We start from the raw sequence: 234,259 nt of genomic DNA, 5'->3' as shown, positions 1-234,259 counted from the left end.
ATTAGCTGGAATCTTGGGCTGTCACTGTGCCATTAAGTTGTTTTCTGTAGCAAAGTAGTCAAAATATCTTGGTGCACTGAAATAAGAGCAGATTGCTCAGCAGCTCATCTAGCATCAGTATGGGGCTGAAAGGTGTTGGCGAAGTTATTGTGCGACTTTTAAGAATTTGAAGATCAGGTGGATGGGAGATGTAAGCACATTTGAAGAGGGAAATTTCTATAAGTATTTAAAAGGCTAATTCTGGAGTAATTATTTCATTTTATTTCATGACAAATTAATTTAGATAAGGTTTTTCTTCTGATAAAGTTATTGTCCCTGAAATGCAATTGTCTTTAGTTCTTTACGCTTCAGCCTTGTGGGTTGCCTTGGACTTCTTGCTTTGTCTTTTCTCTCTGAAGATAAACTGGTTTTCAGAAACAGTACATTAGTCTTATCTCAGCATTGATTTAGCACAATTGATGTGATATTAAGTGCCATTGTTTGCCCAGAAACTCTGAGAAGGATGAGTCTCTGCCAATGCCTAATCAAAATAAACTTTACACTTGCAAATATTATTGGGGCTTTAAAAGGCCATCAGTAAAAGGAAATCCTATGCAGTACAACAAAATCAGAAGACTAAAAAATCCTGACATAGTTTGAAGAAGATATGTTACTCACATAGGCTCATAATGGAGGCATGCAAACAGATAAATTAAGTAGTATTCCACAAAAAGCAATCTCTTTCTTTAGGTAACTGCTGTAAAATACAACCACATGGACAGAACTGTCTCTAGCCGTAAGGAACTGGGAAAATAAATAACAACCTTTAGTAACTATGAGGGAGATTTTTAGGCATCAAAGCAGGCTTAGATAAGGAACCAGTCCCTGGAAGCTTTTAAGAACAGAGGAATAACATAAAATTTTGGGGGTTTTTTGAACTATTCTTGGAGGTTTAGGGAAGTGGCTTTAGCTTGGAACAGGGGCAGGGGGAGTGTAGTTTGTTCAGGCTGATGGCCTTCAGGTATTTCCTCACAGGTGAAACAAACATGAATTCTTACTGTGATAGAAAATATATTTGTGGCTTGGGTTCCAGTAATAATATTTGCAATGTATGCTTTTAATGATAATCTATGTAAATAGGAAATTGAAATAAGCTATTCTGATCAAATATGAGATGACAGCCCAGTGGTTTACCAGAGGCATTGTAGCTGATGAATATTTACTCAAACATTGACTAGATAGGAAAAGTGCCAAACTATTTTGGAGACTGTTTCTTTTTAGATAATGAATTGCCTTGATGCATATTTGAAATAGTAATAGTTAAGCCTTCTTCAATACATAAGATCTAAAAGTACTAAAATAAAAGCTTTAGGGAAATCCTTCCTCTCTTTGAGAAGGGGGAGAAATTGAGAATTTGAGGTAAAACTTAACATAAATAACACTTAATATAAATATAAAATTTCATAGCTTTTTAAAAGACAGTGCAAAACTAGATAGGACCCTCTAATTGTGCTTCTGCTGATTGATTAAAAAAAATCAAAACCACAGTTCTTTTAGAATAATCCCATCCCAGTGTCTGGTTTTCAGTTTCATGTTCACTGTATTCCAGGAACATTGAGGCTTTTATTATTTGCCTTAGTTTTCTAACAGCTTTGAAATAAGTGCTATGAAGTACTGACAACAATTATGAAAAGATGCACTGGGAGAGGTTTTTCTTGTAACTCAGTGTCAGCCATGAGAACAATCAAATGGGTTTTCCCCTCTCCCCCCTCCTACCCCAGCTGTATGTGTCACTTTGATTATATCTCTAGCTACTAATCCTTAGTGAAGTAGTGACTGTTTTGCTGCTGAAATATATTGGAATAAATAAATGTCACCTCTCTGAGATGGATATGCTTTTTTATCAAATACAAAGCATAGTAATTCATTCCTAAGGCTAACATTAAGCAGGATAGTACTCATGTAAGTTACCCTTTGTATCATTCCACAACTTTATTTATTGACCACGGTGATTGTTGGACACAAAACCAGTGACATAGTGGCACTGTATTGACTGGTTTTATAATCTGGAGATCAGCAGTGAGAGTGGCACAGATCTGCCTTGGTAAATCTTCCTAACATACATTATTCCTGACTGCACAATGAGCACAACATATCCATAGCTCACTAATTATTCAATAAAGTAAATATATTGGTGTGTTCCAAAATTTAAAAAATATTAGGTAGAATTAAATAGTCACTGTGGATTGTTGTAATGCTGTTCTTTGTGATTTGTGGTGAATTACATGATGGATGCGGTGGTGATGCTCAGTATGAGAATGCTCTCTAATAGAGAAGTTATCAGCAGCTTCATTTTTTCAGCTCTATTGATTTACTGTCTTATTCAGAAACAGAACTTGATAAACTAATACTAAAGCAGATATTACACAATGACAGCAGTGGGAATTTAAGGCTGGGAAGGCAGAAATCATTCTTTGTTTAGGAGCCACAGGGCTATGAGATTAATGCCAAACTTCTCTTTAAAAGATATCAATAGACCCAAAGAATTTTTTCTTTTAAAAAGAAATCTTTCAGTTGAAAAATTTTTTGTATTCCAAGTAATGCAAGTGTGTCTTGAAATGGAAACAAACAAGTATTTCCTTTTCATAAAGTATTAGTAATAGATACTTTGCATCCTGATTCAACTAAAAAGTAATTATTATGTTCAAGTGGCAATCAGCATTTTTACTGGGTGAAATGACTGTCAGCAAAGAAGCTGCTTTTTTAGTTTTTTAATTTATTTCAAGGATTAAATATTTAAACAAAAAGTGATAAACTGACAATTGGAAAACAGAAATGAAGTGGGCTTTTCAATTAAATGAGTTCATCATAAGTGCAAATTTGCCAAGCTGCAGCTATTTTGACAATTATTTGAATGTTAATTGGTGCATGAGGAAAATCACAATATACCTGATAAGCTAGAGAAATTTCTGGGATGTTTTTGCTTTATAAATCACATTTTTAATACATATAGTATGTGAAGAAAAATTACTAATGGGTTACATCAAGCAGTCCTACTTCTATAATATAAAGAATTTTGACTGTCTTGTGTCTGAGCTCTGAGTTTACATGAAGAAGGTAGAAAGGTCGGTGTGGGGCAATTAGACCAATAGTCACAAGATCACTTCACAGTTGCCTTTAAGGCTTTCAGAAAGTGGTGCTAAGAAAGTTTACTTTGACAAAAGGATAAAGGCAGAAGTTCAAGATTGTGTTACATATAAATTTTGATTTTTGTTTCTTCTATTTCCTATCATTTTAGGTAAACTTGGTTTTTCCTTTTCCCTCTGAAATGACAGCCTCTGAAAGTTTCTCAGGGAGAAATTACTTCAAAATTTGATATAATTGTGATGAAAAGAAAACAGATGTCTTTTTATCTGACCAGATTTACAGTTAATTTACTCGAAGACTTATTATAACTTAGATCTTCCTACAGTATTGTGAGTTTAGATGTTCTATGTTTTACTCCCTGTCCTTCCTGCCTTAAATCTATGTGAAAGTTGAAAATTGCTTTCTTCAGTTAATTGAAGGCATTAAGTGTTATGGACCCTAGGAGAAACCTTTTTGAGCTGCTGTATCATTGTTTGAGGATTCTGTTAGCCAGGCTCAGAAAAAGAATTATCACTGTTTTTCCCTTTGAAAGGTGATATATAATGACTCACAATAGAGGATTAAAAAAATCTAAGCTTTTGCTTTTGACCATTATTGTAGAAAATCAACAAACAAATGTAATGTGGTCTCTTCCACAATTAAACTTCAGTTCTCTCCTTTGCTTCAGAGTTCAAAAGGGCACCATGGTAACATTTTTTTCTCATCTTGCTGTTTCAAGTAACCATGTTTTAGCATTTTGAAGATTGTGTTTGAGACTGATGTTAAATTATTTATTACTGATTTCATTGGTAACCTGTGGCTAATTCGCTGTGTTATAGTTATACAGCTCCTGGTGCACATTTGTGATTGAATTATTGAGTGTTTTGTGAGCATTTGATGGAATGCTTAAAAAAATACTTCGAAAGACTGAAACTCAACAGGGTTCTCATCAGAGGAAGTGTACAAGTGACAGTGGATGTTTCACATAAAGCAGGAAAAATGAGCCAGTTAGTATGAATCAGCTGGACTGATCTTCATGGGCACCCTTCTGTGGAGGCAAAAGCTGCCTTTTGGAATGTAGTGAAGATAAATAGGATTGTGAAGGCGAGAATGCATTCCATTAGAGAGAATTGGGATTGTTAGTTATGAGGATTGGCAGAGAACCTCTCAGTGCAAAAAAGGGAAGCACGCCCTAGGGTGAGGAGAGAAAAATACTGGGATAACCAGCAGTCATTTCAGTGGGAGATGTAGGATAGGCGAGAGAGCAGCCAAGAATGGAGCACTGATGAACTCTGAATCCTAGCACAAAGAGTGGCAAGTCATACACTGAAAAACTAATGAATTCTATTGATGGAATCCAAGCAGTAGCTGGAGGGAGAAGGCCTAGGGGAAAAAAGATCCAGGAGAATAAATTGCCTTGCTTCCCAATGCATTATAAAAGATGTGACTTCACAGCTGTTGAAATCACTCATTTTCTTAAATCCTTGCAGCATCTGCCTTAGAGTCCGTACTTCATCACTATGGATCTTTCTTGTCATCTACCTCTCTTTACCTATTTTCAAATTTGCAGGGTTGAATGTTTTAATTCACTACGAAATTATTTTTTTCGAGTTTGGAGGTGTGCTCTTTTTCTAAATCCTCCTATGCTGCTGCCACTCTTGACAAGTCTTGAGATGGCTCTTAATTAGCACCTTCAGTAGCACTGTTAAATATATTCTTAAGTATATAACTGAGCACCGTATTGTACGGAGATGCTGTAACTCTTCCACTCTGTCACTTCTGTTTCAATTATTGTGGTTTAACCCCAGCCATCAACTAAACCCCAGAGAGTTGATCATTTATTCTCCCCCAGTGGGATGGGGCAGAGAACCAGAGGGTAAGAGTGAGAAAACTTGAGGCTTGAGATAAAGGCAGCCTAAAATCACTTCCCCACATGAGAAGTGGCAATTGAGTCAGATTCTTGATTTTTAAAAATTTTAGCAAGGATTCTACCTTCTTAGACAAAAAACCTAAAACAGTTTCTAGAGTGAACATATTCCTAGAGAATAATGATGAATAAAAAAGTTATAATGAAAGAACACAATGGGGAATTAAATTTCAGAGTTAAGGTATATTGTTCTTAAGTTAGTACTTCAAATCCATTACACTTCTTTAAGTGCTTGATAAATCTGAATGGGGAGAAAACTCACTTTTCCGTTCTGGGTAAAAAAAAAAATTAAAAAATTATTGGTGTTTCTTGATTTGTTCTTCAGTTATTCTTGGGCTTTTGCCCTGTATTTCCTTTTCAGCTATGATCCCATTTTATGATTCTGTCTGAAATCAGGGCCAAATTTTGATTAAATTGCAGCTGGCAGGAAGACATTTTTACATTGGTTGCCTGTTAATTGGTATTTTAAAAAAATCTTAAATATGATTTATTTCACTTAATAGAATTTAAACTGCATAATTTTATAAACCTAGTATGGTTTTTGAAAAGTCTGGAAAATTTTTCATGTAGAAAAAGTAGCTTTAGCCTACTTAAATTCAGAATCTTCAAAGCATTTTTCACAGTCATCTGAAGTAAAACTTAAAACAGCTCACAGGTGCATTATGAAATACAGGAGCAGTTATTTTCTCTTTCCCATGCTTAGTGCAAAACAAAACCCTTTTTGGGTCCAGAACCCCGTGCGTGCCTCCCGGCGGAGCGGGAGCGGCCGCGCTCGGGCGGGTTCGGGGCAGCGGGGGCGGCGCGGCCGGCAGGGGGCGCGCGGGGAGCGGCCAGCCCGCCTGGGGCTCGGCGGGGCCCGGGCGCGGCCCTGCGGCTGCTCCGCTTCCCTGGGGCCCGGCAGCGCGGTTCGAGAGCTGCCCGCCAGACGGCTTCCGAATTGACGGATGGGATTCCGGAATTGACGGTTATTGCCTTCCTTTGATAAACGGGGAGATATAACCATCCCTTAAGCAAACTGGCGAGGTGATGTGCAGGAGAAAGAGAGATTAGTTGTGAGACAGCTTTTCCAGCTTTCAGGCTGAAATCCATCATGAAATACAAACTACTTAAAAGTCCTTCTCTCAGTTTACATCTGTCACCATTCAATATAAGTATTACACAGTAGAAATAGTCAAATAATATCTAAAATATGCTAGGTAATGTATTACACAAAAATAATGATGGAAATTACTGAAATATTTTCAGTGGACAGACTTGTATTTCTAAGAATTCAAAGAATCATCTCTGAAAGTCATGATCAAGTAATCCTGGAAATAGGCACAAGGAAGAGCTGCTTTCTCCATGCAGGCTTATAGCTGCCCATTGGAGTTTGGGTTTTTTGTTTGGGGTGTGGTTTGAGGTTGGTGGTGAGAGTGTTTTCTTTGTGGGAGTTTTGATTGTTTTCTCCATTAAACTACAGGGTTTGGCTGGAATTGTGTAACAAGTTGCAACAACTCTATGCATATTGTATATGTACATGTAATTACATGTATCTCTTCTCTTCCTTCTATGTTTGGAAGTTACTTCTTTGACACTCTGTTTGGGAAATAGAGTAAATCAGTGTGAACCCTGAGTTCTTCAAGGGCAACTTTATCAACATGTCAGGTTACTGCCCAGTAACCACTTCAATGCATGGGGCCCACACACACAAATTGCTCTTTTGTTTTACTTTTTCAAAAACTGGTGTGGATGTTTTCTGAAGATGCACAGGAGTTTCATTCCAGTCACTGACAACTATCTGGGCTTCCAAACCTGTGAGAACTTCATCTGTAACTCAGAATTAAAACATCTGCTCATAGAATTACTCTAGAAAGTCATCAACCTCTTATCTATGTGAGGAGTGTGTGAACAGAAGTACAACATAACTTTGTTATGAATTTGGGTAGCTTCACTTGTAATTGGTATGTATTTATACATAAAATTTCATTCTTAATTGGTATCATTACAAACAAAGTCACCATATCACTGGCTTGGAGAAGTTCCACACAGAACTTTAACTCCAAAGAAGACAAGCCATGATGGGTTGTGAAGGTCTTTGGATTCATATTTGCTTTTTTATTTCCTTCTGAAATATCAATTGAATAATGCATCTGGTAGAGTAAAATGTCCTACTTATGATGGATTGTCAAATAAGTTGAATAAGTTCACCTTTCAGCTGAAATATTCAGCATGTGGTAACACAATACATAAGCATAAACAGAGCCAACACTTAGGAGCTTCCTTGAAGATGGCAACATTAATCCAAGCATTCTGACTTAATGTTATTGGTAAACACATTTTTTATTAAATGACAAAACTTTATATTTTTGGGGAACAGTTCCAATATTTACTAATTTTACTGTCTGGAGTCTTAAGGCTGTTTGTTTCATCTTGCTGAAACAGATAGTTATTTCTAAGTTTGTGACTACTACAGGTGGGCATGCTTGACTAGGCAGCCTGGTTTTTCCTTTTTTTCATCCTTATATAAGCAGTCTGTTGATGTTGAAAGGATTTATTATTGCATCTTATGTAGTTAGCACTGAGTTTTGATATCAGTGGAATATTTCCTATTGTGCGCTTACAAGAAAGTTTTATTATATATGTTTTTGGCATGTAATATGGCAGTTTTGAAGAATAAGTTTGATTCAGTGTAGACAGTATTGAGTAATGTCTGCAGGCAAATAACTACAGTAGGATTTGAATAATCACACATTCATTAATCTGTTCTTAACTATAAATCTAATTAATGGTTTGTTTATAGGTTGCATTCATGTCAGCAAGACATAATAAATATAATGATCCATAATTTTTATAATGATATGCAGAAAATCAAATTATTAATTTACAACTTTACGTAAGAGATCTGATTCTAGAATTTTTCTGTTTATAAATTGTACATAAAACAGAGTCCCAGGATGACAGTACTAACAGCAGTAGAAGGATTGCAGAAAGTGAAAGCTATTACCTATAAGTTTTAAGTATTACTAGAAATTGTTAAACACTCTTCAGTGCTGCCTTTTACTCAACATATCATTCAAAGAAAGTAACTGAATTGCAAACTTCTGCTATGAATGTCAGTTCTTACAGACTATCCAAAGTTTGAGGGTTTAATTTTTATACAGAAAATATTACATACTTTAATATTCACTATGGCATTCCAGTCATCCCAAGATGAAAGAGCATAATCACATACCTGAGGCTTTATGCCTGTACACATGTTTTGTGAAGCATTTACACTCTGGTTGTGTGTACTAACTGTAGAATGGCTTTATATAGGCTCCTTCTGGCTGCATTTTTTTAGTCCTTCATGTGTCAGTTTTAAATATATTTTCAGCATGTGTAAGGCTACCTGTTAAGATGTGGAAAAACACCTGATGTATTCTGTGCAGGATAATTTACTAACTGCATGCACAGTAGTCATCCATTCTGCTGTTTGAATTGCAGTAAATAAAAGGCTTATTCCTACTGCCTAGGTATTCACTGGGGACATATAAGTGCTCTTCCTGGAAAGTGAGTGATGTATTTCTTGTTATGTGGAGAACCCTTCAATCATCATGGAATGATAGTAGTTATGTAGGGTATTTAGCAGATTCATTACAAATATTATCAGCTGTTGATGAAAGCAGTGCTGTAAGAAACAGCTACACAATCGTTTCAGTGGGCCATGTCAGGCTGATAAATGAAAGGTCAGGGTGGAACACGGCCCTGGCGAGCAGGAGCCGCTGTGTCCCGCGGTTCCCCTGCGGGCACGGATGCGCACCTGGCAGCTCCCCCGACGCACTGCATGTGTTGTTCCTGCGAGCGAGGCTGCTCCGGGAGCCTGAGTGGCTCTGCGAGCAGAGGGGCTGCTGCCACGCAGGAGGGCTGTGCCTATTGCAGCGGGTGCTGCATTCGGGAGCGGCGGCAGGAGAAAACAGCAGCGGGGGAAGTTCCCGGCACATAAAGCCCCAGGATGATTACTGTTCTCTCGTGTTGATGTTGTTTCTGAACCGGAGTAGGACGCTGACTCCTGCTCTGCTATTACAGAGGAGAAACAAGCCTCAGCTGCAGAATGAATTAGTAGCTAACATCACGATTACTCTTAGCGGTTAGCACAAGTTGTAGGAGGGGGAAAAAATGGGAGAGGAAGAAAAAAAATCCCCATTTAATGCTGCCTAGGGAATACCGTGGAATTTAGAACAGATACCGTTGCAGACTAGCAGCATGCCTGACTGCACTTGACTTGAATCACTGGGAAGCAGCCTCATGTTGTATCATTTAAGGCTGAAGGAAGAACGGCAAAATAGTAATGGATTTGTGTACAGTGTTTCTGCATAAATGGAAAATAATATAAAGATGGTGGTATGTAATTTGTGTTTTATTTTTAAGAAGAATTTAATCCAGGTATGTATGCTCTTTGTATTTTTGCCTAGTCTGCATACAGTTTTCTGTTTTCTTTGTTTCCTTTGCTTATTTTCATTCTGAATGTACCTCCTGCTGTTCTTGCTAATGCAATGCATTGATTTGTAACTGATTTGCTTTCTAATGCTATAATGTTGATGAAACTGTCTGGGCTTCTGGAATTAACACTTCATTAAAAACTGGGGGAGGTTATTTTGTAAGGTTGGTAACTTCACAGTATAAGTTGAGTAAGACAGTAAGGTGTTGGTCTTTTCAATGAGTTGGTATGTTTAAATTGATATTAAAATATAAACAAAATAATTATATGAATACACGGTGAAAATACAGTATGTTTTGCTTATTTATGTCAGTACCTTTCTCCTAATTTGTGACAGGATTAGTAATAAATTGAGCTTTACGGATGCTTATGTATTTCTGGGTCTTGATTAATCTCCAAGATGAACACCCTGCAGCTTTCTTTTGAAGAGGCAGCTTGCTTAGACTACGTGTTTGATTCTGTTCCACAGCTAAATCTATGTCTTAGAATGCCCTCTATTACGTACCTTCTCCAAGCCACAACCTAAAAACCACCATAACTATTTCATACATTTTTGTCCATCATTTTAACTTCAAGAAGATAACATTAGTATTTTTCTTCTGCAATTTCAGAGGCCAATAGTAGCTGAAACTAATTTCTTACTATGAGATTGATGGTTCATTTTGCTTTAAGAGGAAGAATTATGCAGATATAAAAATATGACTGCATTCTTTAGGTCTCACCTTTCTTCAGTCACCTGCCTCCTTTGCACTTTCTTATTAATATATTCTTTCAGCTGACACATAATAAGTGAAATAAAACACAAAGCTATGTGCTCTTTAACTAAGGATACTGATAGTTGTCTTACGTCTAGTAAAAATATATTAAAACACTTAATACTTATTTGATTTTTCATTAGTCTTGAAATATCTTAAGACATTCTGTTGCATTTGTAATTTCAATGTAGCCCAGTTAGAAGTAAGATTTTTTTAAATAACATGATGATCCAAAAAGGTTTAATATTAGTTCCAGCATCATAATACTGTTGTTAACCCCTGGCTGGCAGGAACTCTTATGCCTTAAAAACATTCATTGGTGTAACATCAATTGCTTTCTGATGTGAGAATAAACTGTCTGTAAAGTTGTAGCTATTTTTCACTGAGAGAGTGACACTATACTTGTTTCCTGTTGGTGATTATATAAAATAGATGCCTTTCTTTAGCGTAATACACAACTATGATTTGGCAATTGAAAATGTAAGGTTACTTGACACATACAAATGTTCCAAAAGTCAGTGCTTAATCATCTAAATCAACAAACATAGTGAGAAAAGCAGTGAGAGAATGCTGTTAAGTCTAAAAGCACTAAGATGAATGAAAAGTAGAATTTAAGGTTTAAAGCATGTTTCATTCATCACAAATTCCTTTTGTAAGGGATATCATGTTAGGAATTATGATTATGAATTAAGATTAGCTGTCATCTCAAAGAAAAAAGCCATGATGTAAGATAAATGACAGTTCTTTAAGGTGAATATGCACAACTTGGAGAGTTGCATAAAGGTTTTCTGTCACTATACCATTTGCTTGATCCTGCAGTGATGTCAGCACATTACCATTATGACTATATGTTGCTGTGAAAACACTTAGGAAATCTCAGGTGAAGTACTGGGATTTCAGAGTGTTACACAGTAGGAGAATACTCATAGCTCAGAACATCTCCCAATTCACTACAGCATCAATGATGACTGAAAATTCCAAATTTTCATTTAACTGTAGTGTTGTGAAAATCCAGGAAGAATGTAGCATACTAGCTTCTGCCTTGTGAGACCATTACAGCTCTGAAGCCTAAAAATTCTTTGGCACCTAAGAAGGTTGTTACATTGGTTTTGTTTTTCTCATTTTGTCATTCACTTAGGTTGGTAGCAGAGGTTCTTGCTTTCAGGTACAAATCTGAGTATCACACTTGTCTGTATATTGAAGCAGATACAGCAGAGAGGTTTGTTAATAAAGTTTTTACATCAAATTTAGAAACGTGTGTATTGTCTACCATCCTTATCAGTGAATGTCATTTCAGGTGTTAAGCATGGTTTCTATCTGTATCTGCCTACTCATCCTAGTGTATGTTTTTGTCAACAGTACTTGTTGTAGTCATTTGTGCTTGTGGCTTGTGGTATTTTTCAAATCAAATATCACAGACAATTGCTACCATTTTTCAAATTAAAGACCACTTCATCAAAAACTTTGTTTTGGTAACTTTTTATTCTAGAAGTTTGATGTAACTATTGTTTTACTAGATTTTAGAAATGTGTAAAATCTCTGTGTGCGGAGGAATGGAATCCAGAGGGCTTACTTTGCCCATATAAAGTTGTTCTCTTACTTGTAAGTAGTTAAAAAAATGCCATCAAACCCTAAAGAAAGAAAAAAATCAAAGCTGTAGGTGATGTTGTGCACATGTGGTCACTTAGTTAATGGTAAACTGTCCAACAGAAATCTAATTCAGGGCAGTGAATTAGATTCCAAGGGTCAGGCAAGTACAGTTGGAGGATTAAAATTCTTACCTGATAGAAAATGGGATGGGGTTTTTTATTTGTTTGGTTTTTATAATTATCTTTTCTGATGGAATTACTGTCCTAAAAAGTTGCTGAAATTTTTGAAATGTTAGTATTAGAAGAAACTTTGAGTACACTAAGTATACTGTAAATACAGTCTCTGCATATATGCTATGCTTCAGTGTAAATTAAATCAAAATTAAACTTTGGGTTCCCAGGATGTAGTGTTTAAAACACAGCAAAACTAGTGATAGAACTGAGATTAAGTCAAAGTTTATGTTGACACTTTCTGGTTTTTAATAGGCACTAAATAGGTTCTGATTATTATATAGTACCTCTTTTATTTATGGTAAACTGACATAATAGCAAGCTGTTAATAGTCTAACAGAGCTAATATGTCTGGTACTGACTTAGTTACACAGTAATCTCCATATAGTCAGCAAATAACTTTTCCCTCCCCATGTTTTCCATTCCTTTAGTAGCCTGCATTTAAATAAAAATGAACTATTTGGTCAAATTGTCTCAATCTTAGCAGGTTTTGAACTGAATATTGACTAAAAACAAGTTCTTGAATGGGACAGCATGTATCATGTATACAGCTGTAGGAGGAGGAAAAGGCCATTATTACTGCCTGGTTGTACACTACAGTGTAATTTGGGGGTTTTTTTTAGTTGAGAAGGACAAGGAAACAACTAGGAAGATTAAAGAGAAAGAAATCAGTACATTTAGTCAAATAATATTGAAGCTGTTATCCAAATCATGTGGGATAACAGTCACTTATTCTTGTGGGCACATTCAACTGGCCTACATTATCTGTGGGCTCTCCAGATGGGCCACAATTTACCTTTAGAATCTGTTCTATAGCTTTTTACATCTCAGTATTAATCTACTATATTTGGCACATCTCTCCCTGTTTTTAGTCTTGTTAAGGCCATTGACCTTTAAGTACAGTTGCTTCAATTACAAGTCTTCATGTTTGTAATGTAAATACCACACTATAGACTTGTTTCTAAAGAAATAGAATTCTAAATGCTTTCAACAATCTTATAACAAATTATTGAATTGCAATAGCCTCAGTTGCCTTAACAAAACTTTGTAGAGAAAAATGCAAATATTACAAATATGAAGATGTAGAGAATAGTGTAACTAAAAATGTAATTCTGCAAGTTATTATAAAATAGTGGAGTTTTCTTCAATTTGTCTATCTTCAACAGTAATTGCAAAAAAAACCCTCCATTTTTTTACTAAACAAAAAAAAAATCCTCTCTTTTTCCATAGTGGTCATAGTCATAGGGAAGCAGTGAAGATGACTTTTCTCTCCAGAAAAATTACTCATCCAAACTTGCTAGGAATTTACATTTTCTTCTAAGCTAATCTGAAGGCAATGTTCTTCTATACATTACAAAGTAGTTTAATTGCAGCTGGTTAACTACTGAGTTAATCCACTGATGCAGGAAGCTCTCTATATGATTTCTAGGTTAAATGTTCTAAATCACAATGAGCCAGTCAGGTTTAAGCATGTGCTGTTTCCATCTTTTTTCCTTAAAGTCTATTAAGTTTTATGCTGACAGAAGAGATACATAATAGACATGAACGACCAGTCTTGCAGTATGACTGTTAAATTTTTAGATTGGAAGAAACTGTAGTGTGCCCCATGTGCAGCCTCCTCAGGACAGCAGTAGACCTTGTGGGCTGAAAAATAAGCAGATTGTAGGCCCTTAAGACTGGGGTTTGAATCAGCAATTTGATGCTTAGTTTTACTTTTTACATTCTCATAAATAGAGAAGGCAACATATTCTGAGGGTGATGAGATATGCATAAATAGCAGGATCCATAAAGAGATATTATCAGGTAAATAAGCAGATATAGTAAACTTTGCAAGTAATTTTGAAGAACAATAAGAACAGCTTCCTAGCCAAAGGGTGAGAGTGCTGATAGCACTCCATGCTCTTGTGTGAATGTTGGAAGGACTGGAGGGATAGGCAAAAGTCTGCTGCTGTGAAAACCTGAGGAATTCTTGGAACAAAGAGTAATTGCCCAAAAGAGAAAGCAGGTCTCTTCACTGCTCTTGGCCCTGCCTCTGCCAGGGTCTTTGGGCAGATCATTTATATAGCATATGCAGTGTTAAGAAAAATGTCATTTTACCTTGAGACTCACAAATTACACAGATTAAAAATGTCAGTAGTTAAGACTACAAGGAGAATTTAGGAAGAATATAGAGGAGCAGATAAGTGCTCTAAATTAAGTTCTTCTGAATTAGGTCATTTGAGATGATTGTCAGTATAGTGCTCCTGTTATAATAAATTAATGAAGCAATGTGAAGTGTACACTTCAATGCTTGTCAAAAGGAAGGGAGCATAGGTTTCACCCAGCAGACCTGAGCTGAGGGCAAGTACACTTATGTCAAGATAACCTTATGCCCATCCAAGCATAAGACTAGTAACAGACCATAATTAATAAATCTGTATGTCTGAATTCTGTTATTGTTTCCTTATGTACCTGATGGTTAGAGAACCTCTCTTAGCCTCAGTTTCTGCAGATGCAGGGTACACTACACTTTTTTTTTGTTATGTTTAATTAATTAATTTCTGGGGAGTATTTTGCATATCACAAAAATATATTTTTGTCTATAGACTCTATTTTGGCACAAATACAGGTTGGTATTGCTCCAGATAAAGACTTCTTTGTTTTCTTTTGGTTCCCCTACCATCTTGGTGATGGTAGTTCTTGTGAACATGAACTGTCATAGGGTATTTTTATAGAGAGAAAATGCACTTCAATCTCATCTTCCTGCCTGCTCCCTTTGAATACACACAGACCCCTTGTAGTTGATTGATAGTGTGAAGGTTAAGCAAGGCTATGGTGCTGCATGGTTTTTGCTTTATAAGAGGACAGTCTGTATCCATAAAGCTACTTCTTACTGCAGAGAGGTGCTGCTCTGCAGCCTCATTTACTAGGGTCTGAACAGAAGCTGAGCAGTGATCTAGCTATTCTATCTAAATACAGAAATTATATTTTTAAGATGATTCACTTGTCTTTTTTTTTTTTTAAATAAAGGGCTGGATTTGTTAATATAATTTTTTGAAAGGGGGGTCTGGTGTTCAGATATGTAACTAAAACACTCTGTTTGCATTATTTAAAAAGCTGTCATTTTTAACTCTGCCCACTCCTCCCCCTTTCTACCTGACATGTTAGTTTTAGACTTGGAATAAGATCCTTTATAAATGATGCTTCCAACTGACATTTTTTATTTTGACAATGCTTTGTTATCAACAAATCCAGTTGAATATGCTTGAAGCCAGTCTATATTATCTGTTCACCATCAAGTTGATTGACAAAGTTATTTTCAGATTTGCTATTGGTCACAAGTTGATGGATGTGTCAGTTTGTCCTTTCTTTATAGAAGAACCCCATTAAGAATTTATTTTAGTTCTAGTCTCCCAATCCATAATACTTTCCAGTTTCCTGCTCTATTACCATCTAGCATGAAGTCCATACCTCACTGCTGTAACATTTCAACATGAATCCTTAAGCTTAGAATGGGTTAACCCAGTAATGTTGAATTTCATCATAAAAACTGTTTTCATTCAGCAATGAATGAAAAGTGACAATTTTAAAAGTTAGGTCATAATGGTTTATTGGGAGACCTGGATAAAACAAGAAAGTCTCCAAATGACAACTTGCAGCTAATTCAAATAATTGACTTAGTTCTATGTGCTTCTTGAGAGACTTCCTTATCTTACGGAGTTTTTAATTTACGTTGATTTTAAATGTTAAGAACAACCTGTGCAAATCTTTACAGAAAGAAATGGATGAGACCTGTAATGACTCAAACTTGATTCCATGTGTAGATATACTATTGTAGAAAAAGAGTTTTTGACAGAGCAATGGTAGGCTGTAAACTGATTAACAGATCATATGACTAATACAGCTGAGATGGAATAGAACTCGCATGAGAGAACATAAATCTGCTCCATTTAGCAGATCTCCCTGTGTTTGTAGCAGTACAGCTTTTAATTCACTATGGCATTGTCAGAAACTGGGTTTAAATAAATTCAGTTCTGAATGTTCAGCTATTTGTGATACTTTCAGTTACCTCTGATAAAATCATTGGTTAGACACTGGATAAAACACACACACACACATATATATATGTATATGGCTTGCTGTAAAATCAAGATTCTTCTACAGAGAAGCATTAAACCTTACTGAAAGTGAATGGAAATGGTCCAGATTCCAGTGATAACTTCATTATTTCTTGATGCTTTTTAGACTGAGACAGGAAACAAGCCTTCTGGCTTGTTTATACATTCTTGATTTGAAGTCATTTGAAGAATGTCCAAGTCATAGAAGTGAAGTTTATATAAGAAGGCACTTAAAAATCTGTGGCTATGTGGGCAAAGGAGGTAGGCAATCACACTTCAAATCTTGTTCAATAAATGGTTACAAGCATTCAGTGTAAGAGCTGAATGGTTAACAAGTGTTTTTACATCCAGAAACATGCCTTTGACGTTGAAAAGTGTCCCAAGATGGTTCCTTTCTCTACTAATAATATGTGAAAACAAGGCAGCCTTGGCTCTAGTGAAAACTTCTCAATATTCTGAGAGATGTCATTTGCATTCCTTGAAAGTTGCATGCAGTCTCATTGACCATTCTTTTGCTTCCAAATATTGCTTGCTCTTAATTCACTCTTGATGCTTTAGGCATAAGTCTCTAAGAAAAAGTGGCAAGGACTATGCTGAAGCATCTGTGTTAAAAATGTGATTCATGTCCCACAGATATTTCATCTTTTTGTTAAATAATAAATAGCCACTTTGGCAAGAGTGAAGAATGTTTTCTATTCTTCGGCTCACTCTGCATACCAGTTTTGTTATAACTGGAAAGGAAATGAGTCTGTTTGCATTCTCCATTCCAGGATTCCAGAAGCCAACCAGGCTTTTATTGGCTTGGCCTGTGCTCTGTGCAGCACAGTGCATTTTGCTGCTGCAGTATTTATCAGGTGTTAGTGTTTATTATTTACCATTACATATGTGTGTATATATAATGAATAAATATATAGAGTATAATAGTAAGGTCAATGAAGACAAATTATGCAATGCAAAGATCATTTCTTGAGGTATGTCAGTGGACCATGATGTTTTATAGAGGGCCAGGATGTTTGCAGACAAGGACAGTTCATATTCTTAACTCCTCTTAAGACATGACACAGCAATTTTTAACCGTTTATATACCTTTTATCTAAACAGACTTCTTATTCTGCCAAAGAATTTTTAGCTGCTTTAGGTACAAAAATGGCCATTTTCAGAACTTATTCTTTGATGGATTTTTCAGAGCTGCTTTTTATTCCACAGCTTTGAAACTGGGAGGTGAATGGTATGCTGTACAGAAGAATACATCAACATGTTTAAAATGTACTGACTACATTTCTATGGAATGCAAGCTTTCGTAGTATGGAATAGAAAGTTCCAGATACCTCATGGAAGCTTTTTAGACTTCTTTAAGAGCAAATAGCTTTCCTGTTGTAATGGCATCTGTTTATGTCCTGCAACTTGTAAACTATGTTTTGTGTAGGTTTGCAGTGGGGTGAGTGGGGGTGATTTCTTTTAGCAGAAAAATGTCAAATTTAATAACCTGGATGAGAATTTCCATTAGTTGTCATTATTTTCTGTTATGCTCAAAGTATTTTTTTTTACTTCTTAAAGAGGAGATATCAAGAATATAAGCCCACTTTTGAGTCCTGGCTTATCATAGCATATTAAAGTCTGGTGTCAAAGCAACTATTTCACAAACTATAGTCATGTACATAATTCGACCTCAAGACAGAACAGCACTTCATATATACAATACTCACTTGTACCTGAACCTTACCTTGTTCCAAAAGGTGAAGCAAGAGAAAACTTTCTACTTTTGTTTTATTAACTAGTAACCATTTATTACCCTGTCCGTTTTTTTGATCACTGCCGTGTATCCTATGGATCTAAATTGAAATGTCAGTACTCTGAAAGAAGGCAGAGAGCATTTTAAACTGAATATCTCTGTTAAAGTCAGAGAATTAAACTGGATGAAGAAGCCTGGAAATAAGTATAGCTTATTAATTGTTGTTAACAATATTGCCTGTTTTCAGCTTCAATTATTCATGAAAAAATCTATTCAGACAATTATGGGGAATCATCTGTGTTTTCATTGTAACCTAGTTAAAACATCATCAGTATTATTGAATGATAAGTTTGCTTGACAGCCATTGAAATGTCATTCCCTCCTTTTTAGACACTTCAAGAAGCCATGTGCAGCACAGTGAGATTTTGCAAGACATACAAAACCTCTTCAGGATTTTATTTCGAACAAGCAGATGTGTGATTCTTTTTTTAATTTTTCTGTCACATTCTTCCAGAGCATCAGTAGTTTTTATGGCTATAGTGTCCATTGAAACATTTGCCAATGATCCTCTTGGAAATACAAATACTTCTCTGGATCAAAAAATGTGTTTTATGGAAACAGCTTAATGTAAATTGCGCTCCATGGTTTCTGCTCTCTTCAAGGGCCTGATCTCATCTTATATATATAAGATTTGCAAAGGAATGTTTACAAAGAAATCAGGAAATAGTACAAAAAGGAAAGAGAGTTGTCAGAGCAAAAAGGAACAAGACTTAAGTCAGATTGGACAAACAAAAAATCCAAAATTTTCCAATACTTTAAAAAGCACCGTTAAAAAGATTGCCAAGTGCCCATCTGCCCGCAACTTATCAACTGAAGAAGAGGAAAGCAATAGAGAATTTTCACTTTCTCCAACATTCAGTTACAGAGTTGCTATTGCCAATGGACTGCAAAGGCATATTTTTGTAGCAAGCACTACTAATGAAGATATAGTTCAAGACCTGTCTTCAAATGATAGCTCTTGTTCTGAGTCATTAAGTGAAATAAAATCCAATAGCAAGAAAAGCGAATACTTATCCCACACAATGCCTGTGCGACGCAACAGGAAAAGCTTGAGCAGCCTTGCAGCCTCTGATGGAAGTTCGGATGGAGAGCGCACTTTACACACGCTGAAGCTGGGAGCCTTACGAAAACTAAGGAAATGGAAGAAGAGCCAAGAATGTGTCTCATCAGACTCAGAGCTAAGTTCCTGGAGGAAAACATGGGGGTTAAGAAGTAAATCTCTGGACAGAACTGGCCGTCACCAGAAATCAAACACTCTTGAACCTGGCTTTAGTTCAACAGGTTGTATTAGCCAAACCCACGATGTTATGGAAATGATCTTTAAAGAGCTTCAGGGAATAAGTCAAATTGAAACAGAGCTCTCTGAATTAAGAGGGCATGTTAATGCTCTGAAACAATCAATTGATGAAATTTCTAGTAGCGTAGAAGTTGTGCAAAATGAAATTGAACAATTGCGAACTGGATTTGTACAGTCCAGAAGAGAAACTCGGGACATACATGACTACATTAAGCAGATAGGCCACCCAGGAAACAAAGCAAGTCTTAGGTTTCTAAATGTGCCTGAAGAGCGGCTTGAAAAAGCTGAAAGCATAGTTTACAAAATATTAATAGAAAAAATGGGATTCTCAGAGGCACAAAGCACCATTAAAATTGAGTTTGCCCAAAGGCTTGGGCAGCAAAGAGACTGTCCAAATGCAAAGCCAAGACCCATTCTTGTTTACTTTGAGTCCTCACAACAGAGAGATTTGATTTTGAAAAAGTCTTATAAACTTAAGGGAACTGGCATTGGAATTTCTACAGATATATTTTCCCATGAAATAAAAGATAAGAAAGAAAGAGGACTTCCTTCCTCTCAGACATATGAAAGCATGGATATGAAACATTTCACTGTGGAGACAAAATCTAAAATTCATGACTGGGAGTCACCTGACAGTGATAAAGACTTGGAATCAGATATAAATAAGAACAGTTATGCAAAAATATCTAAATCAGCAATTCACATAAAAACAAGCACTACAAAGGGGACTGCTGAGTCCCCAAACACTAAAGACCTTGACAGAGCTGCTGACAATAGCACCTTTTCACACAGAAGTTATGACAATCAGTCACCAGAATTTGACACTATGGAAAAACAATCAAAGGCCTATTATTCAGATGTGACTCCTTTATGGCATTTACAGAATGACTTTGCAACACCAAAGCTTAGCCGTTCAGAATCAGATTTCTCAAAATTGTGTCAGTCTTACTCTGAGGATTTTTCAGAAAATCAGTATTTTAGCAGAACAAATGGCAGTTCATTGTTGTCTTCCTCTGATCGAGAACTTTGGCAGCGAAGGCAAGATGATTCTCTGAACTGGTATGGCAGTTCCCAGGAACAGACTTTTGCCCAAGACATGCAGCAGTATCCAGAGCAAAATGAAACAGGGAACATAGAAACTGTTGATAGTGGAGTAAGCAATGGAATAATCCATGTATCTGGAGATATAAACCATTATGATGATAGTCAGCTTTCTTTACAGGACGATCTTTCCCCATGGCAAAACTGGAATCAGTTGGAGCAAGGGGCAGATTTGGGCCTAGACTCATCCACGCAGGAGGTTTTTGTGTATGATATGAGCAGCCCTTCAGACCAACAGACAGACTTTGGAAAGGGCCAAAGTTCTGACCTCCAGTATGATACTGAAAGCTATGATTTCACTCTGGATGGTACTTCTCCATCTTGTCCAGGCCTTGACAGCGAAACACAGAGTCAGTGGACTGGTCAATATGATGATTATCAGGAAACAAATTCTATCTCCTCTTATCAGAATCAAAACAAATTGCCTATGATGTACCGAAGTCAAAGTGAACTACCAAGTGACGACTCAGAGGAAACTGCCCCTAAATCATGGCACAGCCGATTAAGCATAGATCTTTCTGATAAGACTTTCAGCTTTCCTAAATTTGGATCTACGCTTCAGCGTGCTAAGTCAGCTTTAGAAGTAGTCTGGAATAAAAGTACACAAAGCTTAAGTGGGTATGAAGACAGTGGATCATCTTTTATGGGAAGGTTTAGAACACTGTCTCAGTCTACTGCAAATGAATCAAGTACAACACTCGATTCTGATGTTTATGCTGAGCCTTATTGCTACAAAGCAGAGTATGAGGAAGAATTGATTGAACCATCTGGTGAGAATGAAACGGACTATGTAGAAGTAATGGAACAAGTCCTTGCTAAACTAGAAAATAGAACTAATAGTAGTGAAACTAGTGAGCAGGTCCAAGAGTATGAACTGGACCAGTCTTTGTATGAAACTCCATATGCAATGCTACCAGAGGAGCAATATGACACACAGTTTGACAGTGTGATCAGTGAAGAGATATTAGAAGTTGAAAGTGACGTGGTTGCTGAAGTAGAAATAAGGGAGGATGAAAATCAGAATGTCCCAGAGGTGATTACTGAAGTCACTGAAATTCCAAAGAAAAAAAGAATACGGCCATCATTTAAAGAAGCTGCTTTAAAAGCATATAAGAAACAAATGAATGATTTGGAGGAGAAGATCCTTGCTGGAGGTAACAGTGTTTTATATTGTCTTTTAAGTAAAACATTGTTCTCATTAGAATTGGACATTGATTTTTTTATGGTACCTTTTCATGCTCCCATGGAATTCAGCAGAAAAAAATGTGCTTATGTCTGGTTTTGTTTAGAGGGTAAAATAGTTCCATAGAAATCAAAAGATTAAATTTCCAACATCTTTCTGAATATGTTTAGTCAGACATGCTTGTAAGTAACTATATTTCTTTGAATTTCACTAACTTTAAAATTAAATTTCACAAGGTTTAAGTCTTAAAAAGAACTAAACAGTACACTGTTCTTGGTTTCCTCATAGTTTTATAAATGTGTTTATAGGAGTAATACAGAGTATTCAGATGCTACACTCTTGCTTTCTTCTATAGTTTTCAAGGCATCGTTGGTTCTGTATTCATCCTGATGGGTAGTGTTCTCTATCCAATATGCAACCCATAACTGGTTACATACTTACAAGAGTAAAAGTTTAAACTGATTCTATGTCTGTTCTTACTTTGATTCTGTCCTTATTTGTACTCCCAACAAGCTCTCAAGAGTAGTCAGTCCCCAAAATGGGGTGAGAAGAGTGTAGAAGAAAGACAAGAGTGTAAATGGTAGCATCCGTGTATGAAGAAGTTACTTTAGGAAGGAACTAAACTCACAGGAGGGTTTCACACTGATTTTTTCATTATTTCTATCTTCCATAGTATCAGACTTCAGAGCAGACAGTCATATATATTACTTTAATAATATACAAAGTAATTACTAGTAATAGACAAAGTAATATACTAATAATATACAAATATGGTGATAAACATTGACTGTAACTCTAATAACATTTCAGTATAATATTGCATGTGCATTTAATTGGGAGCATCATAATGACTGTAGCTAGCCAGATGGTAATTGTCACCTTGACTGAATCTTTCCTTTATCTGCCTGGGAAAAATAATCATCTGATACATTGATTTTAAAGATGAAAAACTGTGCCTTTAGCCAAAGATTGTATTTAGTAGTAATGAGCTTGAGCTACTATGGTGTTTCTTTTTGTACATGAACTACTTTTACAATAAATCTATAGTCAACTTGGAAGTCAATTACAAATGCATGTAAATTCTGATAGTAGTAGAGTTTACTTTAAAGTCTATTTTACATTTAAATAATGACACTCAATTGTATTCTTGTGTTTTGCAGCTGTTTTTCTACAGTACTTTGTTAGATACTAGGTGGTGTGTATATGAATGAACAGCTTTCAATAACTAGGATTTTCATTACTTTTTCCTGATTTTGTGAGGCAGGGAGAAGGCAACAACATTCATTTTACCTAGTCACAGTACTATAGGAATATAATGGTCTCAGGACTTAATTACAGAAACCACACAAGGAAGACCCCAAATTCTGACACTCAGATTGGTTCTACTATTTAAAGTCTGTGTGTTTGTGTGTAGATAATAGTTGTTAAAAAATGAGAACTAACTTTGATACATCCCATGCTATCCTTTCTAGAATTAAATGTATGTTCCTCTTTTAACCCAGCAGGTGAAAGACTTCTTTCAGTCTCTTAATCTATTGACATTTTTTCTTCTGAATAACTAAAACATTTCTTATATTTGCAGAGAATCCATTTGCCACCAAGACCAGTTTATGAAAATGGGTAAAGTCTATGGGACAAAATGTCTGCATGGTTACTAGATGTCATACTAGGACCTTGATTTATATTTCCAAAAATAAAATAATATAGAATATTATAAAAGAGGTGGGAAATAAGGGAGAAAGGGAATAGATCAGGAGCTTAAGGGGAATTTACAAATGAACTGCTACAACACATTACTTCTCAGCTTATTCTGAGAACAGTGTGCATTCGCTCTTGAGCAGCAGCTCTGTTTCCTCTTCACACTGTGTTTCCCATGCCAGTATGGAAGAGGATACATGTTTCAGTCAGGAATTCTGTTGCAGCAGCCACCGAGTGGTTTGTTATCAATGGATCTTCAGGTCCTGTAGCACACCTAGCAATACCTATTAGCAATACCTATCATCTTTCATTTTTTTATATCTAATGATGAATGTGATATTCTTACCTTTATGTCTGTCCAGGGAACATGTAACAGTTCTTCAGAATTTAAAACTTGAAAAATACATTTTCTAGCTGGAGTAGTCTAATGAGAGAATATATTACCTGAAAACTATTTCTGCTGAGTAACAGATAGTATTTTTGCAGCAAAATCTTTCTTTATTTTACTTTCAGCTTACTCTCAGTGAGCTGGATAATGGATATTACAGTCAGTCTATTCACAGATAATGAAATCCACAGGTGGGATGTCTGTCCTTGGAGATAGTCAAAATCCATCTGAACATGGTCCTAGAGAGCCTGCTCTGGGTGGTCTGATTTTAGCAGGGTTCTTAGACAAGACCTCCAGAGTTCCCTCCCAGCCTCAGCTGTTCAGTGATAGGGAAATGCATTTTTGAATACTTTGTGTGCAGCCTTTGAAGAGGGATGTCTTCTTAATGTCAGTTTGGCTGCTAAGACAAAATGCCTTCAATTTCTGTTTATTACTTGAATGGCACAGTCTAGGAAAAAACATTTTATAAATTAGTTCTTAAAGGACTTCTTCAAAACTCCCAAAGCATATTTTTTAACTTCTCATTTTTGACAACCTGCCTTGTCTTCTTTATGTATGTAATTAGGCATGTCCAGAGAATACTTAGTTTGTCATTTAAGCAAATAGTTGTTTGAGGTATTCAATCTTCATTTTAATATTTGCTGGAGCAATAACAACGTTTTTTAAAAGTGACTAATAGCAGTTCTAGGGTTTACATTACTTTTTTGAATGTTTCTTGGGTCTTATTACTCTCTTACCCCTGTAACTGATTCACAGTCAGCTTTAGATTTCTTACTTTTAGATGGAAAAGCACTAGAAAGAGAAAAAATTCCTTGAATTAATCTTCATTATATAACCAAACACAACCTATTCTTCAGTGAATTGTTTCATCCCTCCATGTAAGCAAGAGTTGTTAGACAACAATCTGTCCAAGCAGAGGTAGAACTGTATAATATTGTAGTTTTAGTTCTCCAATTTAATACAAAAGAAAGTTTTAGAATTATATGATTTTCATTCTAGTAATGCATAAGGTAAGGTAAATAAATCTTTGGTACATAAATAATTTGTTAGTGTACAAGAACCCCGTAAGATATTCCTATTCTCTGTCACTGTCTGGAGGAAAAGCACACTCTGGGCTGATTGCTTATGTATTATTTATTTTAAAATGTTTTTGGAAGCATACTGGGATGACTAGGTTATATGAATGAGAAGACACATGAGCAGTACATGAGCAATCCTCAGATTTAAAGTTCTGTAAGAATATAGAGACATTGCTTGGATGGATGTGTATCAGTGGAGGGATTGGTGGCTTGAAAAAATTAAAGAAATGCTATCCAGTTGTTTGTTTCTTTGTACACTGTAATTGAGAATGACTAACACTTTTATTCATTGTTCTAGTCCTCACATTTTATTTTCTAGCTTTCTTTTTCCCTAATGGTTTCTTCCATTCTGTCCCTGTCTTATCTTTTACAGTCCTTTTTAATCAGTTTGCTTTTGTTACAATGAAAGTACAGTTTTTCGTGTTTTGGGAATTCTTTGAAATCTAAGCCCATTCTGTTCTCATTACACCTTATTTCTTCAAGATTTTGTTGCTAAAAATTGAATATAAATTTTATAAATTAAATAAAAATTCAATCTAAACTGTCTTGAACTAGTGCAGCTTTCAGTTGATACTGTATGGACTTACTTTATACCATTGAGGTGTGTGCTGATGTAAACCCAGAATCCCCTGAAGAGGCTTGAAGCTGAGTTGTGGCCACAGTCTAAGTTGCCTGGAAGTTTAGCCTCACCTTGTTCAAAGTAATGAATGAAACACTATTTTATGTGATTTCTTTGAGAAGCTTTTCCTGCACTCAGCCCAATGGCATTTTGCATCTTTCTAATCTCAGGCACAGTCTGAGGGGGGAAAAAAGTGATGGAATGAACGCAATTAATCTTTGCATCATTGGGAAAGAATAGTCCAGACAGAAACACTGAGAGTTAATAAAAAGTAGTAGCAGAGTCAAGCCTCAAGATTTTTTATTTTGCTTCAAAACATTGAAGCCACAGTATTTATTCATACAAGGTTTTGTTTGATTTCCCACATCTTGTTTATTTATGGTTTGTTTGGGTTTTTTTTCATAAGAGTGATAAATTACTTCATTAATATAAGGACTGATTGTGCATTCCATGTGGCTGATATAGTTCATCTGCAATGTTTAAGGAAAATTAATATATATTCACCTAATGTATCATCTATAAAGAGATGGATTTGGGGACAGAATACTTTTCAACAGAAGGTGATTAATCTATTGCTCTTCTCTTAATGTGTAAATAATGTAAAAAGGCAAATTCCTGAGAGTTTTCATCTGTGTAACTTCCCTTCTCTGTTTACATCAGAAGATGGTCACAATAGAACAAATGTATTGTGTAAGCAGGCTGGAGGAGAAATGGTTACTCTTACTGTACATTTTAATAGATGTGTGGAACTGAGGAAACAAGATTACTGCAAGTTAAGGAATCTATTTTGGTGCTGTATTGGGAATGATAATGAACAACAGAAATGTAATAATCCAGTTTTTTCAACTGTTTTGGTTTTCTTTTTCAACACCATGTTTGTGTCTGTCTTTTCGTCAGGTAAACAAAATGATGGATGTCTTTAACCCTTTTCTGGGGAGGATGGGGAGGTGGTGCAATAAGAAGCTGTAGTTGTGCAGGATGGGAGGACACAAAATACATTTTCAGATTATGTGGGTAGAAACTGATAAATACAATATTCCTGCACCCAAACTGGTTAGCCACATTTCCTTTTTCACATGTGTATGTGTGCACTCTGAAAATCCTCTACTAATATTACAGGAGGTAAAATAGTGTTCTAAAGAATTATTAACCACTCCATGAATTCAATCAGGATGGTGCTGATGAACCAAGATACATTGATTTGACTCAGTTTCCTGTGCTTGTTTTGTGCACAGGAGAGTGAATGCATTATTTTCTTGCTACTGGTTTCACTGGAGTCAGGCATAAATCTTTATACGCTTCTCTTCCTATCTCTCTACTGTCCTTTGATGGAGAAGAGAGATATCAGAGACTTAAAACAGAAAACGGCAGTCTGTCCAGCTTGAGATTAATAGATTTGTAGAAAGGTTGCTTTTGAAAAATTATGGCAGGAAATATAATCAGTTAGTCATGAAGATGATACATCCATCTTTTTGTCTGTGAAGAAAAAGCAAGTAGTTACATTCACCAGCAAATCTAAAGTTGGTGCTTCATGAAAGGATGCTCTGTATCAGTTGCTTGCTACACGCTCAGTCTGTAGTGTTTCCCCACTAGTTAAGTGAGTGAAAGGATTAAAAAACCTGTTTAATATCTCTTCCAGGAAACATAATAGTGTTCTTCTGGCTTATTGTGTTTTAATTCTGTGGTTACAGCATTTGTTCTTATCAGGAAAACTCAGATTCTAATACTGGGTCTCTTTGTAAACAGGATAGTAACCAAATAGATTGAAGAGCAACAGTTTAATTTAGCATAGTTACTCCTGCTAAATCAGCGTGCATTACATCAGGGAAATGTATGTCACAACAACGTTTGTGTAACAGTCTCAGATTCAAAAAATTCTACTGTTACCAGATCCCTTTTCCTAGAATAGCTCCACCTATTCTTTAAGCATAAAAAACAAATACACCAACCGGGTAAACAAATGCAGACAACACCCCAAACAAAACCAAAACCCCAACCAAACAACAACAAACCCAAAAAAACCACAACAAACCACAACAAACCACACCTCCTCCCCGCCCCCCACCTCCCCAACATCCTTAAACAGGAATGTTTGGCAGAAATCCGTATTTTAGCTGTTTAATAAAAGCAAGTAGACAAACAAACAAACAAAAAAAAAAAAACAACAACAAAGCAGAGCACCCCAAACCTCTGCTGTTAGAGAATGACTTCTGTTTTTAAGAAAAGTGATTTGTTAAAACTGCTGGTCTCCTCCATAAATGAAGAAAGTCTCTGCTACTCTCCTCCTTATGTAGCTGGAGGCCATTTAACACTATTTTAACTGACTTTGGAATTCATGTCAATTGATAAATATTCATGCAGTTTGTCTGCTCTTTTTCAGCTTAAACAGATTTAAAGCTGCTAGAGCTGAGAGGAAAGCTGACCATGAATGTCAGTTCCAAGGAGTTTTTATACTGGTTTTGCTGGAAAAATGAACACAATATTGCATCATCAAGAATGAAAAATATTTTTATTTCCAAAATATTTAAGCATTTTCTTTAGATTGTTGTGCTTTAGAAGTGGAAATAACACTGCATAATTTTTGAATGCAGCTTTGGGATAAAGGAATCTTGTTAAAGCATCAGGCTGAAAAATATCTAGACATGCATTTAAAAAATGTAATGACTTGGAAAATGTGAATTCGCAAATAGGCTCAAGTCTTCTTCTCATGTATTAGTGAAGCAGAGTATTACAACCGAGTGTATAAGAGATTCTCTGTTTTGCTGTCAAAGGGAAATTCTGATAACTCCCATAGGACAGGTACCAGGTTTTTTTCTTTGTGCACATTTTCTAGGTGATCAGTGGAACACCTACACAGTTGTCTCTCAGGAACTCTAAATAGAAGGAAATATCCAAAACCTCTCCAGTTATTGCTGATGCACAATTCTTGTTGATACTGACAGAATTTTGCTAATCATGAGGATTGTTTCCTTGAAGACCTGGGAGTATTCTTCAGATGGCTTGCAAGATAAGTTTTATTAAATCTGAAAATCAAGACCTATGGTTGTGTTGATGACAGAGCCATTTAAAAATGTCTTGGATGCTATGATAAAGAATATGGTGTGCAAAAGATACAAGGATACAAGTTAGCTAGAAAAAATACCACAGAAAATACTGTAATCTGTTTTTGCTAAATTAGTAGTGGCAAAGAGCAATCTGCTGACTGACACTCAAGTAGCTTCTCTGGAGTAGATTATTGGAGCAGCAGCAAGTGATTTGTCAATGCTGTCACAGGCCCATAAACTATGGATAGCTCTGGATATCACCAGTGCAGCTGCAGCATCACCAAAGGAATTCTTGTTCTTCAGCTGCATATATACTAAGAGGGAATAAGGAAAGTCAGATGTGATGGATGTACTTTATTGAATGTAAAAATGAACTAGGAGAGAGGAATATTTATAAAATGCACTTTTAAATCTTATCCTGTAGCTCTTCCTGTTTCATTTTGTACAAACAGGGTGGAGCTGGTGCTCCTCTGAATCCATAAGGCAAGGAGGGTACTGCAAACATAAAGTAGGGGAATTTTCCTTAGGAACTGTTGAAGGCATGTTGGGTGAAATTTTCTTTTTCTAAAAAACCGTGAAAGTAAAGGACAAGGAAACATGTCTTTTTCTATTAACTATAAAAAGGGATTGAGGATTTCAGAAGGATTTATGCGTGTCCTATCAAGCAAAAAAAGTCCAGAAGTACCAAAAGTCATCCTTTGAATTCCAGTGTACCAGTCTAGAGTTCCTAACATCTGTGTCTCTCTTTGGTGTTTAGGCATAATTATTTCGACTTGTTATTTCAAGCAGACCCAAAACTGTAATTTGATTTTGAGTTTACCTATAACATAGAAGATGACAGTAAATAACAATTTTTAAGGGTTTAATGCTAATCATATTATTTCAAATGTTGTTCTTTTCTTGTATCTGTTAAGCTAATTTCTTATCAACAGAAGAAAATCTGATAACTTTGTCTTATCTCAGTAAGTGTTATTAGCTTGATGTCATCTTTTTATTTTGTATGTGATTATACATTGACTCATTTTTTTTTCATTGCTGTAAGTCTTGAAATTAGTTTAGCTAATCTAAATTTTTTAGTCTTCTACTTTGGGGATTCTGAATATTATAATGTTTAAAGTGTTTGAGATTGTTTTAAATAGTTCCTAAACCTTATCTTGGAAGTGGAAACAACTCCACAGAAGAAACAACTTCATGCCAACAGCAGCTATGAATACTATATCCTGTGAAATATGTGTCTGTTTCTCAGACACTACTATTCTGATCCTAGCTGTACATGTTATTCTTGCTCTTTAAGAGTACTATATTTATATGACTTATGAATATGTCTCCATTAGCATTTTATTTTACAACAGGGATATACTTTTGAAGCAAATCTTTGTCTTCCCAATTCGCCACATTTGCTTTGATCGCTGGAATGGCTGAGTGGGATCTATGTGTTTTACTGATGCAACCAAGCCAGATGTTGCTCTTCAAGATCACATCTGATGTGCTCAGCAGCTCAGCAGCTAATGGGCTTTCAGTCATTAGGGCCAAAAATAGAAGCAGTATGAAGTAAATGCCCCAAAACATTTTTGCTGTGAGCACTTGTGTCTTTGTCACCAACTGCTTTGACCTTCTGATCCGCTCTTATGGCACTCAGCCCTTTGCTACTGCCCTTGTGTTCTCTGTGGCCCAGGGTGGACAGCAGCTCACCCCTCTGTCCCAGGCTGCCATTGAACATCCCAGCCCTGCTGTCACTTCTGTCTGTGCTGTCAGGATAAACTAGATTGCATGTCTCAGTGCAATCCTCGTGTTCAATGCAAGAAGAACCAAGGAACATGGTTTTTGTTTGTTAGAGTCCAGAGGAACTGCTCTCACATTTGTTCTCCAACCAAGGGACTGTTTGCTTGGATTTCTTTGGAAGTATTCCAATTGGACTTCAGCTTGCAACTGAGACCATGATAAAGTGATTCATTTGTGGCATTGTTAACTTTGTGATGCAGAAAGTTTTGCAATAATCAATTATCAATTTGTTTTCACAGCAAATAATTAATTACTTGGTTGCATGTACTGTTACCACATGTATTGAGGGGGATAAAATATGCCTTTTCATCCTTTTTGAATAATCTATGTCTTATCATTTTAATGCTTTCTGGTGTGAGAAGAGAGTGCTTAAAATGCATGCTGACTTTTACTTCCTACCATCACTCTAACAAGCCAGAGATTGTCAAGAGAGCCCTGCCTTAAGAGAATGGTAGGTTTTTGAGCTCACCGCATTCTGTAATAAAACAGTTCTCACAACAGTCTATAACTGTTTTAGAGATAAGTTCTAGAATTTGGTAGAAGTGTCTACTAGCTGTTGAAAAACAATGGAAAACAAAGCCATTAGAAGTCTAATAGGACTCAATTTCTAAACACCAGCGATGTTTTTAAAGCATGTCCTTTTGTTTCAGATTTGCAGACCACTTTATTATTAGAGACACAAATGCAGTTTTCATCTTCACCAAACTGACCTCCTGTTTTGACTCTCCATGTATCCGCTAGTAATTTTTCTACATCACTGCTAGTAAAGTGCTGGCAGCAATTCTTGTATTTCTCCTGTCAACCAAGCTTTATTCAAGTTTGACCTTCTCTTTGTCAGACAAGCATCACTCATCTCTTATGATGTGCTAGCTTTAATATTATCTTTCAAGCGTTATACGCAATCTCCATAGAATAAGCTTCAGCAATACAACATCCTCTGGGCTTACACAGTGTAATGTTCTGTTCTCTAGTGGCAACAATAGCTTCTGGGTGCAGCATTTATTATTTTAGCATGACTTAATTTGTGTCATTGTTTTGGCCAATCTACTTCTTTAATGTCCTGCTTCTATTCAAACCTGGTTTTCATCTTTTATTTCCCTTTCTTGGCAATAGATGCTAATTAAAATTGTCCATCTCAGACTTAAAACTACTTCTGACTGTAGGTACTTTACACATGTTATTTTCATGGAACAGCTGTATTGTTATCTAATTTCAGCAAGTATTTTGTCTGAAGGCTTTGCTTCCAGGAACAATGTAATTATCAGTCAGTTTGACGTTCTTGCAGCCATTTTTCGGAATTAAATATTGAAATTGTACTTTTAGAGAATAATGAACTTTAATTCTTTTTCCTGTTTGGTGTTGTGCAATAATGCACTCTTACAAGAGTGGAAAATCAATGTTTTGATTAATTTTGATCCTAGGATTTCCTAACAGTTTAGATTTTTAGAACCTTGTTACAGTTCTTGTGCTATGACGCGGAGTGGATAACTGAATATTTGCAGTCATTAAAGAAAAGGGAGTGTATTGGGACATTGTTCTGCTGCTCAGAAAAGTGCAGAAGTGAAATAATGGCACAAGACTTCTGAAGGAGGGTTATGACTGGGGAGCAGAATCACCTGAACCTCTTTGATGGAAATACCTCTGCTGACTGATAGAGCCAGTTGTATTTCTGATGGTGTCACAAGCTATGAAAGCAAAGGTCTGTCCTGACTTCCATATCTTCATTACTAATATACCTTTCATGCTCGGAAACTCTGGCTTTTCAACATCCTTTATAGATTTGTTTTTTCCTCAGAAAATTGGGTATAGAAACTGGTTGACTTGCATGATTAATTTCTATTTTGTTTAAGAAGTTACAGGTGACAGCATTGCTAATAGAATGAATAAACTGGACCATGACTGAAAAGTGAAAACAGTTGATAAAAATGTAAAGTTAAACTTTTCTCAGATTTGTTAATTTTAATTCCAAGATTGAATAGCAATTATGCAGTATTAATAAACACTTATTGGAAATTTTACTTAGCCTACATTTAAACTGGTAGGTGGATAGAAAATAACCAGGGGGCTTATTTGAGGGTACTGAAAAATGACAAGCCCCTCTCACTTCATTCCCCAGCCATACCCATGTGCAAACTATTTTCAACAGAAGCCAAGATTTAGTGGCTATGCTGAGAATTATACAGCTTTTTAATAATTGGAACTTATTAAAGGAAACTTAAAGACTAATTTTATCTAATTTCCTGCTTAGTTATCTAATTAAATGTAATTGACTGCCTTAAAAAATAAAAAGGGCTTGTGCGCACTTTCCTTTTGCCTTCAATATTTGACATTAGTAAAAAAAATTTTCAGTAGTATGTAGATAGATGACCACCCTGCACTTCATCATTCTGCTACACAGGTTTGTCAATATCAGTGTGGACTGCACTGAGCTGAAACAGCAACAATTAAGGAGCAAAAGGATTTTTCCTGTAATCCTAGTAAAAAATACCTCTCTCTTATCTACACTGGCCTTTGGTATAAAGGCACAATCTGAAGGCTATTACTGGTATTTCATAATGTAATGAATTTTCAATTAAAATGTAAGGAGAAACAACTAATTAAAGTAAGAAGGGTTAGCTATAAGAACTGGTGTTTCCACTGCTCCTAGGTGCACTCATTACTTTTTTAGGTTAGTATTTTGACTGTGTGGATGATAGAAGTGAGTTACATGAAGATAAGCTCTTTTAAGTAAATCATTGTCATTCAGCAGTATAATCTGAGATGTCTAGCCTTGAATCCCTGATTTGAAAATACATTCAGTGGTCTCTTACATAATCACAGTTCATTTCTTATCTACATCAAGGAATGTTGCTGTCTGTTCTGGTAGCCTAACGACTACTAAAGTGAATTGCTTGGTGACTGTACACTTCCCGATTTGGTGTGTACACCAAAATTCCCGAGAAAAATTCCCAAAAAATTTTTCTCATACATGCAGAAAACACTTCCACAGTTCAGATTATTTCACTCATGGTGAGTTCAGAAGAAGCAGTAAACAATGAAGTTTTCAAACTAATTTTGTCTCTGAAGATGCATTCATTTGTTACAAAGAAGAGATGTTCTTAAGATCTCTTTTTTGGGAAATTTGCGTCACTTGTCCACTTTATGCAATTTCTATTGAGAAAAGAGACCATTAGATGGGTGCATTTTTCTTTGTATGTAGTCACTACCAAGAAAAGCAAGTTAAACCAAAAACATACTTTTCCTCCTTCCTAATTTTGATTGTCACTCTCCTCACTAAATTTAGGTAAAATTAGGTTCCAGTAAAGGAAATGTAGTGAAATTAGATTAAGTTGGCTGAAAGCAAGAGAGGTAAAGAAAATTTTATATATCTATCTATTTCTCATACTCTGAAAAAAAATCCATTTTATGTAGAAGACAAGTCTTAACTATTTTTAATATAAATTTTTTTAAAAGTGAATTAAACATATAATTCGTGTGATTCTTTAGGCATCTGATATGAAAGTATCTGCCAACTATTTAAGAATTGCATTCCACATAAATAATACTGAGATTTGTTCTGTGCCTTTGTATGTCAGTATTACCAATTTTGCTATGACGAGATAGTCTAAAATAAGGTGCAGGTTGCATGAAAATACTGTGGTGAGTCTTCTTAAATTACAAGTAGTGCCTTGCTTAAAACTTCGCCCAGTCCCCAGATTTTTCTTTGCCTTTTGGATCTTCCTTTTTTATAAGTTGGAGAATGGATGTCTCTCCTACCCTAAGTGCTAAGTGCTGTCATGACTTTCCTCTCATTGATGTCCAGATGCTGCTCCAGCCCTCTGGGATTAACTCCTCTCTACGTCTCAGAAAAGCACATCCCACCCTGTTGCCATGGCCAGCCCAGCTTACAGTCACCTATTTCCTCCTGGTTTTGCTTTCACCCTGCTTATGAAGTGCTATAATAATTTTGGAGTGGGGAGGTTAGATCTTATGGTTGTCCAAATATTCTTTATATGCTTGAAAGAGTAGCCAGTACTATCTGATATTGTGAAACAAATCCATTTCACAAATAATTATTTTAAAAAATAGAATATTTAAAGAGTAAGCTCATTTTCATAGATCCAGTCAGTCAAATGCTTTGATCATGTAAGCTGCCTCTAAAATTAGTGGCAGAATAGAGCATTTTGGTTCCCTGATTGTCACTACTGTTCACTATGCAATCTACAGTTGCCAGTATATTTATGTGTTTGAATGTCATTTTTCCTGTATATAAACTGGTTTAAAAATTAAATGTGGCACGTGTTTAAGGTGTAAATTGTTATTCTGTGATGTATGTAACCTGAGATATCTCTGAGCATCTCGAGAATATCCACACAATTTAAAGGGTCCTTGAGCACTCCCTTTGGGGAGGTGGGAAGATCAGTAAGGTGACAATTAAAATAATGCTGTTTCATGTATGCACTGTGCTCTAAAGTACAAATGTGACAAGACAATAAAAGGAGGGTAGTTTTTTCTATCAGCAAATATTTTCTGTCTGATTGTAAATTTTCACAGTGTGCTCTTACATTAAGCAATTTAGAATGAGATATATATATATGAAATAACTTATACTTTCACAATTGTAGTTCTGTTAGTATTTGGGGAGTAATTTCTGTCATTTTATGAGTAGCTGTGATAGAATAGTTACAGTCCAGTAGTTGGGCTGGGGAGTGTGGTCTTTATATCCTTAGAAACACTTGCCTTTTCCTTGGAAATAGAGCTTTATTTGTTTGAACACTGAAAATATATTAAATATATATTAATTATTATTTAAAATACATTTATTAAACATCCCATGGAGATGAGGTATAGTAGGTGAAATGTGTACTGTCCACACTGTCTTTCATAAGTGGCAGGTCTTCTTATCTACCAAGAACATCTTTTTGTTTGTTTAAAATGTAGTGACAGTGATCTCACCCCAATTATATGGCTAAGCACCGGTGTTATTTGGATTCTGGTCTACATTAACAGATTAAAACACTGACAGATTTTATAGCATGAGATTTTTTTCATAGACTGGTTTTTCTAACCTATATTCCCCTTCTTCCCAATTCTCTTTCAGATAGCGGTTCTGTGGATGAAAAGGTTTAAAATCACCTATTTGCTATAGGGATCATGTATTTTGTTGATGTTTGTTTGTGACTTATTTGACCTGTTTTGTTCTGTCATTTTAGTTGTGAAATCTGCATGGTTTTTCCCAGCTTTCCACTCTTTTGTTCTCCTTTGATTGTATTGCAAATGTGTTGCATTTATATACAGGGTAACCCTCACTGTTGTGCTTACCATAACTGCCAACACAGGGGTCTGCTGCTGTCAAACATGATTCTGATTTTTGCCTCTAATTATCACCTACCCTGCATTCCCTATAGGATTTAAAGGGCAAGGGTATTTGGGAAGCAATACCTTACCTTCCCATGGGTTCTTCCACCGTGTGTCACTAAATGCTGAGTGCTATCAAAATGTTTCCCAAAGGAACAGTTAGTCTAGCTTTGGCCTGGAGCTGACCCTGCTAAACATTTTCATATGTCCTACATGTCTGATGCAGTTAAATTGTGTCCAAAACCTACTAAAAGCAACCAAGTAACTGTACTTTTTTTGATCTCTGTTAAAGGCTCGGTTGGTAAGTGCAGGTTCCTTGGATGCTTCCAAGCTTTATGCAGTCCAAGCATTTGCTGGGTAAGTAAAAGTATAATTGATAATTTTTTCATTTGTATCTGCAAATTATTCTTACAGCATTATAGTATTTTTCCTAAGATTTCTGTTTTAAGAAATTGTATTTTAAAAGGAAGGTAGTTTTATTATGTCGTCCCCTTTTAATTTTTTTTAATTCGTTATTTTCTGAGAAATTTATACAGCACTTCCAATGGTGAGGTCAGTTAGGTAACAGATTTTACCTCTTTGCAAATAAAATAAGTATCCTTTAAAGCTGTAGCTCAATTTTGTCTTTGTTCTGGTAAATGTATAGTGCTGCAATTCTAGCAATATAATATCTTTCTAGTACATGAAATTAAAAAGTCAAGGGAAAAGATCTTGCAGTGGCTGAGAGTGTATGTGGAAGAGACCTGTACATTTTGGTTTTTTGTCTCCAAATGAAGTTATTGTGCATCCAGTTCAAGGGATTCTTTCCTATTCTGAATACTTTCTTATTATTTAATCTGGAAAGGTAAAGAAATAAAAGCCTTTGGTAAAATTTATCAGTTTTATTAGTTACCTAATTAAAAGGGGTATTATCCTCTTGCTGGGGCATTCTGTAAGTACTTTTTTTACTGTAATTACAATTTATTACAAAGTGATGAGATTAAATTAATCATTCGTCTTCAGCTTTTATGTCTGAAATGCTATCCAGTTGACACTGTGAAGTTTTTCCTGTTTAGATTCCTATTTTGAGCAGAGGTGGGTGTCACTAAAAGGTAGTTATGGGATTAATTTGCTTAATATTATGCACTACATCAGATGGCTGGCAGTAGCTCAATATTAGCTCATGTTTTTAGATGAAACCTTACTTCTTTTGCTGACAAAGTTTAGACCTGTCCTTGCCTTGCTTTGCTGTTCACAGTGTCTTTATTCAAGCCTCTGTTTTACTAGGCCTCCTTAAAAACAGTTATGCAATCTTCATTTAACTTCTCATTCAGGCAAAGAATGCTATCATTCCAAAGACATTTGTGGCTCTGTTTTAATCACACTTCCCACTCTACTCCTTCGTGCAAAAACTAATGCTAATTTCTAGGATCCCTCAGTCTTTTTACTGCCAGCACAACTGAGTGCAGTTAGCTCTGACTCCTTCTCCCTCTTAGTCTCTCCAAAAGGTGTTGCTATTTGAAGTGAGGGAGGAGATTTCTTCCCTCGCAATCATTGTTACCACGCTTTATCTATGCAAAAATACCCCAGCTGACTCTCTTCTGTCTCACTCTTCCCGCTCTGCCATAGCACAATGCTGGGGCCCCACCTCATGCACCGGCACCCCCAAGTCCATGGCAGGGACTGCAGCTCTCCATTCTCTGCAATGATCTTCACTTGGTTGCATGAAATGAGAGAACAGCCCATGACAAGAAAATAAAGGCAAAGACCAAAGACAGCATTTCTGGGGCTTCTCATGCAACTTCTCTGTTAAAAGGCAGAAATACCACCTTAACTGTTTTTTCCATACCAGTATCACGTAATAACATCTTCATTTTATTTTTCTTCACTTTCTTAAAGATGAGGCACTTTAGAGCTCATTATTTCCATATTTTTATAAAGTGAAAGTAGGTCAGCTGGAGTTCTCATCATGTATATGGATCCTGGGTAGTACTGTTTTACTTTTTCCAGAGACTTGCTCTTGTATTCATTTACTGCTTCCTAATGAGCAGTCAGAGACTGATAATTTTACCACATGGCCTAATCCATTCTGAAATTCACTAACGATACACAGATGGTGCTGCATGCAGATGATTACTCCTTTCCTTCAGTGGCATTGTCTCTATGGTAATCAAATTTATTTTTCTTGAATTCTCTGACAAATTCAAATAGATTACTGTTAGGCAGAATATTTCCAGAAGCACCAAAAAACAGTTAATATGACAGGGTTTTTTTCCATGCCTTTAATGATAACTTTTATCAAATTATTATGATTACACTTCATCATCTTCTATGTCAAGTTATTGTTGAGTTATAATTGGAAGTAGGGAGGAGAGTAGACAATTCAATGTATAACCTACATTAACATGAAAATTTTTCCTTTGCTATGTTATTTCTTAATGATGACTAAAAGGAGTTAATAAGAACCTCTCTTTTAGTCATATTTTTATGTTATAGAGCAGAATAATAGATGGAAATCCTGTTACAGATATTGCCTCCATGTGAGCACAAGAATGCCTTGTACACGATAAGTTTTATTTACTGCTGATGGAACTGCTCCTGAGTAGCAAAAAGCCCTGAGTTTGTTTCTTGGTCTCTGTACATTTACTTTTCACAACCTCAGAAATGTTATTTTATTTTTATCACACTTTTGCTGGGTTTGTAAGTATGTCTGAAAGCTGCAATTTGGGTCTATTTTGATCTTTATGTTATTGAAAAATATTCTAGTATCGCAACCCGGCACGGAAAAATGGTTGTGGGAAAATATAAAGGAATTGCATAAACAGACTCTGAATTCTTTTCCCTTTCTTAGAGAATGATGTGAGTGCATCAGAAGGAACTGAAAAATTCTTCACTGATTTTAGTTGTATCTCTTTTCGCATAATAATTGGAACAGGTGTAAATAAACTTAGGTCTTTCAGATGATAAACTCTTTGTAGTGAACACAGTTTTTATATATACAGAGATAGAAATATAAGAACTGAAAAGGTATCTGAGGCAGTGACAAAAAGGACCTTGCAGAGAAATATGTTAGGTCTTGAAAAATCTGATATCCTAGCTTCTCTGAGAATTTCCAAGTATCTGTAAATTAGAACTGACAAGGTATGTGGAGATCTTCCAAAACCCTCTGTGGAAAAAGTTCAGGAAGATACCTGTGTTAATTGTTTGGAAGAGTCAGAGAGAATGAAGCCAATTTGTTATCCAGATCAATATGTATTCTTTTAAATTCTGTTGGTGTGTCAGCCTTTTATTCTTTGAAGTGACTCCAGGTTGTTCTTTGTTGTTGTTTCCAAGTTCTGTGTGAGATCTAACTGGGGTTTAATTGTGTGCTCAATTAAAATGCTCAGACCAGACAAGAGTAAAGTAATGATGGTCACCATGGAATTATTTTAAAATGTGACAAGTTCTGTTTTCCACAGTTGCATGGAGTTATTTGAGATATGATTATGTATTTAGCTAGATATTTTAAACTTTGTATCAAATTTAATACAACAATATTCATTGACATCAATGATGTTCAATATGTAATGTTGGGCTCCATCTCAGCTGCCAGATTTACAAGAACTTATCATGGAAATCTTCTCTTGTAATTTATAAATCAATGGTAAAAAGTTTTAGAAGGTATTAAGCAAACATTTAGCTACTCTGTTTTGGGTGAATGCCAGAAGAAAAAGCACCAAGAGCACTTGCACGGTGTTTCAATTGGATCCCATGTGCCTTTGGCTCAGAACTGCTAATTTTGATTTTTAACTGTAAATAGAAATACTATAGGCAGTTCTTAAGGATGTAGTCTTATAAGCTCCATGTTTTTATTTTCTTCTTTGCCTTTTTATTTTTCAGTCGTGGACTGTATGGAATTGACAGCATGCCAGACCTACGAAGGAAGAAATCTTTTCCCATTGTTCGAGATGTGGTGAGTAACTTCTGAAACTGTTGATTCATTTGCCAGTTGTGCAGGTCTTTCTTGTAATTACTCTTGTGCATCAGAACGACAGTTTGCAACAATTTTTTTATGGAAAAAAGGAGTCTTGAGAGAATAGATTGAGGGCAGTAAAAGTCAATGAGGCAGTTGTTATAATGTACTAGATAAGTCTCAATATCTCATTGGATATTTAGGTATTACTGGTGTAATCAAATAATGCGCATTTCATGCAATAAAAAGCCACTCATTTTCACAAAGAGATGTTGTTTGGGATATTGTTTCATTTGATATATTTTGATACTGAAAGAGAGAGAAAGTTTCTTTTAAAAAGCAGCCCTTTTCACTATTAATATTTTAAACATTTATACATACTTAAGGTACAAGGTGAGGTAATCAGCATTTCTAACAGTCATTGTAAACAAGAATAATTTAAGAAAAGAAATTTCAGTGGAAAAGAATGGCAGTTCCTTTGAGATTTACTCTGACTTCCAGTCTAAACAAGATTAAGAAGAGTCTCTCTGCCTCAAAGAATTTCAAGTGCTATTCACATTTCTCTTTTTCGGTAGTATAGAATTCATAATTCAATAAAATACATATTTAGTCTCCGATGATGGTGAGCTCCCAAACCAACCTCTCACTACAAAGAAGTGATTGGGTGTTAGGTTAAGTAAATGACTGCTATTATTGTCATTAAAAGATCAGCCTTTGTCTATTATTGCTCAATGTTTTCTCAGTTTCTGTGTTCAGTTACTCTGTGGTGATCTGCCACACTATCTGAGCAGTCAAAAAGAAAAAGCACAGCAACCATTTTAGAGTAGAATTCCTTCTGAAATTGGTGAAAAATTACACTACACAGCATAGTAGAGCCTGCATTCATTTAAACCATCTTTTTGACAGCAGCTTCTTTACTATTAGTTGTATTAAATGTGTATACTCTATTGTCCTGCTATGATTCTTTATGCATGTTAAATGGCACTCTGCTTTGTTCTTAATTGTTGGAAGTGCTTACAGAAAGGTATAGCTCAGAATACATTAAGACATCAAAATAAATGTAAATGATCCTTTCTTATGCTTACTTATGACTGTTTCAGAAAACCAGAAATAATATTGTTAGAAAGGAGTGCTAGACTCTTTTGATGCTTTCTAAAATAAATATAATTTATTTTCTTTTTTGTGCAATGAATCTGACAAATTAATACTCTCTATAATTTCTTTCCTATCTTGTCTGGATTTTTAAGGCTATGGTAAGTACTTCTTTCTATATTTACAAGTGCTCTGAAATGATCCTACTAACTGTTACAGATTCCATTTATGTTGTGTTTTATTATGACCTTCTATTGGAAAGTTAAAATTATTTTACAACCAAGAATTCAATCATAAGGAAAGTGATGCTTTATGTGAATGTGTTCTCCTCTGCAGCATGTATACCAAAATTGATGGAAGAAGTTTATGTTAAAAAGTTGTCAGTATATTCCATCTTTCCTGATGATACAAGCACAAAGTTTAGGTCTCAAGCATGAAGCTTCCCCAGTGGTATTGGAAAGTCTTAGGAACCTAGAGAAAGAGAAGTTCAAAGTGTTCTCTACTTTTAAATTCTCTTGTATTAATCAGTTTTAGTTTTTCTTATTTTCCTAGTCCCTCTGCACTTCCAGTTTCACTTCATTATTTTCATGCTTTCAGCATTGTATCTCAGTACAATGTTTACCAAAATTCTGTATGTTTTCTTAAGATAATATCTCTAACTCCCATTTGTTTTCATGAGTTCACATTTTAAAAAATCCAATTTTCAACGCACTAGCATAGAATATGTTGAGGTGAAAAAGACCCACAAGGATTATCAGGCCCAACTCCTGGCCCTGCACAGGATCATCAGGCTGACACTGTGACCACTGCCCTGGGAACCCAACCACCCTCTGGAGGAAGAACTTTTCCCTGATACCCAACCTAAGCCACCCCTCTGACACAGCTTCAGGCCATTCCCTTGTGTCCTGTCACTGTCACCAGGGATCAGAGATCAGTGCCTGCCCCTCCTCTTCCCCTCACTGTACCTGCAGTGGGATCTCCCCTCAGTCTCCTCCAGGATGAACAGACCCAGTGCCCTCAGCTGCTCCTCACAGGGCTTCATCTCCAGATCCCTCACCACCTTCACTGCCCTCCTTTGGATGCTCTCCGCTTCCTAAACCACTGAAAAGTTTTTGTATGCAATTGCATTGTCAGTCTTTGCTTATTTTAGATTCAGTCATTAGAGAGGATAAGGCAGTGAAAATCCACCTGCAGGAGCAGTTCTGTTTGCTGCAGTCGTGGGTCATTATTAACTTCTGGTAGAGCATATCTGGTACAGGAGAGAAAGAGAGTGCAAGGAGAAGTGATGGTTCAAGTGCAGTAACAATACAGAGAGCATGAACAGATCTGTTTACTGTGGAGCTAGGAAAAAGATCCAGGGCACTTGGTGATGGAATTGCTGTAACTTCTGCTTTTAAAAAAAGATATTATCTTTTAGATCCTTTAGAGCTTGAGTTGAGGTGAGAATCAGGGAGAGAAATAATAATTATAGTGGAGGTTAGAAGTTTATATCTCAGTGGCCAAATAGGTGTGGTGATCTGCCCAGCCACAGCCAAAGGTAGATCTATTTTACTGCCTTTGCTTCTGTTAATGAAGATTCTAGAAAATTCCTGTATTCAATTTAAATGTGATTTTATACTGTATAATCACTGTAATCAGGCCAGTTTCTTCTTTTGATCAATCTAGACTGTATTGCTCCCTAGCTTTATTATTTGATTATAAGAACATAAAAATAATTTGTGAATCTTTGCTGCTGTTGTAAAGCAGTCTGTCAAAGTGAACACACCAGATGAAGCAACTGCTTGTTTCAGCTAAAATGATAATGCACTGAATTTTTTTTCTGTAAATGTCTCCTCAATAAAAACATTTATAGAGGCTGGAATTCAAATATCTTAATTTAAGATTCATATAAAGAAGATATTAATTTAAATTGCATGTGCCATATTCTCTAGTTTTGTATGTTGTCAGCTAAATACCTGGACTATTATGCATTAATTCTGCTATGAGTAGTCCATTAATTCTGCTATCAGTAGTCTTAACTCCCTTAATCATTGATAGGCAAGTTCAGTTACATTCCTAATAAAAATATTCATACATAAAATAGATAAATCATAACATAATAAGTATTTGTATATTTGTGAGGGCTTTTTTAAGTCTACTAAATGGAAATCATAACAATATAATTATCTTTGAGGCTGGACAGATCATGCTTTTTTGTCTGTGCTACAGATATGAAGAAAAAGCAGATGATGACAGTTATGTCCAGTAATGATTGTGTAGTGGAGCTGAATTGTCTTTTTTTCTAAATCTTCTTTCTGGGCTCAATGCTGCAGTTCTGTTAAAGATTTCTGTTGAATATGCTCCTCTGTGCTGTTTCAGCTGTGCAAGACACAGTTTGCCTATTTCATTGTGATAGAAGACCTCTTCTTTTTCCCCTCAACACAATTGATCATTTAACATGTAATTGTAGCTTGAATCCAATTTGCTTTTACTTACAGTTACCATTTTTCAATGTTTTTGCTACAACGACTTCTAATTATATTAATTTATTTATTTAAGCTTCTAAGGCAAATTTGGAGATAATAAATTAGACAGTGTAGATACAAGTTATTAGGTAGTCTAGAAGGCCTTGGGCATAAAGGAGACTAATTTATTTTAAATCCTGTATTAGAGAGTTTAAAAAAATTTAAAATTAAATAGACAATGGTCTGCTTTATAATCTCTTATTGTTTGGGGGTTTTGCTATGATTTTGGTTGTGACAATTTTTTTCATATATTCATAATTCAACAACACTTAAAGTCCTTATGCTCTGCAGGTCAAATTTTTACCTAAGGAAAGACATGAGGTAATATCTGGACATCAGTTTGAGAGGGTACACAAGTATAAACTGCTGACAAGTTCTGTGTCCTGTTAAGGGAGAGGTGTGAAACACTGCAGGATCCTGTTGCTCTCCATATTCTTTTGATGTTCTGATGTTTTGGACTTGCTGGAAGCTCCAGCTGATGAGTTGCACTTCCCTTTCTTTCTTGCTGCTGCTTGAAAATAAAGAGGCAATAGGGGAAGAAGTTTTCTTGTTATGTTCATAACCTGTCACTTTGTTTCCCATAGATAAATCTGGCAGCTTTTTCCCCTTTCTTTTTCCAAATTGCTCACTCCTCCTTGTTCTATTCCATACTTAAGAAGTGACACTGCTGTGTTCCGTGCTTCATGCTGTTGAATTATCACCAACTTCATTGTTTTAAAATAGAAGCATTGTATGGGCTTTCTCTTGTAGATGTAGTTTGTTCTGACAGTGATACATAAATGGAAATAATCCTTGTGGGTTTTTTTTTCACTAAAATTTCTGTAAATTTAATCCATATGACTTTTAAATTTACTGCTTTGTCACAAATCCCTCTAGGTATCACTCTCTTCCAACATGACAAACACTTTATTGAGAACAGCCTAATTATCTGTTTCCTATTAGGTTTTGTTATTTTATATAGGGCACTGTGCTATAATTTTCGACACATTTCTGATTAAGAAGAAAATAGTAAAGCTCCATGATGCCAAGGGCACCCCTTGGGAGAACTGGGCTTGAAGGACACATGACAGGGTCAAAATTGCTTCCCCATTTATTTTCTCTCAGGAAATAGTATCTGTTTATTGACTTACAGGGATAGCATGAAACTGCAGTTCTGCTGGCTCATGTTCTTTGGTATTGCTGGAGGACAGAACACAGCAGCAGTCATTGCCCTATATTTGAGGTTAATGTTCTTATGCCCTTTGTGCTCCTGTCCTGACAAGTTGTTCGCATTGCTCTATTGCTTGGAATGGCCAGGATTGTGCTACTGAGACCTAGAAGGGTCAAATCCCTTCCTAAGTGTAGGGGACATGGAAACTATAAACTAGCATAGTGCAGGCAAGTAAATCTACATGGCTACTTGTCAAGACTTTGAGAAAAACCTGTGCTTCAAGAGGGATCAAAAAGTTGATGCTCTCACAGTACATTGTTTTGAAACCCAGAACTCTACTGATAATGAAAATTGTTTCTTTTCCTCCTAATGATCCAAAAGCATTTTCACTTGCCGTTTTTAACTTTGATATGTGGGTCTTGAAGCGTTGTGTTTTATACAAAAAATGTGAAAAAACAAAGCATGAACACTAATCTTTCCTTGGGCTGTCAATCTCACTGGCACATACCCATGGCATTTCCCACATTCATAGAATTAAAGGACGGTCACAGAGAAGTAAACAGAATTATTTACTTAATAATAACAGAATGTAGAATCTGATAGCAAATTAATGGCATAGAGTTAGTAAATTGCTGAGTTTAAAAGAGAAAAAAAAAGGGAAGGTTCTTTGTAACAGGAAATGAATCGAATACTACTAAGCCAAGGATGATTTCTTACCCTATAATTGGTTTCACAAGATTAATAATTCTGTGTCAGTCTGCAAGTTTAATTATCATCAAGAGAAATGTATTGAAAATTGAATTAGGGAAAGTGAACATTTAAAATTAAAATTGAACAATCTTATAAATAAATAAATAGAAATCCATTTTAAATATACCAGTGTTTAAAATTATATAATTGGAAAAAATTGGAATTGTCTCTTCATCCAGAGACTAATGATGCAGTTCCTTTGCTGATGTAAGCCTAAATTGCTTCTGGCCCAGTATGCATTTCACAAAAATAAGAATGTCACATACAAAGTATCATTGGAACTTTTGCTGTGATAGTTCTGTAATTATGGACTACAGAGACCCACTTCACAGTTAGTTGAAAATCTGTATCCTCACAACAAAGGCAACAACAGACTTGTGGTTAGTGGGTGGTATAATTGATCCACACACTGCTAGACTGTGAGGGCAGCAAAGCATGACAAAGCAGATAGTGGATGACAGAAGAACAGAGATAAGGCACAAGTGTACAAACACACTTGGAATGATTTAGAATAAGAGAAAGGAGGAATGATAACAAAACTCCAGGTGCAGTCCAGTAATATAACAGTGTTATGGTTGATATTGTGCACAGTGAAATAAATCTTATCTGTCAGGTCAAAAGGATTATTGATAGCAGAAGTGATGTTCAGATTTGAAATATTATTTGTAAAACACACAGAACTCATTCCCCCAGGGTCCTTTCTGATCATTACACTCACTAGTTAATTCTCAAGGACCCATTTAAATTTCTGGAGTATTGCAATAAAGAATATAAAATTTCTTTGTTTATTGTATATTAAAATTACTTATTTTTCAGTCCCTTTGTATGTACCATGCTAGCTCAAAGGAGTTCATCTCTACAACCAAGTAAATTGTCTTCAGAAGCAGAAGTTTTCCATATACCAGTAATATCATGTGGCCAAATGAGGACAGATTGACACAGAGTTCTGGTCTCTTTTCCTGTCTCAAATAACCAAAGTATTTCTCTGTATAGCTATCCATAGCACTGAATTAATATTTTCTTTAAGGAAAATAACACTTTAAGATTTCTTGAGGTCTTTTTATTTAAGTAGCATTTTATATACATACACACCATTTAAAAATGCTCAGTGAGTTACAAAAAATTATCCAGACTGACAACTTGAACCATAAGACTACTGTAAAATGATCTCCCATGTTGCTGCAGGCACAGTCAGCTTCCAAATTAGGGCAGGATGCCTATCCTTGTACCACATTAATTTGGTTGGCAAAGCAGAAAAACAGTGACAGCCTGTGGTTTAAAAAAACTGAGTCACAAACCTCTGAATTACAGGTTTTATATTAGAAATGGCAATTCAGCTGGGCACTGCTGAAAGAAACAGTAATGATGATGGGAAGTGTAGTTCCATTATGTACTGAAACCCTAAAGATTGTGAGCTGCAAACATTAAACAAAAGGTTTTGTATCTTCTACAGTTTTGTTTACATCCAGTAGTATAATCAAGTAGTATTTGCCTTCCATTAGATTCAACAGCTGCTGTTACTTGTATAATTGGTGACTCTTTTGCATTTGCCTTAAACAGACCCTTGCAGCTCGCAAATCTGGTATTTCCATGGCCATGCTCATCCGGACCTCGATAAACACTGAAGAAATGGTAAGTGTTTTCAGTGACAGGTTTAAGATATTTAGGTAGCAGAGAAATTTTTGTTCAAAGATCTCTAAAAATTATTTCAGCATTACACACTCCAAACTGGATGAAATGGAATGTATTCCATTTATTGTATAGGAACTTTCAGGGAACTTGAGCAGAATTTGCTGCCTGATCCACAGTAGCAAGACCGGGTTTGCTTCTGCTGACTCACATCCATGATGGTCAGAGGGGACTAACCAAGAAAACCTGTGATTTACAAAACAGCTATCTGGGGAAGCCTTTTGTTTTAAATTGTCCTACTGTACCATGTTTACCTGCAGTCTTTCATCATCTTTCTATCTTCATCACACTGTGAATGCAATTAGAATGACAGGGCTCTGCAAGATGAGTTTTTATGATCATTTTTCCCAGTCCTTGGGATAATACTTGATTTAAAAAAAAAAAATAACTCATGCTAATAATATATGTGATTCTAGAAGAAATATTTAATTCATACAAGAAGTAACCACAAGAGTCTTTCGAAAAAACATGCTGTCATATCTAGTAAAATGCATGAGCTGTGGTTTTCCATTACTGATTTCGCTTAGATTTGACAAAAGACATTTTTTTGAACAAAAACACAACAGGTGCCATTTTCTTCAGGAATACTTAAAGTGTGACACAAGATTTATTATGAACTAAGCAAAAGCAATAATTTGAAGGAATACAGGCCCATTTTGTGTTCCTCAAATTGCTAGTGCATACGTAGCTTTCTAAAATACATCCTATTCTGAAGAAAAATGAAGAGTTGGATTTTTCTTACATTATTGACAAGGTGCATAGCAGAAGAATGGGAGAACAGAAAATACTGACAGGTGTTCTGGGAACTGGAACAAGTAGTACAAATATTGATATCCATCATTCTTACCTGGTTTATTGTGAACTTTCTGTGCTTATATGGTAATAATGAAGTTATGATTTGGTGGTGCTCAGGGATAGATTGCTGAGGTGGAAAACAGATGGTGTTTGAAATGTTCTTCCAGTAGGGGCAGTAGTTATTTTATTTTGCTATCTCAAAATAGCAGCAAAGGTTGATAAAATGGAGAACTATGGGATCTTAACTACTGAATTATGATTCAGGAGAAATGGAAAAGGAAAATTCATTTGAATGTATTTTTATACCTCTGTATTCTTTGTCCTCCATTTGAACCATGCCATTTGAAAAACTGTGTGCCAGAAATAGTTGTTTCTTAAGCAATCTTGAAATAAAAATTTAAGTCTGAAGGCAGACAGCAAATGTAATTTAGACATATGAAAGTTCATTTGATGAGAAAATGTAAAAAGTTCATTCAGAGTAGAGGTGAACAAAAGAAGCCAGTCCTATGCCACCCTCACTACACATACCAAGGGCCAGGGAGTGCTCTTTCCCAGACAAATCTAAGGGTACAGCCAGTAAAACCTCTTGCAAGATATTTAAAACAAGGGAAAGGCATTTCTTTTCTACTTCTCTAAGTAGCCAGCCAAACTTAATAACCTAGGGCATCATTACACTGGGTAGAGCAAGATTTGAAAACAAAAAGGACATTTTCAGTTGTAAAAGAATTCTCCAGATACTCTCCACAAAATGAAGATGTGAAATGCATATCAAGAAATGGAGTCGCCAATGAAATTCAAGGAAAAAAACTTCCCCTTTGGCTAAGTTATTCCTCTGATTAGGGCTTTTCTAGTTTTTACCTTCCCCCAATTTTTTTTCTGGAGGGAATATTAATGATTCTGGTGGGTGTGGGTTATTTGGCTGATTAAATTCAGTATGAAAATTCTTTGAACTAATGCCTTTATTAAAACTCAAGTGCCACCTACTCAAAAAATTACACCCTGAGGTTAAGGCTTTGAGCTTTGCCACCTGTCACTGCTATCCTTTTGGTACAACACACTCATGACACGCTGAGTTTGTGTGTTCTCAAGCACAGAGCCAAAGACATTTTAAACAGTGTAATACTTAGACATATGCTTTCAGTGGAGCACCCATTTAATTGCTTTGTTGAACAAAGACAGAGCTGCACACTTTTGAAAATTATACATCAATGACATCATCAAGTAATTCAGGTAGAATATGACAGAAGTAAATTTCCCTTTAGAGGATCAGCAGATAACTAAATAATCCTCCTATATATTAGTAGTGCTAAATGTTGCCAAACTAGTTATTAGTTATATAGTATATTGGAAGTTATTAGTGCCATGTTGTTATGCTCTATAATTCACATAACAAAAACATTTAAACAGAGAAGAGTAATAGGAATGAAAGCCTCTAGACAGTAAGAGAAATAAAATTCTTCTTTGCAATTTGCTTTATTAACAACAGGGGAAAGAACATGTTCAGCAGCAAAACCAATCTACAAATTGTGTCTTTCAGCTGAAAACTTCATTTACCCTCAAAGGTTTATTTTAAGGCCTGTTGAGGGTATATTTCATTACTTACTGACATTTCAGAAAAATGTAAAAGTTACTGGAAAAATTCTGAAAGTATTTATAATGTGAAAAATACTGAAGCTGAACAGGGTGAAAGGGCAGTATTTGTACTGAGGCTACATGAGCTCAGGAGTGGGAGAGTGTAATCAGTGGTTTCTGAGAAACACTATTCACTCAGCAAGCTGTATAAATTCACTTTAGGTTGTTTTAAAGTTTCCTTTCTGGTCTCTGTAACATGGAAGGCAAAAGTGGAGTAATATACAAAAAATTAGTTCTCCAGAGTTAGGTGGTCATTACTATCACAGTTCTTAGGTTCTGCCAAATCAAACTGGTGCACACCTTTGCTTGCTTTCAGGGAAGTTAGTAGGATAGGCTGAGAATTACTCTGGAGGGCAATTCAGTATTTTTTTTTTTTAGTCTTTTCTGCTTTATCAGGTTTTTTTATTACTTCAGTTCTTCAGGGTTCTCAGTTGTGCTTAGAACAGATATCCATGAAATGTCTCACCATGTATCTTTGGCCAGGCTCCACAGGATGGATATTGTTTTCAGCAGTAACTACTAGCTTCAGTAAGTGCTGTTGCAGCCTAAGCTACCTAATATTTGGTTTTATTATTTTTAGTGCTTGATCCTATTAATCAATGGCTACCCTATGGCTACATGGTACTGGTTTTCCTGTGGTAGCGAAAGTCCTTTGATTGATGACTTTGTGCAACATTGTGCAGATATGCACACAGAAACAATATTTGACTTTTATCAGACAATCTATTATTAGCAGAATATCTCACAGTTTGAGTAGAGATGCAGGTACATGAAACCAAGAATATGTCAGCATATTTTTAGACAGGTTAATATCTTCCATTTGGCATACAATTACCACAGCTGAATATGAAAGATAAGGGAGTGCTAACAAATGTTTAACTGAATAAGTTTGCCTTGCTTCCTATATTTTCAGAGCTGTGGCAGTGATGTTAAAAAAAATAGACAAACCACACAAATTCCAAAATCTTACTCCCTTGCCACAGCTTTATAGCCGGCATTAGAGCTACCTTGCATAACATCCACACCAGAGGAGGGCAAGGTAGGACAGGCAGACTTTCAGAAATATCCCACTGTGATATGTTTTATAATACGGTTTCTTCTTTCTAAAATAAGAATATCATGATATTCTGATGATAGGATTATTATTTTATTCTAGATAATAATATGGTGATATTTTTTGTAATACAGTTTCTTCTTTCTAAATGAAACAATTATTCCTTTATACGGGAATTTAGAACTTCTAATACATTCATGGCAGTCACATGTGCATTTAGTGAACACCCACCCCCTAAAAAAGGCACAAACAACCTAAGCTTGGTGCCAAGTGCTGCATACAAGCTGCTGAGCTCTTCTTATTCCCAATAAATTGCCTGGACCTAGAAGATCAGGGTGCCTGAAAGAAAGCTCAAATAAACAAACCAGAGCATTGTGCCCATATAAGCCAAAGTCTTGTGTGCAAAATTACAGGGATTGCTTTGTTTTCATCTTATTAAGCACTAAGGAGCTGAGACTGAAGTTGTTACAATACTAATCAGTAAATAACCAATAACTGTTCTTGTAGTACAGCTAGTCATGGGTTTTAAGCCAAAACAGTCCAAGAAATGGGTTTGGATTTTTGAGAGTATGGATCATTCTTGTCTATAGTAAAAAGCAAGTTGATGCTTAAAAATGAAACAGTAAGTATGCTATTATAGGAATACAGATAAAATGTAACCCTACAATTGGCTTGCTTTTATTTGATGAGGTTATATAGACACTTGGTATTAGAGAATAGTGTTGTATATAATCAAAAGGCATTTTGTGCAATATGTCTAAGTCCCTATAGGAAGTATTTAAATTTTCAAAATTAATGTTTGGTAGCTACTTAATATGCCCCAATGAATGTAATGCTGCTTTTTTTCTTTTAATTTCTGCCTCAAAATATAAAAATATATTTATATAAGACTTTGTATTAATTGAATAACTTTATTCCAATTTGACACTGCTGTTTGTGTATTCAGACAAAAACAGTCAAGCAGAGTTCTTTTCAAAGTGTAAAGCAAAATGAGTAAATCAGTATTTTACAAATTATTTTATACTTCTATGTATATTCTGATATTTTCTAACATTTTAGGTGTAAATAGCATATAGTGTGAAACAGTTCACTTGTGATACACAATACAGCTGAAATATTTCTTTTCTTACCCAACAGAAAATCCATGTCTTCAAGAAGACCCTGCAAGCTTTGATCTATCCAATATCATCAACTACACCTCATAATTTTGAAATCTGGACAGCTACAACTCCCACATACTGTTATGAATGTGAAGGCCTCCTTTGGGGCATAGCCAGACAAGGCATGAGATGCACAGAATGTGGTGTCAAATGCCATGAGAAGTGCCAAGACCTCCTAAATGCTGACTGTTTGCAGAGTGAGTATTCCATTATAGCTGAAGTGTTGTATTAATTCACACCTTTTGATTTTGTGTCTATGCTCAGTAATACCTTGAAATGAGGGAGCAGATCACCCAAAATCAGTGAAGGTGTGTTGATGCTCCTCAGTTGAGAAGTTAGCCAGAAGCTTTAGAGAAAACCTACTGTTAGAAAAACCTACTGTTAGAAAACCTACTCATTTTGCTTTTGTCCTTGAAATCTGTCAAATGTTGCTGGGCTTTTACAAAATAATGCTTGCTAACATAAGTGAATTATTTACTTTCCACTGTCTATGGCAATATCTGGAGCGATTTATTACTTGACGTAAACCCTCTTTTTTTACTTAACTCAAAACACAAAAAATGTCAAAGGAAATATTTTTAAATTATTCCTGCTACTTACTGTAGTCATATTGATGTGCTAAAAAGTAGTCAAAAATATGAAACAGTAAGTAGGATCTTGTCCCTTCAAAATAGTAAATACTGGATGTGTAAGGGAAAAAAATTTAGTCAGTGAGCCATTTGGCACTAGAATTAAAACAAAGCAAGCAAAAAGCTCCACTTGGTTCCAGCCACCACACATTCTTCTGTGAAAATATATCAGGTGTATTGAAACGATTTTTAAATTACAACACAATTATTATACAAGATTCTAAGCAACAGAAAATTAAGACCTGGAAGTTTTCTGATTTGGAGTGGAATGGGCTTCCATACTCTGGAGTTATTCAACACTGTTTACTGTTGATATGTTCCAGAGCTTCTACATGTAGGAAAACTACAGAGATATTTCATTCAGTTCTTCCTTCTTTTCACTGTATTCTCTGTGTGAAGAGCTGTCATGCAGGATGGATGCTCAAGGTTTGCGCTGCTCAGGAATCAATTAAAATTTCCCAGAGCAACTGACCCCATGGACAATAAATCAGTGATCAATGTCTAAATCAAACTTCCTAACTGTGCTTAATTGTGATTCTGCACTGTGGTTGAAACTGGACTGCTGTCCCTTGGCCCATATCGCCAGCCAAAACAATTGAGTCTTAAAAGAACAAAACCTCTAGAAGGTAAATTGCAGATAAAATATTTAACAAGCCTAAGGGATCCCACTCTTCTCATTAGTATGCAAATGTTTCTGAGCATCCTGTCATATTTTTTGCAACAGATTAATTGTTCAGCGTTCATAGTATACTACTTTGAAAATTTAATGTTCTTTGTTTTCCATTGAAAAAATGAATTGACCAATTGGTTAAATCTCTGTTTCTGAGAAAGCTGATGCTAGCAATGTCATAAAGTGAAATGTAGTTATTTTTATCATAGTCATTCTTTTGCCCACCTTGTAATCTGTAGGATGTATTCACCGTCAAACTTCTGTGATTTATTTTTTTTAATATATAATCATTGCTAATGTAGGTGTAGAAATGAATTCACATCTCAAGATCTTTGAGGTCAATATATAAACTTGTTCTCAATTAGATTTAGAAAAAAGCCAGTAGCACTTTCATTAGCTCTCTCATCTTCAATAAGATATCCTTTCTAGTACTAGGTGCAATATTAAATTAGAATTGATTTCAATCGTGTTGAGTTTGTATCAGTCCCTAGGGTGAAAGGAGCTTGTTAACTTTCTGTACAATGTAAGTTACACTATTGTCTTAATTAGTTTGATCAATACTGCATGAAAAGAGTTGTTGATAGACAGCAGTAGAGGTTGTTAGCAATAGGGGACATAAAACTAGTTGCAATAAATGAAGATAAAGAGAAAGATATTTACTTAAAGGAAGTTGTGTTTTAACACATATTTCAGTATTATCTGTACTGTCTCAAAAATCAACAAGGTTTCTAACAGGAATATGTTGTTGCCATTCAGATTGTGCCCAGGGTTTATCATTCAGTTATGTTGTTGCATTTCTACTTTTTAAGGAAGGGCAGAAAATAAGAGAAAATTTAAAAAGTTCCCTCCTGCATCTTCTAAGAATGACCTGTCATGTTTTCCAGACAGCTCAGCAATCATCTCTTTTATAATAAAATCACTAGATAATTTTTTAACTGGTGTTTTGTTTTATGGTAGCACATAATTCTATTTCTACTAATTCCTAATTTTTCAGTCTGGATAATCTTTAATCGCTAGAATGTTGGTCTTCCATATTCAAAAAGATTAGGTACTCTGACCAGGAGATTTCAAGATTTCTCAAGATTTAGTAGCCACAGAAAACTCCTTGAAGAAGCCATGTAATTCAGCCTTTTGGCAGTCTGAGATCACTTGTATCTGGTATTTCAACCCACACTTTTTCCACAGTAGTGATTGGCACTGAATAGTATTGGTTTAATAAATAATTTTATGTATAACACATAACACTGATGGAAGATGACTATTAACCCCTCATGTTAAAATAAATCAACTGATAATTTTAGATATCACAAAGAATATATATATGAGGTATTATTCAGGTGAAAGGAAGATCTCCTTCAGGTACTGCTGTACCAAGAGTTAACTGGAGACCTTAGAGAGGAAAAAGAACAAAGTTAATTTTCAATAGCAATGGTGACCTTTTCTCTCATTTCAGGAGCAGCTGAGAAAAGTTCCAAACATGGTGCAGAAGACAAAACACAGAATATTATTAGTGCTATGAAGGAAAGAATGAAGATTAGAGAGAAAAATAGACCAGAGGTGTTTGAAGTGATCCAGGAAATGTTTAATATTTCTAAAGAAGATTTTGCACAATATACAAAAGCAGCAAAACAAAGTGTTTTGGATGGAACATCCAAATGGTCAGCAAAAATAACTATCACAGGTAATTTTCTTCTGTTCTGAGAGCTCTTTCTTTCCAACTCTCCTAATTCAGGAGCAAGATTTTTTTATAAGTAGAGCCAGACTGTGTGTTCAATTGCATACTTGGTGCATATAAAAACAGTGGAATTTATAGGATGCCAACTGCAAGAGTTGAGTTTTAAGTTGCCAAAACCACTTTATATTCTATTGCTATAGGAAGGATGACAAGTAAAAATAATGTATCTCCTCCACCTCCTACCAATATCTTCTGTGATAAGGATGAGATTTTTGCCACCAACTGCAAGAGTTTAAGTTCACAAAAAAAAAGGCTTTGAGTGATTAAAAAAACCTTTGAGCTTGCAATTCCAAATCTCATTGGTTTTGAAACTTATTATCCATTCACATTGCTTGACTAAGGGTGTGTTCCATTTTAGAGATGCTGGTGTTGAATAATTCTGCTCACTCCAAACATATTCCAGATGGCTTCCAATTGCATTAGCCTGGCTGCTCATGAAGATTTCCAGGTCCTCTGACTTTGACATTTCAGTTTTTGAACTAAAACCTCAGCATTAATGGAGGCTATTCTGAAGGTTGAGAGGTGGTGCATGAGACTCAAAAGAATAATTGTGGAATTTTGGGACTGTCACCAAGCACTAGGGACATATTTAATTCATATGTTTATTTTTAGTTCTACCTCTAAAGGATACTGAAGGCTGTCTAGCGTTCATGGCGCTATGCACATACAATTTAATCCTTGAAGACTTTTGCTAGGCTGTCCCTTCATTCTACTACATAAATAGAGGAGTGATACTTCCTTGCCTTCTAAAAATTTCCCTCTGGATTTAGAGTGAATGGGGAGGACAAAATATGCTATTTTATTCCGAAGAGTTTTTTCAGAAATTGGATGTGTTAAAGAATAGCAGGATTTTACTTCTTTCACTAAAGTCAGCACATATGACTGAACCCACACCAAGCTCTGATCTGCTGAGCAAGGTGCCATTTTTAGGTAATCATTTTCTGAGCACGCCAAGGGAGCTTCATTATCCAAGATGATTGACATTAGAGAATGTTAACTCAATGTTACCACTGAGATGACTTAAAAAATGTGTGCAAAATAACAAAGCCAACTGCTGCTGAATGGTAAGAGCCAGAGCAAGTGTTTTAGCTGCAGATCTCTGGTTTGGTAGGCTGCTCTTTGAGAGTTCTGCTTTCCCCTGAGATTTCCACTTTTATGAATTATGATGGAAAATCAAATAGTATGTATTTATTTTTGCCACTAAATTCATATCTATTAACTATACACCCACACTAACTGTCAGAAAGGATACCAAATACATAAATAGTTGATGATAATTTATCAGAACTGTCACCCTCTCTGTGATAGCATAGAAAGTATTCTAAAAGTCATGGTTCATCTCTTAAAAGAGCAAATGGTGACCATGTCCCTCATGTTTAGTTCCATAAGCCACAGGGAACTGTGGAATATATATTTTTTATATTATTAGAGGTTTTACTTTGGAAATGTTAGTTTGGCTCGTTGGAGAAATTTTGGAATTTTTTATTTATTTATTTACTGGGGGCAGGGAACTTTGGGGAACTATCAGACTCAAGACAAGTTATGCAACATTATATTCCTTGCCATCTTGACCAAACCAAAGTTTGAGAAAAGTATTTGAATTATGTGTGAAAAGTATTTGTTTGATGCTCAGTAGTGAATCTTTATATTTATTACTCTATTAAACTGTACTTTTAAATATGATACAGTCCAGAAGGGTAATTTAGACAAACCTTGTCAGTCTCCAGAGTTACAGACATTGGGAAAATAATCCAGAAACCTTTTCTTCAGGATCCAGCACAGTGAGGCCTTTGTTTCCTGTTGCTGGTGTCATTCTCATTTACTTCTTGGCAATAAAGGCTATGAGGGCTAAAGCACATTTCTCTCCTTTGTTGCAGTTCTTTGTGCTCAGGGCTTGCAGGCTAAGGACAAAACTGGCTCAAGTGACCCATACGTTACTGTGCAAGTTGGCAAAAACAAGCGAAGAACAAAAACTATTTTTGGGAATTTGAATCCAGTATGGGATGAAAAATTCTACTTGTAAGTAGAGAAGATGCTGTTGATATTGCTTTTTTTTAAATCTATATGTAGATAATATAACTCTACCAAGTGAAATGCTGGCTTAATTTGAAAACATGTTTTGTCTGCACTATACATATTTATAGCATTATGAAATTAGCAAGTTCTGAATGGAGAGAGCATCAAAATTTATTGTGTCTTTATCTTATAGTGATCATGCATCTTATAATTAAGTCTTTTTTGGGATCTGTTGGTGATGTCTAATTATCCTAGTCTTTGAGGGAACTTAAATAAGTTTTCATACTTCAACCTTACATACCAAAGCATTGTCATTAGAAATGCTTTCCTATATGCTAGATACCGACCATGCCAGGTGGATGTGTTTATATTTGACACTGTGATTCTCTGAGGTGTAACTGGGGAATTTGGCAGTAACTGTTGTGCTCCAGGCTCAGGGTTGGTGTGTTTGTAATGTCCATACTTTTAGAGAGTGTTGTCTGAGTCAAATATGGAGAGTACCATATGATGGCATTGTTTAGTTTATTGTAATATTTCTTTCCTCCTATATAGAGGGAAGGAGTTGTCACTATTCCTATCTACATAAACTGTGCAGGCAGTTTCTGTGAGGGTTCAGGCATTTGAAATAGAGCCCTGCTTTCTTTGAGAAGGTGCAATGTCAAAGCATGACAGGTTAACTTCTTACAGTCTGGTACTTCCCTGGTTTTTGGCCAAAATCTGCTACTTTATTGAGGAGGAGGTTATTGTTTCAGTAGAGTGTGAAAGAGTTTTGGCCCAAGATGCTGCTTCTATTTGTCTGGAAAAGTAACTAGAGAATGCCGGCTGAATTAAACAATGTATGCCGTTCCTTTCACAGATTCAAACACTTGTTTAGAAATGAATAGGTACTTCAGAGAAAAGAGACACCTAGAAACTTTTTACAAGCTTCTTCTATCCAGAAAGCATTTTCTTTCTGAGTTAACTGTGTTACTGTGGTAACAGTTGAAGTGTCATACCTCACTGAATGGCTTTGAGTGTCCAAAAGCAGGTCATAATTATGTTCTGGCATTTTAATTGTAAGAATTGCATAATGTCAAAACTTGGATGAGCAATTCAGAAAATTTCATGGAAAGTTTGTTGAATGTAGTTTATCAAAGATGTGAGCCAAGCTACAATAAAAGCCCTCGAAACTTTCAAATATTTAATTTTTTTCCCCAGCACTATTATTATCATCTGCTGCCCTAGAAATAATATTTATACCCCCCCGAAACCTTACTATAGCATGTACCTCCTGAGCAACTGCTTTTCACCAAATATATTTTCCAACATTTTTATAGCACATGTGTTTTCTGAAATAATCTCCTTGACTTATTCAATGCTTTAGATTTCAGCTGAAAGTACATGAGAATTTCTAAATTGTATTAAATAAACTATAAACATTTAACCAGAAGATTAAATCTAAAGTAAATCAATATAACTATTTAATTGACTCAGGAAGTGTTATTTAAATTGGCTCTATTAGTGGCAATTGATATTTAAATCCTGTTGAAAATCCAACATTAGCCATCACTATAACTTTTAAATTATAAAATTTAGAAATAAGATGTCTCAAAAATCTTACAATCTAATGCATACTTATCATACCAAAACATGTTTTCAAGTCCTCCCATCTGTTCCAAAATAAAGACTTGGAAACAACATTGGCTCCCCACTGTGCATTTGCTCTGTCATAGCACATGGAGTGAGGGCAGTGTTCCTGTTCTTAGAACCACACGTGACCCAGATATGATTGCATGGTAGCAGTGAGAGAATGTTTCTGACCAAATGCAGTCTGACCCCCTGCTAAATGACCATGGGACACTGGCATAGGTTTGAACAGGAGACCTCATAAAGGATAACTAAAAAAGAGCTTTGTGGTGCACAAGGTAGAGGAGTAAATAGGCCAGCAGATGTTCATTTAATGAATGTAACATAGGTGCTAAGGGCTTTTATCCTTTCTCCTGGCATTATTAGAAATGAGATAACAGAGAAGTTTGGGGGCTTTTTCAACGAGGCATCAGTGATAGGAGAGTTTCTTTCAATGCCAGAGCAGAGTCCTGCAGCTGTCACCTTCTCTTTGTGGTTGAGTGTGGCATCTGATACAGGAAAAGAGACTACATTTTCTTCTTTTTTTTATTAATTACAGGAAGATATATTTGGCTGTATAGTTTTCAGCTTTGTAGAAACCTTTTTATTGATACACTATAATAAAAGTCTACTCTCATTCTTTTCTTGACTATTTTCAACAGTTGGTTACTGACATAGAGAAATCAGGTTTTTTCTGACAGTGTTGTCTAGGATAGCACACATCTCCAAATTGCCCTGCTGACTTTGCAGGTACCACATTTCTTCTGACCATTCATAAATACCTCAGATACAATTGTATAATGAAGACATCTTCCAAATAACTGGATGATTATTTACATTCTTTTTTTTCCCTATTTGGGCTGTCACTAAGACAGCATAAGGGCTCTAATAAATATCTTCATTGGATTTATATTGCTACCTTCAGTGGAGAAAACATTTGTTCAAACTGATTTCAGTCATCCAGCTGTAGATGTTCTTTCTTAGAGTTACTTTAAATCATGGGCCTCACACAATATTTAATCTTAAATAAATTATTAGTGGATATATTTTAAGCAACATTTACTGTCAGTGGCCAAGGGGACTTCACCAAAGTCCCTTTGAACTGTTATTTTGTGCATTCTTGAGCAGCTGGACTGACTTTTAAAAAATACTATCTTCACTGAAGAAAACATGGTTGGTTAACTGCCTAAATGATGCTTCAGGTTCCAGTGCTATTTAAACAGTTTTGCCAGAATTGTTGAAATAGCTCAAAGATTGCCTCCTAGGCAAGAGTGTATAACAAAAGCTTGTATTACATAAAACTAATTGAGTAATAAAACCTACACATTAGTTTACTATACTCATCCATTCCAAAAGTTCTTCAATAATCAGTCTGAGACATTATGCTAATTAAAATAACTGTATCTCACAGCCTCAGCCCAAATCAAGAGAGCAGAACACCTCTAAGAAGCAATTCCAATGATAAATTGTTTGTTCAGTGATGATATTTTTCAGGTTTAGAGTACAGCATGCATGGTCTGAGTCTTTTTTTCAATCTGCTGTCAATCCAGATTAATTATACAACTCTCTTTTTGTTATGACAGAGTAAAATAATGCAAGAAAAAGCATAATTAGTCTCATTCTACTTTATCAGAAAGCATGGCCTGTGACAACACTGCTAAAGAATTGGGACTGTCCAGACTAGAGAAGAGACAAGTAGTGGAGGTAAGGATGTCTCTAAACACATCCTTTCTCCTGCAAAGAGGAAAGGAATAATCTATTTTCCATGCTTACTGTTACAGTAGAACAAGAATAATAGAACAAGTAATAGTATGGTAGAACAAGTAATAGCCACAAATTGCACTTAGAGAGTTTTAAATCAGACTTCAGAAAAATTTTGCCAACAGTTGGGCTAATGAAATTCTGGGAGACATATCCTGAGGGACCATGGAACTGTCTCTGAACACCTAAGAACAAAGTGGACATAGCAATGGTGTGGATCTGGTCCTGGATTGCAGTAATGGCAATAATACTACTAATAAACATGAGGGTAATAATAGCAATAAGTGGCTTCCTGAACTTACTGAGGGTAGCACACTATCACTTGTCATTTTAACACTGGGTGCCGATCTCTCAGGAGATATGTACAACAAGATCGTGCCAGTGCATCTAATATTAAATTTACATTGGGGTACTGTTGTAAAGATACTTTTTTATTCCAGTTTTATTTCTCTAACCATTAGAATAAGCTGGAATTCTATGAGGATTATTTCATGTCTGTGTGGCATTCTGGAAATGCAGAAGTAATGTAGTGTCACCAGATTGTTATTAAATTATTAAAACTGTCTCTTCTGTCTTGCATCTCTGAATAGACTGCAAATTCTCTAGTTTTCAGAAGCATCAGTACCCTCAATTCTCTGTGTGCTAGGGAACAATTCATTTTTCATCTTCCTCTATCACACTTCTGTGAATGCTTTTACTGAGCACATAAAGCAGAGTGGTTAGAAGAGGAACACAGAAACTAGCATATGTTGTCTAGCCTGTAATTCCCTGGGCTGATTTTCCTGGAGTAAACAGAAGTAGGAATTCCATGCAGAGCTTCTGGACAGATGTTAGCAGTGACTACAACAGAACCTGCATGTCATTCCAGAGGGCTGTTTCTGAGTCTGGGCAGGTGAGCAGGATCATTCAGCTCTGGAACTTTAGCAGTCACTCCCTGCAGTCACACTGCCACAGGGCAGGCCAGGAGGAAATATTTGCTCATCTACTCTTCAGTTTTTAAACACAAATCCATGCTATTTTTGTGGTCCTGTACAGGAACATTATGAAGGTAGCAGAGCTGCCTCTGTTCTGAAGCATTGACACAAAGAAGAGCATGAGTTAACACATTGGTTGGGTCTGGTCTCACCACGTTTCACTAACCTAAGATTAAAGGAGAAAAGGATGCTGAGGACAACTGAGGTTATCAGGGAATCCTGACCATCTGAATAAATATTTCTTTATCAACTAAGTGTATATCAGAGGGAAATTTATGTTGTCTCAGAAGAATAGAAATACGATGTTTGTGCTGAAGTACACAATGACTTTTTATATGCAGCATCTGTCAGAGAATCAAAGCAGGAATACATTCTGTGAAAAGCACAGGTATGGTGATGAGGGTCACATAAATACTTCACCAGTGACAGATCTCCCTATGTCACTATAGAAATCCCCTGTCAATTATTTCTGTTGGGTGCACAGCTAAATGCAATGCTGGAACTTTAGCAATGTTAAGTAGTAACTTAGAGCTACATTTTAGGAGAATTAAATAGCCTAGTTTCTTAAAGCAGCAATGCTTATTTGGTTCACCTCTATTTTCCTATATTTTGTATGTTCTTGCCAATAGCCTTTGAATTTTGTGATCAGTCAGAGAAATTCCCCATATTGCCAAATAGTGTGTCTATAATGTTCTATGAAAATATGTGGTTAGAGAGAGATGAGATACTTACTGTCCTCAGTATGACCTCATCTTATAACAGATACTAGGAGTTCACATAAAGGAGTAATTTATGAAAACCCCAGCTATGGGAGAAGATTCAGCAGGTGATTGTAGTTGGTTGGATATCAGGGAAGCCAGTAATAAGACAAAAGGAAACTGCACTCTATTAGTTTTGCTAATCACAGAACAATGTGCATTTTAATTACCAGAATTATTTGCGAAGTTAAAATCTGGAATATAGACAGACACAAGGATTTCTGTGATACTGAATGATGTCACAGTGTGGCAGAGTAAAAGCTGTGCATGCCATTTTTAGTGTCTGATTGGCCTTGACAATAATAATACCATTTACAGCACTTTATACTTCCAAAGCCCATTACCACCACTAATTAATTCTTAGAATACCCCTGAGGGGTTCTGCTTGGAAGATAAGTTGGAGTATTACTGTTTTAACACTGGAAACAGAGACAGATCACTAAGTAATGATAGTGCTTGGAATAGAATTTGAGTACAAACTCTTAATCAACTGTGAAAGTAATGCCCTGCTGAAGATGAAAATTTGCAGCTATGCTTCAAAGTCGTATTTAAAGATAAACAGAGGTATGTAATACAAAATAAAATATTTCTGTAGCACTAGTGAATGAATATTAAAAGCAATACTTCATATGAATGCACAAGTATGGTATGGATTTAACTGATGCCAGCTCTGTACTAGTCAAACTTCAGCAGAAAGTTTTTCACTAACTCAAACCTCTGCAGTCAGTGTTGGGATATTCCAATCAAATCATCAAAAGCCATCACCAACAAATGTAAATAGTCCTCACTGTGCCTTATAGGAATAAGCAGCAATAGAGTTTATTTTACATTTCTGTGCAAATAAATGCAGGGTGCAGCTGGGAGTAAAATTGTTTTTCCACTGTGTACTCTGTAGATTGAAAGTGATGCCACTTCATTCCCTCATACATCCAGCACTTTCTCAAGTCCACTCAACCCAGAAGGGGTTAGTAAGCCACTTAAATTTACAAGAATTTTTTTAGAGCATGGCGTGGTCCCTACTCTTTCTCCTTACCAGGGAATGGGAGGTCTTGAAGAACATTAATATATCTTTTTAAAAAAACAGGTACTTATTTTCCTGGGTTTTTCTGATTGCCTTTCTTTCCTTGATGAGATGTTTGTGCATACTTCTTGGTTTTTAACAAAAGCTACCTGACACACACTGGGAATATTCTTTAATTTTTTTATTGCTTTTTGTATTACTCCAGAGTACTACTATGGTAGTTTACTGTATGTACTACGTGGCATTCCTAAACAAATAAACCTGACCTAACTGTATCTTTCCTAAGATAGTCATTACATAATAGCATAAAAAGTATGAATTTCAAATAAAAATTTTTAATGAGCAGTTATTGACATTCCTAAATACAATCTTTATGTATATATAATTCAATCCATTTATTCTCTTTATATGTAATAATTCTCATATATAGAGAAAATTTTTTGTCTCTGGCAGTCTGGGTTGGCCTTTTTTTCCTCTGGATATTGCAGATTGTTTGTGCTTTGACATTTGGTGCAGTTAAGCAAGAGTGTGGAGATTGATTTTAATGAATTAGACAGCAGTGCAGAGTAATATAGTTTATATACCACTCACATTTTGTGTTTTGTTTTTGTTTTTCCAGTGAATGTCATAACTCTACAGATAGAATAAAAGTGAGAGTATGGGATGAAGATGATGATATCAAATCTAGAGTAAAACAGCATTTCAAAAAGGAATCCGATGATTTCCTTGGGCAAACAATCATTGAAGTAAGAACACTGAGTGGAGAAATGGATGTATGGTATAATTTAGGTATGATTCTTACTGATTTTTTTAAAACAAATTTAGGTAGAGTATTACTGTCTTTAACTTTGTGACTTAAAAATTTGTAGCATTGGTACCAATGCATGACTTCTAAAATATTAAATATAACAGGTTGATTTGAAAATGAGAGATAGAATCCACACTGCCCCATCCCACTGTGCCACTGGCAGGGAGGGGGTTGAGAAAATCAGGAATCAAGTAAACCTGTGAAGAAGGGATAGCTGAAGAGAAGGTGTGTTTTAACATCTGGGTTTATTTTTCATTATCCTCCTCTGATTTCACTGGTAACAAATTGATTTTCCCCCAAGTCAAGTCTGGTTTTGGCCATGGAAGTAGTTGGTGAGGGATCTGTTCCCCATTCCTTCTCTCGACCCATGGGGCTTTCGTTAGATTTTCTATGCCCTGGCCAGCAGAGGAAGGGAGGTGATAGAGCAGCCTTGGTGGGCACCTATCAGAATCAACCCATCACACTCAGAGTAGTCCAGCTTGTTGGTAAAGTCTTCATAATTAAAGGAAAATAATAATAATTGATACAGATGTCAGGTAGAAAAGTACAGTAATTTCAGTTGAGAAGGGGAAAGTAGTAAATAAATAGCTGTGTAGCCTTGCTTGAATGTAGGAGATAAAATAAGAGATTCTTTACTTCATAGTTAGTTATTCCACTTTGTGACTTGAACCATGTGTGAGGTATTAAAAGACATTCTTATTTTCAACAGCAGGACTCCCTAGCTTTCAAAGATTAAACTAGAATGATTTATGAAAGCTTTTCATATGACATACATGTGTTCTTGGTAGTTACTAATGTATTATTTTTCCACTCTTCAGAAAAGCGAACAGATAAATCAGCTGTCTCTGGGGCCATTAGACTGAAAATCAATGTTGAAATTGAAGGAGAGGAGAAAGTTGCTCCTTACCATGTGCAGTACACCTGTCTACATGAGGTATGTTGGAGAGTTTATAGTATACAGTATAGAAATCACTGTTCAGTTGTTGCATGGATAAAGAAATAAGGCTATAGAACATTAGATCACTGAAACAAATTACTGCTGCTGTACTTGAGGGCAAGTTTGTTTTAGATTTCCCATTCTGTATTGCTCAGGAAGTATCAGGTTCAGAGGCAAGGGTAGAAAATGTAAGACCACCAAACAGATCATTCCTGCCAGGAGGTGTTAGAAAAAGAGATTGAGCCAGACAGATAAATTCTACGTGTACTTACTTTTTTATTTAGCCCTTTGATACATGATTGTTATCATCAGGAATACACAAGCATTTCTATATATTACAGAAGTATGCTGTAAAGTATTTCTTTTGTTTTACAGTAACACATATTTTGGAGAGTGAGAAAAAGGAGAAACACAAACTCTATAAAATCTAATTTTCCTTTCATCTAGTTTGCTTTTGTCAACATTGAAAAAAATAATTACTGATAAATAGGTGTGTCTTCTGAAAGATTTTCTTTGTAATTGATTATTCTTCCTTCAAATAGTCATCCATGTAGAAGTTCTATTCTGGAAATACAAGTAGTTTCTGAAAGCTGATAGCTAATGCATGGCTGAAGGTTCACCACTAGCATGTAGCCACAAAATCCCATTGTTCACCATTTGTAAAATCAGATATTTAGGGCATTTGTCCTGATCAATTTTGACCTGAAATTGCAAATGTTGGACTTACGAAGTAAATTACAATATTCAAATGCTTTAAGAGAGTCCAAGAGACAGTTACGGGCTAATTAGCAAAACTGAAAGTATTTCAAAGTTTTAGGGTTTTTTTTTCCAATCACTGAAAATAGGAAAAAAAATCTGTTGGATTTTGTGGATACCTATGAAGTTGTAAAATTTGTGAATGCATATGGAGCTAGGCAATCTGAGAAGAATTCTATGCCATGAATGTCAAATCCTAGCTTTGCTCCCAAGGGTACTAAACCTAAGTTTTGTTGCACACCTTGCACAATGAGAGAGGCACCTGCAGTATTTCTGTTAGCTCCCTGTAACTGAAGGGCTTAAATAATGAATTTGAAATGTATTGGTCACAGATACAATTGAAATTGAAACACTCTGTAGTAAGTATTATAACATCATGATTTCATTTATTAACAAGGGCATATAAAAGAGAAGTTTCTTCACTATTTTATGTTGCATTCTATTCTAGTTAACAGGAATGACTTCCTATCAAGAAGATACAATTGCTGAATCACAAGCTTGCTGACTAGTTTGAGCCAGTCTTTGGAAAAACAATTCAAAAATTGACTAGCAACATATTGAAGACTATATGTAGGATGTATTTCAGAATGCTTCTTAAAAGCCAAACTTTCATTTTTGAAACATTTCTTACCTTTAGAATCTGTTCCATTACCTGACGGAAGTGAAGTCGAATGGTGTGGTGAAAATCCCCGAGGTGAAAGGTGATGAGGCCTGGAAGGTTTACTTTGATGATGCTGCACAGGAAATTGTGGATGAATTTGCAATGCGCTATGGAATTGAATACATTTATCAAGCTATGACGTAAGTATCATCATGGCTGGCTTTCTGCTTTGCTGTGAACAATGTGTTTGAGGGAAGGAACGAGTCTCAAGCCTTTGTGAATTCATTCACTGTTTCTCTTGCATTCCTGACTTTAAATTCTTATCACTTTGTCCATCTGATTCTCATTAAAGTGCTTCTCATCTGCAGTGGCTTTAAGATATAAGCATTTTATAAGCTGTTACTGGTCTTACTGCTAATGCATTCCTTAGTCCTTATGATACTGATATATAGCACAGTTCAGAAAAACTTCCAGTGTTCCAGATGCAGCTGGAACAGGGTTTCAAAAGCTCTGTACTCTTTTCTACTACTATAGAAGCTCACTAGTGGCTACAGTGAGCTTCCAGAATATATGTAAATAATTTGTGCAAACCATTTTTAATAGTACTATTACTGCATCATCCGTTCTAAAGCAGCTGTCCGAAAACCTTAGAACACAGCACCATAGAGCCCAGGCATGTGAGATCCATCATGTGTTCTCAATTTATCCAGCAAAAAGTTTTCTGGTGAAAAGGACTATATTCTGCTAGAGCTGTAGAAAAACAGGAGATTTAAGTGAGTCCTATAAATAAAAATACAGGCTTTTCTCTCACAGAAACCTGGTAATGTGGGATTTTTAATCAGAACATCTCTCATATTTTTGCATCTCTTTACCTCCTAAAAAGAAGAGTCTTATAATAAGTAAGAAGGTATCTAAAAATCTCAAGTTTTCTTTTATTTGCAGAATATATTGACACCACCTACTATTGCAATGAGCTTGTCAGTGAATTCTTGTATTGTTCATCTAATAGAAGTTCAGGGAATATATTTTGTAATATACATGTTTATAATGATCTTCCTTCAAGGAACTTACTCAGCATTGCAAAGAATAATTAATGATTGTATGTTTAATAATAATTAATTCTAACCAAGCCATTTTAAGTTAATTGACCTATTTTGCCTTGTCCTCTTTTTGTTCTTGCTTTCTTCCGTACCTTTTCCCCCAATTTTCCTTGATGTTGTTGATTGCAAACCAGGTGTCTGAGGGCAGATGTAATGAGAAAGTGAATTTAATATTAGATGGTCACAAGAAGTAAAAGCTAAGATTTCATTGTCCCCATACCCACATCCTTTTATATTTTAAAATGTTTCATGTCAATAATGAGCACTGCCTTTTTGAGGGAACAGCCCCAGCCTGTTTAAGTTGGGAATAAAATCAGTGATGCATGTAATCTCATGTAATACTTGGAGAAAAATATATATTCATATACGTTGTTTTGCTGAATCATCTGCAGACACATCTCAGAGCATTCAGACTTCGGGGAGAAGAGTAGTGAAGACACTAAGTCTATTTGTCATGAGGAATTTTCTTTTGGACTATTATCTCCTGGTTTTCTTCTTTTTATGAGATTACCTTTTTCTTCTGGAACAATTTTAGTGGCTGGAAGAAAATGTGCAGCTTCTTGATTTGGAAAATAGAATTATCAGATTGCATTTTGTAACAAAGATCTTCTACTAAAACAAAAGCAATTTTCCAGTATACAACAGAAAGAGAATTTGAATATAATCACTTTGCCCAGAGGAATATTGTGTAAGAATTTTTTGCTTGAGAATCTAGTTGCAGAATACTGCTACTGCATGTCTCATGGTAACATTGGAAATTAAAATGTTTGTGTTTGTAAATGCAAAACTGATTAAGCTTTAATACCCCGGGATCCAGACCCCAGAGAGCATCTGCATTTTATCAGGCTACATGAGTTTTAGAATGTTGTATTCATATCTGTTTTAAAGTTAGCTATTATAAAAAGTTCCAGTGCTACTAAATGATAGTCAGTCTTTACCCTTTTAAGTATAGATAGATGCCACATGCTGGAGTAGGAACATATGCCTTTCTGCATTTCTACACAACATAAACCTGATTAAGTTTCTCTAAAGTACCCCTGTCTAAAGTGATTTGGCATCCTGTTCCACTACAGCAGTAAACAATCCCACTTGTCTATTATTTCTGGTTCATTATAGTGACTTTGTCATCCATGATCTCTTAATAAACCCTGAAGATTTCCTTCTGGCCCTCAACAGTTATTTCTATCTTCTCCTTTAGAGCACAGAGATAATATTTCAAAAATTTAGTCTTGATTTTCTAAACACAGTGAATATATTCATACTGAAATGTGGGATTCAGACCAGGAGGTACCACACAGGTTACCTGTCTGCTCTAATCATTGTACCTACTTAGACCTTTCTCACCAAACTTAGAAAGATACTGAATTCAGGTGTGATTGCAGCTCTTGCTGGGGATAGGAGCATCTCCACATTTTTATGAGATAAATGTAGACACTTTTTCCCTAAAGATGCTGACTTAGAAGGGGAGTTTTACTCTCAAGATACAGATTACCACTGTACAGTTCGTGAGCAAGGAAATCTGCTTTAAGGTACAAATGTGGAATTCATGTGAATAGAAAAACAGCCATTGACCCACAGTAAAATACAGCAAAAATACTGATTCTATTGCAGTAATTGCAGCTCTTTGAAGTCTTGACTGTATAGGTTACATAATCCACTCTTCTTTCTTATGACTATTTTGTACTGCTATTCCTCATGGAGTCTGTACTAGGAAAAGAAAAGCGAGACCATTACAGCCATTCTTACGTGGTTCAGATGAGATTTTTTTTTTGTTTTTTTTTGATGGGTAACAGCCAGACAGACACTGTTAGCCACACAACTGGTATGTGTAACTCCCAGAAGTTCAAGCAGGGATGTGTGAGACAGTAGACAGGAAAATAAGTATCACAAAAAGCAGGAAGAAAAAGTAGAAAAACAGCACAGTGATCCGGCTGCCCTTTATTTTGATGACTGTGGTGAGTGATGGCAGTTTATGCTGTAAATTCAATGTCTAGAAGGAATCAAACTGAAATTTTATTTACCTACATATATTAAGCCACACTCTGCAGTGAAGAAAAAGTAACTTTTTTTCTGTCATTCATCTTTCAATTTAATATACTTCTCTTTAGAAGGCAAAAATCTAGCACGTATTGCAACAGTGTTTGACTAGACGCTGAAATTACACATAATATCAGCAGCCTGAATTTACTGTGTAATAGAGTCAAGTGCAATAAAAGCTGTATTAAGATCTTTACTTCTTACTGGCAAGAGTCACCACAGGTAGAACCTAATGATTCTCAATCAGCAACATAGCTCTCATTCCAGCAGGTTAATGGGCACTAACTATGTCATCTTGTTCTCCTGCTAGTTTTCAATTAATGTGGCAGCATTACAGAAAGCACACAAATCGCCCATTAAACTAATTTTTTATTGATAGCATTTGCTTACTGATGAGTACAGCACATCAATTAGACTCCTTTCTTCGCTAATTCATGCAAACAGAAATACTGGAAGAATCCCAGGCACTGTCTATTGGTCAGAAAATTGCATAGTAAGAAAGTTGGAGCAAGCAGGCCTGGCTTCAGCTTATGCAGTGCAGCCTTGCTCTAAAATGTGTGAGACTTAGAAATGGTTGCTATGACATCATGTGCCCACTAGAAATTGTTAATAACTCATGCAACTGGCTGCTGTTTTCAAAGACCTGCAAAAACAAGGATAGGTGTTTACTTTGATTTATTCATTTTAGCAAGCAGAAGGAATCCAGGTATCTTGAAGGTAGCTGATAACCTGAGTTATCAGCACTCTGAGTCATGACCTATATTCTGTACTTAATAGGTCCTGTGAACATTAGAGATTTTAATTAAATGATGGAGAGAAACAAAAATCTGTCACACATGCTTTATCATAATTTTCACTAAGCACATTACAGGTGAAACAGTGCAGTGATACAATAAGGACATAAATTACAGCAATTGCTTTAAATTTTCCTTGTGAAAATTTGGTACAATTAGGGTCTAGTCTAAATATAAGAATTCAGTACAGGTAGCTCATTGTGAAATGCTTAGAGTAACCTTCAGAAGATGCCTTAAAATGTTGACCCAAATGATATTTCCATGGTCTGTCATGTTCCCTGAAGGCAATTGAGGCAATCTCAGTGATTTCTTTGCTGCTGACAGCTCCTTTTGCCTCCCTTCTCCCTCAGAGGAGCATGTGTTACAGGTATGACTCTAAGGCCAGTGGGGTTATTAGTGCCTTTTTGTCTCCAAACTGATGTTACTCATGCACTAAGGACCTTTAAGTCCACTAAAAGACTTCTGGAAACTAAAGGTCAACAGTATTAAAAGTATTAATTATTTTGTCAATTTTTTGATAATTCGCTCTGATGATCCCTACATATATTTTCCAAACTTACTCAGAGATAAGGAAATATTTCTATTAGCTTTAAAGGTTACCTTTATTGGTGAGAACCACCTGACATCACCATTGTATTTTATTACAAAGGAAAGTATTATTCTTCTACTTGACAGAAAACATGTGACATATGTTTTGAAAGATTTTTCTGAGGGGTAGAAAACTGTGTTTTTCTTTTGTTGAATTCACATTTCAGTCTTCAAAAGCACTTCTTGAAATTACTGGCTATGAATTAAAGTTTTGGTAACACTATTCCATGAGTACATAGCTGGGAATGCTGGGCTCTAGTCCTGGTTGGTTTCTGAGTAGTTTTGAGCCGTTTCTCTCAGTTATGTAAAATGCAGATAATAGCGCTTAATAATTGCCCCCACAGGAAAACAATGTTGAATAATGCCTTAAAAGATGCTTTGGGCAGTCACAACAGTTTAAGGGTATTTGGCTTAAGTTCAGCAGGAAAGTTAATTTTTTTTCTTGGAAGGGCATTAGTGCCCAGGTGGTTCAGGCCCAGCACACTGTTCTGCCTTATGCTCCTGAGGAGGAGCAGGAGAGAGGAGCCGGAGACTCCAGCTAAGAGGAGCATGTGGCCAAATCAGGACCTTCAGTCATACAGAGCCTGATTGGAATTTCCTAATCCTCTTCTGTTTGTACACCCATTTTTTACCACCATCTTTTCCTAATCTCCTTAATTCTCTTTCCTATTTATGTACATTTTTTCTTTATCCCTCTCTCTCTCCCAGTCCTGCCTAGTTATAGATCTTGAAATTAGGAATTTATGTTTAAAATTATAATGTTCACTCTCCTCGTGTGTCAGATCTTTCATTCATTTGTACCTCTCAGGTTTTGTTGTATTATAAGCCCTTTGTATGCTTCCAGCAGGCATCTCTTGTTTCATTAAACAAGTAAACAGTGCTGCTACATCGCACCACTGGTTTTGGCTGCTTTGGGTTTAACAGACTGATTACCTAAATTTTACTGGCCTGGATCAAAGTGGAAGAGTTTCAGTTATGGCCTAATTTAAATCAAGGTGAACCCAGAAGCTGCTTGAAGCACCTTTCATTAATAATGGAGGGTAAAATAAAAGCCACGCTAAAATGCTGGTTTGAGTCTGTTCATTGATAACAATTAAATCTTTTTCTACTATAGATCTCTGTGACTTTCCATGATGATGAGTTAGAGTTTGCTTTTTAGGTTTTCTTTAATAATTAATGTTTTGTTTAATAGCAATTAAAATAGTTAAGTCATGTTTTTGTGTTTAGGATTAACAGAGTAAGAACTGAATGTGAATCTAATGTGGCCAGTTTGAAAATATCAGTGTGCAACAAGTGGCAACTGTGTCAAACATGTCTGGATTTTCCTTATATACATCTGTACAATTTTCCTTGAGGTAGCCTGAAAGTTACATCATTAGAGTTCGAAAGAAATTATAATAGGAGAAGGAGCAGATTCCGTGCCATCTTTAATAACTGTTGGTTTGTTTGAATTTCAGGCACTTTTCCTGTCTCTCTTCTAAATACATGTGCCCTGGTGTTCCAGCAGTTATGAGTACATTGTTGGCCAATATAAATGCTTTCTATGCTCACACAACAGCAGCAACAAATGTCTCTGCCTCAGATCGCTTTGCAGCTACTAACTTTGGGGTAAGTAGATTTTCTTTGATAGAGTTCTGGTCCTTTTCTTTTTTTCCTACTGTATTCCATATTAACTTCTACATTGAATTTGTTTTTAATTGCTCATTTTAAAAAGTGAGGGTTGTTGTTAGCTTTTGAAAATTTTACCCTGACTCTTTAAAATCAATCATAACAAAAGCCAGAGGAGATGCTGCTCAGCTCCTTGTGAGGCGTAGAGGCTAGAAAGCACTGGCACACGATCACAGCACTAAAATCTCCCAGAATTTTTGTTTTATTGCAGTGGGCCTTGCAAACTGCTAACTGCAGTAGACTAAGTATTGGATGCAATTCCTTTCTTGGGCTGTGTCATCAGTGAACTCATGTTAACCTGATGGATGTAGCCATAAATGCTGCTCTTCTCACAAGGATCCATAATAATGGACTCTCTCTGATTTTTGCTGAAATTTTTGCTGGTAAATTGTCCAAGTCCTGGTTTCAGGAATTTTAGGAGGAGTAGTAGCATTTCAGGGATGTAGGAATACTTTTATTATTGCTAAATTTTCTTCTGTGGATAAGTATCTCACAGCATGGACTTCCTAGTCTTTGAACATGATAATAAATAAAGATTATTCACTTCTTATTCTGATTTCTTCACCTACTCTCAGAGGAATTGAGAGCAGTAAGGCAGAGCAATAATTCAAAGAGGTTGCCGTCATAGCTCTGGTATTACGCATGAGACAGAGGGTATAAACACAATCTTATGCTGAAAAATGTATTTATTCTTTCCTCTTTTTTTAGTAAGGTTTTTATTTGCAGGGTTGATATCAAATATATATTTGATGTAACAGCTTTCATACAATACTGTTTATTGACATGAAATAAAATATTAATTGTAATTAAAATTTATTAAATACACATTAAAATTTCAAATTTAAAATTTTATTTGAAGTAGCGTTAGAGGTACTAGAACTCTTCTCCCATATTAGAATAATAGAGGAATTATGAATTTCAGATTTTCAAGATAAAATTATGAAATTATACATTTGGATGTGTAAACCAAGAATTACTTACTTGTTGAAACAAGTCTTCTCTTTCGATATTCAAGCTTTATTAGATCTCTGGCTTTTATGCCATTTTTGAAATTTAGAATGGTTTCACTGGATTTTTATCCTTTTTTCCCATTTTTCTAATGACCAGAACTACTTTTGTCCTCAGACTGGGCAGAGATTAAGTCCTTTCTCTGATGGTAATGCCAGTTTGCCTCTGACGCAATTCCAATCCAATTCATAGTTCAACAGATGGATGGGAGAAGAGTAGTAGGAATCACTAAAAGAGATTTGGAGCTCTTTTTCAAACAATTGACTTATAGGCAAAATATGAGATTATTCTTCTCTCCTGGGTCAAAAGGCATTTGTTAGTGAATAGCAGCACATCATTCATCAAAAAGAACATCTCAAATTCAAGTCCTCAGGCTACAGCTGGGAATGATTTGGCTGACTGAATATTTCAGTAGAGCTTTATAACATGACAAAAAAGTTCTCTTTTGATTGATCCCTTAAGGGAACTGTGCCAAATTAGTGGGGTTTGGTGTAGGTTAGAACTCCACTGATGAGAGACCGTGCACAGACTCTATTTTCAAATTCCTGATCATCACATTTGTATTGTACAGATACAATCAGTGCACTCTGAGAGCTATCAGCTCCTGCTTCTTCCAGAAGTCTGCTGCTTTCACACAGGCTGAGATTTCACAGTTTTGTGCAGTAGACTATGGAATATGTTCTAACATGGTAATTAGAAACTCATTAGTATTACTTGAGAATGGCACAACTCAGCTGGAAATCTTACAGCAAAATAATTTCACTGCTCCTATCATCTATCAAGATAACAAGTTAATTTCCACATTTGAAAGGAAAAAATATAATTTCATTGTATTAGTATTACTTACCTTATTCCTACAAAAGCCACTGTTTCAGAAGTATAATTTTCAATCATATTTTTACACCAAATTCTGTAGTAAATGAGCATCATTTCTTACTTATTAAAGGAAGGGAGAGGTGCTTTCTTCAAGAGTTGAATCAGTTGCAAGGCAAGTATAAGACAGGAAAATGTTGCATTGCAAAAATCTTTGTGACCTCCCTAATGTATTGCACAGCTGCACAGTGTTTAATGCATACCAGGTATACAACATAGAAAGGGAAATAAAGTGAATCACTTGGCCTTGAAACACAGGTGTTTCAAACCATCACTTGTATATGAAATAATGGAAAACAAGTTTCTTTTTAAATAAGTTAAAAGTGGAAAGAAGCTTTCTAAAACCCCAACAATTACAGGAACCTGCAAATTCTAGTGCAACATATTTTTCTTTTCTTTTTACAGAGAGAAAAGTTCATAAAGCTGCTGGATCAATTGCACAATTCTCTGAGGATTGATTTATCTAAATACAGGGTATGTACAACATATTCTATTTGAGTCAACATGAGACCCCCCAAATCCTTTGCAACAAAAATTTAGAGAATTTAAGCTGTTTAACACCAATATTATTCCAATTTGACAAAAAGAAAAAACTTGGTATTTTCTTTCCAAAAGCTAAGAATGGGTCAAGAGGTTGTCACATATTCAAGAAAGAGTAGTATTCAAAAATTTTGATTAAATTGGTCTATAACTAGTCTTAAGTGGATTAAGTTAATTCATCTGGGAATTACCTTCACTGACTCAGGTAGTTCAAAGTGCAGTTACTGCTGTATTTTTTCTGGGAGGGAGCCTGACATCTTTGCTACAACTTGCATGCTAAAATCCTGGAAATGTTGAAAAAGTCTTGTCTCCTTGTTGTTCTATTTGGTAGGAATTAGTTTCATTTCTGCCTCATGGAATCTCCTTCCACTGAGCTGTGCTCCAAAGCCAGCCTTTCAGGAGAGCAGACCCTGGGTACCTGGCAGTTACCATTTGGTTCTGAACTCCCTCTCCTTCTCCAGTCCACTGGATCATGAAACTTTTGGACAATACCTAAGTTAGGGCTTTATCACATGTGGCTCTCCTTTCAGCTTCTAGGAGTGGCAGCCTCCAGGTCAAGGATTTGTCTGTTCTGTGGCCTGCTCTCCAAAACTGGAGGAGAAGAGGAATATTTAAAAGAACCCCAAGGCATTAGAGAGAATGGAAATTGCACATACTTAGTTTTTAAGACTATATCCTTACTGAAGGAGATATGTTCATGCTAAGATCTTTTCATTTTGAAGAATGCTGTGCAGACAGTATTGTAGCATGAGGCTGATATTTCAATAGTAGGAAGTTATTTAAATAATACTGCTTCACATCACTCTGTTAACCTAGAGATCATAGCAAAACTTGAATATATTATTTCTACATTAAGCTTACTACTGCATTTATGCCTACAAATTATATATGTGCCATGTAAAACCCATAAATTATTTTCATTAGCAGCAGTTTCCAGACATCTTATAACATTTTTTATTCCATCCATGTTTTGGAAATATCACAATATTTTGAATTATTCATGTTACAAGTGCAGGAGCATTATCAAAGGTGTTCCTACTCATGTCCAAGGGATGCTCATCATTAACTACCTCACAGGCAGAATTTGGGTAATGTGAACATCTCTAATCCTTCCAAGCAGCACTTTATGTTTTCTTTGAGGGTTTTTAACTAGTTGTTCAAGGATTTTACCTGCAACTCAAATTTTGCATGATTCCTCTTTCCCTGATTCACCAGGATAATTTTCCTGCCAGCAATTCGGAAAGACTCCAAGACCTGAAATCAACTGTGGATCTGCTTACCAGCATTACTTTTTTTCGGATGAAGGTATTGTCCTTTACTTGCACAAATAAATTTCCTGACAGAAACAAAAAAATTACCTTTTTAATTAGTTTAAAGTCAAGTCACATAAAACATTCTTAGATGAACTCATTAGAAGTAATATATAAAAAGGGGTTTGTACTGATATAATAAAATCACAAGTCAAACAGTAAAATAGATCTGATAATTATTTGCCTTAGTCTCTCTTAAGAATGAGATCTAAGTGGTCAAGCATGGAAATATTTTTGGAATGGAATGGTACACATTAATATTATTGAATGAAAAAAGAAAAACACAAAGCAACCTTTAGCATGTGATTCAACTGCATTAGGCAACTACATAAACAGAATTAAAATAATCCATTAAGTTAAAGTTTGAATTAATGTATCCTGAAATGGAGTAAAAATATGAAGTCTTTGCTTTAAATAAATAACTGTTATTTGGCTTGATATTCTAATTCAAAGGAAAGCACATATTATACACTTTAGTTATTTCTTAAATAATAAAAGAAACTGATAAAATGTAAAACCTAAGATTTAAAGATGTAAACTATTGGGCACACATGCCTTTTTCATCATATAAGTACTTAATTTAAATAAAACTTAGTGATAAAATCTAATTGCATGTGTTCTAATGTATCTTTGAGCTAAATCAACCTTAATTCAACACAATTGTAATTGTTTTTATCATTGTTTTATTTGAACACTTTTCATCCTGTATAACAGCTCCTTTCAACACTTGGATATTTGTGTTCAATCTAATTCTGACTTTCTCCCATTTATGAAACATTTAATTAGGTCCTGGAATTGCAGAGCCCCCCTCGAGCCAGTACTGTGGTGAAGGACTGTGTAAAAGCCTGCCTGGATTCAACTTACAAATACATTTTTGACAATTGCTATGATCTCTACTCCCAGTTAGTGGATCAGGTAAGGTCAGAAGGAACTTGTTCTGTGCTATTGCTCAATCATTATTGTTAGTTTGCCTTTAATAAACAGAAAGTCTTCTGGTGTTCTTTCATATCAAAGCACTCAGGTTTTCACTTTATCTATGCATGGAGGAGCAACATACCATAAATACACCCACAGACAGCTATGAACTCTAAAATGTTTAACATGAGTTTCAAAATGGACACATTACCTCATAATGTAGTCATCAAGTTGGACATGACTGTCAAATTGTCCAGGAGTTTTGGGGAAGATGGTATTTGATTGATTACTGTTAATTTAAGATCTGTAACAGGAAAATAGTTATTTAAAATCTAACATTTCACTTCCGTAACTTTTGAAAACAATTTTTAATTTGCTGAAAATGGTATAGTCTTTCCAGCCTTATATTTTAGTACCCATGATGCGTACTTGGATCCAAGCTTTAGTAACTGCTTTAAGAAAGCACAGGATTTCTTAATATTAGTCTGTCAGGTTGAGCTATCAATGCAAAATAATTATAGCACTTGTTGTGTTCCAAATGTCATGCAAAATCCTTGAGAATACTCTTTATTTTTAATATAATATGGCTATTCTATAAGTAATGTTAGAATTAATTACTGTCTTAAAGGAGCATCACTTCTTTATCATATTATCACCTGTACCTTGTATTTGCTTTCTGGATGGTACACTGGAAAAATGGTAGTTCTGTGAGTATTCCAGCCTTGAACAGAATTAACTAAGTTCTTTGGCAAATGCACTTTTTTTTGTGTGTGTATAATTAATAAGAACGCTCATACTAATGATATAAGACTTCAAATGAAAATTATTTGAATTTATTTATTTATTTAAGTGAAAGATATATCTCTTAAATCCAGAATATTAATTCCTGTGTTTTAGGAATGGTGATATTTGCTGTTCAACATTTCTGAAACGAGAATTTATTTTCTCATGTTGGATTCCTTTTCCTGAGAAAACTTAACTGTAGCTTTGAATATAAGAATTTCTCACCAGCACCAAAAGCACTCCACACTTAGTGCTGATGTGTTTATCCTACAACAGATTACATTGTAAGCTGAGTAGGAGTATAAATTAGTGGAAGGAGCAGCTTCAGGCATCACATCTATTTACGTCATAAACTGTTCTGTTTTCTCGCTAACATTTACTCTGCAGCAATTTGATCTTGTCTGGTAAATATAATATGAAGTGCTGCTAGACTGGGTATTACATAAGCCTGCAGTTTATCAGTAGATTCTAGTACTCAGTAAACAGCTAAAAGTGATGAAGTCTTACCTCTGCAAACCATAGTGGCAACTGCAAAAGATCCTCTGTACTCAGAAAATTCACAACTTTTTTATGTGAATCCATACAGTCATTTAGCCTGTCTATTTTAAAATATGGTTTTAAAGTGCAGAGATATTACAGCTTTTCTGCTTGGTAGAGATTGTAAAACTTGCTTAAGTAAGGGTTCTCTCCCTCAAATTATATTTGAGGCAAAACGGGCAATGTTGTTATTGACTACCTGAATTAAGACTACAACTACCTGTTGTTATTAAGACTACCTGAATTCTGCATCAGCTCTTGAGTTGTACAAGGAGACTTTGTTCAACATGGTCCTCTTACAGTTTCCTATCAGTATATCCAAAAGTGCATTTTGTTTTAGGAACACTTGAATATGCAGTTTGTTTGAACCTATAGCTCTTGAGGCTTTCCAGTGAGTCCGGGTGACTGGTTTGTGGTACCACTGTTATAATAATGAAGCAGTAACCAGTATTGTAATTAACATTTCATTAGCTTTGTTTCCAAGCCCCTTAGATTAGACCAGATTCCACCATTAAGCCTTCCTCAGTACCCTTCCCTTATCTCTGCTGTCTCCCCATCAGGTGAGGTCCCCTCCCCTCAGAGGGAGGGAGCTCATCCTAGCCTGGTTCTGCACACAGGAGGTTCATGTTTTAGCTGCACAGCTGAGCTCTGGGCTGTGAGACTGAGAACTGAGACCCAAAGCAACAAGGAATGGTTCTTATGTAGGTCAGCACCTGCTCTCACTCAGGGGAAGGACTGGCAGATGTTGTCCTGCTGAGGCCTCTGCATGCTCAGGGTGTATCTGTGTGTAACTCAGGGTAACACCTTCTGCAATTGCTTTTGGCTGCAACCTATAATTCTCAGAGATGCCTGCCACAGTATTTTGAGAAAATATGCTTCAGGTCTGATTGTGTGGGATTGTTTAATTTTGGGGTGAAAATTGAGCAATGACTGTTAAAATTGAGGGGCTTGAACTGGAGTTTTTGGATATTTGCCACTGTGAACACAAAAATTCAATCACAAAATATGCTCAGCAGTCTCCAATTCCTCTTTTTATTACTCTCTCTACCTTTGTGTCAGACAGGCAATCACCGTTAAAAAGCTAATGTCTTGCAGCAAAATATCACCCCTGAGGATATTTTCTCGGGTGAAGCATTGCAAATGCTAACAGCATGCAAAAATGTCATACTACAGTTCCACACCAGAATACAAAGAACAGCTGATGGCAAAAAACCAATGACTACCAGAGGTAGTAAAACGTGATAGCTTGACAGTCTCACTGCCATGTATATTGCTATCCTCATTATTGGAGACAAAGCCCTCTGATGAAGGACTATCTAGCTCCTTATGCAGCACATGCAATATTTTCTCTTTTTAATTAATAGTTATCTGAGTGAAGTGCTTAGCTACCCTATGTTAAAAAGACATATCCTGGAGAAGTAGTTTAGGAAACACTTTGATAGCTCTCTGACTCAGTTTACAGATATGTCACTCTTTCTGTTTTCTTGAGAAAACAAATTTTGAAATCCTGGCTGGTGCTCACAGAGACTGAAGTCCCTTCAATAATTCTTTTTGCAGTCTTCTCCACTGAGTGACACCAATGAAATGCAGACCATACCCTTTCATGTTATCTGAAGAGCTCTTGATCAGTACAAATAACTTCATGACTGATAGCACCAATATACTGGAATAAAACACTGGAGTACTTTGTATTTGCCAGCAGCTCATCAGAACAGGCCTGGTATTCTACCTGATGTTAGGGACCTTTACTTGGGTCTTATCTCAGCTCTGCATGTTGTCGCAGCACAGCTTGGTGCAGACAGGAGGTAGGAAAGAGCAATTGACTCCTTCAGGAGCCAGGGCTGGTACAGCTGCAGCAGCACACTACTCTGCCCTTGCCATTCATCTTTCACAGGGGTACTGCACCTTGGGCTGGGTTGATAATGAACAAAAAACATCCCAGATCTGGAAACTGGAGCTGTGGATGAGCACCTGGATGGGCCTATGCTATGGGAGCTGGCTCAGTTTTGCTTTACTCAGTTGGGAGTCCCTGGTCTTTGGGATTTGGGAATGCAAGCCTCATAGTTGTTTTTGAGCATGTACTTTTTTCTCTTTAGTATAAATGACAAAAAAAAAAAAATAGGTTAGATTATTAATTTCTTATAGAAATACTGCAAGAACTGAAGCATGACTATGATCTGTGGTTTTCAAACACATTCAGAACTATGAAGTGGGAAATAAAGGGCAGTAGCAAAAGCTGTTTACTACAGAGAGTTCTATTTTTCAGGCGTGCAAATTTCAGTGTCAAGTAATAATTCTTGTGAAGCCCTTTGTTATATTTATGTATTGCTTTAGATTCACTGAAAAGGTTCTGGCATGCAGAGGGTACTTAGAGATCTCTCTTTGTGTTGCAGCATTGTGTTTGATGGGCAGCATGTTAACAACAGTAATAGAAAAACATTTGGTAAATTACCTTAGAACAGAAGGATGCATTTTATGCTATGGCATTTCCAACTCCATTCTGAGAATTCTCTGTCAGAAGAAGACCAGATCTTACAGATATAAATTCTTCTTAGCAGCTTGTCTGAGAACACTGGTTAGGAAGTCAAAGAGCTTGCAATAAGTGAGGGGCTCACTTTGATCTTCCTCCACCTACTCCCTGCAGTAGCAGAACTTTTCTGGGTGGGTGGGTCAGTATCCACAGTATCACTTGGCTGGCCACTGCAGAGAGCTATTCATGTTCACTGCCCTAAACAGATAGACCACTTAAACCAGCTCCTTTCACCTGCCAGTCCTTGAAGGAAAAGGCTGACAATTCTTGATGAGAATTAATCCAAAAGGATTCTGTTCCACTTCAGATGGAATACATAAAGCTGCTTGGAGAAGGTGTGGGTGCCCCATCCCTGGAAGTGTTCAAGGCCAGTTTGAATGGGACTCTGAGCAATGTGGTTTAGTGGAAGGTGTCCCCTGCCCAGAGCAAGAGGAATGAAAAATACAATCTTTGACATCACTTCCAACCCAAACCATTCTGTGATTCTATGGTGATTCTTTAAATAGGGTTTCAGTTTCAAAGAAGTTAACAGTTTAGGAGTTAGTTACAGTGTGACAGCGCTGCGCAGGGAAATCTCTCACAGGTTTTGAATGCATGTCTGCAAGTGGTTTCTGGCTTTAGGCTCTGTTGAGTAAATTCTGTAAGGCCGAATTTTCATTTTTTTAGGTATTAAAAATATCTTTTAAAATTATATAAAATCTTAAAAATTGATAGACGTTATATGTGAGTGTCTACATATGTGTATATTTTATATATAGTGCATATTGTATATTTGCTGGTGGTTCTACATCAACTAATATTATATGTAATGTAAGTAATAAATATGCAGTTTAAAATATGGAAGAATTGTTAAAATTAATATTTCATTGTCCATGACTGATCTGTAAAACTGCCCTCTGCAGCCTTGTGCTGATCAAGGCTACTGTGTTAGTTTCCATTGAATTTCCACTGTATCATTATTTATATAGAAAATTTTGTATTCTGAAACCTAGCTTGGGGCTTGCAGGAGACAGCAATACATAACTTTCTGATATCATAGGATTCAATTTATCAAAGTCACACAGATAATAATGGATATTGATTGCACAGAACATAACAAAATAAAAGCAAAGAAAATTAAACCAGACATTCATCCTACGATCTGGTAAAATCAGTGATGGGAGAAGTTGAAAGCCCTATGTTTCTTAGACTAGGCTTTACAGATTTGTCTCAGGGTAATAGAGATGTAGATTTTAATCTTGCTTCACACTGGGTCTGAGATTGCTTTCTCCAGTCTCAGCCACTTTTCTAGAGTACAAAATGTTTGTTTGTCAACAGTTTAGCCCTTTTTTTTTTTCCATTAAACTCAGAAAACTCCCTCTACATTTTATTTTTCTCTTTAAGAGAGTATCAAAACACCAGTAATGATTTTGGAGGCTCTGTACTGCATAATCCATTGCTTGAATATGAATTTGGTGACTAGGAAATTGACATTAAAAGGGAATTGAGAAAAACATGATTCCATGCAAATAATTTATTTCAATTCATATCCTATGAAAAACTGTTTTTACATAGTTCATCTTTCTGATTTTGATGTCTTCTGTCGCAAAAAACAAAGAGTTATCACCTAGTTTGGATGTTGCATTTAAAACCCCACAGAGAATCTCCAGTACTTAGTGTATTTGTGAATCTTAAGTGAATAATATGACTTTTATTGTAAGTTGTTTGCTGCCACTGTAGGGTGATCATAAAGACAAGAAGCACCCAAGTCAATTAATATGAGAGTATAAAAACCTGTCTTTTCTGCTCTTATTGCTTGTTTGATCTGCCAGCAGAAGTCCCTTAGGAATATCATTGTTGTGCCTTTGGCCAGTCACTCATTGAGCTTTTAAGCAGAGAATATCTTGTGGCATTTCATGATTCTGTGCATGTGGGCAGCATTACCATCCAAAGTGATGCTACAGGAGGTCAAGGTATTTTAAATAACCTTTCCTATGTGAAAAAGCTCATGGAAAAGAAAGTGATTCTGCTAATTGGCAAACTTTCATTCATCTCAGTATTTGGAAAGGTCTCTTGGTTACTGGATGAGCAGTCTGTGATTTGAGCTTATTCAGTGCTGTATCAAACAAAAACAGAAGACAGGAAACTTCAGCAACTCATTTATTTTAAAATTAAGAACCATTAATAGCATCAGTTTAATTAATGATTTTGTCATCTTCCTATTTTAAGAATTTATGTTACTCTTGAAATTTTTAGTTATATTTTTAAAAAATTCTCATTGTTATCATCCTCTACAATAATAAGCAGTATTTAGGATCTCCTGTAACTTTTCACTGTATTTGTTCCAGTGTGGCACTAATTAGGTATATCAGCTATTTAGTTGATGCTTTTACACTGACAGTTTCTTCCAAATGGGTGCAATGAGAGTGAAAAAAAAAATCTAAATTGCAATCAAATTTCCACCACTGTTTTACCTCATTCTAACAGCACTGCACCAAGCCAGAGCAGGGGTAGCACTGTCAAACACACAGTGTGGTTTTGGACATTGCCCTGTGCAGGAATCCAAGGGCTGGACTCTGGTCCTTGTGGGCCCCTTCCAACTCAGAGTATTCCATAATTCTATAATGCTTCTACAAAGGCATCTGCTGAACATAAAGCAAATAATAGTGCTGACAATAATGAGGTAAAAAGAGCTTGAATGATTATGAGCATGTCTAACACACTAAGTAGATTTTAGGATAAAGAATGGAAATAACAACTAGGGATGGGCTGAGTATGCACTTTCTCTTCAGGACATAAAACTACATCTGTAATGTGAAACTATTTTAAAAATACCTTCTCTGGGACTTTTGTAAAGGTCATACAGATTTTAAAGAGATTTCTTTTCCAGAGAATTATGGTAGAAAGGACCTCCTTGTGCAACTATTACATTGTAAATGTAATACTTTTTGTTATCTCTGTTAAAGAACTGAATTTTGCATTCTGTGATTCACATTCGCAGCCATGAAAAGCTGTCTCAGCTACTTCACTTGCTGAGAAATACAGTTCTTGGATAAGATGCTGAGCTACATATGAGGTGGCTTTGTCTTCTCCAGCTGCCTTTCAGTTGGTTTGATTTAACAAGCTTCTGAGAAAAAAAATGGTCTATGAGACCTACATCTTTGATGTAGAAACAAGGCCTTTTTATTAAAAATCTAATGTATACCAGGAAATGCTCTTATGAGTGACATTAATGCTCTAATGTTCATTTCTGTTTTGCAAAGCTCTCTCATTTGCATGCACAGTTGTTAATTGTTGATGACACCAGACCCACCATCCTTTGACCTCCTTCTGAGCTTTATTTCTGTTGCTTTATACACTGAGGTGGTACCCTTTGTAGATCATCTGAGTATGCAGCAGTGTGATTAATGATACATGTCTAAAATATTCCACAGTGGCCACAAAAACAGTTTCAAATAGGTGTTGTTGAAATTCCCTTTCTGCCATTCTAAATGCTGTTCATACATAAAAGTCAATGGGGTTAAATTAACATTTAATTAATTCACTGTGACACATGTATAGTGTTAGGCATATTCAAAAAGATACCAGGTCCATTGAAGTGGTCATAGTTGGACTAGGAATGAGAAGTACAGGGAATATGTGTTTAAACTTGCAGGAGTACAGGCATGTTTATTTTCTGTCTTACTAGCTGAGACCCCTTTCAATCTCACACAGCAGTGTAGAAGAGCACGTGTAGATCGAGCCTGTGCAGACATAGCTCTGTGTGGCAGAAATTATTCATGTATGTGGCCATACAGAATTAAAATATTTCTGTTCATATTTGGGTCCCTACAATGAAGTTATTTATTGGACATTGATGAGGAATCTGATCCCTCTGCCAAGCAAAGGAATGCAAAATACTTGTTTAGTATTTTAGGACTAAAATTTTAGGAAATTTTAGGTTAAGAATTAATAAATAAAAATTGTAGAGACAAAGTCTGTCTGTAAATGCATATTGTAGTAAAATTAAAGAATATAAAATTCTCAATAACATAAAGGGAAATTCAACTGCTTCTTCATTTAGACCATACATCAGAAGCAGCTGCTAGGCTGAATACCTTCAGCATATAATTCAAAACAAAACATTAAATACTCCTCAGCACTGATTTTTTTGAGTCTTTATTGTGTTGGGTATAAAAGTTCTGCCTCAACAGGCAATTCTACCTGTGCTGAGTCTCAGCACAGCAAAGAATTTAATAATGTATCTAATTACAGCGTGAGCATGCAGTAAAAACCAAGTCTCTATTGATCTCCTTTGCTGACATGACAATCTTTGCACTATGGTTCTTAATATTTGTGCACAGCCAAGTACAGTTTTTCATATGTTCTGCTCTGTTAGTTAGCCAGTCTTGGTCCAAAATTTCTGAAGATTCTTAATATGTCACTCTTCACAACCAAGGAATGATCTATAGGTGGGACTCCCATAGTATTTTCTCTAATAAAAATATATTCAATCTTGTTTTAACAGAGTAAGAAGCAAGAAGTTCCTAAAGAAGAACAGGGACCAACAACAAAGAATTTGGATTTCTGGGCACAGCTGATTACTCTGATGGTCACCATTATAGATGAAGATAAAACAGCATATACACCAATCTTAAACCAGTAAGTAATTACTTTCCCAAAAAAATTAAGAATCATGGATTTATTAAAATAAGTATAAGAAATACACCTGAATTAGAAGTTATATTTTAAATGGATTCTAGGTAGAGATTTTTATACAGAATATTGTATTGACATAGATTGATAAAAACTTAGTGCTCTGATAATGGAAAGAAAATCTTTTGGTTTAGGAACATTAAGGACTGGTGATATATGAGTCATCTCAAAACTTTAGGTAGCAAACTATGCTACATGAGATATAAATGGATAGAAGGGAAATGTCAGTGACATTTCAGTGCAAGGCATTTTCAGTGTGATGATATTGATGGTATGGGAGCATCATGGCACACATGGTGTTCAAATCTTGCTGAAACTCATTTAGGTATGGTTTCCAGGCATGTAATTGTAAAAAAAAAAAAATGAACTTCACAAAAAGACCCTATCTGAATTTATAATTGGCTGGCCAGACTGACTTGAAAATGTATGAAGTGGAGAGCAGTATCCCAGAAATGGAATTTCACTTCTCAGAATTGAAGATGTAGCAGATGAGAGAGGTACAATCAATAAGCAAGACAAATGAAATAATTTAAGGTTGATACATGAGTAGAAAACAGAGAAACAATTGATAAACGCAGGAAAAGAAGGCAGTGCTAGGCTTTGAACATGAAATATTTAGAAAGAGTGCAAAGGAACATGTTTCACATATTACAGCTGGAGAAATGGGCCTGGAACCAATTGAAATGTGACGTGATGAAGCCCTGGGGAAATTTTTTAGCTCCTTGGAGCCATTTTACAGAGAGATTGCAGAAAATCTGGGCATAGTCTGGCTGTGATGACTTCTGCAAAAGTTAACATTGAAACCTACATCTGTATTATGACTAAACAATTAATAGAGGTTTCTGCAATTGCATTTAATTGAATGCTCTGAAGGGGAGCAGGAACAATCTGGTTTTTTCAGCCAAAATAGGGTAGATACTAAAAGGCACTCTATACATTGAGATGTGCTTGTCTGTTGATAAAAGGTACTATTCTATTTATGGCCCCACAGGAAAAGTGGCAAAGAAACCTCCTGGTGATAACCAGAAGCTGAAAGACTTTGAAAGTCATTGACTTCTGACTCCTTCCTTTGTTGAAATAAATTAAATATCACTTCAGTACTGTATAATAAACATTTCTTTGTTAATTATTTGTTGCACTGACCCTATTAAGGAATAAGCTCTTACCCTATAGAGGAAAGAAAACACTTCCTGTTTACTCCATTTTTATGTCATAGTGCCAAGTTTCTCCATTAATGAAAGCTCAACCTTTTGTCAGACAGGCTATACAAATAATACAGTAAAATATATAATTGAGACAAAAACATGTATGTGATTCATTTCAGTCTCTTCATTGAAATTAAACAAGTGTAATTGTGGGTTAAGTATCCTAAACATTGTTCTAGCTCTATTTTTATACAAATTTGAGGGAGAAAGTAAAGGCATAAAGAACAGAGTTCCTCTAAGGGGATTAGTAGGTTCCCTGAAGTACAGATGAATGATTGTGTAAGAATGTGAAGAGAGAATCAGGAGTGGACGGAATTGGGACAGATTAAGGGAGAGAGCTTGTGTCTCTGACTTCTCCCTGGTTTTTGCTGTTGTTTTGTAAGTGAAAGAGTGAACATAGGGAATAACATTTCTTTTAGAAGTAGAGACATCAGAAGTAAAAGATGAAGAGGCTCTAGGTGGAAAAAACTTGAAAAACTGTTCAGAGTTGCTTTGGATATATTTTTTTTTAAAGAAAAGCTTCTCCTAACACAAAAGCAGCATGTAAAAACTGTTGAGACAGTAAGGCAGTCTCTTTCCCCCTGTTTACCCCAGAAAAGGAAATGGGTTAAAATAGATGAATGGGAAATATAACTTGAATAAACAAGAATCCTGCAAAAATATTACTCCTTATTAGAAATATATGGCTATGCAGTGTCTCAGTAGAGTATTCAGGCCTGCATCCATTTGAATCCTATTTTAGAAATGAGGTAACTGAAGATCCCCAGGAGAGCATTCTGATAAAAGTTTTCACAATTGTATAATATTGCTCAGAATTCTATTCCTCAGCCAGTTTTGGAAACCCTATTTTTATATCCACCTTAGAGGCAGAAATTACACTGTGATGGAGTAGTTTGAACTGTATCAGGTTATGAATCCAGATGAAACATGACATGATGGCCTCAGCAACACTGCAGCCGCTGACAGAACACACCAGACCAGCCAGTGGGAGTGTGGGGGCAACATGCAGTTCTTACATGACATGAGAAACTTGACAAGTTTGAGGGAAAAACATGGTCTGGTATTTATTTAAGTTATAAAATCTTCATTCTAGTAGTTAAACAATGTAAATTGTGTTAGAAACCTGAATCACAGGCAAATCCAGATCTTCCTGGCACTTCTAGATATCCAGTGAGGCAGGAGAAATTTCTATCAAAATAAAATATCTATTCTAATAAAAGGAACATCAAATCAAGGACAAAACCTTCAAGTTGAATATGCTTCTGTGTTTTGAAAGCAAGATCTAAACTTTGAGCCCCTGCCTTTTTTTTTTTTGCACATATACTCAGAAAAGTCCAGTTGTCACTGTAGTATAAGTTTAAGAAACAAGACAGTTCTAATGGGACTTTTAAATTTGTTCTTTACTGCTCCTCAGATCCTTGCAGTGTTAGGATCTGTTTTCTCTGTGATCACATTGTGTTCCACACGGTATGGAAAGGACTAACACATGAAATCTGCAGGAGCAGATCTCCTCATGCTGCAGGAGCTAGGATGTTTAATACCTCTGAGAAGTTGGGGATAGTAACTTATATTGTAGAAACAGCATAATTGTAACCTGCATGTCAGCGAGTTATGAAATATAGGCCAGTGGAAAAAAATTGTGGAAGTGAAAAAATCAGAGTACATTCTATCACGAATTGGGCTACATCAGGCCAACTTTAGAATGTTTCTTTCATGATAGAAAGTGTATCTGATGTGGTTGTGTCTTGATGCAGTGATATTCCTCATTACGAATTACACTTTATTCTGTGGTAGCATGTGAATGTCACTGATTTAATTGAATTTGTGAATATTATCCTGTGAACAAAGCTGTTCTCATTCTTTCACCATATCCACTGTAGCTTCTCATGTAACAATGTAACACTGACAGACCAGGTTAGTTATATGGACTATATACAGCACCTGTCTTGCCCATTATTTTTTATTCAGGGAAAGGAGTGTTAAAAATAAAGCTTTGGATAGATGGAGGGTAAAGCACAAAAATGTAAGAATAACTGAGCTCTTTGCTCACATTTAAATGGAATATATCTTTTCCAAACTCAAATAAAACTTTTGTCTTAAGAGTTAGTGAAGCAGAGGCCATGGCCAGCCCTCCACAGGTGGTGTGATCTATCTTCCTGCTGCATGCACAGCACAAAACTGAATGTATTCACCTCCTAGGACTGGTGAGATTTAGCACCTGGATGAGACTGTAGCCACCAAGTATGGAATATGAGCTTTTCTGGGAAAGTGCGTCTGAGGTTCAGAGGCCTTGATGTTCTCAAGATGTAGCAGACTGGAGATTTGGCAGCACAAATTATGAAAAAGCATTTTTAATTGTCATGATAGAATTTTCTGGCATTAGGGTTGAACTAGAGACATGCAGTACTGTCTGGGATAAATGCTTTGGGGGTTATATATGTTTCACTTATACATTGATTATTTTCATTTATTTTTTAAGCTGAGTTCATTTTCATTCCATTGATCTGTGGTTTTATATATTGCCCTTCATTAGAACTAGGCAATGAGAACTGTTTTCACTAAATTTTTGCTTAATTAAAATCAATAGAGTGAAGATATATGTGGCTGTCTTGTATATGCAATTTAGTATTTTTGGAAATACATAGATATGGTAATGTACAGGCAACATAACTCTTCTGGATAAACTGAGATTTTATATAGTTCCAAGAATGACATAGAAATTGGGAAAACTATGGCCTGTGGGGCAGTTATAACTGTAGCAAGAGCCAGCTAAATGACTGACACAAGCAGAACTCTGCTGGTTGTCCTTTTGCTTCACTGAAAAATGTGAAAATACATGGTTTTTACAAAGATTAGAAAATGTAATGTGTAGAGATTTGCATGAGAAATTTCTCTGATATTTTGCTCCTTATGGATCAAAATTTGAAGTAGTTTGAAAAAGTTTTCTTAACTAAAAATAAGGTGTTAAAATACAAATAATACAAAATACCATACTTATATAGATGCTTTAGTATTTGACCTTTGATTATCCCTTCCCTTTAATAAGACAGCTGCTTCTGTTACCATCTATCTTTATCATGTGGAATGTCCTGTGTGGTTCTGTTGTGCTTTGGCTTTGTCACTTCTCACATACAGTAAACTGCAAGGACACCCCTGGTAGTTCCCCTGTGCCCATGACTGGCAGCTGTGCAATGCCCACCAGTGAGAGGCATAAAAACTGGCACCAATTTTAGACTTCACCTAACTGAAGCCAGGTGGGATGTGTTGAACTAATTTAATCAACATTGATAATTGCAGTTTGTGTGTGTGTGTGTGTGCTTTCACAAGTTAAAATGCATGGACAAATCTATTTATCACTAATCAAACAAGTGCATTTTTATCAGGCCCAGCCTTGCCTTATGGCCAGCCTTGCAATATGCTCAAAAGACAGCGTCAATATTAAATCAGCTGTTAAATATTTCCTCAGAGCCACACCATCAAAGTTTAAGTCTGATGCTAAGAAAGAACTCAGAGTGGATTGGAGGTAAAGAAGTTAAGACAGTTGAAATGCATTTCAGTTTTTGAACAGAAATTATTTTTGTGGTAATAGAATTAATATGAAGTTCTTTAATTGAGCAGTCATTAGCATAAAGAGGGCTCAGTGAACTGAGCTAGCAACTGCTTCCTATTAGAGTGGCAGAGCTAATGAGCTGTTTAAGTACTTTTTCTTTGCAGATATGATCAGGGTCAAATAGGTCTCTAAAATGAATACATTACTTAGATCCTACTGCTACCACTTTAAAGTTGCACATAATTCTCATTCTTTCTATGTCAACAAGACCTTTAAAATTCTTACATTTTTACAGAAATTATTATGGAATATTTTCTGAATTTGATTAGTGCTTTACAAAAAGGTCAAAATACTTTGTATCCAATTCTCTGCTAGTATATAGTGTAATAACCTCCACACAAAAGCCACACAGCTCTGTGTATTTCCTCATTAACACATTCCCTTATTTTATGTCCTGGTGAACTGTGGGTGATTTGTGTGGCTCTCACTGCACCCCTGTGCCATAAACAACTGCTTTACCCTAGTGGGAGATTCTGTGTTCTACTTTCTGCTCTTCATCTGCCTGACCTGCCTGGCTCTGCCTCTGTGTCCTGAGAATGGCTCTTATTAATATCAGTTCCACACCTGCATTGGACAGCCCTTTTTTTAAGACCAAAAATGTGACAAAAACACAATGTTGATCACTAAAATGCCAGCTTTTGCTAGTTGCTAACAGTGAAAATGGTAACTCAAAGATCAAGGATTTTCTTTTGTGCTGAATAAGAAGCAACTGGGATCTATGAATAATTTGTGTAAAAGTACTTAACTGATAACAGCAGAAAGTATCTAAAAAGGATTTCTCAAAGATGACATGAAGCATGAGACCAAATCTAAAATTTTGAATCTAAATCTGCATTTCACTACTTGTTATAGTCTTTGTTATTTTATCCATACGTCAAGGTGGAAGTCTTGAGTGAATTGGATTCTGTGAGTGTATAAACCAATATAGCTTCACAGACAGCCTCACTCTTTTCCACTGTCAGAAGGGAATTAAGGAAAACCTGTGGCTGCTAAACATCTGAGCCAACTGTTTCATGTTCTTCCTAAGCCATCTGATTTAACTAAATTTGAGGAATCATCTGCAAGATAGATGAATGTTTCTTGATTTAAAAGTCATATGAATGAAGTTTTTATTTGAAGGTTGGATGGTTTATATAATTGTTACAGAACATAAGATACAGTAAGTGCATACTAGGGGAATTATTTTGTGGAAATATTTGCCTTTTTGTTGTGCAGCTGTAACTTCATTCCTAGCAGCAGGTGAACTGATGTCATGTGATTGATTGCAGGTTCCCTCAAGAGCTGAACATGGGAAAAATCAGTGCTGAAATCATGTGGACTCTGTTTGCCCAGGACATGAAATATGCTCTGGAAGGTAATTAGAACAAACTATTAATTTCGCTAGTGAGTTCAGCAAGACTGATTTGCACTGTAAGTGATACCAGGCATGAGATTTCTTTGTGTGATTAGAGCTTTCTGGTGCACTTGTTTAAGATGTTTGTGAGTTAGTGAAAAAGAAGGGTTATAAGGAATCAAATCATTTCACTGTGAATATATGAAGTTATCTGTGAAAGAAGCCCACAAAAGAATTGTGATTTGAAATGCTGCTTCTTAGATCTGATAAAAACCTTCAGTGTCCAAAGAGACCCACATGTGTTTGCTAGAGAGCATTGTAGATATTCCGATTTTTCTCACTAGCTGAAATTTCCTAACTTGCCCATAAGGAACATTTGTGGAATGAAATTATGGAGGAAGCACACACTTACAATTAAATCTTTTTGTGTTCAAAAGGCAGGATGTATTCATTCTAGTTCCAGCAGAATCAAATACAGTTTCATTTTATATCTTAAGATATTGTGGTTAACCATTGTTAAAATATATGGGGTTTTGCTATATAGCAGATTGTCTCCAACTAATAGCTTCAAACACACAATAAAATATAGTTATTGCAGCAAACCAAGTAAAAACACCTGCATGAAACTGGCATTGTCTTTAGTCAAGTCTGCTACTAACTACAGAGTAAGTCTAAAAAGGGTGAGAAAAAACACATGAGGTTGAATTTTAAAAACAATGCAATTCAACAGGCATAAAGGATTAAAAAACCCAAATATTTGAAGATACACTTCTATATTATTCTCTCCAGAATGTCTAATGGGATAATATCAGTGCAGTGGTGCTTTTGATAGCATGGCAGATTTTCATGATGATAATTGAAGTGAAAAGATGAGTGGCTAGAATGACTATTGGTGGAAGAACTGTTTTGTTCCTCTGCTGATGTGTTACTTTATTTTGTTAATTGTGTTATTTGAATGTGGAACTTTCTTACTAAGCAGAGCAAAAAGGAAGGAAGGTAATGAAAATATGTACAAACACAACAGAAGACATGAGACATCTTAGATGTGGGTAGGAGATGAGATGTTCAAACTATTGTTTCAAAGTGCTGTTCTGTAGTCATGTCAGAGTGAATCAGAAATGCGAGTTTGAGAAGGGATGTCAGGCAGATCATCCTTTAAGAGTGATCAGTGAAAGCAAAAGCTTCCAAGAGCTGAGAAATGTGAAGGCCATGTGAAAGCCACTGGTTTCACTTAAAGCATAATCCTGGTGTCATCAGGGAATCTTCTATCTGGAGAGGCTGTCAGTCAGGAGCAGCTATCAGAAAACTGCTGTTCAGTAACTCAGTGTTGTGATTCCCTTACCGATAGCACAGATTACTGAGGATTTCTAATAGTCACCAACTGCCACGACTTCATGACCTTGGGTGTGTAGTTATACTCTGCACATGGACATCCATCCACATGAGCACCCAGGGCTTTAGCCATTGAACTATAAACATTCTGCACTGCAAAGAAATTATCCACAAAACATCACTCACTCTATTTGTTCATTAGAGCACACTGATCACTCAAAAGGCAGCTTCAGAACAAGTCGTGGCTTGTTTATTGGTTGTAAAGAATAGAACAAGAAGCTCATAAGAAAGACTTAATTGTACAATATATAAAATGTTAGGACTGAATCAGGATTTTAAAATAAATTTTAATGTTAATATTAATCCTTATTCTGCAGAGAGAAATGTAGAAGGCATTTGACTTTTATGTTCCAGACCAGCCCCTGAATGTGGTCTCATTTCTGTGTTGCTGTGGATACTGACTTTCTGAGGAGAGTAAATGCCATTGTTGGCATTAGGAATTCTAAACTGCCCCCAAAATCATTAGTGAAACAGTTCCTGCGTATAAATAATAATTAAAGGAAAATGAAATTAGTATAAGTTATTATTTTGAAATTAGTATAAATTATTATAAGTATACAAAATTTCACCTTCTATGATTTCATTCCTAAGCAGGAACCTCGATAAATCTAGTAAAAAAATATAGATCAGTATACTGATCCTCTACCCAGCTTTGCTGGGATTTGAATTGTGAATTCTTTCAATAGATATTCTGCAAATGGGGTTTAACTCAGTTGTTGAGGGCAATAATATTTTTTTCTTTAGATTCTATAAGATTAGAAGCAAGCTCTTAAATATGTTCACAGTTGGTCCTCATGGTTTTAATGGAGTTCATTAAAATGCATTGCATTCTGCTATGCCACTCTCGCCTTCCAAGTTATTAACATAGGCTACCATCTGTTCATACCTAGTGTCCAGGGCTGTGATTGCAATCTTTCCCTACTCTAATTTAGTATTAATCTCCTGAAGCAGCATCTTTTGTGCTACAAAGTTGATTCCTTTCTGCATCCAATCAAGAAGCAATGAACTGGTCCAGCATTGTTTGCAAAAGGATTCCTCATGTGATAAAAAAGATTGGATTAGCTCATCCAAGATCCTGTTTCTGGTTTTACCCTCTTTTTTGTATTCACAAATATATCCAGCCACACCCATCAGTTTAAATTCAGGAACCAGCAAGACAGCAAAAATTGGAGCATCCACTTTCCATTGTTTTTCCCTTTTTCCTGAGCGCGGTTCAAAATGGCTGTTCAGGCTCTCTCCTCTCCCTGTAGAGCTGAATCCCTCCTGGATCTGCTCAGGGGGTGTGTGCACTGCAGGGCTGCTGCTCTCCAGTGCCCTCTGCCCACCTCCTCTTGTAGAACAGCCCAGCAGCCCAGTGAGAGGCACCCGCTGGCACCACACACCCTCTGCCCCTCTGCCTTCTCTCCTCCCTTGGTCCTTGGAGGACACCCCAGCACGGAGGCTGCTGCTGTGGCAGGGAGAGGTGGGGGGAGAGCAGCTGCCATGGCAGAGGCCTTTGGCTAGGGAAGAGCAAAGCCACGTCTCTGAGAGTACCAGGGCACTAAATGGCACTGGCAGAAGTGCTCAGGGCTTTGGTGAGGGAGGAAAGGCCATCCCAAAGCACAGTTCAGTCTGCACAGCTGCCAAGATCAGGGCTACACTGTGCCAAGCTGACATGCCTTGGAAACAAAACTATACTAAAATCTGGTATTGAGTTCATAATTTCATTCTAGATTTTCTTCCAATTGAAGTTAATTAAAATGTTTAGCCTTTGGATAGTGTTAAAAGTTTTATGCAAACTTTAACAAATTGAGTTCACACTAGTTATATTCCTTTTTTCTGGTTTAATGGATTATTTTCATGTGTAGATTTTGCATGAAAAAGGTATCACATGCTTCTGTTTGAGTGTTGTCTTCATTAGATTTTGGTCTCTTTGAAGTTTTTATTCTTCTTTGCAGGCTGTCCATGAAGCATCAGTGGTTTGCATGATACATTACAGGTTGTTGTTTGGCATTTAGTTTACACAAACATCTGATCTTATAGGATGGTAATATTTTTGTACTCTCTGATCCCCCAATTATTTCATATTTATGCTGCAAGAAAATGAGAACAGAGAGAGAGTTTTACCAACAGTGTATATGATTTGTTACTGATTTCATATGGTAAGAAATCTTTTTCTGTACAAGTATGAAGATGCAAAGGTTCAAAGACAATGAGAGAGTATAAGCTGAAATTATACATGCAATTGCAAAGTATCTTTTTTAATTTTTTGTCCTCAGAAATTTCTTTTCTCATATCTTTCAGATCTCTAACTTTTGAATAGGTCAGATCAAATGTCTGAAACTATCCAGTCTTTTAGAAAGAGAACATCCTAATTGCTGTTATTATGATAATCTAATTCTGGTAGTGGCCAGAAGTCAAGACCAGAATTAGGCGAGAAATTAGATGGCTGCTGTGTAAATAACAGCAACAGACAGTCTCCATCCTGCACAGCTAAGATGCTAAAGGCCTTATAAAAATAGGAAAAGGAGATTGTCATTCCACCATTTTATGCATTTAATTTAAGTTTGCTTTTCAAGTTTGCTGTTGTCTTCAGTGCTTAAGGAAATATTATTTTCCTGATTCTCTGACAGATACTTCATCCATGACAGAAACTGATGAAGTGATTTGAAAGAGAAGAGGCAGGTCCAGGAGTTGATGCTGAGCACAGAGACAGCATAGAAAAAATCCAAAAAAGGCTAATGCTGCCCAGAGAAAGGTCACGCCATTTGGTGGCAGATTTCAAGTCTATTTTCACTCTAAATTTACAATTTACAAAGTTCTCCTTAAGATGGAATATAGTGTTGGTTTAGAGGGAGGCTACAGAGGTGAGGGAAGGTGAGACTAAGGTTTTGTAAAGGACAAGAAGGCAGCATCCACAAGAATGCAGGATGTCATCACTATCAAAATATAAAACCTTTTTATTTTGTTCAGTCTCATTTCTGCATGGGCACTTATCTTTTCAGACACCTGAGGAATTAAGAGTCCTCTATGGCGACTCAGAGAGTCTGTGAAGGCAAAGTCAAGGAGATTACAGCTGGAGTTAGACCTTCCTTTGGCAGATAAGATAGCATGTTGCTGTGATTAGAGGAAGAGGGGAGTTAGAAATGTTCTTTACTCACCAAAACAGACAGGGATGTTGTTAACAGCAGGTACACTCTGTACATCCTGAGGGGCTGAGCTTCCTAAGTATGAGAATCCACCTGTCAAGGGCAAAGCAGAGCTCTCCAGGCTTGCCCAGAAAGCACCACAGCCACGCCAAATGACAATATTTTTCTGGCATTTATTAGACCCAGTAATTAAGACAGATGAAATGGACAAAACTGCTCCCAGGGGCTGAGTTAATACTTCTTCATATTATGCTGTAGCACTGTATCATCTTGCTTGGAACTACCTGAGAGATCTCTGATATGGCAAAACCTTGCAGTTGAGACTGTTATATCTATAATTTCCTTGTTCTCTAACCCATTTTCTTGGATTTTACACATTGAACCACCGTCAGAACAATGTACCACAGTACAAGTCTACAGTAATCTTAGTAAGTTCAAGTTTCTCTGTCTCTGTCTGTAGGTGTATTCATGGTGCCAGATTTGCTAGAAAAAATTTATTGCATCAGGGAATGCCTGTCTTCATTGTTCAGTCTTAAATTTGTCGCTCAATACTAGTAGTGTATATTGTCCTATATATTTAATAATGATAGATGTGTCCTTATTTATTCTTTTTCTAACCAATGACTATTACTCTTGTTCTTAAACACTGTTATTAGCTCTTACCCAGGTAATCATTTATTGTAAAAAAAAATGTATATAAACTTTTCCTGAACATTGCCTAATTGTGACAAAGGCAATTTTTTGTTAGTCAGCTTATACTGGTACCATCATGTTGGATAGGTTATGACTGATTAATAATTACAGGTTATTTATAGCTCACATGGCCCTGCCCTTTCCACAAATGAGTGAGCTGCAGGGAAAAGTGTTTTGTTCAGCCGATGGGCTGTGTACGACCTGTAGCAGCAGGGCCAAGCAAGACCTCCTCCAGAGTTTGTAGATATCTCAGACCAGAAGAATATGTTGCTGCTTCTTTCTTCTTGTCTTTGATTGCAATTCATTATCACCAAGATGATACCACTTTATTCCATCTCATGTTTGTACAAAAGCTGGACTTCTATCTTTTGTCTCAACTAATTTTATGGCTGGGGAAGAAAAACAAAAACCCCAAACAAGCAAAACCTCTAAGCAAAAATGTGACTTTTTCCTCTCAGACAGTCCCTTAAAGCATTGTTAAAGCTGCATCTGCTGGTAGGGGAAAGCTTTTATCCTTTTGTTTTCTTGAGGGCTTTCTTCCCCTTATCTCTGTCAGAGTGAAGCTGCATAATTCTCACACTGCAGCGGTGGAATGTAGGTGCTGCACCTCTTCCTGCATTCTGTGAGCTGATCACATAATGAATCCCCTTGTATTTTGGACTTCCTTAATTGAGAAACAGTGACTAATAACAGCTTTTTTGGAAAAGAAATACCTTTCTTTATCAACTAGAATACAATATTTGAGTTAAAGAAAATCAAAAATAACAAGCAACGCTATCTTTAATCATGCTGATTTTTACTAAGACACTGCTTTAAAGTTTTCCTCACACAGCAGCTGTTCTTCTCCTAGTTTCTGTTTTCTTATATTGAAGACTCAGTCTTTTACTTTCAGGACTGTTCCATAGAGTTTTACTTGTGTCTTTTTCTCCTCTAGAATCTGAGGTCAATTTCCTCTTATGGGGAAGTGCATTAGTTCCAAACTAAACATTTGATACTGCTTCACTGCCAGGAGAATAGGATAAATCTGTTAAAACTGCTTGTTTCCACATTATCTTTTAATAAGCCTTAAGTGCAGTTTGCTGGGTGAGAATTAGAAAACACCTCTCTGGTTTCGCCTTTGCAGGCAGAGCCAAATTGAACACAGGTAATTATTTAAGTGCAGCCTGGCATTTATCTTCCTGCTGGATTCTTCCTGGTTTGTACTTCATTTTACTAATTGCTTGTAAAATGCAAGCATGCCTGTTTGATAAGGTTTTATGCTCACTTTGCCTACTAGTGATGAGGCAAAGAGCACAGAATCAGATCTTTGTGGAAAAACACATTGTTTAAAAAATTAAGCAATAAGTAGATGGAAGAAACCTATCACAAAAATTACATTGCAGATGCAAAGCTGAGTATTCAATAGTTAAGTTCCAATGCTATTGAAGTGCTCTTTGTTACCTTTATTCAGTTTTCTATCCCAGATTCAAGCATTATGCTATCAAATCATAAAAACATGGAATGGTTTGGGTTCAAGGGGACCTTAAAGATCATCCACTTCCAACCCCCATGTCATGGGCAGGGATGCCACCCACTACACCAGGTTGCTCAGGGCACAATCCAGCCTGGCTTGAGCACTTCCAAGGATGGGGCATATATTCTCTGTTTTGCAATTTTTATTCATATTAGAGTTTTATGAGAGCTTAATCAATATAAATTGGATTCCTATATTAGTATTGCTTTTCTTCTTTTATTACTTCATTATTTTTGTTACTTTTATTGCTTTCTTTTTTTATTACTTTGAATAGATGTTGAAATATCAGTACAAAGTATTTGAAATTTCAATCATATTCTTCAGAACTAGGACTTTAATTATCATCATATCAGATAGGATGGACTATTTCTTCTGCTTCATTTATAGCTTCCATTTCCTTATGCATTCCATGGTCAATAAATATACAAAGCAAGAATTCCATCAGCTGTAAAAATCACAGTTCCGATTATTCCACTCACTGGAAGTAAGTGCTTATTTCTTTTTGTATTCAATACAGAATTTTGTCTCCAAATGTTTATTCTTTGAATATTGTCTATTTAGTATCATGGTATGTAAATTTCAATCTGATAGAATATTGAAGGGTGAAATTTATACTGAGGTTGATCTTATTCATTTACTTGTATTCCTGGCATTTTTCTTTTCTCTTCAGCAAGCAAAACAGAGAAAGTTTATGCATTATCAAGCTGCACATCTTGCATTACCCGTTTGGTGATAACCCATCCACTTTTCTGGAACTTTTGTGGAAGTATTTGGCTTTGGAAGTAGTAATTAATTGATGAGACTAATAGAAGTAATAAGGACTATAAAGAAGCAGTAAAAAATCAACTGATTAATGTTAATAAAATATCAAAGTTAATTTGCCTAAGTAATCTGAAACACTTAGGCAGTATAACACAGTAGGTTAAAAATGTCAAATGCAACGTTTAGAGTAGAAGATAGGGTAGTTTGTAGCAGGTTCATACATCCCTCGTGATATTACGTGTTGCATCTCTTAAGTAGTGTATGACATTGGTGTTTGATGCCCTTGAAGTTCCCATGAGACATTTATCTCTCCCAAGGAACCATGTACATCTCTGCCTTTTCTGACACCGAGCAGGTGCCCCTGAGCTCTGCTGCACCTGCTGTGAAATGTCAGGCAAAGCAGAGCACTGAGCACACGGCCTCCTGCGTGGAGAGCTTCTCCTTGAATGTAAAGGGCAATGTCACATCAGCTTTTACAGTGCACTGCAGTAACCCAGGGATGGATTAGCAGCTTCCACTGCAGGCAAGAAGATGAAAAAGGAACAGTGAACATTCTTCCTCACCTTTCAGAATATGACAGCCTGTCTTCCTTCCCTGATCTCTGTCACAGAATCACAGAATTTCCAGGGTTGGCCAGCATCTGTGGAGACCATCCAGTCTAACCCCTCTGTCAAGGCAGGGTCACCTGGAGCAGGAATGTTTCCAGGAGGGTTTGGAATGTCTCCAGAGAGGGAGGCTCCATGACCTGCCTGGGAGCTGTTCCAGTGCTCTGCTACCCTTAATGGAAAGTTCTTCCTAACATTGAGATGGAACTTCTTGTGTTTTATGGCCATTGCTTCTTGTCCTGTTGCTGGGCACCACCACAAAGTCTAGCACCCTTCTCTTGGTGCCCTCCTTGAGACATTTATATGCATTAATGAGATCCACCCTGAGTCCTTCCTTCTCCAGACTAAACAGGCCCAGCTCCTGTCCTAAATCTCTCTTCATAAGAGAGATGTTCCAGACCTCTCATTGTCTTTGTGGCCTCCACTGGACCCTCTCCAGTAGCTCCTCTGTCCAGATGGAAATAGGACTCCATAGTAAGGAATCTTTGAAGAAGATCTACAACGCCTTTCTTAATTTATGCATCTTGCCTTAATAAGTGTACTTGGTCTCTTTTTTCTTCATTTTCCCAGTTGCACAGCTTCATCGCCCCCCAGATATGTTCCAGGTACAGTCCATTGTGTTTGTGAACTGTCCAAAGATATTTTGATAAAAATTTTCAAGTAAAAGCAGAGAAAAGATTGTCTGTTGTAAAAGATACAATATATTTTTTAAAGGAGCATTAGAGGGGGGTTAGAGATAAATGTAATCGAAAAAGGAGGGAATGACAGAAGTTTTTCAGGTTTTGGTTTATTATATTCAACTTGACACAAAGAGCCCTTTCAGAAAGGTCAGTAGTATTTCACATTATAAAAATTAATGTAAATTATACATTATTATCAATTAGTAGTGTTCTACTGTGTATTTCAGTTAATACCCAGTGACTTCCATTGCCTTTAGCAAAGTACAAGAATCCTGGGATGAGATTCTAGTGGAATGTAACGTTTTCTTCTAAACCAGTGACAAACTATGAGTTAAATTTTTTCTTCATTTGTGGCCTGTATGCTGTTGCATTCATACAATCAGAGGCTTCAGGTTTCTTTCAGCAGTATAGAGATTAAATCTAGAGCACTATAAGCATAAAAGAGGCTGTGGCATAGCAACTGCTCCTGTATTGTGGGGAAATGGCACTGGGATCAGGTGCATTGAACATTAACTTCTGATTTTATCCAAAACAGAGGTGCATCATTCAGTGTAACATTTCCACAGTGATTCAGAGGGAGGAATACCAATGCATACCCCATCCATATCATTCCTTACTGGAGCTTTGCTTCCTCTAGCTGTACTCAGTTTTGTGTTCCCAATTACCCTTCCCAATTATATGACTGCAAGTTTGGAACTAGGAGGTTTTCTGAAACAGCAGTTCTGGAAGAAATAGATAGCAGCTGGCAGTCTCTAGAAAGATTGGTAGGTAATTATTGCAAATAATATGGAATTATGTCACAATGGTTGAGAATAACAGCTGAGTTTTGATGGGAAAATTTGCAGCTAATCCAAACACAAATCCCATATGCTTAGTCTCAACCATTTCTGTTTAATAAACTGTAGAGCAGTAGAATGCATGTCAATTAAACAAGCTGGTTGTAATGAAATTAATTTACTACACATAGATATTCTTTATAGTAGTTATTAATCCCTGAAACATTATTTATAAAGCCTGAAAATGGTTTGGTTTTTTTAGAAAAATCTATTTATGTGTATGTAGTCAATTTGTTAAATTTTACAGACTAATTTCCTTGAAGTTCTTGTTCATAAAGATTTGAAATATACTTTAAAACCATATTATTAGAATCTTTCAGGCAGCTTAACTATATGTTTTTACAAAAATATTGGCTTAGAAACTGCTGTAGAAAAAAACTTGCTCTGAGTTTTTGTACCCAAATAAGGAAAATCAGAGTTGAACAAAATATCACTTTGATTATCTGAATATTTAACATGTTCATCTTTTATGAAGGTTTTTAGATTACTCTTTTTTCCTTTTTTAGCAACTAATACATATCAAAAATTACGTGGAAACTCAGAGTGATGTTATTACCTCAAGGTTAAAAAGAAAAAAGGATTCTGCAGTGAACAAGATTCTATTCCAGTTTGTTAAATGATAATGTCCTTAATGTCATGTAGATATTTCTGCTTAGTGAGTCATCATTATGACTTTTATTTGTTGTTTTAAGAAAATCTTCCCAGCTTTCTTCAGCAATTGCTGGAAACATGAACAAAAACTCAAGCATGATTCCAAAGTACTGTTGTTTGGTTAGGCCCGTGAGGAAAGTACCTTGGATTATAATCCTTCCTATTATGTTTCTTTATAAATTTTTCTCTAAAAGAACTGCTGCCTGCAATTAAATTACATGCCTGATACAGCATCACCAGGGCTGTGCTGATTGCATCATACACCAAGTTCTTTTCCATATATTAATGCATTCCCTGTAATAGCTTTTAAAAACAATCTCTGTTCATTCTTGAGTATACAAATAACACTGGAGCAGATTTTATCTCTTTTCCTTCAGTGCTGTTGCTTATTGGAGGTCTCCTTAAGGGGGTTCCCATCTCTGTGATTGGTAGCAGTGAGATGGAACAATTCCATTCAGTTTTCAGTGTGGTTGCAATGACAGTTCCTCTTGTGAAAGCACATGTGCATTACAGCATCACCCCTAAGGAGATATTACCCCCCTACCCCAAGTGGCATCAACAATGTAAAAAAGTTACACTTGCTGGATCTGCAATTCCCAAAAGTAGCTGAAGTGCCCCATATAAACAACTAAATTTACAGATGTTACAGTTTACAAGAATCTTACCAGTATTTTCTCATTGCTGCATGACGCAGTGATATGCATATGCCAGCATGGGAACTGAACGTGACCTCTTTATGAAACTTATTAGATGAGTAGATGCTATTAAAAATATGCTGCACTATAAGGAATGTGTCAGAAAAGGAGCAGCACAAAATAAAAAACATTATCAGCATTAGGTTTGCTATACTGGAGATTTCCTTACCTAGAATCAGTTATGAGAATGGTCAGGTATTTCTGCCATCATCTCTCCTGAGAGCACATTTGCACACAACTGGCAGGTTTAGTGCCAGACTGACTCTGTAGGATAATAATTTTGCAAAGCAAGAGTGGAGTTTTTCAAAAAAAGTTATATTGTGCAGCTACTACATCTGTCTTCCAGAAAGCCCAAAATGGATATGTCTGTATAGGGAAAAATGGCACTAGCTTTCTCTGCAGGAAAATAGACAGAGATTTCCAAAATGCATCCAGCTATCCTGTGCTCACATTTATATCAGCTTGTGCAAGATGTTCAGAAATTAAGGAAGCAATCTATTGGTCCTGATCTAAATTCAGAACACCTACAGTGATGTTGCTGCACTTTGCAACCAAAATCCATGGTTGCCATGGATAAACCCATCTATTATCCAGTTAAAACTGTCAGCTGACTCATCTGGGCACCTGTTTGCTCCCTTCTTTGGTTTATATGAACTGAAGAGGTAAAAATGCATGGATACACAGGACCTCATATGTCCTGTGAAGTGTTTGCTGATTATGGAAAATAGATTTGTAGAAAATTTTCAAAACTTGACAGAAGGCTCACATAGTATATATTTGTGTGTAAATTTTGAGATACATCTGTTCTCTTTCAACAATGTCTGACCTATATGGTAGTATTTCTAAGAAATGTTGACTTAGAAATACTACCATATAGGTCAGACATTGTTGAAAGAGAACAGATGATGTTCTCATACATTCATGTCAGGGATTCTGGATGTATTTTTCACTTATATGTATTCTCCAAGTAATATCCTTGGAGACTTCAAATATTCTCTACAAGGCATAAAAGCCTGCAGAAAAAAAATCAGTTATTCCTGCATTACTTTTGTGCTCATTTTTAATGTATTATAAATCTTAACCTTAAAAAGAAAATATTAGTGATTGGTATGTGTAAGTTGCACCCTCCTGGACAAGTTTGCCAATTAGTGGCAGTAGCTCATTTCTAAAATTGAAATAAGCATTTCTTTGGCTTGTGATACTGTAGCAAACATTCTCAAGTTACATTGTATAATCTAGCAACCCATTTATTGAAAGCTTGAATGAAAAAAAAGTGCTATTCATTTCAGAAATTCCATTCTTTTGGGATGCAGTCTAGGACAGATTTATAACAATGACTTAAGCAGCAGATGTGCAGTGGATTTCATAGAAATAATATCATTTTTGTCAGTGAAAGGCTGGTCTACCTTGTAAGAATACCTTTTATAGAGCAAATGTCTAGCTTTCTGTACTAGTTTATGAAAAACCTGCTATCTAAAAAAAATGATTCCTCAGAACCATGATAGAAGGCAACATCTTTCTCTCTGTGGTCCTGTTTAATGCTAGTAACAGTGATACTGTTCTGCGGAGAGTTTGTAGTACTCTCAAGTAGCATGAACATGAATAAATGCAATATTTAGACAGAAACTGATTTAGTGATTTTTCTTGAGTGTGATGGAAAGGCAGTGAAGGTGAAAATGCTACTGCAATGCTAAAAAGGCAATAAAAGCCCTCAGGGGCACTTTATAAGTCAATTTGCACAAAACTTAGTAACTCACTGCATAATAAAATACATCTGAAACACTTGTTGGATGGCATGGTGTGCTACTGGAGTGCTGATTTGGCATAATAATAAAACTAAACATTTCCTTCTAATGTAACTGGCTAGATCTGAAAACACAGAATGTGTCATTCACAGTGCATTTTCACTGACAGACAATCCAATGCTACATTCAAGTGTATGACAGAGGATGAGATGCTCCTGCTGTTACAGAAAATTAGGTTCCTATCCAAATATATGAGATTTATACAATGCTGTGTTGCAAAGCAAGCAGAAGTAAGGAGCAAAAAGGAGGTTTGAAACTGGTAACTTCTTAATACCTAATATTTACACAAGAGCATAATTCCTGCTGAGTGCCTGTATTAGGCCATTTTTTAAGGGAGCTGGGAAAAGAAATTACTCTTTTCCTTAGAGAAGGAAGAATGTGCAAGTGACATCTCAGACAGATGAGATCTGTGGAGATTTTAGGAAGCTGTGAGCAGTAAACAAAGGTATGATTATTCTGCCCAAAACTTGTGGATCCCTGGTTTCATGCTGAGGGAGAAGGAAATGAAAGATTTGAGTAAGGATAAAGAGAGAAGGAATGGAGCTGTCCAGGTCTGCGGTGGCTGGGTGAAGAATGCAGAGCATAGGGTACAAGCTAAAACAAGATCAAAATCCTGGAAGAAAGATGGACATTTGTTCCAAAAAAATTAAATCAGACTTTAAAAATGCAGAAAGTGGTTACAGGTGGCTGCATGATTTCTGCCACCCACCTCCATCTGCATATTCAGTATGTGGAAAACACAAGGACACCGAGAAGGTGAAGTCCATTTGACAAATTTCAAAAACGCTGTTAAACCATCTTCTCAACTTGTGCCATAAATCAGATGCCTGTAGAGCTGTGGAGTTTTCTCCTCGTTCTTTCTCTTAACTCTGATAAATGCAGCTTTCACAGATTCCTGTAGGACTGGCATTTATAGCTGTTACTTCCTCTGGCTACTACACAGCTATGGTTGTCTTTTCTAGCTTGACACACAAAAGCTTCCTAACCATTTTGTAACAGCCTAAGAAGGATCTAAAGAAGGGGAAGTCATCAAATTTGTGCGGTTTTTCTCACTGCAGTGAAGAGATGGAAGAAGCTTCATTTGTGGACTGGTCTTTAGTTTGTTTTGTTTTTCCTAAGGGTACTCAGATCCTGAAAATTGAAATGCTGGGTATTACTACATTGACAAAAATCAAACCAATTATGCTTTAAAATGCGAGTCCTGTGTTATTATGTCAGCAGTGCACTGAGGCTCAAGAATGTTATTTACTGTTAGAACGCTATTAAGTGCTTTTATTTCCACTCCTTCTATTACAGAACATGAAAAGCAGCGATTATGCAAAAGCACAGATTATATGAATTTGCACTTCAAAGTGAAATGGTTTTATAATGAATATGTGCGAGAGCTCTCTGCTTTCAAGGATGCAGTGCCTGAATACTCTCTGTAAGTGCTGTTTTGGGGAGGCTTCCATGAGGCTGGGCTTCATGAAGGGTTTATTTTGGTCAAATATTTCTGCTCAGGTTTGTGCAAGATCTCAAGGTGTGTAGCACCAACTACTTTTTGCACTTCCTTCTCTTTAATTCTTGATTCTATCAAGTGAAAGGGTCCAGGTGTTAAATGTGCAATTAGCTATTTCATAGGTTTCTACAGTTGTTGTAACTCCAGGTCTTTAGAGATGACAAAATGACAAAATGCTTTGGTGGGAAAATGTCTGAGGAAAGTGATTTTGCATTTGTTTTATAACCAAATTTGGATAAAGCTGTAATGCTAACAGGATACTCTACTGAAGTAATTCTTACTGGGTCAGGTTATACTCAGCTACTGGTTTTGTTTTCACCTGCCTCCCTGCAATAAATATATTCAGTCCTGTCCTTGTATCCGAGCTATCCTTAATCTTCTGCAAGTCTGCTGTTTACTGAGATGGTTTAAACAGCTGACTTTTACTAAAACAAAGTTATATACAAGTTATTTTATATGCAAATAAAAATAAATGTTACCAAAGAGCCAATATTGATAGAAGGTGCATACCTACCATGCTTCACTGGTAGAGAATTGGCTACTCCTAATTTTATATCACCAGGGTACACCAGTGAGAATATTGTGAAACTTAAGCCTGAAAAGCCTTTTGGTTGCTGCAGCATTTTGGTGACAAAAATTTTTCCAGAGTTGTTGAAGTCTTTAGCAATTACAGCATACCTGAAAACACAGGGTGCTGAACTGCTGGGTATTATAAGATTTCTCCTCTTTATGAAATCTACCTACTTTACTTTACAAAATTGCTTTTAATTTTCAGGTGGTTTGAACCATTTGTCATACAGTGGCTGGATGAAAATGAGGATGTCTCAATGGAATTTCTCCATGGAGCACTGGAAAGAGACAAAAAGGATGGGGTGAGCCCTTACTTTTTAAAGAAAAGAATAAATAAAGTATCAATACATATATTATTACAAAACCAGAAGTACATTTGGTCCCACAACATTTTTCTTAGACTTCAAGAGATAACAACTTTTGGAAGATACCTTACAGAGAAATTCCTGTTCTAATTCCCTCTGCCTGAATCCCCACAGAATTCATTCTATGGTATAATTTCATTAACCTATGATGTGATAATGATGTCATGAAAGAAAATTCTCATTTTATTTTTAAAAGATTCAAAAGTATCAGAAAAGAAAAAAAAAACACATTTCTTAGTATCACCAGGGAGACTTCTTTTTTCCTTTATTACTTTTTATGACTCTAGGATGAATTTCAAGTATAAGAATCAATGAATGCATTTTTGATCTCTGAACAAATATTAACGTTTGAATGTTCCTCTCTAGTTTCAGCAAACATCAGATCATGCCCTTTTCTCCTGCTCTGTGGTTGATGTCTTCACACAGCTCAATCAAAGCTTTGAGATTATTAGGAAATTGGAGTGTCCTAATCCAGAAGCACTATCTCATTTAATGAGAAGATTTGCAAAGGTAAATTAAAGTCAATGCATCTCAACTAAGCTTCAGAGAGAATGACACTGAGTTGCCATGCACCTAAAAGCTAAGGGATTCCAATGCTTTTTAGAATCAGGGATCCTAAGAAAGACATGCTGTCTGTGGCTTAAGGCTGGGTTTTGTCTACTTTGTCAAAATGGTTTACCAGTTTGAGAAGTTCTATCCTCTCTGAGATTTCACATTTATGTATTTTATACACATATGTATGCATTGTTATCTTGCTAAGAACCAATTGCAATTCCATTCAGTGAAATGCAATTAGCTAATTATGCAGTGCAAGTAAAGGAAAAAGTCAAGGTATGGCAATAAAGTATTTTTGTTTGAAATCTTGATGTGGTAGTTATTCACCTGCTGCTTGATAAACTCAACCCTGCCAGCTTTCTATTTGGATAGTTACATTTCCTCACAAGCTCTGAATTTCCATTATAGTCCTGCTGGCTTCAGAAAAGTTCACATTTACATTTAATTCTTTTCTTTCATTGCAACAATTCTCCATTTGCAGGGTTCTTATTTACATGATTATTGTAAGGTAACTCATATTGCCAGGCTCTGAACAGTGCTCCTTTTGTCTTACATTTCCATTATATTTCTAGTCTACGTATTGTCACCCTGGAGGATTTTTTGAGCTTGCTACTGTTCCATTAATTATGTAGTACATTGCAAGGAGAGGAGTTCTCAGTGCTTCTCAAAAACAGTAGTGCTAAAATTAAACTATCTCTGCTATTGAAGATTGCTTTACAATTAGATCTACCCACCATCTGCTGTGCAGGGATTGAAAATGTGCTCACAGGATTGTTTATATTATATCTAAAAAATATAATACACTATGTGTGCAAGCACCTGTAAAACCTATCATTTAAACCTTTTTTTTTGTTATTTTCGGTTTACATTATGAAATTCACCATTTAAAAGACTCTTCTCCTCTTCTAGACTATCAACAAAGTACTTGTTCAGTATGCTGCAATTATTTCAAGTTACTTCAGCTCCTATTGTGATAAAGAAAATGTGGTGAGTAAGAAGCTGTGGCTTTTTTCTGCCTCAGAAATTGCCTTTAAATGACTTACTGTACTTTTTGAAAATGAAGTCACTTCTTTATATGAAAAAACATGAATGGAGGGAGGTCAGCATGTTTTCCTAGCTGCTTACTGTGATGTGTAAAAAGCTGCAATAAGTGAAATTAGTTAAGAATCCTAGTTAATAATTTCAGTATTAAAGTTATAAAACAATTACAACATGGCTACAAACGTGCAGTGGATAACAGCCTAATACTGTGGTGAACATGGTGAATGTATCTTCATCTTGTTTCTCAGACAGAAGTCAAGGTCTTTGTTTAGGGTTTTCACTTGGCATTGCCTCTCTGTATCAGTTTGTGCACTGGAGAGTTTCTAAGCTCCCTATTCCCTGTGTGCAGGGGTGTCTGCTGCTGCTGCTCACTGTACATTAGCCCTGCAGAGAGGAGGAGAAAATTGTGCTGTTTGTTGCCTCACTGCTTACAAGGGAGTCCCTAATGAAGGACCAGATTGCCATGGACTCAGAAATAAATCAGAAATGGACACTAAAGATGTAGTTGAGCAAATGGAAACATTTTCAATACTTTAACAAGACCAAGGAAAAGTATTCTTGGGAACTGGCTTTTCAATGTTATTGATATTCAATCAAAGGTAGTTCTCCCATGGCAGACAGCTTTTAGCAGCATGTCTGTTGTATTTGGTAGTGTTTTGTTCAGCTGTACCAGCCTGCAGTTAGATCAATAACTGCAGCCCCATCCTCACACTGTTCACCTGCAATGGTACAGCCCTCAGCCCGTCTCAGATCTTGTCCTTGTGTCACATCCTGGCCATGACATCTGCCAGTGCTCTGTATAGTTAGGGCCAGTGTCATGGTCTACAGGTCACCAACATACACACAATAATAGGATTTAGAAAGACATCTACTGCAGCTAAATATCAAATATTGAGAGTTCCTATGAATTTAATGGTAATATTAAGTAAAGCTCACTGCTTTCATGAAGAAATGAGTTCGAATAAAGCATTGAATAGTCAAGTCTGTTTGTGCAGTCTTTTGGCCTATCCAGTGGGAGGTTTTAATTATTAGAGTGAATAATTTCTGAAGTCATTCTCAAATACCTATCTTTATTAAGGCTTTAGATGAAATTAATCTCATTATGAATTAAATAGTGTCTTGGGTTGGAAGGGACCTTAAAGATCATCTCCTTCACCCCTCTACTGTGAGCAGAGACACTTTCCATTAGACCAGGTATAAAGTATTGTATCAAATGCCTTTGATGGACATAACTTTTTTTAACAGAATTTGCCTTACATACTTTTATCTTATTAAAAATCTATTTGATCTGTTAATTTCAGCTACAATAAATGTTCCTCTGCAATAAAGTTAATAGAAGAGATTAAAATGAATACATTTTATTATTCAAATTAGATTTGGCATTCTTTTTCAAGTTAATACTTGTAGTAATCTAACCAAACACTATACAAAATGTGCATATAAACTAATCAAATAAAAGCATATCAAAGATGCTTTTCATAAAGGTATTTATCTAATGTATAAACAGCCTCTTATCTTCCACCTTCTGTCAGCATTTACAAACAAATATGGGTTATGCTATTGTACCTGCCATCCTCTTTTTCCTGTTGCATCTGTCTGATTCCTGTAAACTGCTGCACAGGCTATTCTGAAGGGTAGGAGATAATGAAATACAATGAGAATGTTTTTAAGTAATGTTCTTTACCTGACAACAATAGCAAAGTTTTCATTGAGCCAAGGTAGGCTTAGGCTCTGAAAGAGCCACCTGAGCCAGCCTCAAAGCAAACTTTGAAACTGCTTTTCTGTCAAATGCTTCTCTCATAGCTCCAGTGTATTGCCAAAGGTAGTTGCATTTGTTTGGAATAAAAGGAACAAGATGTTACATTCAGCTACTTATACCCCCATCACAAATCATAATTCTCATAATTACTGATTTGTGATATTGCAGATAATTTCCAAAATAATTCCTTTGTTAGAAGTCAGGAGATAGTACAGGAAAGGAGTATACAATCTTAGTGATTGTAAATTAATGGAAGGTAGACAAACAAGTAGAAGGGGCGTTTGTGGATTTTTCAAGAGCTGAGCAAAGAGGTGACATTTCAGCTACACAAAGCCAGCCGCATTCTGTAGGAGGAGAAGCAGCACGCTTCATTGGGAAGGAATAATCTAAGTAGTAAGAAGTTAGACCAAATCTCTTTTTTTCTTTTTCTTCTTCAGTTGAGAAGGACTCTGACACCAAATTCCTAAGAGAGTAATGTATTAATAATTAAAGCTAAATCATGTTATTGAGCCCATCATGCTTCAGCTCTGCATTGGAACATGCTATTAACTAGAAAGGTACAAATGAGTATCAATCATTGTAATAATTCCATCACCATCTTGTTGACTGAAAAAAAGTATACATGTCTTATTGAAATGCATTTCCTCAGTGTCTAAATTAGTCCAGTCACGCACTAGAACACATTGGCCTTGGCCAGCTACAATTCTTTTGGTAAGTATTGTCTGATTACTTCATCTGCACCATAGCAAACCATCATATAAAGTTATCTAAGTACACAAGAGTCTAGTAATAGATTCTTTCTTCCATTATTTTTATAACTAGCTCCTTATTTTTATTAATGTCTTACTTTTAACCTTATATGAACACAGAAATTGCTGTCTTTTGCACAGTGGCCCTCTTGCACAGTGTTCTGCCTTCAAAAATTTAGCTTAAGCAGCAACACTTCTAGACTAAACTAATATGATTACAGAGTTCTATTACCTAGTTTATTCATCAGCTTTTCAAGTAATGCAAAAATGCAGATTTCTAAAATATCATTCTGTTATTAACAGAACTGCCTCTTGATTTATTCAAATACTTAAGCATCCGCCATTAGCTGGGTTACAGTGTTGTCACAGTTTTCTGCAGAGACTGGGGCTAGCAAGCAGTGTGGCAACGCCTTTCCTGCAGCCTGCTGTCCCTGCCAAAGCACTGAGATCATTGTTGCCTCTGCTCTCCATGGGATGATGATGTGCTACTTGCATTAATCCACCAGATGCAACTGTACTAGGTATGACTAGAAATTACCTGGGATTGCACAGGATGTGAAATTCTGGGATCTGGAACCTGTCCAGGTGACGGGGTGATGGAATCCAGTTCCCTGTGGGGCAGCAGTGCCCTTAGTGGGCAGTGACAGGCTGAGCAGGCAAAGAGAAGGGTCAGTTAAAGGGGAAGGAGAGGCAGCAGTGGACTGAAGTTCCTCTGAAAAACACAGCTGTATCAGTGCAAGTGGGCTTAGAAATCTTTTCCAACCTTAATGTTTCCATAATTCTATGAATGTAGGGCTGCTGAAGAATTGGTTGTGCACAGTCTCACATTTGATCTCTTTCTGTAGGCCTGTATCTTGATGAACAACATTCAGCAATTAAGAGTCCAGCTTGAGAAAATGTTTGAGTCCATGGGAGGGAAGGAGGTGAGTCATACCTGTTTCCTGGTTCTTTCAAAGCTCCTAAGAGATCATTAGCACCATGTTTGCAACCTAGTCAAAGCTTTCACTTCTACTTGCAAAGAAAATCAAAATGCTTTAAAAAAGTCTACAAGACCTATTTACTGTCCTGACAATACTGGAATGACATAACTATTTCACAGACACATGCTAATGATCTGTAATGTTTTATCAGCACTGGGTGTTTTGTGTTGCAATCTGTAGTGCCAGCTTTATTTCAATGTTTGTATTGGACTATACTTTGCTTTTTATGTATTGGTACGTTTTGTCTGTAATGTGTCATTGTCTTTGTCTAATGCCTTTGACTTGCAATCCACTGAGCAGAAGAAAGAAGGAGAGAGATTCTCTTATGAGGTTTGTGATAGTAAGCATCTTTTATTATTCCTGACCATATTTTCTAAGGCTAAAAACAGTCACATTTTCTATTTATTTCCATTGATGCATCTGTGTAATTCCCTATGATCTAAAATCAAAAAGAGCTATGCTTGGGCTAATGCATTGGCATTAGTTGACACTAAACTGAAGTTTTACTATGCAGCCACTTTCAGAGTTTTAAAAAATCTATGAAACATTTTAAGTGCACTTTTCAGTATCTGAGGGCCTGCTTGTATTCAAGATACCATTTCACCAAAATCTGTTACTCAGCAGTTCAAAACATCCACAGCTTTACCCCCTTTTTCATTTCAGAAGATTTAAAAAGAGCCTGAAGTCCTTTTCCAACAGCAAAAGGACATAGACAGTGCTTCAGTACCTTCCAGGCTGTAATCTTTCACTGTTCTGAAACATGATGAAGAAATTAACATATCTTCATAGCCATAGAAAAAGTCCTGTGTACTTGTTGAGAAGCATTGTTTAGAACATGAATATCCTACCCATTTTATCAGTAGCTGGCTTTAAAAAATAAGTTATGCATATATCATCCTTTTTCTTCTTGAGGCTGTAGCTTGATCGATTCCCAACACTTTGATCTAATGATGCCACACTATATGGAGAAAACTGGAAAATACAGCATTTCATATTTCCACATCCACAGTGGGACCCTGCAGAGGTGAGATGGGGCCCCTATGCCACACAAGGAACTGAAGTCTCCAGATGCACCCACAGAGTCACTCCAGGGTGTGGAGGCTCTGCTGAGCCAGGAACAGCTCCTTGAAGCTGCTCCAGATAACAGGGAATAAACTTCTGCAGCCTTGTCAGTGCAAATTTCCTACCAAACTTTGAAAAGACATATTCATCATCCAGAAGTGGCTGTTTTTGTGATTCCTATTATACCCTTTTCCCTCTCTGAATATTACAAGTAATCATGTCCTCCAAGCTTTTATATTCTGTGCAAAGTACTTTTGTATTAGGTCTTGGATCCAAACTTAATTTTTAATGTCATGATTCATGAAAACACGTAAATGACTATAAATCAGGATAATGACAAGGGCAAAGGAAAGCTGAGTCACATTTTATATCTACTTCTATAAAATTATTTTCAACCAGAATATTTGCTTGAAATATTCCCATTTTCCCCAAGAAATGTCCCATTTTCCCCAGGAAAATATTAGTTTTTCATTTGCTCCTAATGCCTTATATAATAATATTTTTAAAAATAGGAATTTTTCATAGCAAATTTCTTTCAAAAGTTCTTATGACTTCTCATCCTTTTTAGTTTCCTTTTGATGTTAATGAGGATGAATTATTAAGGTTGTTACAGTATCAAAGCAGAATTTCCTACAAATATGGTGCGACATGCAACCCACGGAGACAATTTGGATATATTTCCTATAATCCTTTCACTAGGTGTCTTAAGTCTATCTCTGATTCACAATCTAAGACAAAAGATCCTAAAAATACATTCAGACTTCTAAGGCAATTTCTTGAAGAAAGCACATTCATATTCTTTTTTTTTTTCACCTATATCAAGATGCCACTAAAATGTTTGTCCTCCACTTTGAATACTTATTCCCCTCACTATTTCAGAGGCACAACTGCTAATGGCCAATTTGGCTTATTGAACTGGTACTTAAAGAAACAAAGCCAGCAGTAAAATCTGTATGCAGTTTCCTTGAAGGGAAAAAACAGTTTAATATTTCACTTGTGGAGGGCATAAAAGTCAGATGATTTTCAGCAAAATAATGAGACCTATTTCAGTAGAAGCAAAACTAATTCTAAGAAAAATTAAATGCTGTTAATCTCCTCAGTGTCACACTGTGAGCAGTATGTCTTTCAAACTGTGCCGTCAAAATAACCACAATCAAGCAGCAGTCCCTCTGTTCAGAGTAGGCTTATTGCACATTGCAGGCAGGGAACTCTATAAATAGAGAAAAAACTGGTTTCTCAGATCCCCCACCATTAAAATAAAATAGTCTGAACAAAATGAGCTTCTTTATTAACTGTCCTTCTCTGCTGCAGCAAAGCAGGGAGAGTACTTACAAATCATATCAATGAGAACAGTCTGCCATAAGAGTAGTAAAGTGCATCCAATCCACTGTTTGTTTGGATTTTTGTAAATCAGGTCCAAAAACATGGGAACAGATCATCATCATAGAATTTTGGTTTAGCTCCTGTTTGTTTCATCCAAAAGAAATGCATATATTTGCACTAAATATTTTTTCATGTCTGACAAGCTGGAAGCTGATAAAAGAGAAAGAAGAGAAGCCAATGCTTGTGTTGCTTTACACCAGATGACAGAACATGGCAGAAATGAGTTATAGTAATTAGGATAAAAAAAAGGTGTAAAGCAAAAGGAGGTTGTTTATGTATGACAGTATTATGTTAACTGTAGATAAATCATATTCCCACTTCAGTAAATTCAGTTCCAGCTTTACATATAAACCTTAGGAATCCCTGTAGGAATCTATATGTGGCCTTAAAGATCTGATGGGGTGGCAGAGGACCAGACTTCAGCAGAATTGTTCTGAAGTGTCCACCTTTACATCTTGTACAGCGGCCCAAGTGCTCTCCAGTGCACTCAGAGCAGTGGCAGCCAAACATCTCACATCTCACTGTCCCTAGGCTGTGGGTGGAGGAGGGGAAATGTCTGTCAGAGACAGAAAGAACCCCTAAAGTGATGGAGCTGTTAAATACCTTTGCTGTATCGTCACCAGATATACAGAAAATATGTAAAACTATTTTCTGAACAGAAGTAACCAGGTGGTCCCATTAGGAAACTATAAGTAATTAGACCTGTGAAATTGCAGATAAATGGGATTCAGATTAGAGAGATTCCATTTAACTCATGCAAAAGTAATTTACATCTCTGTAGTTTGCTGCAGAAACACCACCAAATTTGCAGTTAACAAGATTATGTCCATACTAGCACACATTAAATTACAGCAGGAAATACCTCAATCTAACAGATTTTTAACTCTTTTCCAAGGCTTGTCTGTATAAAAGATTTCACAGTTTTAGACAGGTAGAATTTGGAAATCATGATGTTCAACTATTTCTTCTTTTTTCAGCTGTTCAGCAAATGTGTGTCAGTTTTTGTGTAGCATTCAGAAAAAGTCAAATTTCTAATAATCTCTTGATAATGCATAATCAATAGATGTGCCAACAAAATAATGAGTATATTTCCTTGTGGGTAAAACTTAATTCTGCTATTTAAGAACATGTTAAAATAACAGAAATATGAGCCTCAAAAAGCCAAGAATATTAAGAATTTATTAAAAAGAATGATTTACACATTATTAATTAAATAAGCTTGCTTCTTTAAAAAATCCAATTTTGAAACCTGAGCAACCTACCCCAACGTATTTTAAAGCTACTCCACACATGCTGGGAACTGTAAATGGAATCCAGAATACAATTGTCCAAGGGATAAATGTGTTGTCTTTTCTCTTTTGTTTTTAAATTGGATATGGTACACTAATGATACTCATAGCTGAGATTTACTGTTGGTTTGTTGTTTTTTCTTCCACAAATAATCAGGTTCAAGTAAAGCCTTTTCTTTTTATTTTCCTGAAATATGTTCAGGGAAGTTTGTTAGATTTCATTCCTTCTTCACCAAACTCTATGAAGCAAATGAGACCTGAAGAGAAAAAGAGATGTCCCCAATACCATAAATACTTCATTTTCATGTCTGTATCTCCCTCTCTGACATCATCTCAGGTGCTGATCAGCATTGCCTCTCACATCCATGCTTCCATCTTAGCTCTGCCATATCAGGAAAAAGAAGAGGTCATGCTCTGGCACATTTGGATGATGCCTGAGGACAATCATTAGCACACAGAAGGCACATGATTAAGAAAATGAAAAGTGCACATTTTAGTTCTGGTGAGACACCCAAATCACCCTAGTTTCCAGTACCTAGAGAGAAGCAGCAATTCAAACTCTTGCTGGCATCTTGCCAGTGATGCCAGCATGGCCAGGTGTGGCACACCTGCCCGGGCAGCCCGCATACCTCTTTGTGTCACAGCACTCCTCCCCGTGCCACCTCATCCACGGGCATGAGCATGTGGGCACACAGGCCTGGGGGCCTGCCAGATGCCTCCAGCTGTGCACACACAAACTTGTTCATGCAATTTGTGAGCACAAAGCCTCTAAAATCTTTAACAGTTGCATGCACCCTTCTATAATGTGTGTAATATCCACAATCTGGCGTTAGCATTCAGTCCAATTTTGGCTGGACTATGTTCAATTCCAGGTGAATTTAGCAGATACATTGTGTTTTCTGGTTATAACCACAACCTCTGATAGAAAGTAACTACATTGACCTCTATAGGCCCGGTTATAAGGTGATTCTCTGGTTTGTGCATGATCTGCTAAAAAATTTTTTGAGTCTTCTGCTTGCCTGGTATTTTGTTTTCCTTGACATGTATCATGTTCAATGTGAATGCTTGTATGTTCAGTGTTTGTTAAATGTCTATATTCTAGTGGTCTTAAATTTGGGGTTTGTGTGTATCCCTCCAAAGGAAACAGTATGATTCCCTATTGAAATCCATTTTCTGGAAAAATCATTGCCTTTGATAGCAAAGTCTTAATTTGTTTACTGGTATAGACATTGCAGTAAAATTGGCTTTTTAATTCCTGCTCTTCATATGAAGGAAAGCAATCATTTAAGTGTATGAATTGTCAAAGTGTATCTGCCAGGGACTCTACTAAGATATACAGAAGCTACAGAAGTTTTCTCAATGCAAAGTAATTCAAAACTAAATCAGTAAGTAGTCACAGTAAGTACTTACAGTAATAAGTAAAGTATGAGCTTCTCAGATTAGAAGAGAACTACATGACACCAAGTATCTTCTAAAGGATGTGTGGTAATTCCCCCTTGCCACCTATTTCAGGTTCTTGTCAAAACCTGTAGTGAAAATCTCAGATTTTCTTTTATTTTAACCCACACATAACCTCTGAGGAGATAAAGGATGGTCTGAGATTAAAATGCCATAGATCATTGGATCTATTTTGGTTTGGTTTGCTGTAGAATTCCTGTGTAGTCTCAAGTAAATTACCCAGTGTGCTGCAACAACTTCCCCTTTTCTCTGAAGTGTGATTGGAAGAACTGACCTGCTGTACCACAGTGCTCTGAAGCACCAGAGGAAAAATTAGCACCAAACACTACTCATGCAGTTGAAAGACAGAAAATAGAATCAGCCCTGATTATGTATTCTAAATGTGCAATGTCCTTTGAAATTGCAAGAAGGTCTGTACCTGACCTTGCTGCAGAACAGAGTCCACAAATTAAGGGATATCATTGGAAATCATTCCTGAACACTGTGATGTATGCAGCTGAAAGACCTGGAACATCAGCAATTAATTCACATTCAGCTGTTGATCCTGATGATCATCTATCATATCCCAGAATGGGCTGTAATTATTTTTTCTGAGTGCTAAAGATCAGGGAGATAAAAAAAAATTATTATTTTTTACTTGAAAAAGAATCCACAGCAAATAAAAAAGTTTGCTGATCAATATGAATAGGGTACCTTTTTGATTAAATATCTATGCATGTTTCCTCATCCCTGTAAATGTAAAAATATATTTCTCCCCTGCATTAACTTCTTCCCTATGTTTAGAAACCCTGTATCAGAGTATCAGAATGTGTTGCTCTGTGCTTGAATTTTGTTTGCCCTAATGGCTTTTAGAAACAGCAGTACTGAAATTTGGTAGAGTCCCTTCCCACATCCTCTGTCAGTAGAATTGGCATGGATATTCTTCAAGCCATCTTTTTCAGTGCTGACTGTTCTAATTTTACACTGCATTATGGAAATATATGAAATATGGAAACAACTTCAATGCAAATCACCAGACAAAATACCAACAATGTACAAAAAAATAATAAAAATATGAAGGCATCTGCATTACTATTAACACAAGCACTGACTTTTCCTGCATCCTTCTCTTGGTTTGCCTTGTTGAATACCACTGGCCAGGTAATGGTAGTTCTCTTCTTTGTGACTGCCAACGCAGTTTCCACAGTCCCACAGAAAGTCATTTTTCAGCGGCACAGTTTTGATTTCTAATATAAATATTCCCTGCTGTAATCAAAGGTTTTTTTCATTTTTTTAATGGCAATTGTATTTCAAAATTATTACGAAAGCAATTCAGTTTCACGACAGATGTTTCCACATTTGGTTTTCTGTAGTGCAGTGTATCTCTGCACTCTGGTGTCTCAGAGTCATGCAGCCAGCTTGCTCTTACAGAAAGCACATAATTGCTAATTCATTGATGGTAATGGAAACCCCAGAAACCTAGTGTATAAATAAAATATAATGTTATTTATCTCTTTGCAGCTGGATCCTGAAGCTAGTGTTGTTCTCAAAGAACTTCAGGTGAAACTTAGCAGTGTATTGGATGAACTCAGTGTAACGTATGCTGCAAGGTAACAAACTCATTTTACTGCAAACCTTAGAGGAATAGTCCTGCTCAAAAATCTCCCTCGTTGATGAAGTCTGGGTGGTTATTTGGATGCCCTGAGGCATGGCTTGCTTCTGCCCTGATGGAGTGGTGTCAGTTTGTGTGTGTATGTGTTTAGACTCTGAAACAAATAAAACAACCTCACTGTAAAGACAACTGAACATCATCTGTGGGCATGAATGTGTTACAGAGGTGAGGCTGAAGGCTTTTGTTCTGCTCTTTGGGAAGCAAAGTCAATTGGGGTTTTTTTGCTTAATGCTATGTTAAACTTTCCTCTTTGACCATGTTTATATTACTTCCTGAGACTGACAGCTTTTTCCAAGTGGCCTGCTTCAACCAGGGATGTCTGCCTGTGTTTAGCCTGCTTCAAGTGGTCATTGTGTATGGCCTTCTTGGGTCATTTTCTTGCCTGTGGCTCTTCAAAACTTGTCTACTGAGCCTTACTCTCAAAACCTTCCATTAATCAGAGTGCACACTGCAGTCCTGAATGTGTATGGTGCTATGCCAGCCGTGCTTGTGGTATAAGAAGTAGCAAGTTACTTTTGCTTCAAATTAGAAAGAAATCTAAGAAAGAGGGATTAGTGCTGTAGTGGTGCTCATTAAGCCAAGTCTGTAGTTGCTTATTCAAGCCATTGATGGGCAGTCTGGGTGGACAGTCTGCTTTTTTCTGTGTGCTTACTTTGCTGTATTGTTTTGCTGTACTTTTGCTCCCAGGCTCTGCTTCTCGGATCATTGACAGTGCATGAATATTATTTCTTTCCAGGGCTTCTTTCTGAACGAGCCAACTAGGTTTCTGCAACAGCAAACCCAGAATAGCTCAGTGTAGGATATGCTCCAGATAGCTAGAACATTCCTCATGGGTCAGTTTACTGCTTGGGTCTGTGAGGTTAACAATGTTGGAAAGATGTCTAACGTCAAGAAAGGCAATGCATTATTTTGGCTTTTGTTGGAGGGACTGGTCCCAAGAATTTCCATGAGCAGTTTCTCTAGCTGCCTGGGGTTGATTTTATCTAGGGCTTTAAAATGTGTAGGTAAGTAGTGTACTTCCAAGTGCATTTTGAAAAGTTTCTGATTTTTCCAGTGATTTCACATGGAGGTTTGTGATCTCTTTTTACAATTAGCCATGTCACTGAACAACAGATTGTTTCTTTTCTCTCACAGTAAATTCTCTTCCACTTTCCTCAAGTTAACCTTTGCCATTTATCTTTTCAGCTCAACAGGCCCCATATATTTTTGCCTCTGTTTTGCATTTCTGTTCATAAACTAATCCTAAACCATTTCAATTCATCACAAATCAACCCATAAACCAAATTACTGTGTGTGCAGAGACTCTTCCTGCCTCTGAGCTGGTGACTGATTAAGTGCTGTTCTGCTTTGTGTCAATATGTTGTCCAAAGATTATCACATCAAGAGCACTTTAAGACTGTCAGACACTCAACCAGATCAGTTAGGAAACAGAACAGTTTTCAGAAAAGCTGAGCAGATACAAACTTGAGGAGGAAGAATGTGTTCACAGTCACCTTGAAGTGAAAAAGATTCCTCCCAGGAGGAAGAGTCTGAGTGCTTCAAAGCAAGGGGGCTCTTTGCAAAAGGATATTTTAAACAGTCCAAGTGTTTTAATGCTGTGTAGTTGCAAAGAAGTAACAATCCTTCTGAAGGCACTGACTGTGTGAAATCTGGAAAAAGTCAAATTGAGCCAAATAGGGCAGAATCAGTAGGAGTTTTTGATTTTACCTCAAGAAGATTATCAAAGCTTGGTTGCTATTAACTATCAAGAGAAAAATTATTTATCATCAACTGTTTGTATCATCCTTTCACACCAAAAATAAAATCTTGAGAAGTTGTTCCTAGCTGGCAGTCAATTACATCTAACCTATAGATTCTGATACATCTGTTGCTTTCAGAAAATAAATATTTGGCACATCTACAAGGCTATGAAAATTGTGGCTGAATTGAAGGCAGGGAAAAGATCAAAACATGGCATGAATTATTTATATGAGCTATGATCCTCAATAGAACTTATTTTCTGATGGTAACACAATAGTATCTTCAATTTTGAACATTGCATCATTGCCGAAAATATTTAAGTCTTGTTGAGGAACCTGATGCTAAATCATCATTATTGTTTTCTTTCCCAGAATTCTTTCATTCTCCTTTTTATTCTCATCCTGTAGTTTCCAATTTGTTATTGAAGATTGTGTAAGACAAATGAGCAATGAACTGAATCAAATGAGAGGAAATGGGAATGCAGCAGCCAATAAGAACAGTGCAGCCATTGATGCTGAGATTGTGCTTCGGCCTCTCATGGATTCCCTGGACACAACGTGAGTGTGGCAGGTTGGGAACTGGATGCTGCAGTCAGGCACATTTGGTTTTACTCTGAAACACTGTTGGTACCTGGAAGCACTCTGTAGTATTTTTAATATTTCTAGTATTCACCGTGTGCAGAATCCCATGCCTAACCTGTTTACTTACACTGAGCAATTTTTACATAAGCTCCAGGCTTGTCTTTCCATGTCTTGTCAGGTTTTGAGTCATTGAAAATGAGCCAGTGCACGGTCTCTCCTCCACAGGCTGTGTTATGAAGACTGTACTGAAAAAAAGAACAAAAGTAATTCTTACACCGAATTGTCTGGCATTTGTTTTAGACTTGTGCCCAGTGTCACACTGCTTATTGATATGCACTTCTGTGTCACCAAAACCAGGTCATCATCTAAACAGCAACTTGATTTTTTTTTCATTTGGTAAAATGCTAAGTTTTGAGAGGAGCCTGCAAACTCATTCTTGCTTCTGTAAGTAAGCATAACTTATGCTGTCATCATTCAGCAATGACACATTCTGAAAGGCCATGTGCAGCACAGGCACATCTGTAAGCACATTGGTGTCCTTGCTGCTTGTCAAACACCAGTGGCCTTTTGATGGAAGTGGCTGTGAGGACAAGCAGCCTGGCACTGACCCTGTACTCGAGGTCTCCAGTCACAAGTTACACACCCCTTTGGTTCCTTAGGCAGGTTTTCCCCAGCCAGAAATTTTCAAAGTAAAGATGCAAAAGGTGCCCTAAAAATTTAATTTTACTGTAAGTAATAGATAGCAAGACTGCTCAGACATGTCAGTATATAGAAATAAATGTTTCCAAACAGTAGCTGCGAATTTGCATTAGCTGTCAGCAACCAGTTCTACATCCCAGTAGAAATGCAAAGTAAGAGAGACAGTTGCTCTTTATTTTTAAGACATAAACAAATTATATACTAAAACTTTAATTTAGGGGCGTGGGAGTGCTAAATTGTATCATCCATCAAACTTTTAACTCATCATGTTTTTGCATTTTCAATAAATACGCATCAGTGATATACTAAGCATTAAATTAGATGGAGAAGATTTATTTAAGTTTGTAATCTGCAAGTGTTTTTGCCAAAAATATTTACTGATGAAATAGCAAAATAATTTAGCTATTAAGAAATTTTTATTACTAGAGAAAAGATAAACCTTAATGGCTATTAATCTTAGCATGATAGAACACCTCTGAAGCCATAATGCTGGTTTTGGTGACTGTTTTGTGGTTCTGTTTTATTCCAGTTTAAGTGTCTCTGCAAAAATCTGTGAGAAGACTGTTCTGAAACGGGTTTTGAAAGAGCTCTGGAAGTTAGTCTTAAACAAAATAGAGAAACAGATTGTGCTTCCACCACTGACAGACCAAACCGTAAGTGTTCTAGAACAATTCTCAGTTGATACAAAGGACTGTAATAATGCGCCTGAGCAGGTGGTGCCAAGGGTCTGACACTGTCCTGTTCTGTACCCTGACCACAGGGAGTAACACCTGCATTGCAGGAAGTGTTCCTCTCAGAGTCATGCAGCCAGCTTGCTCTTAGCTGGTGAGGAAGACTTCACTCCTTCATTTACTGCCTCATCCAAATCAGAGCAGTTTTTATGAATGCAGTCGTGCTCTCATAAAGAGGTTTCATTTAAATCTGATTTCTCTCTCGGCTTCACTGTGCACAGGAACATGAAGAGTGTTCCTTGCCCTTCCTAGTCATATCACAAATTCAATCACTTCCATTTTTGTAGGTTTGGGAAAGCCAGGGATGCCCCATCCCATCCTCCAGCCCTGCCTGCTGTGCCATTTCTCATCTTGAGGCAGCACTTAATTAACATCAGGAAGCTTCAGCCAAATATAGCACTAAAGATTTGGGGGATTTTAATAGCAGCCTTGACAGGAGGTCCTCTTTGGGCAGAGCTGCATTTCCAGCCTGCTGAGAAGAGGAAAGGGAGCTGTCCTCACAGAAAGTGGTGCTGCACACGAGCCTCTTATGGGGCATGGCCTGATGTGAAATCACATCAGGGCAACAGTGAAATCCTCCTGGCAAAGGATCACCACAGAGAGCCTGGCCTGGGGACCCTTTCATAATTGCTTTTTTTTGAGAGAGATTGGGATAACATAACTGTTAATTCTTCTTTTATTCAATCTTGTTTAAAATAAATTGACCATCTTAGGACAAGTTAATTGTGATGTTGCCAGTGTGCGTTTGGCAACTTCGCTGTTGCACATCCTATGGTACCACTTCAGCTGCTAAAAACCTGTTGGTCAGCGTCCATAAGTTAAAGGCATATCATTAAATCTTACTATAATATATTGAAGATGCATGAAACAATATTGCTGGACAGGCAGGAAAAAGCTCTAATAGAAAATGTATAAATGGTGCAGAGATAAAAATGAAATTACCTGAAATATTAAAAATGCTAGAGGAGAGCTGATCATGGCCAGGACTCCAGTCACTGAATTTGTTCACATGTACTGTACTTGTTAACTATACATAATTGAAAACAACCTCTCTTTCAATAAGTTTAAAATTTACATTTGTGACATCTTTCATTTGCTTTTCAGATTTTTTGTTGCAAATATCTGTCAATACATGGATTGCATTTCAGTTGGGTAACTGCATTTTCCATCATGTGTTAGGAGCATTTATTAGCTTTATGCAGGATCAATTATTCATAGCACAATACGTTCAGAGGGGACTTTCCTTAGTGGTACCCTCTATATAGAGTGTTTCTGGTAGGCATTGTGAACTATTCAATTTATTTTGATACTTTTGTTTACTACTGAATACATAATTAAAGAAAATCACTGAAAAGTAGGATACTGTGAGAGATTTTCTAGCTCTGAATATTTCCTTCTGTTTGAGCTTGAGAGGAACAGGCATTCAGAAACAGGGTTTAATTTTTCACAAATGTGTATATATTTGTATATAATTGTGATAAAGGATGTGAGCATGGAATTAAAGTAGGATTCTGTTTCTCTGAGACAAATGTGTAGGCATTGGCCTTTGGTGTCATGCCAGGATTTGGCTATTGTAAAATATTGCTTTAACTTCATAACATTTCAATATCTTTTCTTTAAAAAAGGGCTCTGGCTCACAGTACACCGTGCTGTGGTTTACTCAGCTGAGGATTCCCCCTACACAGGCTTTTGCAGGTTCCTCAGGGCTGCTCACTTCCCAGCATGATTGTTCATGTTAGCCCAGCACCTGAGAGCTGCAGTTATGGACAAATATCTCACTGACACACACTGAGAACAATCACAGCCTTAGCTTTCAGTATTAAACACAAAATGAGACAGCAGAAAGGAGAACACAAAACCACTCTCAGCAGAAAGTGCAATATTTGTATCAGCTATAGAATACTGGAGGGAATCTTGCTGCAGGCAGTCAAGCACTTGGCCTTATGAACTGAATGAAAATGTGTCTCCTGTGCAACTGAAACTTTTATTTAGCTTTGCAAAACGATGACTTTGGCCAATATCCTAGCAGAAAATAAGATTGTGTTGACATAAAAAGCAAACATGCTGTCGTGAGCCTGTTTCCTTAATTTTCAATGTGATTACAGGGGCCCCAGATGATATTCAGTGCAGCCAAAGATCTTGGACAACTGTCAAAACTCAAGGTAATGGAGCCAGATGAAGTTGTGACTGGCTTGCACTAACAGAAAAAGGAGGAAATAATGATGACTGTGAGCCTAAACCTCATGCTCCTACTTGTTCTTATGTAGTATAATGAGATTAAATATGACAGTAACTACTCAGAGGTGAATAATTATTGTACAGTTTCATCAAAACCAAGTTATGATTAGAAGACTCTATGCTTATATGGTAAGTGATCACTGCATGGGTCAAGAAGCCATCAGTCCCTTATTGCACAACCAAGTCTTACAAGCATTGCACATAAAAAAAAAAAAAAAAAAAAAAAAGAGGGGTACCAGAGGGGTACCTTTGTTTCTTTCTGTAATCAGTTCTGGAAAAGCCCTTAAGGTGAGAATACCAGCAATTTTCTTTCTGTGGACTATTTACATGCATTGAAACATAGTATGTACCTCTGCAGTAAAGTCTTCAGCACTGGAGTCCACTTGATGGACAGCAGAGATGTTTGAGAGTGATGTCAGTTGTTTGCCAGTCAATGCTGAATTAGGATTTCAGATTTATACAGAAATGTGGTATTTGGGGCCTCTATGAATGATTGTGTAGTTTGCTAGAGGACTTAAAATATTACCTAAATAAATCACTGACTGCTTATTTAGGCAGATTTAACAGGAGTGTAGTCACTCTACATCTAACATGTTGTAATAGGAATCCTTCTTTTTTTTAAACATAGGGCATTAACAAACATCCATTTGTTAATAAACTGTCATGTTTATTATTAAAATTAATTACTTCTATATCATCCAATTTCATTATTTTAAGTTAAATTTTAACCTTTCCCCTATCCCCCAAAACAGAGAAATAATGCATCCTAGTAAAAGAAGTAATGCTCAGTATTAACCAGTGAATCTGGTTCTCTGCAGTCTATGATTTCAGGAAACAACACAATTGCTCTAGGTTATAATTTGTTGTGAAAGGATTCTGAATTAATCCCTGTTAATCACAGTCCTTGGGGGGCATTTGATGGATGTTTGTTTGTTTTGCAAAGAACAGATACTCACAGTATTGTCTCTGTGAAACCAAGTGCGCTCTTGTCTCACTGCAGGACCACGTGATCCGCGAGGAAGCCAAAAGCCTGACCTTGAGGCAGTGTGCAATAATGGACGTGGCCCTCGTTACCATCAAGGTACAGCTTCAGGTCTTTCCTGCTCTGGGCTGCAATGCCCAGCAATCACTGATTGGTTTTTAGATAAAAGGCTGGAGACTTCCATACAGTCTTCATGGAGTTGGTTTCTGAAGTCAGAAGAAATCATTAGGAATATTTATTATATTATTAGTTAATGTATTATTTAATTTGCTTATCAGTCTTTTTCACATTTGCCTGGATCAGTAGTTGGTGTAAATAACTCTAAAGCAATCAGTTTCTAGAATAAGAGCGTATTTTCCTGTCTGCTGGGAAGGGACAGCACATCAGGAAAGCAAGAACGCAGCTACTGAAGTATAAAATTGAAGATATAAGTAAGAGAAAATACTTATGATCAAGTGTTTTGCAATAAAACAGTCTCTAAGGCAAGCAAAAAGTAACAGAGGGAGCTCCCAATTGCCATTTTTTGTATTTGTAGTGGAGACAATTAATTACAAACGTGATTTGACATTTCTTGCAGAAATAAAAATAATTGGGAATTAATAATGTTGTGGAAGCAAATTGAACAAATTGAAAAATGGAACAAATTGAAGTATGTTACCAAAGTAAGCTGCATGAAGTAAAGTATGTGAATCTAATTATTTTCTAAACTCATAAAAGCTGGGGAAAATGTAAACTCTAACATTGCTTAAATTTCCAGTGCTTAAACTCTTACAGATGGAGAGATAGGTGTTGACCATTTTACTCATAATGTCTAGATTTGGAGGGAAAATATTAAATAGGGAAAATCCCTTTGTTAATTCAGGATCCTTATATCTGTGTGCTAAGTTATAATAGTTAATTCATAGCATTCATTAAGTGAGCTAAAGAAAGCTTCCTGAGAAACCATTTTCAAATTGTAAGGCAATGACTGTGTGCATTATAACTGCCTGATGTATTTACGAGCTGATATGGCAAAATCATTTCCAAAATACTTAACAAATAACCTTGATCATGCAGAAATTTGGCTTATTCTGGTAGAAAGTAAAAAAAGGCAAACTTTATGAGTTAACTCAAGAAAAACGGCTGCTAAGTTTATTTAGGAATGTAGTTGCTATGTTTAATGATCAAAATATTAATTTTTTTTTGTAATGCTTAGTAAATACAGCTTATTTAAAAGCAAAAATACCATGGCTGCCCAGATAAGAATAGGAGAATGGTAAAAATGGCTTGTGGTGTGTGTTCAGAAACTGGGTAGCTGATTAGGTAACGAAGGGTTTTGCAGGGAGGAGTATCTCCACTTATAGACTTTTTTACTTTTCCTTTCATTTAATTCACTGAGAATCAATCATAATTTAATAGTGGATAGTGTTATTAATCCTTTGACAAATATAAATTAAAGTAATATTTATTAATCTAGAATATACATCGCATATCATCAATCTTTGTATTATGTAAAAAGAACCATAGCAATTTATATAACTATTTAATACTTTTCAGCTTAATTTGCAATTTACAGTTAGGAGAAGTGGCTTTCTGGCCTCAGTTAGCTCAGACTGAGTTCTCTGCTACCTCATTATGTCAGCCCAGAGACAATGTCCATTGATAATGCTGTCCCAGTTCTCGGTACACCCAGAGACTCTCTACAAAGAGAAAGCAGCACCCAAAGGGGCTTGGGTGGCATTTGGCAGCTTTGGGCTGACGCTGCAGCGCTTGACATCTGCCCCTTTCATTTGTCAGTGTGACTTGGAAATCTCTTGTGCCACCTACAAACCTACAGCGAGGAGCAAGAGCAGCAGGGGAATTATTTTAAGTTTTCCATCTCTAAGGAACTGGGCAATAACTGATCCAGCTGAATCTGTAAAATCCTGTTTACTCATTATTTTTCTATATTCAGTTCCATACATTAATGATAGGTTCACATTGCTGGCTCGCTTGCAGATTTTACCATTTATGGGAAAAACAAAAACAAAAAAGTTTAAAACTCAGGAAAACAAGGGTCTTCATTTCTTTCTGTGACTATTAGCTTTCATGGAACTTTCAGCCATGTGCAGCTGCTGCTGCAGATAACATTTTACTGGGAGAGACAACTTCAAAAAAAATCACAGTAATTGTCACAATAGCAGGAAATATTAACAAAATTTAACTCTTGCTTATAAATTGATTATGATTCTTAGTGAAATCATGACAAAACTCTTGAGCAATTAAGATGAGAGTTTTTTGGAACATATTGTATAAAATAATTTGCTTGGAAAGACAGATTTATTCAGAACCTTTTAAACTGACCCTAACTGTCCCCATAGTATTAAAACAATATAAAATGTTGCTGCCTGATAACTTCAAATCCCCAGTTTTGCTCCTACCGATATTTTTTTCCCTTTAACAGTCAGTAGACAGCAATACAGAAATGTAAATAATTGTTATGAAAAATTTATGTTTCATCTCCTGCAGAATCTTGAGAACTGGAAGATTAAATGTGTGCACTAAATGCAAAGGGCATATGTGGACTGTAGGTCTGAGCTGTCCAGATAAGCTGGGATACAGCATTTACTGGAGATGTGTGTATGTGAACTGGAATGTAGATATTGCATTTATTCCTTTGGCAACACTGCAAAAAGGCAGGGAGAGTAAATTCTGCTTACAGTCCCCAAGATTCCCTGTACGCAGTGGACCAATGTTGCATCTCATGAAGCAGTCATTCTGTTCCTGAAAAACACTGTTTATTTTTACTAATTAGCCATTAATGGGAGCTTTATTGATCTTGAGACTTAGAACTGTAATGGAGGTTGCAAATGCTTTGCAAGGTGTTTGAACAGAATGAAGGTATTGTAGCACATTTATCTTTTCATTGTGGCTAACATGTATTAATTCATCAAACACTGTCCTGTACAAAACTTGAGGAAAAATTCTTCTTTGTGGGAGGAAAAAGAGAAGAATCTGTCCCCTGATTTTTCTGAACTCAGCTTTGGGATTGAACACATAATATAATACATTTATATAGATTGTTTTTATCTATATAGTTCACATAGTCAGCATGGCATCAAAGTCATAAGCATATTTGTTTTTCCAAATCTAGCTCTGCCCGTAGAACCAGAAGTCCTCTTCTCACACCGCTACTCTAAAACTTCACTCTCTGGAGTATTCTCTCTGAAATTTTTTACGAAGTTCCCATTTCCCTAAAAAGTAATATATCCTGTATATTATACAAGCACTGGCTTGTAAACCATGCCTTCATTTGAGAGGGGTTTGTGATGTTTTCGGGTTTTTTAGCTAAAGAATTAAAATTCATTCTACTCTTTGCAACCTAAAAGAATGCTTCAAATATTTTCCAGTTTTGGCAAATCAATGCTTCAGATCATGAAGACCAAAATCAAAATTTTGCATATTTCTTCCCTTTATGCTTAATTTTTTTACCCTTGGAAAGAAGCTTTGTATTATGACAGTTATCTCAGAAGCTATAATAAATGTAGACATTCCTGTTGCTACTTCCAAACATTCATTTAAGAATTTTACTTGGAGTTGTATGTCTGTAACTGAGGCCTTTTTTTCCCCTGTGAACAACCATATTTGTTTTTCATTTTAGCAATACTTCCATGCTGGAGGAAGTGGGCTGAAAAAGAATTTCCTGGAGAAGAGCCCAGACCTGCAGTCCCTCAAATATGCTCTCAGCCTTTACACACAGACCACTGACGCCCTGATAAAGAAGTTTATAGCCACACAAACTTCCCAGAGTAAGTGATCAGTAAGGGACACAGAAATGCATCCTATTATGTTTTAAATGTTCTAAATTGTTGATTGCAGATTACATTCTCTACCCCCTGTGGTATTTTAGAGTTTATTGACACAAATTTGTCCATGTGATGTTATTGATGTTATCCCTTCTCTAATGCTGATTTTGGGGCTTACCTGAGGGCAGTTCCTTTGGGGACTTGTGACTGCACAGGAGGAAGAACCCCTGAGCTCTAGGGGCGCACTGAGCACCAGGGTTCTTTGTAGGAGCACTGCACACATCATATTCCAAGCTGAATGTTTTCTTCATTCTGAAAACTGAACATTTCTGCACCATAGTAATCTTTACTAGATTTCTTCTGAATGTAATGAGCATTTGTAAAAAATGACCTGCCTGTCACTTCATGTCTTTGGGAAAGAATACAATTTACTGATATAATGAATTACCCTGCTCCAGCTCATAAGAATCAGAAAGTTTTAATTGGACAGTAAAGCTGGAAATAAATTGCTTTTACTTCTCAAGTACTATATGTTACTCGCAGTATAAAAAGTATGAAACATGAGTTTTGCAGCTTGTCCCAAGACTATTTCTGAGGAATGATTTCCTAAGCTGTTTCCATATTAAAACTGAGATCTCTCTTAGTAACTCATATATTAAAAATGCAAAAATAGCTATAAAACTCTTATATGTAGGCAGTAGAGTCCTTTTTTTCCCCCTCTCAAAAAGAAAGAATTAGCAATATGGATCCAAGCAGAAAATTGTTACTTCTAAGATTATTTTGCTTTTCTTTAACACATACCTTCATTGTAGCTTCAGGAGGAAAAAAATAGTTAAGTTGTAGCCATAAGTGATCTTTTACAAATCCTCAGCCACAAAATTACATTTTCTTATTTTCATCATGATTTCAGCCTGAGGTCTGTGCTCATTTCTGTGCACACATTACTATTGCTATATTTGCACACCAGTATTGTTAGAAATGAAGCCACTGGGAATGAAACTTAAGGAAAAGCGACTCAAAACTTTTCATTATCCTTTAATGCCTCATTTAAAATAACTAAATCCTCATCTATTATGATTTCCAGCCTCACAGCTATAACTGTATTATTAGCTTTTAATTAAAATGACTCTGTTTGCAAATCAGAAATTTTCTCTGGAATATAATTAGATATCTGGCCTATCTTTTCCACATTGCCAATCCATTATCAATAGACAGTTGGATATAATTTTAAGCTCAAAGCAACAGAAAAAATAATTTTTTAAATGTAAAGAAAGTATCTATTGTATAATAACTATGACTGTAGATAGAATTGGATGCTTGGTTTGCCTGTAATGACCACAAGAATCAGACAACTACCAGGTTACTTTTACCCCCAGGTTAAGATAATTTGTCACTCACCATGACTAAGCTGAAGTTATTCTAAGAAACTGAAGAGCAAAAATTTTTCTGATTGGCATGAGAAGGGGGAGTTAACTCTACACACAAACAGAAAGGCCAAGGTTGGAATTCATGATCTTGGAGGTCTCTTCCAACTTCAATGATTCTCTGATTCTGTGATAATGGCTCTGTAAAAGTGTGTTATGTTCCTTGATATTCCCTGTGTTCGTGCAGGATCACATTCAGTAGGAATAACCAAATTATCCAGCACTATGTTCCTAAAGAAGGATGTTTTCTTGAACCAGAGTTTTGTTTCTCAGCCTTTGTGCCCACATATTCCTACAGATCTTGGCAACATAGAAATTTTTGTAAGATAATAATAATAAAACCCTTCCTAACATTGAAAATGGTGGCTCAGAGATTCATAGTTTGCCCTGTGGTGGTTTCAATAGTTGAAAGCACAATTCCTACTGCCTTTTTCAAATGCATCATGAGACGGCATTGTTACAGTCATGTGCTCTAAAAGCAAATTATTATACAACAAGAATAATTAAATTAACTTCTGTAATCTTACTCTGATGATTGTTCTTTTCAAAGCACCACTATAGATTCTCAAGAATTTTCAAAACAGACAAGTTTTGGAATAAGTAAATGACAATGAGGAACATAATCTGGCAGTAACCTTTTCAGTAACTGAGGTTTTTTATTTTATTTTTCTCCATATAATGATTTGTCATGGTTGAAGTTCTTTTTCAGCTGTAATGATTCTATGCTGATGAAAGTTGTAAATTTAATGCTCACTCAGTGTTGTGAACACAAATCTCTAACCAACACTATGAAAATTAAGGCTAAAAGAAAAATGTTGTCTGATAAGTAGAGATACAGACATACAGGTACTAGATTAGCTTTATCAGTGACATGGCTTATTAAATACCTGCCTTTGTGCTTGGCAGAGGAGGAGGGAGAGGTTTCTCTTCAGCTGTTATCCCAGATCTGCCACACAATTCCAATGTGTTTGTTTGGAGATTAAATCCTGTGGAAACTCTGATCACTACAGATTTTAACATTGGTATCAATAGGATAGTGAGTGGGATATAATCTCTGACTGCCCCTTTGCATAAATATTTCCAGAAAATTGATAAGCACTTGTCCTGTTCTATTCCCAACCCACCACTGTGTAAAACATGCAGAGCAACATTTTCTTTTGCAAATAAATTATCAGTATTGTTTGTTGGGTAATTTTTTTATAATAACACATAGAATGATTTACAAACTAGTAATGAAATTTAGTTCCACCTATCTGAACTTCACATTTAATATTACCCAGACAGGATTCAGCTGATTCTGCAGTGCCTGTTGTAAGCACATTCATCTGGATGAGTTTTCTTATTCAATCATACACAAGTGCTGCCTCTGCCAAGAACCATTCCATGGAGCAGGTCACTGCTGGAGTCTCTAAAAAGGACATGGATACTGACCTAAAGGATTTTGCAAAATCTGAAGGCAGTTTGGTGAAGAGAACTGCGTTCCAAAGCCTTAGTGACCAGTATTTAACACACTAGGTGGTCACTGATACCTTTGCAAAGAGCACATAAAGCAAAGCCAGATGAGAATCATGTGCCATCAGTGCACCATTAGACCTGAGGTGCAGATCTCAGATTGATTTTATTTACTCTGGACTAAATTGTCACTTTATTTGTGCACTAATAATAATAATAATAGTAAACATTAGCTCATGCTGTAAAAGGGTTTCCTCTCAATTCAGTTACAGGATAACATTCTTGAATACATTCAGATTATTGTATGGATTGCTTTCAAAAGCTTTTGTAACTAAACCATTCTTTGTGTGCTTGAGCCAAGCATGAATCAGTTGTAAAACAGCAGCAAAGGGCCAAGCCTGACCTGCACAACCCAGCTCAGTTGCAGGAATTTTTTGGGGGTTCAGTGCTGTAGGGCTGGGACCCCATGGTTGGTTCACAGCTGAAGGCAGGCAGCAGCCAGCCCAGAATTTCAGAGAACACTCCAAGGCTTCTGCAAAAGACCACATATTTTGTACATTGACAAGAGCTCTAGACAAATTGGACAAATTTCAGGTCAGGCAGGACAAGATCATTTTAACTTGAGCTAAATTCAACCACATTTTCCCAATCAAGACAGACCTCCAAAAGCCAAAGGATAAACTCTCACTGTACTTCTGCTGGCCTATTGCATGAACTGTCCCACTCCATGGTACACTTGACTTACCCTTGGTCTGTGCTGAGACCAGTACTGGTGAAGCTTCTCTTAAGTCACTCCTGAAAACAGGAGAGAAGCAGTCACCTTTTTAAGTTGTACCTTCCCCTTTTAAATGACTTAAAGCAAATCAAAATTAAATGGCTATGGTTTAGTTTAGCAAATGCCATGAATCTTCAGTAATTTCATAAACTATAGCCAGTGCTGTGACTATTTACACTTGTGTAGCATTAACACTAATAACATTTGAACAAATATTATTTTAATTTTAGCAAACTGCATAAAAAGACAGTCTCAAATAGAGTTTCCTGAATTAGCTCTCATTTATTGCCACTAATTTTTCCAAAGTAAACACCACTCTTGCATGTAAAATGGTTATTTATTGGACATAGGGAAATATTTTTTCTTACAAATTTTACAGCAGCTCCAGTTCACAAATGTTGTTAGACAATAATAAATACATAATGGCAGGATTCTGCACTATATTTTTTGTCTTGACTTAAAGTAGTTTGTATCACTTAAGCAGAAAAATCAATACTCATCTCACAACACAGAGCTCATACTGCAAACCCTACCTGTGTTTTTATAAGAAAAGGCTCTGCAGAAAAGGCTTTGCTTCACTGGTCTGATTCAGATTTTTTCATTCTTACGCCAGAGAACTGCAAGCTAAAAAGGCAAGACGTACCTGAAAACAAGAAAATATAATACTCACTTTCATTAGGTAAATATGCTTATCTCTAAAAGTAGCTCCATCCTTTTCTTGTGAAGTCACCAACACAGGGAGGGACGTTACACATTCAAAAATGAAGACAAATTATTTTCAATTGCCAAGCCAAATTCAGTTCTGTCTTCCATTGCAACTTGTAATTGTACAAAGAAAAGCATAACCTCAATATTTCATAAATAAATGGAATTGCATTAAAACAATAATCTGATAGTAACTATAGTTTAAACAAGCAGATAGGTGACATCATACTATAGAAAATAAAAATTGCTTAATCTGTTTAGCAGCTCTTATAAGCAAAAAAGAAAGACCTTTTTTTTTCTTTTGCTTGTCAAAACCATTATATTATTAACTGTCATATTTTGAAAGCTATACCTGTATTCTAACAGGAAATTTAAGTCCTACAGAGCATTTCCAGTTCTCTCATAACCCATACTTCAGACAGAATTTAACTCAAGAAATAATCCCTGCTTCATCCACTGTAGTTTCAAATTGAGGTCAGAACCATGTGTTACACAACCTTATTTCATGCCAAAAAAAAAAAAACCAACTGCATTGGAAGCTAAAGAAATCAGCACACTATTGCAAGCAACAAACAGAAAAGATAAGAACAAACAAAGAAGAAACTTGCTGAATTACATCTAATAAAAGTACTCCAGCATATGCTGATAGCAAAGCAAATGCACTCAGAATAGTGGCAGGAAAATAACTGTTTTTAAAGTACATATAGTTAAAACCAGACCACTGGTAAAGCAAAAGGTCTTTACAAAAATATTCACTTAAGATGCTTTCACATTTGAAAATTTCAGGTTGTTCCTTAAATGAAATAGTAAAGCACCTAAATTAGAAAAAAGTTGTGTATCAGTTTCCTCTAGGTCTTCAAGAAAATAAACACAAACTACAGGTATCCATCAGTTATATGATATCATTCCAGGTGCTGAATAAGGAGGGATAAAAGCCTGACTTCTAGGCCTTTCTAGTCCCTGAGGAGCAAGCATCTTTGAGGAGATATTTTTATTCTTTACATTTGCTGTGAAAGAATGACTGCACTTTAAATGCACGTGATCACTTAACCACCCACCAGTAAGAGGATGCTGTATTTTGAATAGTATAAATATACCAACAAATAAAATGTAAAGCAGATACTAGAGAGCAAGCAGTAATAATTAAACATCCATAAGGTTTTCAAACGAGGCAGAATCATTTATGAGTTTGTTAGCCTTCAAATGAGTTATATTACAGTACTAAAGGAAGAAAAGTGCAATCATCCTCTGCAGTGCATGAAGAGATTTATTGTCAGCTAAATTGGCTTATTAAATGTAGTAGGATAAATGGACCTTTCTATAGTGCAGTCAGAATCACTAATTCCTGCTGTGACTGTTCAAGAAGTGGTAGCATAAAAGAAAACAAAACAGCAGAACTAGACAGATCAGAGGCTTCAGAATTAAGCACCCTAGCTTTGAATGTCAGCAAGAGATGGTATAAGCAAATACTAAATGTCCTGGAATTGTATCTCTAGTTTGTTCAGCAGGTTAGAAAGAGAAAGATGGATGGGGTGATTACTGAAAGAAACCAAGTTTATGTTCTAGACTCCACTAGAAATTGTCTGTGCTCACTGGGATGTTCTGCAAAGGAGGTTTTCTCAGCAATACTGGATGTAGGGTCATTTCAATGTCAACTGCTTTTAGTATAAAACTGGATGATGTTTTGCACAGATTTCTTTATAACCATATCAAGCAGCAGCACTGTACATACAAGACTATTCATATATTTGCAGTACTGCTTGGAGCACTGTTGTCAATTATGGACTACCAGGAGAAGGAAAGAGACACTTATTAGGAGACCTTTGCAAGAATATATTCTGCATAAGTTAATAAAAAAGTCGAAGAAAGAGAACAAGTCTAATCTTACATATTTGTAGATTCTTGTCCTGATGAAATCGTACCTGACATTATTAGAGATTAACACTGCACACTTCACTACTACCACCATCCACAGGCTGCTCTTAAGGCTATCAAATAAAAATGATAATTGTCCTCTTTTAAAACTTTCCTGGGGTTTTGGGTTGGGGTTTTTTTTTAAGCTAGAGGCTAAAATACATAATTTACACCAGCGGATCATTTCAGTGATATTCAGGATCAGCTTAACTCATCCTCCACTGCAATCAGGGGTATATTATTAAATTCTTCAAAAAATTATGTGATATGTATTGTGAGCAAGCCATAGAATGATTCACCAACTCAGAGCTTCCATATAGTACAGTTTTAAGTAATTATCCAAATGCAAGAAATTTAATTACTGCCACTGAAGCTAAACCTCTTGTCATTAAAAAATTGATGTCTAATAAGTTTCTTATTTACATGGTAGTGGTGGTCCAAACCCTCTGACTGATAATGAAATACATCTAACAGCAAAATTTGTACAAGTACCCTGCGATCGCTATGTTTGAAAAATACGTTCACAACAATTCCAAGCCAAACTTACCTGAAAGTTTGGAAATGCACAAGAATGTTTAAATATTCTGAGCCTGTTAAATAATCACTGAATCTCCACATTTTGATAGATCAGGTAACAAAAGGCTTGTTCTCTGAAGCAGTAACACTTGGGGTAAGAGTATTTGACCTTGCAATGCTCATGCCATGTAGAGAACATAATTACAGATCAGGCCAAAGCGGTGAATAAACATCACTGGAGAGCTCATTTCTAGAAAGCCACTGGTGAGGAAATCCAGGAAAGAAAACACTGCATGGTAAGAGAAAAAACTACTCTAGTTATAAACTAATTTAAGGAGGAAAATCACTTTCCCCATTATTATTACACAAGATACCCCTCTCTCTTTTCTGTATCCCTTCCCTAATTCCTATATGAAGGGCTGGAAAAATTCTAAAGGAATGCTTTCTTCTCCTCATGTATAGAGGGATAAGGAACCAATGGGTAAGGAATTTTTGTATAAATAAGAGGAATATAAAATCTTTTCTCTGCTACCCATAGAAATAGCAGCCAGTTTAAAGGGGTAGAAATTTACTTTATTATGTGGTTCACAGGAGATTACACTGGGGAGCAAGTGCAGTTCACAGAATTCAACACTCGCAGTCATCCAATCAAAGAACAAGTAAACATACTCAGTTTTATTTATCTTCTACTGTTACAATCTGATATATTGTGGTACATTTCAAGACAATATTTAAAGTCCTTTTAAAGAATCATTCTGTACAAACTGACTTGCAACCTCCCCTGGTTCTCAAAAGCAAACACTTTAAAAAATAAGCTCCTGGTTCTCCTGCTATCCCCTCAACCTTCTTTCATTTTTAAGCCCCTCTGTCTGTGCTAGTGCAGAACTGCAGTAATTTGTTGAGACAAAACTTTCAGCAAAAGATTCATCAATAGAGACATAGAAGTAACTTTCCAAACCTACATTTAGCAGTAAGATTTGTGGAAGGTACATGAAAAGCTTGACAAACCCACCAACTTTGGCATTTCGAGATGCAAACACATCTAATGACAACCAGAATGGAAAGTTCCAGATGAACACAATTTTTTTATTTCACTGAGGCACTTTCCACAGATATTTGCAATTATCCAGTTTTTTGTGGCAAAATCATTTATGAATCTGTAACTGATTCTCACTGAAATGTGAAACACATCAGAAATTTTGAAGTGTTTCTAAAGGAAAGTACCACTCACCTTTGGGTGTCTATTTCTCTGGATGCATTGAGAAGCCAGCTGTGCTAACCAGTGATCCTTGTTTCAGGTCAAACTGCTAATAATTCAGTGGGTGAGATATCTGTACAGGTGGATATCTCTACTCATCCTGGAACTGGTGAGCATAAAGTCACTGTGAAAGGTAAGTTTCAAACAGCCAACTTTAAAAAGAAAGCAACAACAAAGACCAAACCTCCAAGCCCTACATCCTAAGTCAAACATACCAGTACTAAAATAAAAAATGACAGGTATTACAGTACTTGAGAAACTCTGAGTACACTTCAGGTGATTAGGAGTGCACTTTTTCCTTGCTCAACATCAGCAGAAACCCAGATTATGCAGGCAAGTACTGTCTATGCTTCTCTGTCTAGATAATTTAAAGTTATTATACTAAGTTATAGACTTATAAATTAAAATGTGCCAAATTATACTTCTCAATTGCTTGTACATAATTCAGCTTTTAAAAACTATAGCGAAGCTGAGTGGTGAATGACTACACCAAGTCTTATGAAGCCGCATTTTTTATAAAATGCCTTTATCCTGCGCAACCTGACTTTCAGAAACACAGGATCATTCAGATTAGTATAAGCTGATTTTTTTTTTAATTGCAGTGAAGGTAGCAGGTAAAAAGAAGCTGCAAATGTAAAGGATTTATAAAATACAAGTCTACATTTGATACTTTTGAACCTAAAAGTAGTCAGACATCTTCACTTGGGAGGGAAGGGACAAAGCATCTCCTTACCAGGTATTCATATTCCATAGGAAGGCTCTCAGGTCACCTTTCACTGGCTATACCAAGTCATACAGGGTAATTAATTGGAACACCTCCAGTGGAATTGCATCTAACTTCATTTCTTTATAGTTGTAGCAATCAATAACCTAAACTGGCAAACAACAGCTATGTTCCGGCCGTTCGTGGAAGTTTGCATACTGGGTCCTAAATTAAGTGACAAGAAAAGAAAACATGGAACCAAGACAAAGAGCAACACCTGGTCACCAAAGTACAATGAAACTTTCCAATTGTAAGTATTTTATCTCTAGGAGTTGCATATTTTTTGAAAAATTCCCTAAAATACTTTTTCCTTTAAACCTTTAATAACAAAAAAACATCCTAATATAGATATATAGACACCATTTCAAAATTGTTTACTAATTTGTATCTTTGTTGTATATTAAACTGAATGGCAATCACCAAGATTTCAGTCCCACAAAACCTGGTTAAAAAGTATAATTAATTTCCCTACAGAGGAATAATTATTTCTATCCCTAGGAATCTATTGGCCTATGTATTTTTTTGGACAGACGCATTAGTGATTATTTCTAGATAATGCCTGTAGAGATATCAAAATGTTTATTGGGTTATGCATGTGTTAATAGTATTGTTTAATTTAATCCTTAAATCTGTAAGAAGCTTCCACCTAACCTAGAGTTTTAAATTCAGTACTTCTCTGCCCTTTCCTGAGACCAACTTATTTTCCTCTCCTTACCCTCCAACCCTGACTAAAATGAGTTCATTGTGTCTCACCACAAAGTCCCTTTTGATGCCTGCTACCAGGGATTTTCTGTGCATTTTGAAGCTGATTTAAAGAAATGGTGCTGACAGCTGGGGAACCAGCTGAACATTTTTTGTCCTTTCCAGGGAAAGGTAACTGTCTGTTCCAACTATTGAAGGAATTCTGTTTCTGTTAAGGCTGCTCAGAACAGAGGCTCCATCACCAATCCATCTGAGGGGGTTACCTGTGTAGAAAGTTTAAAAGTAGATAACCCGTTGTAACAAAATGGAACCACAAAACTTAAAATACCACTCTCGCTTTAATTTGCCCAAGATTTCTAGAGCAAATTAATTCCTTGGGGGAAATTAAACTGAAGTCCTTGTTCTAAATTCCTATTGTTAATCCTCCCAGCCTGCTGGGTAACGAAGATAAGCCAGGAGCCTACGAGGTGCACCTGTCAGTGAAGGATTACTGCTTTGCGCGGGAGGACCGCGTCATCGGCATGACCGTCATCCAGCTGCAGGCCATGGCCGACAGGGCCGGCTGCGCCGCCTGGTACCCCCTGCTCAGGAGCATCTCCGTGGATGAGACTGGCCTGACAATCCTTAGAATACTCTCTCAGAGGAACAATGATGAAGTTGCTAAAGAATTTGTAAGACTTAAAACAGAAACGAGATCTCCTGAAGAAACGGCCTAAGATACCCAAGTACTGCAAGATTGTCACCGCCAAGAGCATAAATACAACGCTGTTGTCCGACTAGTGCATGCATGTGCAAATCTGTGGGAATGTTTAACTATGTTTTCAGTGTTTGCCAGTACTTATGTACTATATTTGCAAGGTATGTCAAGGAGCTGTATATCTTTTATACATATTTTGGTCTTTGGTAAAGTAATTGTTCCAATGAAGTGCCAAAACTAAGATTAAGAGTTAATGTTTCATCATATCTTTTTAAATGTTGATTTCACCTCATCACAATTTGATTATTTTTTACCATTTATTAATAAGTAAGTAGCTTTTTTAATTGATAATAGGTTATCGCGGTTAAACTGTGTTGCTTATTCTAAATTAAGTTACATCCCTTACTCTTCTTTTAAAAATGAGGTGTACCTAGTTTTCTTCAAACTCTCATGTTATGCAAGCCTCATTTTAGGTGTCTTACTGATGACTTTTTCTATCATTACTACAGATGCAGTTACTTATAGAAAGTGTTTGTAATTTTATAATTACCAATATAAAGTAATGATTTTTGCATAAAAACTGAAAAGGATGGAAATATTTTATGCTAATCTCTTTTTCCAACCTTTCATAAATATCACTGTGAAGAAATGCTGTTAAAGCAGGTTCTCAAGAAGCTGTGCTTATCAGAGTTTGTTACTGATGTTTGATATCTTGCGATAACTTTGTTCTTCAAAACTGCCACGGTAATATCATATTTGTATTAAAAGAGTAAGTCAGTATCTGTAGAAACAGGTTGCTGTACAGTACAGTATATGTGCTTTCAAAAAGTGATTTTTTAAATGATATGGTACTGTACAAGGGGTAGTAGTTTGGAATATGTAATGCCGGTTTGTGGTTTGTTTCTAGAAACTGTTTATGAGAAGAAAAGATGCTGTTAGCATTTTCACTCAGAGTTATTAACGTTGCTTTACATACTTAGCTGTAACATCAGTTAAGTGCTTTATTTCTTTAATTTTTTTTTAGAAAAGTTCAACAGTTTGTACTTATGCAACATTAATATGTATTGCACTAAAGCAAACTCTGTGTCCTGTAAATATATTTAGTGAGGAATTGTAAAATAAAGTATGCAGAAACTGCTTTCCAGTTTTGTCATTTGATATTATTTATGTAACTCTTGGTTTTATGTGCATGTGAAGCCCATGGAGTGGGCTTACTATATAGCTTTATAATATATTAAAGTATGATTTGCACTGTCTGGAATCTGGCTGTTTTATAAGTGTTAAATTTGATATATCAGTGTCCTAAAAAATATAATTAATTAGGTAGGTGTATATATATATACACACACATATAAAAAAATGGTGTGTAATGCCATACATTTGTCACTGGTTTTGCTCACAAGTGTTTCTCATTACACAGGTTGGAGTTTTCAGCTTTGCTTAGGGAAAAAATTAGCTAAGGGAGGACACATAGTTTGTTTGCTGATGTCAGCCTTCTAAAAACCTAACACATGACTCCATGCACATAAACCAGATCCCTTCCAGGAGATACTGCTTAGATGTTTAGACGAGATTTTAAGGTGTTTAAATACCCTCAAATTTCTTCCCTGAATACTAAAAATTAGATTTATCATAAGTATATTTAGACATTTAGAGAAGTTATGCAGCGTCTTTAGAGAGTTAAGAACACTCCCCTAAGATCATAGATTCCAAATTGTGTTTCTGCCAGGTATAGCCCAAAGTTTCAACAGTAGGCACAGACTCTGTTTACAGTTAAAAAGATTTGATGTAAGAAAACATCAGCAGACTCAGTTTCAAATTCAAAAGGAAAATAATCAAGAGATGACGTTGTTCCTGGTACAGAAAACTGTTGTGGACAAAATGCAAAAAGAATTCCAGAATATGTCATTTTTAGCCCTGTGAATTAAACCAGAAAGGCTAGAGTAAACAGCTTCTGGTTTTTTTACCTGGAGCACTTTCATCATATTTTTCTGTGGTTGTTTATTCTACTGTAAAATGGCACACATTTTAGTGCATAATGTAATCACCACCACTTAACTGTTTATCCCCGAGACTGGGGATGAAGGAATAACAATGAAATCAGTCAAGGCAGGCAATTACTGCTTGTAGTGGTCTCCCTCAGCTGCACACAGCAGAAGCAATCAGGCAAGCTGGTAAAACCATCCCTTATAATCCACAGCTTTACACAGTACTTCAGTGTTTCACTGTTTCTCACAGAGAAATATTTATAGATCAAAAGTTGTCATGTGGAAGATAAGAGGAAAAAGTATTAACTCTACAGCACAGGACTGCTTTAAACCTTGTTCTGAATCAAAATACAAGTACATGCAACAGTGGAGCACAAACATTGGACCTCACACATTTCATGAAGTCAAAATGATTGACATGGAAGAGTTTTCAGTGCTGTTTTAAAAGCTCTTATAATCTATTTTAGGAAAGTAAACATCCCATTTTAAAAAATCAACATATGAGAATTTTCTTAATTCAGCTGAGCTAACCTAAGCAAACTGACAGCTGTTCCTGCAGCTTCACTTCTCAGCAACAACTGATGCAACCAAAATCCTACTTGGAATTCCATTTGCATTGGTTAGTTAAGATAGCAAATATACATACATGCTCTTAGAGAAATAAAGGAGAAAAAAGACAGCAGAGAACAGCAAGATTAATTTGAGAACAAATTTTCCATTCTCCAAGGAACATTTACTACATGGAAACCATTTGATGTGCACCTGAAAAGATACATTGAGTGAAGTCTGTCATGTGACAGCTCTTCAAGTCAACTGACAGTTTTACATAAAACTGTTCAATAAAGACTGAGAAATATTTCCCTTTTTATTTTGTTTGCTAGGATGAAAATTTAAGAGCCAAATATAGCAACTGAATTAAATTTTCCTTAAAGCAATTTTTAAGCTAATATCTGACAAAATAAGAAAGATGTAATGTATTAATTAAAATAATATAAGAAACTAAAACTAGCAGCTATTCTGAATCTCAAACACCTTACTTAAAATAGTTTTTTTTTTTCCTAATGCCAATTGAGATGACACCTGAATTAAGAACCCAGTGCTGGAACTGGCCTTTCCTTTGCATATGGACACTGAACTCAGGAAACATCTGTGAGATGGGACTGGATGTGCATAGTTCTTCATAGCTTTTATGTCTTCTGGAGACTTAAATTTGCATCAAAATAATCAATTCATGGGTGTTGGGCTATCATCAGGAGGCTCAGCCAGTCCCAGCAGCAAAATATGAAACATTTTTTTAAATCATTTTGTCTGTATCCTGAAACAATCAGGATTCTTTCATACAGAATTCCTGGCAAGTGCAAACGCCACCATTTGGCTTAGGTAGACATGACTCTCGTGATTTACTTGAGAAGCTTACAGAAAAGAATAATAATAATAGACCAATCATTTCTATTGTTTTTCTTCCATTTGTTTTACCAGTTTTCATTTATATTCTCATGCTAGTGACTGTAGAAATCAAATTTGTAGATAAATACTGTAAACAGAAGAATAATTTACCATTACTGTATTAGTCTGAATTAAATACACATTTCTCACAAATCCCTTGAAATCTAAAGACCTGAACAAATATGAGGAGAATACTAAGTTATTGTATTAAATTAAATTCAGCTAGCAGACATAAAATCAACATAAATGGATTCAACTTTATTTGTAAAATGCAGCTGGGCAAGTGTTGGAAAGCATTCAGCTGTATACACATGCTTATTTTGACGGTATTCTCATATTATTTTGCATTTTGGCACCAGATTTGTGTGATTGACTTGTACTATGAAAAATTCATAGAAATAAATCTTCAGGAGATAAATTCTAAATTTTTTTAAAGAAATTATAATCAAGACCTGATACAAACACAAGACAGACTAATACGCAGAACTGGGATATTCTAAAACGTGTCACTGTAAGTATTGGCTAAAAGAAAGAAAAATTACAGTTTGTGTCTGGAAAATATCTGTTTCTCCTGGGTGTTCTATGCTGAATGAATGCACACACACACTGCAGAGTATTAATGCATTTCTAAATGATGCATCTATAAAAGCTAAATTGAAGATAAACCCAATAGGCAACCAAGTGAACAAAAGTATCTTTTCAAACAGAGTCTGTAGCTGACAGCTTACCTAAACAAACTTCCTAAGTGACTCAGCCTATGACCATTTCATTGAAAGAATTCAGTTTCATATTTCAAAGACTCCACTGAAAGCCTTCACTATCAGTTTAGCACAATGAATTATTCACTGCAGAAGATGAAATAAGAAGTGGGCATATTGTATACTTTGTAGTGAAAGCCATTAAAACATCATAGATGAATTTTCAACTAAATAAATACAAGATAATCAGAACAGTTAATCCAAGGAAGTGAAGCCTGCTCTTTAATATTTTTCTGTTATTTCTACACACTGCAGTCCCAGGCTCCAACCTGCACTGCCTTGGACTCTCACATAAGTTAACACCCATTTCTCTAGGGGGTTTTCTGAGCAGTAGTAGGAGTTCCAGGCAAAGAGGACAAACCAGGGAGCAGCTCAGGCTACAAGAACATCTTCTTGAGCTGTTCCCAGCTCTGCTCTGTAAACTGCATACACACTGTTGTCTGACCAAATACACCAAGGAAAAAACAAACCTACACTGGGGTAAGCACAATGGAGCTGTAACAGACCACACTGAGGCAAAAATCAGAGATCTCCATCTTTACTTGCCCAAGATACACAAGAGCTGCTAACAGTTACTGAGGCAGCTCTAACTTGCATTCCATTCAGTTCTAAGAGGGCCTACACATTTTGTTCACTCATGTTTACCCATTTTAGCAAGAGGATTTTTCTTGCCAGTGACAGCACGGACTGCAATGTGAGTTAAGCCTGCAGGCCTGAGGTCATGGCAGTGAGAAAACAAATGTCAATTACTGACTAGCAGAAACAAAAACTGAAAAGGAATTGTGAATATGCAGTTTACAGTAGAACACTAATGGAAAACTACAGCAGAGTGAATCCATTACCCTTCTCTAGATAGCAGCCCCTGTATGATGCCTGCTAGATGGACTTGAACTTACAACACGTGGCAGGGCTTTGCCCATAGAAACCACCCAGTGCTTCTGGGCATTACACAGCAGTCAGACATAAAAAACACTTCACAAGCAAATTGGATGCCCAGAATGGCTGGACTGTATGGGAATATATTCAGAGGAAAAGATGGAGAGGAAAAAAAAAGAGGAATGGATGTGGAAAAGGGCTGACAGGGAATGTGGACTCTGACGGCATGCCTTTACTCCTGGCAGAACCAGAAAAGGCTCTGTGATACCAATATGACACAGAAAGGTAGATTTGTCTGTATTTTTGTCATGTTCTAGTCTAGGTCAAGAGTTACTTCTGTTGATTTTAATTTCAGTAGAGGTACAAGACAGAATTTGATCCCTGAGAGGGTCTCCCCCCTCTTTTTGTACTAAGTGGAATCTGAATAAATGTGCTCTGCATGTCACTACCCTCTGTTACAAGAAGATAAACGTATTCCCAGCCCAGAAGCCACCATAAACAAGTTCAAGCTACAGAGCCTGCAGATATTATTTCCCTGAATAATAAATATCCAAGATACAACAACATCAGTGAGGTGGAATATTCTCTTGAGGAGCTTGAGAAACAACAGCAATTTGGATCTAATGATGCATCAGTGTATCAACATGTGAATTTGTACCCAGGAGACAAAAATAAATCAATATGCCCTTAAAACACTATCTGCATTTCCTGTGTAATTTGCAGAGGAACTCCTGTGCCAGACAGATTCCCCAGCACAGTGTCCACTCTGAAATCAGGTCAAGTCCTTCGTTCTCCCCTGCTCAGCAGTAAAGACAAAGCATTGCAGTAACTACTGAAGTGAGCTGGAGTCAGTAGCAGCAGTGAACTTAACTCCTACCAAATATGCTCTGTGATGTCCAACAGTCCATATAAAAACAGCACATCTTCCATTTACTGTAGAGAACTTCATTTCTGATCAGGGAGAAATTTCATAGCAGAAAAAATGGAACCAAAGAATGCTGTTTACACTTCGCAATAACTTACTACACTTATTAGATGGATACAAGGAAGAGTGTAACTCTAAGTACATATCCCCCTCTGTCAGAAGGAAATAAAACTTGCACACAAAATTCATTGCATGAATTGAATCTCTTTAAAAGAATAAAAATAATAAATACATAGAAAAATACTCATAAACAGCTTTCAATTTTGGCAAGTGTTGTTATTTAGACTGGCTGGCTAAATAATCTGCGAGAAGGGGTTAAATCTTTGTCAAACACTCCAAGTGAGCTATTGAGGCTAGTGCCAGCTGAGAGAGTCCTGTCTGGCTGGATGCAATGCCTAGAATCAGCTTCTTGAAACACAGACCAGGTTTGAAATCCAGCATGTCAGACATTGCTAATGGAAACAAACACAGTCAACTGCAGTATTTAGAGAACAGCATCTGCTTTTGTGCAGAGAGCAAAGCGAACACAGAGGAGATGACAATTTTCTCCAGACAGAGGAGAAAAGCCTGGAACAATATCATTACTTCCAGCAGCAGCTTGTGGATGACAGTGTTAAATAAAATATCACTGAAAAAGAGATACCTAAAAACCAAAACAAGAGACATTGCAGTAGGAAGGGCAGAGTTGAAAGAAAGGGGCCCATGTAACAAAAACTGTGCTATTCTAAATCAGACCTGCCACCTAGAGAGTCCTTTGAGTCCTTTAAACTGTAAATTATTGAAACAGACTGATAGAGGATAATTAGCACACATCCATATACCAAGGTGACTGTGAATAACAATAAGAAAGAAACAAAGGAAAAAACCAAAACATCTCTTCAGACCATCCTGGAAAGGAGTTATAGCAGAAGGAATAAAGTTCTAGATTCATTTTGAAATTCCATTATAAGAACACTTTCAGTATATTTTTAGCCAATAAATAATAGGCAAGCAGTGCAAGAGACTTTTCCCATTCTTTCTGCCCATCCTCCAAGCTCATAAAAGGTTTGTTACCAGAACATCTGTAGAAATTAAAAATGGCTTCTGAACTCAGCAGTAACAAACACAGCACAGCAACTTCTGCTACGTAAAACTATAGTCATACAACATTATAATACCAAATCAAAGTACCAAATCAAAACCAAAATCAAATTACAGGGACATACACAGGTCCCCCAAAACCACCCATATGAGTTGACTCTGTCCAGTCAGAGGTAAGAGCAGAGTGAGTGAAGAGGCTGCAGGGGCGCCTGGTCACATCTTCCATGGTGCTTTGAGCTTGTGTGATTTACCCACAACCATAATCTTCTGGAGGCAAGAAATATCCCATCATTCACACACAGAAAGACTGAGGGAATAAGATTAAATTTTTTGTTGAAATTATAAAGGGCAGGCAACAACATCAGAATTTAAACTCAGGCAGCCTTAGATTCCAAATTTATGCTCTAAGCATTGCACCTTGTTTTTCACCCAAGAAAAGAGAAAAAATTCTATTACGCCAAAAGGCTGAATACTCTCCAAAATTCACAGAACTAAATTCACAGAACTATTTAAATTCATTAAGCTAGAAGTGCAAATTGGCATCCAAATTTAAAATTAAAAACTGCCAAGATTTTAATTCAGATTTAACATGCTGTCTGATCTGTGATTATACTGAATTTTAAATTAAGTTGCAATGAGCTGTGTATAATATTTTCCTCCAAAAAAAAAAAAAAAAAACAAGGAAGAAAGAATTATGTGCTTGTGGTTTAGTGGAGGGGGGGTTGTTTATTTATCTTAGCATTTAACATATAGAACAACAAAGAGCACATCTGGTACAGCTATACTTTGCATAGGTCAGCTATGATTTGTAGAAATGCAATCAGAGGTAGATATTTTGTTGAAAAGGGATTCCCAAGGTAGAAAAGGCATCAGCCCTGGCTGCCACCATCAGCTCTGCTGGGTCATTCTCACTGACCAGCCCAGAAACTGAGGGGGCTTCTCCTCACTTCTCATCAATGCAAACCAGAACTAGGATGCTGCTAAAAATTATTTGAGAACATAAAACCCAGAGAACTCAGGGCCACTTGGAAATATCACTGAGCATCTCCACAAGCCCACACACACAATAATAAGGATTTGATAAATCTGTGTCAGTGTTCAAACAGGAATAAGAGAGCCTGCAAGTCTTATTAGTCTGAGCTCTTCCCAAAGCAATTTTCTGTTTCTTAATGTAAGAGAATCAACTGGAAACCAGTCTTCCCTACAACTCTAAAAGCCCCTAAGTCCAACTGAGACAATTTTTATTGTTAATCTTGAATTTTTCCAGTAATTAAATTGTAATGAAATATTAAACATGATATGGTAAAGATGATCTATGAGTTTTGGAGAGCAGGAGGCAAGTCTGCTGGACAGTGAGGACTCAAGGCAATTCTTTTCATTAAAAATATATAATTTTTAGTTATTACCCAGGAGGTGCTCTTATGTTATGAATTAAACTTCACAGAAAATTACTTAGATTAAAAATAAGATTTCTTCAATCATTGCTGAAGCAATGAATTCCCATTGGATGATCCTGGGATAGCAGAATAAATATGTATGAAAAAGAAGCAAAGGCTGCACTCTGGCAAGGTTATTCTGTCAGCTGGCAAGAGTTACACAGCACAAAAAACCTTTTCCAAAATGAGGTTGAAGGCTAGCTTTAACTATCAAAGTAGTCAACTCCTACACTTGAAAAACTGACATCAGTACTATTTAAGTAGTTTGGTTTTTTCCACAAAATATATCTGAAACATATATCTGAAACATAACTTGTATTTACACAAAGTGGGTTAAGTCCATTTGGAGAAGGCTGCATCTATCATGTGGTGTCTGGGTACAGATATTTTAGATTAAAAACTTGGAGAAGAAATAAGCAAATTTCAAGTAGTGGTTAATCCAAGGACTTGAGAAAGAAAAAAGACCAAGGAAGAAAGTTCAGTTTGAAGCTTGTCAGCAAAGTTATATACAAAATATATTCATTAAAGATTATTATTAACATAGGATTACATAGCATTATTTCCAACTGTATTTACTTAGTATAAAGCTAGCTTTAAAGTCTTGACTACCCCTCAATTTCTTTTCTAAATAATAACTCACAGTACTCAGGGATACTGTTCTACTGTTCCAAAATATGCTCAAGGATGACCCTGAAGGAATTCTGCATCTGCCCTTAAAGGAGTATATCTGACCAAAAAAAAAAAACCAAACCTGTTTTGAATGTGTTTGTATTATATTGAATTGTTTGTATTACATTATATCTGTCCTTCATTAATTATGAAGAGTCAGAAACGCACTGAGATGGCTCCTACCAGACACATAAATCTGACAAACCTCATTTGATGGTGATGGAGGTGACAAGTGCCAGACTCCAGCCCTGGATGAGCCTCTCCTGCACTCCCAGCTGCTGGTGCAGTTTGGCCAGCACAGGGGAGCCCCAAGAGCTGAGCCTGCAGCACTGCCACAGATAACCCCAGAGCAACTAAAAGGGGCTCCTGGATACATTACTGAACACCCTTTGCATTTGGAAAATCAAACTCACCATCACCAGGACACAGAAAAATACATTCTGAAAACCAAAGAGAAATTCATACAATGTTCTAGGAAACAAAGAGACAAAACCAACAAAATTATCAGAAACACATTCAAAAAGTTAAAAGGAAAAAACCCAAGCACTCTCATTGCCTCGATTGACATTTAATAATTCTGATTATTTTAATATATTTTAACATAACTTACTTGTTCATTTATAGATATTTGCTAATTTTGCTAGTAGATTCAAAGAATATTAACTCAAAAGGGAAAAAAAACAATTACCAACCTATTATTTTCAAATGGACAACTCTTCTTCAAATTAGATGTGAAATAACACAGGCTCTACATATAGAGCAATTTTTTCCTCAGTAAGTACTATGTTTAATTAATATTATTATAGAAAATCATGTTATAATTTCCCTGACCCTCTCTAAACATGCAGCAGCACAAACACTTTCTTTCTAATTGTTTAGAGAATACCTAATCCACACATCAACCACTATAGCCTCCAGCCACAAGGCACTCCTTTTGTTGGATTTTTAAAAAAACCAGTTCATCATTTCTTCTTCTCAGCTCAGCTGCCATTAAGTCACGCATCAGTTTCCTTTAATCACAACAACACAGCATTCCCATGTCTTCACAAGGGTTTTAAATTCTGGCTCAGCTGTGCTGCAGCGCTTTACATACTCTTAAAAACTATAAATGAGGCAATACAGGCTGTCAGTCTCACAAGTAATTGCAGATGCCAAACTGCTAACAGCTGGAATCAGGAGTTCAGCAGTGCTACCCGAGCCCCTGCCTACACCAGGAAACACATCCAACAATCAGCTCACTACTGCTGACACCATTTCCCCCCAATGAGCCTGAGATCAATGCCTAGGTTTGCATTTCCAAGTATGAAGCAGGCATATATGAAGTGTTATTTTGCAGGCATGCTCTGAATTCCTGCTTCCCAGAACAGATTTCACTGAGAAACATTCATACAAAACACAAATGTAGCAGAACCAAGACACTCATCTTGGAATTTTTGCACCTCTAACAGGCAAATGTGAAAAGAGAGGGATCTTCACATTTATAGGTGAAGTTTACAGGCTACACAACCAAGCTGAAAAAACACCACATGAGGAACTTTTTGGTTTTTTAACACCACCGAGAGGTTGCTCTGAAACTGCATGGCAAATCTCTGAGGAGCACAGAGAAGCTCCTGTGCTCAGATACTCAATGTTCATAGCAATTTCTTAGTGAAGGTTGAGTGGACGCCACTATTTCCATCTGGTAAGGGAAAACATCATACAGATAGAATTTCTTTTTTATATACAAGGCCTGACCTACTGCTAGTGATGCTTAATTGAATCTTTTTTCAATAAGCCTTTTTTCACTTGTCATTTTCACCTGACTTTAAACTCTTCACTCCAAGGAAAACCTTTGCCAAAATAAGCATTTTCAAAACAAAGAAACAAAACATTTAGGAAACATTTCAGGCAATTTTTTCTTAAACCAAAGACACTGATTTGTTCATCAAGTGGAAGACAGAAAGGTGATACTGGAAAGAAAAGGCTGTCACCTTTCCTTTCTTCTGTTTACTGACTGAGGGTACAATGAATGGTGTTCAATTAAAACCACAGAATGAAGGATGCCTTTCTGGAAGTGCTAAAAGCATTGAGGAGAAGTTCTACAAAGTCAAATCCTCCATAGTGGAAGCTTTAGAAAGAACAATAGTTATTTATAGACAAAAATTGATCCAAAAAGGTGGATCAGCATCTGGCACAGAGCTTGGGGTCATGTAAGAAACCAACTCTTTCATTCAGGCTCCCTATAACAAAACTACAACCCTGCCATCACAAACTTCTTTCCTGGTTGCTGGACACACTGACAGGCTATTTCTAGACATCCAACACTTATCAAGACCTGATTCTTCCCTATTCTGAACTCTAAGAGCAGGATAAAAAAAGGTATAAGAGAATCACTTAAATTTCTACACCTCTTTTGTACTCTTCTGTGCTGGCATGGATAACTGTTTTGGTCCAAAGCAGCAGGGAATTATATCCTCCTCACACTGACGGCAAAAGACAAAGGTGACTTTCCAACCTGGACTTCAGCAGCCACCTGTCAGCAAACCTGTCAGAGGCATGTCCTGTTTATTGCATTTTGGACAAGTACTCTTACCCTGCCCTGTGCAAATGGAACTTTATCATTCCACAGACTCAAGGGATGTTGCCTTCTTTTTGAATGTGCCAAAGACACTCACTCCCCATGAGCTGTGAGGCAAATGCCTTCCCCAGGGAGCAGCTCCTCAGGCTGAGCCAGGATGAGCATGTTCACAGTCCTGATGTCAGCAGGTAAAACTTCAGGTGAAAACATGGGGCACGCCAATTGCTGCCAGAGGCCAAGGTCACTCTCTGCCCACAACAATATTGTTTAAAAGACCACAGAAACCTGAGTTCAAATAATTAAAGCACCTGAAGATTAAAGGATCTCCTATAGGTTTCAAAGCAGTGATCTTTGTCTGACTGAACCAAATCCAAGACATTTTTCAGCTGCCTGTCCTTGATTGTCTCACTATGTGTGGCTGAAATTTCCCATCAGAAAACAGAATGAATTTCAGCCCTGAGGTTAAAACACATTTTGAGACGGGGATTTCACATTACAAATGCTTCATTCTGAATGCTGTTGTGGAGTTCCCAGCCGGGAAAAGAAGGGGCTGTGTGTCTGAGGAGAGAAAGTGTGGGCATCTTGTTTTCAAGGAGTCACTCAGATCCACTTTGAGTTCATACAATCCAGTCTTATCTTTTCATAACCAGGCCCATACCACTTCAGAACAGCCCTGAAATGTGGCACAAAGCTTCTAGATTCAATCAACCACCAGAAACTGAATGTGCAGTCACTGCCTTAGCTTCCTATCCTCAAGCAGCCACTATTTCAGGAAAATTAGGATACCCTCCTCTGCAGCACAGTAGAAACACTGTGCAGTTATAAACAAGGTAATAATGCAGAGATGATGGAGTTGGACACCATTGAGGAGATTAGCTCTAGTGCTGGTGACAAAAGTAATATGCAGAAAATATTGCTGCGTTGCAACACAAAATCCCTGCAAAAACAAGTTATATTCTGGCACACCAATGAAAAAGCACTCACAAACAGTGCTTGGGTTTGGGTTTTTATGATGCTGAACAATAACATAATTTGATTTCATTACCATTCATTGCTGTGTAATTGCCCTAATTTCCACAGTAGGTCTGGGGATGAACAGAAGACGTTCTCATATTATCTGACTCAGTTCCCCTTTACTTTCTGATACTTTTCTCCCTTTTAAGCCCTAAAAAACAGCTCCAGTCATTTACTGCACAAACAATTTGTCACTGCTGTGACAATAAACAATTCTTATCCTCCACAGACCCGGTTTGCTGTGGTAACATTCATTTGCAGAAGGAGGATTTCTGAACGGCATCAATCTGAAAATCTCCCAAGAAAAGACACCTGCAAATCTACCAAGGTTTGTGATTCTCCTTGATGAAACAGTGGCTCAGGAACACAGCAGGATGAGCCATCCTGTGCCTTTTGAGATATCTCATTACAATGTTTTAGATCTCAAGGACGAGCAAAGCTTATGCAAGAAGTTTTATTGTGCGTTTTCCAACTCTAAATAAGAGAGATCACACACAGGGGAGGAAAAAGAAAAAAGGAAGAAGAAGAAGAAGATCAAGAACTGAATTGTGGTAGACACAGTTCCAAGGCCCGAACCTCTGAGTCAAGGCAAATAAAAGCTGGATTCAGCTGGATGCAGGAATCTATTATTGAAGATACCATCAACAAATTTGCTGTACAATTAGATCCCAGAGTGAAGTCGAAGACTGGGAGTTTAGGACTGTTTGTGCTTTATATAATTCAATTTATGATGTAACCAATCCTGGCAAATATTTGCCATTAGAGATTATATTAGCTGTTCTAGAAGTCACATAAATAGAATCAGTTCTTAATTAGGCTCAGTACAACTTACGAATTTCACCATCATTTGATATCATTTGATATTCTTGAAGCATGCCCACAAAGAATTTAAGCATCAGGAAATGCCACCTGCTTGGAAAGACCCAGAATACACAGCATCACTTTTTTTTCTCTTCTCCTTTCTTTCAATTTAATTTTACGTGATTAATCAGATGCATGATTCCCAGCTTTCTACAAACTGCAAAGCAAAGGCATTGCTATCATAAAAAGCTACTTTTGCATAATCAGATAAGATTTAGCATGCCATTCATCTTCATTATACAGCTGATAAGCAATTCCCAAGTTGCATGGTTTACTTCTCCAGCATGCTGATTGGCTATTATAAAAATAAACATGTTTTGGAGCATCCCAATATGTCCATATAAATAAACAAGAGCTGAAATATAAAAAGGCTGGTAAATAACTATTTAAGCACAGTATGTACCCTGGAAGGATATATATGTCAGAAGCAGCAGAAGTTTTCCTTTTTTTTCCCAAATATACCTTTATTTGAACTTCCACTCGCTTATACACAGAGCAGTTCATCTGGCTAATGGGCATTTCAGAAGATGAAACGTGCAGACAAACTTCACATACTTCCTGGAAAGATGTGGGGGGAAAAGTGCAAAATTCACCATAAATATCTACAGAAAAAGAAGAGGCAACCTCAATATCCTGAAACCTCTTGACCCCAACCCCTCTCCAAAGTCTGTCTCAGTGTGCAGAGGGAAGAATAAAACTAAATATTTCTGATAAACAGAACCTAACATATTAATGATTATGGAATCTATTCAATTTAATGTTATAACATCTGCTCCAGATACAGCCAACATAAAGCTGGATATTGAAAACTCAAGGAAAACCAGAGCAGTATTCAGCGTAGCAGCACAGCAGAGGCAGAGTTAATCATTGCTGTACATGTAACTTTGGGAAAACTACCACAAAATTATTTTATTTGTTCATACACCAAAACTGTATAACAAGATAATTTATACTCAAACAAACAACAGAAATTCCAAGAGTATAATTTAAAAAAAAAAGGAAAAAAACAATCCAAAGTATCACTAAGAAGCAATTGCCTCTATCAACTTCAGTAAATACTCCTTTATCAGATTGTAAAATATTTACTACTGATGGCTGCCTGTCCTTTGGGCTCTCTCTAATCATCACCAAAAAGGTTGCTTAGGTGAAAGGAACACTGCTATGTTTATTTTTTAAAAAAACACAGTGTATTCATATTGATGAATTAATATTTTTCTCTCAACTGACACAATACTGAATTACAAGATGCTCCTGCTCAAAACTCTTCCCTCACAGCACCTGTGAACATTTCATCTCTCCAGAGACCTGTTACAACCTCCCCAGCTTTCCTTCCTGAGCTTTATTCTTCTGCAAACTTTGGAATTTAGCCTGAGGAGCTAGACAAATTTGGATGCTCTCACTCTTTTCTCAGTGGCTTTGTGCCTGTATGTGCTCCAGATAGAGGTTATTTTTAACCTCAATTAGTTTGCTGTATTAGCACAAACAAGGATGTGACACAAGGCTGGATAAGCAGACAAGTGCAGGGAAAATTCATAAACTAGTATTTCTCAAAATAAATGAAGAAAAAAGAAAAGATGAGGGGGATGGGGTGGTTACACACACACACTTCATCCACTTATCCTGTCATTCTCCTGCCATACCTTTCTTCCTTCCCAGGGTAATTTTCTGATCCCGTCCCTGGCTCAGGGATTAACAAAAGGAACATTAAGGCTGCATAAGGACAGGTGAACACAGAGCAGGATTTCCATGCACTTTAAACATCAGAACGGGTTTTCATCCTTCACTGATACCTCCACCTCTTAACCAAGGGCTGTATTTATCTGTGTTGCCAAGCCGTAGTGTATCTATGGCCAATGAGGAAATTAGATATGCTTGCTAGAGCACACATATATTCAGTTGTTCATTTTTCCTTTGTTTTCTTCCTTAATAGAAGTAGAGCCTGTCAAATTTGCCAGACAGATCATTAGAATGAAATAACATGCATGAGATTACTGCAAAATATTTTTTCCTGTTTTCCCTTTCTTCCCACAGCAGCATTTATTCTAACACTGCTCTTCTGAATGATGGCAGATGTCTGGGGCCATGCAGGTCAGCTTCCTAAAGGAAGAGAAACCAGTGACGTCAAGTCCAGGTATAATTTAAGTGTAACTTGTTCTATTTATGCAGGGTCTCAGTTCCAGATTTGACAAAGAAATTACCAAATTGCCTCTGGGTGATCTCCTCCTCCAATAACAAGGCCAACAGCAGTGGGCTGTGCTCAAAGAGCAGCTCTGCCTCAAGAATTGAATTTAATCAGAACCCTGGGCAGAGAGTGAGCTCTCCTGCTGCTCTCACAGTCCCTCTCCAGCAGCCTTGTCACTCCAGTGAGCCTTGCATAACCAAGGCTCAGTGCAGCTCAGCACGCCCTCCCAGCACTGAACATATGGGCTAAGGAAAAATCCTCCTTCAGGACTGCCTGTATCTCCCATCTGTTGACACCTACACAGCCCTGCTCCTCAGCCCTGACACAGACAGCCCTACAGCTCAAGTCAGAGCCTTTGTTGTGCTAGACTTGCTGCAAACACAACCCACACATGACAGCCAACCTCTCCAAACATTCACCCAGAGCACAGAAGCACCAGCAGTTACTCACCAACTTGCAGAATGAGGGCACTTTCACAGGGTTTGCATGGAGCAGCTCTTCAGATGCATTTTTTTTCAAAGGGGACTTTATGTTTTAGATCTCTAACACACAATATCCATGCTAAAGTTTCTGATTTGTGTGAAGTAACAATTTCCCTCATTTATTATGAGTTTGTCTGAAAAGGGGGAATATATTTATAGCCAAGATTACCAGCCTGTAGCTGAGCTGAAACCTTGGCAGGCATCCACTAAAGATGACAGTGATCCACTGAGCTATGTTAACAAGGACAGGGCACAGGGAAAAGTGACCACAGAGGAAAAAATACAGTTGAGGAACAAAGCTACTGGATTTTGCTAATCTGATTATACAAAACAGCTCATTATAATGGTCTCTATTAAAAAATTTAAAAAGCATAAAGCTATTTCTTCATGATATGCCAATTCTAGTCAACTCTAGATCAAATGCTGGTGGAAAAATCCAAGGTATTTCTATCACTCTACAACTATGAATTGGATTTCAGAATTAAAAGCAATTCTTTTTAGTACCCTAAAATAATCTGTAGACTAAATTGGTCCCTGAAATGTGATCAGTGAATATGTTCATGTTTTTTGACTTTCCACACATGTTAAACAATGTTTAACATTGTGCAGTATTATGGAACTAGCAGAGAAGGAAGACAGCACTGGAAGGTGTAGCAGCCTGCTAACATATACAGCCTTAAAAACCATGAGAGGCAGGGAAAATCATCTTCCCAGACATTCCACCAACAATTAGAACTGTGCACTAAAAACAGTAATGCTACACGGAGTCAAGAAAATTCAGCATCTGAATTTCTAAATTAATTCATTGTCATGTTCACTTCCATAAACATTTTTTATTATTTTATCACTTATTAACTTGAGTGTTACATGAGTCTCCAGTTACCAGTATTTCAGTGGAAATACACAAATAACAAGGTCAAATAAGGAGAAGGGCCAGAATCATGAGCAGAATTCCTCCTGAACAGGTGACCCCAAGGTTTGAAGTTTTTCTAGACACATCTATATTAGAGTTCCCTTCATGGATAAAAATCCCATATCTACAGAAAAAACAGGTTTAAGTAAAACAATTATTACATCTTAAACTGTTATTTGTCATACTTTGCTGTAGAACACATGATCTCCATTATTGCTAAACTTATTAACTGGTATTCCCAGCCGGTTAAGATTCAAAGCATTCAAGCATGTGAAGCATGATCCATTGTCTTTTTACAGATTATTAAATGAAAAATGTTTTAAGAGCCCTGGAAAAAAAATCCAAACTCAAACAATTAAAATCTAGTCTAGTGCTAAAATTCACTAGTGCTAAAATTTGGAACATTAAAATAACAGCAATATGGTTAAACATTTCAGTCAGTTGTGTTCACTCAGTTTCTGTTTGAGACTCTTCCAAAGAAAACAACCATAGGTTTTACTGAACCAACCATATGATAGGAACAGGAACAGATGGAGAACGAGGCTGTGGCAGTGCACTCACAGATGGAAGAGGTTGTAGACGATATAATAAAGATATTTTACACCTCTCTGTATTTTCAGTAAACAGTGAAAAAAGATACCAAAAGGCTATCACTGTTGGTGGTGGAAGTGACAGCTCCTATTTGCATGCTAAAATCTATACTTGAACCACTTCCCATTAAAGCAGTTTTGATTTCTGAAACTCCCCCATTCCTGAGAATTCCCCATTTCAAAGAGAAGAGTTTTAATAAATACTGGAAACAGTGGCTTAATCTAAACCAATACTAGATGAATTAGGGACAGATTCCCAGAAATTCTCTAATCTGATTTCTCTCAAAGACAGAAATGTCAAAAGTACTGGCCAAAAAGTTAGACACTCTTAAGATGTTACACAAACAAAGAATTATTTCTTTGAATGAAGAGATCACATGACCCCACATGAGATGAATCAAAATGGTAAACTAGTTTATCTCAGCTATACAACAAAATTAAACATTTGCATTGCACCAGTTTTACATCCTAGTGTAGTATTTTTTTCTATGTCATTTTCTTAACCATACCCAAGATATTACTGGGAAAGGGTATGAACAAGTTCTCACAAAACATAATGGAGAAAAAAAGTGGATGTGGCTCAAATTATGTTTACTGTAATGATTCTTTCCAGAAAAAAAAAAGTAATTATTAATTTATTTTTTCATAAGAGAAAGTAGAGCATTCATACAAATATGAACACTTAACAGTCTGAATACAGTGAAGCATTAACCCAAAAAATCTTCATTAGTATTCATTCTAGGCACCTCAGCAATCTTTAGATTATGCAGTATCTTTGTTTGAAGGAAAAAAAAAATGTATTTGGTTTCCTAATTAAAAATACAAAAATTCTGTAACTTTGAACTAAGATTCACTAAGCTTAATTAAAGAAAGAGTTGTAATTTATACAGATATATTTAATTTTAAATTCATGCTACTCAGGTTAATGACATAAATATATTATACAAATCAATAGTACAAATTCTGTGGTGCTCTAAATTTTTTCTCTAAAAGAACAGAACCTACCACCTGCTTATACATTTACCACAGAACAGTACCTGCTGCAATAGCAGCAGCTTTTATGCTTCACCTTCCTCTAGAAGGGAATTGTTATTTGCTGCAGTCTCTTGGCCAGCTTTTACCTTTACCCAGCTGCATTATTTAGTACTTAGTCTAATCCCTGTCCTTGATTGCATTGTCCTTTATCCATCAGGGATGAATGTCAGGTTTTGAATATTTACAGATGTTTACACCAAGTATCCAACTCTACTCAACAACCAGAGAAAAGTGAATCCTATCAACTCTGAACCACTTTGGATTACAGGAAGGATCTCATATATTGAGCAAAACTCTGTAGACTATAATGCAAGAAAGAAATTATAGCATCTCAGGTGCTTCCAATGGAGCTGCTGAGAGCCACATATGATAGATATGTGCTACATGAAAAGCACAAAGGAGCCCAAAGATTAGTCTTCCTTCTCACAATTGTCAAATACCCTTCTCCTACCTCATAAAATCTCACAACTGTCAATAAGTATCTGCTCCTACTCCTGTGAAATATGTTATCTTAAATATGTTCCTCATTAATACAAGTTCTGCAGCGAGGACTGAAAGCAGCAGATTTGCAGAGCAAACCCAAAGCCACTAAGGTCCCAACATCCCCAAAACACACACTTCCTAGGACTTTACTTTGTATTTGGGCTGGTTTTGACTGGAATATAGTTCACTCTCCTCACAGTGGCTGCTGTGGGGCTGTGTTTGGGTTGGGGCTGAACACAGGGCTGATAACACAGGGATGTTTTTGTTACTGCTCAGCAGGGCTCACTCAGAGCCAAGGCCCTTCCTGCTTTTCCCAGGGCCACAGGAGGCTGTGAGGAGACACAGCCAGGACAGGTGACCCCCACTGAGCACAGGGATGTTCCAGACCAGGTGACATCACCCCCCAGTACATAAAGCGGGGGGGAAGAAGGATGGACGGATGGAGGACAATGGACAGAGGAAGGACGACTGACAGGGTTGACATTTGGAGCAATGCCACTTGTCTTCCCAAGCCACCGCTGCAGATGGCAGAGCCCTGCCCTCCTTGGGAGAGCTGAGCCCCTGCAGTGAATTAATTCCCTGCTTTGCTTTTCTTGTGTGCACAGCTTTGCCACTCCCTACTAAACTTTTCCATTCCCATTCCTTTTTCTGAAGCCATGAATTTTCTAACACTCACTCCAGAGTTCTCTCTCCCAATCCCACTGGTGGGGGAGTGAGTGATCAACCCTCTGGGGCTCAGCTGCTGCTGGGGTTAAGCCACAACAGTAGTTTAGTCCCATGGAACATCATACAAAATTATGAAAGCTTCATGTTCCATTTCACGACGTGCAGCAAAGAACTGCAGTTTGGAATGATCAGGAGATTAATTTCAAAAGTATAACCCATCCAAATTAAAACTCTACCACAGGCATAGCCTTTGAATTCTCATTCAAAAAGATCTAGGTTTCCCATTCTTTACACTCTTAAGATTTGCTTCCTGTAGAACTTGCATAATTAATAAAATTTCAGATTGCCTTTTCTCTTCTCAAAACTTCTTGGCTAGCCAGAGGTGCTCAAGATCTGCTACAATAAATAAAGTGGAATATTTATTTCATTCATTTCAGAAATGTTTTAAATCTCATTTGCTTTGCTTTTTGGAGTGAAATACAAATAAAAGCCACTCATGTTTTAGTGCAATTGAGTAGTGGCAGTTAATTTTTGGCTCATGTATTCAGGTGCTTAAAGTTATCCAAAATCGCCCAGCTTTTCATGAATTGAAATTGCAATTCATTCAATTTTAATTTATTTATGCTGCAGAGTTATACAGAATCACCTTCAGTCAAGATTAGAAATAAAATAAACATTAAACAAATAACTGCAGTGACCCTACCACTCTAACAACTGCTACAATATCAAGGGGGTTTGCTAAATGAGATTAATAACTACCTTATCCCTGTTAGTAGTACAGTAAATCCATCTTTTTGGAAAGATCAATATAACAAACTGAAAAATGTACCACTGTGTGGGGGAGGTGCAGAACATGGAAAGACTTGTTACTTCTTATTAGATATTGAACAATTTATAACATAGAAAGCAATATGAACAAGCAATATGGGTAAATATGTCTTTGTTTTGTCCTTAACTCTAGCCTCAGATAAAGTTGACTCATTTACAGACCTCCTTTCAGTATCATTTGTTCCAGAATTGTCTCCTCTGCCAGGCACTCTCACTACAATAATCTCTTTTGATCAACTAGTGTACCAGGTTGTCCTACAATTGCAAATTATGTCTATGCAATGCAAATTAATTTTTGTTATTCCTTATTCAAAAGACATAATTCCAGGAGACAGACAGATACTCATTGCTTTGATCACCAATAGAAATGGCAAGAATTAAGCTTTTCATTTGTCCTTTAAAAGTATTTATCTTACAAATCTTTAAAAGTCAATATTTATTTTATTATGTAATGTACAATTTGGATCATAAAAAGCAGCGAATAAAAATTCAAAAATATTGATGAACCAAGTGAAATACTGAAACCTTGATCAACTACTCTGCTGAAACCTACACACAGTAATTCTTAAATCTAAACAGGTCATTTTGCCAATAAGTAGTGTTGATGTCTATATGCTTTATAGAGCCTCCACAGCTTTAAAACATTCTGTAATCACATTTTCTGCAACAGAATTTGACTGTTCAGTCCTAGACATCATGAACTATAATTACTCAGCAGCTAATACTATGTAAAATTAAATGTCATTTATTAAAGCTTCACATCAGAGAAGGAACCGATTCTGAAAATCAAAGATAAATGTAATAAACATAATATTAACGTTTATTAGCAATTAGCAAATGAAAGCAATAGACCATTCAAGATCAGAGGTACTCCAAGTTCTCCAGCTGAAGTGATGGAGCTTAAATACAGGTAATAAAGGTTAAAAGTAAAGCCATCCCAATTGACATTTTACCTTTTACACTTGTTTGTATTACTGTGGAATAATCAAATAGCAGTCTCTGAGCAGTCATGTTTCTATGTGACAAGTAAAGAGCTTACTCCCATCTTCATTTTATTCCCCTTGTATAAAACAGCAGCTGTCTCCCAAGACTGAACTCAGAGCAGAAGCATTTGCAAGCACTTGGAAGCTAAAACTAATAACTTCACATCTGTGTAATTGTTTAAGGGAACCAAATGTATTTCTCATGTTGCTACACATCAAATGGATCAATTACCTCACCTCATGTGCCTTGTGAAACTGAAAACTGATCTTGCATCCTTTCAGGTCACACATTTCTTTATTTATGTCATATAATGTTCAGTACTTTGAATTATTTATAGGTAACAAGAGGGAAGCTGCACTGTGTTTTGCCAGACTAAAAGGAGTTCAGAAAGTAGCAGTTCCTAAGCTTTTTCCCATTCCTTTTATTGATGCACAGTAAATAAACTTTATCAAGACTTTAACATAAAACTTCCATATTAAACCAATTATTGAGTTCTACACACTTTGAGTTCCCAAACTGAAAAGTCAAGACAAAATGTCTTCTAAATATTAGCTTTGAGGGCCACATACTGTTGGCAGAAAAACTATTTTTTATAGTACCATTCCCTCCTAGTGTGAGGTGATTAACTGCAGCTCAAATGTATTAACTATGCATCAGGAGTTAGCTACAGCATTCATCTTATAATGCCATTTTGTTGATAGAACAACTTTTCCCATTACACTAAAAATTCCAATACTGCAATTAATGAACCTAGGTAATGTTTAAAGTAAATAAGCCCTTTTACTATAATAGGAGGGAAAGTATTTACATGTGGATGAGGTACAATAAAGCAACCTGTTCATAGGCTTTTGTGCAATTCCTCCATGCAATTACTTCAGCCTGAGAACTACAATGTGAAACCCCCAAATTAAATACAATTAGTTCCGTGGATTAACTTCACACCAAAGACACTTTAATACTACTCCCAGAAGACTACAATCCCCTCTCCTACTAGTGTTCACATATTCTTATAAATCCTTTGAAATAGATCATTCTGTCTTCCTCTCCTGTGCTATACACATTTATTCCTGGCACTTGAATATCTCTATTTCTCTGTGAATTCTGGGAGTCATCTGAGTAGTGCTGTGGCTGTAAATCAGTTACTGTTGGGTGCACGCAGGGAAGGACAAGGAGTAAATCAGTTCAGGGCCAGACACTCAGCGGATGTAAGGAGCTCAGTTCCTGCTAGGATACTCATGTCCCACAGACAGATGAGAACTCCAAGGGTTAACCTTAAGTATTCAAGTCCCTTACTTCATCCAGTGCATAATCTCCTCACCAGTATGGGCACACAAAGAGAGGGATATTATAAAACCACTACCATATGCTTCTGATTCAGGATGTTAAACACTCCAGGGCATGTCTGAAAGCAGATGGACCTCTGCAGAGATCATCTAAAGCCGTGGCACCCTGGGGACACTCAAGGATGGCACTGTACCACAAGACTCTACCTCCTTGAAAATGTATGGAGCAAGAGAAGAGATCCAACAAAGCACACACCATGGCAGATCAGGCTACAATCAAATATCATTCCATCATACAAATAGGATTGGTCACTTATATGTGTGATAAGCTCAGATGGATTTCAGATCTGGGGCTATATATATTTCATGAAGCCATCAGATTACTATGCAATGGCAGTGGAAAAAAAAAAAAAGTACATTGAATCTTAGGCAGTGTTAAGAAAGAAACAAAGACCAAAACACCATTATGCATTTCATGGAAAACATCTTAGACACCATCAACTTTGGGTCTTCCTGCCCTCAAAAAGAATAGAATAGAAAATAGAAAGTACAGAGCAATCTGACAAAAATGAGTAAAGATACCAAATAGTTTTGTATTAGACTCAAAGGCTCCTCAGCCAAGATTAAGAAAGAATTTTGATAGAAGTCTATAAAATTCAAGGGTATAATGGAAAATAAAGCATATTAAATGACAGGCAGATGGCAGATTACAAACAAAAAAAATGTGGTCCTTCACAATATTTAGGAATTACACATAGTATTAAAAAAACAATGGACGCTTTCTTCATTTACAGGAATTCCTTTTTGCCCAACATCTTGAATAAATCTCAGAGAAAACCAAATCAAGCAAAGCATGAGTGAGTTCAACAGGGAATCATAAATCAGTAACATGAGGACTCCTTTAAAAATAGGTCAGGATACATTGCAATATTAATCCTTCTCTAAGTACAGTTTGCTTCATCTACATCCCGTTTTCTTATATTGCAAATGCTTTCAAGCAGCATATTAGTGTCGAAGCAGCTCAAACAGCACAGAGCTCTCAATCAGCACTGGAAGGTTTTCTCATTTTCCTAAACAATGGGGAAGGAGATGTACAAACACACTACATCAGGAGTTACCGATGAAGCAGAATAAATGGGTCACACAGTGTTTTTAAAAGTCTGTTACTGTGAAAATACATGCCCACTAAATGGGATGTAAAACCAGGTTCTCAGTAAGTAGGTCATGCAGCATTTTTATAGACTATTAGAACATACACATGCATACTAATGGAATACAAAACTGGATTCTGTTAAAGTAAGAAGATTAGAGAGACCAAAAAAATCCTGTGACATGGATGGGTCTGAGGAGGTTGCTCTATTAGACAGCTGTATATATTTGTCAGGGATAATCTGTTTCCTGAAATATTTCTGTCTCTTTTCTTACAGTTGTTTGGAACAGCCTCTAGGGGAATTGTGCTTCTCTGTTAGCTCAGAGCAATAAAAATATAGCTCACTTCTAAAAGTGGATGTTAAAAAGTAATTCTGCCTCTAGAGAGCACTACCGTAAGCAGTCCAAAAGGAAGCTAGAAGATGACAGAAACAAAACCAAGCATAGATATGTTTAAAGTCATCATTCATTCGCCTATAATTTTGTTGACAGACTAAACTTACATACAAAAATAAAAAAACACATTCAACTGGCATAATTTATAGCTATAATAAAACTAGAGCAACATAATATAAAGGATGTAGAGCAACGTGACTTAAATATAAACACCTATTTTCTTTTATTTAGGAATACAAAATACTTATACTTAATGCTTATTTATTTGAGACCTACCAGACAAGTTCATAATTTCTATTCCTAAGATCAATTTGTCACAACAAAATCAAGATAGTTGAAGCGAAAGATTTCTGACAAGTGAAAATACAACATAAATTTAAGCAGCACATTATACATATCAAAAGTGAAAATGCATTGATCTGACTAGTTACAACTTTACGTACCAGATAAAGTCTGCACTGGGCTTTAACTACTCCAGAACCCAAACACATTCACAGTTTAAGTGTGGACTCAACTGTTGAGTATCTTGGCCTTGTAGAAGGAATTACTTTTTTGTGAATGTAGGCTGCCCTGAATGAAAGCAAGAATTCATCCTGCATATTCTTCATCCTTCAGCATGCGGGGCTCGCTGAGGCCCCCAGCACTTCCTAATCTGAGAATGCATTTTTTGGAGTTGCCACTTACAAAATATAAAAAGCAACCAAATCAGAGCAGCTAAATTTCCCATCGTTGTTGTTCTGGGGTTTGATTATTTTCCTGGGTTATTCTCTCATCCTGACACTCTTAGATTGCCACTAACCAAACAGCACAGCCAATGCAATCAGAACCTAATGGAGGAATTAGAATTGCTATTCCAGTTACAAATCAGAGTGATGCCAATAAAGGGGACCATCTTAGAAGCAGCAGGAGTAGAAGATAATTAATAGTTTTCAATCCCAGAAGCCACTGTGAATTTCCAGGGGAAAAAATAACTTTTTAAAAATTAAAGATCAGTTAAAAGCTTTGGCACAGAAAGCTGATTTTGTACTAACCTTCATTCTTTCAGTATCCTTTCACTTCTTCCCCTGTCATTTAATTTTTTTCTACCAGCAAATAACCCTTTAACAATCAAAGGCCCAACAGTGTTCAGGGAGCAAAAGGAAATGGAGTAAGAAAATTTATAGACTACATTCAAAATGCAACTGGCATTGCCAGAATTTACAGATCTGCACCCAGGTCTAAGTTAATTTTCAGCTCTTCTCACCACCCATAGGGAAGAACTGTAACGTGCCACCTTGTTAAAAGTAAGAAAAACGCATTCTGTTCTGCATGTGGATGTTCAGGAGTTGGTTTCACTTACTTCTTGTCAGCTTATGAGCCTTAGGTTTTCCCTGCAGGTTTGATTTCAATTGAATTCCCAAAGTAAACCACTTCACAAGGGTTCTTGACTTTCAAGAGCTATAAAAAAATAACTCCTAGTGCTTACAGAAACAGAACATCTTCATTTAAAATGACCTTCTCGTTTCTGATGCTTTCACCCTGAGCAGATTGCCTTAGGAATTAAAGGATACAAATGTCCATTCAAATATCTCTTTTTATTTTATATTTTGGGTTTGGTCTGACACAAAGTTTTTGACATGCCAAGAAACACAAATTTTCATATTATTTCTAGCTTTAAGAAAATCCAGAAATAACAAGAAAAGAAAAGATATTCAAAATTCACTGTAAGCCCTCTGCATGGAACATTTCCATGCCACAGCTAAGGCAACAGTGCACAGCATGTCAAACAAAGTTAACATTGTAGCAGCTGATCACAAATAAAATTAAGGTCGTCTGAAACCACCACCAAAGGTTTTGCACAGTATTCTGCAGTAACACATGGGTTTCCATTCACTCTGCACAACTACCTTCCAGTGTGAGTGGGGCTGGGAAAGAACAGGAAGTGTCCCAGATCCTGGATGTACGAATTCTTTTTCATGCTGAAGAACTGGAGAAAATTTTTCTAAGAAATAATTTTTATTAAAATCCCACTATGTAACCTTTATAGTCATTAGTTTAACATTTAGAATGTTATGGGAACATTCTAGAAGTGTTCCTATAACATCTGAACAATTTAAAGTAGATTTTTATAAGGGGCTTTGTTTTTCTTTCTGAATTGCAGGGTTTCTCTCCTGCCTTACACATGCACTGCCTGAAGGTGACCCTGAGGATCATTGGCAACAGATGAACGGCTCTTAATTCTCATGGGTGCATTTCAGAAACACAGCATGTGTGGAAAACCTCTGTCAGACTCATTAAGCAATTACAATGACTTCTCAGGGGAAAACAGCAACCACTCTTGTAGCAGCACCCTTAAAAAACAAATACTATACTTACAGATGCACTGCACTCCTCTGAAATTCCCCACTTCCTAGGCTGCCTCGTGGGAAGAGTTCACTTTCCACTATGCATTCATTCCTGATCAGGTTCTCAGTGCCAATGAGCATTTCCAAGATCTCACTGGGATTTACCCTCTCTCTCAAAGATTGTTTCATTGAAGACATTTTCATTTTAGTTTTATTTTGCCTTTTTTTTGGTCTGTCCTGAAAATCATATTGTTTGGGCAAATACCCTCAAGTAATCATATATAATGCTAAAAATCTTGCTAAGAGTAAGATACAACGTATAAACACAAAATCAAATTTGGGCCACAAGGAAAAATAAAATACACCATAGAAATGGAAAGAAATGAAAGGAACCCTTCTCACCCCACACATTTTCCAAAATGGCATTCAATGAATAATACTAAGCAAACTTATAAGTAATCCACAGCAGCTTTGGGTACTGAATAGGGGGTTGGGGGGGAAACAGGAACTGGGTTGTACTTGGAAGAAAGGAGTTGGACCATTTGTCTACTTTGTAATCCTCATGTGGTATTCAATAAAAGTCAATTTGCAGGAAATACCTAGTTAATCTGCTAACATAAATTACTGATCTTGAGTTTTTGCAAAAACTGAATTCCAGAAAGTCTCACTTTATCTGCAAAAATATTCATTTCATTCAAAAATATTCATTAAAACTCTGATGTTCTTGGCCAAGAACAATTAGATTGCTCTTCAGTTCAGAATAATTGGTTATAAGAATGTGAAATCATGCAAAGGAGAGTTACTCTTTATGGAAAAATCTCACTGACCTCACTAATTCAACTACCAAGAAATAGTCTCCTAGCCATGTTATTTTAGACAAAGAAATATATTCTACTCTGGTGCCCACCCATCTGGTTCCTCAGCATGAGAACACTTCCAAAGAGCCCAGTTCACCACAGCCACTCTGTCACAGGAAAATTCCACCCACATTTCATGAAATAGAAAGACAACAGGTTTGGAGTATGACAACTCACACTCACTTTAATAAATGCAGGGCACAAAACCATTGTACAAAGCAGATTTCACTCTTTGTGCAGCATCCAGAGAACATTCAGATTTTACACAGACCACTAAGAAACAAATGAAAAGGCAAAGCTATAGACTGACTGCAAAGGAATTTGGTCACAATGGGAATCCTAATGCAGAACTGCATCACTTTTACTCAAATGAAGAATGGAAGTATTTTCAAGCTAACTTGCCTATAATGAAAAAGAATTTTAGGGATAAATTAGTAGGGATAATTGCTCAACACTTCCAGCTCCTTTTAGCTGAAATGTTTACAAGTGTGTGTGATTAATGGCAATCTGTCACTATCATTGCCTCTCAGAAGACAAGGCCAACGTGCAGCACTTCTGCCAGCACATATTAGCTTGCCAGAAGAAAACAGAAAATCTAAAGCCAGCCTTACACCTTACAGAGCCACAAGTGCCAAAGACTTGAGCAACTGTCAGAGAGATCTCAGAAGAAAAGCTGGCTGGCCAAGTGGAAAATATTAGCCAAAAGCAAAACACTTCCAGCAAAATGCATCTAAACAAGAATTTCCCTTGTTTCTCTTATCGAGAATTTTCATAAAAGCTCATTAGAAAGGGGATAAAAGAATTGCAAATAGCTCACTGTAAATAGATTCTCCATAAACTGCAAGGTACACTCTTGTTTTCACCCTTTTTAGCTCAATTCCGTCTCTCACCTTTCACTTAATACAGTCCTTCAGCTGTGCTAACATGATGAGATTCTGCTGGGATGCAGTTAGAAAGTCACAGGGACATCCAATTGACAATAACAAGCATCAGCAGGAGCTGAGAACGTGCTTATTTGTACCACCTGCTGTTTTGTGTTTTCAGATCCCTTAGACATTGGCTCCTCCTCTTTTCTTCCTCATCTTATACACACACACACCTTAAAAATGTGACTTGTCTATATTCCACTTTCTGTCTCACCCTGAAGCATTACAATTAATTTCCAATTCATCTTCACCTTTCCTGTGAAAAGGTGGAATCCGCATGTAAAAGGACACTTTTACATAAAAACAAGATTCAGCTTTAGTTGATACTTTGATTTATTATTTTAGGAGTCAGCAAATTTACTCATCTTTAGCTAAAGATTCCTGCATCTGTCGTTATTATGAATTTGGATGCTTCGTTTCACTTCTCTCCCAGTTCATTTTAATGTAAAAATCTTAACACACCTGCAATGTTGTTCATTACTAGAAGAAATATTTCCACTTCATAATAGAGAGCAATCAAAAAAAAAGAAAGAAATAAAAAAAAAAGGCAAAGCAGAAAGATAAAGAGAAAATGTTATCTAATAGCTGTATTATCAGAAATCCAGCTACATTTCCAGAAGGTAGCCAGCCAGCTTAGCAAACATCACAAATCAACCCCTGTTCTCCATAAGGAGATTTAGGACTACTGACATCTCTGCATTCATTCAAAAAGACAAATATAAGAGTTCAAAGGTGACTTCAGCTCCCTTTTGTGATGTCTTGAAATGAAAATTATTCAGATCCTACTGACTTGAACATTTAGCCCTGAAGTATCCCAAAACACTTGCTTAAATGCTCAAATCAATTTAAATATTTCCTTGTTAGCATCAGTCTTCGTACATACTGAGACATTAAAAATTTTTGCAGAAAAATATATTGGACACTTTCTTCTCTGAGTCAGAGAATTCATGCTTTTTCTGTTTAGCAGTGGAAATATACTTCCTTTCTTTCCTCCCAGTTCTAGCCCTGTTGCCTGTTACCTTGTGTATCCCTTCTTAATAGAAATTCCTAACCAATTTTATCCATACATATCCATTCTATTCCTTTGCATTCATCCTTAACTACACATTTTCTCCCCCATTTTGTATGATTTCTATTTGATCTTCAAGTCATTGACAAGCTCCTGATACAGCCATTATGGTCTGCTTCTATCATTTCTATTTCACATTGTATAGCACGTACAAAAAACTGACTCCCTCAGGAGCTGCAGTCTTTTATGCCTTAGCTGATCTTCCCAAGAAATCCTATTTAGCAATTCCCCGAATTTGTGGAAGTCTGTTTCTCTGAAATGTGTTATTCTGTTTCTCCAATACATTCTTTTCCTTTAAAAAATGAATTCTATCTTTCGGCTTTTTTTTTTTTAAATCTTGTGTTTTCAGTTTTCTTTCTTAGTTCCCCCATTAACCAAAGCCAATCTAAACCATCTACTATAATAACATTTCACAGCTTCTGAAACCAATTGCCCAGCCCATTTCAGAAATTCTTTGTACTGGTAGCTATGGCATAATCTTACTATCATGGCCATTTTTTGCACTTATTATTAATAATTAATATAGAATTATAAAAATCATTGCAATGAAATATAAAATATAATTATTTTAGTTTAATATATAACATGTATAATTTTATTATGTGATTTGTAATATACTTCACATTACTATTCAAAAAATATGATAGCAGTATGAGTGAATTCGTACAAGTGGTTATTAAAGCCCCACAGAAAACATCATTTAGAGTGTCTTCCTAGATTAACCACACACATAGTGCTCTCTCCTCTAGGGCAAAGACCTCAGAAATAGTATATTCAGAATACCAGAACATAATATACTCAGCCAAATTTCTATAAAATCAACCTTTCCTCAGAGAAAGAATGAAAATATTCCATCAAGACTCTAGGATAAAACCATGCCTCTCTAAAAATTGATGAATGGTAAACGTAAGAATTTATACTTCACAACAAAATCTTTGCATCTTTGGAAATGTTTCAAGTACTGTTCTGTATAATAATTTTACCTCTGTAATCTTTTCCTAGAGTTACTACTTGCAGATTATAACCAAAACCTGCTGTAATAAATAATGGAGTTTATATTTTACTTCTTTCCAGACAGGGAATTCTAGGAGACAAATTATTTATGCATTATTTTAGATTCAGAACAACTCTATGGCTTCTCTTTATGCAGCTTCAAATCACCAGCTAGAGATTAACAGAAATGAGATGGATCTTGTGAAGTCAGTACAAGCTCTAATGCCACTGATCATGATGTGAAATATAAGATGTTCTTTATACTTGCTACAGAAAATAAGTTGTGCTGATAATCTAGTAGAAGCTTCCCATAATGCTTGTGGAAAAAAAAAAAATCAAAGTAACTTAATTTTAAAACACTGCATCAGATCTCCTGCCCAGGGAAACCCTTAAAATTCTGCTGATTTGGCATAAAGATGCATCTATTGCTCTTGTCACTCCCAGAAGTAATGAGAACAGAATCCCAAAAAATCCAGAGATTTCAGCAATAACCACTTTCCTAGTGAAAAAAAAAATCTCTGTAATACAAGTAGCACGTCAATTAACAAAAAGCAGTCTGGCAGCAGCCTTAGCAATAGTGCTCAAGATTAATGCTGATATGCAGTTTACAGCGCTTTAACTATTACTCAAAATCGGTGCTGCTCTGTAGGTGGGAGATTGCTTTTCCTAAAAACACTATTTTTCATGACTTGAAACATTGCAGGGGAGTGGAAATTGTGTTCAAAAATCCAGAGCTTTTAAAATTGTAGCAAAAATTGATATTACATATCAATATAGCCTCTAGTGATAGTCATTCTCTGCAGAGGCTCACCTGGAGCCTTTGGAGCCCTGAATTAGGCTAGCAGTGCAGTAAGAATACTTTTCTAGAAAAACTTAATCTCTTTAAAATCCACTACTTTAAAACAAAATATAAAACTTGGAGTTTATCTATTTCTCATTATTTAATAGTACCATGAATTATTTCCTGGTAACTAATTGCAGTTTATGAACCGTTTGAGAAGAGATCACTCTGTGCTTGTGATTTGCTGCTTAGTCATATAAATGGCAAATTTTATTTTCCAATTGAATAGTGTTGGCTTAAAATTAGGAATTCTTGACAGGAAAAATATGAAGTTAATATTTATTTACTATTTCAAAATAATTTTCTCTCTCCTCATATACCTAGCTCTGCACATTGGTTTAATAAATAAGTACTATTATTTTTACTAATAAAAAGGCAATACTTTCATTAAAGGAATTACAACACAAATATGTAGCAAAATATATAGGGTGGCACAGGAAAGGAAGGAGTTCTCAGTGTGGAAGGGTGTGCTTAAAGAGTACTTAATAAACATCCAAATATTGAGTTTTCCTGGAGAAAACTCGAAGGAAGAGAATGTTACAGCTGTTGAATCTGCTCTACCTTGCTGACAATGGAAGTTTTCTCTGCTGCCAATGAGAAAAGTAGAGGACAGTAGAATCAATGGCCCACATACAGCAGAGTCCTCTGGACATGCCTGTTCAGAACCTCAAAACAATAAATCTTCATTCAGATTCAAACCTTCACTCTGCAGTGAAAATGCCCTCAGGAGAGCTGTAAAACATTTGTTGCAGCCATTCCCATCAGCTGAGAAAACACTCCTCAAACCCTCCCACAGAAACACCCTCAGTGAGACAAGTAAAACAAACAAAGAGTGATGATGTTATTTTGGGTGAAAACTCGTACTTGGACAAGATCATTATGACAAAGTATTTGGTTTGTATGTTCAAAAGCAACACAGAACTTTTTCCTCTTTTCTGAGGAGCAGAAACACAAACCCTAGAATCAAATATAATGGAAACCTACCTGGACATCCCTCTTTCTCCAAGTACAGCAATCCCAGCAGAAGTGAGCCAGGCTTGAAGGCAGCCATGGAGGAAACCACAGAGGATCAGAGACAAGTTCAGCAAACAGTGGAGCCAGGTTAGCTGGACTGTCTAAATTAACTCCCTTGAGCAGAGCTTCTGCTTCAGACTTCTACTGAACTGACCCAGCAAAGAAATTCTGCCCTCAGAGCAAAAATTGTTGTTTTCTGGAATGGGCTCATGGTGAACAGCTGCAGAGCCTGTTCTGTTTACAGTGAGTAAATGTTTTTGCAGAGAATACTGCTCTTGGAAAACATTTGGCTCAACATTTCACAGGCAGAATGAGCACAGTCTCACAGGATGAGCCTATATTTTTGGGATATTCAGAAATACAGGAAAACTCTATCACATTGCTGTACTGTTCACAACATTAACTGTAAGCCAAACAATTTAATCCAAATATTGTGGCAACCAATCATCCTCTTTGACCTTTTAAAAAAGTCACACTGAAGTTGACTTTTGACAATTGATCACAAAGTTTATATTTTTCCAACATTAGGAAAAAAATCTACCAAAAATTGTCTGGAGCAGGGATGCAGAGCTTGGAGCTCCCCTAGATGAGCAATAAAAACATTGCAGAGTCAGGTACAATGCCACTGCTATTCATGCACTCCAGAAAAGCCATGTAAAAGAAAAGAATATGCAGAACTTGATAAAAGCAGAATTATTTCAGCAGTTACTAAAACCAGTGACTCTGAGGTGCTCCGGGCTTTGCAGGGCTCCTATAGAGGTTTTCACCTGTAGCAAGCTCCAAAAGAACACTAGTAGGATTTTAAACTCCAAGAAAACAAGTTTCATTGGAATTAAACTAAAAGAGTTGCCAGCTTCAACAGTAAAGGCAAAAAAGAAAATTATAACAGAACACAATAAAAATGAAGTATAAACAATTCTTCCCAGTCTACTGTCCATGCTGGCCTATCTTTAATTCTAGAATTGATTTTCCTAATCTTATGCATTTTCTGAGCTGCAGAGAAGTCTGCCCAGACTCAGCATAGGTCCTTCAGGTGTCTCTAAGGCCAGGGTGGCTGGTCCCAATTTGGGCCTTCTCACTTGGTGCCACTACAACCTTCATAACCTCCTCTCCAGGCAAGCTCAGTTCCACCCTGTTATCTTAGAGAGACTTGATGTCATAGCAAGCAGAAAAAAAAAGAAAACATCAAATGCTGCCCTTAAGAGTGAAACAGAAAAAGGAAAAGATGAAATGGAAGAAACTACTTGGTGAGTTCTTATTTATTTTCACAAATTCAGAATAAACTGCTTTGCCTTCAGAATATTGCATAATTCAAGCACACATTCCCACATGGGAATTGGTAGAGAAAGCAAAAAATTGTGCTTTTCAAAGAGAAGACACATCATCTTAGTTTCTAGAAGAGTTCCATAAAAAAATAAACAACTATTTTTAAGTCCTTATAGAGATTTTTTAAAGAAAAGGTATTTCAAGTATGATTTTTTAGAGAAAATATCTCAACCTCCTCCTTTCTAAAAGGCTCATTTAAATATTAGTAAACCCTAGAACATCTAAATACCAGTAAAGGATAGAAGAAAAAAAACCCTGAAGCAGCCCACCTGATGACATCTCAAAGGAAAACTTATAAGGAAACAGACCATGAAAAAAATCCATTTTCTTTCTTTCAACTCCTTTCTAAAAGGAGGAGAGTAAACAGGGTGGGGAGGGGATACAGGACAAAACTAAAATGGCTTTTGCACCATCTTAAAAGTAAAATAAATGATTACATACACTGGAATAAATGTAAATGTGCAAAGCTGCAGAACCTGGCTCACTAGAGTTTGTGATTTCTGCTACAGCTTTACAAAGCATTAAATATTTCCAGGAAGATACTGAAAAGTTTTTGGATCGAGCTGCAAGTGCATAAAGCAAATCACCAGAAAGTTTCTCATGTACAATCCTGCATTCTGACTCAGAGGCTCACATCACTTGTCCGCCCTACCACGTGAAGTGCCACTGTCCAAGAACTGTAAAATCTCTTCCGACACTGGTTATAACAATTTGAGAGTTGGCGATTTAAATCTGGCACATAATATCTTCTGTCAAAATAATTACACTCTTTTGGGAAAGCTTTTCCTGTACTGTCTGGATTTCTTTGTGCAAGGTTGTCCCCTTGTCATTTGCAACCACATCCATAACATTTTAATGGCAACTGCTGGACCTTCCATGCTGCTACTTAGCTGCCTTGAGTAATTTTGACATATTTTATTCCCGAGACTAAACCTGAGAGCAGTTTGGGCTGATAAACCATACCAAACAGCCATATCTGTAACTACCAAAAGCCAGTCAATCTTAACTATTGAAGCCAGTGAAATGTTTCAAATTCAAAAGCTTATATAATAAGCTTCAGGACTCCCACTATATCTCTGAACAAAAATAACAATTTTTTAAAAAACCACACAACCATAAACAGGTATTCTCTGGCAGTGAATTTTTAAGTACTTTCCAGTTCCTTCCATACTGTTGTTACATCATTCTCTTCCTGTTATATCTTTGAGTTTTAGACTAAAAGTTAATCAATCCCATGAAAACACTGGATTTTTTATTTCTCTGGTCGGTGACCATTTCCAGCTAGCAGATTTCAGTTAAAATGGAAAAGGAGTCTCTCACCAGATTATTTTCTTAGAAACTACTGAAGTGTATCTTCCACAGGTCAAGTTTCAAAGGCCTGAACATTGACCCAAGAGACAGAGAGCAATACAAAGATTAATCTGAACCACACACAGCTCCAGAAGATGTCTTTTTGGTCCAGCATTTCAAAAATTACCAGGAATCAACCACTAGCAAAAAGGCATTTCTAGCAATTAACTGTAACTAGAAAAGGAACAGGTCTTTTGCGTAAGATAAACAGGATACTCCCACAAAATGCATGCCCTCTATGTCTGGGCAGCATCATCTTTATACACTAAACAAAATTAACAGCAAGTCTCTCTGTACATTCCATTCACTTTACCTTATTTGTACATATACTTATATATGAAAGCCAATGGAATATCTGCAGCAAATAATCCCTTATTGGTTTGAGGTCTTATCCACCAGATTAACATCCACTGACAAAAGTTTTACATATGCATTATAAAAATATTTTGAATTCTCAGCTTCCATACATACATCAAAAATAATGACAGCAATTTGCAGTATCTAACACATACAAACACACATCCATTTTATTCTACATTTTATCTGAAATGCATGTTTCAATATAATGCTTTCAACATCTTAATAGACTAACAGTGATAGCCTATAGAAAGCTGGAATAAAGCAATAAACGCTCTACAGACTCTCACCAAAAGGATACAGATCATCAACATTTATGAGACAGGGACACAGGAGGGTAGAGGACTGAAAGTTGAAATATCTGAGGAAATTAAACTGAGATATAGAGGTAGGGTTTGGATAAGGCAATATTCAGGTGAAACAATGACGAGAATTTTTTGAGTGTTCTTTTGTATAACAAAGCCTCTTGGACAATGAGATCATATCACCATCCTTCCCATTTGAACACTGACATGTTGAATACCTCCCACTGCAATGCATTAAAAATGTGTGATTAGGAGCATTTTTGTGCCAGAGGGAGAAGAGATAAGAATTTTCCAGCTTGAATCCATACTTTCAAAATTATGGGCGTGCTCTTAGCTTAATGTTGAAGACCAGAATTACACTAAATTCCTCTTCAATTTTCTATATGTGAAGTATTTAGATGGATCAGCTGAGAAAATACTGTTGTTGCTTTATAAAGCACTGAGCTCTGTATGTACCCTCCCCAGGCAGGATTACAGCGGATTTAACATATGTGCCCAGTGCTTTTTAAAGTTTAAATATTATTTCCCAGTTTAGGGCTTCATTATAGCAGTTATACACATTCACAAAACTTCACACACAATTTTCCTAATAAAACTTGATACCTGTGTCCCTGTCCTACTGAGATGTGCAACATAATTAGGAATCTATCTATTGCCCATGCAATGGATAAAGAAAGATCTAAACTTTTCACAACCATGAGATTAAAAAGAGCTCCACGTCCTTCAATTTTACATTGTGTCATAAAACTCCAGTGCATTTTCTGATATATGAAGTGGATATAAACTAGTCCTGCAGTCTCCCATGACATTCATTATAGAGCTATAAATATCATTCCCTTTCATTTACAGAGCTCGAATGAAAGCATAAAGTTTCTGCAGCTACAGAAAATATATGTATTTTAACATCGCATGCTTAACATTACAGAATTATATATGAGCAGCTACTGAATATTTCAAGTAAATCCTAAAAAAGCCTGAAATGCTTTCCAAAGGAAGAAACATTCAGTAAGTGGATTTTATTAAATCTCAATGTCCTCTTTATTACAGAACAGATTGTAAAATTATTAGAATACAGCTGGCATATTCTCAACTGTGTGCTATCCAGGAGAAAGGTACTTATTGTTATTTTTTTCAGTCACTGACACAGCAAAATATTTTGAGTTATTTAAAAAGAGACGTTTTAAAAGCACTTTAAGCATATTTGAGTCTTTTAATAAAAGAAATATACTTAAATATTTTGAAATAAAATCCAAAGAATATCAGGTAGTATTGGTAGAATTTTGAACAACTGTTTCATCTATCAGCTCATACATACCACTAACATGTGATGTTCAGATTGATTTGTATCTGGTAATTGTTTGTTAGACATAATAAACAATTGCTTCTCCATCTTTTGTATAGATAAAATCTGGTTGGAAAGATGGTGTTTTAAATATCTGACAGCTAGGATATGCTAACATTGAATAAATAGAATAATGACGCAAGAAAAATTATTTTAAACCACACAGCTGTCAGTAATTCTACTGTTACCTTGTCGTGCAACCATCCTCAGAAAATCACATCAAATTCAGTCTTTGGTTAAAGTCACTCACCTGCCATGAGCTATATTGCTCAACTGACACCTGAGTGCAGAAGCTGACCCCAACAGAATATTTGATTCTTTCTGAAAGGACAAGTCTCTGAAACCAAAGGATATAAAACAAGAAAGAAAATAAAGTCATTGGAATGTGACACCATGTGGAGCTACCCAGGTGAAGTTTGAAGCAAGAACAATTCCAAGTATATCTGTGTAGTAAATACAAGATAGTGAGTCTAACCCAGACCTACTTCTCATAGAGGAGAAAGCTACTCTGCATAAAACAGGCTTAATGTATTTATGGATATCACAAAAATTCCTCAATATGAGAAAGAACCTCAGGACATACACCTTAATTTTCCTTTTCAAATAGGTTTTTTTTTCCAAACAAACTGAACATCAATAATATTGGGCTTAAAGGCCATTATTAAATTTTCAGCTCACAATCACTAGAGAAATGCTGAATCTATAATAAAATTCATCCATTTTGATCAGTGTAATTACCAACTATTAAAATAATAATGAGTCAGATTTTAAGATGTAACCTTACACGTCCCATCATATTAGGTTTTAAAGCTGAGTTAAACATCATCACAGTTTCAATTATATTAAATATAAATCACTCATATTATAAAAGCACATTTAATTTATAGTTGGATAAGTAATTAATAAACTATTTCAATTAGTTAAAATACTCTGTAGGCAGATAGCAAATTACTGATTACATTGCAACTCAAAATATTAAAAAGCATTTTTCAAGGAACTAAATGTGAATATTTTGAACATGATCTGTTATTACTGGGCAAAGAAAAATACAATCATCAAGGGGCTTCATTTACAAAATGTTTATCTATTGATAACATTCATATGTTTAAAAATTAAATCACTCAATTACACACCTACTGTATCATCAAATACTACCGTGATTTTTTTTTTCTGGTGAAATTTGGTATTTTGCTACCAAATTTGAGCATGAAAACATTTGCAAAGTGAACACAAAAGAAGTCCCAGCAGAAGTGCAAAGGTGCTGTTCTTACCCTGTTCAGCAGGACTGAGCAGTGCAGAGCAAAGAGCAGCTCCTGTCCCAAACGCTGCCAAAGCCACACTGACACATCCACAGCCCTTCACAATCATTGGGGTTTAACATCACTTAAAACAGATTGTTTCCACCTGTGCCTCCTTGTGTTTGCACCTGCAGGGGAGACAACAGGTGAAACCTATTAACAAAGTGAAAGAGCGAAATCCTGACTGGTCAAAAGGATCTCAATCGCTGGTAAGACACAGGGCAGGAATACACACTCACACCTATCTAACCCCTCCAGTTTTGTTGTATCCTGAATTTTAGTTGCCACATTATTCCTTAACCTGTGACTCTAATACCAGTATTGCTATCATCCTGAATATGACTCTATGAGTAACCTTTCATTGACTACTAGAATACACCTTTATGTAAAGAACCACAGATGTCAGATGAAAGTTCCATATACAGCAACAGTTGATGGAAGTTAATTACTGCTATTTGAAGCAAAAATCCCGCTGTTGCAAGATACCCAAGCAGAGATTTCTAGAAGTAGCCATATTATATGTGACACTCACATCACAAAATCATACTGTTTCCCATTTCAGGTTTTCTGTCACAGGATATAATTTTGGAGGACATATAAATTTGGCAAGCTTCAGCTGTAATAAAAATATGCAAATAAAAGACCCAGCATTTTGTCACTGTCTGCAGATTCAGAGTTTTAGCTCAGACAGGTGAACTTCTGTGAAATACAATCTCCCTCTGCCACACTGATGGATTTTCATCAGATTTTATCTCCAAGAGCATCTTTGTCATTTCCAGTTAAGTTTCAATTTCATTTCTCATCTTGATGGACTGTGGAAACAACATTCTGGGGGAAGGGGTGGGGGGTTGGTATCACGAAGACCAAACTACAATTGCTTATTCTTCTGCTTTGTCTGTTAATCTAAATAAACATATAAGTATTCTCAAATATCAAATTGAAATACAAGTTAAATCTCTTCAAAATTTTTATACTAAATCTATTCATACAGACAGTGAAGCCATTTTGTAATAGGAGAGTCAGAGAGACTTATCAATTGATTATCATCTTGTTTAGACAAATACATATAAAATAAAGAGGCTTTAAAGGAAACAGAGTGAATTTACATCCAAAAGGCAACAGAAGCAAAACCTGAAATACTCAGGTACCTCCAGAAGTACCTGAAGTTCATACATGAGTAACTTTTCAACATGGAAATTCTGTATTACACAACTCTGCAGGGCAGAGTGGTGCAGATCTTTGCATGACCCCGTCTCAGGCACCCTGAGTGAGTGGAATTGTGTCTCTCTTACTGTGCCAACCCACAGGCAATCCAGAGGAGCTGGCTATTTCAGGGCCAATAATTAGAAAACATGCTCAGAAAAGTAATGGGCTGGTACCACTGTCAGGACCCTTCTCTCCCAAAAACTAAGTAACTTACCCCAGCCCTGCTGGGTATGGAATTGCCTTATGGATCAGGCAGTCTTTCCTGCACCCTAACAAACATTCCTAAACTCCCTCTCCCGTCACTGCCATCACAGAAGGTTGCTGACATGCTGTTTTACCCTCTGTTCAGCTACAAATGATCTCTCTCCACTTTCAAACCTGAATTCTATAACCCATTGGAACTTGTGGTGCCTGTAATCAGCATTGTGAGCATTCAGGGTTTACGTTAGATAGAAATGATGCTTAATACTGACTCCAGAAAAACACTGATATTCTCCATTCCAAGGGATTTAGGTAATTCTCCATAATCTCTATAATCAGTCTAGTCCCTGAAATTACAGGTTATACACTATAAACTATACACTCAGTAAACTACTCAGAAAACATATTTCCCAATTCTTAAGCTTAATCCTCAGAAGACAAATGTGTTAATGGGCCTGGTAAATAACTAATATGAATGAGCCACAGGAAAGACATTGTAATGGGCCAAATAAATAAAAGGCTAGTTACTCTTTTCTTCAATAAGCCTGAAAAATGCATCCTATATCCTACAGAGCAAATCACAAGGGATTTGGCTTAAAGATTCATAGAGAGAGGTAGGAAGTGAATTAAATGGGTAATATCCATCAGTAATGATAATAATAAAGCCTCATGAATATGTAAGCTATTGAGTTTTTAGACTAGTAAAGTTCATAGTTCATTCTGCTTAATCACAGCCTGCAAGTTCCTAGTTGGGTACACTGTGTCTGTATGGAAATTCAAACTAAATATTAAATAATTGCCATTTTCATTCAAAAAATATTTTTCCAAGTAAAAACCAAACACAATAAGAACTATGAAGTTTCAATTGTTACTCATTAATTGAGTCTGACTCTCCTAAGGTCTCAGTGGAGCACTTGAATTATTTGCATAATTAACTTTTGCTATCCATATTGTTTAAGGATTTTCTATGTAACTTGAGCTCTATTACAAAGTAAAACTTTGTTTCATTAGGAGTGTGGGTAAAATAAAATAACAACCTAAAAAACTTAATAAGACAGTCCTAGAAAATTACATCAGTTGAGGAGTTACAAGTCTGGCACAAAACAAAGTTAAGAAAAATCTCTAATTTGTGAATACAGAAGATGACTCTCAAAACAAGGAAAACTTTCTTCTCCCATTCCAGAGCATGGGCAACATGCATCTATTGCAATTATGCAAAATCCTATAAATCTGCTCACTAACATCAAATTAAGTTACCATTATCCCAATTTACCCACCAGAAAATGCAAAGTTGTGCATTATTAACATCTTGAAACACAAGTGCAAGCTAATGAAGTTTGGTCACTGAGTCAATGGCAGAGCTGCCTGGAGAGCCCAAGCACCACAACACCCAAGGGAAGCCAGCTACCCTGGAGTAGGGAATTCTGTGGGAGATATGCCTTACAAAATCTGTTCTTTAGAGTTCACTTCTCAGAAGAGAAACAAATCGACCAGCTGTACATGAAGCTTTTCCATATTCATAGAGATGTAATTGTCATTTTCTTTTGCTCTTTCCAGAATGCATTTTAACCTGCAGCTCTTCCTTACAGACCCAAACTCACACAAAACAACCTACACAGAGAGCAGCCTCTTTCCAAGAACTATTCCAGCAGTACTTGTAGCTCTGGGACTTCAGGCAAGGGCTTCCATGTGAGTAGTTAATTAATAAGAAACACTGCTTTTAATATGATAGGAACTGGATATGCTGCAGAAACTGAGCCATGTAAGTCATATTCACAAGACCAAGTAACAGATGGTAAAACCAGATTGTCCTCTTCCTTCACATTTCCATCATATCTAATATAGTGAAGCTTTTACTCCAAGAAAAGTATTTAGGATGGAATGGAATACAAATTAAGTAAATGTTTAAACCAACATAAGGTAAATGCTAAATTTCATAAAGGACATACATAACACTTCATAAAAATGAAAAAAAAAAATCTGATGTATTTTTCCATTGTTTTTCATTTTAATAAAAGCCAGTAAATTTCTTGAGCCAAAACAAAATAATAGAACAAGTGAAACCTCTCCTAGTTGTACACACAGATATTAGTAGAGGAAAATACAGCATAATAACTAGATATACCCCTTATGTTATATTAGCCCTACAGGCTTTAAAAACCTGCTACTGAAATCCCAAATGTTTGTACTAAATTAGGTGATTTATGACCCTTGTTTTCAGACATGCTTAAACATTGATCTGCTCAGCACAAGCCTCACGGTGAAAAAAAGAAATCAATTCTGGGTTTCAGTGAATTAAGCAGTTTGGTAAAGATTCATAAGCTTCACATATAATGATCTAAAAATCAAAGTTGTATGAATGAAGATCCACTCCCTTAAGCATCCTTCATACAGTGAATGATGCCATTTGATAGTTATTTAGTGGTTTTAGTAGAAAAGAGCAGTTACTTCAAAAGGATGCACTTGTGGCAGCAGTGCCCCATAAACCAGCACAGGCAGCTGCATTTCCATCCTGGGATGGAATGCACCAAGTTGGAGAGTTTCATTTAAGGTCTCAGTGCCTCTCTGCACCTTCAGAGTGGGAAAGGTGTGTGGGACAGCCAGGGACCTGAGCTGCCTTCCCTGCACCAGGGTTTTTGTGCTGTACAAGATGCAAAACATGCAGTTTCCCAATAGCAGTGAGTGTGAGTGCAATGAGACAGGTGATGCAATTTTGAATGATCTCATTTGTAAGGGCATTGCAGCTCCAGGGCTGGACTAACCCATGAGTTGTCATGTGTAGGGAAACCTCTGCAGAATGTTTTGTAGGTTTGCAACACACTACCCTGCTTTGAAGGACCTTCTTATGTCAAATATTCCCATTTGGAAATGTGAAATTTTTTTTGTGTCCCAATAGCAGAACTTTCATAGTTAAAAGGAAGTTAAAAGAAAAACTTAGAATCCAAAACTATAAATTCAGTGTAACTGCTTTTAGATATGCAGTGATTCCACAGTATTGCTGAAGAGTAGGGTTTTTATTCTTACTGGCTCACAGATCTAGACTGGAAGCCCATTTCTACTCTGCTTGTCACATACAATCAGTGCCCAGGTTGGGTTTCCAGCACCTTTCAGTTATAATTTTCAGGCAAAATCTCAAGGCAATGAGGCTGCACAGATGAAATGCAAACTCTGCATCAAGACAGTGGAGTCAAGGGCCATAGCATGGACTTAAAGAGCATCCAGAGTGATTTAAGCCAGGAAAAAAAAAAAAAAAAAGATTTTAACCATATGAATGGTTTGTCATTTTGAAAAATTACTACTTTTGTCCAAATGACAATAAAATATAGAGTGGGACTCCAGATCTATATAAATTGGGACTCCAGATCTATATAAATTATTCATACAATAACAGATACACCACAGACAGCACACTAATTATAAAAGAAAATCTTTGAGATTCTTCTAGACCTGGATATTCTAGGCAAACAACTCCAGTTAATTCTGTCTGTAAAACAGGACAAGGTTTATCTTCCTATAAAAATTAATCTTCTGTAAACAGGCTTCAGTCTACCTTTCCTCTGACATATAAATGTATCTTTCACATATAGATGTAGAGATTCATTCCAGCCAGGAATGAAGAAAAAAATCTTGAAAATGTCTTTTTTTGACTAAGGTTTTAGATGAGAAAGACGTGTAAAAGAAGAAAATACAACCCTAAAGTATCAAAATAGCCTGCAAGTATTCACTTTTTTGGTTCTTATCACCCTGTTTCAGCTAAAGTAATTGACTACTGCAATTGCTTTGCTGAAGCCTCCTTTAAATTCAGGCCTTTGTTCTCCCATTTTTCCTACCATTAGACAAGGCTGACTGGCAGCCCAAGCAGAAGGTCCTGTTTCATGGATTCTGTCATTTGTAATATTCCCTTAATGAGTACTTGTGTTGCAACTGGTGTCATCTTTTCCCCATCTTACCTGGTAACAGGGATATCTCCTCAGAATAGATTTCTTTCATGAGGCTCTTACTCTGCACTTGCTTTTACCTAGTTTTTTTCTCTAATTATAAAACAAAGCACAGTGGAGAATTCACAGTGCCTGAATTTCCTGCCTAAACTGAGAATGAACCTGCTACACACTGATACTAACGGATGGAATAAAGCAAACACTGATCTACCATAGCCTTTTATATAAATTTAACTTTGAACTACAGTCCTAAATTAAAAATAAAAACTAAAAACTTCTTTTGATCATCCAAATCAGGAGTAATCCTTAAAAAATGGTGCAGTTATTATTCATTCACACCTTAGATAAGGAGAGGAGCAATTCAGAACAGTCTTCCTGTGCTACTCCCCTGTAGCTCTTCCTGTGTTACAAAAATACTGTGTGAATACATCACTATGCTTTGCCTAGAAATGCATTTCCAGAACAACCATGCTTTCCCATGCTTTCTGAAAGTCCACGGGTTATTAAAAAGAGAATTGTATTCATGAGGGAAGCTTTTTGGGAGCATTTTCAACTGCCTATAAAATGCAATATTAAAAAAATCTATCTGCTTTTCCTAACTGGCACTACCATGATGACCTCAGGTCACTTACAGTGCCTCTCTTTTCACATTTTATTGTCCCTGAGATTACTCTGAAATTGTGCAAATATAAAAAATCAGTATTTGCTGTAATATCAGCAGATTTGCTACTGCTCTGGTTATGTATCTAATCAGGCTTTGAAATGGAAATAGATGGTGCTAGATTTTGATCCAAATACGGATCTAAAATTCAGCATTGTTTTCAGAATATGAATTATAACATTCTATTCCCTAATGGACAAATGGCTTTTTTTATGAAATCTGATGCTATAAAATACACTCTTCTTCCCACAAGCAGTTTTCTTACAGAGAGTCCAAAGGCGCAACCACTTAAATGTGTCCCTCTGCTAGAGAGGTTTTCACATCTCCAATTTTCATGTCTCTAATTACCTAGTTTATATCACCAATTATAGTCAGATTGGGAGGGTTCAGCTCCACCACCCACTGGAGCTCATTTACCCCGCCATGCAATAGCAGGGCCAAGCATGTAATCTTTCCTTTTGTACCCCAGTTGCAGCACATCTGTTCTCAACAGAGATAGGTTCATGAAATTTAGTCAGAAATTAATAAACACTGCTTAGGTATTGATTATGAAGAACTATCACAGTCACCTACAAATATATGTGTGTGTGGGGGGGGATTATTTTGTATAAATCCAGGGAATCAATACCCTAAACATAAATGTACTTGTCACTCTACATAAGATGGTAAATGTGTGTAAAGCTGTCCTCGACATTGCCCCATTATTGCTGATTTTCCAGGCAATAACATAATGAGTCAAACAGGTAATATAAAGAAGACAACCGTTTCTACTGCTACTTGTTTTTAATTTCATTGTACTCTGCCTTCAAATAGAAGTGAAATAAATAAATTAGTTAGAAGCTTACTTAGAAGAAAATCAATTGGTTTTAGGTTTGTTTTACCTTCTCTGTCTCTAGTCCTCTCTTAGAACAGGAAATTTTTCTCCATGCAGTTTCCTAGTATAGCTTGTAAAGTTCAGAAATCTGAAATTCAGGCTATTTCAGCCACAAGAAATTCAGAGCTGTCAATCAGAAACTATTAATGACCAAAAACCTATATTATTGTGACTTTGAGCAGATACATTACAAGAATGCAATACTTTTGAGAGACCTGAGACTGATCAATCAAGAGTGTGAAAACCTAATCTTTTGTAAATGGAGTTCCATTTAAATTAGCTCCGTGTCAAATTGGCAAAGAATGGGTCACTGTACCTGGAGCACAGGTGCACAGAAGGAAATGCCTTGGAAGCTGTCCAGCATTGTACAATCTGCCTCTGTCTGCAGTTCCCAGCAAAGCACCGTGAGCTGCCCTGGTGCATGGACAAGGTGCCTTTCACTTGTATCATCAAAATCTCCACAAAACTTCGGCTGCTGAAGAAAGAGAAAGTTTTATTCAAAAACAGGCCTGCACAGCTAAACAAGTTCACCTTTTTTGCAAGCTCACTGCTCCATCAAAACTCACAGAGAAAATTATGTAAAATCCAAAGGCTATTTGAGGTTTAAATTATTTAAATTTCAACACACAAGAAAACAATTTTTAAAATGAGAACTCCCTGCATTTAACAGAGAATGAAGGAATTGGTTCATAGCGCCTAAATACCTGAAGCCTGAAGGACCAACCTCACACAGAGTTAATTAGACACTGCAAAGGTAAATACAGACCCAGGAATTTACTATTCAGTGCCAGATTTCCAATTAGACAAGTTCAATGTATTTGACAGCCAGCCCAGCAAGTTCACAGTGGGACATTTTTGGACACACAGTAGATTCTACGTGACCAACATTGCAACCATTCTGTAGGGGACAAACATAGGCCTGGAAAAGCTCCCCACAGAGAGCCCCAGTTCTGTGTAATTGATAGAGGCCACGGCTATCACGTATTCCTTGCTTTCTGCACACATGCTGATGGATTGGCCTGAAAGGATGGAGATGTGCAGTGGGAGCAGACATCCATCATTTCCACTGGATCCTTTAGTGGACAGCAGAGATCCCTTAAGGTTGTGCTGACAAATATTACAGTCACCAGAGGCACTTAGCTGCCATGGAGATTGAGTTTCTGCACAGCACCCAATATCTGTGAGATTTAGAGGCAAGCCCATTGAAAGGCGACAGAAATTCAGTCTTTCCCTTGACAGGGCAGCAGGAACAGAGCTCCATGGGGAAATGGAATTACCATGGACTTTTATTCTCTGAGTTTTCATAGTGCAATCTGAGAACAGTATTAATGACTTCCTTCCAGTTTATTACTAAGCTGACAAGCCTTCTCAACATCCAGCTGCGATGGCCATTGTACAGATGGGGACATTGAAGTGCAGGAAATTAAAAGTCATATTTCAAAAATGTCTCAAATTTCATTACTTGGTTTCCAGAGGGGTTCTTTTTTGAGACAAATCTAGACTTTATTTTCAGTAGTAATTGGTAGAAAAAGCAGGTGTCCAATTCCCTTGAAACCAGAAAAAGCAAATGGTTACTATTAGATAGCTGTAAAGCACGGGCAACTTAAAAATGAAGGTCACACTTGAAAACTTCGCTCATTTCCCAGAGTCCAGTGTTAAATTAATGAGAACAGTTTTGTTTACTTCCCATATTTCCTGTATATACAGCTGAAATGGCTATCAGGAGGGTAAATAACAGAGAAAGATTCAGTAACACCGTCCCCTGGGCACAGATGCATCACCCAGGTAGGACAAGCAGAATCAGTTTGTTCTCTTTGGTTAAAGTTTGTCATCATTTCAGAGAGAAGCAGACACACATTCACCAGGCTAAGTTAAAAGCCTTGCACTCTAAAATGATAATTATTTTCTAATAATTTCCAAACCATCTGGGCATTCCTTGTTCTCAGCAGAGCAGAAAAGCTTTCCCACAGCTGGAAATGCTCAGTATGGTTATCAGGCTCTGTATCACCTCTCTCAGGTGATGTGACACAAATTCAGTTTGTACAGCTTGTGGTATATGTATTGCTGTCACAGTCAATATTTTGATATCTCCAGAGAAGAATACAGGGTTCTTTAAGTGCCAAGAGAAACCCCAGCTATCTAAGGAACAGATCACTGAAAGTCTGTGGGAGGTTTTACATTTGCACCTGTCAACACAAAATTCCATCACAGGGGAGGCTGGGATGGTAACTCAGCACCAGCTTTGCATTGCTAGGATTTTTACATTAGATGAAGACCAGGAGCCATTAATATAATAGGAGAGTTTTGTTCCTCTCAATGGAAAATTTTCTTGCTCTGAAAACCCTTTGGTTTGCCACCCTGTTTGAAGGGATATCAATGATATTCATTACACTGCTAAAGGTTAGTAGGTTGTTTTCTTTGATACTGTAATCATTTCAATGGCTGATTTCCATAGGCCAGAATGCATTCCTCATGCTCTTATTTCTCAGAAATAATATCTACTCCAAACAAGGAGACCTAGCTCTCCTTATTTCAGCCATCCCATAATATCTTTAATTTTTTTTCTTGTCCTGAGTGTATTGCAAATACATCATTCTATTTCTGAACTGCATGAAGTTATTGAGAGATATTACATTTGGAAAAATTCTAGAAAATTGAATAGTTTTCCTTTGCGTGTTTCTAAAAGTACTTTGAAATGGAAACTTTCAGCACTGAAACACAAGAACTGCTATTTGCAATAGCAGAGCGAGCAGTGTTTCTGTCACTCTGCAAACCTTTATGCAACTGCTGGTTTGCATGTGATTTGTTTCCAAAATCAAGTGGAAAAAAATAACCAAGCAAAAGAACCAAGTATCCAGCCTTGCACACTTCAAGAGTGAAGACAGACAGTTTTATTAACAGTTGTATTTTTCTTTTTTACAGGACTATTCATAGCATCTCCTAGGGTACAATTCATTATTGGAAGATTGTGCCTGCACGTATTTTATAACTAAATATTTCATTTCCTTTGTATTAATTGATCCTGAGGCTTTTTAAACTATTTAGATGAGGGTCTAGTGGCCTTCTAGACCAAAACTAGATGGATGAACTCCAGGTAGAGAAACTAAGTGCATCATCCATGTTGCTTTTCATTGGAGTGACCTCATGGAGGGTTCCTATAACATATCAATTCTTTGAAAAGGAAGAATGTGAGAAATTGCATCAAAATTAATGCACAGGAACAGGAAAGAAATTGTAAAAAGTAGGAGGGAAATCACTTGGATCAGAAAATTTTCCTATAAAAGATGAAAAAAATGCGAGATGAAACTTATGAGGATTTTAACGTGTTTCCTGTCAGAACAGTAGAAAGGAGAATGCCCTGCATGTTAAAATTCAGAGAACACAATTTCAGTTGTAGAAAGAGGCAACAGAAGGGGAGAATGGGGCAGAAGATGAGGAAAAACACAGGAAGGTTGCAGGGAGTGCCTTGCCAAGGAAAGCCAAGTACCTGTTTTTCCTGGTGCACAGCTCAACTGTAAACAAGTTTAAGTATGGTCAGACATATTTTAGAGACATAACACCAAAAGGAATAATTAAATCAATGTAGAGGATATGGGTCCATTAGTTGCTTTTACACATACCAGTCCCTCTACATCTGTCAGCTCAGGAAGACCAAGTTGTTTTCCAGAAGAGTGGTTTAAAGTTGGGAACAACGTGAGCCTCCAGTGTGAATAATAGATTGCTGGTGTTCCTCACATTGATAAGTGCCTGGCCTTGCCATATGGGCCACATATGCACAATGAAAGATTGCTGATAGCACAGAATGTCACTCTAAATCTGCTTTTTGTAAAACTTCATCTGGTATTTCTGACTAAAGTATTACTAAATATTTCTTTTCAATCTAAGTTAATCTAAGTTAAGATATATAATTAGCAAGTCTTGCTCTCCACAAGACAACAACCCACATAATAAATCAATTCTGGTCAGCTCCCAATCAGGCGACCTTGCCTTAAATGCCTCCAAGCTGAAGCACAACGCCTTAAGAAGAGCAAGTAGTTGTAACATCAGCTAGAACTCTTTCCAGTGCAAGTTCCAAAACTCAAAAATCCTATTTAATAAACTTGAAAGAGAATCTAAATCAAATAGTTCCTTGGATTTTGAAAGAGAGTCTAAATCAAATAGTTCCTTGAATTCCCTCCTGATTCCAAGATGAGACATAATGTTTCACTTTCAAATTATTCAATTGCTTCACCTTTCCCTCATTTGCATGACTTCTGTGCTTAGTTAGGAAGCTGAAACTTAAAACTAAAAATAGAGAAAAATCTTGACTTTACTCTTTTCCCCCTGAATAAAACCTCTCTTGTATAATCAGCCTATTTTTCAGATATTTATTTTAATAGAGAAGTTGCTTCTTTTTGGGTTTGTGTTATTTTTTGTATTATTTTGATTTCATACAATATTTATTTAATTCAATGTACTTTGCAACTTCTTTGTTCTGACATTTAAAAAAAATAAAACTATTAAAAAAAAAAAATCACAAGAATTTTTAAGTAGCCTTCCCCCAAAACGTTTTCCTTCTTTCCCTTCCTATGTATGTATAATAGTAAAAACATCCCTGCCAAGAATACTACATTTCAAATTGAAAACACTGGAAAAAAAATCTTACTGGAAGCCAGCAATGCAACAGATTTGAAAACAAAGGAAACAAAACAGGCAGTTATTAATTATTAATCATCAATAAAATGTACTAGCATTAAAAAAAGGCACAAAGCAAAATTTATATTACATGTTACAATATCTATAATGCCTGTGGCTGATAATAGACATTGAAGGAATCAATCAAATAGGCAATGGGGTCAGACAACAACAACATGCTCTTAAAAACAAATTCTGAAAGCAAGGCATATGCCAGGTGCCTTACACAGGTAGTACAAATACCAATTCATAAAATTAATATCTGCTTCTAAATTTTTTATGCTACATTTAAAAGAGAACAGAATTGCATAGCCTGTAATGAAAGAAGATGCATGGCAACATCTAGTTTCAGGTCAACAGGCACAGAAAATTAGCTGAGAAGCTCTCTGAACTACTATAAATTTCTTTACAAGCCCAAAACTCTAAGGAAACTCCAAGTACAAAATGTTCTCAGTGTTACCACAGTGTTGTAAGCAATAAAAGTTGTGGCTGGGGATTTGGAAACTGGTCAGACTTCTGCAAAGCCTGGAACAGATAACTTGTACTGGGCAATAGAGATTCAAATATCGTTAATGCCAGTCAGCAGTCAAAAATAATCATGGATGTTTTCCGAGCAAGTCAGTCCTGTTAAAAGTCTGCTCTCTTTTCCACAAGTTGCACAGCAGTTTGATAAACACAGATGTGTCAGTGCAGTCCACCTGGACTCCTCCAAGCTACCTGGCTTAAAAGAAAAACCTTGTTTGGAGGATTGAAAATAGAGTATTTATTAATTTTTAAACTTTCTGAAGCAACCTCAGAGATCAAACACAAATGTCAAGCCACAAACATTAGGAGACACTCATTCCAAGAGAAATCATCACACAAAGAGTTTGGAAATACACTGCACAAAATGGAGTAATGGAAAGAAAAGGCAATAGCAGGAGCTGCCTACACACTCAGGAAATTACTTGTTTTTCAGAAAAAAGTGTTGTTTTTCCATTTAACTTTGTCCTGTTTCATTAATAAAGACATTCCTGAATATTCATTTTCATGGGAACAATCTGCCTGCTGTTGAATATGCAACACATCATTCTGCCTTTCTAGCTGGAACTGTCTCTATAAACCTCAACTTTCATCTGTTTTATTGACCTCCTTCTGTTATTCAAACACCAAGAGTAAAGATAGTTTAATACTGCCACATAATTTGTGGTGTCAGTCTGCAAAACCTGTGTTACTATTCTAGAACAGCCAAGGAACACAGCTATAATGGGAAAATAACAACCCACCAGGCTCAAGATACAGACACATACAGCAGATGCTAAGCAATATCATCAGCTTCTAAAAGCCAGCATCTGAACAGAAGCAGCAAAAGATCCATGTCCTCTTTTCAATTCCTCAGAATAATATTTTAGGTGGCAGTGATTTATTTCCTTTCACATATTCGAGCTTTTTGCACTCTCTCATTATATATTAACATTTCAATAAAAACACAATAAAAACTCAGAGGGTCTGAACTTGATGGATGAGGATGCAAAGAAGGGTGAAAACGTGAATGTAAATGTGCTTTGTGCTAAACTGCCCCTGAACAACCAATTTAAAGGGGTATGGTTCAAAATTGTGAAAAGAATTGAATTTCAATAGAACTAAATATCTCTGACACTTTAGAAAATATATTCTTTAATGTCAGTGGGAAAAGTAGCTATTTCCTGTGTAATGTAACTGTCCAGAAAATACCATTCATTAATACCAATAGAATGTGACAATGACAAACTGAATACTTATTCAAATAAGATTTGGACCCTTGTCTTTTTAAAAGTAAATATGTATTTTGGGTGCTCTTACAATCAGAATTTATTCCCAGACCACCAGTATGTTGAAAAATGTATTTTCTTTCAGAAATATCTATCATTATTTTAACAGCTTTCAAAAACACTGAATCCATCCCAGACCTGCAGCCTCTTATTTTGAAGGCATTGAAATTGCAGTAATAATCATGTTATTGCTAAATGAAAAAACAGGGTCACATGATATTAATGCTTTAGTGTTCAGACTTTTTGCACTATTTAACACTACTAACTTTATACTTACAATTATGTAATTTTCATCAAATTACTCCATCACACAAAAGCATAGTAGCACAAAAACTGATACAAATATATTTAGCCTGAATAGGCAGTTATTGCATGACATCAATAAAACTGGTATCTTCAGATTACTGAAAATTATTGTAACATATATACAAAAAGAATAAATACGATTTAAACATAACCCTGTTGTTTTCTTCTGATCTCTCAAGATACAAATAAGCAATTAACCTGCACTTCATTTTTTAAAGAAAGAAGACACCTTCTGTTGGATAAGAGGGCATTTGGGGTCGTGCTGGCAACCAGAAAGTGGAATGCAAGGTCTGGAATTCTGCTGCAGGCACAAAGGTGATGCAGAAGAAATTGTCAATAACTCTGAGTGCTGACTGTGCATATTCAGATTTATATTTATAGTATATACACTGTTAAAGGAAAAAAAATACACCTTGATTCCTAATACACTTTGTTACCCCCCAGATTTGGTCTTTATATATGTCTGTGATTTAAGTCTTTCAAATTCTTTAAATGGGATTTATAGTGATTGAAATCTACCAAACTGAAAGTAGACTGTGCAGAACCCAAAAGAATTCACATAAAGCTTGAGAAACCAAAGAAATCCACAAATGATAGAATTAAGAAACAATGGTTGAACATAGAATGAGATCTGAAACAGCAATAATAAGATTATATCAGTTTACAATGCATTTTATCAAATGCAAGCGATGTTAGAACTAACGTGGTATTTTTCTTCAAATTAGATTTGCTTTGATGATTTCCTCTGGAGCCAGTTAAGTCTGAAGAAAATCAGTTTGCTAAATTTAAGTTTAAAACATTTAAAGCAGCAAATTCTGGGTCTAATACATGTCAGAGTGGATAAATTCAAAGCTAGAGGCTCCCAATCTTCCAGCATGGCTTTAGCTTGACTGATTCTAACAAAACACATTAACAGGGTGAAAGGGATCCAGCCTGAACACACTGGGTCATTTCTACAGTTTGGACATCTATTTTTCAAAGTACAATACGTGTCAAAAGCAAAGTTAATCTTTCAGATAGACAGCTGTTACTTCTTTAAATGTGTAAGTATTTAAAGCTATCAAAAAAGTAAAAGGACAGACAGTAAAACTATATGGTCAAAAAAATAAGTGCCTCATACACCCATGATATTATCTAACTCTCATTAAAATTAAATTAAAGCAAAACTTTTTTTCTTGGTACAAGCAATACTAATAGACCTCAGACTATTTTTACAATACTTTTTCCCAGAAGAAAATTGGTTGGGTTGGGTTTTTTTCTAATGAGAATTACATTATTTCACCTCAAATTAATTTAGAATTGATTGATGGGAAAATTAAACGTTGGACAGAAAGCAATTGTGGAGGGGTTTTTAGCCAATAGGGAAACGCTGTACAAAATTATGGTGTGCGGAGACAGCTGTTGCTATGGAAACTGTTTTGCAACCTTAAATGTAACAGCAAGTACCAGGTGTCTGCTGTAACGAGGCTGTAAGGTAATTACAAATTGTAAATAAAGTTTGCTGCCAAACTGGTGTAGCAATAAGGGCGGATTTAAACCAGGTATGATCTCAAGACCTAAAGGACAAACTGTCTCTGGATGACATGCTGGGAGAAGGTGCAATTTGGTGCTGTCCAACGCAAAGCTCACAAGCACTTGGCACTGCTGGGCAGGTGCTCCCAGCCCCAGAGGAAGGATCCAGGCTGGGCTGTGCAGCAGGAGTTACAGAGCAGAGGGCATGGCCAGCAAAGGACACATCTCTGGGACAAACAAGACACAGCAGAGCCACCAGACTCGCCTTGGGTCACTCCCCAGGCTGGAGAAACCACAGCTCCACAGCAAAGCTAGAGGGAAAGGGAAGTGCCCACACTCGAAGGAGCCTGGCTCCAAGGGCCATTCCCCTGCTACAAACACACATCTTCCTGCACTGACTCAGCTTCTTCACAATGCTCAGAAATAGTAACAGATCATCTCTTCCTCTATCCTGACAGTATTATATATCAAAATTACCACCTGCTTTTCTGGGTCATTTTAGAAGACTATGATACATTTATTCCTGCATTAAAACAATGGACTTCTATTTCCAAAGCAGTTCTTAAAATGCACTTTAGTAACTGGCACTGTGGAAGTTACTCTCATCACCATTGCTGAGTCAGAGCCCAAATATGGCATTGTTGAGAAGTCAATTGAATTTTCTCTAGCTTAGGACATTTTTGGTAGATAAATCTCTACAAACTTTGCATCAAAGAAGATTCTAAAAAGTTTATCTTCTGAAATTTATCTGTGCTTCTTCCACACACTTTTGGATTTCTTAGGTCCTTGGGTTTCTTTCAGTGCTCAGAAATTCTAACCAGGTACATGGTAACAGACCCATCTCAGAGCCACCTCCAGGGGAAGAAAACTGTTGCTTGGGGTTTAGTTGCTGGCCGGGGTTAAACCATGACACTGCAATACTGTCTTTACCTCTGCCAAGGGCATCTCACTCCAGGAAATGAGAATGAAGGGAAGCTCAGTCCCACCTGTCTGCACACACAGCAGCACAACTGCCCCTGGAACCAGACTGGGGATGACCTTGAGGGATGATTCCTCACATGCCAGCACTTACAATCTCCTGGGCTTGCTCAGGCATTTCTAAGCCAATATAAAATTAGTAATTTGACCTGAAAGAGATTCTTTGTAAAAAACAAAACCACTTAAAACTTATGCGAGAGAAAATTGTGTTATTCAATATAGACTGTCCCAGCATTCCCACTTGCTATAGGAAGTCTCTGGTTGCTCCCTGACGAGCTCTGGTTACTTCTCATTATAACCACATGATCTCCAAACCCCTTAAATTTGCATTTATTGCAGTGCACATGACTATTTTTGGTCAGTTAGTGCATGTTGCTAAGAGAAGCCCTGGAAGTCATGCCTTGTATTCCAGACATGACATCAATGAATTTGACTAGAGTTTTACAACACAGTTTCAGAAAGTCAAGTAATGGTAACCTTGACAAAGAGCCAGCTCTAAAAAAAACAAAAGCACATTCATATGTCCCTGTAGTGCTAGGGGGTTGGAAGGAAGGAAGGAAGAGGTGCAGTGGAGCATAGTCATTTATCTCAATTATTGTCTGCTTTTCCTAAATCAGTTTTGACAAGAATTACATTTCATAATATCCATTATTCTCTCACCCTTGTTGGGTTTGGCTCTCTCTCTCCATGTTAACAAGTTCATTGATGTCTCCCTAAACCACATCTCCTGCTACCACTGCTGAAGAGCAAACCCTGGGCTGGGTGGACCATCAACACCTACACACCGTGTTCTCCCAAAGAGCCATAAGTGATGCCTTTGCCCTTAAACGTGGAGCACCCCTGAGGGAAGGTGCTTGTTCCTCTGGGTCCCAGGCCCAGCCAGAGGACCTTATCTGCAAATTATTCATATGATTTTAACAGTGCATAAACATCCAGCAACTGAAAAAAAAAAAAAACCAGGAACAGAACAGAGGTGACTTCTTCCTAGGGAATTTTCTTGAAAGAAGAAAAAATGGTTTTCAAATTGTGCTGTAAGTTGTTAAAAATTGTATCTTACTTAAATACATGATGACCCTTTATTGCTATCTCTGCTCTTAGTGGAGTTATGAGATTGATAAACTAATGCATATCTGATTTCTTTCACACATGAAAAAAATAAAACATTTTAGGTTTTCAATATTGGTAATTGACACAAGTCTAACCTAAAGAGAATTACATTAATAAGGCTACTTTGCTAAATGACACAACATACCTTTCTACTGTAATGCTATCAGGAACACAGCAGCAGAGAAACTCTGATCTCACAATGGGGAAAATAGCATTTAAAAAAAGGCTTTGGTTACCTTTTTTTCTTTTGCAAAAAAAAGATTTCCCAGCACAGTGCATATTACAGTACCACCATGAATATTAAACCTTGGTTCAATGCAGCTATTACATTTGTTATCTTTCGGTGTCTTTCAATCTCTTACCTTGTGGAGGTCCATCCTGAAATAAAAATACTAACAACCATTCCACAAATTGCTTTGCCTTTAACCTGATAGTTTTGAAGAGAGAAAAGCTATATCCTTGTCCTAACCTTGCTATACTTTAAGTATTCAAGCATTACCATGATCAGAACATCTTTGATGACAAATCATTTCTTTATTTATTTAACCTCTACAGGGAAGAGCCTTTTTCCTGCCATTTGGTTTTTCATATTGAGAGGCTAGAACAGGAGAATATGCATATTTTATGTCCAGCTGGTAGGAACAACAATTTTTCCTTTTAACTACATCAGGTATCATGCTCCAATGAATGAGAGTGAAAAGACTTTTCATTTATTGGACAGTTTTCCATTTGTTTTGTTATCTATTGACATTTCAATAGGTCTCCAATGTTTTACTTCCAAAATATTGTCACTAAAGAAAACAAATTATGGCTGGTCCTGTCTTTGTTTCAGTGCCTTTCAGAGGGAGAAAGATTTTTAAATGTTATTCAGTGCATCAAGAGTTTTGGGACAGAATGATATTGATCAAAATTATTTATATGGAATAATTAAGTTCAGCAATTTATCAAGGATGCAGATGCTCTAGAATAACTGTAATAAAAAGTGAGAAGGCCACCTGAGAGACCAAAACTGATAGCAAGTAACATATTGGAAGCACCAAACATCATGATGTTCAAATACATCAGGAAGATTAAAAGGGACTTACAGAAGGAAGACCTAATTTCTTTTCCTCTTCACTAGTGAAGTGGTAAATATAACAATGAACTGCAACAGAGAAGTACCAGAACCTCTGGAAAGAATCTGATGCTGCTGTATGCAAAAAAAAAAAAAAAAAAAAAAGTCACTTACAAGGACAGAGGTCATCAGCCAGAAAAAGAAACTTGGAGGAGCATTAAGGACAGGGATTTTCCTGGAGCAGAAAACAAACAAAACCACGAACTGTATCTGTGTTGAACATGGCTAATGTGACACCAAAAACATTTTCCTTTATACATGTATAAACAACAGTACCAAGTAGTTCTGCAAAAGAAACAGCTTTGTTATTTAGAAGATATGTTCTGTATAGTTCATAGGCCAGGTTTCAACATTTTTGTAGTGCAAATTATAGATTCAAAATGATCAAGATTATTATGAATGGAGAGGACAAATTTCTCAGCTGCTTGCAATCATGTTTTCCTGTGTCCTCATTAGCTCTTGTGAGCCTATGCAAGATACTTTTGGAAAGATCACGATTCAATATCTGGTCTTTCCTTTGGGACATTTCTGTCACTTAGTTATGAGGCAATTCTCATAATTCACCAGAAGACATTCAGATTTGTGTGTCTCAACCCATATATATATGTTCCTCTGTTCCTCCTATTCTGTACTTCAGAGTTCTCTGCTACTTCTAAAGGCTCCCACATGGATATCAGTTTTCCTCCTAAACAATCCAGCACCAACATGTCCTAGATATTCACTGGTTCATCAGCTGCAGCTTGATTTATATTTCATCTTAGTACTATAATTTTAAAAACTATTTCCTCAATGGGAACAATTTTTTTCCTATCGTTTCCAACAGAGAATGAAAAGTCAGTTCAAGGGAAAACTTGCAAAATACAGTAAGCAAAATGTTTTCAAAGTCAGAGCATCAGAAGGAAGATTATGGTTTTTGTAGACAACATGACAATAAAACTCTAAAATGTGAACCTAAATAAATCTACTTCTCTAGTACTGCACCCTCAAGAAGAAACTATAAAGCAGCACATTTTACAGCCTTGACCTTGCCGAATTTCCTACCTTATTATGTCACACTACTTAGACTTGATGAGTTGTATTACAGAAGAAAAACATCCAAAAAGCATATGCATACAGAGCCATGGATTTCCCTCTCATGAATGATGGTTCTCATGATTGTTATTCATGATTCCAGGCAGTTGAACACCAAGATGTGTCTAAAAATCCATATCCATATTCACCAATCACAGCAAAAAGACCTCAGAAATTACCCTGAAATGATTTTGATGAGTCAATGAGTTCATAGCATTTCATGCAGCAGAAAATTCTGGTTCACTGGTTATTGGCACAAGGTTCCTGAACTATGAAGCTGGAAAGAGAATTAAGGGTAATCTGAAACTCCAGATAAACCAGACGAATACTTTCAGTTATATGTCTGACTTCTAGTGTGCTTACTGTATGCAGAACTGGAAGTTAATGGCAATGGCATAGACAAAAAAAAATAGTGCTCTGTATTATTTTACCTGCTAATCTAAACTCCATTGAAACCAATTAGTTTAAATAATATTACTTTGCTCCAAGGCTTTTATCACTTCACCCTTGTCTTTCCTAATAAATCAAACATTATTAAAAAGAGAATTCAATAAAGTTACAGTTATATTTGGGGGAAATTAAAAATAAATTAATGTGATACCAACAGATAAGTTGGTTTTTTCACTTATAAAATGCCTAACACCATCACAACCAATGGAATGAAGCAAAATAAAATTCAAGGAACGACATTTGAATTTATAAATTAGGCAAGTCTACAAAAGATATTTCATGTACATAATGGTACACAGACTGAAAATTCTTGCACTACTTAAATTAATTAACACAAAAAATGTATAAGATTATGACTGAAAAACTGTAAAGTATAACTGAAACACTATTAGCAAATTTTTTGTTTGGTGATTATAAAGGTACAAACTAAGATATTATTCTCCCATGAAATAGAGAGAAAAAAATGTTCATCTGGAAAAAAAAATCATTAAAAAGACACAGACATTCAGAGAATGCTGCAATTATAACTATCTCAGACCGTTGGCTGCTGGGCAGAGGTGGCTCCCCTGCAATTACTAATGGTCATGAAAAGATTAAATGCCTTCAACTGCTATTTCTCAGTTTTAGTGATACTTTCCAGTTCAGCTCTTTTTACCATTCTTAAACTCTAGGAGATCAATGGAAAAGGGAAAACTCAAACATTAGGTCTTTGACCCAACCTGCTGGCAGGCAGTCAGGATATCAGAAGCCTGCCGTGGTGGGTACAGTACTATTCCTTTCAAAGAGTAGCTGACAATGAAAGTTTGATGGCATTCAGAGCTCTCACAAGAAAGTTCTGCGTGAGGAGTTCAGCTGTGCTGTTGGAAGTGCCACAGTCAGCACTGCCCCGGGGCAGGCGGGGAGGGAGAGCTGCAGGAGGCTTTGTGCTGCGATGAACAGTGAGGAGTGTGGTACCTCCCCCAGCTCATCCGTCAGACAGTCAGCAAAGCAGAGCTGTATTAAAGTTCAGTGAGTCTGAGCAATGGCCAAAACAGTGTGGAATCATCACAATGAGAACAAAAGATGACCTGATTCAACCATGCCCAGCCAACCTGTCCAGGTTCAGAGCCCCAGTGCCTCAGCCCCTGGACAAGGGGCTCTGCCAAGGGGCTGAACAGCAGCCAGGGGCTGCAGCCTTTCCTGCACAGGGGCTCACTGCATCTCTGCAGCTCTGAGCAGCTTCACCCAAGCTCTCCTGACAGCTGTCAACTGCCTTTCTTACCTTTTGGGAAGAACTCAAAGCTGGATTTGCTTTGCTCTTTTAATATGTAACTTCTAGCAATGCTTTCATTTAAGATCTTTCAATAATAATCATTGTAGGTTTCATTCCCTTAGCCCAGAGCATAAACTTGAGATTTCTTCAGTCATTTTCGTCTCTGTATTTTCATTAACAACCTCCACTGGGAACATGAGGTTTTCAGTAATTCTGCTCTGCAAAAAGGGTATGGACCTGCAACACTTTCCTCCTACATATCCAAAACATTTTCATGCAAGACACAAAAAAATATTACTAGAAGTATAGTAATGTATTTATCTGAATATTTTCTATATTTCCTACAGCTATTTTTTTACACTTACAAAATGTTTTTTCCACTCCAACAATTCTACAAAGATCCAATTAACTCCACTTAGCAATTACTACTTCCTACACCTTTCTGACTTGCATTAACTTCTCCTGGTTTAGTTTGCATTTTCATATACTAAAACACCTAGGAGGTATGCAGTAGTGGCTATAAATAGTCATTTCCAGTTATTGTTTCTCTGACCTTTTTGTCTCATACTCTTGCCAGTGTTGCCTCTCAGGGGAGCCAAATGACGATTTTGTCAGTAGTTTTTGGATACACTCTCTTCTCTCCCTTACACTCTTCTGTTTTTCACATACAAAAAACTTCAGTGAGCTTTTCCAGTTAAATTATACATCTTCCTTTTGTTAGGAACAAGTTCTTCCATAGGGCTACCAAATTATAGCTTAAATATATTTTATTGTACACAACCACACAGTTTGCTATTTTCCCCCCTTCTGCTGTCTTTCTAGCCTTTTTTACCCTGTTTTTTATGTCCAGAAAGAAGTCATAGACTCACCTGCATTATTTTAGTTTCTATTTATAAAGACTCTTAGTGTATGCTGGTTTTTTTTAATGTTCCTTCCTTTGTTTTCGAAGAAAAAACAATTCCGATTTTAATATACAAGTGCCTTGTGCCTGAAGTGCACAGAGAAATGAGTGAATATTGCTGTCCCTCCAACTCTTGCAAGATCTTGTGTGGGAAAAAGACATGAAAGCCATACCTTGCAATTGCAAGTTCACTGCTTTAAAAATGTATAATACATCTAAAACCTTGAAATAAACCAGTGTTTTCAGCTGCAAGCACTTCCTATTTTTTCTGACTTCAGCACAATAAAATGTAACAATGCAATATTCTTGAATAAGAGTTTAAAAACAAAGCAGTAACATTATTTGCAACTGTTTATACACAGAGTAATAGAGCGGAACTCCTGCAAACTTAAGCATCAAAACACATCCCTACTATAGAGCTCCACTACACACAGTCATCTGGTTTAGTGGGAAGCTTATTCAACATTTGAGGCATAAAAGAGTCATCAGTTTTAAGTTGTTTGGAGCAGCCTGTGGAAGCAGCAGTCAGAAATAAACACTGTAGGTGGAACTGAGAGAACTGAGGTGAGAATGAGAATGCTTACAGGTTTAGCCTGAAAAAGTTGAGTGAGGATTTACTTACCTATTCCCTTGTTCTTTTAGGACTGCATTAATGCAGGAACACTCACACAAAGAGCTGTAAAACATTTCAGTCCAACCAAGGAGGACATCCACCCAACAGAGGTTTGTGTGTGAACCTGAGGGTTTAATCTGGTGATCTGTGGACCCTTGGCAGGGGCTCTGCAATATTCATAAAAGGTCTGCAATATGTAAATAAGAGCAGAAAACCCATTATCAGTAGGTTTTGAAACTGAACTCGACCTATAGTGGTCCATAAACAAAAAAAAGATTGGAAGTTACATATACAGCAAGCAAGGTTCTGCTGTAGGTTACAATCAATCAAATATAACCGTTTTTCCATTAATATCATGGCTGTAATCTATGAGATGATAGATCAACTTTTGCCTACAAAGTTGTTCTGATTTTTGTCAATATGTACTGAGCAGTTCAAGTGACATCAAGTGTGTTAGCCACATCCTAACCTCTATTCCATTTATTTAAATTTGTAAGAGTCCTGCAGGATGAACACATGATGAAATTGCCATATTTGCCATGCTGCTTAGGGGGAGAAAAAGAGGTTACAGAAATAAGATCTATAATATTTTCTTTTAAAGCTCTGCCACTGACAGTCTAATCTGAAAAAGTCACAACAAATGTTTAAGATGTTCTGCAGTTTTATTTTAAGCCTTCAAACTTCTGATCTAAGTAAAAACCTACACAATTTGGAATTCTTTTAAAATTGCTTCCAGCACTCTTCAGAGAGCAAGTTTTCCCACAGAACCATACAGACTAATGGAAAATGGCCTTTGTTCAGTAAGACAGCACATCAAGTCTAGTGGTAGAAGATACTACAAGAAATTCACATTTGACTTCCCACCTCAGCTGATCAACAAATATAACAGGATGACAGTTCACTGATCCACATTCACTCTAGACAATACCAGAAAGGATTTAAACTTTCTGCAAAATCAGTTTAAGAATACTTTATATGAAGGCAACTTCCATATTTCTTCAATTGTGCAAGGCTTTTTAATTCACATGTTTATTGGTCAATTTTTTTTTTTTTTTACAATTTCTGATCTCAAATCCTATAGTAGTGAAATAATCTGAATGGGAACCTCCCACAAAACCAGAGGTGTTAAATGGGTTTATGCTAGTGATTCATAGCAATGTTCCTTTTATTGAGGGAGCAAATAACCAACAAGATCTCCTGGAATACATCAAGAGATGACATTCTGCCTAAGGAGTAAAGCCTGAATCTTTGACATTTTCTCATCATTAAGATTTCATGGAGCCATTTGTAAAAGTCAGGGATACCAGTCCTTGCATGCTGGCACAACTCCAATTTTTGCAATTACTGCCTGACAGCTAAATTCCCCTATGACTTTGAAATACCTTCCTGTTCCTTGTCTAAAGTCCCTGTCACATTTTTATTTGAGAATAGATCTGGTTTTTGTGGTTCAGACCTGTATACCCTGACTTCTAGATCAAAATTAACTTTGCTGTTCTATACCCATCTCACTACTAGAAAGGCCACAGTGTCCCTCGATGCATAACATGCTCTGATTTCTCTCTAAACTGAGCCCCATGAAGCACCAGCCAAACCAGAAGGTGCTCTCAGTCACACTCAAATAATTTCCATTAAAGAAATGGGTTAAATTTACTCCTAATGGTTCAGTCCAGGGAAGCAGGACTCTAAAGTGCTCGTCAAAGAAACCATAAAGAAAGCAAAGACTCTGAAGTCTGTCAAGTTTAATTCCTAGAATGGGAGGGCATAGAGAAAAGTCCTGGTTATAGGATGTGAACTGCAAGTACAGTTGTTACAGAGCAATTTTTTTTCTTTGGTTTTTTCCTTCAAGCCTTATGAGTTCCTGTTGTTGTTTTGAGATTTGTGTTCCCTCAGTCTATCCTTCCAGTTTCCTTCATACAGTTGCTTTCAAAATCCATGTATAGGGGTAGGCCTTGCTAGTGGTACAGAGAGCTTTGGAATCAAACTCTGAACTCTCCCACCCTACAACAAAAAACCATGCAAACTTGGATATAATTATATTTATCAGACTTGTGGGGTTTTGGGTGTTTTAATACTATATTTAATGAAAATAACACCTGTCACACGGAATTCTGCAAAAGCAAGAATGCCCAGGAAACACCATGAAATTCTACTTTACCCTTTGACCCCAGCACAGACAAGGACTGGATAATCCCCACATGCTTCTGAATTTCACTGTAAGGTTTTAATTTGCACACAGTGAAATTGGACTTGCTTAGATTTGATGCAAAGCACTCTACTGAAACAGTTCTGCTTAGATCTCAAATTCACTTTCTCCACACAGCAATAACCCTGCAAGAGCAAGAGCCCTTTCATTCATGAATGTGAAATGGTCAGCTAATCTCTAGCACCTCTGTGAAGGAAATAAATGATTTGCAGACAAAAGTAAATATATTAAATATTACACTCAACTGCTTTGAATAGTTTCTCAAAGCGTTCTTCTGTGTTTTCTCTGCAGTCAACAGAACTAATCCCAGCACAAGAAAGGGTCTGAGCTTGAGGCGATTCTACACGGCTGGCCAAGGTCATACAGCACATCTGTGACCAAAATGGGCAGACAGCCCAAACCTCCTCTGACTCCTGCCTCCTCTCACAATGACACTCAAAATCTTCAGAGCTCTTTAAAATATTGATACAGTACATTAATTTCTAAAATATTTGGGATAATGGATATTGTCCAGTGGTATGCATACAAAATAGAAGTCACAGCAAGGAGAAAGGGCATTCACATGGGGCACTGGAGTTAGAGCTGTAGCACTGCTTAGCTACAAATGGCTCTGTGTCAGTTATCCTATTACCAGAGAGCTTGGCAAGGCCATTTGAGCAAAAGAAGTGAACTCAGGGTGGATAGCATGTTCATGGCAGGGCCCATGCAGCCCTCCCAGGAGCCAGGGAAACACAGCCACAGACAGAATGGTTGTAGGACACCACTCAGGAGCCTCTCTTCAGCCACACATTAAAGTGTTCTCCTTGACTTACTATTTCCTCAGATGTGTACAGCTACAAAGAGTTATAAAGAAAAATTCTTATATACTTCTTTAAATGCTCCTTCTTGAATGTACACTTTGGAGTTGTCTAATGCTAGAGTCATACTAACTGGTTCACCTTGAAATGTCACTTTGTATCTATTGCAGTCTGATGCTTTGGCTGATGACCAGATGATTCTTGCCAGCTGCATCCACTGTTTGCCTCTTAGTTTTCACCTTTTAACTTGAGCCTTCCTCTGCAACAATAACCTCAAACAGTGTTTTTCTTTGACATCCAGTGCTGAAATAATATTGGGATTTCTTGCAAATTTCTCCCTGGTATAAATATGTCCCACAGCCCTCTGCCTTTGGTGCTTTTAGACAGCAACACCAAGTGAAGAACACTGCAGGCAGAATCACACCAGCCCAGACACCTCCCTCTGCTAACTGCAGGTAAGAGGGAAAGAGCTCATAAACAATGAGTGCCTGCTAAGCCAGAGTTATTGTGAAAAGCTTTTTATTCCCACTGCTGAAAGATAAGCAATTCTGGCATTCTCTCAAGAATATTAACAGCTAAAGAACACCACCAAGAAACCTGTCAAAACTGCTGATTTAAACAATTTCTGCAAAACAAGTCCCCTCTCTCCACAGTTCCTTGTGCTGGTAGCAAGTGCAAAGAAGTTTTCCCATTTTTGACAACTAAAGTTGCTACAAAGTAAAACACAAGGAACATAACATATCTCTAAAGGCTGCCATATGGAAAGGCATTGAGCTGTTATCTTCCATGGACTTTCTAGGATCACCCATCTTTTGGAAGAGATTTGTGGGAGAGGGCATCTCCAGAAAGGATCACTGAGAGAACTCATTACCTTAGCTGCTCTGAGCATGCTGCTCATGGCATTGTGCATCCTGTTCTCCCTGCCAGCTCCACAAGCTGAAGACAGCACCATCCACCCCGTGCCCTCACACCAGCATTTAAGAATTTTTCCTATTCTAAGACAGTCTCACTCAAGAACATTGCTGCCAGAAGATATTTTCTTCTGCAGTTTTACACAGGTGATGAGTTTCCTTCTGAAATTCCCTTATAAGGTACAGTCTGCCTCAGTCATGATTTTGTTTCTGTCTCTAATGTTGTATTCTGACGTATAAACCAGAAAAAAAGACAGTATTTCCATGGCATTAACCAGCAGTACTGACAGAATGATGAGTAACTTAAAGAACATTGGTATAGCCTTGTTAACATGATTTATAAAGGTAATTGCTGCTAATCAATTGTGTAGTGAATTAGATACCCCCACAACCAGGCTCAGTGAAGGCCCCTTTATTATCTCTGGCATTTGCAGCAAACGGCACCAGCACTACGTGTTCCTCATTCCCACCAGTACAACTTTACATCCTCTTGGCTTTCATAAAACTAAAGCTATCATGTCAGCACCTCTGTGAACCTGTGAACAGCAAAGTGAGTGAGCTTGCAGTGCCAGGAGTTAAGAGAATCTTCACAAAGACAATGCAGGAAGAGCTCACAGCAGCCACGCTGCAGCTCACTGGGTGTCTCTCTTGGTTACAATGGTTTATTTCAGAATTTTTCAATGGAGATAATCCAGATAACCCTACCTCATCTGTCAAAAGGAAGGGTATCTAAAAAAAACCCAACATAATATTCTTATCTAAGTATGAAACTAAAATAATTATACCCATCTCTGCATTATTCAGAACACAAAAGAATCAAAGGTTCACAAAGTTAAAATTGACTCTGATTTCATTCTTTCCTACAGAATAACACAACTTAGCTATGATAAGAATTGTAATTCAATACATTAATTATTAATTTTAAAAATTCAGATTAGAAGTTCCAGAGCAGATAAAGGTCAGTAATTTAGCAACTAAATCTGAGCAAAAATTTAGCAAAGCAGTAAAATGCCACAGTTCAGACAAAAACCCAGTGTCACTGAAGTGAGCTGTGCTCCCCAGGCTGTGCCAGGCACTGCACTCTGGAAACGTCATTATGTAACAATGCAGCTCCTCACCTGCCAGGCAAAAATACTCCAGAGGGACCCTTTGGGGAAAATTCCGTCATGATGAATATCCGCTGCCATTAATTACATCTCTCTTCTGTTGCGTATTTCTAGACCTTTGGAACACAGCCACAGACTCTGAACAGTCTGCAGTACACCACAGCATATAGAAGTGTCAGAGGTTGAAACTATTGCTCTCAGAAAATAGGGCTGTTTATATTACTTTCATTTTCTTTTCGAATATTTATAACTATGCCACTAGTGCACTGTAGTGTGGATGAATGGTCTGTATTTCATATTGATCTTAGGCAACTCAGCAAAGGCTTTCTTTAATCTATAATTAAAAATTAAAACCTTTAGGGGAGCTATTCATCTGACAGTCAGTTTTCTTCTTGCTGCCCTCTGCCAGTAATTAAGTTTTGCTGGCACTTTCAATTTTTTTAAGGACTTGGTTTATTACAATATTCTCCATATTTGTAGCCACAAAACACCAGAGGCTGATGTGACATCAACAACTTCCATTTAAAAAAACCCCACAGAGTAATATGAAAAATGTATTTGAAGTACTTGTATTACTGAGCTGTATTCTGTGAAAAACTGCACTGCATATCCCCCTTCATTACACTGTACCTATGACAAGTAGCAGCTATAGTTTGCAGAATTATGAATGTGGATTTCACCATTCAGAATTCTATTTTGTTTGTTTAAAACTGCCTGGTCTTACCTAGGAAATTCAATCCACCTAGTGGATAATCAGAAAGAATTGATACCACAAAACACCACCGAGCTGTCACTTAGCAGTCAGAGACACCTGCTGATCAAGTCTTGGTACATTTTGCACAAGAGTATTCCTTCTTCCATTCAAAGGGAGGAATGCTGACACGTGTATTAACCACAGCACTTCTGCCCCAAAAGCTCAGAGCACTTTCTAGGGCTGAGCACCATTTCCGCTTCCCATATGGGCCAAGCACTCCTATGACTAGCCTGAGACCTGATTCTAAAGAAAGAAACATTCCTGGTGATTTTCACCAAGCCTTTTCACATTAGTCCAGTTAACTAGACCAGTTAACATGCAGAAATGCCATAAGCAAAATGCCTCAGTAGTGTCAAACAAGCAGAGTACTGAACTCCCTTGCTGCCTAAAAAATATTTGACTTTCATCTCTGCTTGTCAAATCAGAAATCATTTGTTTACAATAGAGAAATCTGGCACTTGGCACTTTCCTTATTAGAACTGAGGCTTGGGAGGAAAACATGATAAGAACAGCTCTGCAGCAGCACGCCCCTGTGATTAGCAGAGAGGCATGTGGTGCTTGACACTGCGGGTCTTGCTGGAAGGAAAAACTACAAAGCAGCCACCAGTCTTCCCTAAGCCTGTCTGCAATCGTAACCATAGGACTTAAAAATCCAGTAGTAAAGATAGGATCTGAATAACCTCCTGCTGCGTTCCACAGTTACTCCAAAAGGTTCTCAATCACTACACTGAAAAATGCTATAGGAAAAACAAAAATTAATTTAGTAAAACAGCCAGGGATCATAACTAAAAGCAAGCAAATCACTGTGCTGCTGCAGTTCGGGGAGTATTTAGAATTTCAGCCCACACTACTGGTTTTTTGTCAGTACAGATAAAGAAACATTAAAGAGTCTAGATTTTAACCAGATTTAGAGTGTCAAACCCTGAAGCTAAACTGTTCAATGTCATCAACATTCTTCCCACTTTTATAACATTTATTCAAATGCAAAGCTAAAGCAAAGCTACACAAGAGTAAAATAAAGTAATTTAGAAAAAGTAATTGACATCCTTTTCAAGCCATACCAAGAGGTTAAATATATCTGCATGTGCAATATAATTAGCCAAAACAATTCTGATATGAAGGAGATAAATCTATCTTTGGTATTAATCAGAAGAGCATAGAAAATAAAGTGTATTATCCATGAAATGCTGCAATTTTAGAACAGGAGTGCATAGAGGTAAAATTGAAATATGTGATGAATCTGATGTCAGCCTAATCCCCAACAGCAACTTGGCTTATCAGCTCCAATTTAAAAACACAGAGCTGTGGAAATAACTATTTTGAAAGATATTTTAATTTCTTATGAAATGGAATGAGAACATGAAAACAAAGGAGCCAAGTAATCTCAGCACAAACCCAAATCCTGTGACATAGACAAAGCCCTGAGGATCATGGCCATAGCTCAAAAATAAAGCAGCATATTTTTTGCAGAGACTGTTTCTGTTTCAATTCACACCCTTGCATATTTATGAAGCCCAAGAAGGAAGTGAGGAATCTACTTTGTAGGAGGAGAAACCGGATGCTGGGCCTGCTTGTTTTACCCGGGACAGGAGGATTACAGGAGGATTTCTGTAATCTGACAGTCTGTGCTCACTGACTCTCTCAGTTACAGTGGTTAGATGTATTTAACCTTCAAAATAGAAAAGTACATAAGCCAAAGGTCTGTTTCAGTGACTTTTCCATCTGAGATCTCTTGCATTGTGCTAGCACCTATTTTTCTGAGCTGAAACAATACATTGCCCTAGACCCTTCCACCAGCCTATGCCAGAAAAACAAAATTAGAATGGTATTAAATATTTTGGCTGCTTTGACATTTCACCAAAGGCAGTTCTCTGCCATTTCCTTGCTTTTTCAAGAGTGAGTTTCTAAATTGCTAGACATGTTAGGATACATATTCTTCTCCTCAGACTGCCATATATTACGAGACCTGGCTTGGTCAGTATCTCAGGGCAGAACTGCTTCACCACTTCAAAAGGCATCGAAGATTTCCACTTTACAAAGCCAAATTTCATTAAAATTGAACATATGGAAAACAAGACCAAGGTAACCTTTCAAGGCACAAAGGTGTAGACCTGCTGCAGTGGAGACCAGAATTAAATGACCTGCTTGCCTGACTGCCCTGCTGGAGCACAGCCAGCTCACCCTCAGCACGTGGCCACAAGGGAGCTGGCAGGTTGCCTTCCACCTTCACCCAGCCAAAACCCTCTCCCTGCTCAGATCCAGTAGGAACAGGACTGACTCTCTGGAGCTCTCACAGCAGCAGCCCAAAGGATGGACCAGAGCTGCATGGCCTCATGAAAACATGTCACACTGAAAAAGAAAGAATGCAACACCCATTTCTGTACAGGCCACGTGTTCACAGAGCAATTAACACAAGTTGAATAAAAGGCATTGTTGCATGGAAAGCAGTACAGCACCCAGCCTCAATTGCAACAAGGATCATTCTACTATGCTACTAAGGATAATTCTACTATGCTACTATTTTACATTGTATTTACTCATGAAAAATGCATGTTTCCATAAGCAAAAATATTTTCATAGAACTGCTCTTAATGCTGCTTTGTTTCACTGAACCTGACCAAGCAGTTCTCATGGAGAAATTACACAGAAGCAGGATGTGCAATTCTGAGAATGTCTGTGTTGACCTTGTCAGAGAGGGAAAATAAATCTCTGTGGCTTTATTTTTCTTCTAGAGAACTTCCACATTCTGCTGTTTCAATGCCTCTTTGTATGACTCAACGATTCTTGATCCTAAAGGAATATAAAGTTTGGCAATTTTATTTTCTTTTCCTTCCTTGTTTTCTATTAGCTGTTACTATGAAGATATTGGATTTTTTTCTTTGATCCATCAGAAAAAAAATCAATCTTTCTGCAGAAAAACAAGCAGAGAATTGTCTACTGACAATCACTGTTCATTTGACTTTTCCTATTATTTGAAAGACTGAAAATGCCTCACTCTACTGTAACAGTATCTGTACTAACCCAAATAGTCTCCAAGGTTTTCCATTCTACTATTTAATCTAGAAAATTCCCTTTTCTGTTAGTTCAGGGTCTGTAGCAGTCACACCATATGTTAAAGCAAACACTGCAGATTTCCTGTTCAGTGATTAAGACATGACTAAGTAATAAATCAAACCTCAGGTGGAACAGAGCAGAAAATCTGCACTAGGGGAAAGGCTTTTGAAAAGTATCAATCTCAGAGCTGCCTCACATGACCAAAGCAGCCATTTGCACATTCCCAGAAGGGACCTGCCCCAGGAGCTTGCTGGGTGTGGCACAGGTGACCTGGGCAGGGGCAGAGCAGGGTCACTGGTGCTCACTGTGCCTGCTGGCCCACATGGATGAGCAGCCCCCTCATTTTCAATAAGTTTCCTCACACAAATACACAACAATCTTATTAAATTAAGGAGGGAGAGAAAAAATCAACAAGAAAGTATATGAAGATTGATTATATTCAACCATCATGGTATATATTGTTCTTTTATCCCCCAAGGTCAAACATAAAAACTGATTTTAAAATTCTGTTCATCTGCCTCTATTAAAAGTGATCATCAGAAAATCTTGATCTCCCTCAAATACAATCCCTTTTGGTAGTGTCTCTGAAGAGCAGAAGGGAAGACATTATAACTGACATGTCAACAATACTGTAAATGGCTTTTCATACTTCAGAGAAGACAAGGGTGTAATCAAAATTCAATGCTTAAAAAGCAAAGCAATGGAAGCAAGACAGCTGCTATAAGTAGGTCTGTCAAAAATAAATACACAAATACACAAAGAGACAATTTGTCTGATAAACAGGGTTTAAGTCACCCCCACCCCTTGGAGGGCAAGAGGTGGCTTCATTAATGGGTCAGTGCCACAGAGAGGAACAATAGATACCATTCCTCTTGAGTATCTGCAAAACAAAAGACAAGATGGGTGTTTTTAGGGACCTTTCAGTGTGCAAACTGCGGAAATCTACAGGGCTCTGATAGATTGCAGCATTTCTTTTTTATTCTTTAAAATATGCTCATAATTCCGGCATTTTCAGAGTGAAATTGGAAAATATGAGCTCAACTAGTCTGTCTTTAGTCTAGTCTTGCTAAGAACTGAGTGGGCACACTTGCAGATTTTACAGTCAGGAAATGCTGTGACTACCTCAGTCCTCAGGAGTGGATTCCCAGGGCCCCAGTGGAGGGTACACCAGGTGCCCTTTGCTGAGAAGTTCTTGTCAGACCCCATGGTGCTGCCCCACCTGGAGCCTGTCCTTGCCCTGCAGCCCAATCCAGGAAGAAGAGCAAATGAGGTGACAAATCCAGCCTGGCAGGGAAGGTGCTTGTTGTTTAAAAGCTGTGCAGTTCCTCAACAGACACAGACAAAAAAAATTCCATCCGAAAATGCCAACCTAGCAAACTTTTTCAAGGGCAAGTCAGTTTAGTCAACTCTAATGACCAAACCTTCTTGGCTCCCAGCCCACTTGCCTGCCTCCTTGCCATCCCATCTGTCCCAGCTCTTGATGGCATTTCCTGGTTTCCTGCAATAAACCTGGAGCCAGGATGTGCCACCCTGAGCGGAGATTCCCAGGGCGACGTCCCCGCACAGAGAGCAGACATCTCTCATTATTACTGGTGCTGTTACTATTTTGACAGAAACACACTTTCAGAAGAGCCAATGAAAACATGCTGAGCATCCAGGTGCCTTCAGTAATCCTTTTTATCACATTAAAGCCCAGAGCTCCAATATAAGCACCAAGGGAAGGGCTCCTCTCAAAGGTATCACTCCTTTCCTCACCAGACATGTTAGAAGACATGTTTGTGGCCTAATTAGATGCTGTCAGGACTTCATTACTACTGTCAAAAGCAACCAGACAAAATCAGAAGCACTGATGCTTTGTATGGAGATTTATAAATATTTGTCTCTCATGGAAAAGAGATCTTTTACCAGTAAGATGAGAGGGAGAAAGACAAAGGAAAGAAGAGGGAGGGAAAGGAGAGGTTTTCATTCAAGGAAAGAAATTACAGCTTCCCCCCCATAATAAACATGTTTTATTGTTGTCACAGGACTAAATATATGGTTTACTGCACATACAATGTGTATGTTAACTTCAGTCTACTTTATGTCAGTTTTGACTGACTATAGGGAATCAAGAGCACAGTGCCTGCTAAAGAGCAGGGAATAGGGATGCAATGCAACCAGAAAAGAACATACAGGAAGGCTGTGCCAGTGTACAGAACTCCTAAATCACTTTCAGATGTGTTGGATGATTGAAGAGTATTTTAAATGGGTAACAGAAAAGATTTCTACATGAATTTACTATTAGATGAGGTGCTGGATTGACAGTGAGTCTCTACTTCCCTGTTTTCACTGCTCCCCAGTACCTCACAGGCACAGATATTTGCTTTCATGTTCCCCAGGCTCAGCAGATGCCTTTCTGCACTGATGAGTTAGCTTGAGAGCCAATATTTTGGCACCCAATATATCTTGACAAAAAATCAAAACTGCAGAAGATATTAATACCTCCCTACAAAATGTAAGCCTTAATAATATTTCATTCCTGTTAAATTCCAGCAGAGAAAACCTTTGGGAATCCATGCTTTTTTGTTCTGGAAAAATGTTTTTGGGAAGGAAACTCTGTAGGCCTAGGTCAATTTCTTGCTAGAGCAGGGCTAACATTAATGTTTTTCCTTTTTTCTGAGATACTAACTTCCATTAAATCCAACTGCCACATATAACAAAGTCCTAAAAATGTCAGAAATTCAGAGGAAAATCAAACAAAACCCAGTCCAACATCAGTTATTCCAGCATGAACATCCATACTTTTATGCAAATGAAATTGTCCCAGTCTGCATAACTTGCCCTTTGAATACTAAGTTTGTTCCCCACCCACACAGCTATGAATTGTTGCTTTCCCAAGAAAGATTTTTGCAGGAAAACAGCATCTTACATCAGCATAAAATCTCCATTTTATTAACTGTTCATTTTCCAGTAGGTAGATAATTAGGGAGATTAAAGCATGCCTTCATATCCAACCTAATTAGAGAACGACATTAACTGAGCCACTCATATCTGAAGCTGCTAATGTTTATAGCACTTGAGTGATTGCAGAAAATGACAATAGTGCAACTATTTATTTGCCTTGCTACAGGCTTTCCACAGCTTTGGGATATTGATTTATGCTGCTAGGACTTCTCCCCTTGTAAGAACTGCAAACCCCTTGAGAGCAGCCAGGTTGTGCTCTGTGAATGAGGTGCTGACAGCCTGTCCAAGATCCAACCAAGAGCTCTCTTGGCTCTCTAGGCACAAGAGCAAAGCCCACGTGATTTAATCAAGAACAGTGCTGTTATAATAATGCAATACAAACATTAATTTCACTGATTTATGGAGAACCTATGCTCTCATCTTAGCCCTCATGAAAGAGCCATCAATTACATGATAGCAGTTTCATGAAAATAACTCCTGGCTTAATTGCAAATACAAGTTAAACATTCTCTGAGCCCAGCAACTTCAAGTCTTATGCCATAAATTTTCCCTTAGTTTTCATCTGATATGAAACCTGTTTTTCCAATGCTCCTGTAAGTTGAGTTTCCTGATCAACTAAGATACAAATGCTATAAATTGATAAAAAAATATCAGAAGTAGCAATGGAATACACTGAGATCTAACAGACATCACATGAGTAGACAGCTGTTGGAGCCCTCTGGAGAAGCACAGTCATGTGGGAGGTGGGGGAAGGAGGCAAAGGCCCAAGCAGAAATACAGAAAGAAACAGGAAAGAGCTGCTCAGGGCAAAACTTCCCAGGAACTGCTGGGAACTGAGCAGAGTTTGCTGGTGCCAAAATTTACTGAGTTAGATGATACAAAGCTTTAGTCTGTAGACTCATCTGCAAAGACTAAAGAATTCCATATAAGATCTAATTCAGGCTCCACCTGCACTGGGATTTTTTTTTTTTGTTTTGTTTTGTTTTAAGCATTAAATCTTTGAGTTTAATTCTAATAAAACATTTTAGAAGTGTATGATTTAAAGCCTTTTGGGCATTCTGGGCACCTCACTCAGAAGACTGACCAGACATGTCCACTGCAAAGCTCTGTCTGTCCTGGAGCACCATCACACCTAAAAATAAATCAAGAAGTCATCTTTTTTATCATTTGAATGTGCATCTGTTAGTAGAGGTAAGCAAAGACAGTCAATTTTGTAAATATGTTGATTTTTATTTGTTCCTCCAAACTCCTTTCTTCTTGATCCTCACTTTTCCAAGATACAGCTGTTAGTGCAGCAGTTACACACTGGTGAGAATAGTGTGCAGCCAGAAAAACAGTTTTATAGAAGATAACAGTCAGACCAACAGGGTACATGTGAAGGAATTGGCCTTGGTGCTGTAAGCTGGTATTGATGAAAGTCAAAAAGCAAAGAAAATTATTGAAGGAGAACTCAGTGCTGCTGTAGGTCACGGAAAATATTGGATTTAAGTTAGGCTGGCCCAGAGCCACTCTGCTAATTGTTACCAGCTGTGAGCACCCACCTTTCTCCTATGACTGTTGTTTGGGGATGGAAAGCCAGGGCTGTGTGATTGCAATCACAGCAGCTGCTCTGAGCACACAGAAACGACACTGAAATATTGACCAGGGATCTGTCACAAACACTGACTCTTCCCTAAGTGAGGTTTTATATCAACTTACAATTGTCAGCGCTGAATCTTTATGTTTACACAATAATATTGTCAGGTATATAGTATTTTTTAAATTATGGCTTTCTTGAACCTTTCATTCAAAATTACCCCCTGCCAAACCTGAGTTTCACCTTCCTTATAGCACAAATCATAGCAGGGTACAGAGCATTAATACAGCCTGCACTATTTATAACTGTCACCAGCTATATTTTACCCCTACTGGTGACAGCCATAAGCTTGAAAAATGCTCCACAGCATTGTTTCACAATTTAAATTTGAAGTGTTTGGGGTGGGGAAAGCTCTCTCTTGCCTGTCATTCAATTAATCCAAAACTGAAGCATATATCACCTTCTTTTACTGCATTTACTTTTATCTTCTTCAACAGAGAAATATTTTTAAATTCCTAACTTTTTTTTCTGTTCAGGTTTTGAAGTCCCATGAGATTGCTGAAAGTCACATTATTTGTAACTGCAGTAATTTGGCAAAAGTGCAAACTAATTGGTGCAATTTGTATTGATACTGAGCATTAGAAGCTCCTTGGAGTGCAAATTAAGGGGTTTTTTTTGTGATGCTATGTCACAGTTGAGATAGCCACAATACACAAAGTATTACCATACAGTTTCAGCAGGCTTTAAGCACTCACCCATACACAGTGACACCTCACCTCATCAGAAGGCTTCAGGCCTCTGCCCATACAGAGGAACATCGCTGCAGAAGGCTGCAGATCCCTGCTCTCTGTTGTTCTTTAGCCCAGCCTTTTATCCCCTCCTGTTGATGCCCTGCACCTGAGTGCCCTCTGTGCCCTCTGGTGTTGGTCAGTGCCCCTGGGCACTCCCTGGCTCATTGCTGGCAGTGCTGCTCCCCTGCTGCTCACAGCTGTGCCCACTGGGGATGAGGCTCAGCCCCACTCCCAGTCACCACAGACTGTGTGCCTACAATGCAACACCTTCTACAGAGCAGAAATTTTAACTTCATTGATGCTCACAACAGCTACACAATAAAGGATATCTCACCCAAAAAAAATTCTATTTTTTGAGGGAATACATAAAACTTGCAAGCTTTGTTACATAAAGCTTCCTCTCTTTTACAAAGGGGAGAGGGATGAAGAGGAAGAGATAACAGAAAGAGCTCGAGGTTTAAGACTATAGCATTTAACAAAATGGGAACAAGTGTTTCACACCTATCAAAACTATAGAAAGACCAAAGGAAAAATTTTATAAATTGGTTTGAGTGTCTCTGTCTCCCCTCTTTAGTGGCTCTGCTGTAGAGCCATAGCCATTAACAGAGAAGAGCACAGTGAATACAAGGTTAATAGCTGCTACTATTATAAAACTACACTGTTACCAACATAAAATGAGTGCAAAATTCTTCATCACTGAGGATATTGATCCAAGCAGACTGATCTCACTTTTATGCATACAATGCCAAGTTGGAGAAAAGCACCTAAGAAAAATGAAGCATTAGTCAACCCTGAGTTGCAGTGCCCCAGCAGCAGCCCCTGATGAAGTGGCCGCCTGCCTCCCAGGCAGTATAAAACACGTCTGTCTGCAGCCATTGGAGAGCTCGAGGAGATGCTATAATTACTGCATCACTGCCCAAATCCTCATTTGTCACAGACCAAATAAATTCCAGCACCAGTCTGGGTTCTCTTCAGCCATGACTCAGTACTTCAATCCATTACAGTAACGGTGGAATGAAGGCATTATTTAAGGAGGTAACTAAAGTTTTATGTAGGAGAATGGAATAAAATTGAGAGAAAAAAGGCCATTAAAACCAAACTGCTTAAATAATAATTTTCTGGTATTCTTTGTTGACATATGCAAATGACTAAACCACTTAAAGCTAGAGTATTTTCTTCCTTTAATCCCTGTTTATAACACATTGTTAATATGTAAGTACCACTCCTAGAGGGGCTTGTTTATATATATAGGCCAAGATATTTAATGCATCATTGATCAGGCTTTGTTTCAGTTTAGTTCCTAGAAACAATATACTCACAATGTAAATGGCTTAAAATAGTTTTATTATTTGAGATGATTTGCAATCTTCAAACTGAGGCACTTCAGTGACTCAAAAAATGAAAAGGAGTAATTGAAATGTCAATTATCGCATTTATAACTGAATCTATTCAATTATCTTGATTTCAAGACACATGACTAGAACAAAAGTCCTTGATAAAACGCTTGTATTAAAAGAGTGACTAAAACCTATGGAAAATGAAGTAGGTTCTATTTTTCTCATGGAAAATTGAGTTACAGTTCCTCCTAGTTTTGTTTCAATGGTGATATCAGCACCATCCATGCCAACATCAGGCTACACACAGATTTTTATAAAACACATTTCCAGATCATGGAATCCACAGAGAGCCTGAAAATTAAGCTGTCAGCATATCAACTTGAAACTCTGCAATAAAATATATTGTAATATTTTTGTTGAATTGGCCTAAACTGAACTATATGAAAATACAGTTTGTTTCTATACTGTCCAGGTATGATTATCAAAGTATTTGGAGGGACAGAAAAAGCAAAGGCTAAGAGGGAGTCAGAGTCATGCATTTAAAAATAAAGATTTCTAATGTGTAATTACAGCCTCAGACAAGAATAAATGAGCCATACCCCAGGGAGATAAAACAGTATTTAAAACAACATTGTAACAAGCTCAATATTTTTCCTATTCCTAGAAGAAAATATGCTCCCTAGTTAGACTCAGCTGGTTAAGGGCAATCTGAGGATCCCAACAGAACACAGAAATCTGTCTTAAAGAATTTGGGTTGCTCTGCATTTCTTTGTGTCAGTTAGCAGAAAAGTAGCTGACAGACTACTGCATACACTTCTCATTTGGTGCCACACTATCGATATTCCCAGCAGGTTTCTGTGCAGTTTGCTATTTCAAAGAGTCACATTAGATTGTCACTAAGTGGAATTTACTATATTAAAAACCTTTTCAGTGAAATAATAATCACTGTTTGCTGAGACAGTCTCCCACATGAATCAGAACAGAAGAGACAAACATGTTCACCTTCCTCTAAGCTGCTTTAAATTGCCATGTAGTCAGCTACAGAAATAAATACACCCAAACAGACAATAAGTGATTTTAATTTAAATATGTACGTAACAGTGGATGCACAGCAGCCCCACTCCTACTTAACAGGAGCACTATTTGCAGTTCTACACTTATAAATATGTCAGACAGTTCAGTAGACAAACCCATTTACACAGGTTTACAATTGTCTTCAGGACACAACACAAAAAGTTTCAGATGTATTTTCAAGGGGATTAACAACATAAATGAAGAAGAAGAAGCAGAAAGAATCGTGCTTCATAATTTCCATCTCAGATGCCAAACAAAGACAGCACAGGAAGAGCTCAGAGTATTCTGACTTTACTGAGTCCAGTATCTCTGACAAGATCAGCAATCCAGATTATTTGTGGTCATTAGAGATTCTGTGGCATATTTTATTATAGTTGAAAGGTGTTCATGACAGTGACATGCCCTAGTTCTGATGAAAGAGATTATATCCTGCTCATACAATCTTTCTGGACAGCTACATTTTGGCAGAAAGCTCTTGCTTGCTGTAATCCAATCTATATTGTAGTAAGTATTGTAGACTTTATTAATAAGCCACTGTGGAGTATTCCAGAGACAGGTGCTCATTAGCAAGTTAAATTATTTTTCTATGTGATTATTTTTGGAAAGAACTATAGTAAATGGCTCTATCCTTTTCTGTTTCTGCAGTCAGATAAAACCTGAGGCTGCCCATGCCACACAGGCTGACTGCCTGGTACCTGGGCAACCACATCAGGGAAGGGGTGGGCACACACAGACAGGAGTTCTCAAGTGCTGCTAGATCTGGGCCACTGGTATAGGCTATCTATATCCCTATTTATTTGGTGTAGGAAATTTTAACTGGAAACTTTGTAGGATAAGTTTTCGAAGAAATGCCAGTACTTTCTTTTCAAGTGAGTCTGATGCTCTTAAAACTGCTATCTCCACTTTACAGTTTGTATCCAGAATTCCCAGTTCAAAAATATGCTTAAATCTTTACTTGAGAGATCCATGATCAGTACAGAGTCCAGTTAATTTAATCTTTAATGCCTGTGCTGCCTTTGTCAGCCAGCATAGCAAACCACATCTACTGTCTGATACATATTTTTTCCCACTCACTCCAAAATGAGGGTTGATGTGCCCTCCACACTTCGCACAAAGCAAAACCAAATACACATCACTGCCACTCAGTTCTCACAGAATAATTACTTTCAGTCAGTAGTCAGCAGGGGTTTTCAAGAAAAGGGTACTGAAAGCTCTGGGTCATCTTCTGAACAAATCTACCTTCTCCAAGTGCTTTAGGATTGCTTTCCTTTCTATGGGATGTGAGTTAAATGCGCTCTTTTGCAGAGGAAATACAAAGCTCTGCAGGTCTCAGCCACCACTCTGCAGAGCTGCTGACACCTCTCCCTTTCATGATGACTAGCAGGAACCCAGAGACAAGGCAGGAATCAAGGAGACAGGTTCCACAGCAGGGACAAAGACAGGACATTTTGCATTTTCTTTGCTGTCATACCTGGTACTTCTAAAGTGTCAAAAGGACTTTTGGTACTGTCAAGACTTTTAGCCTTTCCCATGACTTTATAGCTCACCCTGCTCCAACTTAATTCTACAAATCAAGATAAAGAGATAGTTAACATTTTGACTCACAGGCAAAAATTGGTTTTTCATTTTTGAAAACTTGATTTTTGTGACAATTAGCCCCTGTTCTGAGAGGTCTGTCCATGTGGTACTAAGGAAACCATAAAGCCCCCATACAGGCCCCAGCGGGCATGGAATCAGAGAATCAAACTATGGACTTGGTGTTGAGTCTCCTTTCTGTTCAGCAAAAGCATTCCAGTACAGGTGGCTGCCATCTCTCTGCCATACAATGATTAACATGTTTTCTAATACAATTTTCAGGTGTCAGCTTGCAGGTCCAGCCAGAAAGCAAAATCCTCTTCATCAGGACGTGCCAGCCCAATGAACCTTAGAAGACTTGAACAGGAACTATCCTCTGCCAAATAAATTTCCTTGACAGCTGAATAATTCTCCTGGAAGAGAAGGGGAGAGAACAGGAGTCTGTCCACCTGACTTGAGTCCCCTTGACAGAAATGCATAAAGGACAATAGCGTTTTTTAAATGCTGAGTTGCAGGAAGGTCTGATCATGTGCACACCAGGAGGGGTTGTCAGCTTGGGGCTAAGAAGCAAAGGATGAAAGTTTGGCCACAAGTCTGAAGGGTGAAGATCATTCCAAACCCCTTCTAAAGCAAAATCTGATCAATACTTCTTAGCTTTTCGAGTTCTGCTATTCTTTGTTTCCCTTGGGTACTACCTCTGCACAATTTTACAGGAAGAATAAACTCCAACACTGCAGTGGAAGTACGAGGTGACCAGACACAGAGCTCTGAAACATCTGTCATTATCACACAATATCCCCCCGATTAAAGAACTAGAAGAGAGATTGTTCAAAATACAAAAGAACTAGAAGACTCAAGACAAAAATCAAGGTACATTATTCTCTGTATTTTTTAGCTGAGCACTTCACAACCTGTAGAAGTCTTTGTCATTGCTCACTGCTCTCTGTAAAGCATCACTCTGTAACAAGGACAGATCTTGAGGCCTGTTTTGTAAATGTTGCATGAGAAGGAACCACAACTAGATTGAGCATGCAGTAATAACTTAAAGACACAACTGTACTTCAGAGACAAATCTACACTTCAGTGAAAACAGAACTAGAAAGCAAATTCTACTATAATCATCTGCAGAAAAAAATAAGGCAGACTGTAGCAATTCTGGGGCACCAGCTAGGTCAGGGAAACCCTTAGTCTAAACAAAGATGTCAAGAAGACTTGAAGAAATACACAATAACTTGTGGGCTGCATTTTAAAATCCCTAAAGCTTAATTTAAATCCACAGCCAGCACACAGTGGAACACAACCTTTTCATCACTTTTCTATGAAACCACGAAAAATGCTTTGTATTTTTCAAATACAAACAAAGCAGAGTCAAGCAAATTTTAATCTCTGGAAGACCACAAACAGAAATTTCCATTTGTGAATCCCTTTCTGCAGAAGAGCTGTATTGTACTCTCCTCCTGATAAGGCTCAGACCTGAAATCTGAGCCCTGCTTTAGATGGATGGCAGTAGATTTTGCACACTTTGTATCAGTGCTTTTCAAATTGCCTGTTCTGACACATGGCAGGTTTAGAATTTACCCTATTAAGTTACGACATTCATTTCCGAGTGCTTGCACAGCTGAAATGTTCAGACAAGCATGAGTGAAGGAAGGAAGGTGAGGACAAGGATTGCATTGAAAACATGGCATGATAGCTCTGGATTATACCTTTTCATCTCAAAGATATAAGAAACAGAGATTGTCAATCTTATGTCCAATCTGTAACTCTGCTTATCGCTATATACATGAAAATAAAATATTTTCTGACTGCAATTTTACGAAAATGCAGAAACCTAAAAAATCTTACATCCTCCTTGATTGTGGAGGATGTGTCTCATCTGAGACAATACAGTGCCCTCTGCGGGTTCTCCTCTCCTATTACAATCACAGAAGTAGATGCCTTGGAGTATCGTGAAATTCTCTCTGCTAATCTTTGTAATTACACTGTAAGTACTGTGACATGAAAGGAAGACATAAACTAAATAGAAATAGTCTTTTTTTGAAAGTAATAATAATGCTGTTAATTTATCCAAAGACCTCGGAATTACAATAGGTGTGCAGTTTATAAAGTCTCCTATGAAGACCGGCTGACAGAGCTGGGGTTGTTCAGCCTGGAGAAGAGAAGCTCCAGGGAGATTTTAGAGCCCCTTCCAGGGCCTAAAGCGGCTCTGAGAGAGCTGGAGAGGGGCTCTTGGTCAGAGTGTAGTGATAGGATGAGGGATAACAAAACTGGAAGAAGGTAGGTTTAGAGATTAGTAAGAAGTTCTTTGCTGAGAGGGTGGCTGGGCACTGGCCCAGGTCACGCAGAGAAGCTGTGGCTGCCCCACCCCTGCAGCTGTGCCAAGCCAGGCTGGATGGGGCTCTGAGCCACCTGTGTCTGGTGAAAGGTGTCCCTGCCCATGGCAGAGAGCTGGAACAGGATGATATTTGTGTCCCTCCTAACCCAAACCATTCTGCCATTCTGTGAAATGATTCACTACTTAGGTGATGGAATTACACAAAAGCATAGAAAACATGTAACTACTACCTAAGCAGTGTTCTCCAGAAGAGTCTGATAACACTTTTTACAGGAATTTCACTTGGTTTAATTATTAACTCTAGCAGGAGCAAGTACCATTGCAAACTTGATTAGCACTTATAAAATCAGAAAGAAGATTAAATCCCATCATACCCAATACTAAGCTGTTGCTTCCCTAGCACCTGGACACACACAAGCTCAACACTTTAAACCATAACTGCTTTGGGCAGAGCACCTCAACACACAGCCATAAACTCGGAGCTGGTAACATGTGAAGCATGACAAAACTTGTTCCTTGGCCTACTTTTTCAACAGAGATATACATTATTTCAAATTAGCTTCATTTTTAAAAAATTAAGTACTCATTATAAACTACCTCAGGATTTTTAAGGGGTTTTCCAAAGTACATGAAATTCTATTCAGGGCATGGTAACACTTACTGAACTTCAGAACTTGTACATAATTGAGCTGTGCTGCATTAACACATCACAGCAAGTTTTGCCAGCAAACAGATTGATGAGGAGTTAGTTTCTTTTTGTATGTGTAAAATCCAGACAGAAAAAAACAATTTTTTTCCTGAGGAAGCAAAGAAAAAGATTCATAATGTTGTCATTTCCTTCCTTTGTATACAAAATGATTCAGTGCTATGAAAACCCCTTTTAAATATATCACTGAGCAAGGGGAAATGTCATAGTAATAAAAGTCAGTTTCAAGACTGCAAAAAGCATTTTTTATTGAGATGGTTCTGTCCTGTTTCAGAAGCATGGCAAATAGATAGATGGATTTTATACATGAGTGCATGCATGTCTAATAAACAAACATGATGGCCAGTTTGCTTTATGGTAACTCTTTCTAAGGTACTGAAAGGAAAGTTCTGGAAAGATCAACAAGACATTTCAGTAGAATTTCACAGCCCAGGAAGAGCACAACAAACGTCTGCTAGTTCATTAGATGTAACCACAAACAAAACAAAGACACTGACAAGTCACAGAGCAAAATGGAGTTAATAACCAAAGTGGCAGGGCTCCAAAAGCAAACCTGGTGAATCTGTTTAGAACCACCCAGGAAAACCAGCAGACTCTGACTTTGCAGACAAGATTAAAGGAAATACTGTCCTTATGAATATGCAGGCTTTCAACAATTTCAACATTAATAGGAGCAATATTCCATTAATATTTTAGCCACCTAGACTTTTTTCCTACTGTGCAACAGTATTTCCTCCCAAGAGAAAATACCTGATTTTGCTGCCTTTACACAAAATGCTTAATGCTTCCAGCAATTCTAGGTTTCTAGCAAACCATTTTTTCTCCACAATGTCTTTGCTAATGTGATGGGAAGAACAAGCCACAAATCTTAAAGGCAAGAGACTGGATACATGGTGTTATCCCAGCAGGTCTCATCACCAGCTGGGCGCTGCAAACTGCTCTGAGCATGGAAGTCAATGCAGATGTCAATGACCCAAGATTCCAGGATACACCAGAAGGTTATTACTAGACCCTAAGGTTCCCTGTTGGGAAGCTGCAATCTGACTATTGGTGGTCTTTTAAGAGACAGACAACCATGCAAAACTGGTTTATGAGACCTGTAACACTGTTCTGATAGCTGTCCTCACACAGTCAGTGTAGGCTAAAGGACTAAAAATTAAATAAGAGAGACAATAGCACTCTGCTGAGCAAAGCTACGGGGAAAAAAGATTTGTTGGGAAAAACCAAAAAAATATTTGTTGGGAAAAAAAAAAATAGAATCAGCCTCATTGTCCCACTGGATAAAATTATTTCAGGAAGTGAGGAATGAGAAGCAAATCGTTAGTTCATGTGAGAGAATACACTGGTCTCGTGGTGTGTCCCCTTGAGAATGGGCTGCAGCACAGAGTGGCTCCTTGACTGCAGCTCTAAGAGGATTTATAAAGAGCAAAATAAACACAGGTTACAGTGCCATGCCTGCAGTGCTGCTGCTGAGGGGCAGCTTGCACACTGCCCTGTGGTAGAAGAGTGAGAGATGTCTCACTCAAACCCCCTGGTATAAAATGGTGCTCTCTGATTTCAGCTGTTGGTTAAGCAGGAGGTCACCCCTTACAGACATGAAACTCTGGCACACCTCAGCCTTCCCTCTGTGCTGCCATTGCTGCTGCCTGGCCTCGGAGCCCTCGCCAGGTTATTGCAGGGTAGTGGCTGTCTTCTGTGATTACAGTTTACTGCAGGGCTGACATCCTCCAGGGGCTCCTGCCCTGTGACAAGGAGTAAGGATTCAAGAATTAAACAACTGCTCTGATGGTCAAGTTGATATTTATAGGGAAGGCAGATTTTCCTGTGTTTCTTCAAAGCAAGCTTTCATTACTTTGCTAGCACAGCATGAATTCATCTGTGTGACCTCAGGCCCCTAGCTTTCACTTCATAATTTAATGTTAAAGAAAACCCAGTATCTTACCCTCTAGCTTTCAAAATCTGGATGCAGCAATCCAGATATACCTCAGGGAATTGTATGATTATGTTCCCACAAGTGTGTGTTTATAATTAGGAGCACAGCCTGTAATTCACCAAGTGAACCGCTCAAAGTCGATTTCTCCATTGCAGCCAACAAATATTCCCAGCCAAGTCCCCTGTCACAGGAGGAATTCCAAAATGGGTGATCAGGCAGCAGCCAAAAAATTGCAATTAGTTGGGTTCCAAGTAAATAAGTTCATCAGGAATTAGCCATGTGTTAGAAAACAGACACAAATCCATATGGAAACTAAATGCATACTTTCACTCTCAATAATCAGTGAAATATCCAGCATTCTGGAATTGCAAGTTTGGATTTCTTCTGTATGCATCTTTGAGGATCTCTGCATTGTTACTTGAGCACAGAGATGCACAACCTCAGTGCAGCTGCTACAGATACAGCAGAGATGTGGCATTGCCTGTGCCCACACTCTCCTCAGCCCCTGGGTGAAGCCAGGTGAGCTGCAGAGCACCGTGGGCTGCTCGGTTTGTCTCAGCACTGACTTTGAGGGCCTCCCCCAGAATGATCCTTCTCCTTTTTCCTCCCACAACAGGCAATTCCCAAAACAAGGAGGCCCTGAGAGAGAGGAACAGAACAGCCAGTGTTCACACAGCAATGTCACACATTTAACAGAAACTCTCATCACAGTAAGGCCAGTTTGCCTGAGGCATCCTGACATGCCCAAAAACAAAACCAAAAATACTTTCATCTCCTTGAGAGCAAGATGAGTGCTTCATTCCCATTTTACCTACAGGTAAAGAGAAGATGACTTCCCACCAGCGCTGAGAGCTCAGTGCAAGGCAGCATACCAGGAAGAGATCCCAAGCCTTGCTCTACAGTTGCTGAAAACCTGCTGGGCAGAGAGACAATGGTCCTGTCCCTAATTCAGTCTGTTCACCACTCACAACACCACAGTTCTGCTCAAAGCCTCCCTAATGCTCTGCTTACTTTTTTCTTTGTTCTATTTTCAAGTTTTGCCTGTTCCTTTTACCTCCCCAATCCCCTCATGACTCTTAGCCAAACACACCAAGTGTAAGCACCCAGATGACATTGATTTCCCAGAATTTAGGATGAAAGAAGTGTTCTTAGAAAAGCCATATGGCCTGTTCCTATGATTTTGCAGTGCCCCTCAGCATTAAGCACATAATAAGTCATGCCAAGGATGGGATTGCAAATTTAAGACCAGTTTTCAGAGATAATATAATGAGCTGATCTCTTGTTCTCTGTGCATATACCTGTAAATTATTTTAAGGAATGTAAATGTAATGTAAATTTTTTTAAGGAAAATTAAGGAGGAAGGTTAAAAAATGCTACAGATACAGCTGTTGTATTCTCCTTACTGTGTTTGTAATTTAAGCCAATTACACACCAGCAAGTTGCTGGAAGTCTTTTGTTTAGGGCACCATCCTTTGACTTTACAGGCACACAGACATGATCCAGCTGTGCACCAAGCAAAACTTGTTGCACCATAAACTACATAAAGACTTTAATGAACATATTATATAGGACTGGAGAAGCCAGTCATTAAATCTTGATGATTATGAGACCTGCATATCTGAATCATAATCAAGTTATTTTTTACTCCAGTTTTGCTGTAACTCAATGAGATGCAACTCATCTCAAAGTGTTAAAAGAAAAAAATTCTCCACATTTTCACTTGGAAGTTTTGAGCAATCACAAGTATTTTTATAAATCTTATTTTATCTTTTCCATGGCATATTTAGTTATTTTCAGAGATACTCTCCCTCATCACTACAAACAAATTTCAAATTTAAAAAAATATATATATTGTAAATTATGAAAGAGTCACAGAACTAGAAAATATGCAAAGTACCTGGAAATAAAAGACAATGCTACATGGAATTTTGTGGCTGGTTTTAAACTATTTCCTGATCCATTAACCATACTCTGTGTACACATAAGGTCTCAGTGAAGTCATCAGGACTCCACTAGAGCTCAGATGTTTGTTCAAATGGCCCTGGGAAGAGTGAAGACAGCAGGCTTTAAACCTCACCTAATCATAATGGCAAGGCTGCTTCAATAAATACACTGAAGCTTTCACAGCTATAAACATATTTTAACTCAGGAAAAAAGCCGATTTCAAACACACACACATATATAGATACACACATATATAGATGCACAAAGCACAGAGATATTGGAAGAATAACTGACATAATTACAAATCCAATTTGAGAGATGCTTCTTGCCTAAGCAATACTGATGACAATCCCATGTACATAAATACCAGCATAGTTTACACTAAAAAGAGAGGGGAGAAGAGGATTCTTGTAGTAGTTCAGTTGATAAGTGAAATCAGTACAATGCTGAAAGGAGCAAATATGGCCAGATAGACTGACGAGAGTGAGGGGCATGCCTGAAATGAGTAGTTACTACAAGGAGATGAAACCAAGAAGGGAAAAGGAAATTATGGCATCAGAGGAAAGGGCAGTATGGACACTCATCTGCAGTTTGTTAGAAATGTAGGTAAGGAGAGGGAGAAGCTTCCTGCAATATGCTTGAGCACAGTGAGCTTTGCTGAGCAGCCTCTCCAAGGAATACCACAGGCATGCACAAACTACACCACAGTTAGTGAAAAAAAGCAAACTAATGAGCACAAAGCCATATAGCAGCAAAGGATGTTCATTGCCTCTGACTCACTAGTGAATATGGACATTATGGAATATTAGTTAAGCTCAATATTTACAGGAATAATGACCCTAAAATCTACACTACTCCAAGGCAGAGCTGGGACTCAATTCTACAATCTCCCAAGTGAATGAAAAGCCACACTGAAGTCTGGAACTTTTGAAATCTTGCTGATATGCAGATCTGCTACCTCACATATGCTTGTGGAATTTGGATGTGGGTAGGGACAGCCATAAGCAGCTGGTCTCTGAAATTACACTTTTGGTAACTGAATCACAGTTTCTTCTCCATATCAGAATGCAACAGGCAGTCAGACAGCAGCTGACATGCAAATACCAAAAGCAAATCACAGCAGCTAAGAAAACTAAGATGAAATAAAAGACAGCTTGCTTGTGTCTATGGCTCTAAGGAGACAGAAAATACCTAACTCTGCCAGAATCCCATCCTGCCATTCTGGGCTCTCATATGCCACAATTATTCACAACACTTCTGTGCCTCAGTACTTGAAATACAGGAATCTCACAAATCCCAGCTCAAAGCAACTGCTGCAATATCCAGCCAAACCAGTGGAATCCCCCTCAGTCTATGTTTATGCTTTCCTTTGGGTCCTCTAAACACCAGATTTTAAAACCTGACTTTTTAGTTGGATGCTGATGGCATCCACTGACTGGAAAGCAAATCCAAGTGCCCTCTTGAGAAGAAGCATTTTTGTAGTTATTGATGAGAATGTGTTTTGCCCTGGCACAGAGTGGTATTTTGCCTGTACTCTTTACCAGAAACTATCTCTGAGCCTAATTATTGAGGTCAATGCCTTGTCCACAAAATGAATCACATTATTCTAAAGAAAGTGTAATTATTTTAAATCAAGCTAATTACTTCTGTATGGAAAGCTACAAGGAGTTGAGTTTAACTCAGATGCAATTTGATTTTAGAAGTCAGTCAGGAATAACCTGATACTAAACTGAAAATGAGACTACTGAACAAAGAAGTTCCCACCAAATGAAATATAGCAAGTTTATATGGAGGTAGGTCTATGAATTCCACACTTTGAGCAATAATTTACTCCAATTATTTTAGTAAATGTAGCAATTTCACACTAACTATAGATTTAGAGATGCTTTAGAGGATCAAGAAGGGTTTATCTTCAAATCTTATCCTACCTGAGGATATAAGGTCCACAGAGTGACTCATGAGAAGCTTATTTAAATATCTTTTCTTCAGAAACCCATAATATTTTTTTCTCACATAAAAACCTTCATTTGATCTGAAAAACCAGATTTCTTTCTACAGCTTTAATTGCAAATGAAACCCAAGCTGTAAGTAAAGGCAATTCTATTTCTAAGGCTGAGATCAATAGCACGTAGAAGAGCCACTCACTTTTCTTCCCCAGGCAGTTGAACATAATTCATATTCTGATTGCAAACAGTTATTTCAGAAACCCTCAATTTTTGGTGTAATGTGTATCAATTAGCATAGAATCCTGTTTTAATGAGAACAGCATTTAGAAATTAAATAAATCACTCTTCAGAGTATCATGGACAAAACTCTGCTGCAACACAAAAGAGAAAAAAACCAACAGAACCAGACCTCAGCCAGTGGGCAGACTCCCAGGTCTTTGAATGAGAAGACAGACCCCAAATCCAATACCTAGGTCTAGATCAAGACTTTACATCTACGTAAAGGAATTTTAATTTTTTCATTTAATTTTAATGCCACTGCCTATCCTCAAGAATTTACAACAGATTAATAAGTTGGTATCTCACCAGTCAGTGGAAAAGGGCTAACAAAAATCACACATTCCTCTTCCAAAATAAAAGAAAAAAAAAAAAAGAAAGAAAAAGAGAGAGAGCAAGGTATTTTATTCAGGCAAATAATTTCCTCTGCAGAGTTCTAGTGTACTGCCCAGCAAGAAGGGATAGACATATATTAATTGCTATGGCTTCCATACAACAATAACCTCGGCATTTCCATTTCACAAAATAGGAGATCTTAAATCTTGAAAAGCCTAAGTCTTGCATCATAATATTGACTCTTGTGGTGACAAGTCAGAATCTGATAGGCCTTTTACATATTTTATTCAGCATTCTGTTGGAAAAGGCTGTCGTTCCTGTGTTTTCCCTGTCACTTTAGTGGTTTCATATGTAAGCATTTTCACAAGTTATTAAAAATTACCAGAAATTAAAGGACACTTAAGTTTCTGAATGCCAGCCTAAAGTAGGCAGCTTGATCTCTCAATTCAGCACTCAAATAAAAAATATATGGCATGCAATTCTATATCTCACACATTTTCATTAAAAATTCTTAAAATTCCTCATTTTCTTACTTGTTTTAATGGAATAAGTCTCTGTTAATTGGTGTCAGAATACTCTGGAAATTTATGAGGGAGATTAAAACCCTTGGCTGAAATCAGATTGGTATGACCTGTGTTTTAGAAACTTTATTTGCCTGAGCCATTGCAGCATGAAAGAAACTAGTATCTTTCTTGAAAACTTGATGATGAGATCCCAGATAATCAGTAACCTGGGGCATACTCCTACAGATGGAGGAAGTGCAGTCAGAAAAGCTTTCCTTGGATGATAAAAACTTGAAATGAGTCTCAACATCCAGTCATTAGCATTCAGAGCCCTATCCAGTCACAGAAATGTCTTTTTGCTCTTTCCCCCTCAGAGCTATATTTACTAGGAGGTAAGAATGGGATAGAGAAGCCAGAACCTGAAGGTGTAAAGTGTGCTGTGATTCAGCTGCCTGGCAAAAGGTCTCACTTTGGCAGTCCCCAGACTGGTCTTGTGAATTATTCCTCAGGGAGGGAGATTTCTTTCCAGAACTGTCCTCCTTTGGTGTGACCATCTGCCTCTATATAGTCATTTGGGCAAAAATAGATATTACAAACAGAAAATTGCTCTGCTGCCAGATTAGCTGCAGAATACACACTGATGCTTTACTCACTCAGGGATTTAGTGCCTGGGCTCTTTGCTGGGGATAAAACACTGTATCATATTTTCCCTTCCTGTCGGTGTTGGATTAAAAACTAAATCCTGCTCATTTTACTTTCAGAAGTAGTCCCAAAGGATTTTGGTAGGATTAATTGCATATGAAAAGCAAGTAGGATTTGGCATTCTGTGTACATTGAAAATTAAACAGAGGTAAACATTATCAAAAGTTTTTACTTACTGATGTTATTTCAGCTTGTTTTATGATCTGAATATTTTCTGCTGAATACTTCAAGATGCTTATGGAACTTCAGAAAAGTCACATCTCTGAAAGGAAGAGGGAAGAAATCTCATTGAAGACTTGAAATGGCTACTCAAGTCCTTCTCCCTCCCTGAAGTTAGGCACGTATGTAGGTTGTTGAACTTGGGACTTAACAAGATCTACTCTTTTTTTTCAAACACATGGACTTTTATTTTTTTTCTGTAGCTTTTTCTCTATAATATTCTAAGGCTCCTGCTGGGGAGAGGATGCAAAACACCTTTATGATACATTGGGAATAATGCCCTGACAAATCCTTTTGTTTTATGGATTTAGAGTTTGCAGCACAAATTTTAGTTCTGTGAGTAGTGTGGGTAGATGTAGGGATGAAGAGCTCCAGAAAGTAAAAGTCAATTCCTGATAAACTTGGAAAGTTACAGCATCAACTGTTCCACATTTTTTTTGTGGTTAGGGAGTGGAAGAAGTTCTATCAAAACAGACCTAAACAATTTTTTAACCCTCTAATCTTTTGTAATCTGTTCTGTCTGGGTTTTCTGTGAGATTGTTTCCCCTGCCCCAGTCTTTGACCATTTTGATGTTACTCCAATTTGTAGTTAAGGGTTGATTTTTAAATGTTGTGTGGAATCTGTCTCAATTACTTGCTCTCATGCAGTTTAACTGAGTTTACAGTACTCTAGAAGGATCTTTTGGGGAAGATTGTCTTTCCTAGGGAGCGAATGGAGGGAGTCTGGGTGTCCAGGTGCCCTGGGAGCACACGTGGGCAGGGAGATCATTTAAAAGACAATGTAATTTACCCAAATCCTGCCAAGTGCATGGCCCTAAATAGGGATGCCATCAGTTTTCAGAAACGAATTTCAAGCTCCAGAACATCAGCAGTAATCTTGGATGGAGCCAGTGGGCCTGTGTGAAGGAGTGGGGAGGAAATGCTGTTTGGTACCTTTAGCTGTAGGGTTTCTGTGTAATGTTCTGGTTCCTTGTTGCTGTTATTCTTCTGTTTTAAAATTAAGGCTAAATGTTTCACAGGGGTAACATCCAGTCTGTCTTGAATGAGTTGTGCCTTGGTCTAGAAAGAAGCAAACTACATCTGAGGCATCTCATTCAAGGGAGACTGTCTGCAACAGCTTTTGTGCAAGTTGTGTAACAGCTTGAGCAACAGCTTTCAATAAATGAGAAGTTTCCCTTGGACATTCTGCTGCCCTGCAGCTCTTTGCTCCATCCATCACCACTGTCCTCCACAGTTTCTCCAGCAGGTCCCTCCATCCCTGCCCTCTGTCTCTCTGCATGCTGGAGTGTGATCCTTGCCTAGTCTGTAGGTGGTGTTGTGATAAACTCTTGGGAAGGAGTAACACGGGATCAATGCTTCAGCTGCATTTTAAAGGTCCCTATAAAATGAGTTGAAGTGAAATTCAAGTCCATGGTTCTTGGCCTGAATCTTTTGTTCTAAGGAAACATACTGAGTTCCTGAATAAACTAAAGTGACCTAAAATGACATAATGTGGCTTTCCCTTGGTACAAGGGTACAGTCCTCTACTTGTCTGTCTCTACATTTGCCATCTTTTTCAGTTACCTCATGTATAGCCCAGAAGGTTTTATGGGAGCATAGGTAATAAATCCTATGTGATAACTTACTTGTTGTTGCTGTTGCATCATCTGGGGTGATTCAGTGTCACTCTCAGATGGTGACAGACAGCAGAGCAAGCACCAGAGCTGGATGTGAAATAATCACTGTGGTACTCTTTGTCTCCAATTCCAGGCAGAGAAACAGGTTTAGATGCTGAAATACATAATGCATTTTTAGTGTTTTCTATGGGAATCCCTCACATTGTGTTCAGGTACTTGTCCATCATGTGGTATATCAGTTGGTTATCAAAAAGTTCAAGAACCAAAGGCATAATTTCATGTAGGTTGAGATGAAGGAGGCACAGTGTTTGTGATATGCTGGTAATTTAAACACTTTTGAGCTAACAAACTCCTAAAAGGGGAAGAAATCTTGATATAGTTTCTCAAATTATTTTTTGAGCTTTTCTTTTGAGTTATCCTGATTTGATCTCAGAAATTCCCTAGTCTTTTGTTTCAGCCTGTCTTCTCTGGATATGGACAGTGATAGATGATTCAATTACTTAATCCTTTCATGCATGCTTTCACTTTCAGCAAAGCAGCAAGGTGCAAAATCAGAGTGTGTTTAAGACAGTTTTAGTCCTCATTTTTAGCTATGCTACATTACTTCTACAAGAAACAGCTGATTGTATGTGAAGCATAACTACTTGAATGAAATATATCTACTACATCTTCTAATTCTCAGTGCTTGGTGTGTTGTAGGCAGAGCTATTTAGTGATTAATATTGCTTTGCAATTAGCAGGGAAATGGGAAACGTGAAGAAGTCCTACAGGAACTGCAACATTCTGGAGAAGTAAGCCTGTTATTTCATCCTTCAACAAAGGACATCCACTCCCCAATGTATAAGGGTACATTTAATTTATTTTTTCAGCTATGCCTTATTGAATGTGGTGAGTACCTTTGTGTCCCTCTGGCAACACCCACCTGGTGTGACATTTGCTTTCTGTACATTTCAGTCCAGGAGAAAAGTCATCTTCTCAGTCCCATGGCGTCCCATAAAACACAGGAGCCAAAAGGAAGCAGCTGAGACCAGCTACATGCCACATGTAGTTCCTGACCTTAACTGGAGTCACAAATAGAGTCAGCTTCACTCCAGGGACAGGTCAATAAACTGTCCTGGATATAGGAGGAGACAGCACTCCAGTGATGCAGGAAAGAACAGGATAAATAGGAGAAGAATGCAGAAAGGAAACAGGAGAAATGGGACTCATTACAGACAAATACAATGGGGGAAAATGAGGGGGAGCAAAGGAATAAAAGCATAGGGAAATACAAAACAACACAGAAAGCAAGGATGGGGACCATTGCCATTCTGCCTGCCACTCACCCTATCCCAGTCTCCCTCTCCTGGTCTTTTGGGACAGCGATCAACAAAAGTCATGTTGTGAAACAGGTCTAGAACAGAAACTTGCCCTCAAAAACCAAGACTTCTGTAAAAAAATGGACATGTACTTCTGAACTCACTTCAAAGCTAAAAATTACCGAGGACAATTTTTTAAAGGGTTGCTATGAAAATTGAGAATTTATTCCTTGATGCAGTGAGCAAAATGGCCTCATGACCAAAACACAACTCAGTTCCCAGTTCTGCCAGTGAATCCTCTGCAGCCTTGCCACTTGCCTCTGTGTCTCATTTCACCATCTGCACAGATTTGCAAGTATCCATCCAAGATTGTTTGAGACATCTGCACTCTAATCACGGTAGCCAGAAACAAACACACCAAGATTTCAAATAGAAGAAGGAAAAATTCTACGAACAGAAAAATCCAACTGCCAAGCACACAGAAGAGAAATTTTTAATTTTATTAGGGAGGAAGACTGTGCTGAGGAAAGAGAGGAAAGAGAAGACAGAAGACTAAAAAAAGCAGAAGTGCTGAGTGTTCAATCATAATAGGGAACACCCTAAAGAGGAATGAGAGCTGCATACCCTGCAAAAGTAGTGCACACATTTGGAAACAAGATTTTCCAGATCAGGACCCTTGCTCTCTTATTGCATTGCTGGCTGAGAAGAATTTGCTGGTTTCAGCTGAGATACCAGACATGCAAGTTGGACCAAGATATAATACCAAGGTGCAATAACAGAATGCTTGCCAGTGGGGTGGATAACATGGGAACATGGGAAACACTAGAAGTCATTTTCAAACAGAGGCAGCTATTTTCACTCACTTGAAAAACAAGTTATTTTTGGTCCAAATTACCATCTGCTAATAGCATATATTATGAACCAATTAGCAGATAGCAGAGACAGTGAGATATATCTTTTCTAGTGGAAATTCCTATATTTCCCTCTGTTTCAGGTGCAGTTTACATCAATTAACTCTTGCAAGTGACACCGCCAAACATGTGCTAACAACACCAGGCATGTGATCCATCAGAGGGTTGGTGACAGACCCACTAACCCATAAGCCACTTGTTCTGATAACTGTTGAGAACCTGAAAAATAGAGAGATAGAGGGAACATGCAGCTTGTAGCAATCTACATGAGACCCATGCCATGGTATGAGTCTATAAGTATAGACTGCAGACAGTGGAATTAAGTCTAGTGCATTTTTTCCCTCCTCTTGGGGTGTCTGTGTGGGACTAGAGTGCAAATCCTCTGGGGATATCCGGGAATTGATTTGTGAAGTGAGATGTAAGTGCTTCACTGGAGGTTCTACCTGTCTGACTTTTCTGTCACAAACAAGTTGAGTGCAGACAAGAGGCTGTCTCTAGGTATAAAGGCCAATCTTTTCATTCTTTCCTACTGCTGACATTTATCCCCTTGCTCTAACAAGATTTGCAAATCACAAAAGGAATTCTACTGTGAAGTATCTTAACTTGAACCAAGGGGCATTCAAAACAAAATCATGTGATAAAGTATATATTTGCCTCAGCACAGCTGCCTCGCTGCACAAAAGATGCAAACATCTTCCTGAATATATCACAACACTAAGTTGTGATGTACGATTGCTCTGCAATTATATTCCCTTTAAAACTCTATTTTAGCTATACATGAGAATAAGACCATATGTGAAAACCCCCAGAGAACTGCAGCTTCCACCACTTTCAACCTCCTCTCCATGGAAATCCTCATTCCTCTCCTTTTGTATTCTTCTGCTCACACTTTTAATGTTACTGTTCCCTTCAACACGATTATCAGCATCTTTTTCTAAGGCAAGATAAATAAGTATGATTGCTCTGTCCTAGACAAGGTCCACCAGCAATCACACTATCTTTTTAATCAAAACCACCAGTCAACCAAATTGTGTTTCCAATGGAATTTCACCTTTCTTTGATAAACCACTCTCTATTAGTTTTATCAA

The 234,259-nt window shown here is 36.9% G+C and overlaps 1 protein-coding gene and 1 long non-coding RNA gene across 6 annotated transcripts; one reads left to right on the top strand and one right to left on the bottom strand.

The window, feature by feature from the left end:
* The first annotated feature begins 8,539 nt into the window (after positions 1-8,539).
* Positions 8,540-140,212, top strand: UNC13C (unc-13 homolog C). Of its 3 annotated transcripts, none has more exons than XM_064722627.1 (33): positions 8,540-9,433; positions 18,407-21,504; positions 35,224-35,246; positions 35,773-35,837; positions 39,339-39,411; positions 46,468-46,539; positions 51,215-51,434; positions 53,990-54,217; positions 56,149-56,290; positions 63,026-63,195; positions 64,033-64,148; positions 65,545-65,708; positions 71,485-71,635; positions 73,982-74,050; positions 75,332-75,421; positions 76,213-76,341; positions 84,678-84,811; positions 90,949-91,034; positions 105,070-105,196; positions 106,047-106,143; positions 106,573-106,716; positions 107,671-107,748; positions 111,156-111,233; positions 111,591-111,620; positions 117,983-118,071; positions 120,281-120,430; positions 121,683-121,806; positions 123,990-124,046; positions 125,123-125,203; positions 128,724-128,871; positions 136,953-137,045; positions 137,766-137,925; positions 138,808-140,212. In XM_064722627.1, exons 2-33 carry the CDS (start codon positions 18,534-18,536, stop codon positions 139,091-139,093), a joined length of 6,645 nt encoding a protein of 2,214 aa, XP_064578697.1. In that variant the 5' UTR covers positions 8,540-9,433; positions 18,407-18,533; the 3' UTR covers positions 139,094-140,212. The 3 variants fall into 3 exon arrangements, with proteins under 3 accessions (XP_064578697.1, XP_064578696.1, XP_064578698.1); XM_064722626.1 differs by having other exon boundaries at positions 18,283-21,504; XM_064722628.1 differs by lacking the exon at positions 111,591-111,620 and having other exon boundaries at positions 18,283-21,504.
* Positions 131,861-177,749, bottom strand: LOC135452498 (uncharacterized). 3 transcript variants are annotated; one of them, XR_010441633.1, is made up of 8 exons: positions 177,651-177,749; positions 176,630-176,716; positions 137,646-137,840; positions 136,886-137,036; positions 135,686-135,943; positions 133,053-133,162; positions 132,490-132,539; positions 131,861-132,276 (listed from the first exon to the last, which is right to left on the bottom strand). It is a non-coding gene; the product is annotated as an uncharacterized LOC135452498 (long non-coding RNA). The 3 variants fall into 3 exon arrangements; XR_010441632.1 differs by lacking the exon at positions 135,686-135,943; XR_010441634.1 differs by lacking the exons at positions 133,053-133,162; positions 135,686-135,943.
* Between the last annotated feature and the right edge of the window lie 56,510 nt (positions 177,750-234,259).

The sequence above is a fragment of the Zonotrichia leucophrys genome, chromosome 10 (genome assembly GCF_028769735.1).
Source record: "Zonotrichia leucophrys gambelii isolate GWCS_2022_RI chromosome 10, RI_Zleu_2.0, whole genome shotgun sequence".
Classification (NCBI taxonomy): Eukaryota; Metazoa; Chordata; class Aves; order Passeriformes; family Passerellidae; genus Zonotrichia; species Zonotrichia leucophrys.
The sequence above is the reverse complement of the archived record's forward strand: the minus strand, read 5'-3'. Positions and strand labels throughout refer to the sequence as shown.

Bases quoted from the DNA above. Each gene is read 5' to 3' on its own strand.
- UNC13C (XM_064722627.1), top strand. From the start codon at position 18,534: ATGGTTTCTGCTCTCTTCAAGGGCCTGATCTCATCTTATATATATAAG. The intron at 51,435-53,989 runs GTGAGTATTCCA...CTCTCATTTCAG, and splicing joins AAATGCTGACTGTTTGCAGA to GAGCAGCTGAGAAAAGTTCC. The intron at 106,717-107,670 runs GTAAATTAAAGT...CTCCTCTTCTAG, and splicing joins TAATGAGAAGATTTGCAAAG to ACTATCAACAAAGTACTTGT.